This window comes from Scomber scombrus, chromosome 23 (assembly GCF_963691925.1).
Source record: "Scomber scombrus chromosome 23, fScoSco1.1, whole genome shotgun sequence".
Lineage (NCBI taxonomy): Eukaryota > Metazoa > Chordata > Actinopteri > Scombriformes > Scombridae > Scomber > Scomber scombrus.
The window spans coordinates 5,833,502-6,111,001 of NC_084992.1; the positions used below are offsets into that span (position 1 = coordinate 5,833,502).

The 277,500-nt window shown below is 37.9% G+C and overlaps 20 protein-coding genes, 2 long non-coding RNA genes and 1 other non-coding gene across 27 annotated transcripts in view; 14 read left to right on the top strand and 9 right to left on the bottom strand.

Annotated features, from left to right (window-relative positions):
* col4a6 (collagen, type IV, alpha 6) overlaps positions 1-53,954 on the top strand; it is a 112,700-nt gene extending 58,746 nt beyond the window's left edge. The window contains exons 3-46 of the mRNA XM_062445403.1: positions 20,838-20,972; positions 21,271-21,315; positions 21,807-21,926; positions 22,020-22,085; positions 23,261-23,296; positions 23,476-23,538; positions 24,108-24,143; positions 24,279-24,320; positions 29,960-30,052; positions 30,864-30,917; positions 31,099-31,161; positions 31,350-31,394; positions 31,711-31,764; positions 33,697-33,766; positions 33,882-33,989; positions 34,175-34,321; positions 36,316-36,432; positions 37,146-37,303; positions 37,416-37,598; positions 37,680-37,863; positions 39,585-39,629; positions 41,459-41,530; positions 41,857-41,964; positions 42,479-42,697; positions 43,127-43,285; positions 45,487-45,657; positions 45,761-45,904; positions 46,064-46,186; positions 46,961-47,142; positions 47,230-47,293; positions 47,389-47,463; positions 48,018-48,125; positions 48,258-48,365; positions 48,459-48,530; positions 48,755-48,874; positions 48,972-49,088; positions 49,176-49,337; positions 49,473-49,571; positions 49,719-49,871; positions 50,226-50,342; positions 51,083-51,274; positions 51,504-51,675; positions 51,968-52,082; positions 53,694-53,954. Of these exons, the coding sequence (XP_062301387.1) occupies positions 20,838-20,972; positions 21,271-21,315; positions 21,807-21,926; positions 22,020-22,085; positions 23,261-23,296; positions 23,476-23,538; positions 24,108-24,143; positions 24,279-24,320; positions 29,960-30,052; positions 30,864-30,917; positions 31,099-31,161; positions 31,350-31,394; positions 31,711-31,764; positions 33,697-33,766; positions 33,882-33,989; positions 34,175-34,321; positions 36,316-36,432; positions 37,146-37,303; positions 37,416-37,598; positions 37,680-37,863; positions 39,585-39,629; positions 41,459-41,530; positions 41,857-41,964; positions 42,479-42,697; positions 43,127-43,285; positions 45,487-45,657; positions 45,761-45,904; positions 46,064-46,186; positions 46,961-47,142; positions 47,230-47,293; positions 47,389-47,463; positions 48,018-48,125; positions 48,258-48,365; positions 48,459-48,530; positions 48,755-48,874; positions 48,972-49,088; positions 49,176-49,337; positions 49,473-49,571; positions 49,719-49,871; positions 50,226-50,342; positions 51,083-51,274; positions 51,504-51,675; positions 51,968-52,082; positions 53,694-53,954 (4,977 nt within the window). The remainder of the gene's footprint in view (positions 1-20,837; positions 20,973-21,270; positions 21,316-21,806; positions 21,927-22,019; positions 22,086-23,260; positions 23,297-23,475; positions 23,539-24,107; positions 24,144-24,278; positions 24,321-29,959; positions 30,053-30,863; positions 30,918-31,098; positions 31,162-31,349; positions 31,395-31,710; positions 31,765-33,696; positions 33,767-33,881; positions 33,990-34,174; positions 34,322-36,315; positions 36,433-37,145; positions 37,304-37,415; positions 37,599-37,679; positions 37,864-39,584; positions 39,630-41,458; positions 41,531-41,856; positions 41,965-42,478; positions 42,698-43,126; positions 43,286-45,486; positions 45,658-45,760; positions 45,905-46,063; positions 46,187-46,960; positions 47,143-47,229; positions 47,294-47,388; positions 47,464-48,017; positions 48,126-48,257; positions 48,366-48,458; positions 48,531-48,754; positions 48,875-48,971; positions 49,089-49,175; positions 49,338-49,472; positions 49,572-49,718; positions 49,872-50,225; positions 50,343-51,082; positions 51,275-51,503; positions 51,676-51,967; positions 52,083-53,693) is intronic.
* Positions 53,050-53,123, bottom strand: trnan-guu (transfer RNA asparagine (anticodon GUU)). Its single transcript has one exon. It is a non-coding gene; the product is annotated as a tRNA-Asn (tRNA).
* A 5,729-nt stretch (positions 53,955-59,683) lies between the features above and the next one.
* LOC134006318 (C3a anaphylatoxin chemotactic receptor-like) lies at positions 59,684-61,216 on the top strand. Its single transcript, XM_062445404.1, has 2 exons — positions 59,684-59,693; positions 60,147-61,216. Exons 1-2 carry the CDS (start codon positions 59,684-59,686, stop codon positions 61,214-61,216), a joined length of 1,080 nt encoding a protein of 359 aa, XP_062301388.1.
* Positions 61,217-70,240: 9,024 nt separating this feature from the next.
* On the top strand, positions 70,241-82,251 carry ankrd46b (ankyrin repeat domain 46b). The gene is made up of 4 exons (XM_062444975.1): positions 70,241-70,337; positions 73,643-73,985; positions 79,584-79,742; positions 81,012-82,251. The coding sequence occupies exons 2-4, from the start codon at positions 73,675-73,677 to the stop codon at positions 81,226-81,228; spliced, it is 687 nt and encodes a 228-aa protein (XP_062300959.1). The 5' UTR covers positions 70,241-70,337; positions 73,643-73,674; the 3' UTR covers positions 81,229-82,251.
* Positions 82,252-96,770: 14,519 nt separating this feature from the next.
* Positions 96,771-98,569, bottom strand: LOC134005944 (uncharacterized). Its single transcript, XR_009927898.1, has 3 exons — positions 98,451-98,569; positions 97,067-97,122; positions 96,771-96,826 (listed from the first exon to the last, which is right to left on the bottom strand). It is a non-coding gene; the product is annotated as an uncharacterized LOC134005944 (long non-coding RNA).
* Positions 98,570-106,343: 7,774 nt separating this feature from the next.
* Positions 106,344-113,741, top strand: LOC134006319 (butyrophilin subfamily 1 member A1-like). Its single transcript, XM_062445405.1, has 6 exons — positions 106,344-106,465; positions 109,625-109,960; positions 110,244-110,454; positions 111,538-111,602; positions 112,539-112,646; positions 113,239-113,741. Exons 1-6 carry the CDS (start codon positions 106,423-106,425, stop codon positions 113,739-113,741), a joined length of 1,266 nt encoding a protein of 421 aa, XP_062301389.1. The 5' UTR covers positions 106,344-106,422.
* Positions 113,742-122,585: 8,844 nt separating this feature from the next.
* LOC134005932 (junctional adhesion molecule A-like) lies at positions 122,586-127,250 on the top strand. Its single transcript, XM_062444972.1, has 5 exons — positions 122,586-122,616; positions 123,785-124,048; positions 124,743-125,003; positions 126,712-126,831; positions 127,101-127,250. The coding sequence occupies exons 1-5, from the start codon at positions 122,586-122,588 to the stop codon at positions 127,148-127,150; spliced, it is 726 nt and encodes a 241-aa protein (XP_062300956.1). The 3' UTR covers positions 127,151-127,250.
* A 4,237-nt stretch (positions 127,251-131,487) lies between these two features.
* LOC134005930 (low affinity immunoglobulin gamma Fc region receptor II-b-like) lies at positions 131,488-135,331 on the bottom strand. Its single transcript, XM_062444969.1, has 6 exons — positions 135,288-135,331; positions 134,313-134,567; positions 133,497-133,751; positions 133,274-133,393; positions 132,931-133,056; positions 131,488-131,645 (listed from the first exon to the last, which is right to left on the bottom strand). Exons 1-6 carry the CDS (start codon positions 135,316-135,318, stop codon positions 131,560-131,562), a joined length of 873 nt encoding a protein of 290 aa, XP_062300953.1. The 5' UTR covers positions 135,319-135,331; the 3' UTR covers positions 131,488-131,559.
* Positions 135,332-139,948: 4,617 nt separating this feature from the next.
* LOC134006321 (CD276 antigen-like) lies at positions 139,949-142,077 on the top strand. Its single transcript, XM_062445406.1, has 4 exons — positions 139,949-140,738; positions 141,218-141,310; positions 141,490-141,603; positions 142,025-142,077. Exons 1-4 carry the CDS (start codon positions 140,567-140,569, stop codon positions 142,075-142,077), a joined length of 432 nt encoding a protein of 143 aa, XP_062301390.1. The 5' UTR covers positions 139,949-140,566.
* A 1,952-nt stretch (positions 142,078-144,029) lies between these two features.
* tmem185 (transmembrane protein 185) lies at positions 144,030-151,804 on the top strand. The gene is made up of 7 exons (XM_062444967.1): positions 144,030-144,193; positions 144,988-145,164; positions 145,823-146,030; positions 146,212-146,295; positions 147,278-147,454; positions 148,453-148,576; positions 149,303-151,804. Exons 1-7 carry the CDS (start codon positions 144,156-144,158, stop codon positions 149,551-149,553), a joined length of 1,059 nt encoding a protein of 352 aa, XP_062300951.1. The 5' UTR covers positions 144,030-144,155; the 3' UTR covers positions 149,554-151,804.
* Positions 151,805-153,406: 1,602 nt separating this feature from the next.
* mus81 (MUS81 structure-specific endonuclease subunit) lies at positions 153,407-161,887 on the bottom strand. 2 transcript variants are annotated; one of them, XM_062444957.1, is made up of 17 exons: positions 161,852-161,887; positions 161,567-161,721; positions 160,514-160,643; positions 160,063-160,148; positions 159,632-159,766; positions 159,410-159,490; positions 159,208-159,296; positions 157,878-158,081; positions 157,626-157,796; positions 157,363-157,490; positions 156,325-156,437; positions 155,968-156,087; positions 155,716-155,811; positions 154,994-155,125; positions 154,735-154,838; positions 153,762-153,845; positions 153,407-153,646 (listed from the first exon to the last, which is right to left on the bottom strand). In XM_062444957.1, the coding sequence occupies exons 2-17, from the start codon at positions 161,705-161,707 to the stop codon at positions 153,580-153,582; spliced, it is 1,881 nt and encodes a 626-aa protein (XP_062300941.1). In that variant the 5' UTR covers positions 161,708-161,721; positions 161,852-161,887; the 3' UTR covers positions 153,407-153,579. The 2 variants fall into 2 exon arrangements, with proteins under 2 accessions (XP_062300941.1, XP_062300940.1); XM_062444956.1 differs by having other exon boundaries at positions 161,567-161,730.
* A 3,428-nt stretch (positions 161,888-165,315) lies between these two features.
* On the bottom strand, positions 165,316-173,778 carry ovol1a (ovo-like zinc finger 1a). Its single transcript, XM_062444968.1, has 5 exons — positions 173,679-173,778; positions 167,043-167,272; positions 166,511-166,720; positions 165,757-165,901; positions 165,316-165,647 (listed from the first exon to the last, which is right to left on the bottom strand). Exons 1-5 carry the CDS (start codon positions 173,776-173,778, stop codon positions 165,316-165,318), a joined length of 1,017 nt encoding a protein of 338 aa, XP_062300952.1.
* A 9,902-nt stretch (positions 173,779-183,680) lies between these two features.
* On the top strand, positions 183,681-189,568 carry cmasa (cytidine monophosphate N-acetylneuraminic acid synthetase a). The gene is made up of 8 exons (XM_062444965.1): positions 183,681-184,003; positions 185,300-185,442; positions 186,234-186,389; positions 187,291-187,427; positions 187,661-187,755; positions 188,177-188,348; positions 188,433-188,598; positions 189,185-189,568. The coding sequence occupies exons 1-8, from the start codon at positions 183,783-183,785 to the stop codon at positions 189,373-189,375; spliced, it is 1,281 nt and encodes a 426-aa protein (XP_062300949.1). The 5' UTR covers positions 183,681-183,782; the 3' UTR covers positions 189,376-189,568.
* A 3,091-nt stretch (positions 189,569-192,659) lies between these two features.
* LOC134006322 (E3 ubiquitin-protein ligase TRIM39) lies at positions 192,660-199,527 on the bottom strand. The gene is made up of 14 exons (XM_062445407.1): positions 199,387-199,527; positions 198,967-199,246; positions 198,492-198,709; positions 198,117-198,221; positions 197,324-197,419; positions 196,322-196,555; positions 196,042-196,189; positions 194,555-194,602; positions 194,321-194,347; positions 194,148-194,212; positions 193,676-193,786; positions 193,423-193,541; positions 192,897-192,993; positions 192,660-192,812 (listed from the first exon to the last, which is right to left on the bottom strand). The coding sequence occupies exons 1-14, from the start codon at positions 199,525-199,527 to the stop codon at positions 192,660-192,662; spliced, it is 1,842 nt and encodes a 613-aa protein (XP_062301391.1).
* A 13,041-nt stretch (positions 199,528-212,568) lies between these two features.
* On the top strand, positions 212,569-214,780 carry LOC134005938 (ladderlectin-like). 2 transcript variants are annotated; one of them, XM_062444982.1, is made up of 6 exons: positions 212,569-212,632; positions 212,727-212,817; positions 212,933-213,054; positions 213,546-213,683; positions 213,779-213,893; positions 214,040-214,780. In XM_062444982.1, the coding sequence occupies exons 2-6, from the start codon at positions 212,757-212,759 to the stop codon at positions 214,105-214,107; spliced, it is 504 nt and encodes a 167-aa protein (XP_062300966.1). In that variant the 5' UTR covers positions 212,569-212,632; positions 212,727-212,756; the 3' UTR covers positions 214,108-214,780. The 2 variants fall into 2 exon arrangements, with proteins under 2 accessions (XP_062300966.1, XP_062300967.1); XM_062444983.1 differs by having other exon boundaries at positions 212,600-212,615; positions 212,725-212,817.
* Positions 214,781-216,906: 2,126 nt separating this feature from the next.
* On the bottom strand, positions 216,907-219,105 carry LOC134005943 (uncharacterized). The gene is made up of 4 exons (XR_009927897.1): positions 219,035-219,105; positions 218,850-218,940; positions 218,613-218,734; positions 216,907-217,460 (listed from the first exon to the last, which is right to left on the bottom strand). It is a non-coding gene; the product is annotated as an uncharacterized LOC134005943 (long non-coding RNA).
* A 4,201-nt stretch (positions 219,106-223,306) lies between these two features.
* On the top strand, positions 223,307-226,193 carry LOC134005939 (ladderlectin-like). The gene is made up of 6 exons (XM_062444984.1): positions 223,307-223,362; positions 223,457-223,547; positions 223,663-223,784; positions 224,925-225,062; positions 225,183-225,297; positions 225,446-226,193. Exons 2-6 carry the CDS (start codon positions 223,487-223,489, stop codon positions 225,511-225,513), a joined length of 504 nt encoding a protein of 167 aa, XP_062300968.1. The 5' UTR covers positions 223,307-223,362; positions 223,457-223,486; the 3' UTR covers positions 225,514-226,193.
* A 1,669-nt stretch (positions 226,194-227,862) lies between these two features.
* LOC134005937 (galactose-specific lectin nattectin-like) lies at positions 227,863-230,785 on the top strand. The gene is made up of 7 exons (XM_062444981.1): positions 227,863-227,937; positions 228,028-228,118; positions 228,232-228,267; positions 228,537-228,646; positions 229,573-229,707; positions 229,795-229,906; positions 230,050-230,785. The coding sequence occupies exons 2-7, from the start codon at positions 228,058-228,060 to the stop codon at positions 230,115-230,117; spliced, it is 522 nt and encodes a 173-aa protein (XP_062300965.1). The 5' UTR covers positions 227,863-227,937; positions 228,028-228,057; the 3' UTR covers positions 230,118-230,785.
* Positions 230,786-235,576: 4,791 nt separating this feature from the next.
* LOC134005936 (ladderlectin-like) lies at positions 235,577-241,660 on the top strand. Of its 2 annotated transcripts, none has more exons than XM_062444980.1 (7): positions 235,577-235,598; positions 235,707-235,797; positions 235,911-235,946; positions 236,183-236,292; positions 240,429-240,563; positions 240,669-240,780; positions 240,894-241,660. In XM_062444980.1, exons 2-7 carry the CDS (start codon positions 235,737-235,739, stop codon positions 240,962-240,964), a joined length of 525 nt encoding a protein of 174 aa, XP_062300964.1. In that variant the 5' UTR covers positions 235,577-235,598; positions 235,707-235,736; the 3' UTR covers positions 240,965-241,660. The 2 variants fall into 2 exon arrangements, with proteins under 2 accessions (XP_062300964.1, XP_062300963.1); XM_062444979.1 differs by lacking the exons at positions 235,577-235,598; positions 235,707-235,797; positions 235,911-235,946; positions 236,183-236,292 and adding exons at positions 239,069-239,151; positions 239,249-239,339; positions 239,456-239,491; positions 239,760-239,869.
* Positions 241,661-245,880: 4,220 nt separating this feature from the next.
* On the top strand, positions 245,881-248,677 carry LOC134005940 (type-2 ice-structuring protein-like). The gene is made up of 5 exons (XM_062444985.1): positions 245,881-245,998; positions 246,910-247,007; positions 247,904-248,038; positions 248,127-248,235; positions 248,393-248,677. Exons 1-5 carry the CDS (start codon positions 245,938-245,940, stop codon positions 248,458-248,460), a joined length of 471 nt encoding a protein of 156 aa, XP_062300969.1. The 5' UTR covers positions 245,881-245,937; the 3' UTR covers positions 248,461-248,677.
* Positions 248,678-250,152: 1,475 nt separating this feature from the next.
* si:dkey-9k7.3 (circularly permutated Ras protein 1) lies at positions 250,153-263,774 on the bottom strand. Of its 2 annotated transcripts, XM_062444954.1 has the most exons (19): positions 263,672-263,774; positions 261,538-261,589; positions 259,667-259,732; positions 257,460-257,594; positions 256,079-256,165; positions 255,893-255,978; positions 255,356-255,553; positions 255,213-255,257; positions 255,009-255,098; positions 253,795-253,946; positions 253,595-253,676; positions 253,281-253,408; positions 252,953-253,037; positions 252,155-252,261; positions 251,790-251,902; positions 251,573-251,684; positions 251,332-251,472; positions 251,110-251,203; positions 250,153-250,526 (listed from the first exon to the last, which is right to left on the bottom strand). In XM_062444954.1, the coding sequence occupies exons 2-19, from the start codon at positions 261,587-261,589 to the stop codon at positions 250,389-250,391; spliced, it is 1,911 nt and encodes a 636-aa protein (XP_062300938.1). In that variant the 5' UTR covers positions 263,672-263,774; the 3' UTR covers positions 250,153-250,388. The 2 variants fall into 2 exon arrangements, with proteins under 2 accessions (XP_062300938.1, XP_062300939.1); XM_062444955.1 differs by lacking the exons at positions 259,667-259,732; positions 261,538-261,589; positions 263,672-263,774 and adding an exon at positions 259,180-259,403.
* A 247-nt stretch (positions 263,775-264,021) lies between these two features.
* tkfc (triokinase/FMN cyclase) lies at positions 264,022-274,115 on the bottom strand. The gene is made up of 17 exons (XM_062444959.1): positions 274,066-274,115; positions 271,903-272,092; positions 271,699-271,803; positions 271,401-271,588; positions 270,022-270,100; positions 269,838-269,927; positions 268,475-268,509; positions 268,268-268,352; positions 267,984-268,073; positions 267,745-267,861; positions 267,529-267,648; positions 267,041-267,178; positions 266,839-266,945; positions 266,648-266,754; positions 265,270-265,303; positions 265,044-265,136; positions 264,022-264,649 (listed from the first exon to the last, which is right to left on the bottom strand). Exons 1-17 carry the CDS (start codon positions 274,069-274,071, stop codon positions 264,491-264,493), a joined length of 1,743 nt encoding a protein of 580 aa, XP_062300943.1. The 5' UTR covers positions 274,072-274,115; the 3' UTR covers positions 264,022-264,490.
* Positions 274,116-275,364: 1,249 nt separating this feature from the next.
* exoc6b (exocyst complex component 6B) overlaps positions 275,365-277,500 on the top strand; it is a 128,528-nt gene continuing 126,392 nt past the window's right edge. Inside the window, 1 exon segment of the mRNA XM_062444951.1 lies at positions 275,365-275,632. Coding sequence (XP_062300935.1) covers positions 275,544-275,632 — 89 coding nt within the window. The 5' untranslated portion in view covers positions 275,365-275,543.

Genomic DNA, 277,500 nt, shown 5'->3' on the forward strand with positions numbered 1-277,500 from the left:
GTAATTCTGGCTCAAAATAACCATATTTTATTATATTGCATTATATTTCATTCTCTCTAACACTGGGTCAAAACAACAGATCAGTATTGGGTAAAGTTAACCCAATATTGGCGCTACATTGACTAAAAATGGGTAAAATTTCAACCCAGTGAGTTTTAGTATTTATCAGAGGTAACAAACATAGATATTTTCATATTTACTCTCCATTAGTTGCCATTAGTTTTGCTTTTTTGGCAATAATAACATTATTTTAGCTCTTTTTTTCTGCATAAACACAAAAAAAGTGCAGATGTGATATTTTCTGACACTTTAATTAGCAGATCTATTTCCTCTAATTTGGATTCAGCCTTTTTATTTTATAATTGAACACCTACTTGTTATGAGCTATTAAACAGGATGTTTTCATATCCACGTTAATTACCTCGTCACCTTTAAGAAATGATGACTTCAGCGTTCTTTCCATCGTGCAGCTTCCCACAGACATCACCGCTACTTCACATATATCAACTCTGTGTCAGTCTGCGATGCATGTTTCAACAGTCCTTACATATAGTCTGCAGTGCATTGTGATGTTTGATTCCTCCAGGCGACGAAACACACACACACACACACACACACACACACACACACACACTAAACACTGTCTCCAGGCGAGGAACTCATTTTCTTGTCATTGCCTCCATGAAATTAACGTCAAGTGCCATCTGTTAGCGGAACTTTCTCGGCGATGAATGACCGCGTTAAACTCTACATACGTACTTATTTCAGTATGTACAGAAACATTAACAAACACAGCTGTTCACACTTCAGTAGCCGTAAACAGAGCAGCTTAAGGGAAGAAGTTTTGACTCTATATAAACTTGCTGGATTGATACAAATTATTTTACATTGACTCGTGATGAAGGCTGCAAATGCATAAGTGGAAGGGTTAAGAAGCATCTGTGAATGTAGTGAACTCTCATGAGGGTTAAAGTGATATCTGAGTTTGCTGATGTTTAAAAAAATGAATCAAATAAGAGAAGAAAGGCGATATTATACAGCTACAGTAGTAAATCCTGTATTAGAATATACCATAAGCAGCTTTTAAGAGTCATTTTCACACTAAAGAATATTTTAGCTTCACATTTTTGAATGAAAACACTGAAATAATGTTAAATTCTTTATATAATTGAAGCTTAAACCTACTTAAATAGATTATTTGGTGACCTGAAACTTTCACTTGTTAGCAAACAGTCGCTAATTACCACATTCAGCAGTTATGGAGCAACATTATCATTCATTTGGAGTCGTGTTTCAGTCCACCTGCTGAATATAAGTCCAATATTCACTCTTTTTTTAACCCCTTTTTTGCTCTCCATCACCTCCTGAAGGGAATATCTGGAGCTCGTTAGCTGCTAAAGGCTCCACTATGTTCACCAGCTAGTCTACAGCTAACTGTATCTGTTTGGTGCTCATCAGATCAGTGTATTGTAGCTTTTTTAGAGCTTTTTATGTTAAAACTGCTGCCTGCTGTGGCTGAAAATGAACCAAAACGTTTAAGCTGCACCTAAAAAGAGCTAAAAACTCGATATAAAGTTGTGATATTATTTAATAAAATGACAAAAACCATTGTTAAACAAACCCCCAGCTGAGACTTCAGTGTGCGTGTGTGTTCACCTCTGAATAAACCAGACTAACTGTAAGCTCCACACTGTTTCTCGGTCTCTTTCAGCCTGTATCCAAACAACAATTACTGTCTGACACAGAAGCCTGCACTTACTACCTGCCTACTGTACGCCACTTTACGTAAATTACATGCCGACGACAGCCGCATTACACCCAGGTACCTGTAGGTAAATGATATAGCTCTGGTTAATAGCAGCTACTTCTGCACAGGCCTCACGCAGGGCCTAAATGACACAGCCGCAGATCTATTACCGTCTTTAACTGTTACTGTCGGGAGACGTTTAAGCAGGTAAGGTGCTTATTTGTCTCTTTTCAGTTTTACTTTTGTACTTACAGGTCGGCTCACTGAGGCGTTTTCTCGATCACGGCTATTAAGAGCCCCGAAGTTCAGAGGTGGAGAAGTAGTTTAAGTCGGTGTTTGTGCACGTCAGAGACTCCTGGGTAATTTCACTTCATGACTGCAGGTGAAAGATTGACTCTTGAAGAGCTTTTATGAAGATAAAACCTCACGTTAAAGAGAGGAAATTTGAGAGGGAAAAGTAGTTAAAACACAAAGAGTAACTATGATATTTAATTTAAGAGCATCATAAACATGAATTCAGTTATAAATTAGATCCTATATGCAGTTTATATATTAAAAATAGCTCATCCAGGGAAGATTTGTGGTCAAAAGAAGAATGCAAAGTCCCCTTACTGGTTGGGTTTGAGATCATTTTGCTACAAAGAACAATACCAATCAATAAATCAATCAAACTTTATTAATATAGCATCTTTCATACAAGGCAAAAGGCAATTAAAAAGTGCTTTGCAGGTGATTGACAGACGCACAAGTTAGTAAATATGGAGGAAAGTAAAACACATGATACAAATAAAATACCAAAAAATTAAAACAAGGTGACTTAAAGTGTACAAAATATAATAATTATAATAATTGATAATGATTAGATTTGAAATAAAGCATTTATTTAAAAGAATGAATGAAAAATATAGTGAGAAAAAATATAAGTAAATGGCAAGAGAACAGTTAAATTGAATAAAAAAGAATATCTTTCATGTAATAAAATAAATAAATAAATCAGAAAATTACAAGTCAGGTTATTAATCTATGTATAAAAATATCAATATTTTAATTTCCTTTCATAATCATCATTTTATTCGTAATTTAACATATTTATTCATCTGACAGTTATATCTGAAATAAAGATGAATTGATAAAGAGATGATATATAAAACAGCATATTAGAAAAGCTGGAACAAGTTAATGTCTTGACTTATAAATAATTGATCAATTATCACATTTTATTGGTCAATTTACTTTCTGCCAATTAAATCAGTGTTGAAGTTCAGCTCCAATTAAGCAAGTTTAAACATGCTTAATTGAGATATCGAGATTTAGGGTTAAAGTTTGCACAACAAACTTATAGACTATTAAAAAAAACACGTCCTATTTACTGTGTCGCTGCGAATCTTGATCACAGCTGGATATAAGGGAAAAAAAGCCAGATGTGGCATGCTCTAAATATTTCCCCTCCAATTATCTCTGTGTACGTTGAGTTTGCTTTGGCACAGAATCAATCATTGAGTCAGTTTCAGTGGAAGAGAGAGGAGGATGTTCACTGTTGTCTTCACTTCTTCATGCAAATTTTAAAAAAGGGTGATCATTACCGGAGCTGCGTCTGCATGAAACCTTGGCACCTTTTACAGGAAAAATAAAGTAATGACAAGAATGGAAGAGTTTAAATGTCATCATCTTGTGTCAGTCAGACGATGCTCTGTTGATCCCTGTGGGGTAAAACTTATGTCGTATTTGCCGCTGCCTGTCTGAGCTCGAGGTTTATCAAAAGTTCATCTCATGAAGAAATCAATCACGGGGATTGGATAGTCACAGAACTGCTCGTCTCTGTTGCAGATACTCAAAAATAAGTGAATGTAAAACAAATCTTATGAATCTAATGTAAGAAAGATTATAACTATCGACTGAGAAGAAAAGAAGAAAATTGCTGGATATAATATTTCTCATGCAAAGCGGACTAAAAGGAGCACAGAAATGTAAAACCTGAAGAGTACGATCTAGAACCTGCTCTATGTGTAAAGTGCCTTGAGATGACTTTGTTGTGATTTGGCGCTATACAAATAAAGATTGATTGATTTTTAAAGTGCTATATAAATAAAATAACCCTGAAACTTAAAGGTGCAACCAGCAGCTATTTAGCTTAGCTTTAATTTTCCAGTGTTTCCCCGAGGTTGACTGCTGTGGGAGTAGCAGGTGAACAAAATGAAACTTACTTATAATGTTGCTTACAGTCGATCCATATGTGCTGAATTAGTTTTTTGCAAAAACAAAAACAAGAACATTGCTGGATATATTTCCAATGTTTCCCTGAGGTTGACTGACAGCTGAGCAGAACTTCAGAAGAGACTCAGCGGACTGATATTTCTCAATTTTCTGTGTTTAGGAAAGGCTGAGATTGACACCAGAATGAGAATAGCTAGTCCACCTTTAATGTCAGTTAAATGTAAGTGACATTCGAGTCATTACAAACTGGAACATTGTGTTATTTATTGAGCCTTGGCATGCTAAGATCTACAATAAAAACAACACAACAACCTGCCAAGCCAATAAAATAAATGTGACACGAAAACAAGCGTGCATCATAATAATAGGAGTATCAAACACGCCTCCTGTCATGTTTCGTGTTGTTGAGAAAGATAAAGAGGCTTTTATTCACTAGATTGACAAGCCTTCACTCATCATCGTCTGCAGCTCTAAATCCATCGCTGATGCCGGAGGAAGACTCTTCTCCTCCTCCTCTCCCCCCCCCCAAACACAAACACACCAGAGACACAATCCAGACGGTGTGTGTTGGCTTTACTTGGTTTACAATACTAATAGCCGAAGGGTTTCAGTCGCTCTTAAAGTCCGTGTAAACTCTGTGTGTGTGTGTGTGTGTGTGTGTGTGTGTGTGTGTGTGTGTGTGTGTAAAGCTTTACTTAAGTCTTTCCTGGCTTTAATATTCGTGTCATATTGAATCCATTAGGTCCAATAACATCTGCTCCCACTGTGTGAACCTCGAGGGTCAAAGGGCAATGTTAGGGATGACAGGCAGGATAGGTTTGTGTGTTGTGTGCAGACGGGGGTCAGGAAGGAGGCGCTTCATTGAATTTAGTCGGACTCCCATCTGTGTCAATCAGAAACAGAGAGAGGACTTCCTAGTTTTGTCAAGTTGCCAGCGGGGTCAGCGCAACATTTTCTGCGTCATGCTGGACTAATCAAATTGTTTCTGCAGTGATTACATCTTCAGGCTGTGGGATTTAACGCTGTAAGTGAGAGACTTAGAGTCTTAGGAGAGAGATACACCATCACAGGTCTCCCTTTAATACCTTTGCTTATGTTAGACCTATTTTGGAGTTAAATTCACTCTAAGCTAAACTCAAAAGTAAAGATTTCCTGATGTTTGCTTCTTCTGTCCTGCTGTATTTCAGTATGTAATGGACATTTTGAAGGGTTAGTCATAGTGCACAACTTGGAAAATGATTAATCGTTATATCTAAAGAAATATCAGATGTTCACTATTACAATTTTGCAGAACTTAAACATCTTTAAATTCCTCATTTTGTCCGATCGACAGTCTAAGAACCTAAAATAGTATCTTTATAATACACAACAGTGCAAAGAAGATGCAAATATCTGCTGTTTTACTCGATGAAGGCCTTAAACAGGAAAGTAATTATCAACATTTTCTATTAATTCAATTGACGAAACATTTTGATTGGCTGAGAAAAGGTGCTGCTCCAGCAAATAGGGAAATGAGATGAAAGTGGTAGCAGAAAAATGAGGATGTGTACGTGTGAGAGAGATAGAGAGAGAGAGAGAGAGAGAGAGAGGGAGGGAGGGATAGAAAAGAAACAAGAAACACACACCCAGACAACAAAGGGGAAGCAGGAATAAAGGATGAAAAGAGAGAGTAGAGCGCCGCCCCCTTTTCAAAATGACATGAGGGTAAAGTGATAGTAGGATGTGTGTCTCGGTGGGATGGGAAGATAAGAAACGAGGGATGAAACCCCTCCGCGGGGCCTCTCGATGAAAGACTGTGTCTCTCCATCCCTGAATTCCTTTACTTTAATCCTGAAGCAGGTAGAGAAGAAGAAGAAGAATACGAAGGAAGAAACTGTCGCAAAGGTTGGAGAAAGGAAGAAAGGTTAACAAAATTCCTTTTATGTCAAACCAAGATGAAAAAAAGATAATGACGAATGGAGGACATTTTTTTCAGGTTAGAAACAGTAAAGAAAAAGGGAGGAAATGCTTGATTGCAGGTTGTTGTACATAAAGCAGAGGCAAAAAAAGAAGAAAGAGGTTGAGTCAGAGCGATGTCAAGATGATCGATGAAAAGAAAAAGTCAAGATAAAGAAGACAGAGTTAGACTTTGTAATGTTTTTCTGACTTGATTTTTCATTTTCATTCACTTCTCGGAGCATGTTAACCCCTTACATACTGTTCAGGATCAAATCTGACACATTTTTACATCAGAGAGCTTTAAAAATTATCTTTTCTTTTAGCCTGAAGTGTTATATCTTCCCTTAATGTGACCCAGAATATATAAAAAAAGATGTATATATGTTTTATATAAACATAAAAACTAAAGAATAAATGTTTATTAAGGATAAATCGTGTTCATCTGTGACTGATGAGGCCTTTATGAATGATTTGTGGTTCAGAAGTTTTGTATAGAGACTAATTATGTGATGAAATACTCAGAATATGAACAGTATGTGAGAGTTAAAGATCAAACATAGTAAGTGATTCATCAGATCCACCTGTAGAGTGTTTACAGCTGCACGACTTCAACGATAATTTCACTTTTATCCCTTTTACACCTTAGATTAAGATGCTTTTTTGGTGATCAGATAGCGCTTTACCAGAATCAATTGACCAAACCCCTCTAGAGGTGGTTAAATACACATTTTGACCACTTTGAACACAAGTATAAATGCAAATTGCGTCATTAAGCCACATGCAACAACTACCAAAAGTGACCAAAAGTGGCTTTCTGATAATCCGACGAAAGCATACAAGCGAAATGTCGTAATTCATATCGCAAGCGTTCCACTTATGAAGCAATGATTAAGAAAAATAGTGGAAATGAACCTGGTCTGGGCTGCAATGTCCACAAGAAAATAGATAATAAACTCATGAAACTAGCTCACGGGATGGTTGTTTTTAGCTGGACAGAGCATTCACATCTCAATGTGGACACTGGAGATACATTAACAGCAGATGTAGATGTAATCAGGTTAAATTATATCAACATACAATCTGGATACAAGATGCATTGAATGTAGCCAGTAAGTGGATAGAGTTGAGAAGAGACCCAAAGTGTCTGATTTCTGTTTGGTCTGATGAAAGTATACAAGCCAAATTTGGCAATTCATATCACAAATGAGTCATTTATGAAGTAATGACTAAGAAAATGGTAGAAAAGAATCAGTCCTGGCTTCAATGTCTCCAAAATAATAAATAATAAACACATGAAACTGGCACACAGAAAGCCTTAGGACAACAATAAGAAGAGTAAGTTGACCCTTGACCTAGTGAAGGAGAAGAGGATGTGACACTCGCTGGAGAGAGCAAGCAGATCTCAGCGTGGACACTGGAGACACATATTGATAACAGATGTAGATGTAATCAAGTTAAATCATACACAAGATGAATTTTACTGTCAGGTGGAAAAGAGACTCTGACAGCAGCTGAAGATGTGATGTTCACTGTGATTCGTTACTAAACTCAAAGACGTCTCTGCAGGTTTGTCACATTTCAATGAAGTGCAACTGCAATAAAAGACTGTAAAACAGGGAAATAAACAATATAGAAAACACATAGTTTCACCAGCAATTATGCATTTTTCTATTATTTGTTGATTCCTTTCATTTAAATTCTAAAGAAGGAAGAAAATCTAATTATTCAACCTAAAATGTGCCTTCAAACATGACCTGTATGCATGTTTTACCAATCAGGTGTCTCTATTATAGAAGGACAAAGATACACCAACAGGTTGTTTGTTTTTCAGGTTTATAAAAAACAGACTGAATACACTAAGGCTGCAACTACAATTATTTAATCTCCATTTATTGATTTCTCTATAAAATGTCAGTCACTTTTTCCCAAAACCCAAGATGAGATTACTGAATGTGGTCTAATGTCCACAACTAACATATATTCAGTTAAGTATCATTTAAGCTTTTAATAAGGGGCTACAATCAGATAATTTGGACGTTATTTCTTTAAAAAAAGACTCAAACACACTTCTCGTCTAGTGACTAATGAGTAGTGATGCACCAATCCGACTTTTTCAGTCCTGATACCGATAACTGGGCTCTTGGTATTAGCCTATAAAGAGTTTAATTGATAGGTTGTATGTCTCACTGTGTGGAAGAGACTCTTTTTATGTGTAAAGCAAAATCAGGCTTGACTAACAGTAAACGTTGCTTTTCTAACAAATGTAACAAATACATTTATAGATAAGCCCGATCCAGCTATTTGAGTCAGTATCGGACCGATATCCAATATCAGTACAACTTGTTTTAGTGTTTCTCAAGTTTAAACAGCTGTTTATAATTCATATTCTCTTCATTAAACGGCCGTTTTCAGTCCTTAAACCTTCACCAGAACCAAAAAGTGAGCAGCAGTGAACTCTACGCACCTGTGATTCAGAGTCTATGATGTGAAAGAGCTTCGCTGAGACTGTTTCTCACCCAGACAACTAAAAATGATTTTTGAGAAGACGGTGCTCATGCTTTGATGAAGAAGGGGGTACAGAAATGAGGCTTACAATCAGATTGGAAGACTATCTATATTTTTCTCAAACATACACACGCACACACAGAGATAGGCTCGGATTGCACACAGATAGTATGTGCTGGCTGTATCATGACCCTGTGGCAAGCATGAATGGCGACTTTGATCTTCCTTATCTTTCAATATATCTCCAGCCTCTCTCTCTCTCTCTCTCTCTCTCTCTGTCTTTCTCTGCATTCTCTAATGTGCTGTGTTTGTGATTATTAAGCTCGTCTGGGTTTTGCTGAGTGAGCGCTCGTATGTATATGTTTGTGTATATATAGAGATATATATGTGTATATGTGTATATGCATGGTTACTTTTATGTGTGGGTGTGTGTGTCATTTGATGGCGATGTATCTACAGACCAGAGCAGGCTGTATAGGGCTTTCTTATCAGGAGTGTCCTTACAGAGCTGGGCCCCTTTATGGCATTTTATCAGCCTCTTTCTCCTTTTGAGGCTGTCTAAAAATGGTGGTGGGCTTTGTTTAGACTTCGTTTGACACACACACACACACACACACACACACACACACACACACACACACACACACACACACACACACACACACACACACACACACACACACACACACACACTTGTAAAATGGGGGTAGACCAGCTATTTATCTCTTATTGTCAAACATGGCTCAACATACAAAAACACATCTTTCAGTCTGAGATGAAATGATGGAAGATAGTAAGTTTAAGATAGTAACTTCTCTCTCTCTTTCTTTTAAACACACACACACACACACACACACACACACACACACACACACACACACACACACACACACACACACACACACACACACACACACACACACACACACACACATACACCTGACACTCACTGTTGGCTCATCCTGTCACCAAACTTAGCGCTAAGTCTAGGAAATGTCAAAGGTCACGGTACAACACAAAGGCCAGAGTAGACAGGAAGGTCAGGGGCACCGGGATCACAGACACGCCAAGGTGTGTGTGTGTGTGTGTGTGTGTGTGTGTGTATTGTAGTCTTCAAGGTGCTTTCAGACACTCTATCAAGCTTCCTTCTATCTGTCCTTTCTCATTATACTCAGTGTCTCTTCCCCTATTTGAAGGCTTGGATCTTATTTTATTGTTAGTGTTTATACCATTTTCTCATCTAAAGGCGAAATAACAAAGACATAAATAGACAGAAGAGGATAAAGAAAAGCAAAGAAAGGGGAACCAAACAGCAAAAGGAGTTAATTTACTTCACACAATCACTGGTGATGTTTCCAGTTGAGTCTTTAAGTTTTACATTTTGCAGTTTCATGTAAAATTGGAGCAAAGCACAAGACAGGAGAAGACATTTATATTAAAGACCCACTCTCACCCACTGGGGGTGCATCATTTACTCTCAGAGTGTAATGCACTCTACTGCCCCCTAATGGCTCCTCCAGGAACTCCAATGAGCCTGAGTTAGAGTATGTGTTGAGAAAGTGAGTTTATAGGTCATGTGGTGCATGTGCCACTAAATGTAGTATCACATAATATATATAATGCTTTTTTTTAATGTTAAAAGCAAATATCTGCAGCTAACAATCATTGTGATGCAATTTATTTAGTGTTTGGTTAGTTTAGGTTGTTTAGTGCATTTTATCTTCAGTTGCAGTCCATAGTTTTGAGACTTGAAGCTGGACATTGACAAACCATTTTAGCTTCTATAACCCAAAACATGCTCCTTAAACCTCTAACATTATAGATTTAATTAGAGATGCTGCTTCTCTCATCAGAGTCTGCACAGATGGAAAGATTGAATCAGTAACACCTTACAGTGAACTCGTAATAACCCACATGCCAGAAGAACACCGCAAGTTGTTGCACACCTGGGGTTTAATTACAAGGTGCAATAAAAGACAAGTTGTTTCACCCTTTTGAATACTTAACTATTATTATATTGCTTGAAACATCATTCAAATGTTAAGACAGTTTATTTCAAAGTCAAGTGCTGCAGAAGCTTACAGAAATGCACCAAGATGTTACATTATACAAGATTTGGTGATATTCTTACTCATCTATTCCTAATTACAGCCTTAAAAGAATGAGAGTAAAGGATAAATGTAAATTAAATGGAGAAAAAAATGCCAGAGGGGAAGTTTCTCTGTTGTCGTTCCTGCACAGAGCAGGAATTAAATACCTACTAGGTGATCTAATGGGCAAACATGTGCAGGTATGCACAGAACTGGTTATTACTGATTTTTATAGGCGCTTGTGATTTGATGTGATGATGATGGCACACGTATTTATGACATTTCCATTCAAACACAGACACACGAACACACACACACACACACATTGTTAACACAAATCCAAACTATCATTTTTATGACATTTTCCTTTTAGCAGAGTTGCCCTGCCCTGCTCATTACTGTACTCAACAAAACTCAGTGAAGTGCTGTTAAACGTGTAGACGCTCATCACCTCACAAAAAGGACAAAAATACTTTGCTATAACAGTAAGTGTGTGTGTGTGTGTGTGTGTGTGTGTGTGTGTGTGTGTGTGTGTGTGTGTGTGTGTGTGTGTGTGTGTGTGTGTGTGTGTGTGTGTGTGTGTGTGTGTGTGTGTGGTATTTTTACATGTGTTTGCATTGGCAGCTGGTAAGATATGACAGTTATGTACCACAACTCATCACCTACACCCTAACCTACAAATATGGCCCTCTGTTTTAACACGTATCAACCATTAAACACTTCTGCTAACAACATTTTATATATCGTTAAATAATCAAAAGCATCAAACGGATCATATGAAAAAAAACTCCCTCTTCAGTTAAAGCTGAATTTAGGGGGGAAATTTGATAGAGGAAGAAGTTTCCATTCAGCTCTTTTCTTTTATCTCTGGTGATGAAGTTGTGAGGTAAAAAATAAAATACATGCAAATACTGTACATACAATAGCTGATTTTTTAAACATGTAAATGAGAGACCAGTTTTCCTTAAATGTAGTCGGGGATTACAGAAATATGGAATGCCTCAGCTTGATTTCTCTATGTGCCGTTTGAAGCAGACGTTACTCTTGAGAGTAATATATATTAAAACCTAAATTAAGCAGTAGTGGTTCCAATTAGCACTGTTAGAAAAAACAACTTGAATATATCCCATCATAATCGTGGCATTTCAGTCAGAAGAGAGGAAGACACAGATGCAGATCGATTGTAGGATTAATTTCTATGTGTGTGTGTTAGTTTAGATTTAAATGAAAAGTATTGCACACCACATATTTGTAGCTTTATCTTTCTGTTTTCTGGTTTGAACATTTTCAGTCATTTTACATCAAATGAGGCTCAAAGAATGCAAAAGTTGCTGTGCTTTTTAAGTTGTTCTCATCCTCCTACGGGTTTTTAGAAGTCACTTGTAAATCTACGATTATTTCTAAGAGCGTCTTTAGCTATGATACTTTTGGGAAACATCTCATGAGCTTTAAGAAGATTTGTAAGATTTAAGATTTTACAATTATCTTAGTCTTGAGATTTGTTTGGAAACGGAGCTCTGGTTTCTTTGAGTGCACACAAATGTACTCATTGACTGCCATCATACAGTCTATTATGTCTTTGTGCTCAAGAGAAAGTTGGTATTTAAATGACCAGTAAGTGGACCTGCTCCCTATGTAGGTATAAAGGTCTCATTCTAAGGTTAAAAAAAACACAAAAACTCTTATTTTCTTAGTATTATATACTAATTAATCATACTTATTAATATTATATTCAATGTTTTCCAGTTGATCTCCTTAAATCTTACACACTGGACCTTTAAAAGGACACAGGACAAAGGTTGAGTTTAGAATATGTTATCATGTTTATATCACCAGGTCAAAAAAATCACAAGAATTTAGGAGTTTGACTTGTTCCGTCTTTTGATCTCAACCCCTCAGCACATGACTATAGTCGGCGGGCCCTCACCGATTGTATCAGGAGGGGAATAAAAAGTGAGGTGGTTCAGCTGTGTCTGCTGTGTTTTCTAACTCTGGAGTCTGGTTATGAAGGAACAGAAAGAGGAGATAAGTGGAGGAGAAGAGTCCCACGCTTCTGATTCATACACACACACACACTGATACAGAAAATATGCACATTAGCAGAGTATTAACAAACTGCAGGAATCTCAATCCCTACCTAACTAAACACAGCTGCATCAACCTCGTCTACGCACTTTAGTTCCTTTGTCATGCAGACAGTGATCACAACTTCTTACGTCTGATAAACAAAGAGAGGTGAAGCTGAAGGAAAACCAGTAGGTTCACATTGATAACTTCCTGTCACGAACACATGCTTTTACACCCCTGATTCATCAAATGGAAACCATCTATTTATTTTCTCGGACTGGTGTCAGCTGTTACATCCTTGGCTGTCTGGGCTGTCGACGTTGTTTGTAAATGAAAGCTGGACTTATACAGGATATCCGACAGCCTACACAACATACTGATCTTTTTAGAGAGAGAGCGTGAGTGCATTCAAACTCTTTGTATGTCACAAAAGTTGTGTTTTAGTCAACGTAATCATCTGAAAAGCTTCTAAAACATATTTTAGGACATAATAGGACAATAAAACTGTTTAAAACTAGACTAAAGAAATACTTAAAGCTCATTTAAGTAGGATAATCTGCCACACAGGGCTGCGTCTAGGGCTGAAACTAAGGATTAGCGTTATTATTGATTAATCAATTAGTTATTTGGTGTATAGGCCCTGACCCATACATCAGACAGTAATAAAACCACTTCTACTGCTGCTGTTCAACAAAAAAAAACCCAATGAAAACAATCGAAGAAGTAAAACTTTCCAGGTTTTTGAAGATGCGGCTGCTTTTGAAGGGTAGACGACAGCTTCAGTTTTGAGATTATGTTATCTGAAAGTACACAGATGTTTCCATTATCTTGTCCTGCTGTCTCGACACAGTACACTCTTACTTTTCTTCATCAAATAAAGCAATTCATTCATTGCTTTTACGGTTTTCACCCCTATCCTCTCTTCCCTCCATGTGGGATGTATGTGTCACCACTCTCCACAGTATCTCCGAGCTCCTTTGCTGTCCTGATGCAATCGTTCCACCTCCATGGTTCCTCCCAAAAACCAACCGTAGCATCAGGAAAGTAAAAAATACTGTCTGAATCTCAAAATCAAGACAAAATCACAAGTGTCTAAATTTAAAGATTAACTGCAGCTTTTATTCACAGCATCAGTCTGGAGTCACTCAAAGATGCTTTTGAAACCTTTATCAAGCTTTGCAACATGGAATTTATCATCTCATGTCCATTTTATCTCAGCGTAACCCCCTGAGAGCCAAAATACTGCTAACTAAGCGTGGTAATTCATTTTTTAGCTGTTACCAAACGTCTGTATCTCCTCTACCTCAACAGACACATCTGTACGTTGCTTTTAAAAGGTCGTCAACGCTCTAGCCATACATGCTAATTACATCGGCTGTTTGCAATCTACGGTTGTCGTTACCTCAGGCACATTTTTATGGGACTGCAACCATGTTTTAGGCCAATTACTCCATTTAGCTAACGTTTCTAGGACTGGGCTTCCTCAACAACTCTAAACTATGGGTCTTAGTTGGAGAAAGAAGTCTGTTGAGGCTTGTAATGTCCTGCATTCAAATAACAAAAACACAAATTAAAGAACAACACAGTGGAAAGTATTTTATTTTTCTAGTTTCTTCCGCCTCCTGTCCGACAGCTGAGAAAACACCACAGCTTTATGACATCATCACCGTGGGACAGCGGGGCCACTGGCCGCTAATGGGGTTTTTATTGGAGGGGAAAGCACCTGGATGAAAAGAGAGAACAGGTTGTTTGTTTAACGGGGGTCATCATCACAAACAGATGAGTCAGAGGTAAGAGAGGAGGGCTGGGAATCCAGGCAGGAAAAACACAGCCTGTGGAAATAAACAAAAGAGGAGAAAGACAGTGTGCACGTGACTGTAATGATTGGATTTACTGTGTAACGATAACTATGATTGATCTGGATTTCAGTGGAATCTAAAAACCAATGAACCAAAGAGGAAAAAACACAAATTTGGCAATAAATGGTTTTATTAAAAGGTGGTTAATCAGGTTTTAGTTACTAGCATAGATGTCAAACATTTGTCTGGATGTCACAATAGATATTTAAGGACACACATCAAAACATTCGCCCTTTATGATGATTGATTGGGTGGCATTTTTACTTTATTGGACAGCTAACACTTCCTGAGATAAATTGGGATATTAGGCTTTATAAATAGAAGAAATACCCTATACATCTAGTGCTAAGTGTACTTGGGAACAGTTTTCAGTAGGTCTGCAGGTAATGATTATTTTCGTTATTGATCTCAAGATTACTTATTCACTTACTTAATCGTTTTGTGTATAAAATGCCACATCGACAGTTTAAAATTTTATTCACTCTCTTTTCCTATTGGTTTGCAGACATCAGGACTTATTGTGTCTTTATGTGTCAAGTGGTATGAAAACTGGACAGTTGAGGGCTTCATTTGTTAGCATCAGACTTGCCAAAAATTCAAAATCTCAATAAACAAGCTAGACAAAATGTAAAAAACGAAGTACAGATGCACGAGAGTATCTAAGAAAACACATATTCCATCTCAAAAGCCCGTATCTGGAGATGAAGAGGCCATCTCTCTCACTCTCTCTCTCTCAACATCACGTCTGTGGTTGCTGTGTTATCACTCATCGTGAGCAGCACAAACAAGTCTGAGATAAACAAAGACGTTTGGGTTTGTTGGTCTGATCGCCAGAGTGGATAGGAGGGAGGGGGGGAAAGGACGACACAACCTAAACATTCCCAGAGAGGATTCCCTTCTTTATCTTCTGCGTATGTGGGTGTGTAGATGGGTGTGGGAGCTGCTGAAGTTTTTCGTTAGTGTTTTCAGTTGTGTCATCTCGTGTTCAAGAGCATCAAAAGTCACGTTCTTTGGGCACATTTTGTAGCCATCGCTCTGCCTTTTTTTGACGAGGGCGTTTGAGGTTCTGCCGATTCATGCGTGTGTGTGTGCATGTGGCTCAAGCTGTAATTGGGTTATCAGACTGCCCCCGCTGATTAAACTTGCACCCAAAGACCCAACACACCCATTCGCCACCCGCCCCCCTGTAAACGTTGTTCCCATCACCATCCCACAGTGAGCATGCGGTGTGACAGTTGAAATCTTCTCCCTAGCACACCCGGCGCTCAGAACAATACATCCCGCTAAACCCTCCGAGGGCCTGAGGGTGTGTGCACGTCCGTGTTTGCATGCGCGTGCATTCGACGACAACACACACACACATGCTGGTTTTCACGCACACATGGCGGCGAGAATCTGTCTGTCCAAGCACTCTCCTCTATCAGGAAGTGAGGTAGGCCCGATGTGAGCAGTAAGTCCAGAGAGCTTAGTGGCCCAGAATAGGCTCCATTGTGCCCTTTGTGCTGAAGGGGATTTGGGCCTACAAACTGACCAGTCTGCTGGAAGGTGATGAGGGTGGAAGGTCTGGAAGAGCCGGGTGGAGATCCGACGGTCTGGCATGAAAACAGACAGAGATGCCAACTGGCAAGGGCATCTGTGGTGAGATGGTATTGGGACTCAGGGAGATGCTGGCAGGAAGAGACTGATCGCTGATAAAAAAATGTGTCCTGATGTGTATAAAAAGAAATACGCACTATTTTTATGATGTCTGCGAATTAGATCATGGTGTATAATACCAAAATCTAGCCTTAACCAAAACACTTGATACCAAGGCCTTCGTTAACTGATTTTATTGGCCACTTGGGGGCAGCAGACACAAATTATGACCACAGCACTGACATATCATCACCTTTCAAGTTGATATGTTGACCTTGTTTGCAAACAGTTGCTACTGTCCACATCCAGCAGTTACAGAACAACATCATCATTCATTAGGGGTTGTGTTTCTGTCCATCTGCTGAATGAAAGTCCAATATTCACTCTCTAGCAGCTCCTGAGGGAAATATCTGCTTGCATTTAGCTGCTAAATGCTCCACTTTGTTGACAAGCTAGTCTACAGTTAACTGTGTATAAGAGACTATGAGAGCGCTGAGAGTGAACCAAAACAGTCAAGTTGTAGCCGGACAGCTAAACAATGAGCTTAAACTCAGGCTTTGACTTGTAAATCCATTAAATCCATTATTATATGCAAGGCTTCATTTCGAAAACAGAAGCACGTTGACAACTTGGGGGGGAAGATTGCCACCTAGTGGAAACTTTCAGAGCTGCCTCATCATCCAGCCTAAATTTATTAGGTTTCTAAATTACAAATGTCATTCAAAAGAGCTGTCACTTGATCTTTATTGGTATTCTGTGTTTTTCCCCTTTTCTTTTGTTCCCTTTCATCCCTTCCCTTTTATCTCTACTCTCCACTCTTGCCTCCACGCTCTCTGTGATCTTCTTCTCCACTTCAGACTGCATTTTTTAATTCCATGCCATGTTTGGGAATAAACAGAAACCCTCGGAAACCGCCTCTCTCATTCACTTCCTCCTTCAGACACTCAAAAGACACTCACTTCCAGCTGACCTACAAAGAGAATCTTTAAAAGATTGGATTTGAGTAGTCATTTTCTAACATTTATTAGCTTTTTGCAAGTTGGAAATAGTCTACTTTTTGCATGCATGTTTTGTATTATTTTTAATTCCAGGTCATCATAATTTATACTCTAGTGATTATAAATATGACCATGATTTGCTATAAATATCAGATAAATGCAGGTTAACTATGATTAGAGCTTCATGAGAGATACCACATCTATAAATTAAGCTTTCAGAGCTCTCATACAACAGCAAAATGCACAGAGACTATCTTTTCACCTTATCTAACCCTTCAACTCTCACCTCCTACATAAAACAAAGCAGAGAAAACAACCAGCAGTCCCTGAAAGTGACCCATGTGAACTGAAAATTAGATACTAGGCAGACATTAGTGCCTTTTACTGAGATGACCCCACACATTTCTCCTTCTGGAGCTGTTACATAAACAAAAAAAATAGACTTCAGCATGTTGCAGACATTAATAAGCAGTTAATAAGTGGGTTGACAGTTTTACTGTGATTGCAGCTGGGGTCAAGACAGGTTAGAGGCAGACTTCAGGTAGTGGGAGGCGGAAAGGTGAAAAAGAAAGAAGACAGGAACAATGTAGGAGACAAAAGCGATGGGGACAAAGTTAGAAAAGAAAGAGTAATGGAGAAAATGAGACAGAGGGAAGGTGAGGCGTGAGAGAAAGTGGCCCTCTGTGGGACCTCTGCATATTTTCCCTGGGTGAAACCAGGTGTGAATGCGAGCTGTGAGCCAGACAGCTCCAGCAGGCCGCCTTCACCTGGCACAGCCCTGTCATTACACTGTGCTTGCCCCGAGGCCGCGGGCTCGAAGCAGAGCTGCAGCCTCGACCAGACACGGTGTGGTCAAGGCTAATCCAGGATCATTGTCACTCTAAGAGCCAAGTGCAGTAAACGAACAGGAATTTGGTCTCAATGACATCACTGCAGGCTGAGACTTTAAGTTAAAGGATATGACTGATGATGCAGAGTCAAACCAGCATTGTATGTGTATCTAAAGCCTGATATATCCTTTTCCTCTGTGCCATAGACCTCCATTGTTGCCTAGAAACGATTAAAAACATGTCAATGAGCCACATTCATTATGGAGATTACGATAATGGTTGTTTGCTCAGAAACGGCTCCAAAGACTAATAACAGCAATCACATTTTCAGTCTCTGGAGAGTAGTTCTGTGTAAAGCATAGCATCACAATGTCTTAACTTTGCACTGAAGTTCTTTGAAGAATTAGCAATGTAGTATCTTCTTCCATGCCTGGCTGATTGTGAACACAAAGGAGTAGCTCAACATTTTTTCATACCACTCTCATGTCTGCATGATAAATATGACGCAACAGCCAGGAAATGCTTAGCTGAGCATAAAGAGTGGAAAGAGGGGGAAACCGATAGCCTGGCTCTGTCTGAAGTTGACTAAATCCCTGTATGCCATCACCATTTAATAATTTTATTATGTCTTCTTCATCTGAATGTGGCTTATTAAACTTTCAGTCCTACTAATACTGCTTTTGATTGATAGCATTATCAGGGTAATTGAAAATATGATAGAATTGCCTCATAAATGTCCCATTCAGCCCTGTCTTTATTGACATTTTTCTCATGCGCTCGTGTCCCAGAGGACGGATGACATGTTCTTGTTTTAGAGAAATCACTAGACAATGTACATCAGATACAGAAACAGAAATGCCTCGTTTTACGATCCGTTTGGTGCCAAGCAGGTGTGCTTTATCGTACATGATAAAGAATAAAATTTGGGCAGTCACAAGAAGGCATTAAGCAGTCCATGTATACTGTTGTGTGTCGTCAGTTTTTGTATAAATGGTTCGGATTTCCCCAAGTGTGAGATTTAATATGTCAGAGTTAGCTCGGATATGGTTTAAATGGTTTTGTGTCTGCAGGCATAGCAGTTATATATGAATAGGACCAGGTGTGGATAGAAAATTACCTTCCTTTTTGTATTATGTACGTGTGTGTGTGTGTGTGTGCATTGAACTAATAGAGGGGTGTGTGAACCTTTGCCTTGTGTGTAATGAAGGGTGTGTAACCTCTGTGCATAGGCCTACATGCATGCAGCACACTCTATGGTTTTTCAGTGTAATACAGTATGTGCATACCTTTCTGTTAGGTATGCACATACTTTGACATTTCTCTTGTGGAGATCTTTAGGAAACAAGACATTTTAATGTCTGTTTGATAAGTTCTGATTTAACTAAATAATGTGAGGGTGAGTTAAGGGCAATGTTTAAGGGGTTTAAGACAATCATGTTGTAGTAAAAGTTCAGCACAGTCAATGAAACATCCTCACAAGCCTGCAGTCATATCCATATACATGCATGCAAGCATCCACATGCATCTCAGCTCTATAAATGTGTCTACAAATGTCTCATAAACTTTTTATGTGCATCTGCAGCACTGGTTTACATTCCCAGTTAACTTTATCCTGTGACATTTATGTAAATGAGTTTATGAGCACAATGCTTTATGGGCCGGTAATGAAAAGAATTGGCTCATATTCTAATGTTTTGGTATGATACACACTTTGGCAGACATTAAAAAACACTTGTAGTTTTAAGTTATGTTACATTAACACAATAATAAGCCAGATTTCATTGTGCAGCTCTGCAGCTCAAATCCTCTGACTTTCTTTTGACCTGAACGCAGACATCTGTCTCTCCACCCTTTCCTCCCTCCATCCGTCTCCTCTCTCTCCTCTACCCTGTTATACTGCCTAAAATATGAGCTAATGGCAGGTTGTCAGTGGCTGAAGTTGTGAGTGCGTGTTTGTCTTAATGGGCCCAGTCTCATAGGAGAGGGATTTCTTTGGCGTGTTCATTCATCCAGCTCTAAATCAGTGCAAACCCACCTGTTAATGTTGCTTCTCTGTTTTTTTACTGCCATCATGTGGATGAAAGTTGGTAGCACAGCCTGTCACCTGCAGCACAAGCACGTTCATGTAAGATTAAAGGCTTTACAATGAATTTTGGGCCGCTTAAAAACTATTTTTTACCCCTGAACCAGAAATGATTTTCTATAAACTTCATTTTCCCTGTGATTGTCAAACTTCTACAGTAGCAGCTTTTCTTTCAGACCACCATCTGAGACCACATGCCACTACATGCCCACATAAAGCACCTCAGCATCCAAGACATCTGATATGTGTGATTGTGAGGCACACTCAAAACTCTCAGCTGGGTTTTTCCGCCTCGACTTGTTCACGTCTCGTGTAAACACACCCTTCAAATCTGGTACACAAAGACAAAATGGCCTCCTCAGTAATTTGTTTGCAAGTGTGTCCACCTCCATCCTCCTCACCTAAAGTCTGGCTTCAGGTAGATGATGGTGTGTAATCAAGGATGTTGATGAAAGATGGGAAGAAATGGCAATGGTGGTTGATAATAGCACATACAAGAGGATTCTATGTGTCATACAGGTCATGTACTTTTGATGACCACATCTTCAACAATGAGAGACTTAAATTTGCAAGATGTTTGAGGCAAACAGTAGAAATCCACCTCGATAACGTGTTCTCATGCAAAACAGCGAGGTGCAGAAAGCGATGAGTCATTAGAAGCAAAAAATGAACACACAAATGTCTTTCTGTTGTGGTCATTTTGATCTTAAAGATATTGTCCAGAAAAGTCCATAAATACAACCTGATAATACTGATGTAAAACCTGCAGACTGAACAAATATGGAAACACATGATGCATTAGGAGCCTTGAACAGTGTCTGTTTCACCTCTCTCAGATTATAAAGTGACCGTTTCTCCTCTCTTCTCTCAGGGTCGTCCTGGGCCTCTCGGTGAAGTTGGTCAGAGCGGGCCAGAGGGGTCCCGCGGCCCTGTGGGGGCTTCAGGGCCCAAAGGAGAGAAGGGCCACCTTGGAATAAGAGGACCATCTGGGCCTAAAGGAGACAAAGTGGGTGCTGTAGATTAGAAAATAATTTAGAATTAGAAAAGAAATAACATGGTTGACATTTTTATTTTTACAGTGGAATAAAGGACAGAGAACTAGCTGTAATACTGCACTATATCCTTCTTACTATGTGCACCCTTACCAATAAACAATTATTACTTAATTTAGATTTTTAATGTATTTCATATTAAAAATCATCCACATAATATCCCATCATAACTGCAGTAACATGTTTTCACCACCAGGTGTTACTGTTTAATTTGATTGTAAATTAACACAATGTATTATTTTTTTTCTACAGGGACCTATGGGAGTGCCTGGGTTCCAAGGAGCTGATGGAGTACCTGTAAGTAAACCAGAAATATAAGGACACATTTACAGGAGATAGAAACAACCATATCAACATTAATGTCTCTCTTTTCTCTGATGATATATTTGCTGGTCACTGATTTTTCTTGCTGGTTTCTATCTATAAGTGTCCTCTTATTAGGTTAACCATTCAAGAAACTCTGTGATATTTGCTTTTAATAACATTTAGAAAGATTTTTTTGTCCGATTCTTTACATTTTCATTAAAAAAAAAAGGTTTTAAAGCTTATTAAACAGCTTATTATACTTAAGTCAGAGAGTAGTGGAGTTAAAAAACAACCAATGGTCATATATTATTCCTGGCTAGATAACATAAATTAAATGACATAATGAATTGATAATTATTGGACTGTTCTTTTTTTCTTTCCTTTTTTCATTGTAAATGTGTGGATTTGCAAGCATGGATTAATTATTAAGTTTTTAAAGCTGAATTTATTGTTTTAAATTTTTTTATTCTCCTCCTGCATAGGGTCACCCCGGTCAGGACGGTGGCAGAGGACCAACCGGACTGGACGGTTGTAACGGGACCAGAGGAGAACCGGGACTGCCTGGCTATGGGACAGGAGAACCTGGACCCAGTGGTTTCCCTGTGAGGATGGGCTTCAATTCTTCATTTTCCAGTCCATATATTTGAGGTCTTATAAATCCTGTGCCAATCATCCTATGATGTTTCCTCCAACAGGGGCCTTTTGGGCCAAAAGGTCAGAAAGGAGAGCCTCGATTCATCTCAACAGATAACGAGATCCGGGTAAGGTCTCACACATATATTTAAATTAATTCACACATACATGTATTATTTCTGTGTTATTACTGCTGCTTTGTGAATACTACTGCAGAAAATGATGTGTACCTTAAGTAATGAGTGTCAGTAAAACTTCTTCCTCTTTTCTTAAGAGGAAGGAAATTTGGTTTGACTCATTTCTTCTTTTCTTCTTTATTTATACCTTACTTCTTCCTTCTTTTTTTTTTACATCACTCCCATCTACTCTTTCTTCTACATTCCTCCATCAGAGATTGCTTTTAAATGAGTCTGCCCAATTTCAACAAAGCATATATCTTTTGTATAAACTATCTTATACATTGTAACTTATACTCACACAGTTATATACACACTTATACAACTGTGAGCATGCATGTGAGTCCCACTGTGTCCTCCATGTCCATTACCAACGTGGTGGCCCTGTCACAAATTTTCCTCAAATTGTAGCTGAACAGTACATATATATTTGATGCCTAGTTTGACAGTTTGATCGGAGTTTAGTGAGACGTCGGTTCAGGAGCCACTTTCTTTTCTCAGCTTTAATGAGTAAATAACATGCACATTTGTTTTGGTCTAAGATGCTGGTGCAACATTAAGTGGGGTTGAATGTCATTTATTCCACCTCAGGGGAAAGTAGCAGGAAGTAGCAGGATAACTAAAAGTCAACAGATTAAATTAAATTTAGTGTAAAGTTTAGTGTGAGATTTGGTGTGTATAGATACGTTATTTTGTTTCTAGATCCTTGTTTCAAAACATTCTTGAAAAAACTCTTTTTCACCCCCCCACTTCACACGATATCCAAACATATGAAGTGCAAGATTTAGTACAGAACACTTATAGATGAGCCTCAAAATATATTTTCCTTAAGATTTGTTACCAATTTCTAGTAGGTGTGATTGAGTAATAGACGATGACTGTACTCATATCAGCTCTGTTGTCAGCCTGCAAGCTTTGACATCGTTTGGCCACTAGATGGTGCTACTGTTACATGATTACATTGAATGGACATAACTCAGTGGTGATAAGTGGGACTCACATGAAACTATTCAAGTTTTCTTTTATTAAAAAAGAATTGTAGATAATTGTGAAACCTTGTTAGAGATATTTGTTTGAGTCCTTTGTAGTAAATCAGTTTTTTTCTTCTTCAAAATCTTCTCTTTCAGAGTTTACCGGGTCCTCGAGGACTGGACGGCGCACCTGTGAGAATTTTACTTTTTCTACTTACTGAGAAAAGCATTTTTATCATTCCACTTGACTGTTTGTTATATGTTACATACGCCAAATGTACTGAATTTGTCATTTCATTTAGTAATTAACCAATAAGCATTAGCAATATATATACTGTCTGTTCTGACCTGGTTTTGTTGTGTCCCTGCAGGGTATCAGAGGTCCTGATGGTCAAGGTGGTCTGAATGGTCCAAGAGGGCCTGAAGGATTTGCTGTATGTAAATGTTATATTTTTATGTTTTAATACATACAATTTTCTGCACTGTAGTTTGTTGCAACTGATCATATAATAACTGCAAGATTACTTCTTAACAAAGTTTTACAGTAAATGAGTTGAAAATGTACAACAAAAACTGTTATATGTGCCAAATCTTCTCTGATTGTATAAACTACTGTTAATTGATCCATGAAGGTTTTCTTAAGTTATAGCTATAGTATTTATGTTATGCCACATTGCATTATTAAAAACCTTATTCATATAAAAGCTCCAAACGTAAAGGATTAATGAAATGGAAATAAATCATCTCATTGTATATCATCTATTATTAATTTTTAGTTGTACATCTTTTGAAGTTTTAATGCAATTTAAAGGGTGCAGATGCAGATTTGTGTTTCATAGATGATTAGAAATTACTCTTTGACATTTACAACACGATACTAATCCGTCTATCCATATGTTCATTATTTATTTTTTTCCATTATATTATATTATTAAATATTGTATTTGATTTTCTTGCTGATTTTATACCTGAAACTGAGTCTTGGTCTGTTGTCTGGGTTTAGGGCCCACCCGGTCCTCCCGGTCCCCCAGGGCTGATGGTAAGTAAAATTATTTTCTATAATACTTTAATATATTAAGGCAATAAATGTAAAGTGTTGCCTCAGTTTTTTCATTTAGAGGCTTTTGTTCTTGTTCCTCCAAGTGCATTTTTTGTTAACCCTTGTTGTTTTTAGGGGAGCCGTAGTGACGGATATCAAGGAGAGAGAGGAGACAAGGTATGCATCTCTAACTGAAGAAGTCAGACTAATTTATGTGTCTGTAGAGATTAATATACACACACAAGCAGAATTATTGGAAATGACAAGAAACCTTCACATAGTCTGTATTTGGATCAAATCCACTGTGAGTGAGACTAAGGATACTTTATCTCCGTATCATTATTTTAGGAGCTAGTTTGAGGTGGATTCAAATACCAGAGCCAGCATAAAACCCACAATACTGTGCATAAATGAAAAGGTCAGACATTTTGGAGTGTAAACGTGTTTACCATCTTGGCCAAAGTCCAATAACCAATATCAATTTCATTTGTGTCTGTTGTGCATTCAGGACGTTACGGCAGCTTAGCACAAAGACAAGAAGCAGGATTGAGATAGTCTTGCTCCTTCATAGATAAATAATGAGAAAAACACCTTATTTTTACTATTTAAACACTCTTGTTGGAAGATGTTTTAGCTTGCTTTGAGCTAATTATCTAGCTAGAAACATTGGTATTCTTGCAGTTATTGTGTTAATCTACAGTACACTTAGCTAACAAGTTCCAGGCATAATGTAAACACAGGAAGGAGATAGTCTAGCTTCATTTTTACTTTAAAATCAAGCTTTTCAGACAGTTCTGGGCTTGTTAGAAGATGTTTTAACTTGCTATTTAGCTAGCTACTTTTGCTTCTTTCGGTCTTTGTGCTACGCTACATTTGGCTAACAAGCTAGACATATTGCTGCACTGAATGAACAAAACACAACGTTTTTGCCCCACTGACATTACGTAGAGACCAAATGCTCAACCAGATCGCTAATGAAGTTGAAAAAGTTGATCACAGACAATAAAACACTCTTCAGGCACTCTAATAGGCAGAGCAAAGAGAAAAGGTTTATTAAAAGCCTTAATTTAATTGGGTTTGAAACACTGACTTTTTTTTTTTTTTTTTTTACCTCACACAGTCATTATCAGGGCATACGTCATAAAATCAGAATACTTGCTACTCTATACATATTAAAACAAAAGTATTTTAGACAATGCAAGATGTTAATATACTGTGCATTTTCTTCTTGCTCTCCAAGAGTGTCCGACCATATTGTTTTCCTGTGACTCTTTACATAAAATTTACTGCACACTTTGAGTTAAAACATTGTGGATTTTACGCTTTTCTCTCATGTCACCTCTATAAACATCATCTACTGTATAGACCAGCCCATGAAAACAGCAGGCTTAGAGTGCTCTAGCTGGGTCCAGTGTGTGTGTGTGTGTGTGTGTGTGTGTGTGTGTGTGTGTGTGTGTGTGTGTGTGTGTGTGTGTGTGTGTGTGTGTGTGTGTGTGTGTGTGTGTGTGTATTTGCATGTGCGTCGTTATGTATGCATTAATGTGTGTGTGCATGCCTGCTTGAATGTGTTTGTTTGTAATAAATGGATTGGTTGGACGTAATGCTGTGCATGTTAAATTCTCGGTGGTGGTTTGACAACCCGCACTTCTTCCGTCCAACACATTAATTTACCCTTCCCTCCCTTCCCTCTTTAACCCCACCCATCCCTGCATCCTCCTCCTTTCTCCATCCCCCAGATTGACTCTTGAACTGTGTGTTGCATCCATTTCCTGTATGATAAAAAGATCACATGAACCTCTACTTGATTCAGTCTGGTTTGTTCTTTTCAAATGATCTGTGCTGCCACTGAGACAAGTCACAAACTCGCTGAAATGTGCCGACGCTTCACATCAGAGTCTGATTTGATGTGTCATATTTAAATCAAATTAAAATCCCAATCCAAATTTTTTCCATTTCTACCATTTCCCACACAGATTCAATTTATATAGTGGGCTTTAAATATGGTTTGTGAGTTGATCGGTGGCATCACATGCTTGTTTCCCTTACTGTTGAATGACAGTTCAGAGATTATACATGGTGAAGTTCCCTCTTTTCCTCAAATTGTCCCAATTTCCTCAATTTGTATAAATTTCGAAGTGAAACTCATCCGATCTTAGCTTAATTGTGCAGTATTTGACGTTATTAAATATGAAAACTACAAAATTAAACAAACAAAAAAAGTTAAAATAAGGAAAATATATTAAAACTTCAACCATGTTCAAATTTCTGAGCTGTTTTTTATGAAGGATAATCTGTGGACTGTGACTGGGTGCTGGAATCACTTGCTCCCCCCCCCTCCTTGAGCACATTTGGGCATCTGGTGGTGAACTCTGGGATTTGTAGTTCATTTAGCCTGCTCTTCGATTCCTCACCCCCTCCATCCATGCACGCATTTTAATTGAACAGTCACATGATGAGTACTAACAGTCATCTTCCTCACACACACTGCATGCATGTTATGCTCAACCAAACCCTCAAACACTGAACGTTTCGACAGATTCAGGGTTGCGTTGCATGTGGGAACAGCTGGATTTACTGTTTAGCCTGTTGAGATCCGTTGTTTTTTTAGATTAAATTAAAATAGTCCTTTAAGTACCCTTCTGTTTTTTTGCCCCGTGAAAAGAGGGGCTCTAAATTTCTTTATATTGATTAGGAACTTAAGATAAAGTATCCCTGCACTCTCTCTACTCTCTTTCTTTCCTTCTGTCTTTCATTCTCTCTCCCTCTCCTTCTCTCCTAATTTTTCCCCCCTACAACTGCGTTTACTGCTCTACCCTCCATTTTGGATTTTCTTTTGTGAATTTTGTTTTCTGGATCTGGATCTGGATCTGTTTCTACTTTGAAGCATGAACATTATGGTCTACTAATAAGACTTTTTTTCCTGGAGCTTTCAACAGCATCTCACATCTATCTATCCATATGGCCAAAAGTATGATGACACCCCTTTACCCTCTTGGTCTGGAGCTGTTGTACCATGCAAACCAACATTGTGTTCACTATTTATCACAACTTTTGTTGCTATTGTATTTGTTTTGATTCTTTTTTCAGTTATTATGTTTACACCTTTATAATTCTTTGACCTTATTTCTTGATAACATCGTAAGTATTTAGTTTTTGGGACAAATTATTTACCCAGTGTTGGTTTCCATGGTACGATATATATTTTATCGAGTCTGGCCTGGAGATGTCCACTGCTTCCGTGGTTGTAGACATACCCATTCAACCATCAAAACTTGGTAAAGAGGCAGTTAGGGCTCAGAAGTTGTGCTTTTTCTAAATGCAATACATGTATTGCAATGTTTTCATCAAGAAAACATGTCTTGTTGCTGTTTTTATCCTGCACATGTACCCAACTATGGTTCAATGTGACATTTTAAGCAGAAATAATCTAAATTTCTTCGGATTCAGCACCTGGACATTAAAGATATGTGTGTTCTGCACACTGATTGTGACTGTAGACCTATTGTGAATAAAGAGACATCTAGATCCTTGAATATATGTTGGTATTTTAGACAATGTTAGGCAGGTTTTTTATTTTATTTCATAACTCTCATGAGCTGATGTCTGAATTATTCAAAATAAAGCAACAGACATAAAATACAGGCATAGGGAGGAGTAAAAAGAAACTAAACAAGCGTTTTAGTTAAAGGTGCCCACTGGTCTTAAATCCAAAGTTTAGGGGCCACAGCCTCAAGAACACAGTCTACTTGTAGTTTGGAGCATGGAAGGAACAATCCCTGATCAGAAGGCCTCAAAGACTTGAACACAGAGGCAATGAATGCAAAGGTTTTGCAGCAGCATTTTTGGACCACTTGTCAGTGATCCAAGGATTATTTTCTGCAGTGAGGTGAAGAGGAAGTCCCAATAGTTCAGCCTGTACAAGATGTTATACAGGCAGATTAATACAGATGGTTTGGGAATCAGATGTGTAATGTGAAAGTGTCCCCATACCTTTGGCTACTTATCCATCTACTATTTCCCTTCACATTTTTCTACTTCTTTATTTTTCATCATTTGCTGCTCCCTTGTCATTTCTGCCCCTTCCTCCTCTTCTTTTCATCACTCATCTTTTCCTCCTCCATCACAACCTCATTCCTCTTCCCCCTCTCTCGTGATTGGCTAACGGTGTGTTGTGTGTATTTCGGACTCCAGGGCGACGTGGGTCTTCCAGGACCCAGTGGTACTCCCGGCGACGGGTCGCTAAGAAGCGAACAAACACTCACTATCTACAAAGGAGATAAGGTAACACAGCAAGTGAAGGGAAGGAGCTGAGGTTGTAGCGCTTCCACGACACACACACACACACACACACACACACACTCACATCCATATCACACATGGATGTGGTGGGGTTTGATCACAAAAATGACATCCCTAAATCCACACAGCAGGCAGTGCAATGTTAGAAACTAAAGATTAAAAGAGGAAGAGGAGCAGTGATTGCAGTAAGCTTTATGGCCATGGAGAGGAGGACGTGCTGTTGTAGAAAGGGAGGAGTCGAAGGAGCAGAGGTTGGTCCGGACTTTAAAAATCCACCAAAGGAGCATCAGTACATGTTTCTCCTGGCAGGTTGGAGTTCGTCCTAAAACAATCAGTAAAAACAGAGTTGTTCTGGAGGCAGAATTAATCTCTGTTGTTGTTTTTTACTCCGCTAAACTGCCAACAGAATCTTCTTATTGATGTAATGATGCAGTCCTGTTGTAGGAAATAGTAATTTACATTTAAGTATGATATATCTCAGCTTTATAAAAAACAGATTCACAATTTTTAAAGTCTGTCCTGAACAATAGTTAAGTGCCTAAATGGACATGAACACATGTTTTTCTTGCCGTAATCATTCCTTTCTATTCATACTGACCATTAGAAGATCCCCTCAGAATGCAATTGCAATGTAAATGATGGGGGGTGAAAACCACAGTCCTCCTTCTGTGAAAAAATGTATATGTTAAAGTTTATCTGAAGCTAATATGAAGCTTCAGATAAAATGAGTAAAATCAAGTAGATAGCTTTCAATGTGACAGTCTTTTTAGTGCCAAAGTCCCTCTTTTTGTTAATATACTTCCACCACAGCTCAACAGGGAAACACAGAACTTGTTTTTACTGAAAAGACAATGAATGTGGCAGATATCCACTTCATCTGACTAACTCAGACTGCTTTAGTCTTATATAAGCTTCTTCTTTAGACACATTGGATTTTAATAATGCAGATTTTGTCCCCCATCACTAACATTGGGAGAACTTTTGGAGGGGGATCTTCTAATGGTCAGTATGAACAGGTGGAATGACTACAGAGAGGAAATCCTTTTTCAGGAATACTAGGAACATCATGATTTAAAGTGGCTTAACCTTCCATTATATAACATTTTACTGAAGCTGTTCATATATCAGTTCTTACTCTGTTAAAACTTTACACCTTTGACTCAATCAATGACATATTTTCTGCCTCCAGAGACTATTGGTCTGTGAGGAATGTTTGGTAACTAAAACTCCAGGTTGCCACCTTTCACATCTAGCATTTTACTTTATATTGGTTTCAAGGACCAGCCTCTCGTTGTCACCCCAAAAGCTCCTCACTCCTCCCCTCAATCTGTGCACAACAACCTCTCCAGAGGCCTCATCCACTGTCACGCAGAGCCCATCCTTCAGTCAACAGTACCCGAATGCCCCCAAAGCTCTGCCGTTCTTTCCACTGCCTTTCCCCTTCTTCCTCGAAACCCCTCGCCCCCGTCGCCTCGGTGTAAAGCAACAGCTCTCTCTTCCTTGGTTACGGCATTCAGGGCGACGTGGGCTTGCCTGGTGACCCTGGCCAGCCAATGATCAATGGCGTTGTGGAGTTTGTGGGTTTTCCCAAAGGAGACAAAGGATTGCAGGTTTGTTGGAAAACCAAACTTCTCTCATAGTTTCTAAAGCCAGGCAGGATGACGTGTGGGTGACCTTTCGTTTAAAAAGGTATCTCAGTAATAATGTCAGAAAATGCTTAAAAAGTAATAGAGGCTTTAAGATATTGTGCAACAGTATGTTACAATATGCCAAATTAATTCACCATGTAAATGTGGTCGTGGACTCGACACAGATCCAAGTAACAATCAATTTATCATCTGTCTAATCCTTTAGTGCCATCTTTGATAATTGTTTTGTGGGAAGAACCTAAATGTGCCTATTTAACTTTGACAGAGACATAAACTAAAATCCAGTGGTTGTCAAGAATTTAGGAATTCAGTCTTAGAAACAAGATCAGGATCCATGGAAAGCTGAACATGAATGAACGTTAGACGCAGCACTCGATCCTCTTGTCGTTAAAACGAGAATAATCTGGATCGTCCAACCTGGATTCCTCAGCATTTTCAAGCCCAGCGCAGTGCATCATCTCGGGGGCTTGAGCAGCGTTGTGGCTGGACGGGGGACACAGCCTGTCCACTTATCTCAGAGTCCATTTCATCGTCGTCATGATCCACATTTTATTCCCCTCATCCTCTAAGCCAGTTTTAAAAGAATGAAGTCCTATATCAGCTGGGCATTTTTTTTGTTTGTTTTCCTTTTTCTTTTACTGTTTTGCATGGACTTACAAAGGTAAGTTCATATTTAAAGAGCATGGAAAATAATGTAAGAACGTTAATTGAGGCCTTCACAAGTTCACCATTGTTTTCTCTCTCCCGCTCTCTCTATCTCTGTCTCTCAAAGGGTGAACCTGGACGAAAGGGAGGCCGTGGCTACCCTGGCAACGCTGGCCGACCTGTATGTAGTTTAGTTTGTTTTCTAGAACCATTTTCATGACATTTTTATACAAGCAGCTTGAAATACTGATGATTTTTTTTTTTTAAAGTGAAAGCTCCATACCAAACGGAAACTTTGTAGAAACATAAAAAAGAGAAAATCTGGTTTAAGATCCTTTTTTTTCTCTTCTTCTTGATATCAGGGGCCTTTCGGCTACCGTGGTGAATATGGAGAGAAGGGCATTCCTGGATACCCTGGAGGAAGAGTAAGAGCTAACAGCTTTTTTTAAGTCATGAATGCAATTACATGTTGTATTGCCTTGTATTCAGAAGCTTCGTTTTTTGTCTTCTACTGTGGCGATACACAGTACACTGATAAGTACTGTTTCCCGTCCTCCTCTATGGTCATCTGTCATAAACCGTGGTGGATTTGTTCTCTAATTTCCCAAAACAGGGCGCTCCGGGTTTTAACGGACCTCCTGGTGCATCCGGACAACAGGTGAGCTTTGTAATACTTTCTCTAATGTTGAGAACACATCCACAGTGAGGTGCAGACCAGTTTTTTGACCTCTTGTAACTTTTCCATTTTAAGTGATTTTAAAAAGATGACATAATGTGGTTTTGTACACCTTTCATGTTTGGAGAATAAAATAATGGATGAGAAGGAAGGCCATGATGCAGAAGGTTATGGCTGTTTTCTCTGGCTTCACCTTTTCTATTATTTTCCTATGCTATCAGACTTGGTGGTGTGTTATCAACAGCTTCATCATTTATACAGTAAATCGAGATTAATTCAAACATTTATTCTGATACAGGGATATAGAGGTGATCCAGGTTACCCCGGGCAACAAGGATACAACGGACCCAAGGTAAAAGAAAAGTATTCCGTATGTGTTTGTGTAGGCGGCCTGCAGTACTTTACGGTATTGTTACACTATACTGTATAGTGCCAATCTAAACAGTATATAGTTTTTGTGGTTAGTATACAAGTATTCAACATACTTAACTGTTTAAGTCTGACACTTTTATAGTGATATAATATTTGCAGCATCAGACTTGACTTGACTGTCACAATTGTGTCAATCACTAGTAAACTTAATATTCATTGTTTTTTAGTCTACAAACTGACTAATACTTTAGTTAGCATACTTAGATCAGTCATTGTTTGAGCACAAATATATTTGATTCACATTAAGAAACCAGCTTATATGTAACCCAGTATGGTATAGTTTAAAGCATGGCCGTAGCTACCATTGAGGACACCGAGGTCATGTCCTCGCTATTTTTTTCTTGAAGTTTCGTTTTGTTGTGAAGTGAAAATAGCCAACGAGACAATTATCCTTGCATCAACGGACCGTCATGTGACACGTACTTGCAGATACCGCTGTCATGTCAAAACGAAAGTAGTCGGCTATAGCCAGCGGTGGAGTGAGGCCTTGAAATCCGGTAATTTTTTCACCGGCCCCGGTGTCCCAACTGGTGTCCAATTTAACTGGTTTCCTTACCGAACAGCTCCAGCTGTGTTGTGCTTCCGTCAGCAGATTCGTCACAAATTCACAAATATACACAACATATTACTGGAGATTTTTAAGTAGCAGTTATATAGTGCTCACTTCCAGAAAAAATATTCGCTGCAGTAGATGTTGAACTGCGACTTGAAAATCGCCAGAAATATGTTGTCTACATTTGTGAATTGGACATGACCCGATTTTGCAAACGGTTCATTCATTGGATGAGCCCTTTTCTCCCTTTCCCAGCAGGCCGTGCTCCATTTCACATTTTAAGAACAAACAAAGAAAATAATATACAATTTTTAAATATACAACCATGGAAGTTGTAGAATACTGAAATAGGAGTTGATTTAATTTGCAAAGTTGGAAGTAATAAGAAAGAACTGGAACACAAGAGTGACCATGACTGAGAAATGCACAGCAAAAAAGCGTTTTAAATACATCATGGATTATTTAAACCTTATGTATATTTTGTAGTTTTCTTTTTGACCTCGGTATTTGAAAAATCCTGGCTACGGCCTTGGTTTAGAGGCATACTGTAGTTTGTGTGTTTTCTTGCAATCCTCTTGTTCACCAGCAGATGGTGCCAGTGTTTCTTGAACACATTTTTACCAAAGTTGGTTTTACTTCAGGGTCGATAACCTAGAAAATCTAACTTTGCTGTTATACAAAATATTTGTGTTATGCAGAAGGATAATGTGAATGGGTAATTACTCATTTTCTTATTTCTGAGGCGCAAATAGGTTTTAAAGGAAACGTCTGACATTGTGAGAAATACATTTTCCTGTCTGGAAAGGAGATCAGTAGCAAAAAATGTTATCCAGTTCCTTAAAATTACATGTTTTTATTCTTCTACTTTTTTTCCTGATTAAGAAATTAATGATATAGTGTGCAGAGTAATTAGTGAACTTTAGAGGTGTAACCCTAACCCTGGAAAATGTTGTTACTTTGTTTTGACAGAGCCAGGCTAGCTCTTTCCCCCTGTTTCCAGTCTTAATGCTAAGCTAAGATAACTTTCTGTTGGGTTTAGTTTAATATTAACCATAAAATCATAATCCTTGGCAATCCTCTCATCTAATGCAAGGCAGGAGGGTTCTTTCCCTAAAAGTTGACGTTAACTTCTTTAAGGTTGATCACTATCCACATTAGCAAATAGTTAAAAACAACAAATAAGTCAAACTGGATTATTTTCAGTTGACTAAATTTTTGTCATGCAGGATGAAGTCAAATCTAAATAGACGGACATCTCTCTGCTGTGACATTTTGTCCTAAACTGTGTGTGTCTATTAGGGAGACCAGGGAGACACCGGACCACCAGGACCTCCTGCTTACATTAATAGTTTGGGTACATCTGTTCAAGGTAAGACAAACACACACAATCCAAACTATTCATTTAATTACTCAATTGCTAGTTGACTGTGAGTCATTGATCTATATGTTCCTGTGTTAAACACCTTTTCTCTGATTGGCTGCAGGTGAGCCCGGTAACCCGGGTCTAGGTGGACTGCCTGGTGCTCCCGGTGACCAAGGAGCTCCAGGGTTCCCAGGGCCACCAGGCCGACCAGGAGTTGGTTATGGCCCAGGTAATGCAACATCACAAATGTGTTGCAGCTGTTAATTTGTTCTATTAAGGATCCACAAATCATCAATAAACTGCACTAATCAAACTCCAAAGCAATGAAATCTGTTTATTTTTACATTAACATATCATTTTGATTAACATCTAAATTTACCAATCTTCTCCTCTCTCCTAATGCTACGTGTGCAGGTGGTGGCACCCCAGGTTTTCCAGGGACCCCAGGCCCAAAAGGAGAGAAAGGTAATTCAGGGCCACCTAGCTATGGCGTTGAAGGAATCCCAGGCTCCCCTGGACTTCCCGGATCCCCCGGCCCTCGTGGACCTGCAGGCCCAACAGGTTAGGATAACGATTGAGTTGCTTATTTGGGAGATGAAATGAGAAGTTATTATTCCATAAAACAAATGGATCATTATAATTACTATTTTAAACTTCTGTTCTTGTTTGTTTTTTGTTTTTTTAAATGTGTTTCATTTTAACTGTGATTTAAGTTATCAGGATTGTGAGCTGGAGTCTTTGTATGAAACAAGCTAAGAATGACAGAGTTTGTCCTTATTTTTATGAAAAAAATGATGCAAACATTAGGAACTTATAGATAAGTACACAGCATCTTTATCAGTCTGGCACAGAGCCATAAAAAATGATTTTTACTGTTCTCCAAGGCTTGTCCGTTCCCCCCTGCGTCATCTATCCTGATGGCAACGAAAAAGGCCAGTGAAAAGCAGGTATCCTAAAGCAGTGGTTCCCAACCTGGGGGTCGGGACCCCCACAAAGAATTGCTGGATTAATCAAAGGGGTCAGAAGACGATACAACAGGATAGGATACAGGGAGAAAAAAGCCTATTTTTGTTTTACTTCTTGTTAATTTCAGATAAAGTTATTCAGATAAACAAGTCATCTTTCTAATGCTTTAAGGTTAGTGTATTTGTCAATAAATTGAACATCAGAAGGTTGATCAGCTATTTTGATAATTAAATAATCGTTCTAGTAATTTTTCAAGCAAAAATGTAACAAAAAATATGATTTTTTCAGTTTCTCAGATATGATGATGTATTGCTTTTACTTTATCGAAGATGATGATAAACTGAATCTTTGGGTTTGAGCTGTTAGTAAGACATTACTAGACATTTGAAGATGTAACCTTGGTCTGTGGGGACCTTTAACAGGTTTTTAAAAAATAATAATTTTCTGACGTTTTATGGACAAAAATATTAACCAATGAATCAAGACATTAATCAGTAACTTAGCTAGTAGACAATGCAGCATGTGAGAAGGGGTCCCAGGTAGATGTTACTTTATTTTAAGGAGTCACAGGGTAAAAAGGTTGGGAACCACTGTCCTTAAGGCAGGCATATGCTATTGCTATGGTCACCATGGCAACATTCAGCTTGTCAAAGCGACAATCAAACCAACAAATTCAACTTTCAGCAAACAGCATCCTAACTGCCAAAACGCTCTTCTTTATGCTGTACTTTGTGCAGGGTGTGGTGGTAAGTATAGCTGAGAAGAGCGCAGCTGTAAGCTTTAGGCTTGGATGAGATGGCCTCTCTGCTCCAAGCTGCTTTCTCATCTTTGGCCACAAGGTGTCGCATAACAGCACAATTCACTGATTTTACATAGACATTGAGGCATGGCCGCAGCATTTTTATACAAACACATTAAGCAAAGGAACACTTTATGTTTGTGGTAACAATAAATAAATAAATAAAATGGAGATACAACTTGAAAGGAAGCCTAATAATAATGGTTATAGTTCCACAGAATAATTTTCTTTCAATTCATTGTGAAGATGTAAATATCTCATTTTCACTATTTCCTTTAATACATTTCTACCTACACCACATTAGATGAATGTGTGTCCTTTTCATATTGTTTACATTATGTTAGTGCCAAACTGACAAACACTACACATGTGTCGTATGCGGCCAATCTTAGCCATTACAATCAATGTAAAATCACTGAATTATTTCATGCTAAATAAAATGCTGTTTTATTTTTCAATAAGATATAAACAATTGAATGCTTTTTCAAAAAGATAAGCAACTGTCATCTTGCAGCAGCAGCAGCAGCAGCAGCAGCAGCACAAATCTTCTATCAAATCTGATGAACCAAACAGAGCAAACTAATTTCACACTGTGATACTGAGCTTTAAATATTTGGGTTCCTGTGAGTTAATTAAAAAAGCACATTGTAAGAAAATAAATTCCTCCAAAAGAGGGGCATTACAGGAATCAATTTTTTCCACAATCGGCTCAAGATTAAACGGTGTGAAATCAGTCTTTCTTACTTTGTGTATTAATCTATTTTAATTTTCTTTTATTTGAACTGTAATTGATTTCGTGTACTGTATGGTTTAGCAGGTTCCCAAGTTGGTACTAGTTACCCCGGACAGCCTGGGTCACCTGGTTCCAGAGGACCGCAGGGTAACTCAGGATTCAAAGGCTTCAGAGGTACACATAAATACTCATACCTGCATTCTTAATTATGATCAAATGAAAATAAAATCATCTTTCTTCAGAGTCCAAAATACAGTTCCAGATGTTTCAATTATGTTTTATTTTTCCAGGACAATCTTAAAAATGTTCTGTCATTTTCAAAATCACATCAATTTTCCTGCCAGGGGTTCATCCCAACATTTTGATATGCTGCAGTCCTCAATGTACCTCCAGATAATGCAATTTTTTTACGAACTTTCTGTTTTTTTAAATGTAAAAACAGTCTAAATTAATTTTTTTTCTCCACTTATATTTACAATCAGTCAATTATGTCATCGTAATTGCCCAAAAAAGTGTCAAAATTAAAGACTTTTGACAAGTTTTTGGTATTAAATCATAGTGTAAACTGCTTTTCAGGAAACTCAAGCCCCGACATTTTTAGCCGCAAATACTGAGGATATTATCTTGGTATCTTATCTGTAACTTTATTGCCTGCAATAAGTTTATTTGTGTCAGAAAATTACATTTTTTGCCAAATAAGAACAAAATAAATGTGATGTCTTGGTTCTATCTATAATGATAATAATGATATTTCCACTAATACTTTTATCCTTTTCTTCTTCCTCTTTCCTTTTCACCCTTTTACTCATATTCCCTCTATCTTCTTTCCCACTTCTTGTACCCTCATCCTTACTATCCCCGCATCCCTCCATCCATTTATCCTCCAGGGGATCCGGGCGACTGTGCTTGTCGTGGAGATAGCTTTTCAGGGGGACAAGGATCACCTGGTGCCCCAGGGGCGGACGGCACCCCTGGCTTCCCTGGACGAAAAGGTGAACTCGGTGACTCTGGTTCCCCTGGCTTTGGCGGTGTTCAGGGACCTCCTGTAAGTAAAGACTTCACGCACACACAGCTGTCATAGCTGAATCCAGTGAATATTTAACAATGAAGCATACACATCTTTTCTGTCACTTATACCACCTGTTGTCCTCCTTCAGGGTCGTCCTGGTCCTAGTGGCACCTTCGGTCGTAAAGGAGAAAAGGGAACGTCTTACTATCCTAACTATGGTGTGGGAGTGAAAGGAGAGCCTGGATCTACTGGACCCAGAGGACCTACAGGTGAAACTGGAAAATCTGGCAGAGATGGACTGCCTGGCTTCCCCGGAGCCCCTGGACCCCCAGTGAGTGCTTTAATAAGAGAATCAAAAGTAGGTTTCGATAAGAACTAAGAAACAAGAACCAATCAAACATCTCCTCTCCAGGGTGACGCTGGCTACGGTACAGTCGGGGAGAAAGGTTTCCCAGGGTTCCCCGGACAAAAAGGTCGTCCTGGTGGCCCTGGAGAACCTGGCCAAGGCTTCGTCGGAACGCCCGGCTTCCGCGGAGAGCCGGGAGAGTCTGGATTACCAGGGTTGCCAGGGCAACCAGGTTTACCTGGACCAAGAGGTAAGTGATGATGAGTGAAAGAGTGACGAAAGGAGGTGTGTGTGTGTGTGTGTGTGTGTGTGTGTGTGTGTGTGTGTGTGTGTGTGTGTGTGTGTGTGTGTGTGTGTGTGTGTGTGTGTGTGTGTGTGTGTGTCCATGAATGTGATAATAGAGAGAGAGAAGAAGTGAGAAAGGAAGTGTGTGTGTGTTATACCATATTCTCCCCACAGGTGACCCCCCCCCTTCCCCAACCATACATCCATCTCATCCCATTACTGTCCATCCACCATGTACTGTAGTTGCCATAGCAACCTCACCCTAACACCTTAAACCATTAGAAGCCATCTCTAGGGACAAAAAGCTCCTGGTTCACCAGCTCCTCATGGACCTGAAGGGACAACATGGCTCTAGTTAGATTTTCTCTACCAAAGCAGCTTCCTGCCCTTCATGCCTCGGCTGCAGCTGCATACTGTTAACTACATGATTAATGGTCTCCATTAATGTGCTTATAAACTTCTTCTATAATCTATAATCCATAAACTGCTTCATTAGTTGACTGATTGATGCACAATGATGAGATTTTATTTGCTGATTGCGCAACTACCACTGTGCTTCTTTAGTCTCAGAGGAGGTTTTTATTTGATTTACAACAACAGTAAATTATCCCTGAGTTTGGTTCAATCTTTTAAAGTGAAATGCTGGTGTTTTTTTAAAGTTTTTGAGCCTCACTTCTTCACATTTGTCCCGTGAGTATCTGTTGACAGTCAGCAGAGTTTACGATATCAGAAATCCCGTAGCTTTCACTACAAAAACTTGCAGCAAAGTGTTGTTTAAAAGTTTTTTTGGCTTGTAACATTTTAAAATGAAGCCGTATCTGCTCTGTCTATTGTGACCCCTGATTCAGGCTTAGATTTAGGCAATACAATAATATCTGTGCACATCTGGATTAATATGAAAAAAGTAGAGCTGCAACAATTCGGCAGAAAATTCATTGGCAACTATTTTGATAAAGAAATGAAAATAGTTTTAATAATTTCTTAAGCAATAATTTTATGGTTCCAGCTTTTAAAATATCCAAAGATTTGATGTGTCAGTCAGATAAAAGAATTTCATATTTCTAAATGAGTAAAAATGTAACCTACCAGCAGCCTTCATACAAAAATGATTCTGTTCTTCCTCTCTGAGACTAAATGACACAAAGTCCTCAGCAGCAGCTGGCCAAGTATGAGTGTGTGCTCTCATACCGTGATGCTAATGCTAAACAACTGATTCATTTTGCTCTTAATATGAAGGTTATTGTCACTCACAAGAGCTGAAAGAGAATGAGAAGAGTTTTTTTTTTTCCATTTCTGTCTCACTTTGATAATAAGTGTTTGTCAGTGTGTCTCTCTCTTCTCTTGTTGAGTGGAATAACCTGTTTTTAAGCACTTTTACATTGAAGCAAGCATTTTAATATGCTTTTGCCTTAACTGAATGAGCCTTGAAGTAATTGAATGATTGCTGATATTTGTTTGATGATAAAAAATATATATATTTAATTGCTTGATTGGCGCATGCAAATGACCCTGACTGGCTTTGTATGCTGCCATCTTTTACCTCTCTCTCTCTCTCTCTCTCTCTCTCTCTCTCTCTCTCTCTCTCTCTCTCTCTCTCTCTCTCTCTCTCTCTCTCTCTCTCTCTCTCTCTCCATCCATTCATCCCTCCATCTCTCTGACCTTCCTTGTGCATGTGTATCTGTCCAGGTGAAAACAGCTGTGGAGGGGTTAATGGCACCGGAGAGGGAACGGGTGGGTAACTAACTTTTTCATCCACCAGCAAGAGTAATGTGCCTGGGATCGAGTTTTGTAGCTTTTAGTTTCAAGCAGCCCAGCGACTGGTGGAAAAACTATCCCTCAAGTAATGATGTGGTAGAGCAGAAAACTGAGGGCAAAATTTACTCACTCTCGCTTATCCGCCTAACAGGAAATGTTCTCAGATACATCATTAGAGTAGAAATAAACAGTGCCACACAAGAGGTTTGGTTATTAGGTCACTGTGTTTTGGCTTTAAAAAAATATGCAGTCACAATGTGAAGATGTTCTTTTGACAAAATTACTAGCTGAAGAACAAAACACCCAAAAGCTTGGTTTCAAATGCCAAATGCCATCAAAAGTTTGTCTAAATAAGCAAGCACATGCACAAATCTACTAGAGTTTGTGCAATCCTTAGACAAATTATTGAATAAATAAATAGCATTAATAAAATGATTAACTATGGATATGAATAAAAGGCTCTGTAGATACAGCTATCACTGTCTACCCTGATCACACATCACTGTAAAAAAAAAAAAATAAAAAATAAAAAAATAAAAAATACAGTTACCAAATGATAAGATTAGAATTACATTAGAAAAACTGTATTAATCCCCTAAGGGCAAACTCATGCAATGCAATCAGATTGACCTTTTTTTAATGCACATTCAGTGACTGATTGATCTATTGTTTGCAGTCTGTACATGTGCTTAGTGTTATTCAGAGGATCAAGATTAATGTTCTGGTTTTGTAGCCAAGTATTTGAAGTGAAATCTATAATGTCTCAGCTAACCAGCAGCCCACAGTGCTAGTGTTAGATAGACTCCCTGAAAGCAAGTCATTCTGAGAAATGAAGTATTTTGTATTCTGAAAACAATTGGCTCGCTATCAATCATTTGTTCATGACGTAGCCGATGGAAGCCTCTCGCTCCCTGCGTCTCAGGGATTCCACTCTGGCCGGGTCAGTCGATGATTGACAGTTGAGTTTGAGGTTTTGTCAGAATTTGAGGTACTTCAGAGCGGCGTTACCTTTCTTGAAACATGGCAGGTGTGCCTTCCGATGATCACTGGACAGCCGCAGTTGTTTGTACCCTCCTCTTCCTCCAATCAAAGCTGCTGAAACCTGGCGCATGTTTTCAAGCCCTGCCTCTGCTAAGTGCTTTTAACCAGTGAGGGGTTTTTTATTTTTATTTTTTTTGTTTTTTGAGGGTGGGTGAGGGGCAGCGGAAATGGTAGAATTGATTTCCCAAAAACAATCTCAACAAAACATTGAATTTTTCTAATTATCAGTTTGTTCCTCATATCCTAGTTTTTTTTTTTTTTTTAACTCTGCCCATCATTGTGATGAATTTACTACTAACGACATTCGACCTATAACATAAAATAATTCTCATGATCAGCAAGTAATGGCATGAATGGAGGCGACAGACAATCAACGTTGCGAGCCATTCAAAAAATGGATTCAACCAAGAATTTAATGATGTTCATTACAGAATATTGTATATTTTATTATCATTACTGGTAAATTGTTCAAGGCATTTAGTGTTATATTAATTGCTCTCAAAACTTTTGTTTATATTTACTGTATGTGTTATTCAGACCTGGGCCAAATACTTTTTTTCAAACGCAAAGAAATTCGGTTTTTAATTCATGTTCCATGTTGCAAATCTAATGTGAGTACATTTTATTTGGACCAGGTCTGATGGCACTTAGTAAGAGCAGTGTGTAGTGATGTAGAACTAGTTAATGTTACAATTGTGAGTCCATGTGTTCACTGTATGCGTCTATTAAAGTGTATGTGCTAACCTGTATATGACTACTACCAGGCACAGTGTTACCTTGCACCATACCTGGTGAGGATGGAGCACCTGGTTACCCCGGTCGAGCTGGACCACCAGGTAAAAGTCAACAGATGTTTAATAGCTTTATGGTTTATTTTTGACATTTTGCACATATTATATATGATTCGCAGAGTACACAACTACACAGCAGCTTTACATGACAACTTTAAAGTTTGAGTTTATGATTATTGCTTGCCAAAGACAGAGTTGTGTCCTCTGTGGATATCACTGTTTCCTTTGTGTATTCAGGGTATCACTGTTTTTCTAACTACACAGGTCTTGATGATCTTATTTATTAAACTTTTTCAAAAAAACAACACCATTGCAAACTGTCAAACTGAATAATGAGCATAATTGGAGCTGTACCTGTGTGCAAATGTCAGGTCCTAAAGGTCAGTCAGGTTTCCCAGGAGGTTCTGGGCGTCCAGGGTTTGATGGTGCCAAAGGAGAAAGAGGAGACCCTGGCTTTGGAGGTCAGCCTGGACCACAAGGTAAACTTGCAGAGCATCTGTTTTTGCACAGGTATCTAGAGTAGAATCAGTGCCTATATTTACTGTGATGAACAGTGAATGGCTTCAGATGAAGCTGGTAAAACAATTGAGAAGCAAGTTTATATTTTGCTTCTCCAAAATACTACAAAGAAATATTTACCAGCAAAAGGAAATGCTTGAAAGTCAATAATTGAATTAATAAGACACAGAGGTTGTTTCAGTTATCTGAACTATTTATCTATTTATTTGCTGAAGATAATCCTTTAATCTAAAAGTGATTGAGTTACAATTTTAGGACCCTTTTTATAAAGATAATTGTTATAAATATATTAACAGCAGGTGTTAATCAAACTGGGATTAAAGTTTTAAAGACTTTGAGATTAGGCCTGGACCAATGCACATACTTCTTGCCTTTATTGTGGACCCATTCACAACATTAAGTGATTCAGACTTTGATCCACCCCAACCCTCTTCAATCACCTCTACTGTTTCCTCTACCCCTTTCTCCCTGCAGGTTTCCCTGGACCAAGAGGAGATGCTGGAGCTCCAGGTATTCCAGGACAGAGTTTTGATGGAGGCAGGGGAAAGGATGGTGCTCCGGGACGTCCCGGAGCCAAAGGCCTACCTGGAGACGTAATTGGAGCCACACCTGGAAGTCCAGGACGGGACGGTTTTCCGGGAACCCCCGGAGACAAGGGTCTGCCTGGGACACCAGGAGGCTCTGGATCACCTGGTGGGTCTGAACGATCGTCATTGTAAAATTGAAAACTGTAGCAGTATTATTGTACAATTACTTTTGTTAAGTAAGTGCAGTATCTAGTAATTGCACCAGATGTAGCATTCATAATACCAGCAGTAGTGGTAATAGTAGAAATAGCAGTATGGTGATAGCAATAATTGTGCAACAGTAGAAATAATAGTCACAGTGTCATAACATGGTAGTATTTGTTGTCGTGGTGTTAGTAGAAGTAATAGTATTAATCGTTATATCAACAGTAGCATTTAGCATCAGCAGTAGTAGTTATACAAGCAGCAGTAGTATTGGGAGTGTGATGGGAGTAGGTGTAGAAATACCTTGTAGTAACAGTGTTATTAGTGGTAGTACAAGTAATAAACCAGTTGTAGTAATATCTGTGGGAATGTTTCTTTCTTCCTCCATCAGGTTTTGACGGGCGTTCCGGTGTTCCTGGACTGAAAGGAGAACGTGGACTGGACGGTTATCCTGGTAGTCCCGGCCTTCCTGGACCTCCAGGTGAGCTCACCGGTGGATATCCCGGTCGACCCGGAGCTCCTGGCGCCAAGGGACTGAGCGGACCACCAGGTGAGGGAAAAGATTCAGCAACCATGTCTATGTTTCAACATGTGGCTAACCGGACTTCTGTTGGATTTTATTAGACATTTAGACATTTTAGGCTCCGTGTTCTGTATTTGAGAAATCTTAAATGGAGAGATTTGTAGCCTGATTTACAGTAAAATAAGAAAAAATATGATTCATTTGGTCTTGGCTGTTGTCTTTCACCACTCATCTGCTCCACATTTATCAGTGTTGGTTCATTCCTCCCTTTTTTTCACTGTGTTTCTTTCACAATTCTTCATTTACCAATCAGACACCACAGTTGCCTGTTTTGTTCTTGTTGTTTATTTAAACTCTGCATCACCCAAAAGAATCTCTTCTTCTTCTGTGTTGTATTTCTCCTTGTCCTGTGTTTCCTCCTCCTTTTTCTTTCCCTCTTTTTTCTACACACCACCATCAATCATCATCTCCATCCATCCTCTCATCCCTCCATCTTTTTCCTCTTGGGGTTGGGTCATTCGTTATAGGCTGCCAAGGTGAGAAACTCTCTCTCTCCCATCCATCCATCCATTCTCTCATCGGCTCTATCATTTGCTTCTATCCTTCCATCCTCCTGCTATACATTAGACCAAACCCTTTAACCACCATCTCCATCAAACTGTTTGCCTACTTTCTATCTCTCATCTGCTGCAAAAAATGTCCATGTCCATACCTAGATTAATATCGGAGTCAGGCTTCGGGTATGAAAATATTTATTTTCCAAAAAGTGTAGAATATTTACCAATTTGACCTTTACCAATGTACACAGTTTTAAAATAGTTTAAAATACAATTTTACTGAAGCAATTTTCTAGAATCAAGTGGAGGATCAATTATATTGAAATGCATGATGTTATTACCTTACAAATCATACATATGTTATTGAATTATTGTTAAATGCTTATATTAATTTCCCTAATTGCAAAAAAAAAGGAAAAATATGTTGCTTATTCATCTCCACTGAATAAATTGAATGAAAACAAGACAGAGGACATTAAGCCAACTCATGTTGTGGGTATAAGTACATATGAATCTCACAATTACAATGTCTGGTCAAAAACTGTAATTAACTGTAATGCAAAATGTAAAGCAGACTCTATGACACAGAAAAGAAATTAAGTCATCACACCCTGCTGGGCGACACAGTGGAATTTATAAAAAAAAAAAACTTTTTAAAAGTCAATTAGTGAGTCGAGATGGATATTTTAGTTGTGAGACATTCATAAACAGAGATTTCTCCCGAGAAATGTTACTGCTGATATTTGGTTTTTGCTTTTGCAGCCAGCACTAACCCCCGTAGTTCATTTACATGTTTAGTCAAATCTGTGCTACTATAGATTTGAACATTGTATTAATTGCAGTAGGCTTGTTTGACAAAAAGGCTCCTGGTGCAAACGCAATTTAACGATCTTGCCTCTGCTTTTATCAATTTAGAGGCTTTTTCTACACTCTTAAAAATGACTCATTTTCAACATCTGCTGTGCAGATTAGTAACAAATTGGTAACAGATATGTTAGGTTTCTAACGAAGGTGTGGAAAGTGGGTCATCTTTTTAAGAATGTAATAATAAACTTTAATACCAAACCTTAAGCAGTTTAACCATGTTCTTTCAGTCTGGAATTGCACTTGACTTTTCAATTTATTTAGCATTTATTCTGCATTAAAATAAAAGCCTTAGAGCAAGCAAATTAATTTTTGTATTTGGGAGTGCCAGATTTGTTCTTGCAAATATGTAAACATTTAAAATCCTTGCATATGTATCTGAAATCAGCCACATCATGCTTGTATCCATTCAATAATATTCCCAATCAAAGTGCAATTGCAGCCTAACAAAGGCAACGAAACAATGTGTGTTTACATTGTTGTCTGCTTTTTGCCAAATTGTGTTTGTTGTGTGTACTCAGAATAGAAAAAATCGATAACTTGTTTGTCTTTATTATTTATTTAAAAACTTAAAAACTATTGTATTGGAGGTAAGTTGAAATATAATTCAAAGAAAGGTAAGATTACATGTTTGTTACCCAGTATTTGTTGTTTTTAATACTCTTAAGGTATTGATATTATTTTCTATTAATTTATTTGTATAGCTATTTTTTCTCCACATTTCAGTTTGATTTATCTCTGACTGAATTTATCTCCTTTTGTGTCATCATCCATCATTTGTCCCATCATCCATCTGTTGATCATCAGGTTTTCCTGGTAGAAAGGGAGAAAGAGGAAACCCCGGTTTCCCAGCGCGTGGTGGTTTGAAGGGAGCCCAAGGACTGCCTGGCATCCCTGGGTCACCAGGGTCAATGGGACCAACTGGACCTCCAGGCCCACCAACCAGAGAAGGAATCCCAGGAAGCCCAGGAAGGAAGGGTAGGATAGAGCTACAGCTATGATAGTCATTAGTGTCAATATCTGTTGATAACATCTCCCTACAGTGACTAACACCCTTTATATTATCTGTTTATTTACACAGGTGAGAGAGGTTTCGCTGGACTGATGGGTTTCCCTGGACTACCGGGTCGTTCTGGTTCTCCAGGGTTTCCTGGAGGGAAGGGAGCTTCTGGAGGGCCCGGAAGAGATGGACTTCCTGGCAGTCCTGGATTCACTGGACTGAAAGGTAGTGTTTCCATAGTCATGCTTTTGGATGTCAAAAAGGATACACACAAGATAACCCAAAAAGGGGTCAGCTTTTTTTCCACTATGGTCCACCATAGACTTAGCAGTATGATGATGAAGTCTGTGAGTCACACCAACATACACATGTTTTCTTCTGTAGGTGACCGCGGATACCCTGGCCGCCCAGGCGTGGCCGCTCCAATTCTTCCTGTAGAGTATTTGGAGAAAGGAGACCTCGGCATCCCCGGAGGCAGCGGCCTTCCTGGTTTCCCTGGACCCAGAGGTAACACTACTTCTGTTATTTTTCTACTATTTTACTGTCATTTGACAGCACAGATTGAGATGGAGACCGTACATGTTAAACATTGTTTTGAGTTCAATGCACCTCAAAAAACAGCAGCAACTACTGCAGAAAGAGAGAAAGTCTATCTTAAAAGACAGCCACAAGATGATAGGCTTACAATGGAAGTGTGCTGCTGTGCCATTGGATAGATGTCATCATTTGATGTGAAAAACAGGTAGTTCAATTGATAATGAGAGCAAAGGAAATTATGAGTGAGCATGCGTGAGGGAGATGAAAGAATTCATATTATGAGAAATAAAACTATAGGTTTATGCAGGCAAAAAAGCCTCAGTGACTGAATTTTTGCTAAAGCTTCATAAAAATACTACATTTTCAATAAAAGTCTTACTTAAAGTAAAAGTACATAAGCATTAGTAGTAAAAGTACTCAATATGCAAAATCACACCATTTAGAGTGTTGTATTTATTACATTCATCATGGGATTATCATTGCTGATGCATGTTTGGGTAATCTTTAACAATGCATCATATTGTATAAACTGATCATATGTAAAATCTCTTCGGGAAAAGTAACTAGTAATTATTATAATAATGTATTGTAGGACAATTAGCGTCAAAATGGAAATTTTGAACTGGAGTAAAAGTACCTCAAAATTCTACTAAAGCAAAGTATATGAGTCATTATACTTTCCACCATTGCTATAAACTGTCATTTTCCAAAGAGTTAACCACCATTCCTTGTCGGCTTTCACAGGTGACAAAGGTCTGCCAGGCCTGCCTGGTCGTCAGGGTCTGCCTGGACTTCCTGGTTTCTCTGAGCAGAGTAGAGGACAGCCGGGAGTGCCTGGATACCCTGGACAACCAGGAGGCCCGGGCTTCCCCGGACCGAAGGGAGAACCTGGAATCATGGGATTCCCTGGCATGTCTGGACCGAGGGTAAGGAAACACACATAAGTGCATTTACAAAGACACTCATGCAGCAAGTTCAGACCCTAAGCTTCAAGTTCTGATGGTTTCTTTAAGGGTGATGATGGCTCACCTGGTTTCCCTGGCAACCCTGGAGAAGCTGGTCGTCCTGGTGGCAAAGGTGATTATAAATAACAGAAAACACACACACTAAAAAAATCTATGCATCCAATAATTTATAAAACCATCCATTGACTCACACATTTTGTTTCTCAGGTATTCCTGGAGACTCTTACTCATATCCTGGAGGTCCAGGAGCTAAAGGTCTGACAGGAGATCCAGGCTACTCAGGTAAGATATAATGACCCAATGTGTTTGGTCAGGATAAAAACCACACCCCCTAACGTAAATATAGTTCTGTTTCCTGTCTTCTCTAGACAAGAATTGATCTTTAAGTGATTCCTTATTTAAAAAGCAAGACATTATGAAAAAGTATTTATTAGTGTCAGTTGTGTATGTCTTTGTTTTTAACTTATTACATACAACTACATTTATATGGTTTATATTCCTCTTTTTTTCCATTTGGATTTCAGTGTCTGTTTTATCAATTTCCAACGAAATGTTGGAGCTGCCTCTTCAACACTTTAAACATACTGTATATGATATTGTATAAGGCCGTATCAGAGTGTGTCAGATTCTCAAAATCAAATTTTTTACACACAAAACATACTCTCTGTTTCTTCTGAACCAACTGGATCACTATCTCGTTACATTTTGCAAAGATTGTAACAAAGGGGAGCTTCCATTGATTTGTCTTTTAGTTTCAAAACCTCTGACACATGTTTTGAAACCAAAAGACTTTTAAAAAAGATGTCTTACCAATCAGATTGATTGTCTCTCTCCAGGTGGTCCTGGCAGAGATGGCGCCCCTGGCGACAACGGCTTTCCAGGAAGTCCAGGTTTCCCTGGATCAAAGGGAGGTCCTGGTGAAGCAGGACGGCCTGGAATAATGGGTGAGACAGGAAAAGCTCCAAAGACAAACATCTGAATTTCAAGAAAACCCTTACATTTCAATCAAGTCAGCAGAGAGAGTTACATTCTGAGGAAGTCAGGAGATTAACATGCTTACCTGCTCTTCTCTGCAGGCTCCCCTGGTTTCCCCGGGCCAAAGGGTCTGCCTGGCTATCCTGGAAGAAAAGGACAAGATGGGTCTCCTGGCCTTTCTGGAGGTAATGGTGGACCTGGATCCAAAGGTGAGGAAAAAAAACAATAATGCACGACCACATTTGTTTACAAATGACAACAAAGGCTGTAGACAGACGCTCACTCTGTTGCATTTTTTGCAGGTTTGTCGGGACCCCCTGGTTTGGACGGACTTAATGGCCTTGGTGGACCTAAAGGACTCCCTGGGACCCCAGGTAATGAATTGATACACCAGATTCTAATTTTCCAAAAGATGTTTTTATCCTTCCAACTGTGCCTCAAGCAAGACCCTTCAAATTTTAAATAACCTCAACTGTGTTTTAAAGTTGTATAAGAAAAGGATCCGTTTGAAGTTGAAGGAGAACTCTAGACCTGTTAGTGTTGTCCTCTATAAATAATTTCTCCATATGATGAAGGGTTTTGGTGTCTTTGGTTCCAGGTGGGAGTGGAGGAGGTCTCCCAGGTTCCAACGGTTTTCCAGGGGCGAAGGGAGAAAGAGGGGTTTCCTATGCTGGAGGTCCTGGATATCCTGGAGCGAAGGGAGAGAGAGGAAACCAAGGTGAGACATACTTCAAAGACAGGAAAGCGCTAATGGAATATACATGAAATAAAATCAAACTCATCACTGCCTGTGTATGTGTGTGTGTGTGTGTCAGGTGGTCCTGGACTCCCAGGGTTCCCTGGTCGGCCCGGACCTCCTGGTGAGACTGTGGGCTCAGACATTCCTGGACCTGTAGGAGACCCAGGCTACCCCGGACTGGATGGAGAAAATGGTAAATACATTTCCTCTAACCCACTTTCCTTTACTTTCCTCTCCTCAACTTTCTTCTTCTCTAACCCGTTTTTTCTCTCTTGTCCAGGTTTCCAGGGTCCTCCAGGTCCTCCAGGGCCACCTGGTCCAGGCACAGCCCAGGGAGACAGAGGTGACTCTGGGCTCCCGGGATTCCCCGGATCCCCCGGCAGGAAAGGAGAATCAGGAAACCCCGGAGGCTCCGGACTGCCTGGCAGCCCTGGTTTCAAAGGTGAAGTATATCCTCATTAAGGCTTTAAACAAAAACATAACATGAGCCCAGTTTTTTCCTCTTTTGCAGAAGAGGCCCTTAATCGCATCCTGATTAATGGTTAATGCTGACAGCTCTATTATTTTTGTTTTTCAGGAGAACAAGGTGATAGTGGTTTCAGCGGAGGCCCTGGTCTCAAAGGTTTCCCTGGTGAATCTGGCTACTATGGACTCAAAGGACCAAAGGGATCAAGAGGTAAGATGACCTACAGACTTTCCACAAGTGGATCGTGACAGTACAGGATATTAGTGCCATTTACTGCTACTTTATTTGATTTGATATTCAACTTGTCCCTCTCCCCCTTTCTTCAATCCTTCTCTTTCCCGATCTTTTTCTCTCCAGGTCGTCAAGGTGGTAAAGGTCCCCCCGGCGTCATACTGACCAGGCCAATTGCACCCTTTGAGCAAAAATACGGAGACATGGGAATTCCTGGTGATAGCGGAAACCCTGGTTTCCCCGGAGGGCCCGGCCAGTCTGGATTGCCCGGGCGTCCAGGTGAGTGTTTTGAATAATCATCACATGTCATGTGAAGGACACTTTTGCATACAAAATATTTCACCTGTTTTATGGACCTATTAAAGAATAATGCCAAAAATGTTTAGCACTATTAGCCTTCAAAAGGTATTAACGGAGCACCAATCGCCAAAAGGAACACCAGCACACTTATTAGAGTGTCCAAATTCAGCCATTGAGACCATAATGACTTATTGACAAAATATATTGACTTTGTATTTCTAATAGTTGATGCTTTTGGAATGTGAGTCAATTAGAGCTAGTCTCAAGGGCCTATTCATCTGTGATGGTAAATTAGCCTCCATTACATCTGTGTAAAATACTCTTCCGCTTCAGGTCCTAAGGGTCGTCCTGGCCCTGCGGGTAAGCTGGGCAGGACCGGCTCTGTTGGTCTGCCCGGACCACTCGGTGACGGCGGACCCCCTGGATTCCCTGGACCCAGCGGAGAACAAGGTCAGTAGTCCAACTATTTTGTCTCAGATCTTAACGCAGCTAATAAGAAATATTCACACACAAAAATTCTCCTCTAAAGTTAGTAGAAAACATTAGAAAACCTGTTTGTATATAATTATAGACTCACATTATTACATATACACCTGTCATTATCACTTTATGAAGTTTAATATTTTAATTTTATAATGTGACATTAAAAGAAAGTGATATTGAAGAAATCAAAAATATGTCTGACCGCATATGAATGTCCTGTTAATGTTCTGATGTTTTATCACAGCTACTATAAATCATTTAACCAATTATAATTACATTACATTACAGTTTGACAAATGTAAAATATTATTTAATAATAGAATTTGGTTAGTTACTTATCCAACAGTTACATTTAGAAGATGTGAACTTTTTTTAAAAAAGGAACGAAAAAGTATATCAATGATGCTTTAATTTTGGTTAATATGCTTTTTTAGCTTTAAAAAGAGATTCATTATTTATTTGATTTAGTTTGCTGTTTGTAACTACTGAAGTTGACACATTTACTATACAGTATATCGCCATTAACAACAACTAAAAAAGTACTTAAAAACAATCTTTTAACCCATTTATCTCCCCACGCCATTACCTGGACCATCGTTATATTAACATGAAAAAGAAAAACACTACTGGCCTCACTAACAGCTGTAACACAACTTTCTCTCGCTCCTAACATCTGTCCAAATTTCTTCTGGTCTCCTCCTCCTCAGGTCGCCCCGGTTCAATCGGTCGCCCCGGTCCTGCCGGCGGTGTCGGCCGCAGCTTCAGTATCGGCTACACTCTGGTGAAGCACAGCCAGAACGCGCAGGTTCCCATGTGTCCTCAGGGCATGGCTCAGCTGTGGGAGGGCTACAGCCTGCTGTACGTGGAGGGACAGGAGAAGGCACACAACCAGGACCTTGGTATGGAGGCATTTTTAATATTCATGTTAGTAGTGTGTCATTAAAGAGGTGTGAATTTGTCGTATTCCTTTGTCAACGCTGATCAGTGACCAGGAACAACTGTTAAAACTCAATCCTGTCCTTCCATCTCATTCAGCAATGCAAAGAAAAGCAAAAATTGATCTGATCAAAATCTGCTCTTTAAAGGTGTTTAATTTCTCTGTCTCTGTCTCTGTCGTTGTCTCTCCAGGTCAGCCCGGGTCCTGCCTCCCCAGATTCAGCACCATCCCCTTCCTCTACTGCTCCCCCAACGAGGTCTGCTACTACGCCAGCCGCAACGACAAATCCTATTGGCTTTCCACAACTGCTCCCATTCCCATGATGCCTGTGGCCGAGGAGCAGATACAGCCTTACATCAGCAGGTACAGTTTTGGCTCAGTGAACCCCCAATATCTGGGACTCCGAACACCAAAAGAGGGATTTAAATCACATGTTTTGCATTTGATTGGATTGCTTAAAAGTGGGCGGGTTTTAGAGTTTAGCATGATATGGAGCTGCAGAGAGAAACTGACCTTCAGAGGATTGTTGGCTCTACACAGTTAACAGGAACACAAGATTAAAACTGGCAGAATGAAAAGACAGATTTCTGTTTTTTCTCATTTGTTGTCAAATGTTGCAAATAGAATAAAAATGTGCGCGTCTTCTCCCATCCAGGTGTTCAGTGTGTGAGGCTCCATCTCAGGCTGTAGCAGTCCACAGTCAGGACATGACCATCCCCACCTGCCCGGCCGGCTGGAGAAGTCTCTGGATAGGATACTCCTTCCTCATGGTAAGTGATAAACTAAACACTCGGGATCTTTCCAGAAATAAAATAGGAATTTTCTCAGGAAGCAAATACCAGCATCTAGATTAGGGTTTAGTTTAGTTAAAGGTGCTATAAATGACATTGAGCCTCACCAGATGGATAGCTATTTGCTAAATAAAGGTATACTGAAGTAATTGTGACCGAAGCAGTGTTGAGTCCTTCCATGTCCTCCTCGTCCAGCTGCCATGTGACCTTTTCATTTTACAGCTAAACAGTAGTTTAAAATATGTTTCTGAGAACATTTACTCTAGTTGGACAGTTTTGTCTGAGGTTTGTGAGTTGTTTTCTTTTTTCCCCCCCAAAATTTATTCAGAAAATGACACATGTTTGTTTTGGTGCTACAATGCAATATTTGGTGCCTGCAAAATATTTTGAGGCAATTAAACAGGTCAAACTAAGATTAAAAAATTCATACTGGTGGTTTTATTTGTTTTAATAAACGTTGGAACAGCAGCTAAACAGATTAATTTCCAATAAAATAATGTATATATGCACTCTTGTAGCTGAATGGTTACACCAGACCTGCCATATACCGAGTCTGGCAAGGGACCTTTGTTGGATGTCATTCCCTTTGTTTCCTGTAGGCTTCTCTGGCACCAACTGTACAATAAAGGCAAAAAAAGCCCAAAAAATAATCAATAACTACATCCATGGGTGGACTTGAACTATCAATCTTTTGATTAACAACCCAACACCCTAACCGAATACATCCCAGAGAGAGATTTGCCCACCTAATGAGTATATATAGAAAAAAGCATTAGCTTTAAGGACACACAATGTGTTTTAACCATATTCAGTTAACAATGGAATGAACTGATTTTGGGATACAAGAAGTAGCGCTACGGATGAATTTACTCTCCCATTTATCCCAGATTCTCTCACACTTAACATCGAAGATAATGTTTTTGGTTGTTTATGCAAAAAATATTTTCGTCCCTGGGTGGGCTTGAACCACCAACCTTTCGGTTAACAGCCGAACGCGCTAACCAATTGCGCCACAGAGACTGTTCTGGGATCCGGCTGAGTGGTGTATAGTCTATTTTCAATGCCAACCCATTTTATATTGCTGTTTAGATCTAAAAGGGAAATAGGGAAGGGTTAGGGTACAAGAAGTACAACAACAGTCGATCTCACTCACTCCACCATACTGTAGCTACAGCTTTCTTTAGTCTTACTACCAGTCAAGGCACCCACTTAGAGTCCGGTTCTGCCTGAGATTTCTTCCCGTTAAAAGGGAGTTTTTTCTTGCCACGGTCGCCAAATGCTTGCTCATGTGGGAATGTTGTATGTCTTTAAATTGAATTGAAGAGTACAGTCTAGACCTGCTCTATGTGTAAAGTGCCTTGAGATGACTTTTGCTGTGATTTGGCACTATATAAATAAAGATTGACGTATTGATTGATTAATACTACGAAGCATTACGGTATTAATAAAAGTATATTTGACAAACCATCCTTATAAAGTAGGCAATAAATAAATAAATAGAGTTTTAAAGGGGCTTTTACTTTTGCTTTCCTGGGTGAAATGTAATAATTATTAACTTTCTTCTATATTTTTTCCCCCTTCCCAATGCAGCACACAGCGGCTGGCGCTGAAGGTGGCGGCCAGTCCCTGGTGTCTCCTGGCTCCTGCCTGGAAGATTTCCGCGCGACACCGTTCATCGAGTGCAACGGCGCCAAAGGAACCTGCCACTACTTTGCCAATAAGTTCAGCTTCTGGCTAACCACCGTGGAGCCCGACCAGGAGTTCCGCTATTCTCCGGGGCAGGAGACCCTGAAGGAAGGCCAGGAGCGCTTCAGAGTCAGCCGCTGCCAAGTCTGCAGCAAGTTCTTGTAGTAATAGGAGGAGGACGAGGAGGTGGTGAAGGATGGATGGAGGGAAACATCGGGAGGTGATATAGTAACATCTCAAAGAAAGATGAGATGATTTAAAAAGAAAACAAGAACAAAAAACAAAAAAAGAGAACATGTGACTGACTGAAAATCAGACCCTCTCCTGCTTCACTGGTGGTTTCAGTATTGAGTTGAGCAAGGTTGGCCAAATCTTTTTTGTTTTAAACCCTTTAGGAATGAATGGCTTAATTAATAAAGATTTTTAAAAAGACGCAAAAAGAGAAAATAGTAGGAGGGAGGAAATGGAAAGAGAAGGGCCCGAGTGTGATCGCTCTTCTCTAGATTATCACTGACAATGGTGCTATATTGTGTATGTTCTTTTGTGTTTATTTTATGTCTCTTCTCATTACGGTTTTTGGCGCGAGTCATTCTCGGCTACCTCGGAGAGTGCCAACCACCCAAACCCTGTTCCCCCCTTTTTGGATAGCACTGCACCACTTTCACATCAGCAGAGCCAGATGTCTGCATCCAATGAATCAGTTCAGAGAATAATATCAAATAGTAACAGCGGTAAAAGCTTGTTTTCTGTTACAGGTGAATACAATCTGAAAGTAGTTATATTATTTTTATGAACTGATTTTACTTGAGTAGACATAAAGTTCACCTCATAATGATTCATACAGATATTTTTAGTGAAACGACCTCCATAAAACGTCGCTTCTGCTTCATTTACGTCGCAAGTTTGTTTTCTTTAAAGCTGACCGGCTACACCCTCAGCAGTTACTGCATTGGTGAATTTGCATGTTTAGTTTTTTTAGATTGTAACAGCCCAGCAATAATATAATACATGCATGATTTAATTATTGTGCCAAAACATGCAACATTACCAGTGCAGTCTCTTAACTTTACAATGCATTTTACATGTTTTTTATGCCTGTGATTCCTGTACATTTATTTCACAATGTGACTTTTTGGTGCTACGAAAAACCCTGACAGTCGACTTGAAAGGCAACACATAACATTAAGCTTTTGTAGAAAAGCTTGCGATGAAATGAACAAAAAAAAGGCAAAGCAGCACTTTTTCCCCCTTAAAATTGCTGAAAGAAAATCCCATTCATATATATATATATTGCACTGATGTGAACTCCTGCAATGGGTTAAAACAATAAACGAGTCAACTCAAAGGGGGGCATATTTCTCCATATTCGCTTTCACAGGCTTTCATTGTTATATTATGACCAAACTGCTTCTTTTTTTTTTTTAATCCAAGTAAAGCCTTAATTTTCACTATATTATCAACAGGAAGTAACCAAACACAACAAACGCTGCCTGATAGAATGTTAATTGTTGCTGTATATAGTGCTTACTGTATTTCCCAGCAAGTATATTAGAGCAAAAGTCTAAAAATGATGTTAGCTCTTTGTATTATTTTGATTTATTTTTTTTCAGTCTCTGTGTCATTTCACTGTCCTCGGATGAAATACAAGAAAGAAGTCACTTATTTTCTGCCTATAAATGGAAATTTTGCAGCCTTTACACATGACATCTGAATACTGAGCTGCAGAGATATGCAAGTATATGGTGTGATTGATCAGAATGTATCTGTTTTTTACATTCAAACATTTAAAAAAAAAAAAAAAAAAAGAAGAAGAGTGAACCTGATCAATATGATCCTTGTCTCATTATCCCTGGACAGTGAACGCTACTGGGTGACCATTGTGTAACCACTATGACCACTGTGTCTAGCACATAGATCTATCTCTCTGGTGTTAGCCCTGATTTTATTACTATGTCACATTTTACTTTTCTATTTTCTTTTCTTTTCTTTTCTTTTTTTTTTCATCTGCATATGTGGTATTGTGATTTAGTTTGTAATTATTTGACCCAAGTCATAATACTATCCCCTGGTTTTATTTACTGAGGTGGGAGGGAATGGGAAGAAAATTATCTGTACATTAAATATTATGACAAAAAAAATGCCTTTTTAGCATTATGTTTTATATGGAAAATATATTCAATCTGATGATTTAGCAGACATTACAACTGGTTTTATCATCTGTTTGGTTTTTACCCCATGTTTCAAAGCCAAGAATCTATTAGGCAGCAGCAACAAACTGTATAAGTGCCTGGAGTGACAGAAAAAAAATGCAGTTTTTCCTCAAAGAGGAAAAAAGGACCGATAACAAAAAATGGTGATTATATGTCTGTTAATGTAAAATGTATTTCTGTGGTCACACACTTTGAAATAAAGTTTCAAAACGAACTGGAGGATTCCTAATGCAGAATTATTAAAAAGACCATGAGAAACATTTCATGCATGACTGAAATGGACTCAAAGAGGAAATCAGCATTTTAAGTGTGGTTTTGTGTGTTTTGTTGTGATCGAGTTAGTGTAAAGATAATGTTTGAGATCTGTTAACTTGGCTTAACCAAATTAAAAATCATTAACACCTTGTACTGTAGCTTCATACTGATTTCAAATATCAGATTTTTTTTTACACTTTAATACCAAGTACACAAACAACATTACCAGGCATCATGAAATGCCTCTTTGATTTTTTGATTTTTTGATATAGTTCCTACACTGAATTTAACTGACTGAGAAAAACAAAAAAAAAGCAGAAGTGGTTCCTTTTAATGCTGATGTGAGAACATGGTTCTTTCCACTTTGACTGTCTCCTCAGATTAGAAATAAAATGTATTGACATTGCACAAAGTACTGAGACAACAAGATGCAGTCAGACCTTTAAGCAGAAGTGTGATTACAAACAGCAAAATATGTAAAAGAAAGTGAATCAAACCAAATGTACAGTTGTGACCAAAATTATTAGCCCCCCTTGTGAAAATAGTCAAAATTCTTGATTTCTCCATGGAAATGTCCATTAACAACACGTGTTTGTTATTGTGGAAACAAAGACACTACAAAGACAAAAGTTGACAAGTTTGATTAGGATATGTTATTGATACAATGAGTTGAAACAAAAAAGGGCAAAAATGAGAAATCCAAAATTATTAGCCCCCTGGCCATTAATAGTCAATAGTGTACCCTTTCTGAGCCACAACTGACAACAACCTCTTAGAGTAGTTCTTTACTAGGTTGGCACAGGTCTCCTGAGGGATTTTGGCCCATTCTTCCATTGCAAATTGTTCCAACTGGTCCAAATTGCGTGGTTTCCGAGCATGGACATTCACTTTGAGCACCCGTCACAGATTGTCAATAGGATTGAGGTCTGGGCTCTGTGCGGGCCACTCCAGGACCTTGGTTTTGGTATCCTTCAGGAACTGTTGGACCAATTCCGATGTGTGCTTTCGGTCATTGTCTTGTTGGAAGACCCAGCGACGACCTAAGGATAGACTACGAGCAGATTTCTGCATATTATCCCTCAAAATGTCAACATAATTTTCTTTTTTCATGATGCCATGCACCCGAACAAGGCTCCCTGTGCCTGAGGCTGCAAAACAGCCCCACAGCATGATGCTCCCACCGCCATGTTTAACTGTGGGAACTGTGTTCTTAGGGTTCAAGGCCTCTCCCTTTCTTCGCCAAACATAAACAAGATCCATGTGCCCAAACAATTCCAGTTTAGTCTTATCAGGCTAAAGCACAGACTTCCAAAACTCATCTTTACCTTTCAAATGTTCACGGGCAAACCTCAGTCTGGCTTTGATGTGCCGCTCTTTGAGTAAAGGGGTTCTTCTTGGACAATGGCCCTGAAGCCCACCACGATGGAGAGCCCTCACAACTGTGCTCCTTGAAACATCAACTCCAGAAGAGGCCAGGTCAGCAACAATCATCTTGGCAGATGTCTGGAGATTCTTGCTGACATCTCTGACAATTTTCCTCTCTAAAGTTCTTGAAATCTTGAGCTTACGACCACGCCCAGGTTTGTTTCTTATAGAATTTGTCTCCTTGTACTTGGCAATGATGCAACGTATAGTGGTTCTAGACACTGTGAAACGCTTGGAAATGGCAGTATAGCCTTCCCCCTTATCATGAGCCTCCACTATCTTCTTTCTGAGCTCAAGACTGATTTCCTTTGTCTTTGGCATGGTGAGTAAAAGTAGTCCCTCTCAATAATGTGTTCAAGTGCCCTGTTCCTTGGAGTCCTTTTATGCTGATTTAATGTTCAGGTGTTGTTAGGAAGCCAATTGACTGCACAGGTGTGGTTTGAAAGCTGATTGGTTAATTAGGTGTGTTTTTGAAGGCAATAATTCACATAGGGGGAAATATTATTGACCACCCCATCATGGGGGCTAATATTTTTGACATCCCCATTTTTCTCTATATTTGATATAAATCTAGCCTAAAATGTTATTTTATATTCGAAAATGTACCAAAAGCTACTAAAAAGCACTGGTGAATGTTTGATTATATCGAATTTCATCAATGCTGCAAACATTGGGAAGAATTTTAGGAAAATGTTCCATAATTCCTGGGGGGCTAATAATTTTGGTCACAACTGTATATGAATTGTTGTATATTTACACAAGAACATAACAAATTATAGATATTATAGGTTATGATGGATATATACAACATAATATATATAGTGGATGATAAATACAGATTAGTGATGGTGCAGTTGATCTTCACTCTGGTTGGAGTTCAGCAGGATAACAGCTGTTCTTCAGCCTGATGCTGCAGTTGTTTAGTTTCCTGCAGTACCTGTGGTTGGAGTGAGAGGTGTCTTTGATTACAATCTATTTATCTGGAAACAAATCAACAATTACTTAGTTACTTCATATTGGTTGTAATCTGCAGTAGAGATTTGTTAGTTTTACTTTAATGTGTAGCTGCTGTGACCATGGCCGTAGCTACCATTGAGGACACCGAGGTCATGTCCTCGCTATTTTTTTCTTGACGTTTTGTTTAATTGTGAAGTGAAAATAGCCGACGAGACAATTATCCTTGCATCAACGGACCGTCGTGTGACACGTACTTGAAGATTCCGCTGCCATGTCAAAACTAAAGTATCCGGCTATAGCCAGCGGTGGAGTGAGTCCTTGAAATCGCCAGAAATATGTTGTCTACATTTGTGAATTGGACTTGACCCGATTTTGAAAACTGTTCATTCATTGGATGAGCCCTTTTCTCCCTTTCCCAGCAGGCCGTGCTCCATTCCACATTTTAAGAACAAATAAAGAAAAGAATATATTGCAGTTATAATTGTTAAATATACAACCATGGAAGTTGTAGAATACTGAAATAGGGATTGATTTAAGTTGCAAAATTGGAAGTGATAAGAAAGAACTGGACCACAAGAGTGACCATGACTGAGAAATGTACAGCAAGAAAGCGTTATATATACATCATGGATTACATCAAACAGTCATATAAATTGTGGTTTTATTTTTGTCCTCGGTATTTGAAAAATCCTGGCTACGGCCTTGCAAGAATGTCTACTTTGTTGAATTGCAAAAATAGAGAGTGAATACAATTTGGTAGAATAGAAGACAAATTAACCAGAACAGCTTTTACAGACTCTATAAGAGTGCAGTTCATTCAACTTTATTAATTAAGTCAAAGTTTGCAGTCTTGTTGGAATCCATTACTGAGGTTATCCTGTTATATTTTTCACTCCCTATGCAGTACTTCAACATCTTGCAACAGCAGTGCTGTTTCATTGGTAGTTGCATGCACTGAGAAGGAGGAGTAATCAGTGATAGAGACTGAGTAAAGGCAGATATAGATCAGTTCAGTACGGACAGACACACTCTTGCTGCAACAGAAAAATGGGGACTGGTAAGATATTTAACTGATATTTGAACTGATTTTAAAAGGTATGCATAAACCGTATTTTCAGTTAGGCATTTTCATACATAGTATTTTCTGATTATTGAAATTGAGTGAAATGAGTGAGAAAGTCAACTTGCAATTGAATATTAAGTATTGTGTGACTTCCAGTCTAATCTAGTACTGTACAGTGGAGGACAGTGTTAAATAGAGCAGGTGTTTTTATGAGGGAAAACAGTATTAAACTTAAGTTTAATTGATTTGCAGGGCATATAACTTAAATTACACAAAATTGCACATTTTGCATTTGAAATATAGTATTAAAAACTACAAAATGGATACATTTAATTAAAATCTCAATAATCTGGTTTAAAAAGTGATTAAATTCTCTTGTTTTCTCACTACATGTTGCAGAATTGGTCGAGGTTGACATTAATAAGGCATTTCTTCTTTATTCATTAGATAACAAAACTGTATCTAAACCATCTGAGACTTTAAGAGGAGTGCAACTAGCCTGCCTGGTCATCTACTGTGTGATCATGATGGTTGGGACAGTGGGCAATGGTCTGGTCATCTACGTGACAGGCTTCAGGATGAAGAGAACAGTCAACTCAGTTTGGTTTCTCAACTTGGCCCTGGCTGACTTCCTTTTTACGGCCTTCCTGATTTTTTCAACCATTGCTCTGTCTCAAGGTCACCGCTGGCAATTTGGACTTCTCATGTGCAAGCTCAACACCTTCGTGAGTGCAGTCAATATGTTTGCCAGTGTCTTTCTTCTGATGGCCATAAGTCTGGATCGTTGCCTGTCCACCTGTGTAGTGGTATGGGCACAAAACAAGCGCACTGTTTGCAAAGCTCAGCTCATAACTGTTGCTATCTGGTTGACGGCTATGGTCTGCAGCACCCCTTATGCCACTTTTCGCAAACTTTTAGAACATAACAACAATACTTACTGTGTTTATTTTGGGGACAATACACAGAAGTGGATTCTTGTTACTTTTCGTTTTGTTATGGCCTTCCTCATCCCATTCCTGGTAATAATGGCCTCTTATGTGGCCATAGGTGTTCGGGCAAAGCGCCTGCAAAGTACAAGGAAACGGAGATCTCGCCGAATCATAATCACTGTCATTCTGGCATTCTTCTTGTGCTGGTTGCCCTTTCATGTTTTTCAATTTTTAGAATTAAAATTTTATGGAAACCGAAAACTCCAATCCATTATCAAGACTGGAGGTCCTCTGGCTGTGAGTCTGGCTTTTCTGAACAGCTGCCTGAACCCCATTCTCTATGTTTTCATATGTGATGAATTCCAAAAGAGGCTTAAACAGTCTATATGCCATGTCTTTGAGAGCGCCCTGGCAGAGGACCACTTGTCATTTATGTCATCTCGCTCCTTGTCATCAAAGTTATCACGGATTTCCCGGAAGTCTGACTCTGCTGTACCTATGGAGAGGAAGGGCAAAGTCACTTCCTTAACCTTCAAAGAATGCAGAGTCGACGCCACTGATGAGAGAGACACACTGAGCACTGAATAAGAAAAGTAGAGCACAAGTGGAAACTTGTACCTGAAACTGATTCAGATGGTACTCACAGTTGTTTAAGTGGATACTCATGACTAATAAGATGTCACTCTCACTATCCTGTTACTTTTGTTTAACCTTCCACCTTCATAAAGCATTTAATTTGATTACATCACAGCCTGAAAACACCTCTGCAGGTATACTGTGACTTTAGCATGTAAATATTAAGCTTTGCGTGACTCTGAATATAAAACATTTAAAGCTTTCTTTGTATCATCATAATGTAACTCTCAAGACTCTCAAGAAGATTCTCCTATAATTCAGTTGATCAAAAAAGTATCAGTTGTTTGTTTTATGTTTGTAAGATTTTGCTGCACCAGCTTATTTAACCATGTTTACTGAATTTCTGTCACAAAACATTGACCTTCATTAACTGAGCTTTACATATTTCAATACAATAAATAAAAACATTGATAAGCTGTCGATGAGCTGTTCTCTTCCTTAAACACGACAAACATGAGTACACACTACTCACACTATAGGATATCACATGTGCTGAATAAGCTTGACTGCTTATTTGCAAAATAGAAAAATCAGATCACTATCAGATCATATGAAAGTCCACATAAAAACCACCCCACAATTCTTTGAGGCATGAGTTTCATATTAGTCCTTATCTACTATGCAAATCACACTATCTTGCACACGAGTACTCTGCTTTCTTCAGTTCACAACTTGCAAAGTTATCACAGAAGTACTGACTTCCTTTGTGTGCATTCTGAACTAAACAGTATTAAGCATTAGAAGACAACATACAGTTGAATTCATCAACATTTTGTTCAGGAAACATACTTCCAATGAGGCTATTCACGTGAAATATGCACTACATTTGAAAATAGCCGACGAGACAATTATCCTTGCATCAACGGTCCGTCATGAGACGGACGAAGATTCCGCTGCCATGTCAAAAAAAAAAGTATCCGGCTATAGCCAGCGGTGGAGTGAAGCCTTGAAATCGCCAGAAATATGTTGTCTACATTTGTGAATTGGACTTGACCCGATTTTGAAAACTGTTAATTCATTGGATGAGCCCTTTTCTCCCTTTCCCAGCAGGCCGTGCTCCATTCCACATTTTAAGAACAAAGAAAGAAAATAATATATTGCAGTTATATTTTTTAAATATACAACCATGGAAGTTGTAGAATACTGAAATAGGGATTGATTTAAGTTGCAAAATTGGAAATGATAAAAAAGAACTGGACCACAAGAAGGACCATGACTGAGAAATGCACAACAAAAAAGCAGTATAAATACATCATGGATTACATCAAGCAGTCATATAAATTGTGGTTTTATTTTTGTCCTCTGTATTTGAAAAATCCTGGCTACGGCCTTGATTACCACTAGCACCTTACATAGGATCCCACGCCAGGAATCTGCAGCTGAGGCTTCTATAGCCAAAGTTAAATCCATATCTAAACCAGAAAGATCTTGAAAAAAAGTTATCCATGCTTTTATTACATCTCGCTTAGATTATTGCAACTCCCTGTATGTCGGCATTGACCAGTCAGAGCTTAACCGCAACAGCTTGTCTCCTAACTGGGACAAAGAAACGCAAGCACATAACTCCGGTGCTCTCTTCGCTTCACTGGCTTCCGGTTAGGTACAGGATTGATTTTAAGATTATTTTTGTTTTTAAGTCTCTGAATGGGCTGGCCCCGGAATACCTGTCTGACCTTATTAAACTGCATCAGCCCTCCAGAGCCCTTGGGTCAGCTAATCAGGTGGTCTTGGACGTTCCTCGATCCCTCTTAAAAACTAGAGGAGATTGAGCCTTTGCAGTTGCGGCTCCCACTCTGTGGAACGCATTACCTTTCACAGTGCGGACTGCAAACAGCCTCTCCACTTTTAAAACACTGCTTAAAACGCACTTGTTCACCTTGGCCTTTGGCGGAGTATAGCCGCTTTATTCGGTCTATCATCTGTTATATTTAGGGCCCGAGTGGTGACTGCAAGTCGCCTGGCGAAAGCCCTATTGAAATTGTAATGTTTATTATTTATATTACTTATTTCGCCCCTTTCCCAAATGCGAAAATGCTTATACTTTTGCACGGACGTCCGGCCTCATCCGAAATTCGATATTTTTGGGTGGTCGCACATGGTCGACGCAGAATGGCGGAATAGCGCCCCCTACAAAGTCCAAAAATGCCCATAGGGAATTTTGCTAACTTTGTCCTATGCTCACAAAATTCGGTACACATATGTATTATACCCACATATGCAAAAAAGCCCCTTGACCTCATGACCTCAACCCAACAGGAAGTCGGCCATTTTGGTTTTGATTTTTCCTGCCTAAAATTAACTCCTCCCACAGTGTTCGCCCGATCAAGTTCAAATTAGGTACGCAACATCTCCAGACCTAGCTGAGCTTAAGTTGTGCTCTGCGCATCCGTAGGTCAAAGGGCGTGTCTGCCAGGGCTCAACTAACTTTGGCGTGCTCGCCATGTACATATGAGTGGCTCTCACGCCCACATACTTCATCCAATCAGCTTCAAACTTGCTGGACATGATGATGGCTCCGCCCTGAACGTCCCGATATATTAACTTCCCACATAACTCATAGCGCCCCCCGGTGGTAACAGGAAGTTAACTAAGATTCATTAAAATTACATACTTTGCCCCATCAAATTCATTCAGAACCAGTTGGTGAAGCTACATTATGAAGACTGTGAAGCTACGAGTAATGGGGTCCATGTGGCGACGCGGCGACCATCAATTCCTCGCCATGAAAATACGTTTGGCTTTTTGATGGCTTTATTGAACTCGTATCATCATGAAAATTGGTACACAGGTCCAGGGTGCCGACCTCAACGTCTCCATTCGCTCATAGGCGATCTCACTCGTGTCGCCCCCTAGTGGAAACAGGAAGTGCCATATTTTACATCATCATTGTGCGATTTCCACAAAACTTCACATGTGTAATCACTGTCCCACCCTGAACGCAACCGCTTGTGTTTTGTTACACTTTACTGCCCCCTGGTGGATGAACCATCAACCTCTCATAACTCCTTCATGCTTTGTCCAATTCACTCCAAACTTCACATGACTGATGAGTGGCCGCCCTGAACACACCAGACCACACCAGACCACACCAGACCATATGTGTAACTACCTGTGACTGCCCCCTACTGGATGAACGAAACATTGCATTTTTGGCCTCCTTCCAGGTTTTTTCTCACTTTCTGCTTCGCGCCACAGCCCCGCCATGCCTCAGGCCCCACGGTGGCATGGGTGAGCGAGGGCCCGCCATCGCCGCTTGCGGCTTTAATTCTTTATATTATTTTGTTTTTATTGCTTTTATTGTTTGTTTATTTGTTTTATTGTTTCTGCTTATTTTACTGTTAAGCATTTTGGTAGGCCATTGGCTGTTTTAAATGTACTATATAAATAAAGATGAAATTGACATTGACATTGACACATCATCCCCATCCTCGCATCCTTACACTGGCTCCCGGTTCATTACAGGAGGACATTCAAAATTCTACTAGCTACAAATTCCTCCATGATCTCATCCCTACATATAATTCAGAACTTCTCCCCCTTTACGACACCAACAGACTCCTCAGATCCTCCCACCTCAGAATGATGGCAGTGCCCTGTTCATGGAGAAAAAATACTACTTTTCTGTAGCGGCCCCTCATCTCTGGAACAGCCTGTCAGAGGCCTTTAGACAGTCTGAGTCTGTTCTAATACATTTAAAAAGCATCTAGACTCACTTTTACTTTATGGCTTTTAATTGTGTTTAATCTGTTTTATTTGTTATCTGATTTCTTTGGGTTTAACATTTCTGCATACATTTTGTTTTATTTAAATTTTGCTTATTTTGTGCTCGTATTCATGCTTGCTATATAAGTGTCACTGACAAGAAAGGGTTGGCAAGATTCAAAAATATCTTAATTTAAGTGTACTTATACAAAAAAATAACATCAAATGAAAAGAAAGATTTTTGAAATATTTCTACATTTAAATTTTAAAGCATTTTGTAAATATTGAGCAGGACATATCCTAAATCAACCATTTGTTCTAAATACGTTTTGACAAATCATGTACAATTTGTTAAAAACCATAATGTTGCATTGCTAAAAGTCGATTATATTCATTCCACATTTTACTTCACATTCATTTTCCTGTATATGATCACCTGTATATAATTTGTATTTGTTGGTGAGTAAACGACTAGCTATTAATTTCCTGTGGGATAATAACTGATTATCAAATATTCATTAATGTGTATTGTTAAGACCCAGCTGATGTTTCACTGACACCAGATTTCCTTGCTGTAATGATTCCTCCTGTTCATACGATATCTGATTGAACTAGTCGATTTATATTTAAGCATTATTCATTTGTGTTCAGTTTGATATTGTTGATAAAATCAAAAGAAACAGACATGGTTCACACATTAAACACCAACTATCAATTTCCTGCCTCCCTGCCCCACCTGTGCACAGTGCGCTCTGCACACCTGGCAGAGGGCTCCCTGAGCTGCAGGTGTTAATTTGATAACCGACTTTGTAGAATACGCAACCACCTCAGAGACAAACAAACACTCATGTTGCACAGTGACTGCACTCACTGTGCAACAGTGTTTTTAAAGTCGTATTTAAAGAAGTGGTGCCCTTAATTTTAAGATTTTTTTGAGATGTTTCAGGTTATAAATATTTAAAAGAAACCTTTCAATTGTAATAAAAATGTTCCATTAAATATGTGTGAAATCAGCTTTGATATTTTAGGTTTTATTCAATATTTTCTTAAAGCTGAAGCTGTTTTCAGTTTCAGTTTTTAATCAGTTTAGTCTAATCCAATTTATATTTCAAATTCAATTGTTAATTTAATTTACATGAATGAGTTGCAGAAATAAAAGTCGTGTTTTAATAGGCTACATTTTATTTTAAGAACATTTAAAAAACAAACATGAAAAACAAACTCAATCATTTAAAAAAAAAAAAGGAGCCCCGTTAACTTGAGATTTAGAACTATTGTCCATCTCCACATCTTGCGAAGGTTTTTTTCGGGATTTCAGCCACCAAGCAAACCCAGCGGCAAGTGCAACAAGCAGAAGCGTCACAGCGACTGTAATGCAGACGGTGCCCGATGTTCCCATTGCTTTATTTCCAGTGGCGCTCTGTGGGGGCTGGCAGACGGAGAAAATACAAAAAAAGAAACGGAAGAATTCATCAAAATTTGGATAATATTGCGTCAAAGGTTTACGTGAAAAATTAATGTTGATTTGAGATTATGTAGGACTATTTGTTTTCTAATGTTAAACTCTGGTCAAGGTGGAGCTTTTTTAACTGCTCTACATAGCTTACTGCTGCCAAGGCCGTAGCCAGGATTTTTCAAATACCGAGGTCAAAAAGAAAACCACAACTTAAATACTAGTGCGGTGTAATCCATGATGTATTTATACCGCTTTCTTGCTGTACATTTCTCAGTCATGGTCACTTTTGTGGTCCAGTTCTTTCTTATCACTTCCAATTTTGCAACTTAAATCAACTCCTATTTCAGTATTCTACAACTTCCATGGTTGTATATTTAACAATTATAACTGCAATATATTATTTTCTTTGTTTGTTCTTAAAATGTGGAATGGAGCACGGCCTGCTGGGAAAGGGAGAAAAGGTCTCATCCAATGAATGAACAGTTTTCAAAATCGGGTCAAGTCCAATTCACAAATGTAGACAACATATTTCTGGCGATTTCAAGGCTTCACTCCACCGCTGGCTATCGCCGGATACTTTCGTTTTGACATGGCAGCGGAATCTTCAAGTACGTGTCACACGACGGTCCGTTGATGCAAGGATAATTGTCTCGTCGGCTATTTTCACTTCACAATGAAACGAAACTTCAAGAAAAAAATAGCGAGGACATGACCTCGGTGTCCTCAATGGTAGCTACGGCCATGGCGGCGATTTTCATTCCTCTTCCTCGTTTCTGATGACATCTGTGAGTATGGCCAATCAGGTTTCTATAGAAGCTTCGGGTGTGTCGCGTCCCCTCGAAACAATTGTCATTTGTGTGAATTGAAGCACAGGTGAATTGAAGCGACGTTTTCAGCTTTATAACTGAAATACTTTCGAAAAAAATAGTAATAATCGGGTTGATTTGTAAATATATTGATTTCCTTATTTGCAAAAGAGCTGCTGAGACGCATTAAACCGTTCAAATGAAGGGTCTGATTGCATACACCTTTCATTTAAATTGAGTTTAAATTCATTGCTAATATTAATCTAATATTGAGCTTTTTGTTTATTTTGATATCATTTGTATATTCAACTGAACTATTCAGACATTTCCAGGATCACTATGATAATGCTGTGGCTTGTTGATTGTGAACTGCTGCTCAATAAAACAAAGTAGAGAAATTGTAGTGTAAGTGTAAGTACAATTTTCTCTTAAAAAGTAGCTCCAAATAATTAATTGATCATCAAAATTGTGGCTGATTGGTTGTCTATTCAACTAACTACTATAACTGCTCAAATTAATCAATTAAATGGATAGCTGTGGCAGCTCTATTATCAAGCTATATTTTTAATACATGTTTTTCTATAATGCAAGTTTTAATTGTTTCCTGCAGGCGTCCAAACAGCAGCTAAGCTGAGCAGCAGGAGTGGAGCTCCAGTCTGGACCAAGATCCAGACCCCCCTTTAACGAAGGAACAGGTGGATCACTATTGAGCGAGGTCATATGTTTTCTTCATTCTAAAAAGAGATTTGAAACTAAAAGTCCAAGTTTTTGATGTTGAAATTTGAAAAATAAAACAATGTATTAAAAACTTTTTCTGTTTCAAATCTTTTTTTGAGTTTCAAGTCAGTTTTTTTCAGTTTCAGACTTTTGACCCTGATATTGCTTTGGGTGTGTGGTATGAAGGGAGAGGGACATGAAATAATGATAGACAGCATAACAATAAAGGAGGGTGTCTCCTCTGGCACCTTAAACTTGGTTGGTAATGGCTCCTGCTCCATCAGGAGATGCTGCTCGCGTGTCCTGAGGGAGCAGGTAAGAAACACTGTCGGTATCAGAGATAATCCTTGTGCTGGACTATATTAATGGCTGATGTTTGTAACATAGGCACATACATCAAGGTAAAATATGTGTTTAGGTGGAGGATTTGCTGAAGTCAAGTTTGGAGCATATGGCTAGCATTCAGCTGTTTTTATATAGTCTATGTTGCAGCCAAGGACTAAGTTACAAGCAGGACTGTAACAGTGTATTAATTTCTTGACAACAACATAAAGCAGAAAATCTTCACCTTCACAGTCCACCAGTATTTTCCCCAGCTGCTAAATAAACTAGTTGCTGCTGTCATGCTGTAGACTCACTGAACAGTTTTCTTCTCTCGAGGCTTTCACAGCTCGTTTCTTACTGACTCGACAGCATCGCCTGGTGGTGGAATTTATGCAACGCTTCACTCATGAATGAACCAATTGCAATGCTAATTATCCATTAAATGAACTAAATTACTCACACAAAAAATACAAATTTACATGATGGTTCTGTGACATTTAAAAAGCAAAGATCTTAATATACTATATTTCTAAAAAATACAAGTAACATTTTTATTATTATTATTGATATCAAACATAACTATCACAGCCAAATCACCTATCTTTGTCACAACTCTTCGTGTCCCTTCCTCTTCTGTCTTCTCTCGTTGCTTTACCTGTTTTTCCCCACTGTGAATCTAGCCAGGGAATTGTTGGACCTGCTTGTTTTTGTGCAAATAAATATTTATTAAATTGTGGTCTGATTGCCTATGATTTACTGTAACACCACACACTATTAGATTAAAAAGCAGTATATGTGAAATAATTCCAGTGTGAAGTTCTTTGCTTAACATACAAGTAACGTTAGGTTTTATCTAACCCTGTCAAAGAAAACATACATTACATAACAAAAAAAAATGTTTCATATACTCCTGGGAAAGCTGACAAACAGTTAATGTTAAACACAGAAGCTGTGCTTCTCTAAAATAAACTTTTTTTGAAACTGAGTGGTGGTGAATTACTCTAACCCCCCAAGAGAATGGAATTGAACAAGCTTGAAGAAATAGAGGGGAAAAATAGAGCAAGCATTGTGTGGTGTGGGGACTTCAAGTGAGAAAACTGATAGTAATGGCCAGGTAATAGAAAAATTGTTGGATTAGAAGAGCTTAGTCTGCTTAAATGATGGGAGTAAACAAGGATAGATGTTAAGGAATCCACATTGAATCTTACATTGGTTTCAAATAATATTGCTCTTATGTGACTGGAGTGTGTACCAACATGGAACAAATGTTTTGGGTTGTGAAGGAATTTCTGAACAGAAGAACAATTCAAGTAAAGGTAGGATCTGAAATGTCTGATAAGTATGAAGTTGAGATCGGCACGCTGCAGGTGATTGGTCCCATCCTATTCTCTATTATGATAAATGACATCTTTGGAAATCTTTTAGATTCCTTGGAATTAATTTGGACTCCAGATTAACATGGAGGGGTCACATTGAGAGTATTGTGGACAAGTGTAAAACAGTCATAAATGTAATGAGGTGTCTGGCAGGGTTGGACTAGGGAACAGATGTAGCAGCATTGAAATAAAAAAAATTAAAAAAGACAAAATACGTCTGTACCTGATGATGTACATCTGAACAATACGTTGTACGTGAACATTTTAAATAAAAAAGGAGAAACAAAAATATTTCACTCTAATTATACCAACACTGAAGTCTCTGAAGGGATTATTGTCATTGCAAAACGTGCCATTATCAGCCAATAGGGGGCCCCCTTTCCCAAGTTTTCTATTGGGGACCTAAACATTTGTTTAAATAACATGATGAAGGGGATGGAAAGAACAGGGCTAAGAGGGGGCATGTTTAAAAGATATATCAGAGTATGGAAGAATTGATTCGGGCAGGAAATGCTTGAAGAAGCCGGGTGGTGGTAGGAGTAATTTAAATCCACTAGATGGCGGTAGTGAGACACATATTAGATGCAAGCAGCAACAACAACAACGAAGAAGAAGAAGAAGAAGCAGCTGCAGCTTTAGCTCGAAGGGAGCGAAATACACATTTTTTCGGCTGAATTTGACCAAAATAACAGGTCAGTAATACACTTGACAACCATTAGATCGTCTATAAGCACAAGTTACCTATAGGTGTGTGTGTTTCTACAGTCGATACATCGTGTCAGCTTTGAAGCTAAAGTTAGCTCTCCTTAGCTCCTGAGCCATCGTAAACATTAGCAGCTGTTTAAATGCGTCATTTTGGGAGCAATTTGAGGAGTTGCTCGTGTAAATATATGAAGTGTAAAGATGAATTTCCTTTTCATTATTATTCGCTGCTGCAGCTACACTTCCACGGTCATGACATTCCTGGGAAAGTTGTGCATTTAGAAAAAAACTGTTTTTCCAGGCCTGGAAATGGTTTGGAATAAGTTTTGAATTAGGGATGTGCCCTCATTCATTAGCAGCAGCTCAATAAAAATAAAAATATAATTAATAAATTAATAACTTAAAATGCAGTGCCAAGTAAATCAATAAAATCATAGTCAATCAATAGGTATGTAGGTATGTACAATAATAAATAATAAGATCTTGGACCAAACACTTGCTCTGGGATGTAATTATAAAATGCACCCATCATTTAATGAGATCAAAGTGTCAAAACACCTTTTAAAAGGCTCCAAAATACAGGAAATGACATCTACTCTGTTAAAAATGTTCCTAGGGGAGGACCACCAGACCTCCCTCTTATTTGACTGTCCCACCCACATTTCCTTAAAGTAGAAAATGAATAAAAATGTCTTTGACGTCGGGGTTGTGACCATGAAAGCCCGACTTTCTTGAAAAAGCCCCCCTAAAATCTCGCTCCAAGGTTTTCTGAAAAGTTGACAGCTCTGGTTATGATGTTCAACAAAAAGCCTCAACTAAGCTCTCCAACTGAAACAGATTTGGGATGGGGGGGGGGGGGGGGGTAATAACCAGATACTGTTCCCTACAGTCGCTATGTGGCCTACCTTTGTAAAACTACTTAAATTAAGTCATGGAAATGGGGTAAAATATTATGGAATAGTTATGGAAAAGTTTTGAAAATGTAATGATGAAAATGTGTGGGAACCCTGTTCACTATCAGACACCAACATTTTAAGGCTTTTTCTCAACCCTAATCTGAAGCTAAATGTTTACTAAAAATGATATTTTCTTAACTTTGTCTTTAAAAAGAAGTGTTGTTTGCAGGATTCACACTGCTATAGATCATGGATGTTGTTAATTTAATGTCATACAAGTCCAAGTGAAAGGAAATAATGTAAAAATAGTTTATTTGATAGTTTAAAAAAGGTGTCACTGCGCTGTTTTAGTCAGTTTACAGGGTCAGTTACCCACAAAGTAAAGCTATCAGACTATACAGAAGGAGATAAATGATAATATATAAATATAATGTTACACAGGCCAGAGTCTCAACTAGTTTTTAAAGTATTTTCACCACTTTATCACGACTATGGCTGCAACTATTAACACTTTTCCTGATCCATTAGTGGTTTAATCTATAACATCGTCAAAAATGTCTATCACAATTTCCCCAAAAGCACAAGATGACATCCTCAAATGTCCTCAAAAACAACCCACAACCCCAAAATATCCAGGTATTCAATTTAGTGTCAAAGAAGACAAAAATAAATCAGAAAAATATTCACATTTAAGAAGATGGACTCATATTAATATTTAATTTATTGCTTTCCAAGACAAAATATTCAAAAGTATCTAACAACTTGAAGTAGAAAAAGGTCAATCCTCACATGAGCTGGATCACAGTAATGTTTGGTATTTCTGCTTCATGACATTAAGCAGCTTTTTGCTTTAGCTGTATCCTGAAGGTAATTACAATGGTAAAAATAGTGTTATTATCGCCTCCGATATCATCAGTTGAAGCATTTGGCTCATTTATCACAAGCTGAACACTGTTTAAACTTCACTTTGGCACTCTTTAACGTGTTGATATTATCTTTTTGGTTATCTTGAGTCACTGCAACTTTCTCTGTCACACACTTCCTCCCTACCACCAATATCATGTGTCATCAAGTGCTTTTATTAGTTGCTATCCACTTCTGCGGTTTTCCAGCAACACAAGAAGAAAAATCAGTAATGGTAAAAGTAGAAGTACTGATTCAACTCCTTTACTCAAGTAAAAGTACAGGCTCTAAAATGTAACTTAAGTAAAACAAAAATGAATGTTTACCACTTTTGATAAATGGTAAATGGACTGTGCTTTTCTAGTAGTTATGACCACTGAAAGCGCTTTTACACTACATCTCATTCACCCATTCACACACATTCATACACTGATGGGCTACCAAATAGGACAGTTTTCCTTAACAACCTGCTCAGAAAAAAAATCAATGGACACAGTCTAGACAGAAGTGAGTGGGATGAGGGGATCAAATGACAATTGAGTCATTTTGTGACTCAATTGTCCTGTATCGCCTGCCAGAAAGGGGTCTTGATCAGACTTTGCGGCGCACTCTGGTCCGTCTTTGGAATTTCTGTCCAAGGCAAAGAAAATATTTGGTTTCCTAGTAACGAGCCTGTTTTGACAATGTAAGGAGGAGAAAGTACAGATGTTTGTGTTCAAATGTAGGGAGTAAAAGTCAAAAGTCGTCAGAAAAAGAAAAGTAAAGTACAGATACCTGGAAAATCTACTTAAGTACACACTGTAAACAATAAATAAATTGTTGACTCAACTTAACTTAGTCAAATCAAATAAATGTGTCAACATAAGGTGTCAAATTTATTACACTCGAAGAAATTTGTTGACACAACATATGTTTTGTTGATTCAACTTAGTGTGTCAAATAATTTAAACTTGAGAAGATTAATTAGGAGAATAAAAAATGATGTTTGTTGAACTTATATTGTCAAGTTCTTACAAATTTAAATAAAGTTGACTCAACATGAGTCTCTATAATAGCACTAAAAATACATAATGCGTTGTGGGAAAGTTAGTTGAATGGATTATCACAAGTTTTCAAGTCTTATTTTAAATAGAAGTTGTTGTAACTCGTTTTACTTTGTTGTAGGAGCCAATGAGTTCACTGAGCATGATAGAATTTGTCCATCTGACTTTAACCCCAAATCCTTTTTTACAGTGACGAAGTACAAATACATCTCTCCTTGGTGTATGTAATTTCTTTTGTTGTAAAGCACTTTGAGATTCATTTATTGTATGAAAGGTGCTATACAAATAAATAAGTTATCATTATTATTAAAGTTTTCAGTATTTAACCTTACTCTAATTCACCCAGTTATGTTTGCACACGTTATGTAGGATCTTCTTGTGAGCTGGTCTATCATTTAGATTTATTATTCTTTAAACATGATCTCTTGTCTTCCTACTCGATCTGAAATGCAGGTACGCTGGAATTTTCTGATACCCACTCGGACATGTCCTATGTCTTCATCAACGACTCGTCGCAGACCAACGTGCCTCTGCTGCAGGCCTGCATCGATGGAGACCTGCCGTTCGCCAAGAGGCTCCTCGAGACCGGATGCGACCCCAACATCCGCGACAACCGGGGTCGCACCGGCCTGCACTTAGCCGCCGCCCGGGGCAACGTGGACATATGTCGCCTCCTGCACAAGTTCGGGGCCGACCTGCTGGCGACGGATTATCAAGGGAACACGGCGCTTCACCTGTGCGGGCATGTGGATACCATACAGTTCCTGGTGTCCAACGGGCTGAAGATTGATATCTGGTAAGAGATTTAAAGCTCTTGTGTGATGTACTGTTCCTGTCCCTGATGCTGTATTCCCTTTATTATCAATTAATCTACAGAATCTACAGTGAAAAATGTATGTTTAAGGTGACGTCCTCAGATCAGTTTGTTTGACCAACAGTCCAAAATCCATAAATATTCAATTTACTGTCACATAAGATGAAGAAAACAGCACATCTTCACAAATAACTGGCTGAAACTGGGCACACTTTTGACTTTTTTTGGCTTTAAGAATAACTAAAAACCGACCTAATAGATAAACTATTGATGACTCATTAATGCTGTATGTTGTACAGGGAAAAGACAGACAGGTTCACTGGTGGGTGGTAATTTAGTGTGCTGCTCAGAAATATTTAAGACATTAGTTGGTGTTATGTTTCAGTGTTTAGAGACCAAACTTTAGGAACCCACAGCAGCAATACGTGCAAAAGCGCACAGATGACTTGAGCCTTGGCAGCAACACAAAGTATGAGCACAGATCTGAAGAATAAGAATGAAGAATGTGGTTTTTCCACTGGATGGAACAGAGCATTATGCTTTGTTTGACTATGGGACTGACACAGAGTCCGGGCACAGTGAGCTTGGTAAGCCTTACAGCACACAGTGACAGCTCTGATGAAGAGTTTTTTGGACTCGGTAAGCGCACAACTACACACTGTACCAAATATGTAAAGTTATTGTGTTCTTTTAAAAGGTTTAATTGAAACTCATAGCCTAAGCCTAACCCGGTCTGGTTAATATACCGGTCCAGTTCAGTTAAGCAAATCATTACTGGACCATTAACCATCAACCTGACACACAGTTTCAGATGTAATATGTCTGTTTTGATTGTGTTTCAAATAAAAGTAAATTGAAAAAGTTTTGGAGTATAAACATATGTGTTTATAAATGAATAACTACTGGTGCATTTATATAAACTAGTCTTTAATAGAAAAGTGTTTTTCCTTGCATGATACCCCCCAAAATGCGACTTATACACTGGTGTTTCTTATAGTCTGAGGTGACGTCTTCAGATAACTGTTCAACCAACAGTCCAAAATCCAGAAATATTACATTTACTGTCACATAGGACGAAGAAAACCAGCAAATCATAACAAGTGACTGGCTGACACTGAGGAACGTTTTTACTTTTTTGGCTTTAGGAATGTCTAAAAATACCTTTTCTTGTTGGTTAACTAATCTGAGTCATGCAGCTCTCCCACAAAGTACTATTGCCAAAAAAAAAATAAAAGTTTATAAATGTTTACCTCAACAGCAGCTGCAGTCATGTCATGCACTGAAACACCCACAGATTATTTGAGGTTGTTCCCGATTCATGATAACACATGGGAGCATTGGGAGCTGCACTGTGTGGACTTTTTTTGGTCCAGCATCTGCTTTTTTACTCGGATGAGCATGTCTGCTACACAACTTTTAATCTATTAACCATTTATCTTACCTGAAGAAACATTGTGTGGTGTGTCACTTCAGAATAGACGTCGGCTTTGTGAATATAGTGCAGTTCTCCACCCATAAGTTTTCTCCATGTGTAAACAAGCGCTTAATCATATTACTAGTATTCCTGTTTTTTTCCATATATGTTTTTATCCGGTGTAACAGGCGTGTAGTGTAGCCACACTTTAGAGCGTTTAGGTGGCTGCTGAATTGCTAAGCACGCTAATATACCACGACTTCACCACCACAGACGTCATATTTTATTGCAGGTATTGTTTGATGGGAGACGTTTCCATACTACTTGGTATCGATTGATTTTGGTCGATACCTTAAAGATATTGAGACCGATGGCCAGTCACACAAAGCTAATGCATGATTGTGACTTTAACTGCACTAGAAAGAGAGGACAGGTTCCCCCTGAATTATAGGATGTATAATAATTGATACACACTGAAAGAAAAAGCTCAGAATTGGAAAAAATATGAAACTATAGGTTTTAGAGGGGTTAATCAGCAGCTTATTATCCAGATTTGTGCTGACACATTTGGAGACTTATGAGCCATGTTCTTAATTGTCTAGAAAAAGATCTCCAGCTCATTTACTTCCAGCTGTTGAAGTTTGCTGCCACGTCATTGTCATGAAGGAAGTGGATGCACTTGAGGGGTGTTAATGAGCAGATTATTACATCCTCTTTCATTTCCTCAACACCAAAATGCAAATACATGCTGAACAATACACCCAAAAGATTACCATAAATAGCTTACTAATCATAGTGTCTGGTAAACTGTCGGCAGCTATATATTATCAAGTTAAAAGTGAAAGAGTTTATGCATGGGGGAAAAAAACAGAAGATAACAGAAAACCCTAAGAAATGTGTGTGTGTTAGCTACGTGCTACGTCACTTCCACATGTGGTTAGACTTGTATCATAAACCCTGTGAGATTAGGTTTGACCTCAGGACTCGTTGGTGTTTCATCTGCCTCTCTGGCAGGAGCGTGTCCAGACATTTTTGTTGGGTGTGGCACACACACATTATGCACTCATGTATGCACGTGCACACACAAACACACACAGGTTTTGGCCATTACCAATTTTGTCTGCAAAACCCATATCTACTTCAATTACTAACAGTGTAAAATAAACTAGACCTACTACTCACAAAATACAGGAGTGGCAATTTGTCATCACCACATATTGTTTTGATAAATACTATTTCCATCCAGTACTATGTAACTTTTTGTCTTGATAAGATCTTCCTTATCACACCAATATATTTCACCCAAGCCAAACACCTGGTCATCTTGAAGGAATGAACTGCTTTTAGGGTTTAAGGCCTGTATACCTCTCATTACTGAACAGTTCGTTTTTGAGAACCTTCTTTCCATTTCAGGAACTATGGTGGGAAACTCCAGAGCGGAGAGTCTGTCACACATCACTATTAAGAAGTGTGCCTGAGGTTTACAAAGAGAGGGGCTAAAATAATGAGGACACTAGAGTCTTATCTAGATAACTGAATAGGAAGTATGCTTTACACAAATTAAACACAGTTTATCAACACTCAGTAGTTTACACAGTGTGTCATTTAGTTTTTTATGAGCATGACTCAGTGTTTCCCCACAGAAATCTTTAGAGACTATATAGGTTCACCTCAGTCTGACTTTTGAGGAGGGTGAGGCTCTCCCTAGAACCACTACACCCTATAAAACTATTGAGAAATGGTGTAAAAACAAAACTGGGCTCATCACACAGCCACGGCTACTGAAACACATTACACGAAATGTGTTTGTGTTTGTGTTTTGGGGTTGTTAGGGTTTTTTCTCCAGCTCCAGTCATCCCGGAAACAAACAGAGGGTTTGTTTGTTTTAACACCCATGTTTTTCCTCACCAGCAAGAGTTTTAAATCAGCTGAAGTCTTTTGATTAAATATGATTACTGATAGATTTGAATGCATATTTGTTGTTTTTTGCTCTACACAACACAAGTAACAAAGAACAAGAAGCAAGTCCTTTTCCCAAAACCTTAAAACTTTATTAATTGCACTATTTTTTTTTAGTATGTCTGGTTTATTAAGACATTTACAGTACAGTAATGTGACCACAGACCTAAAAAGACAAATATGACAATTTCAGTAAAAGATTAATCATATAAAAGATATTTTCTAACACTATAACTACATGTAAGACTTGTAAAGTGTAATCAGGAGATGATGAATATCTTTCTCTTCCTAGTTCAAACTGTCTCCATGGTGATGGAGGTCGCTGGGTTCAGGTTCTCTATCTGTTTTGGCAGTACATGGAAGTCCTCCCGATCACTTTCTTCATATATGTTATCAGTCCTACCAACATTTTGTCATCCATGCTTTATAGAGCTAGAGCTGGAGCTGCAACGATTAATCGACAGAAAATTGACCGCCGACTATTTTGATTCCAGCTTCTCGGTTGTGAGTGTTTTCTGGTTTATTTTGAGCTCCATGACAATAAAGTAAATATCTTTAGGTTGTGGACTGTTGGTCGGGTCAAAACAAGACATTTAAGGACGTCATCTTGGGCTTTGGGAAACACCTGTTGACATTTTTCACCATTTTATGGACTAAACAAATAATCGATTAATCAAGAAAGAAATAGTCAACAGATAATCATTATTTGCAGCTGTGTCTGTCCGTCTTTCATTATGACTAATACTTTCACTTACTTGGCAGTATCACTACTCTGAGGACCATCCTGTGTTTGCTTATGGGAAACAAGAAAGAATGATTTCATTTGGAAAATCTGCAGTTCCCCATTGTCTTTGCTTGTTTATCTGGTCTAAGATCATAATTTCCACTGTTGGGTGGGATTTATCTGTTATAACGCATTTCCTGTTGTTGCGGCACACAAACACCCCTGGAAATCAATCTTGTTACTCATCAATGACATATCCAAGACTGTCATAATCCCATTCAAAATTCAATTTGCATTCAGTATATTGGAAATAACCACCTTTTCATGTGCTTTTTTCACCATTTTTTTTTTTACCAGGGAATCTATTTTCTGGCATTGAAGGGGTTAAAAGTCTGAAATTAATTAAATCAATGGTGTGGATCAATAGAGGAGAAGTGGATTAGAAGATGCATGCAAAACAAACTGAAAAAAAAAATCTCAAATATGTGCCAGAAAGTTGATTTTCTCAGAGTTGGAAGGTGTCATATAGGAATTATATATATATAGAATTCAGAAACGTGAACAATTATTAACCTTTACCAGTTCTCAAGGCTCTTGCTAAAACCACTATGAAATAGTCACAAAATGAAAATCGGAATTGGACAAAAGTGTCCATATCAGACACAAAGGTTAAAGGGGGCTCTGGATCCTCCTGGTCCAGACTGGAGGTCCTCTCTTGCTGCTCAGGGGGAACCACGTCTTTACTCTTCAACCGCTGTTTGGACGTGTATTAAAAGTAGCTCGATAGTAGAGTTGCAACAATCAGTCATTTAACTGATAAGTTGTGAACTATTAAAATTAATCAGCAACTATTTTGATGATCAATTAATCATTTGGAGCTACTTTTTAAGAAAAAAAATTCTCTGATTCCAGCCTCTAAAATGTGAATGTTTTCTGATTTCTTTAGTCTTCTATGGTCGCAAACTGAATATCTTTTAGGTTGTGGACGAAACAAGACATTTAAATGCGTCATCTTGAGCCCACATTATGTACTTCACAATTGAGCACACACTGCTTAACCTTATTGAGTCGAGTTAGAGGTAGGCAGTGTGTCCCAGGCGTTGCATTAATGTCCCTTTGTGTCCTGTTGCCCATTGAATCTGTTCTGGCATCATACCAAAAAGAAGAAACAATACAAAGTCACAATCCAGCCACCCATCTCATCTCCACTTGATAAATAAAGGACAGGAACAGTCCCTTTCCCAAACACAATAAAATATGTACTCATTTACAGGAAATGAAAGTCAGAGCTCGCTCAAAGAAACCACAAAACATAAGCTCAGTATCTTGAAGCCTGGTTTCATGCATGATTTCATTTGATTTGACTGTGAATTGTCTGAATCTCCAAGGATTTGATTTGTCTCTGTGGCGGCTGAAGTTCAGATTTTAAAACATGATCATTTCTTCTTAATTTTGAAATCTGTTGATTGTCCTTCATTAACAGTAACCACAATGGGTCGACCCCTCTGGTGCTGGCCAAGAGACGCGGCGTCAACAAGGACGCCATTCGTCTGCTGGAGGGACTGGAGGAGCAGGAAGTGAAAGGCTTCAACAGAGGGCCTCACTCCAAACTGGAAACTATGCAGATGGCCGATAGTGAGAGGTAAGCAGTCATAAAAGGACTTAAAAATGATGCACTGTGTTAGCCGGGTGAGGTAATCAGTGAGAACAATAGAAAGAGTGCATGAAAGGTTAGATAGAGGTAGGAAACATGCTGAAACTGGCCTAAGTACTTGCATAAAACCCTATATAAAGGGAAAGTGAGAGCAGTGTTAATTGCACACGTATATTGTACAGGTATATTGCACAGGCCCAGGAGACAATATGATATGATATGACGGAGGTCAGGACATTAGTTTATTTTGTTTTGGCCAAGAGTCTCACTGTGGCAGGGAAGAAGCTCTTAAAAAGGCGTGTTCTGTTTGTGGTGATGCTGTCCGCTCGTCTGTGCCTGAGGTTGTATGTGCAGTGTTTGTGTTTGAGCAGGGAGTGAGCTAGATGTAGTGTGTCTCTGATGATTCTCTCTGCTCTTTTTTGACAGCACTGTGTGTAGATTGTGTTCACGGAGGGGAGTTCAGTTCCGTTAATTTTTTCTGCAGTCTTTATGACTCTTTGCAGAGCCTTCCTCTCTGTCTGTGTGGTGTTTCCGTACCAGACAGTGATGCCTGTGGTGAGGATGTAGACCTGGGTGAGAGGGAGACCAGCTTTTCTGAGCAGCCTGATGAAGTACAGTCTCTGCTGGGCTTTTTTCACTGTGGCAGCAGTGTTCAAAGTCCAGCTCAGATCTGATGTTACTTGTAGTCCCAGGAATCTGTAACTGTCAGCCCTTTCCACCTCAGTTTCCTTGATGATGAGGGGCTGCAGAGGGGGTGGATTTTTTCTGAAGTCCATTATTATTTCTTTTGTCTTGTCTGTGTTGAGGCTTAGGTCGTTCACCTCACCATAAGCAAGAATGTCATTCACAAGACTACCGTCACCTGAAAGACAGTGTCCGTGGGTTGCAGGGAGCTTTTGAGAGTCTGTGTTCAGTCTGTCACACTTGGTGTAGAATGCAGGGATTAAAGTTCTCAGGCACCATGCCTGATTTCAGGCAATTCTTAATTCAATTCATTTTACAAATTTCCTCATGGACAACTTTTCAGTTTGCTTTAATCCTTGAGAATGTGTTAAGGCTGTCTGGGAGGGTGACATCCTGGAGGTCTTTGGTTGGTGCTGTTTTCTTGTAGTTTGTTATTAATGACCTGTCTGGCTTTCTGGACAACACGTTTTTTTCCAGATTGAACCCATTTTCATACGTCAGACTGTGTGGGAGTTAAATTAACTTTATTTTTTCTGTCCACCCCTTTTTAACTGTTATTCCTCTGTCTGTCAGTGCGATGGAGAGCCACTCCTTACTCAATCCCAACCTGCAGAGCAGCGAGGGCGTCCTGTCCAGCTTCAGGACCACTTGGCAGGAGTTTGTGGAGGACCTGGGCTTCTGGAGGGTCTTGCTGCTGCTGGTGGTCATCGCCCTCCTCTCTCTGGGCATCGCCTACTACGTCAGTGGGGTCCTGCCTTTCTCCACCAGCCAGCTGGAGCTTGTGCACTGAGGAAAGGATGGAGAGGATGAGAGAGAGAGAGGGGGGGGGAGAAATTCAACGATTTGTGTTTTTCTTGGTTGCCTAAACAGGGAAACCGATTGTATTGTTAGCAAAAATGTATTTCTTATGAGCAGCGATCCAAAAGAACAAAACACTCTTCCTCAATTACAGAAAGTTACTTTTAAAAAAAAATGTTTAAAAAAAAGCAAGTTTGAAAGGTTGTGAAGTGATTAACAAGATGTCACCCAGACAGTGTCCTCTTCTAATACAATGACTCAAAAATGATGGTCTTGTTTCCATATTGTGTAACATACCCCCCCCCCCCCCCCCCCCCTTTAAAATGAGACCACAGCTCAAGATGCTTTTGAAAAATGTAACGACTCAAAAGTGTGAAAATGATGCACTTGTTTTGTTTATAAAGACATTTCATCTTCTTCTTTTCATTCATACTGTACGATCTGTTACAAGCTGTATATTGCCAACGTTTTTTTTTTATCTTTTTGTTTTCTCATTTGATCTCTCGATTGTGTTATTTATCAAACATCCTCTGCATTAATTTCCGTCGCATATTGTATGTTTTATTGAAATCCTGCACCTTTTGCTGTCTTTATCCCTTCATCCTTTCTTATTCTGACTGGAAACTGTTTTATTTTGAAGGCTTACAGAGGCAGGAGTGTTGTATCTTCTGCAGGTTGGAGAAGCACTAGACTGTGTGCCTTTTGGGAGGAAGCTTCATGTTTCACTAAAGTTTATTAAGACATTCCCACCTGAAGCAGCTTTGTTGCATTCAAATCTACTGTGTTATTGTCAAGCTTCATATTAAGGCACAACTATTACAAACTGTATGATTATGACAGCAGATTCATGGTTATTTCTTGTTTTGTTGTATTTTCATTTTTATCTTGATGTCCTTGTAAACCATGTATATTTTATTTCTTGTAGCTTTTCCATTATTGATTTTCCGTGTACAATAACAAGTAAACACTAATTTAATGTGGAAAATGAATAAAATCGTGTATGTATGGTTCTAATCAACAAGAGTTCTGTTGATGGTGTTAAAACAGAGCGTCATTTATTCACTTGAAACAAATTATAATTGCTGACGGCTTGGGGCGTAAAACTACATGAAGCAACATTACATAATTAGGATAGGCTACTTGTAAAATATTGGACTAGTGAGGATGGAGTGTTGGTTTTAAGGATAGTAGATCAACGAAATGGGTTGTTTGTTAGAACAACAATCACACAACAAGGAGGATCCAGTTCCAGTCCATTTTATTACTTAAGCTGGTTTGTATCTGGCAATAAGAATAAGGCAGGAAATCATAGGTCAGATGTATGCATAATAATAACTAACAATCAACCAAAGATATCTAAGAGAAAAGAACCATTACTCACACTAAAGAGGTAGAAATAATCTGCCATTACATTTATCATAATTACTAAACAGATGAATCATATGGAAACAAAGGGACTTACATCAAATACACAGCTTAAACTAATGTGTAGGTAGGGAAGTAAGTCAGCCAGGCTGACACAGGTGAGCTGGCTGCCTAAATAGTCTATGGGGGCGGAGCTGGAGTGAGATGTGGCGGAAGGAGGTGGACTCTGGGGGCGGGGCTAGAGTGATGTGGTGGAAGGAGGTGGACTCTGGGGGCGGGGCTAGAGTGATGTGGTGGAAGGAGGTGGACTAGGGGGGCGGCGTCTATCGTTTTTCCAACCCAGTTCAGCTGAAACCACGCCCACTTTTGCCCACTTCCATAGTACGGAAGCCTCGTCGGCTGCTCTCCGCTGGAAACCGCGCTCATCTTGTCATGCGAAATATGACAGCCACAGTAGCATGGAAAATAGTGATATGAGGAATTCAGTTTGATCGGTTTACGGTATATCTGACCACAAATGAGAAAAGAAGTAGCTAGCCTATGTGCTATATCTTTACTGTGGAAAGCAGTCTGTGGAAAGATTAATGTTAATTTATTGTCATGACAGCAACTGCATGGATGTTATTACCTACAATACCTACATTGGTCCTCTAATGCTGTCAATCCATTATGTTGCTTGGTGTACTTGACTGGTCACTCTCTGTTAAAGATTCTAGGTTATCTACCTGAATTGCAAATACTGCTTTAGCCTCTTTTTAAAATTTACTTTACTTTATACCTTGGTGACAACATAATTGTTAAATATCCTTGAATTAGTTTTGGGAGGCAATTAAAAGATATTAAAGGCAAGCATTAAAGCAATTAAAAGAAATGTACAAAATATGTATGTAAGTATATAAATTTCACTTTGAGGAAATGTGGGGAAATGATGATGGTCAAGACATCCAGAACATTTGACTTTTATGGAATTACAATAACATCATATAGCTGCAATTAAAGAGACAAAACAAGCTACAGTATGATATTGCTGTCACATGAAACTCACTGTAATCAAAAACAGAACTTTTCTTTCTTTTGTCTAATAAAATAGAAACAATTTATTTTCAATCACACTGAAAAACAATGAGTTGTGATTCACTTGCAATATAAAGATATACATTTTGCTACAATTAATTTCACTTAACATGCATCAATCAATCAATCTTTATTTATATGTCAATGTCAATGTCAATGTCAACTTTATTTGTATAGCACATTTAAAACAGCCAATGGCCTACCAAAGTGCTTTACAGTAAAATAAGCAGAAACAATAAAAACAAACAATAAAAGCAATAAAAACAAAAAAAAACAAAATAATATAGAGAAATAAAACAGATAAAAGACCCAATAAAAGCGGCTATACTCCGCCAAAGGCCAAAGTGAAAAAGTGGGTTTTAAGTAGTGTTTTAAAAGTGGAGAGGCTGTTTGCAGTCCGCACAGTAAGCGGTAATGTGTTCCACAGAGTGGGAGCCGCAACTGCAAAGGCTCGATGTCCTCTAGTTTTTTTGAAGGATCGAGGAACGTCCAGTACCACCTGGTTAGCTGACCTAAGGGCTCTGGAGGGCTGATGCAGTTTAATAAGGTCAGACAGGTATTCTGGGGCCAGCCCATTCAGAGACTTAAAAACAAATAAAATAATCTTATATAGCTCCAAATATCTCAAAGCACTTACATAGAGAAGGTCTAGACCATACTCATTAATTAAATTTAAAGAGACCCAACATTCCCCCATGAACAGCATTGTTACAATTACAATTGACATTGTGTTTATCTTTTTTATCCTCAATTGACCATGTCTGTGGTCAAACAGAAAAAGGACAAGAGGGGTGTGGAAGTCCAACGTCCAGCCTCTGAGGAGAGGGTTGATGGGTGTAGAGGGGCGTCAAAACCAACGTCCAGCCTCTGAGGAGAGGGTTGAGTGGGTGTAGAGGGGCGTCAAAACCAACGTCCAGCCTCCGAGGAGAGGGTTGAGTGGGCGAAGAGTTCTTCAATGTTTTTTGGCAAGGTGTTCAAAGTCACTGAAGAACTCAAGCTGTGACGTTTCACAGGACGCCCAGCTGAAAGACATATCTTTGAGCCACTGCCTGACTTCCTGCGTCATCCAGAGCAGATGTGGGGGTGTGACCGATCTCAAACAGACCCATGAGAGCCTCTTTGGCCTTTTCCCCAACATCCCGGTAGCGGATAGCATCAGCAACAAATAGGTGGTGATTATGCCTGTTTGCTATCCGTACCTCGAATGGGAACATATGTGGGTCCTTGGTCCTATAACATATATCAATATCTCAATATCAATATTATGTCTAAAACAATGAGAGTGGATCAATAAACTCACTTGCTCTTTTCAATCAATAAACTCACTTGCTCGTTTCACCACCAGGGCTCTTCAAAGTTACAAGCATTTTTGCTTGACAGCAGGTGTTCTTCGAATCCCTGCTGCTGCTTGCAGCCTTGACATGCACCTTATGCTGGCATTTGTAACTTGCCTGACCAAAATATAGTAAATTTACAGCAGTAAGGAAAAAGAAACACTGATAAATTGCTTTAAAATGTTTTGACAGCACAACTCTTACCTTGAATAGCACACGGTGCCCCAATCTCGGTCGGGTGACATCCACCCTCCATGTCACCCCCGATGACCCCTTCAATAATTGGATCCACTGCTTCGCTTGATCCACAGTGCGGACATCCACACGCACTGTGGCATCAAAGCTGGTGTAGTCTCCAGCTGATGGCACCTCATCATACTGGCAGACATGACACCGAAATTGATTCGGTAGCCAGTCCTAGAAGTAGGAAACAAACTAGTAATAATTTAAATCCACACACATAGGTAATACTTTTGCTGGCCTTCACAGATATCTAATACCCATATCTTAGATATCTGATATTCAAGACAGTGATACTGTAACGCTACTCAAATACTATACAGTGTTCCTTCAAAATTATATAAATACTGTAAGTTAATACAACTATGCTGTAATATTCCTCATAGTAACAGTTACTGAGTGACAGATACTGTCAGACACCTTCAGCTGTGGATACTCCTCTATGTTTTCGCCAGGTCCCGAGCACACACAAACACTAAGTCTGAAAAAGCAAAAGACATTTACAAAAACATCACAATACAGCATACCTAACTTAGCTACATAATTAAAATAACATTATCTATGAACAATACATGTTAGCTCACTTACTTGGTAGTACCGAGGACTTCAGGCAAGCTTTAAAAAAATGTGTATGAGGTGAATGAGATAACATTAGATTCATGTATCAGATATGGTTTGCAAGTATATTCAATCAACTTAAAACTATGGTTAATCCACATAAAATGATAACTTACCAAAGATCTGCGTACGTATGATCTGTCATCTTGAAAGAGTGGAATTTTATTTCGCGGTTGTTCTACAAGGTTGTTCGCGGGGACGCGTGATCGCGGTTTCTATGGGAACGCAGCCACCGAGGCTTCCGTACTACGGAAGTGGGCGTGGTTTCAGCTGAACTGTTGGAAAAACGATAGACGCGGGCGGGGCTAGAGTGACGTAGTGGAAGGAGGTGGACTCTGGGGGCGGAGCTAGAGTAAAATGTGGAAGGAGATAGGGATTTTCTACACAACTACAAAAAGGTAACGTTATTTCGTTACAGAAAAAAGACACTCAGATTACTGGTAGCTACAGTTAGTAAAAAATGTTGACAATTTAGCAGGATTACTATTTGAAAACACATTTTACAATGTGGGCTTGTTTGTTATAAAGCAGCTCTTATGGATTAACCCAATTCTGGGCAGAATATATGAATACCAACTAATTTACACATGCAAATGGAACAGGCACCATGACGCAGGGATGCAAAAAACTCACTGAATGGAGGACAGAGTTGCTCCGTCAGTAAGCGGCTACAGGACGCTGTGGTCGAGCGAGTTAGAGAGTGAATGAAGAGAGGGAGCGCTGACAGTAAGAAAGCCGGTAAATCAGATCAATAAAACGTTATTCTCTGCATGTTTCACAGCGGTTTCATTCAACAGCACTAATAAACTTCCCCACACACCTCCACTCAACCCAGCAGCTCAGCCTCAATCCTCTGAATCTGAAACACCAGCGTGCTGTTTAAAACACAGCAGCAGCAGCAGCATTATACTGGTTTGATTGGTTCAGTTTTTTAAAAAAAAGCAGACTTAATGACTTATTGACTTAATGAGAGATGTTCTTTATTTCCATTTGTACAATAAATCAACTCTGATCCTGATCCACTTCTAAGTCATATGGAAGTCTTTTATTGATAAGCAGACAGTTCGTTTAGTTATTAGAAGAAACACAATGCAAACTTGAAGCAATGTAGAAAAAGATATTTACTGAAAAATGTGAAAATCTAACAGTATGTTATATGTTCCTCAGTAATTAACTAGTTGAACGTGGATAGTCACTTCTGCTTTCTTTGTTTCAGAGCTAAACTATGGACATAATTTTTTTTTAATAGTTTGTTTGGAAATTTTATTAACTGGTAAAATGTATGTCTTGTGCTTTGTGGATGTGTCATCATCATTCATACCTACACAACCAGCTGTTAAATTACTAAAGCACAAATGTTGCTCTCAGAGTGCACCAGAATGATGCATTTGACTTCAAAATGTACAAAATCTTCTTGCTTGTAGCGAAAATAATGACTCTCCACTGATATACCTTTACTGAATGAGTCACTTCATATAATCAGCGGGCTACGCGGTGATTCAGAGGCGGTAGATAAACCTTACTGCGCTGCCTCACACAAACCCACACAACATCCATCATCCCGCTGCCAATCCAGCCTTCCTTATCGGAGAACCAGCATAATCACTTTTCAATAAAACACATAATGTATTCAGATACATACAGACAAGGCCGTAGCCAGGATTTGTCAAATACCGAGGTCAAAAATAAGACCAAGAAATGTATTTTAATTGGCTTTAATCCATGATGTATTTATACCACTTTCTTGCTGTGTATTTCTCAGTCATGGTCACTCTTGTGGTCCGGTTCTTTCTTATCATTTCCAATTTTGCAACTTAAATCAACTCCTATTTCAGTATTCTACAACTTCCATGGTTGTATATTTAAAAATTATAACTGTAATATATTATTTTCTTTGTTTGTTCTTAAAATGTGGAATGGAGCACGGCCTGCTGGGAAAGGGAGAAAAGGGCTCATCCAATGAATGAACCGTTTGCAAAATCGGGTCATGTCCAATTCACAAATGTAGACAACATATTTCTGGCGATTTCAAGGCTTCACTCCACCGCTGGCTATAGCCGGATACTTTAGTTTTGACATGGCAGCGGAATCTTCAAGTACGTGTCACATGACGGTCCGTTGATGCAAGGATAATTGTCTCGTCGGCTATTTTCACTTCACAATTAAACAAAACTTCAAGAAAAAAATACCGAGGACATGACCTCGGTGTCCTCAATGGTAGCTACGGCCATGCTGCCAAACCTTCCGGAACAACACGACCTATCACTCGCCAGACAGCAACAGAGAGTAACGGCGGGAACACAGCGAAGAGCGGCGGCGAAGTGGTTTTGCCTCTTACAAATCTATACAAAGTCCACAAGGGCATTTATTGTACATATTTACAAATCTATACAACACCTGCAGCATATATTGTTCTTTTTTTTTTTCTTCCTTATTTTTAACCAATCTAAACAAAGCCCACAAGGGCATTTATTGTTAATATTTACAAATCTAGGTAAAGTCTGCATTGTGCAGTGTTGCCCCCTCAACTTGAGCACTTGACTTACAATGATGTAGTTTAAGTGAAGTGTTTTATCTTCAGTTAAGGCTGGCATTCATGTGTGTTTAGTATTTTTGAGTCACCTTGGTTGATTCTGAAATAGGCCTGTTTGTTTCCTCAAAGATGTGGAGGGAAAATGGTTTAAATTTTCAAAGTTATGACTGACTCTATTGACATTCATTTTTTACATTTATGATACTTTGCACACATTCAACAAATTGCAGTTAAAACTTCAAAAAAAAAAAGCACTCTGACCAACCTAGTGTTACACATCCATTCATGTTATTTTAATATTTCTGAGTCACTTTGGCTGAATGCTGATTTCTGAAATAGGCCTGTGGTTTTTTTTCTATATCAGTTTTGCACTTATATTAATTGATCATATGCACATCATACAAATATGCATTGTGCAGGTGTTGTATTGTAGTCATTATTTGCAAATTAATAATTATTTGATATATATTTCAATTACATTTCTCATATTTCAACAAATGCCAATGTGTTGTTCATTTTCTACCTTCTAATTACACCAATATTTTATGGTATTATAATTGTATTTTCAGCTTTTGTGACTTTCACAGTGGTATAAACTTTCATAATAGCTAAACCAGACAACCAGGCTCTTACATGTGTAATTTACGCCAGCATGGCCCTGTATTTCAGATATTTAAAGCAGCTGATTGAGTTTACTGACCCGATATTGGGTATAACATTTTCTGTTTATATTATTGTGGGGTTTAGATTTTTTGAATGCCCACTGCATACCCAGCCACTGACCTCACCATGGTACGTCACCGATTCTCAGTATGACCAATTTTTCATTATTAAACACAGACATCCTTCTACATGGCAACGCTCGTCAACTCCTCCTGGTCCTAGGCCCGGAGAGTAATAATCCACAAGAAAGGAATTCCATTTCACATGTGTCCAGCAGCCCTATCAGCAGACTCTCATGACTGAAATTATATGCTATCCATTATCTCTGTTGATTACTGACTGAAAGGTTGGGATGTTTATTTTCTCTCATGGTTTGAAGAACCACAAACAGAGAGCACAGAAGAAGGAAAAACTGGGCCCACATTAAATTATGGAATCATTTTTCAAGTTCAAGTGTGTTTTAATGTATTTTGTTTATTAATTCACACAAAAAAACAACAACAAACAAAACAAAACAATGTTTTGGCACTGATTCTCAGTATGACTCTTTTTTCATTATTAAACAGCTTGAAACCAGGACTATGGCAGACAAGCAGGCACCACACATACAGGCCCGCAATTGCTGTAACACCCTGTTACAGCAATGTTACAGCAACTCTATGCTAGTCCAATACTGCTACTACTACTACTACTACTGCATTTACTGACATTGAGCTGTGAAAATATAACAATGTGCAGACATACATGCATCATTCTGCAATCAGAGAAATTCACTACTTGATCAAAGACTGTAATGTGCTGAAGCCAGCTTCTCCAGTCTCGATGTAATGTTATTATTAAATGGGAAATTCTATCTATTAACCCCTAACATAATGAGTCTCTGCACCCATTCACATTCATAAATTCATTGTTATTAATGAATGTTTGATTAATGCTCTAAGACATTCACAATCACTGTGTATGGTCCAGGATTACGTTTTATAGAATATGATGAATGGTGATTTTTGGCGTTTTTAATAGGGGCAGTTCACATTTGGACATTTGCATCAACAAAAATGTGTATTAGTTACACAAAAACTATGTATTGTATTTCCTTTTTTTTTTCCTATATTCAGGGTCACCTAAAGTTCACCTAAAAGAAATGTTCATAGTGTGTTTTTCACAGTATATGATATAACAGCATTATAGTAATACTATCAGCAGTAAATGTAAAATAAACCTGTTTCACAATGGTAAGCTAACTAACAGGTTTGGCAATACTAGTATTTTTGACAGAAACGAGGAAAAAAATAAAGCTTAATGGGTACATTGTAAAACCAAAAAAAAAAAAAAGAATACATAATAATAATAATAATAATAATAAATTTTATTTGTAAAGCACTTTTCATAAAGTAATCTCAAAGTGCTACAGAAACCAAAAAACAAAATAAACAACATGTCTAATAATGTCAAGTTAATTAAAAAAAATTAAGTCAGTCACGGGCCCTTGGATTCGTCCTAACTTTTCACCCTCTTAGTCCCACAAGTCCCAACTCCACATCTCACTATTATCCAGATGTGTAACGTAGTGTTTCCAAATTTTTATTTAAAGCATTAGCTGTTTTCAGTTTCAGTTTTTAATCGGTTTAATCTAATCCAATTCAAATTGCAAATGCAATAATTAATATACATGAATGAGACAGAAATAAAAGTCGTGTTTTAATAGGCTACATTTAAAAAAAGAAACATGATAAACATACTCAATCATTTAAGTTCACCCTGAAAAAGAGCCCCGTCCATTTTTCGGTATTTCAGCCAACAATCAAACACAGCAAGCCCAGCGGCAAGTGCAACAAGTGCAACAAGCAGAAGCGTCACAGCGACTGTAATGCAGACGGTGCCCGATTTTCCCATTGCTTTCTCTCCTCTCTGTGGGGTTTGTCAGCAGGCGAAAAGACAAACAAGAAATGATAGAATTTAATCAAATTAAGACAATATTACGTTAGAAGTTTATGTATAAATGTTAGTTTGAGATATGTAGGCCTAGGGTCTATTTGTTTTCTATTGTTTGACTCAGATCATTTGAAAAACCTAGAAACGCCTCCGCACACACGCGGCTCTCTAATTTAGAATAATGGTAAGTATTAATATCACATTAACAAAACTTACATGAGATAAAGGTGCAGAAGTAGCCTGTTATTAGCACCATTGACTGACATTTACTTAGAGTCTGGTCAGAGTGGAGCTCATTTGAACTATTATTTACTGCTGGATGGTTTAGTCAACCATATTTTCTCTGTTGATCATTTTGTGCATATAATATTTCATTAACATAATATTAAGGTAAACTTGCCTCATAACTTCACATTTGAGGAGCTTAGTTCGTGTGGGCCTAATTTAGACTTCTTTAATATTACACTCTTTTTACACATTTATTTATTTACTTACTTTATATTTCTACCGGGCTACATTTACAGATTAAGATTTATGCCACAAAACATACTTTTTTTTTTTTTTTTTTTTTAAATGTGACGGATCACTATAAATTCAACCAAGCAGTAGCTACATACATTAAAATTATGTTAAAATTCAAATGCTTATAGGTCAATATGTCAGTAATAATAATGCAAAACATTTTAAATGCAGAACTTGTACTGGAGTGTAAAGTTATTAAAAGTTATATGTTGAGTTTTTCTTTAAATATACATATACTCACAGATTCATGTGGTGTGACAAGATCAGACCTCTTTTGGACCCTCAGCGTCACACCAGCGTCCGTTCTTATCTCCTCTCCGTCTTTGTCTAGCAGGTTGATGAAGAAAACACCTTGGTCCTGCAGCTCAGCTCGCTTCAGATTCAGGGACAGGTCTCCTTGTTCGAACCAGTCAGGTGACACAGACACCTTCCCATTAAATTCTTTCCCATATGTGACATTAGGGTAGGAGAGATTCAGCTGACAGACAAGCTCATTGTTTTTCACCCATCTTATAAACCTCACCTTAACTTCGCCTACAGTGGTGAAATAGTAAGGTAGTTTGCCTTCTCCCCCCTCAATCACCAGAACTTCAGAAGGAACAACGACATCCAGCTTGATGATATCGTCGGGGACGGGGTCACCACAAGTGATTTCATACAGTCCGGCATCGTTGTAGTTGACGTTGTTTAAGACGACAGATGTGTTTGAAATTGGTGTCACTCTGTCTTTGTAGTCTTGATCTGGCTCCCACACCCCCTCCTTCAACCTCACTACAGACTTAAGGGTGGCATTTTTCAGCACGTGAGTGACGCTGAATTCCTTGCGAACCTTGCATTGCTGAACCGCTGTCAAATTGACGGAGTCTCCCAAAATTGCAGGGACGCAGGAAACCTCTCTCCAAAAACACGCGACTTTAACGAGGAAGATGAGAGCAGAGATGGTCCGGAGCTGCGACATGGTCACCGGTTCACTTGTGTTAATGTGTTTGTAGGGGGCACAGCTCGGGCTTTTCTGGTAACTCCGATATATCCGACAATAGTATTTATAGTAGTCTTTTTTTTTTTTTTTTTTTTTTTTAAATCTCTCCCACACTTACCCTGAACGTCGCACCAATCAATTTATCTGATTAAACTGCATCATCTGTCTCTCTGCTCCAATTGGCTGTGCTAAATCTTCCAAAGCCTATAGTCGTGCTGAAACTGTGTAGTGGAAAAGCTGTGAAACCATTACATAGCGAATCTACATCGATGCAGGCTTATAGAGATTAATACAAAATGAAGAGTCGAGGAGAAGTTAGGGTTAAGGTTATCATTATTATAAAAGACCTGTGAAATTTCTTGGAGGCAAAAGTTGTTTGAAGCCAAGTTCATGATGTTACATCAAAACTACCAAGAGGATGTTGAACAATGGAGCAAAAAAAGAAGCTGCTTTTGGCCACATCTTCCCTTGTGTGCGCAGTGGTTTGTTCTAAAAGAAACAGCCAAAGAAAATATTAATTAAGTTAAAAGACTATGACATTCTTAAAGGTGTTGTTGTATACTTGTATTAATAGAACTTTAAAACAGATACACAGTTTATACATCGGCCCTTCAACCTTTATCAGGAAATAGCATTCTGCTGCTGGATGTTGGAGGATTTCTGTTTTTAAACACTGCAAACTGCCTGAAATACAGTAGAAACAGCAGCAGCTTGGATACTTATTCAAAGACAGAAAATTAATTCATTAATTTCAAGAGCCAAGACTACACACCAGCTTGCTTGTTCATAGCTCTGCATGAAAACGAACTAATAGTTGTATAATGATTCATTCATCCTGTTGGACTCTGGAGAGAGAGAGAGAGAGAGAGAGAGAGAGAGAGAGAGAGAGAGAAAGAGAGAGAGAGAGAGAGAGAGAGAGAGAGAGAGAGAGAGAGAGAGAGAGAGAGAGAGAGAGAGCTTGGTATTTTAGTCACAAGAAAACCCAAAGTATTTCAGTCTAGTTTTACTCCATTGTTCAGGGAATGAAAACAAGTTTCTTCCCGCTGATATTAAAACATATCTTACTGTTTTTGTTAACTACGACTTACAAATAGTGACGTGTGATTTTATATTATAATAATAATAGGTGTGATTTATATAGTGCCTTTCGCTTTACAATGGATAAAACAAACAAACAAATGAACAAAGCAAACAATTAAAAAAGACAACCCCCCCCCCCCCCAAAAAAAAAAAAAAAAACAACAAAAAAAACATATATGTCGTGTAGATGTCCAGTGTGGCCGGCAACTTACAAAACAGTTACATTTGATTGGGTGAACTTTTATAAATGCCTATGAGCACATTATGAGGCAAACATTTGAGACTATTTTGCACAAAAAAGGTAATGATGTTTTTAAAAAAAAAAACTGATTTGATGACATATGATAAGAGATAAATAAGCAGTTAACACGGACACGGGAATACAAGTGGGAAAAGGTCATGTTCATTCCACCGGTTCTTAACATTTTGAGTTTCACAAGTAGCATCTCTACTCTATCTCTAATCTATGGGTGCAGATTCCATGTGGGACTGCTCATGACCAAGTGGATGTGTCATGTAGCAATGGAAATTCCCTCTGTTTTGCCAATTGTTTTTGACCAGGATGACTAATATGACCAGCTCCAAGTTCCTGTTACAAAATGTCTCATCTATTTAGTTTGGAAGGTGTTGGTGCCATATGCTGAGATAGTCGGGTTTGTGTTTGTGTTTGGCCTCAGCTGTCAGTTTTGCACCTTTCATGCACGTCACGGGGGGGTGTGGTCATGGAGCAGTGATTGAGTGATTGAATGAATGGGCATATATTCACCTGTTTACCGCGGCGGCTGCATGGAGAGGGGGTGAGTAGGGAGAGCGTATTTTTTGTTGACCGCTTAATCTAACTACAAACTGAGTACCTGAACATCTTGCCGTGCCTTGCCTTGTTTGTCTGTTTGTTTGACGTTGGAAATAAATACACACTCAGTCGGAAAACACGGAAATGGCTCTGTTGTTTATGTAGCGAGTCAGCAGTGCAATGCTCCCTCACTTAGCCTCTCAGTGACTCCGTTTTCTGTTTTGAGTCACTATAGAAGGTTTTCAAAATCTGATTTATACAGTGAATTGTCTTTCCTCATGTACAGTTTATAATGTATACAAATTGTAAATAAATCTATATGAGAGAAGTTATGACTCTTGTGTCCTTTAATCCTGTGATGACAGCACAATTGTCCACCCTGATCAATGACTGTAATCAATGATCCTGATTGGTAATCCAACAAAGTGAAACATGAGTTGTGAAGCTGTGAAGTTGTTTATCATTTTGCTCTGAAATCAACCAAACTCAACAAACTTGTTTTCATATAGCAACTCTGGGTGTTTTAGTCAAGTTACTACTAATCATTTTACTGCTTGTTATTACTGCAAGTATGTTTTACTGTTACATATTTGTAATGTTCTTCACTTACCCAAGGATTACATTGAAACTATGTCCTTCACCCTTAGCCACAGACTTGTAAAAAAGAAAACTTTCATTGAAGCCACACCACAATATATATTCTACTGTACATATCCATCAAAACCCATAATATTTATTATTTATGTATGTCCCGGTGAAAATATACATCTATTTACATACACTGTGTTTGAGTAAGTGATGTTGCAGTGTTCTTGCAACAAGTGCTCACAGCGGTAGATTTATTTGCGTCTACTCTGCCCCCACTCCCTTGTTAGCCAATTTGAAATGCATCACAGAACTAAATTAAACCAGGTAAAATCCTGCTACTTTGTGCACTTGCTACAGTAAGGCTGAAGTTGTTTGTCTTGTTATGATCGAGTTTAACAGATCCGTCAACACAGATTTTATCCGAATATTAATGAGAGCCCTTCAGGATTTAAACTGGACAAGAGATCTTTGAGTTCTGGACTTTTTTCACCTTCATTAGGAAATTAATTAAATAGCAACAATACCACTTCATATAGATAGTTTATATAACCCGTCATCAGTGGTGGAAGAAGTGTTCACATCCATACATTTACTTAAGTAAAAGTACATCAATGTAAAAATACTCAGTTACAAGTCAAAGTCTTGCATGAAATATCACATTTTATTGTACTTCATTAACTTTCCAATTAATGAACAAAATCATTGATATAACCTTGTGTATGACACTATGTGCACTCAGCTGGAGTTTCATACAGAGTGTGAACTACAGGGGAGCTTAGCTCTCCTTAATGAGACATGAGACTTACAACAGATTCCTCAATTCTTCGATTCTTAATTTCTTACTGTAATATGATGTAATATATATTCACACAGAAGTAACATTTCAATTGAAAAAACAAAAAATAAAAAGAATGAGTCAGATCACACTGAAGCTTAAATTATGAGAACAGTAGCAGATCTCTGTGATACATCTGTTAGATGTAAAGGAGTCTAATAAGTGAGCACTATAGTTGTAACCTGCAGCCTGGTGAGGATCTCTCAACAAGATGACCTGACTTCCAGTGAAGAGCTCCCTCTGCTGGTCTTTATCCTTAATACCAGTGTTAATAACCGTAATAAGATTTTCTCTCAATACAAAACAAGACTCCCCAAGCGATGAGTCCAGCTGCTGTAAATACCAGTCCAACATAGAGGCCACCGCTTCCCTGCTGATGATCAACAGTTGCTGTAAAGAACAGAAAAATAATAATAATTGTACTTGTAATCTACAAATTCTGTTATCTCGACATTCAACTCTCCTACTTGTGACACTTTGCACTGTTCATGTCCAAAGTTCAAATCTGGACTGTTTGGGTTTGAACTTGGTGATGTTTGTGTTCACATACAGCATATTTTAACAACACAGTGGCTGCTGAGTGCAACCACACTCATAAAGTTTAGCAGTCCAGTCTGTACATCAATGATAACATGCATTAAAAAGACTTTCAGAGTTTTACTGAATCATCTTACCAGTGACATTGAGGTGGCATCTATTGGCGCCAAGATCATCATCTATTTTAACTTCACACCAGTACAGACCCGAGTCATCAGTCCTGAGTCTGGACACATGAAGTCTGATTTGTCCTTTTCTGAGAGCGGCTTTTTCACTCTGAACTCGTCCTGCAAACTGTTCATCCTGAGACTCTGGGACCTCAACACCCTTTTGTAGATAATACAGGACTGAGGGCTTACGATCAGTCACCATGTAACAGATGATGCTCAGTGAGGTGGAGGAACCGTCAAGTTTGGTTGTAAACAGCCATTCCAGTGTGATGTTGTGGTTCTCCTCTGCCTGATAGGAGGTCTGAGTCACTGCCACCACTAATCTTCCTGCTGAGGAGACAGAGAGGGAAAGTGTTTAAAATACACCAGTAAAAAGGTCATGCTTGATACCAATAATAAATACAATCTAAGCAATAATTGAATATATATCATCTTCCCAACTGTGATGAAGAGTTTCTACTGGCTTTAATAGTTCTGTTGATGTTTTCACTGATATATTTTACAACTAAAGTCATCAAATCTTTTGACTTTTCTCTTTTGGATGATGAAGTGAGGATGTAAACTAACCAGAGACACAGGAGGTCAGGCTGATGAGCAGAAGGATCCTGCAGATCATCTTCTCCCTGTGAGAGGAGACAGAGAAGAGGAGTCATGAACACATGAGGTCAAAGTTCAGTCATCACAGGTGTGAGAAGGAAAATCTACAGTTTCAAACCTCGATTCTCATGTCAGAAACAATGTGGACTACAACCACAGAAACATTAGTCATTTCTATTGTTAATTTAGTTATAATTGAATACATTTAAAAAAAAGCTTCAGTTTCTGTACTGCAGTTAAGTATTTTGTCACAAGATGGCGCCAAATAACTTTTCGACAGTAAAACAGTTTGTCCCAGCAGCTGCACATAAAAGTGAAACTAACAAATCTGTACAAACCTGTCAAACCTCCTGCACAAGGAATGTAAAAGGTTTGCTTCAAATGTTTGATACAGTAAAATGTAACTTTTATCTTTTCAACAATGCTAAAATAACCTTTAAGTGGGTCAACAGAGTAAGTTATCGTCAAGTTTGCGTGAGAAAATAATACACAAGTCACAAGATCAACTTCTGAATGGAGAACTAAAATCAGATGAGACTTCTGTTCTGAGATCATTTCTGAGTGTGGTTCATATTATCAAATAAAGTCTGTTGTAAATGCGTTCACTAAACAGTTGTGCCTTCTGCATGTAAACATCCACTTTGCTTATTAAAACATGCATAACTGAAGTGTAACAGGTGTGTCATGGTGTGATTAAAAAAAAACCTTTTATTACATTGAAAATATGAACTGCATGTTTGAGCATAATGCAAAACATAACATACTATTACATAACACTGCACAGTAAATGTATATCAAATAAAATAAACATAGAAAAAAAAATGTTTTCATCAAGTTAAAATAAATATGTAAATCACCACATATCTTATCTGATACACCGTGATTAGCACTACTGTTCCTCACTAACTCTATAATGTTTCTAGTAGTTAACAGTTTGTTATTATAAAATAAGGCATGTTGCACTGTGACTGAAATTGTGTGCACAGGTATTTAAATAGTTCCCATGCCTTTTTCTGTTATGGAATGAGATCTGCATAAAACTTTAAAGATAGGAGGCAAAGCTAATCTTGGAAATCTTAAGTCACAAGATCAGTGGTGGTTAAACTGGTTTTGTTAACGCTGTATTACAGTGACAATGACAAACATTTAACATCTAACCTCATATTGTACTGCAACAATGAGCAGTGATGGAAAATAAAGCAGGGTATTAAAATAGGAGTTTTTGTTTATGAGTCTTGCTTGTAACTAAGTATTTTTACATTGGCAGGTACTTTTACTTAAGTAAATGTAAATATGTGAATAGTTCTTCCACCTCTGATGATGGGTTATATAAATTGTCCATATGAAGTCTTACCGTTGCTGTTTGTTTAATTCCCTGATGAGAGTGAAAAAAGTCCAGAACTCAAAGTTTTCTTGTCCAGCATTAAACCCTGAAGAACTTTTATTAATATGCTGCTAAAATCTATTTAGACAGATCTATTAAACTCATTGACAACAAGAGCAAAAACCTCAGCATTAATGCAGTTACCCAGTCCTGGTCCTGACTCCTCTGCCTGTTCATATAGTGCTTTCCTGTTTTAAAACAGAGATAGTTTCTTACAAGTGCCAACCACACAACCGATGACAAGGTGGGGGCGTGTTGTAAGTAGAGGTGATATGACACAGTGCAGTTTAAAGCTGTTTACTTCCTCATCTAAAACATTTACTGTTTAGTACTGAAGCAGTTCGTCCTTCCAGGTAATAATTCAGGTGACACAAACTGAGTCGTTGCTCGTTCAATATAAACAAGTAACTGAAACATCTGATTCACTGTTAGCAGTCTTGTGGTAATTGTGCAGATTTAAATGTTTAAAGCATATCAGAAAATGACACTTAATCTGAGTTTAAGATGAATCAACTGGAATTTCCCTGAATGTATAATGAACTGAAGGTGGAAACTAATTATAAAAACACAATGGTATGAACAAAATGTTAATGTAAAAAAACCCAACACAAAATAAAAACAAAAAACTGATTTAAATATCACTAAATAGTCTGAATACATATTGTAGCGTGTTTGGGATAGTTGGGCTGAGCGTGTCTCGAGACAATGTGTTTACAGACATAAGTTAAATTAAAAAAAAAAAATGTTGTAAAACACCACAGACGTAATTTACTGAGCGGCAACAAAAGTCACTAAGTCTCCCCCACTTCCGGTTTTTCGCCAAAGCCAATAACGGCTCGAATCATCAAGCATGACGTCACAGAGCACCATAGCCTCAATGGCCACAGAAAAAAAGATTTAGTCGCTTCTGTAACGTCCTTTCTGACGTGCAAGTTACTAGTTAGCTAACCTAATGTCACTTCAATTTTGTCTGCGATTAAAATCATTCTAAGAACGGGAACCTGGCATTGGGATGCCAGCGCCCCCTGCTGTTTCCCTGCTCCAATCTCAGCAGTTGGCTTCGGCTGGAACATTTGAAACTGGGATGGCAGCGACCCCTGACCTCTGTCCAACCGCAGCATTTCACTTTGACTGGGGCATCCAGTAAAGGGATGCCAGCACCCCTTGCTGTTTCCTCACTCCAATCTCAGCACTTCACTTAGGCCGAGACATCTTGCAACTGGATGCCAACACCCCTGCTGTTTCCTCAATCCAACCCCACTTCGCTACGGTTGACAGCAGACAGCTTCATTCGGGACATCAGGCTCCAACCACCACTGCAGCCTGCTCTACTGATCCCTGCAGCTCATTTCTCCCGAGCATTGGCATCAAGATGTCAGTGCCCCCAAGCGCCACTCCTGCAACTTCAGCAGACTGAACCATGCAAGCCAGTTTTGGGGGTTTCCATGGTGGATGATCATTCTCCGCCAAATGGCCAGCTGAGATCAGGCAGTTCTTGCCTGCAACATTCTCAAAACATCTCCACCTTCATGAGATCAACCAGCCAATGCTTTCACACCAACTTCAACGTAACCTACTTGTCGTTCTATTTCATCACTAGCACCATTTCATTATTGATGCCCGCTTCCCAACTAACACATATCACACACTTATCCTATTGTCATCTGCTTCTTCCCTAAACTCTTAAACAACAACAGAGTCTGGTATCCATCCACTCTGTTAAATTCACTGCTACAAGCCAACTGAAAATCCTCACCAGCTTCCTCTTACTGCCGACGCATTGTCAGTCCTTATCCACACAATCAGCTATGGACATTCCTTACGCTGCTTGGAATTCTACGTCACATTCTCAGCTTTCGGTTTGCTCATTCCCCAGATTTAAAGTCGTAACCCTCCAATCTGATCCATGCAACCATTCCTCCTTTCAGATTTATGTTATTGTCAGACGACTCAACCGGTCAAAGCAGATGGTTGTCCGCCAGAGCCAGGTTCTGCTCAAGGTTTCTTCCTAATAAAAGGGGAGTTTTTCCTTTCGGCCGTCGTTTTCGCTTTCTTATGGAGGAATGTTGGGTTTCCGCAAATTGAAAGTATAATTTTAATATGCTCTGTATCAAATTGTAACAAGCCATACCCATTTACTTCAAAGTTCCACTGAATTCTTCGGAGACCATTACGTCTCAGAGCACAAGAGGACAGAAATATACTGTCAGAAAAGGTGTTAGAGCTGCCACAGTGGAAATGTTGAGATGTGACGAAAAATAAGTTGGTGAACACAACAGTGTAGAAAGGGTGCTAACATTGTGGTTTTGTGCAAAGAACACAGTAGATCAGTTTCGTTCTGTTGCAGCAGACCACAGGAAGACACAGGAAGAGAAGCAGCTCGTGTGGCAAGTGTGGCAAAACGTGTGAATAGGTTTTCATTATATGAATATATATATACTTAAATGATGATAAACTGGCGGACTCTGACTGTACATATATATAAGCTACAATATATTTTAAATATATATTTATTCAGCTTTAATTTGATAGAGACAAAATACAGAACTGAAGATGAAATAGAGAAATGAAAAGTAATTGATATTGTAAATTTAATATACAATTTTCTCTTTATACATTTAACAGTCAAAAATCTTGTATATTGTATTTATAACGTATATCAAATAATATCAACATACAAAGCAGTTTTCTTCTATTGCTAATGACAGATTTGCAGGTGAAGCTGATAGAAACACACATGAAAAGGGAGTCCTACAAGGAGAAAATAACAAAAACACAATGGTAAGAAAGGAATGATAATGTAAAACCGAAACAAACTGTTTTAATTATCACAAAACTTTCTGAATACATATTGTAGCATGTTGAGGATAGTTGGGGTGAGTTCCCAGCATGCCTTGAGACAATGCATTTATAGACATAGGTTAGAATAAATATGTTCTAAATCATCACAGATGTTATCTGATACACAGTGATAAGTGCTACTGTTCTTCACTAACTCTACAATGTTCATAGTAGTTTACAGTTTGCTATATAAAGAAGAAGGCATGTTGTACCATATGAGTGACATTATGTGCAGTTACAAGAAATCACATGTGGTAATGCAAGGAACCCATTGCGTGTACAACTCACCACAGAGACTGAGAGGGGGATACACAGGAAATTCTTTGAAGATAAAGCAGGTAAAATAGGTCAGATCTGTTAAACTTCAGCCTTAATGCAGCAACCCGGTCTTGGTCCTGACTCCTCTGCTTGCAGGTACTTCAAGTAGCACTCTCACTGCATTAAACCAGAGGTAGTTTCTTACAAGGAAGCACTGTGAACCAGTAACTGGACTTAACTTGTTAAGTGGTGACTTTGATTGAACAGAAACTATTCAAAACCCCTGCATGTGTTGATCAGGCTGGTTAGTTCATTAAGAGTCATTGGGAGTCAAACATGAACTCTTAGATATTTAGAAGTGAGCTTATAGCACCACCTTCTGGAAAGACAGTCTAATTTCTGTTGCGTGACTGATGCTGCTGACAATAGTCCTATGTGAAGAGATTGACTTGTTTTTTTATTCTCTTGCAAATAAATTGACATTTTTGTCCCATTTTCCTTTGTTGTTTTAATGTTTGATGTTTGCATGATGATGATGTTCCTGGGGTTATGGTGATACCTACAGTTAGCATGGAGAAAGGAGTTTGTCCACAGAGCGTTTTAAGTAGCTCCAAAAGAAGCATACAGTGTCTGTTTGTGCATGTGTTTTTAGCTGGCAGTATATTTATGTTTGTATATTCATATTGTATTTATAAAGTCTTTATGTCTGCAATATGTATTTAATATTAGTTCACAGTGTTTGATGATCAATCGAAGATGTTGCTGGTTAAAGGAAGAAAATAAATACAGGTCAAACATCAGTTGGAGCGTGGCTGATCTGTGCCAGAGAAAATCTTTGAGAGGAGTTATAGTCCTCCTCCTGATATCAGATATAAAACACAGGCGTTGTGTCTTCATATTATTGTAATCGATGCAGCGTGTAAAGCACTCTGTAATTGTTTTGGGTATCAATAAAGTTTATTATCACTAATTTGTTGTTTCTGAACGTTGTACTTGAGAACTTCTGATACGCACAGAAGAGTCACAACAACTTCTCCTTATTTAATAGACTTATTTACAATATGTACACATAATAATAATAATGATACAGTTTTCTTTTAATTCTGATGGATTCTCTGTCAGACTGATGATTGATAACAGTTGAACCAACTCAGCAAAGTCTTCATGTTTCCAGTGATGGTGCTTGATACAGTAATAACTGAAACAACTATGACAGTCTACAGATCTTACAGAATGAAGAGGTGATCAATATTATTTCTGACAGATCGGATCAGACCTGTGAGGACCTCATTAGCACCACATGATGAAGTGAGGACAGGTGTGTCTGTAGACTCTGTGATCTTTGGCCTTCAGGCAGGTGAGGTCCTCAGTCAGACAGTTGGTGGATGTAGGTTTAAATGGACAGAATGAGACACATCACACATATATGAAGTAGACTAAACCTGTTAGATCGAGACTGTTTAGACATTTTGACACAGAATTTAAGATGATTATAAACTACAATGACTTAAATAGACTTCAACTTATATAGATTTCTTGTGAGATTGATCCAGGAGATAACAAATCCTGTACGTCAGTCCAGGAGAGTCCATATCAGATCTGAGGCACTCCAATATTTCAAAAGGGCCTCTCCAGTGAAAATTGAGTTTTTGTTTTGATGTAGGGTGTTTATTTAACTGCATTTGGGTTCTCTTTGACTGCGCTGGAAAATTACAGGAGCATAAGTTCTACTTCTGGGAAAATATCGCCATTCTGCTGGTTCACCTTAATGAGGAGTAGGAGGAGGGGGAGGGGTGTTGTGTGTGTGTGTGTGTGTGTGTTTGTGTGTGTGTTGTGACTCATTTAGTCACATGGTGTCTTTGAGCAAACCAGCATATGACGAGCCAAGAGATAAAAATGAATGAGGGGGCCAAGAGGGAAGGGCAGGGGAAATTCTGTGTAGGAGTAGAGGAAGCAGGACAAGTGAGAGAAGTGAAAATGAGAGAAGTGACACTGCAAAAGTAAAGAAAAAGCAGAAGAAGAGAGAAGAGAAGGGAAAATTGTGTGGTGAGGAGCCAGGACAATAAATGAGTGCCATTGATATAGTGAAAGAAGTTAATAAGAAAAGAGGAAGAGAAAAGTGACCAAGAATAGATCAAATAAAGTACCATAAAATCAGGCTCTCAGCATTTCACCTTCATTTGAATTATTATTATCACTACTTTTTAAAAATAACTTTTTGTTTCTGTTTTATATAGACTACCGGTCAAAAGTTTTAGAACACCCCAATTCTTCCAGTTTTTTATTGAAATTTCTTTTCAAGCTTACCATCTTTGTCTTTTTTCCTAAGGTAGTTCTGTCATAGCTTGGACTTATGTTTTGGGTCATTATCTTGCTGTAGGATGAACCCCTGACCAACTACGTGCATACCAGAGGGTGCTTCATGGCGCTGCAGAACGCTGTGGTAGCCGACCCTGGATCCAGAAAAACAGCCCAGACCATCATGCTTCCTCCTCCATATTTGACAGTTAATGTCACACACTGAGGAACCATTCTTTCGCCTACTCGACGGCGTACAAAACTCCTGCGTGATGAACAGAATATTTAAAATTTTGATTCATCAGTCCATAACACCTTCTTCCAGTCTTCAGTAGTCCATTGGCGGTGTTTCATGGCCCAGGCAAGCCTCTTATTCTTATTCTGACGTCTTAGCAATGGCTTTCTATCTGCAACTCGACCTGTCAAACCTGCAACTGGAAGTCTTCTCTTCACAGTTGAAACTGAGACTTGCTTACTACGACCACTTTGAAGCTGTGCTTGAAGTTGTTGTCCTATGAGCCGCCTATCACGCAAGCTGTTGACTCGCAGAAACTTGTCTTCTGACTCTGTTGTGGCTTTGGGTGTGCCAGACCTCTTCCTTTCAGAGTTTCCCCCAGTTTCTGAGTGAAACTGTACTCACTGACACCTTTTTTCACAATTTCTCTCTAGGAAAGACCTACATTTTTAAGTGTTTTTGTATAATTTTCAGTTTTTGGGTAACCTTACCTTTTTTTTAACCTCTAGCAGCTCACCACTTACCTTTGTACCATTTCAAGCTATTCATTGGACTTGAACTATATGAATGTGTCTATCTATGTATACAGTATCATTGTGTGTGTCTGTTTTGTGTGGACTGCTGTAATACCTTTTTACATGCTCTCTTGTAAAGCACTTACAAATATTATTATTATCCTGCAATGCTCTGAAGAAATCTAAAGTAATTTGAGGAAATGTTCTTCTGTTGGCCTAATAATCAATTCTGAAGATTGACGATATGAGATGATTAGTAATGCAGTTCATGCCAAATGTGCACAATACTTAGATCATGTAGGTTAAAAGACTATTTTCTTGCCTCTTTTTAGGTGGCAGGAATGAAAATGAGTCATCCTCACGATTGGTTAGTTGGTTTCAGAATGATGAAGACAGTTGGAGAACAATTAGATGCAAACATACATCCGGAGTAAAAAAAAAAGGTGTTGGACCAAATAACTAAATCTATAACAGCAGAGAAAAAGTCTGCACACTGTAGCTCCCAATGCAGGTATAATTTAATAGGATATCACAAGTGACCTTCTGAGCCTTCTCCTCTTCTTCAGACTGTCCCAAAAATGTACAATTGAATCATAAAACATACTTTAACACATTTTACACATGTACTTTCTTCAAAAGGCATTTAAAATAGCATTGCAAACTGAACAACACAAAGACACCCTTCCCACTCTGCCTTCCCCCCCCTACTATAAGCCTCATGTATGGTTAAAAACAACAAACAATTAGTTTTGCTCATTAAACACTTTTATATATAAACATAGATATTTTAGAACAGAAACGTTGTTCATTAACCACATAAGTAATGATGAAGATGTAAGATTATGCTACACTACACTACTTGGTCTAATTATTAATGGAAGTGGCTATGCAGTGTGTATGTGCATGTGTGCATCTTACTTTATAAGATATAGGCTAACTCAGTGAAAATGATGTCCAGATTTTGTATTGTATTTGTATTATTTAAGATGGCTTATTTAAAACGACGTGCATATAACATGGTCTGGAGCAGATGGATTTCATCCATCGTTATGTAACAGCATTTTGGCTGACATCCTGGCCTCATGACTGTGCATGAGGGAGAATGCTGTGAAAGCTGTTGAAGAGTGAAGGCTGCTGGTGTTGTGAGCCAAACCAAATTTGGGTCAGGCCGTCATCCCGTTCACCAGACTGCTATCATACTGTCACACTGGGGATGATGAGGGCTAATTTGTGTTTTGTGCAGCATTTCCGTGATGCCATGTTCACAGATGAAGTTTTCAAACAAACATTTTTGCAGCTGTTGTGAAGCGTTGGTCTGGAATGGCGTAGGGGTTGGCATACTTGGATAAATGATGATGAAGAACATACCTGTTGTCACAAGTTGTGATCGGATTAGTAGCTACAGTTGTTTTAATTCGGGCCCTCTGGTGAAGATACAGGAATTTGTCTTGCATCACACAGTGTACATTGCCTGCAGCACATCTTGATGTCACCTGACCTGAATGGAGTGGGGATGAAGTTGGTTATTCTTGGCCCACGCACTTTAGATTTTTCCTTCCGTTCAATTTACCTCGACTGCCCACAGGAAAAACCATTTTGGTAAAGTTAGATTGATTGAACCGACATCCAGCCAATCACATGCATTTGACCAGCCCACCCGGAAGAAGAGCAGAGCAGAGCAGAGCAATAAGGGGGCGGGGTGGAATGCGACAACTTTTTGAATGAACTGCAAGTCCGACCGATTTTAATTTTACTTTTTTCCAAGCAGGGAACACCTCAACACTTGTGTTTTGCAATGTCTGCTCATCTTCTCCTGGCTGTTTTGCTGTGTTGTGCAGGTAATGTGTGATATATGTGTGACATGTGACAGATATCTTGCTTTTGTTTCCCTCGCGGCGCGTTATTGGCGTGTTTGTTAAAAAATGGTTGAAAAGGCTTTATTGTAGCGTTTAATTGCGTGGTCGTCAGCGGCGAAGTAAAGCATCATTTTAAGGACTGTGTTGGGCTGATCGGGACCAAAAACCACTTTAAAAAATAGACTTCTGTCATCCGCTTTATGTTTACTTTTGGTTCAAAGTGTTTTGAAATCACAGATGATTGAAGCTCACTCACCTGATCCAAGAAGTTTTGGTTCAATACAAACACTGTCGTCTCGTGTTAACAGCCCAGCACCAACATTACAAGTGCGGCCTACTAATATTACAAGCAGGTTGTAAAAAAAGAAAAAGCATTTTTTCATCTTTCACTCTAAATAATCTCATCTGCAGTTATTGCCTAAATATGTATTAAATCACGTACCAGCACCATGATAAGGATGAATGGAGAGGCCTTAACAAAACCATAAGTTCTGCACTGGAATGAAAATGTCAAATGAGAACATAGTTGGCTTTAGTTTTATAGTTGGAGAAGCCAGATTTCAATTTAGCGTGTTTCCTTAATCTCTGATAATATCTCGGTAATTTTATGTATTCCTAATACAGTAAATATGTTTCAAATAGCCTATGGACTATAATGAGTACTTAGATTAAAGTCTATACTGTGATAATATGATCTGAAATTCAAGAAATGTTTGGACGTGTTATCAGGAAAATGAATAATGAGTATTATTACTGACATATTAATGTGTGAGCAACTTTTTGATGCTGTGGCTGGGCCAGGTGGAGTTAATTTGGACAACTTAATATGCTCTGTGGTTGTTTAGATATAAAACCTGACTGTGTAATTAGCTGTCAGATACTGTGAATATGAATGGCCGGCTTCAGAGTATTGCATTACATTGTTGACATTTTATTACTGAAACAAGCAGTACTTGAACACCCATGCTGTAAGGATTGTGTATGTACTTTAAACAATGAGGAACGCTGCCCGTCACCTGATACTTGTTTCACATTGCTTTATTCAGACTGTCTTCCAGTAAGTTGAGATATCCTTCTCATGTTTCACATAAACTGTCATGTGTTAAGGCCTGTCTCTGAAAGGAGCTGACAATAGCATTTTCACACAGTATTACTACCATTATTTAGGGTCATGACCGTTATGACTGTGTTGTTGATCTCAGAGAAGTCAAGTGTCTACGGTTTAGTCACACACATGTTGAGCAAGCATGTACAGTAACTTGGTGCGAGGGTAGTTGTCGTAAGAATTTCATTGTCACAAGGGCGACTGCTATAACGTGTAGCACAACCACATCCTGTCTTGCACTATATCTTGGTACAACTTTTGCCATGAGAACTCATAAAATAGTGTTTTGAGTCTAGTATTTAGTGGTGGGCTGGTGTGTGTGGGGGGGTGTGTATACTTATATGAGTGAATTTGTTAATTTTTTTGTTCATTATTTGAATGTTGACCTCCTCAGACCTCGCTTTGCTATGACTATCATGTAGATTACATTGCAAAATTCTTTAAACTGTTTCTTCTCTACAAAATTCCTGTTGTTTATAACACACTGAACACACAACACTTAACTTATAGACACATTAGCATGCTGTGTTGATACATATTTGGTGATGTAGTGAGTATTTTTTGCAGCAGGACGGGGTGTGTGGCATTCAGTGAAAATAAACTGCAGTGATGTTCATGATAATGAATGAACGTGTCATCCAGTGGTTTGGCTCATTGATGTGTTTTTAATAGTTTTAACAATGGAGCTCTATGGCAGAGAGGAATACAAACATCAGCATGCTAATATTTGCTAGTTAGCGCTAAACAACATTTGTTTTGCAGTTATTTGGTTTTAAACACTTTGATGATGGAGATGAAAAGTTAATGCATCTGTCTGACCAGATTTAATGGTTATCCATACAAATATCATGAGACATTTCCCTATAAACAACAAATGTCAACCTGCTGGTGGCGCTAGAGGAAGAGTTAGAGGATCACCAAAGTCATCTGGCTTTATCCTCTTGGGACCATTAATGTCTTAACAAAATTTCATAGCAATATTGACCATTGGCCAGTGTTGACATCCTAGAATAGCATGACTAAAAATAAAAGGAACACTTCTACACAGATTGCATAACCTTTGTTGTGACCAGTTCGACCAACAGCCATTTGAATAATTTTCAGAGACCAAAAAGGGAACTGAAATTCTGCTTTTTTATGATGTGACGTCTCCCAACATCACACTATTACAACAGCCAGACAGTCTTCAGCCACAGACTGTTCTTTGGCCACACATTGTTACCACGTTTACTGACAAGTAAATTGTTTGGGGATGGTCCAGTACTGTGTTTCCAGTAACTTTTTAGAGCTTCATTACTGACAACAGCTGCAGATTGCACCTTGAAGTGAAACTGATGAGAGATTAAACTAACACAGGTAAAGTTAAGGGCCATAAAAACTAAACAGTGAGTTGAAAGATGCTGTAAAACATGATGACTCATGACTTATTAGACACATAGATGTATACAGTCTGCCATCTTTAAATAGTTTTGTTAATATCATCAAACCCCATGAAAACACCAAAACCACCAATGTGTTTTATTTGTGTTAACCTCTGACTTCCTTGTCTGTGACTCTCAACCTAAAGCCAATTTGGTTACTACTGAAGAAAACGCCAGATTATGTTTTAAAATGGCTCATTAAGTTCCAAAAAACAGCTTCGCACTGTAGTTTTTAGAAACATTATTTGAAAAGGAGCTAATAGTGTATCTGTTGGGGACTATTTTCAGCTGTGGATTAATACATATTTGGTGCTCTAGTAAATATTTACAGTAACAGGAAGGTGTATGTTGGTTGGTTTGTATAAAATAAACTACAGTAATGAAGGAACATGTCATTCAGTGGCTCTCTGGTGTTTTTTTAATAGTTTTTGGACAACGACAGAGCTCTACAGCACAGTGGAATAAGATAATATCAGGCTTTGGATATACAGATAATACATAGGATCAATACATTGTTAATTTTTGACTTTTTGTGGGATTTGACATTAATAAAATAGAAAATATTGCTAACACCTCCAATGTTTTGTGTGTTTTGTTTTTTTTTTCTATGTGCAGCTTTGGCAAATAGCAAGAAGATCCCGGCCTTCGCTGGCCAAACAGTTCTACTACCATGCCACATCACCGTCAGCGATGACCTCCCGACAGTCGAGTGGTCTAAGGAAGGTCTGGCCCAACCCAACATCGCCTTCTTGTACCGCGATGGCTGTGAGACCCACGCAATGAAGAACCCAGTCTTCCAGTATAGGACGCACCTCATCATGAACGAACTGAAAAATGGAGACGTCTCGCTGATGATTTCCATTGTGCAGTTGTCTGATGCAGGAAAATACATATGTAAGACACTCCAGGGGAGCAGCCAACAGGTTGTAGCAACTCTGGAGCTCGTTGTCCGTAAGTCAAGTCAAGGTTATTTATCATGTTGATTTTATCGGCTTTGCATCATAGTTTCATAAAAAACACCTGTTTTAGTTATGGGACAGGGTTCGCTGCTTTACTGGTGAGGGACATTCAGTGGTTTATCATTAAGGAAAGTATTCCTTTAACTTTTCCTGAAGCCTGTTTAACCTTCATAATATGTATGAGCTTATCTTTTGACTAAGGATTGAATAAAAATGTTGGTTGGGAAATTCAATGGTTATATAATATAACAATTGCATAATTCTTGTCTTTGTAGGTGCAGTTCCTGAGCCAAAACTCTCAATCATTTCAGTTAAGGGTGGTGAAGTGACTCTACAGTGTGGAGTGGACTGCTGTCAGCCAGAGCCTGAGATAATGTTTGTGGATGATAATGGTCACACCATCAGTGCAGAAAACCCACGGAGAAACCCGTCAGGGAGATGTTTCAACATCACAAGGAGAGTGACTGTGCCAACTACAACCAACAGGTTTAATTTCAGTTTTATCTTCTACAAGAGATGTTCATAGCTATCTTTCATTATAAGTAGTCATTAACTTTAGTTACCTGGCTATATCAATATAAATGTAATCAGTCTATCAGTTCTAAGCAATAATCTATTTCCAGGTTTAAAGTCTCTTGCACATTAAACAGTGGAGTGAATCATATTTATGTACAGATACCGATGTGACAGTAAAAATCTCCACCTAAAATGCTAAAGATGTTCAGGATGTCCGCTTGTGGAGAAATACCTTGTGAAGTGATTCACTCGTGTCCCATAGGAAATTAATGGGGCAGAAGGATCGTTTTACAGCCAAGTAAAACATAGAACCAACACATCCTTATAATTAAATGACTGCATATAATTCCTGCACACCAGAACGACCCATTGTAGTTTATCATGCTGCTTAACAAGGTTTTATGTCGGGACGCTGTGGTTAAGGTCTGGTTAGGATTATACACAAAAAACACTTCAGTTTGCATCGGGGAAAGATCATGGCTTGGGTTAAAATGACCACTTGTAATGTGGTTCCTGCTTCCTTTAAAATTGTGAGGCTTTCATTGTGAACAGCATGAAGCGATTAAAAAGAAAAACTCACAGTTGGAAACATGATACTCAAAGTTGGGAAGGGTAGCACTTTTTGCTATCTAAGTAGCCATCCAGCATGCCTTCTCCTAATGTGGCAGATTGTCATTTCATATTGATGGCTGAACTGTTTCACTTCCCCCGAGTCATATTTACTACGGCCACTAGATGGCGTAAACGTAGCTCTATAGGTCCTTTTTACTGGCTGAATTTTAGACCTGTCTTTTTTTCTTGTGAGGACGCTGCATAGAACACATGGGGATTTTGGCACACAGACTTTAGTCCGATAAAATACATAAAACTTAAAATATTAAGGTGGTTTATGGTACCATGAATGTTGGTTTAATTGTGTTTATATTGTTGTTTTTTTTAAGTTTCTAAAGAATCTTTTCACGATATTAAAATGGTATAAAATAATATTTCCCTGCTGAGAAGGTGATTTATCAACAGTAATCTAAAACTTATCAATCTATCTTTTCATCGCAGCGTCACCTGCAGAGTTCACCATCCGGAGATAAACCAGACCAGGGTCAAAGGAATCAACATACCAGGTATGCGGGTGTAGCAATCTATCCTGTATCATCTAGATTAACTAAAACCTAAATTGACTTATTTCTTAAACCCTTTCTGCCATACAGTTTATTTTATTTATACTACTACTATTACTGGATGGTTGTTTTATTCATGATAATCATATGACAATAATTTTTGTCCAGTTTGGCCATAAATGTAGCATTTAGCAAAAGTGATTTGTTAGACAAGACAGAAAAATAGAAAATAGGCAAAGATCCACAGTCATTGTTTTGTATATCTTTAACCTTATGTGTTTTAAATATGTTTAAAATGTGGGAAAAAATAGATTTGGTGATGTATTTTGGTCATTAGTGTCTGTTCTAACACTGCTCAAAGGTGATGGTCATTTTAGACAAAAGCATCTGCCAAATGAATAAATGTGACTGTATAACATAAAATGTCTGTATTTGACTGATTCTCTACATGTGTGATCCATTTCTTCACATTTTATCACATTTCATTCATGGCACTGACTTTCTTTCTAATTCAGAAGCAGAGTAAACGTTTCTGGCACAACTTCATCTGCTTCTAATGTGCATGGCGAAGGGAAAACATCTAAATAGGCCAAAACTCCCGCGACATTTGTAGTATATAGAGAAACTTTGTTTTTAGATCAACTTTTTTTGGCTTCTAGCCTTCATCAGGTTAACTTCCTAATTCATAAACGTAAGGAGGAGAGTCCACCGACTTAAAAGTGTAAATGTCAGATGTAAATTCTTAGTTTGGTAAAAGTGCACGGACTGAAAAACCTGCAGTGTTTGACAGAAAGCAGCTCAAAATAATCTGACAACAAATGATTTGGGTGAAAATATTTATGACAGATCATACGATGTACTTCTTTATGTGATATTAGATAATGTACGTATGTCAGTGTGATCTCATATCATCATCTCATCATCATATAATTATTTCAGCTGTCTTCACGGAGTCCTGCGCTCTATCCATCGGCATCACTGTTCTACTGACCATATGGTTTTTTGTCTGTGGATTAGGCTTTGTTGCCTTTTTACGGAAGAAATTCGGTAAGTCTGTCAACATTTTTCTTATTAAGAGGAGATGGAAACTTGTTTAATGTCTAACCTCATTGTGTCCGGGTTTATTTTGGCATGTAGAAGAGGTTGTGTTTATTGTCTGCCACAGTGTCTTTTTAGACGTTTGCACTGTGTGGCGCCAAACTTGAAAACTCAGATCAGGTCCCATCTCAGTTAGGAAAAATGAAAGTACAAAATTGTTGTCTTTCTGGTTGTACACTGACCTTTTGGAGAACCTAACATTTTTTAGAAACTTAGCTTAGAAAAGCTCAGACAAAACACCCTTGTTGTTAGTGAGTAGTTCTTAGGAAGCTTCACATCACATTGGGAAAGGAAAACCACCAAATCCTCAGAGTTAGTACTGGAGAACATTTGAATTGACTGTAATAATCCAAAATCAAAGTAGTTCAAGTTGTTGTAACTTTCCAGCAAAGAAAAGTGATGCTCTCTAAACCGTTTGTAGAGCTATTAATGGTGTAGGAAATATTAGGTACAAACTGCAAGAAGGGTAAAATAACACTTTCATAAATGTCAGATACGAGGCAAATCCTAACAGAAGATCCTTTTTTTTGTATTCACACAGTGGAGAAACAAAAAGACACAGCTGATGACTTCCGATCTGGATGCGGTGATGTTGTTGGTCAGCAGAACCAGCCTACGATTGACGATAGTGTTCCCAGAATGTCACCGGACACTCCAAAACCTGATAACCTTCCCCCTGACTACAGCCCTAAGGCAAAAAGGTTTTCTGATGTCAAGAATCCAAAACCAGCGGCCACGACCAAAAGCAACCCTCCAAGATCTCGTGATTTACCCCTGAACCATGATTCAAAACCTGGCCCATTAAGTCAAACTGGTAGTTCAGCACTCGCCCCTTTGATCCAAAGATGCAGTCCAAATATTTTGACAGATGATGCTGCTGTGTCGCCCGTTTCTTCTTCAGCCAGCACTTCAGGGGAAGGACATTTGGTTCGTTCGAAGAGCGTTTCTGAGTCTCGGTCTGGTCAAAACATCTACCGGTTCCAACGTAGAAATACATTCTCAGTTAACCGATACGCTCCACTGGAAAATTTACCTGAAGAGTAAGAGCTGTTGCACTAATGTGAATAGAGATCATGGCGATATGATTGGGTATATTTCTATTTGGAAAAATTGAGGAAAAAATTACAGTTTGAGGGGAATGAGGTGAGGTATAATGCCCAGGTGAGTGGGGAACCATTTCACAATGCTGTACTGTACCAAACCAAGTTGCTGCCAGTAATTATCTGCTTTGGCTTCTATTGGCGCTTTTCCACTACACAGTTCCAGCACGACTCGCCTTGACTCGCCTCGAATAGCCTCGGTTCTTTTTGCGTTTCCACTAGGGAAAGTACCTGGTACCTGGTACTTTTTTAGTACGTGCTCTGGTGAGGTTCCAAGCGAGCCAAGCCACGCCACTAAAATGTGACGTCGTCACACTGCTGGCCGCTGATTGGTCAGAAGAGTTGTCGCTGGAAAAGTCATGAGCCGTCCGGCATTTTTAAATACCAGCAGCAGCGTTACAACCATAGTTACAGCTATACGGCTCAATTTTCTTGCTTTGTGTGAGACAGAAAGCCACATACAGCAGCAAGTACACCACTGCCTCAATGTCCTTCATTGTTTATGTGTTTTGTGTCGTGTATAAAAAAAGTCACAGCAGTTTCGCGGAGCCATGCTATGACGACCCCGCCCACGTTGAGTAGGTACTTTTTTGTAATGGAAAAGGTCTGTCCTGGAACCGTACCGAGGCGAGGCGAGCCGAATCGAGGCGAGTCGTGCTGGAACTGTCTAGTGGAAAAGCGCCATATGTTAATGATCAAACTGCTCCCCTATCACTATGTATCTAGAACCAGGCTACAACAAGAACATGGTAGTGAATAGGCTTTAAAATCAAGGCTAACGATAGCTGGTTAGCTAGCCAGCACCATTGATTATTTAAACTAAAAACAAGAAATGTAACAAACACCTAGACACTGTTTTTATGGACATCTGGGAGTCTGAGTGGTTGTCCTACAAAGACAGTTTGAATTACAGACGTTTACAAACACCCATGAACTACCCATGAAGATAATGAAACCAAGTGAACAATCAGGTGTTTGTATTGAAGGTTTTAGTAGCAGATATTTCAAAACTTAGGCAAATAAAAATAAAAAAGTCAGTCAAGGAGATAATGGGAATCCTTTTAGACTGTTTTATTTGCAATTAATCATGCTTGTCTACATGAAAATCAACCTTTTTTTTCTTTATTGCTTTTAAAACAACAAAAATGAGGCAAAAGCAGTGACCTTAACAAGCATCTCATTGTCTTAGTACCGCCCAGATATCACCGGTGTGTTAAACTGTTGGGATGGACTATGCTGCTCATGCTAACAATTCGGTGCTTGTGTAGAAGTGAAAAACACAACACATCCTTTTGCACTAAAGAACTTTCCCTGAGAAAGACCTAACTAAGAGTATAGAAGTGTGTAGACATTTTAAATTGTTTCTATACACTTAAATGGACTCAGGTTAGATTGATTTACATGAAAAAGTCAAAGCACTTTATTCGTGTAATATAAGCTCCTGTTATTGCACATTTTTTAAAATATATTTTTTAATTGTTACATGCAAAACCTTTATTTCAAAAAATGTGTGCACCTTTTACATGTAAATTACGGTATTTACAATTATGCCAATGAAATGTTTGTATGTTTTTAAAGCTTTCCTTTTGTATACTCTGCACTACTTCACACATTTCATTTCATTTTTTTAAGAACTTTTTTATTTTTTATTTTGTTGCTTTCAAACTTTGTACATTGTATATCTAACGGGGTAAAGGGATTTAGTCACAAACTTTTTTAAAAACACTTTTCATTGGTTAGATTTGTGATTTGGTTGAGTTTTTAGATTTATCAGCATTAACTGCATTAGCTATGAGTTCATGCAAGAGCTGATTTTAAGCCCCCCTTCTTCATTGTAAGGTTTTAAATGGGTTGGCTTCTTCATATATCTCCAGCCTTAATTTTCCACATACTACATGATTTTTTTCACATTTTGGTAACTTAATTGTTCCTTTATTTAATAAAAAACACTTTTGGTGGTTGAGCTTCTGCCCACTTGGAATAGTTTACCACTTCAGTTTACTGACCTTTTTTTTTATTTTTATTTATTTAAGTTTCACTAGCTGGGAACCCAAATCACTAACTGTTTGCTTATGGCTTCAAAGACCGAGGTTATTCCTATCGATGCGTTTTGTGTTCCATCTCATGTTACATTAATGTTTTTTTAATGCTGTATGTCTGTTTCATGAGAAGCACTTGTTGTATGTAATGTTCTTTGTTGTAAAGCAGTTTCAGCTGCCATTCTTCCATGAAAGGTGCTATACAAATAAAGACTTTACTAACTTAAACCTTGTTGTAAATTACGTGTGTGTATTATGAATAATAGGCTACTGTGTGCTTTTTTTCCTATTGTCGTTTCTATTGACTTTTAATACTAAAAAGCATCTGATTACCATTTAATTATTTCCTATGACGCGACATTGTATTCTCAACTTTTCATTGGTTATTGTGTCGTGTATTCTAGTCAGCATCTTTTATACTCATTTAATGAAATATGTTATACCAATAAAATAGCCTTGCCTTAAAAAAAAATTAATTAAACATTTTTTATAAAATAAATGTATGCATTCAAGCATTCACATGCTCTCACATAATTTTTTTGGCAACCCAATGGATAAAACCATTATCATAGAATCCATATAAAAAAATCAGTTACACAATATCACAGTTATCACAGTACTGCTCTTCTTCTCATCTTAATCCTTCCTAAATAAGGCAGTCCAATTATTGTCTAAACGTATTTAACAGATTTTTTTATATAATATATATATAATATAATGTCATTTTATACAATCCCATGTCAATATAATTGCATGCTGGCATGCAGAGGCTTGAGATTAATAAATATAAAATGACATTAATAATCCTCCAATTAGACAGATGTATAATGCAAGGACAGGATGTTCATTAAACCCATAGTGTCTTCTCTTGTGCAGTGTAACATTTTGAGAAATGTTAATGTTTAAAAGCTCAACTTTCTAGTAAATTGACTGTGAAGGTAGAGTATATTATTATTATAAGGTAGAGGAGGTAAAGTGGTAGGTCAAGTATACATTTTTTTTTTTTTACAAAAATGTGAATTTATAATACTCTTCAATATGAAGTAACTTAATGTAAAAACAAACAAAACAAATCTCAACATGTACAAAATACACTAAATGAAATAAGAATGGTTAACATTGCTTAGTTACAATACTGATAATCTGCAAAGTCTATTAACTGCATGTATAGGTAGAGCAAAAAACAACCAATCATCTGTATTGATTGAAACTGGACTACCAGTGATCTCCATCCCAACCCAAACTAACCCCAGCACTGAAAAACATGCTGGGAAACATGTCCTCCTTGTAGATGTGAGCTGGGCAGTAGCTCAAGATCGAGTGATGATTGTCAGTGTTTCGATTTAATGGGCTTCTTGTCATCCCACTTCCCTGTGTTACTTCCGACCGTGCTACCTAAACAACAAAAATAGATTTGTCAGTGCCTGCCAAAACAATCATTAAAACTAATTGGTTAAAAGCCCTTTAGCGTAGAAGTTATAAAGTGGCAGGTTTTAAAGAAGACACAGCTTCTTTTGTGCACGTAATGTACTACCATAATCAAAATTTATGGCGTTACTAAAACTTAAAATGTATTTATAATAAGGAAAAGGATGAGACTTACCAGTAGTATGCATGGTTATATGACCATGATGATGAGGATGCTGACAACAGCAATACTGGCGCCCATGTTAGAACCTGAAGGAGTGTAAAAAAGATTAAGATCGAGACTACTGCTTTATGGCATGCTTGCAAAATAACATCCAACATCCATTATCCCACTTTTTTCCCTTTCATCTGTAGCTTTCATTTGTAATATTAAGCCCAGTTAGTTTTCCCAGAGAAGAAGCAAACATATTTACATACTGGAAATATCCTGGTTTACTGGTTTTTATTGTAATAATCTCCCGAGATCTCAAGATATTAACTCACATGAATCAGTTGGTGACCTATGCTTCTCTTTGTCTTCTGTGGATTAAAAATGAAGAGAAATGTCAAATTCCTCCATTTGGACTCAAAACAAATAAAGTAAATAAAAATGTGTGTTGGTGTTAGACATTTAGTGTTAACCCTTTATAGGGCACTCATTGAAATACTTGTAAATTAAAACTTTCAACCCAAGGGAGTGATTGGGGGGTATAACATGACTTTTTGGCTTTTGCGACTTTTTGCAACAAAATGTTTCATCTTTATGTTGCAAATCAAGGTCAATGAAGTTACCTTAAATGGTTTCTTCGTCAGTGTAGAGTAACACATTTTCCAAATAGTGTATATATAAAATATCCACATGGTTCTACAACCTCACAGAGAGGCATGGGGAGTTATTCGCCCGATAAAGGGTAAAGATATCCAAAAATGTGACACAAACTAAACATTTTTGATCAAGTATTATCAACTGACTCACCAACAACGAGGGTAATATATCCTCTCTTGAGGTCACTATGCAGTTTGGGAAGGAAGCACGAATAATTCCCTGCATCAGTCTTTTTTACGGCCGAGATTTTTAATGAAATGTTTCCACTTTCCATCCTCTCGTGGAAGAGCGACGTCCTGCCTCTGAATTCTTCGTCTTGTAGAGAGATATCGTCATTTCTATTTCGGTAGACATGTACCAAGGTGGCGTTCAGGCTCCATTCAGTAGTCAGGGTGATCACATTGATTGGAGGCTCCACGTAGCAAGGCAGGATGACATCCTGGCCATCGACGGCTATAAGGGGTTGATGGGGACACTGTACCCTGGTATCCTTCTCGTATCCTCCTGGGAAAACATAAAGAACAGTATATATCTACTAGAATATATTTTCATGGTTTACGGTTTTAAAAATGTGTTACTATTTTATCTTAGATAGCATTTTTTGTTAGAACTACCTGGACATGGTTCAGTGACATGAAATGATAACCTGCCTCCGAGTTTCTGCTCAATTTTCAATCCTGCCTCTTAAAAGGAAACATAGTGATTCTCCGTCATTTATTTACAGTTATAATGATGGATATCTATTTTAAACAAGGTCAAAGTTGCAGAACCTGAGGTGAACATATGTAGAAATGCTTCCTGCAAGTTAAAAGCTCTGAATGCTTTGCTTGGGGCATTTTCTGCCAATGAGCTGATGTTAGCCCACAGTGACTTTTGATTTGAAACATTTTGATCTTATCCTTTAATCAATGAGTATTTCACTCTATGGTAAAACCTCATAGTTGTTGTTCATTTTATTTGCTTATTGGTTACAAGTTTCAGTCCCTGGCTCAGCTTGAAACTCACTGAACAATGCCCTCTACAGGCGTTATGACCCTTTTAATCAGAAATGGGAAATCCCAATAAGAAATTGCTGAATAAGCCTGAGAATAGGAGGGTTTTTTTTTTCTCAAAAGCCCCAAATCCATTTTTTATTATCATATTTATTATCTGGTTAATTATTTTTTTCTGAATAGTGACTTCAACCAGCTGCTGACTGAGTTTATAACATTGTTATTGAGAGTGAAACTTATGAAGACATTTCAGTTGAGGCAGAGTTACAGCGTGATAAGCAATTAAAAATGTACTAATTAATATCAAATATAATATATGGGATTTTTTTTTTGTTTTTCCTTTTGATCTAACTCCTTATTGTCATCTATTTATTTATTTCTATGTGAATTGTTTTGGGGAAATTGTTGATAAGGACCAAAATAAAACACTACGACTATAGCTACTAATAATAATGCAGTAAAATGTACCTGTCAATATTAGGGCTTGGGAGCATTAACGAGTTAATTCTGATGCGATTCATTGCAGAGTATATGCCGCTTTAATTATAACTATTTAATCACGTTTCATATGCGTGCTGTTTTGTCCCTGATATGAAGATGTTTGTAGTTTATCCGTCACAGTTATGGATATCATATCAGATAAACACCACTTGGATTTTGAAATGGCTCGTTTCACTTTAAAAAATAAAACACCCACACGGCTCAGTGTTGACAAGTCACCAATAATATGTAGTTTGTGTCAACCGGATTAAATCCTTCCGGTACCACCTGCAAGCCAAACACACAAATGGGACTAACCCAAAACAGACCAGCTGACCAAAACCTCGCCAAAGCCCTATTTGAGTATAGCTCGCTGCTATTGATGCTGCTCCCACTACGTCTGTTGCCAAATGACGGCAATTGATTGAAAACCAGTGAACATCGTGGAGGACTGTGGTTTAATTATTATTCTGCTGGGATGTTCAGCTCCATGGAACAGTTGTGACTTGCATATAAAGGACAAGTTTGGAGAAATGAATGTGGCATTAACCGGGGATCATTGGACGTCCAAATACTTACTTTTTTAAATTGAATTTGATTGGACTTAAAACATGTCTTGTGTGCAGGATAATACAATTAGCTATTGAAATCAAGAGATTAATCGAGATCATGAAAATTGACAGGCCTAGTAAACAACGTTACCACGCCCCTCCTCACCACCTTTTATATTTGGTATTCCCAATTATTGCAATCTAAAGTGTACAAATAAGACAGAAAAAAAGCGAAGTTATAGCCTATTTCTGGAAAGGGATCCTTGGTGACTTACAGACCCATTACTGCACTTTAAAGCAGGAAATACTTAAAAATGGTTAAAAAAACAACAACAAAAACAACGAGTAATGACACATTTCTGTTAATGGTAAAACGACTGTAGGCTTACCTGTGCAATTCACCACGCAGACGATGCTGAAGACCATTATTGGAGCCAACATCATGGTGAGATTAAAGGATTGAATCTGCGTAAACAGGAGACAGCTACACAACTGTCCAGCTCCTCACGGGCAAAATGAAAGTAATAAGTGTCATCTGTGCTCATTGGAAGAAAAGGAACAGGGAGGGCACAGTGGAAATACCCTGCAATTTATCCTGATGTCACTTTAGCTTTACTGGTTGGATTAAAATAAAACACTACTACAAGTTAAAGTCCTGATTCTAAAATGTTTCCTCCACAAGTCCACAAGTGCAATCAGCAATTTGTAGTTAAAGTATAAAAACAACTATAATTATCCACACTGGCTTATTTTAGAGTGTTATGTTATTATGGCATATTATTATATTGTCTACTTTTCATAATTAAAAATACATTAACAGTATTTTAAAGCTGTAGTTCATCAGTGTGGAGCCAATTTGAGATACTTGAGTAGTTGAATAGTAATCGTACTGCATTATATTATGTGCTTATCAATTTTTTACATAAATAAATGAGACTATTTAAACAGTTAGAATATTAAAATATATAATTTTATGTCAAATAATAATCTAAGGCAACCCGGTGGACTGATGGTTAAAGTGTATCTCAAATGACTGCAACATTTATGGTTGAATGTTGTGTTACATGATGAAATGACCCATTGATTTTCTTGTTTTGTGTCTCAGTTAATTTGATGGTTGTTTTGATTTTTTTTTTTAAATCACTTTACACCACCAGAGGTCAGTAGAGCACTTTTATGTCCAGAAGCTGAGATTTCCCAGAGTTGGTATCAAATCAAATCAACCATATTTAATCAAGTGATACAGCTGTTATTCAGCACATGATGTCATCTCAGTTTATATAATGATGTCATCTAAGTTCATTACAGACCTAATGGGGGCCTTCATATTCACATAAAACCGAAACTGAAAATGTGAAGCACTTTTTTCACACTTTCCTCTCTCTCTTTAGAAGCAAGTTATCATCACAGTTGAAAATGTTTGATTTTATATTTATTTTTCTGTTGTAATATAGTTTTTCTGTGTTTAGTGTTCAACGGGTAAAGATGTCATTACAGTTTCTGGACAGAACACCAAGTAGAGCACATCCCCATTTGTGTCCAGTTCTCATATTTCACTTTCACATGCTCTGATGTCTGGGACTAAAAATAATGTTCTTACAGAAGCATTCACTAATAAATGTAGTTTAAAGGGCTTCTGAATCTGAACTGACTGAACAATATGAATTAGAAGCTTTTCTGGTCAAAGTCTGCAAACCATCTGGGGTTAATTTCGGTTGCAGTGAGGAGGCTATGATGTGTTAAACTGAGATATTGTTTTTAATTGATGTGCTTCTTGCAAATAGAGCACAAACTCCCACATACAATACAGGACTGGATACTTTTACAACCTGGTGATACGTGTTTCAGTCAGCTGATATCAGCTACAATAGATGTTGAGCAGCTCAACCTAAGAACAATATAACTACTATATATATATATTTAATTGTATGATAAAGTCTGTATTATATTGTTAAATGATTCTTGCAATGCTTTAAAGTTTCTGTTTGCAGTGGCTATTGCAACTGTCTGTAATATGATGGTCAGCAAATCAGATTTATATTGCTTAAAATAAACTTATTAGATTAATTTGAGTATGGAAAGGGTTGTTTTTTACATTATTGTCACAAAAGAAGCATTAATATTAGACTGGAGCCCTGGCCTTTGGCTTGCAGAGATCTTTTTTTACATAAGTTACTCAATTTTTGGAACTTTGACGATGTTTAGCATAAATATCTTACATCATAACAGTGTATAGATGATAGAAAAACACAAATCAATCATATGTTCCCTCATAGAGCTTTTAAGTTGATCTCCAAACATATTAGAAGTTATAAAAAACAATGTTGACCTCTTCAATGGAATTTAAACCACACTATAGCTCTCACTCTTCTTTGTAGGGTTTGGTTTCGTGTTGCTGATTTCCTGTAAGAGCAGAGGATGTGGGCAGGTGGAAACTGTATGACTATGCTTAAGAAAAAGAAGACGACGACAACATACAGGAATCAAGACGAGATGGAGATCGCCTTACTCTACCTAATGCTCTGTGAGAAGTTTTACTTTATTACAAAATATTGCTTTTCTTCCTCTATTTTTCCAGCTTGAAACCTCTTTTTTTATTTATAAAAACATCTTTGAAATATACTTTTAATGCAGTTGAACAGGCAGAAACCAATTCAGTCCACTAATCCATTTAAATGTGAAGCATTTAAATAATATGAATATTTCTTTATCTGATTATCTTCTTTTATTCCCCTTATGTCTTCAATTTTTCTTTTGTAATATGATTTGAATGTGTTTGTTTACCTCTGTGTATGGTTACGACATCGTTACAGCTTCAGAAGACAGGTAGTGCACATCCTGATTTCTGAAAACACTTGTCTCGCTTTACATTGACACTTTACTTTGACACTTTACTTTGACACTTTACTTTGACACTTTACTTTCACTCTCTGTTGGCTTAAAGAAAGAATTATAATGTTCTTCAGAAGGATTCACTAATACATTTAGTTTAAAAGGCTTTGACCGGCTGATAGCAGCTGTTTTTAACAATTACATATGACAAATACATTTAACCTTAAAAGGCCAGCTTTTTATAACTGTTAACTATACCTTACCTGTTATCACATGACCAAAGTACCACATTGAGGCCATTGAATAAGACCTGAAGAAGCTCAATTTATTGATAAAAACAGTGAAAGTTCAGAAAAGCAAGTAATTGTCATCACACATAAGAAAGTGGCAAAGGAGCGTTGGTTAGACTTCCTCAAAAATTAACTGAATTACTCAATATATTAACTCAATTAACTAAAATAATGGTATTTCTGGATTCCTAGAAATAAGGGCATCAGTAGAGGTAACGATAAGAATTGCTGGCAGAAAGATTTGAAAAGAAACTTATGCAACTTTTTTTTCTGCAATGAATTCAACATCAAAACCTATATGAGTGTTGCCACGCTTAGTTATGTTTATACTCTGCAAAATCAGGGGTGGTTCAATCCTTGGCTCGTCCTGTCAGCATGTTGAAGTGTTCATGAGAATAACACTGAAATTGAAACTGTTCTCTGCCAATTATTCAAGCTGATAAAAAGCATCTGAATGCTCATGAAAGGGATTTACAATCTCTACACAGCATGCAGCACCCTCATCTCAATCTGATGGTTTTATATTGTTTCTTATAATCCTTATTTTCTTGTTTGAAGCCACAGCCACAGCCGCCACAGTGAACATTCTTCCCAATAGATCTCAGTTCTTTGGGTACGAATCCATCTCTCTGAGCTGTGGAACTCCGGCAAACTCCAGCAGCTGGAAACTGAAGAGAAACACCACCTCTCAGACTTCAGTTTCATGCAACTCCGGCTGGGGAATGTCAAAACAGTCCTCCTGCTTCATTGAAGACGCCTACCCATCAGACAGCGGAGTTTATTGGTGTGAGTCTGAGCGTGGGTGCAGCGATTCCATCAACATCACTGTGACAGGTAATAGCAAATGTGCATGGAGCTTTTATGTATTTATTAGGATATTGTAGCAAATGCAGTGAAAACAACTCAAGCAGAAATAGACTCTAAAAGTTTCGAGGCAGGCCCTGTGCCCCATATACTACAACCACACAGGAAAAGGCTATTTTTAATAACAGACCACACCATCAACTTTGCACGTGCTTGCTTATAATCATACTGGAGTGAAAATAAGTAACTGTGCAAATAGCTTCACTCACGGCTTCTTGCACAACAGCAAACTGTCAACTATTAGAGACGTCGTAGGGTTAGTATGAAGAACAGTAGCACTAATCACTTTGTACAATATTAAAATCTATAAACAACTTGTCTAAGAGCATGCTGGGAACTCTGCCCACCTTCCCCCAACAATGTACTGACTTTATGTTCTGCTGGTTTGACAGAGATGTGATGCTTGTGCATTAGTGCATAAAGAACAGAAGAGCAAATCAGTTTTTCAATCAGTTCTGTCTATAGTTGCATAAAGAGGGATATAATAGGGTTGAAGTGCTTAGGCCACAAGCACTGGTCTACAGAGATGTTGAAAAATGTGATATGATCAGATAAGATGTGTGGCGTACACCAAGGGAACGGTACAGGCCTGACACTGTATGCCTACCACATGCTTGAGATGGTCCAGGAATATATAATGGTCGACCATATTATATATTTTCAGTTGGCATGGTGATCCTGGAGAGCCCTACACTTCCTGTGACTGAAGGAGACAAGGTGGAACTTCTCTGTTCCTATAAAGATGAAAAGACCAAAAAACCTGTGTCTAATGTTACTGCAACGTTCTACAAAGATGGTGCTTTCATCGGGTCTCAGCCTACGGGAAAGATGCTTTTTCCAGCGGTATCCAGTTCAGACAGCGGCTTATATGGGTGTGCAATACCCTCAAAAGGAAGGTCACCACAGAGCTGGATGGATGTTACAGGTAACTGAAGTTTTGCTCTCTCATCATAGGTATGTACAGTATGTAATATGTGTGTTCAGTACAATAAAGTTGAGGCCCCCAACTGAATAATAATGTGTGCACGAATGTGTTATTCATACCCCTGTATTTCTTAACTAATCCTACACAATATGTAGATTATTAATTGCTGTGGACACATTAACAGAACAAAGGCATAAATACACCTTTACCTGTTGGGCGTGTTGCACAACAATGGTGCCCAGTCTCAGCATTGCTATTCGCTTTATCCCTTGAACCATTAGTCAAAAAAATGAAAAATTCACATGAATTTAAGCCAATAGCAGTGAACAAGATATATCATAAGATTTCTTTTGGCACTTTTCCACTACACAGTTCCAACACGACTCGCCTCGACTCGGCTCGGTACAGTTCCAGGATCGAACTTTTCCATTACTATAGTACCTCCTCAACGTGGGCGGGGTCGTCATAGCACGGCCCCGCGAAACTGCCGTGTCTTTGTCTTATACACAAAACACATAAACAATGGAGGACATTGAGGAAGTGGTGTACTTGCTGCTGTTTGTGGCTTTCTGTCACACACAAAGCAAGAAAATTGAGCCGTATGGCTGTAACGCTGTTGCCGGTATTTAAAAATGCCAGGTTTGATTCTTATGTGGGACGGCTCATGACTCTTCCAGCGACAACTCTTCTGACCAATCAGTGGCCGGCAGTATGTTGACGTCACATTTAGTATCGGCTTGGCTCGCTTGGAACCTCGGCAGAGCAGGTACCAAAAAAGTACCAGGTACCAGGTACTTTCCCTAGTGGAAACACAAAAAAAACCGAGGCGAGTTGAGCCGAGTTGAGTCGAGTCGTGCTGGAACTGTGTAGTTGAAAAGCGCCCTTTGTATGCAGATGATGTATTATTGTTTCTTGATGATGTACTACATTCTCTACCAGCAGCACTGAACATCTGAATTTCAGGCTATAGGCTATTTCTCCCACTCTGTTAATATTCTTATTCAGTAGCACTAAATTTAGTATAACATACTGTATGTTTGAAAAGTATTTATTTATTCTTTGCACTTCTGTTCAAATCAACTTAAAGCTGCATTAATTTTTCAGGTGTTGGTTCTGGGCTTCCTCCCTCCTTCTCTCTTTCCTCCCTTCCTTCTTTCCTTCCTCCATCCCATTTTTTTCCTTCCTTCTGTCCTTCTTTCCTTCCCTCCTTCCTTCCCTTCCCCCTTCCTTCCTTCTTTCCTCTCTCCTTCTCTCTTTCTTTCCTCCCCCCTACCTTCCTCCCTTCCTCTTTCCTCTGTCCTTCTTTCCTTCCTTCGTCTTTCCCTTTCTCCCTCTTTCCCTTTCTCCTTCCTTCTTTCCTCCCTCCCTCTTACCTTCCTTCTTTCTTTCATTCTTTCCTCCCTCCCTCCTTTCCTCCCTTCCTTCCTTCTTTCCTTTCCTCCCTTTATTCCTTCTTCCCTCCTTTCCTTCCGTCTTCCTTCCTCCATTCCTCTTTCCTTCCTTCTTCCTCCCTTCCTTCCTTCCTCCCTCCTTTCCTTCTTTCCTCCTTCCCTTCCCTCTTCCTCCCTTCCTTCCTTGACTCGAGGACAACAGGGGGGTTAATATTAAATATTGATTAGTGCAGCTTTAAAGTTTGTGTAATATTGAGATAAAACAGACACTGATGAGTTGACAAGTTTGAGACTCTGTTGTTGTTTCTTCCTTACAGCCCATGCTGCGTCTCCTCCACTTTTGCCGACACCCAGGATAGTGACTATCACCCTGCTTGCCATTGTGTACATTGTGCTGATCATAGTGTGCGTAAAGGTACACCGACGCTGGGCTCAAGGTGGGAACATCTGGGAAAAATCATAGTCTAATCAAAAGTTGCCCTGACATTAACAACAAAAAACTGAGCAATAACTAAGATTTGTGTGGCTGCTTATGATACACAAAATTATGGTTAAAATGTCATATTACAGAAGACTTGACCTGGATGTCCTCAGTGGTAGCTAAGGCGCTGACTGCTTGTCTAGACTTAAATGCTTGTTGAAATTTTGATTATAAACTTTAACAATGTTTCCTCTAAAAGACTCTTTTGCTCTTTTATTTCTGCAGCTAGAGCTGAAGCAAAGAAAATAACTTTTGATGACCCTTCAAGGAAGTGACGAGTTCTGTTTCCTGTTTGGACGAAGAAGAAAAAAGGGCAGCTATGTTGTAACATTGAAGATATTTATATGCTGACTAACCTAACATTTCTGGAAGCAAAATTTCAAGCAATAATTCACTAACAACAATACTGTACATGTATTTATCTATTTTTAAATTTTGTATTATCTTTTCTGTTATATTGTGTTAGCTAGTGCTATTGAAAATACAAGACTGAGCAAAAATCAACAACTTCCTGTATTTGTTTTAATGAGAAGCTGAACATTTTGGAGCTGACATACTGTCAATCAAATGTCAGTGACCATAAATTACTGTCTCACGCCACCTAGTGGACATTTTCATATCACATGGACACAAAACAAGATATCCAACTTTGAACCACAAATCCTTTCTCTCTAATCTATAAATTAGTATTTAACATGTATGTTGAATTAAAGGTCCAGTGTGTAGAAGTTTCTGCAGTAGCCCAGAACAGACAAACCAAACAGTGGCTCTATCAAGGGCCTTTTGTGGTCTCCTACACACTTAAAAGGTGGAAAGGGAGGGCCATTCAGTTGGTTTCAATTTGCAACCTCACCACTGGATGCCACTAAAATCTACACAACTTTAAGAAAGAATTTAGTCAAACAAACACACAAAAAACTGCTGCATCCACATAAAGATATTCATTTAAAATTGCAAGAAATCAAGAAATGTGCCGAGTGTAAATCATCAGAGCTGCATTTACATTATCTACAACATTTCTACCAACTCCAGATAGGCAAATACCCAAAAGAAGGAATTGAGGTGTTTATATAGTCAAATGACCCATGACATCACCATCATCTACTCTCATTCACATGTGACCTCATCATCATAAGTGCAATAAAAACATGAATATGACAAGGCATATACACATGATAGAAGATATTGTGCAAATTTTCAATTGATAAGTCTCAAGAAATTGAAATATCAACCATTCATTTCTTTTAATAGTAATAATCGGGTGGGTGCCATGCCTTAATTAGACACTAGGGGGCAACAGTGATCATTTAAAAAAACTGAGTGTGTCCAATATGAAATTAATATAAGTAGATTAAAAGGAATATCACATGCCATGTATACATATAGATCTTACAAGAAAATAAACTTGTTATACACTTAGACTACAACTTCAATATTATTAATGTTGGCTATCCAATTATTGAATTAAACTTTATTTATGGACACATCTGCAGGTCCACATCAACCAAAACAAAATAAAATAAAACACAATACAATACAAGGACAGGACAGTATAAATGCGTTCCACTGCTTCCAAAAACAAGAGGAGTATTATGTGTCACTTTGTGTAGGCTGGGTTAATGCCATCATGACTTCATTTTTTGATGAAGTAATGATGGCATTAGCCATTTGAACCGAATCATGAATCTGTACATTAACGTCCTCAACACAGCATTAAAGGTAGGAGACATCTTGGAAGCTTAAGCAGAACTCTAAAGGCATCGCTGTATGCAACCTGAAGCTTTTTCATTTTTGCTTTGATGTTACTGCACCAATGATGGGCTTGTATGTACAGAGTGGAGTACAATATGCTCTAGAAAGAGGTGTCATCGTCCATACACATGTGAAACTTGCCTGCCTGCATATTTGCTTGTGCATACATCTTGCAACACTGACGCTGCACATCAGTATTATCACTTAGATCATCCCTGATTATGTGACCCAAATATTTAGCTGTACTCACCACATTTAACACTTGATCTAACAGAAGAAAAAAAGGAAAGTTTTGCTTTTGATCCTCTATGGTTTTAACAATCATGACAACACTCTTTTTAGGATTGAATTTGATGTCACACTGCATACCATAATTTGAGCAGATTATTATGATCTACGTATACTGTACATTTGTTTCTAGTGCCTCTAACATATATAGTCCTAGTCTATAATTGTATATTCATATTCTTCTGTCTTATTGTTTTCTATATGCATTCCTCCTAGTCTATTTATATTTATATTAATTATAAAATGGACAAAGTATGTATGTTTTAATGATTCTTGAGAGATTGATATTTCTATTTTTTTAATATATTTTTTTCTGACTTACTGATTGAAAATGTGACTTTTGACCTTAAAACAATAGTCAGGTTTCCATATGAACACTGAAAGATGTTTTCCCCGCTGTAATCATTCGTCCTGTTCATACTAGGTATTAAAAGACCCACTTAAAATATGCTTTTAATGCAAGTGATGAAGGAGTTAAGTGGATATCTGACACATTTACAGTCTTTTTAGCATCAAATTCCCTCTTTGTGTTTCCCTCTCGAGCTGCAGTGGAAATATAGTAATTAATGGGACTTTGGCACTAAAACAACCTGTAAAGTTGAAAGATATCTACTTGATTTAACCCCTGTTCATGTTTTTGTTACTCAGCCAATGTTTGCGGGTCAGGTGTTCCCACCGCATGATTGGGTTTTTAAATCAATACGGTCATAACAATTCAAGTCACAAGAATGAAATCAACAACATCAGGAGTGACAGACAGCTGACCCACATCAGCTGACAACCCCCTCCCCTGCCAGCCAGTCATCTCCTGAGATTTACAAAGAAATTAAGTAAAAATTAAATAAAGAGAAGTTGTGTCCCTGCTGTCTTTGTCTTTCAAACATTTGAATTTCCGCGTACAGTAAGAACATCCCACTAAATCAGACATTTCACCAAAGAGTGCTCAGGAAACTATTTTAATTGTTATACTATTTATTGTCTTTTTGACCTTTCTCAATACAGTAGGTCTCACTTACTGCTGCAAAAAGTCACACCACCTACAAGTTCTTGCTGCCCTCTGACGCATCTTTCACACGTTCAGATGGTGCCAAAATTTCAGTGGTTTGAGAACACACTGTTTTTCTGTTTGGTTGTCCTCCACTGTCACTCATTACTGTCTGTCTTCCATTTTGCTTTGAACACACGATACACCTTTTAAAATACAAGAATGTTTTGACACTGCATGCATTGCTCATTGTATTATCCTAACTGCTCATCTTGTTGAGTCTCATGGGCGCTTTGAAACCAATACCAGCATGTAATAGACTCACATGTTTGGACTGCAGGAGGAAACATGAGCATCTTGAGGCAATTAATGTGCAATGTAAGTTCCCCTTTTATTTCCAAGACTAAAAAGATGGTGATCTAATGGGGGTAATTCCTGGTAATATAAGATCCCTATTGAACAAAGCAACCGGCTGGAAAATCATGCCATGCCGTGCCAAGATTGTCACAAGACAGATGAGCAAACAGCTTGTGTATAGTTATCCCCTACATTTCGAAGTAGAATGCAAGAAAACCACTAAACTAAGCAGCTGATTGGCAAAAAAAAAAGAAGTTTAAACAGGCTACATTTTGTTATTATTTAGACATGTAGGGTATAGAAACAGTATAAGTGAAGGAAGTGCTATGTATTAAAAGCTCCTTAGACAAGCAGACACTGGCTTTATGATCTATGATTGTTGCCATAGAGAACGAGATAAACTAAACTATCTTTAATGTTATGACTAGAGACAACATCATCTGAGCACTGTCTGAATAACTAAGACGGGTTCTTTTCCTCCAGATGTGCAGTGGCTTTTCACTGCGTCTACATCTGCACTTGAATCGTAATACCTATCTCCTTGGTCAATTAAGTATTTGTTTTTAGCATAAGACGTCCACATCTCCTCAGGTTCCTGAATTAATGAGCTCAAGATTTCTATAAGACTGTTGTGTTGTTCAGGAAGGTGTCAGTACCAGTGAAGTGTATAAGATCACAATGGAAACATAACTAAAGGCTGACGTCAAACAGGAAATAGAGTAAATCCTTTACAAAATGAGATTAAAAGAATCTCCCATTCACAGGCTATAAATAGTCAACATCATATAAATAGATGTTTCCAAAAACAAGGTTCAAAGGTGAAACTGAAAGAAAAGAATTAGAAACTACACCCTGCTTCATGCTTTTAGACTAGCTCTTGATTATTCAAATCACCTCGAGGTAAAATTGATCACATGTGAGTTTTAACCTTTTGAACCATTTCCGCTGCAAGGAAACAAAAAAAAAAAAAACTCCCTGTCATGTTTCAGATTCAAAATGTGTGGTTTTGAATGAAAGAAAGAGAGAGGTTTCATCGTCTACTCTCAGGTTTAAAACATTTCTGCATTTCTATTTATGTAAATCTTCGGCGTTTTCCCCCAGTGTGCATGTTTGTGCAACTAGAAGACTTTCCCCACCTGTTGTTGAGGTGAATGATGCTCAGTTTATTTCTGCAAATGTTAAAAAAATTGAGAATACAAAAATAAAAATGTGCAGGTGAGACATAAAGCACGCAACAAGTATTAACAAAGTATTAAACACAAAATAATATAATAATATATAATATAATACATACAAATAATCCTAATTAATAGACTTCAACGGTGGTTCTGCTGTTTCCTGTGAGGTGGCTCCTAGTTGGAGTGTAGAGTATATAGTTGAATCTGTTTCTGGGGAGGACACACACACATAAGCAAACTATTAACAAACAATATATAATACTATTAGAGTGTTAAGATGGACAAAATAACTGAAAAAAGTGGTATGAAGGGAGATTTTAGGGAATCTTTCAGGTAATAGACACTTTTTTTCACAGTGAACATTTTAACCTGTCATGTTACAAAAACCACAGGTATTATTAATAATATTAACAATGACTCTGAGTAAGATTAAACCATGACAGTGTGCAGTGATGCCATGTTCATGTAATATCAAAGTTACCGTAAACAGTTGTAAAAACTTGTAATTCTGACTGGGAAACTGGGATTTCTCTTAAATCTCCAGTACATTTAGCTTTACATCCAACTAGGCACTTAAAGGGGACATATCATACACATTTGTATATTTTAATCTGAGGCTGTATTTGAATATCTTAACATGGTTTACTCAAAGTGGCTCTTTATATAGCCCCTCAGTTCAGCCTCTGCCTGAAACAGAGCATTTTAGCTCCTGTCTCCTCCTTTTTCTGATCTTAAATTCATTACATAAACCTTGAAAAATGTAATAATTTAAAAAAATATATCAGATTCAATTATATTTGTTTTACTTTCCATATATATGCCTGTATAATATATCAATATTCTCTTCTATGTATGTTTGCGTGTTTTTTTATGTTCTACATACATGTATATGTGTATGCATAGATACACTGTAGGTTAATAAAATATGTAATATTTATCATTCTTTTGTGGTTACACCATTTAACATTTTAGGAGCATTCAGTCTTACTTTTGGTAAAAGATGTTGCAGAAGTCATTTCAAATGAAAACCAACAAAAATACAAAATGTACATTTAAACAAATCTGATGCTGCTTTTAAAACTATTTTTAAAGATATTTCTGAACTACTCATCCTGCCAACCCTTATTTGTCACTGACCCCTATTCATGTTGTCATTCCAAATAACCTCCATATCTTTAAAAAAAAAAAAAGAGGAACAAACAATAGAAGTCAGTCATGCAGAGACTAGTAGTCATCTGACTCAGAGTTTATGGAGTGCTGGAAGTCTGAGCTGGGAATAAGGGGAGTGTTGGGCAACAGATTTATTAGGTAGAGGAAAATTGTTCCTGATGACCAAGTAACATGTCATACAGTAAAAAGGTGAGGTTAAGGTTTTTTTAAGTTAAAGGGGAGCTGATGTTGTTACGTCCTGTTATGCCACAACCCATACCACCCGTAACAGATGTAATTATTTGAGGCAAGAGGTTGAAAACAATGTCTATGCATGTGTGTTTACCTTTGTCCCTCTTTGGCTGCACGTCCTGTGTGATGGTGACATCAATGTACGACACTTCACAGTCAGTTTTAGCTGCAGCACAACAACACGTCACACTGCTACACCCCGGGTGGATTTTGCACATTTCTAGGTGAATTATGAAGAATCAGAAAAAGTGAGTGAAAGAAAGGGAAAGATGCTGACCTTTTTTTGTATTTCAAAATGTATAATTCCTGTTGTCATGTTGTGTGATAGCATTTACAAAAAACCATAGTTGACTAAAATTAGCTGGTAACATTTAGCTGACCAAAGTACCAGTGATTCAACCCTATATAAAGTGTCATTAACATCAAAACTGTCTGACCTGGGTGGTTCCTCCATTGGCAGAACAGCATCACGGATGCCAGCAAGAGGCAGATGCCAACCACAGGAACCAGAATGTGTGCAAAAGGGGGGCGCAAATATTCAGGATGTTCAGCTTCATCTACACAGCACATAAGATAAACCACAGTTTGACCTTATTGCAAATACGACAACAGCCTTTGTCATGCAAATAATATAAAAAACATGTCTGAGGCTCATCTCACCTCTGACAGCCAGCCAGCTGTCTGGTGATTGTCCAGCTCCGGAGATGTTACACTTGTAGAGCCCTTCATCAGATTTAGAAACATTGTGGATGGTCATGTTTCCTGTAGAGCTGCTCCCGATGAAGAGACCATCTCTATAAAATTCAGCGGTTAGGTTGGACGAAGATGTTGTCTTTTCGTCATTAGTACAACGCAGAGTCACAGCTTCTCCTTTCTGCACAGGGAAGACTGGACTCTCCAGGATCACAGATCCACCTGAATAACAAACAGGCAGAGCGAGGAGAAGACAGTTTAGAGCTCAGGTAGCATTTAGGTTTTTGCTATTAGGAGATATTGTACTGCAAGATCGGATACAACTACATTGTCACTGAACATTTTACTCGTATGTTCAGTATGAAGCATTTTTAACAGCTTGTCAAATACATTAATTAACACCATTTTCTCACTGAGAGAAAATTCTAGTTGTATATGAACAGAATTTCTAGGAGCAAATTACAGTGAAGTATCTTGTGCCTATGGAGTACCGATTAAATACGTCCTAGGTACAAGGGAAGAGGTACAAGGAATAAGGTGGTTTCAAATTAGCATTTGGGAGGGCCCTTTGAGTAGATATAGTTATAGGAACCTTTTAATACACCTTAAGATAAAGACAGATTGGTCTTTTCAAATGTTTGAACAAATGATCAAAGCAGTTTTTTGTACTGAGAAAAGTCTTGCTCAAATCTTTTGTATGTCCAGCCCCTCAAAGAAGGAAGTTCTTGACTGAGGAGACCTTGAGAACCAATTGGCCCCAGTTGATATTTAGTGTAAACCCACCAGTCACAGTGATGTTGACAGCATCGCGGCACTCTCCTGCTCCAGACTCACACCAGTAAACTCCACTGTCCATGGGGTAAAGGACGTCAAAGAAGCAGTGGGATTCATTTGGTTTTCTTGCACACTGTTCATTTAAGTTACGGGATGTGTTTCTCTTAACTATCCATTCGGAGGAGTTTTCGTGCTCCCCACAGCTCAGAGAGACAGACTCATACTGAAAGAACTGAGTTCGGTCAGGAACGATTCTCAGAGCAGCTGCAACGAAATATAAAGAAGAGAAAACAAAATGGTGTGAACGGTTCATTAAGGTTGACGGGAAGGCTGTAGGCAGTTTTGTCGAGTGTTTTTCCATCAGTAATGCTGAATGAGAGCCTGTAATACACAATATACTGTAAATACAGACGAAAAGACCTGAATGTGACACCTGCCTCTTCATAACTAAAAGGCTGCAGGATACGATGTAATGAAAACCTAATTTACCACCCACAATCAGTGAGAGAAGAATGACTTGTCAAACTAGCTGCTGTAAGTGTGACCACGTTTTAAAAAAGAAAAAGAAAAAGTCTACTATATGTCTTGTATCTCTCTTCAGAGACAAACAGTTTATATTTTTAAAGTCACACTATTGTACCCTTTTGAACATTCTAGCTTGAGAAGTGATAAGGATCAACTGGTTGTGAAGCAAAGCCATCAGACGTCTTCTTCCTGTCTCTTAACTAGCAATTACTTTGTAGTAATAGGATTAATTATCTGGTTAAAATTAGGTTAAAGTTAAATTAGATTATTGGCTGTTATGTCATTTATGAAGTATATAGACGAAATACCAGAGTTACAAATAAAGGCGCAATCTTAAATTCTAAAATTACACCATAACATTACAGACAGGCTCCATTTTTTTCCTAGTTTGATCAAATGCTAACAGCTAAACATTCAAGATAATTATCAGGGATGTCCACCTGAACATTTGCTACTCACCAACAATGGTGCACAGTGTTGTTATCTCCATGCTGCTTGGTTGTTGACGGACCCACAGACTGAACAAGATGAGGGGGCTGCATCACACCTCCTTGTTGACTTCTGCATAACAAGTCCACTTCCTGCAGACTAGATGAAGTCAGGGTCCAAAAGTTTCACAGCTGCTGTGCAGGATGTGGGTCGGCATTCTTTTTGCAAAACCTCAACAGAGGCCTATTTTTGGTTTCTGTCAAGCAACAAAGTAGAATTTACTTACTTTGCTTTCATTTACTTAAAAGTTAAAGCTAAAGGGTTTGTTTTCATGCTTTGGATTTTTTTAGTGTGTATTGACTTTACAATATTTAACCCCCCCCCCCCCCCCCCCCCCCCCCCCCCAGACTGCAAATTTCCTTATCTTGATTTGCTGCTCACTATTGATTGAACTATTTAGTGTTTTTATTCACAAGCAAAAACCAAGATTGCTGCCAGGATAATTGGTCTCTCCACACTAAGGCTGGGTATCGGTACTCAATACCTTCAAGGTATCAACTAAAAATAAATCGATACAAAGAGGTATCGAAATGTCTCAAACAATACCTGCAATCGATCCTTTTTGCCCCCAGAGCTAGAAAATATGACTATTGGTATGAACTCGCCAATTAACCCAAGCGTTCTTTGATTTAATGTGACCTGTGATTGTAAGTAAGAGAGAGTCTTTCAAAATGCACCTCTGTAAAAAAAAAAGGCATGGTGGCATTTTATGCCATTTCTATTCACATGATGGGCATCAAGTGAAGTACTCAATTTTTAAAACGATACCCAACCCTACTCCACAGTCAACCTTGCAGAACTAAACAATAAAGCCATTGTACACATTGTGATCAACCACTCAATCACCACCTTTGTCTAATGATGGGTGCTGGTACAGAGCATTGAGGTGCAGAAGGGCTTGCTTTGGGAAAAGCTGGATTCCCACAGTCATAGTTGCCATAGAGCATGTACTGTTGTCTGTCATCTTATGCTATTATCACTGTTGTAGTACTATTGTTGTGTGCTGTCTGAACTGTTATCTGATATTTACAGTGCTGTGGAGAGGAATTTCCCCTTGGGGACAATAAAGTCAAAGTCAAGAGATAAAGATTTAAGATTAAGAAAGAGGATTAGACTGTGTCTCTGCAGATAGATACAAGACATATAGTAGATCAAGACTGGGCACTGAAGCTTGTGCTAGTTGATCATTTTTCCCACACACTCATCGATACAAACTAACCACAGTGCATTGTGGCTGCTAACCAATAATCTCTTGCCTAGCTATCATATTGACAAATAAAACAAGACTGGCTCATGGAATGCTGTTGTGCTTGATTATTGATGTTCAGGGATTCCCCTCGCTAAAGGCTGACTTTATAGTAAGACCTGTTTACAGTTTCTGGCGGCACATGAAACTGTGACACATGGAAAGGAGGTGTTTTAAGAGATAATGAGAGCAAACATTACACGGCGGATGGAGAGGAAAAAGATGAAGATATGCACATGAATGCAAGTGAGACAGAAACCAAACACTATGGTTATATTTATAGCTATAGAGACAGTTTCTCTCTCTTTCTAGACTGGGTGCTTTCCAAATATCAAAAAGCTTATTGACAAAAATGTAAGATAGCAGTCTTGAAACCACCACTAACACATTTGTCCTGTAAGGACACATATATTTTTTCTTTGAAGATTTACTTTCACTAAAGGTGCAGTCACAAAACAGATAATGAACACAAGTTACAGAACAGTAGCCAATAATATTTCCAGTTTAAACGCCAATTAAGCAAAAACATTTTCTGCAGTAACAGCCTATGCATTTAAACTGCATTTCCTTAAATACAGCCTTCTAAATATGGTTAGAATCAACGACAGACCCCATGTTTAACACAAAAACTGCAATAATCTGCGACATAAAGAAAACATCTGTAAAGTAGAAGTTGATGCGAGGCAGAGAAATATTTCAAAGGTTTTTGGTTTCATTATAGACAGGCTTGGCTCCAGGGTTATTATAGTTAACTAAAACTAAAACTAGAAGTAAAACAAATAATTCAGTTAACCGTAATAAAGATGAAAATGATAGTTAAAAAAACAAACAAACGAAAACTAAATAAAAACTAAAATGACTTGCAGATAAAATCTGCTTAGTTTTCGTTTTACTGTGTAGCTACTGTTCAGATTGACATCTTGAGATAACGGGCGAGTGCCAGTAGGTGGCAGCAGAGCGCATCTCTGCTTGACTTGCACTGTACGGTTTTCTAAGTAATACATGGAACTGCTTTAAGTAAATATATAAATTGGTCACTAAAGTTACAGAAAACACAACCAGATCACCGATACAATTAGTAAAAATCTGGATAATTAGAATGATTGATATTTTAAAATACATATAAAAATAGAGAGCAGTAACAAGAGGGCAGAATAACTCACTGATCCACGATGGTGAGAGACGAAATACCACATGATGTGCACAGGTAGGCACACACAGTGAATGTAATGTATACGCTGGCAGGATCAGACAGGGACGGTCGTCAGGCACTGTGTGAGTCCCAAAGACTCGTACCGATGAGTTTAAAGACATCTTGCAGCGCACACAACGGTTTTCCACCGTGGGACGAGCGTGTGCGTAAAAAGCTGAGGCGTCTACATAAAAGGACACGGTGAAGCGGGCTGAGACGAGCTGTGGAGGAGCTGAAAGTCGTCTACAGTGAGCAGGAATACTTGGCCACGACTTGTATACGGTTTCTAAATAGATGTAGTTTAATATGCATTTCCCACACATGTGTTCTCGGCCCAGCACTGCAAGGATTTACATCGGTGGGTAGTAATATACAGTATAACAGGATGTAAACAATCTCTGGCAAAGTGACAGAAGAGTCACGTCGGGTCACGTCGATGTACTGTAGTGGGTGTGTGTTAGAATAACTACACTATCTCTGTTGTTCACTGTCATTCTGCACTGTGGTTACTTTGCTGTGATTTTCCTGTCTGCCCTTTAATCTTTTTATACATATTTAAATGGACTTGGATGAGTTCATATGCAGTTTTTCACTGTCTCCTCTCACTATACGCTTGACTGCTATTGTCTTTTTGCTGCTATTCGTCTACACGCCTGTTGAAGGTAAGTCTCTACAGTATTTGTTCATTTAATGTCTTTGTGTCTGTGCTACTATGAGATATATTGTAGAGTGAGTTCAGGTAGTGTGACAGTTTTTGGCAAATAACTCTTTAGACTTTATAAATGTGTTCAAATCTTATTAAAACATTGACATAAATGCAAATGATTTGGTCACAGGCAAAGATCTGGAAAACTGTTTAAGCAGCAAAGCCTATTACCATATGGCGTTACTATAGTTACACTTACAAACAATGCAGATTAACTGGTAATCAATAAAATAGTATCTTCAGTTTACAAGCCACTAATAATCCTGATAAATACATGCTCACTAATGGAAGAAGTACTCAGTTAAGTAAGTAATCTTACATCAACATGTATTTCTTCATTATAGCCTGTGCTGTATTATTAATATGAAGTTATCACATGAATGTACTGAAGTAGAAAGTACAATATTTGCTTTTGAAATGCAGTGTAGAAGTAGAAACTAGTATAAAATGAGAATACTCAAGTAAAGTACAAGTTACTCTAAATTGTACTTTAACACATACAGTACAGTATTTAATACATATTTAATCAAATTTGATTTTGCTTTTGTTATAGCTTGCTATTATCAGAGATGTGCATGTTTTTTTATTTTTCCAGAAATTTCAGACAATCATGTTTTTCCAGCCCGAATAAACAACACGTCAATACTCTGAAGTAAAAGTTAAATGCTGATGGTTTGAAAACAGCTTTATCGTGACAACACTGTCAGTGAATAAGACATATGGTGCAGAGTAAAAGAGGTAGATAAACATAAGAAAATGATTTAAACTGTAAACACAAATATACTACAAGGCAGCATCAGAAGATTATTTTCATTATGAATTCATATGATTGGTTTATTTCTCGAATAATTCGTTTAATTTTTTGGTCTTCAACGCCCATCACTGTTTTCCAGTGCCAAAGTTGGCATTTGTAATTGCTTTTTTTGCCCAACCAAGACTTCAAACCTCCTGCTTGGGCTTTGAGATCACAGTAAAGGCAGCACTATCATGTTGGCAGATTGACATACTGCCTCTCTCCTTGAGACAGTAACGGTGGCGCAGCATTGCTGTGCCAATCAAGGTCAGAGGATGTGACTATATGACTCTCAAAACCCACTGATGGGTATCTGTGTTTCCTTGTTTGTAGAATAATAAACCAATAGGCAAATCCTGTGCTGTAGATGCATTGAGTTTGACCATTTATAGTCATAAAGTATTCATGGTACTATCTGTCCTATCTGACTTTCAACGGAAAACAGTTTGTACAGAATCGTGGTGGCATCAAAGGGGTGTATTGACGATTCTCACTGGCCGAGTTTCAATAAGCATTTTCAGCATAAGACATCCTAGACTCCTGTGCACTTTCTTCACTGATGAGTTAACCATTGACAAACAAATTCTCTATAACACCTCCAAATATTCACTGTGCAACGATATGAGCGAAAAGGAGGTGACATACATGTGACATACCAGGTGCAACATACAGCATGACCTTGTTCTCTTTTTAACATCTGTTTTGTCCTTTTTTGGTAATACATTTTACAGTTAGCTGTGTTGAAGTTTATAGTTAGAGCTGTTTGAAGCGTCAGTGAGGGACATTAAACTGGGCTTGTGGGTTTCTGTAGAAAGGCAGCAGGGTTACTGAGATTTTAAATTTGCAACCACACCTGCACAGGATGTCACACTCAAATTGAAAGGGGTCAACACCACTCTTCCTAGTTTGACAGATGTTTGTGGCCAGATTTGTACTGTTAAGAAGATTTTTTGTGCATTTCTAATCGCTCATATCAAGCATTCGGGACAGTGCAACAAAAAAGAGGTTAAGAACGAAAGGTGCTTCCAAAACATATTGTGCATCACAAATTGAGTAACATGGAGATGATACCGTTGAAAATGGTCAATATTCCCTCCATTCCTCAGGTGAGTCTCAGGTAATTGGTTCACTCCAGCCAATCACGGCCACCCTGGGCGATAGCGCCATCCTGCCGTGTCATGTGACACCCGAAATTAATGTTGCGGAACTGACAGTGGAGTGGTCGAGGCCCGACCGTCAGCCGGACCCAAGTGATCGGCTGAGCAGGGTCGACTACGTCCACCTTTACCGAGGCAACCGTGAGGTCCCTGACATGAAGATCTCATCTTACATCAGAAGGACGGAGCTGTTCACAGAGGGACTGAGACGAGGCAACATATCGCTCAAGATCATTAACGTGACGCTCACAGACGAAGGAATATACAGGTGTTTCATCCCGAAGTTAAGGAGCAGGAGTCGGGCTTCAACTGTTGAACTTGTTATCAGTGAGTTAATCTCTTAAAATATTGTGTATGGTCCAGATTAAAGTTGCAACAAAAGATTATTTTCATAATTTAAAGGTGCAATGTGTAGAATTTAGTGGAATCCAGTGGAAATAAGAAACAGTGTGTTTTCGTTACCTTAGAATGGGCTCTTTATATTTACATATCCACATAGGCAGCAGGTCCACTTCCTCAGAGCCCGCCATGTTGCACTGCTGTGTTTGTATGGTAGCCCAGAGTGGACAAACCAAGAACTGGCTCTTTTTTCACAAGTTTAGTGGCCACCGTAGGTTCTTGTAAGCCAGAGGTGTCCAAACCTTTTCATAAAGGGCCATGTGGCTGCAGGTTTTCGATCCAACCAAGCAGGAGCACACCAGGCTTGACTCATTTAATCAACTGAAATCAGTCTTCAGACAGCTAATCATGACATTGGTCTAATCTTATGTTGGTTTTTACCTGTAAATTATAATTGTGTTTTGCAGAACCAAACTCTGATCAAACCTGGACAACAGAGATGCCACTGCATCCCAGAAATCTACAAACCCAAGATCCGACAGAAGATACTTTCATTAGAGGTACGAAAATGTCAAATGCTTAAAATTTATTATAGGTTTTTAATAAAATCCCTGAATAGCAGTGATGTTGCATGTTCATATCAGTCAAGTGCAGACTGAATTATATTCTGATTTGGTGTATTCCAGTTAGTGTCGTCTTTGTTCAGATATAAAAATGAAAAAAATGTATTTCCCATCAGGTGGTCAGGCCAGTCGGAGCAGACTGAGCCTGGTTTGGGTCTTGTGCGTCTTGCTGATCTTGAGTTTTGGAATCAGAGGATACACACTTCTAGAGGAGCGTCTAAAACAAAAAAGTAAGTCAGAGTCTTTAAGTTGGTTTTGATCTATCTACAGTGTTAAGATTGAGTATTGGGAAAATCTTTTTACATGAATAATGTCAGGCTCTTTTGGGAGTCTGCGTCTACTAATTGTTTCTTTCTTTTAATTTCATGTCGTTCCAGCAACAGAAGTGTAACATGGCCGTACTTTGATGACAGGTACCTTGGTCAAAAGCTGAGATAGGATCATTATACACCGACTGTACCCGAACTGGATCATTATGGTTCTGAAGATTAAATCCAGCAACCTCTGCAGCCACAGATTGTCCCCAATATGTGAATGTTTTTAACAACACAACTTTCTAGGTAAAATGAGGTTGAATAGCATGTCCACACTGACGATGAAAACTAGCATGAACTTTTTTTCATGATCAGTTGCATTGTATGTGATTTTTAGGTGAACGTAAAGACAAAGAGTCTTTTCTAAACTGGGAATTAAACCTCAATTGATCCAGAATAACGGTTATTTCCTCTTTTCTCTTTCAAAATGATTTGCACTTGAGCCTACATCCCAAAACTGCTGCTGATATGACACAAAGTGCATTTGTTTTCAGTTTTGAATTTACATTTTGGTTTTGTAGAAATGTTCCAACTTTTTGCTTTGTTTCTTTTATAAGGAAGAAATAGATCTTAAAGAAAGGTTTAAGCCTGTACATCACTCTGTTTTTAGATTTTCAGCCTCACACTTGTTGCTTAAAAAAAGATTTATTTAATGTATTGTTTTTAAATGTTCAACTAAAAGCTGGTCTTTTATTGTCTTTAGTATAGTTTTGTTATTAACGTGACTGTGAATAAACAAGTTGTATATTGTATGTATATTGTTAGAAGCACAAAACGTTTTAACACAAAATCAGGTATTAGTGATATTAAAAACATATTAAAACATAAATTGTCTTTCTGTTGTTAAACTCTTAGTAGTTGTATGTCTCTTCCTGTGTGCACAATTCAATGCATTCTCAGCTCAGATTTTGTCTTGAATCAGAAATCAATTTGTGGAGTAAAGTTCTCATGAAATTCCACACTATGAATAAATGCAATGAATAAAAGTACTGAACATTTGCAAATCATAACAGAGTGATTACTTAATTTGTGCATGTGCTGAAGCATGTATCTAGTTCAGCTGCGTGAATCAACAATTTAAGTTCAATTTAGAGATCAGATTGTCAATTCAACTTTTTCAGCAGTCTTTCTTTTTCATCATAGACTGATGTGTTTAAGCCGTCACGTCACTAAGCAAGGTTTAGCTAACATAACCGGTTAATATCCTTTCACCAAAGCATTATAAATCTGTTAAAAGTCTTCTTCATATTCTCAGTTTATATGAATCAATACAAAACCTTGATATATCTAGTTTTTGGTGAGTGGAATCTACCTTTTTGAGGTGCTGGCAGATGATCTGTACATACATAACAGTTGTATGGTTGGATTCTGATGCAAAAAATTATATTTACATGTGACAAATTATGAAGTTGGATCAAGTGCCAACACTGATATCAGTTTCCTACTTGGAAGATATTACAGTAAAATACCATCTTTTTGTTATGAAATCTACTTCTTACCCAGCTGAGTAATCAGTTCTCACATGGAGATAAAGATTATATATAGAATTCAGATGAGAACATCAGCTGGATCACAATGTTCTTCAGAGTAACAATAATAGTCTCATTCTACATTAACTACAGTTTTTTAGTCTGTATGTTGCCATTTTAACTTGACTTCATTGTATAATCTTTCAAGTGACACAACATGTTTATGGCAAAGAGAAAACAAAGTTACTGAAAGTAAAAGTTGAGACTATGTGGAAAGTGTTTTTTCACTCCGTATTAATAACGTTTCATTTATGTAGATTCCTTCAGTCAGTGCTGAAAACATCCATTGGGGAAGCACCTTGTGGGACAACTTACAACAAAGATATATGGACTTTCATAAAAAACAACAGTATGTAAACTACAAGCTTAATGTAACATGTGGAAAAATTCAGCTCTGTGGAAAAACGGGTAGGTGAGATGGCGTTTCATAAAAACGAATTAATCATATCCTGTGTGTGTGTCCACACACATAATAAAACGGGAAATTTAAAAAATAAAACAAAACAAAAAATAACAAACACTATGTATATGTATAATATATATATATAAATAAATATATAGCTAGTATAACATATATAAAATATTATATACATTAATGCATTGAACTTTAAAATATATACAAACATAGCCCCCTTATTATTCATATTTTGCCTCAATGGCCTCTGAAGGTTCGGAAGGGGAAGGGAGTGTTCGGCCATTTCCGTCGAATCACGTGACTTCGAAGCGTTCGGCTATTTCCGTCGAATCACGTTCGGCTATTTCCGTTGAATCACGTGACTTCCGATTGTAACTTCGTCGAGAGAGGAGAAAAAAACCAAAACACGGGGCTAGCATGAAACCTCACATCACTTCAACACCACCAACATTATCATTACGTGTAGCATGTTAACTAGCAAGTGAATAACCGGGACACTAATGTTAGCTATCTAACACAACACCATGAATTTAAGGGGACTCTTTCAGGACTTCAATCCCAGGTAACGTTGGCAACCATTTACTACTTTAGCATTAGCATAGGTTAGCATGGTTAGACTTTTTTTTAACGACAAACGCCATTAAAATTGTGTCATTTAAGTGTGGATATATATACTGTATTTACTTGTTATTTGGCAGACAGTGTAAGCTTGTTAATAACTCTTAAATAAGGCATTCACGTGGACAGTAGGTAACTCATGGCTCTGCAAGGCCTGGCTAACATGCCAGCTAAACTGTCGCTTTACGGCATTTCTGCTATATTTACCAATTTATCACATGTTTTCTGTTACTATACTTCACACGAGGTGGCGAGACAACTTTTCATTTCGTTTATATTTTAAATTGCCATATAAAAGTGTAGTTACTAGCTTTATATCCTCTTTATACTCCCTTTTAAAAGACATAAAGGACAAATTCGCAGTTTTTTTTAGTGGCTAAATCTCGGTTTTTGTTATTGTACTTCCATATCAGCTCATCAGGGAAACAAAAAGGGAGTTTGATGATATAGTAGCTTAGTATAGTATAGTAGTTTTGTGTCTCTTTGTTGTAGATTTGTGTCTCTTTACAGTAGTTTTTTGTCTCTTTGTAGTAGATTTGTGTCTTTCTGTAGTATTTTGTGTCTCTGTAGTAGTTTTGTGTTGTTCTGCAGTAGATTTGTGTCTCTTTGTAGTAGTTTTGTGTTTCTTTTCAGTAGTTTCTTGTCTCTTTGTATTAATTTTGTGTTTTTCTTTAGTAGTTTTGTGTCCCTGTTTGTGTTAATCTTCTCTGTCTCTGTCTCTCTCCTCTCCTGTTGCAGTAAGTTCCTGATCTACTCGTGCCTGCTGCTGTTCTCCGTGTTGCTGTCACTGAGGCTGGATGGAGTCATCCAGTGGAGCTACTGGGCCGTGTTCACCCCAATATGGCTGTGGAAACTATTGGTCATCATCGGGGCCTCTGTGGGAACTGGAGTCTGGGCACACAACCCCCAGTACAGGTAGACGTACACAGTGTTAACAGAGCGACACCAGACCAAACCCACATTTATGTTACTTTATTTTAGTTTATTCATTTAAAAACAATTAAATAAGACACACCTTTAATATATTTTTTGGTCTTATACACCAATAAAATGCAGACAGAGGTTGGATCTCTATTAGGTTATATGTCTGTTACTACGACTACTGGTGCATTCAAATAAATCACTCTTTAATAAAAGAGGTTTTCCCTGCATGACACCGCCCAAAATAAACAGTTTTATACACTGGTGTAACTTATTAACCAGTTTTTAAAAGTATTTATTTGTTTAATACTTTATTTATTCATTTAATACTTTATTTCAAAAAATACTGTTATCATAATTTATATCATAACTAACCTCCCACTTTTAAGTCTCATACTATGATATTGAAAACTGTACTGAATACTTTTCACAGAAATATGTAATTATGATTATTTTGACTGATATTACAATTTTAGAGGGAATGATAGTATTCTCATTGAAAAACACACTAAAATGATAATGGTGTAATTTTTTTTCTGTGGAGATGTTTTCTTAAATCTGTAGAATATGACAAAAAAAGCTAGCACCACAACATTTTAATTTAAAGTTAATCACATTTTTTTTAATTTTGCTTTCCGTGTCCTCCTTTTAGAGCTGAAGGGGAGACGTGTGTGGAGTTTAAGGCCATGCTGATCGCGGTTGGGCTCCACGTTCTGCTGCTGATGTTCGAGGTGTTGGTGTGTGACCGCGTGGCGAGAGGAAACTACTTCTGGCTCCTCGTCTTCATGCCTCTCTTCTTCGTGTCGCCCGTCTCTGTAGCAGCCTGCGTCTGGGGCTTCAGACACGACCGCTCCCTCGAGGTTAGTTTGAAATAGTTCAGGTTTGTTAGTTTGTGACACAGAAAGCAGCAACATAAATACAGAAAGGTTACATATGTTTTATTTCTTTAGGTCTAAATCGAATTATCTCGCATTTTCTAGAAGAAAAAAAGATAATAATTGATATGATTGTCTTGTATTCTCTTCCTCTCTTCCTCCTCAGCTGGAGGTGTTGTGTTCAGTAAACATCCTCCAGTTCATCTTCATCGCTCTGAGGCTCGACAGGATCATCAACTGGCCCTGGCTGGTGAGATATACAAAACACACAAATCCACATCATATCATAGATCTGGATCAGAGACATTAAACGCCACCACATTTTCTTTTTTTCCACCTCTCTTCTTTTTATTGAGTTTTTAGTATAATATAATGTGTATTACAAAATAACTGCACTTGTAAAGTTGTACATGAGGTTTATAAAGTAACATAAATGAACAACAATACAACAGAATAGAAGGGAGACAAAGAAAACTAATGGAAATACGGCAACTACGAAAACAACAAAAAGGAAAGGGGGAAAATAAATAAAATTAAGTAAATAGAAATATATACATCATATTATTATTATTAGTATATAGTTATTCACAGGTCAACCAGATCAAATTAACAGTGTTTTTACGCCACCACATTTCCAAAACTTTAATTTAATTGCAAAAGTGGGCTGGTTATAAATTTAAAAAAAGAAAAATAATATCTTTTTTTATTCAACAAAAGCAGTGATTTTTAGCCCCAAAAGTAAGCACCTCATATCAGCTGTTTGGTAGATAACTCCGTTTCTTATCAAGATACATCAAAGCATTTTCTATTAAATTTATAACCACCTTTCTTTCCTGGATGGACGATATTTCACCGTACAAGTCGCTGCTGAATTGACAATTTTTGGCATCAGCGTTTTTTTTTTTTTACAGCATTGATTGTGACATCTATTGTCATCCTATACCTGGAGCACTTCTTCCTTTTACTTTGAGTTAACACAGCGCCACCTGCTGTACAGGAGTATCTAGTTTACATCACACAAAAACAAAAACGAGCATTATTAGCTTCAATTTTTAAATGTATGCATTTGTAAAGAGAATTGATCGGTGGGTTTTTGGGATTTGATTCGCTGAAACTAAACTGTGTATTAAAATTAAATCTACTAGTGCTAATAATATTGTGTGTGTGTGTGTGTGTGTGTGTGTGTGTGTGTGTGTGTGTGTGTGTGTGTGTGTGTGTGTGTGTGTGTGTAGGTGGTGTGTGTCCCACTCTGGATCCTGATGTCCTTCCTGTGCCTTGTCGTCCTGTACTACATCATCTGGTCGGTCCTCTTCCTCCGCTCCATCGACATCATTGCCGAGCAACGGCGGACTCACATCACCATGGCAATCAGCTGGATGACCATCGTGGTGCCCCTCCTCACCTTCGAGGTAAGTTGTCATTATTAAGACTTTGTTATTGTTGTGTGTTCAGAGTTCAAGCTTTGACACACAATCTTATGAGTCCTCCTTATCCAATTAGAGACGCTCGTTAACCAATTAGAGAGGAGAAAAGTTAATTACATGGTGCGTTATTATATTTCCTGTCTTTAAGCCTGAGTAACACTTTTTATTCTTATTCTATTTTAGCTTCATTTTATTTCCATTTTTAACCCTTTTAATCTTGTTTAAATTTGATTTCGCCACTTGTTGCTTGTATATCCTGTCTTGAGGCATTTTATGTTTTATTTAAACCACTTTGAATTGCCTTATTGTTGAAATATGCTATATAAATAAATTAGCCTTTGCCTTATACAGATTATAATTGCAATTACTTTAATATTAAACATTTATCCTCAAACCTGCATTTCCTCTAAATTAAATAAGGAAAGTTGGCTATAAAGCAGGTCTGCCCTCTACTGGTAGAAAACATGTACAGTCCATTTTATACACCAATTTAAACTGCATACAGGATGATCTGGTAACTATTTAAGATTCAAATGGCTTCATCATCTAAGATAAAATGAAGGGGAAAAAAATGCAAGAGTATAAACTTAAACTAGTCCCACGATGGGGAAATTTACAGTGTTACAGAAGAAATGTGGGTGGCAAAAAATAGGAAAAAGCATCAATAAAATGAACTAATAAAGAAAAATAATAGTAAAAAATATAGTTAATAAAACATTATGTACAAGAGTCTGATATTGATTGCAACTTGTAAATCTAACAATGTTTATTGGCATCATTAAAAAGGTTTTTATCCTGATTTTTAACCATTTTGTGTTTACTTGTTTAATTTTGAAGGAAGCTTCGTTTTTTGCAGCCGACATTATCCAGTAATATTTTTGTGATTTATTAAAACTCTGTCCTCTTTAATCACTTAAATCTGTATGCATTGATATAGATCACACTGTATAACACAACATGACCTCCTGTCTTCTTCTCTTCAGATCCTTCTGGTGCACAAACTAGACGGCCACAACAGTCTGAGCTACGTGTGTGTGTTCGTGCCTCTGTGGCTCTCGCTGCTGACGCTCATGGCTACAACATTTGGTCAGAAAGGAGGAAACCACTGTAAGTATTTAACGTCGGTAATGTGCTGCTGAATATTATCTCCACTGCTGGGATTTTATATTAAATATATCACAATGCTCCTTTTAATAGTATTCCTTTAATATACCCTTTGTAAAACATTTTAATTTACAGTATTTATCAACACATTTTGTATATGTTGCATTGATTCTTTGGCTCAAAATGTACTTTTTTACTCATTCTTCTATCATATAGAAAGATTTATTTGCATCATCTCTCAATTGTAGTGCAGCAACATAACTTCATTTGTTTATTGTAGATTAATCATCTGATTATCTTCTTAATAAATCAACAATTTGGGCCGATAAAATATAGAAAAGATGTGATTATCCAATATACTATTCTAGAGAAGAGCGAAAACGAGAATTAATCATTTTTGCTATTAACTAATTTATTAATTTAGAGCTGCAACGATAAGTGGATTACTATAAAATTAATTGCCAACTATTTTGACCATTTTTTTTTTGTGTGTGTATTTTTTAGTTTTTTTAAGCTTTTTTTCTGGTTTATTTAGTTTAGTTTATTTAGGTTTTGGCAATATGAAAGCTAAATTTAAACTCTGAATCAATAATAATAGAAAGACATGCTACCTCTGTTTTATCTGAGCAGCAAAGGCCCCAAATGTGTGTGTGAGGACATTTCTTTTAGCTCGGAGACCAACCAAAAATTAGCTGAAAATTTAACAATAACCTTTCGATCTCTCCTCAGGGTGGTTTGGCATCCGTAAGGACTTCTGCCACTTCCTTTTGGAGCTCCTCCCCTTCCTGCGCGAGTACGGCAACGTCTCCTACGACCTCCAACGCAGCGACGACCCCGAGGCGGCCGAAGATCTGCCCGTCCCCGAGCCGCCCCCGAAGATCGCCCCCATGTTCCACAAGAAGACGGGCGTGGTGATCACGCAGAGCCCCGGGAAATACTTCGTCCCGCCGCCTAAACTCTGCATCGACATGCCCGACTAACCAACCGCCGCAGACACACGCGTGCTGCTGTTCCTGAGTCAGGAAGCCAAACAAAAACAGCAGAGGACGTTTTGAGGGTTTTATTGTTTTTAAAACCTGCTGTCCTGTGAAGGATTTTGGGGGTCGCCTCACGTGGACTCTGCATCAGCCAGAGGTGTCAAATTAGAGCCAATGCGGTGACAGATGACCCCCCTCTCCTCCTCCTCCTCCTCCTCCTCCTCCTCCTTCCCTAAATCTATCAAACTTAGCAGACTTTGTTTTCTCACCTGCTTGGTGAAGCGTCACTGTTGCTTACTCCAAATGTTATCCTTTTTTTGGGGGGAGGAGGGTAAAAAGAAACTGAACTGACCACATCGTCTCATGATAAACATTTGAGTCGACACAACTGACAAGAGCTGGATTTTGCTCTGGACTTTTAAAATATGTTGACTCTGTAAAACAGCAGGTAGATCTCTGCTTTAGGTTCAAACGAGCGTCCATCAGAAAAAAAGAGTGACGCCCGTCCTTTTCTTCGTGTTGGGGGACCATCGGAGAAACCTCTCTAGCTTGAATTCGGGATCGGTGTAACCCTGTTGCTCCTGTTCCCATTCTGGACCATGCAGTTGGAGAAAGACGAGTGTGTGTGTGTGTGTGTGTGTACGCGCGGTTTAAAGGAAAAGTTCGGATTTTTCCTCGTCTTTGTACAACACTCATTTAAGCCTATGTGTACTTTAAATTAAGCTGCTGGTCTCTGTTTTCCTTCCTCTTCTATATCGGCCGTGAAGCGATAACACTCCCAGTGTTTCCAGATGAATTAAAGACACTGGTCCCCCCCCCCCCCCCCCGGAGCTGGTTTAAGGAGGAATCTCTTTAAACAGGGCCTTGAGGAACAATTACAGCCACGAGTAACAGCTGTAAATGTACAATCGGCACCGGAGTATTGTTTTAAAAACACTTGGAAAAAATCTTCTCCTGTCCTTTAAAAGAAAGAAGAAGAAAAAAACAGAATAATGGAAATGGCACTTTGTTAACTTCTTCCAAGAGTAGTCCTGTCTTTTTTTTTTCTTTTTGTATTCCTGATTATCATTATTATTATTATTATTATTATTTTGTAAATAACAGAAGTTGTCAAGTTAGGGACCAGAGTGGAGATGGCAGGATTTTAAAAAAAAGAGGTAAAAGGCAGACCTGGGAAAAAACAGTTTAAACAAAAACAAAAAAGGAGTCATTGTAATCATTCTCTCCCGTTTTAAGGGTTAGGATTAGTGCAAGTGATCAAGAATCATTACATAACATCAATACTTCATTAAACAAAGTTTGTAAAACACAATAGAGTCCTGTAATTGGCTTTTTTTTTTTTTCCTTTCCTCCTTTTTTTTATTATCCGAACTTCCTTCCAAACATAATCTCACAGTATGCAGCCGATACTGTACCGACTCTCTGTAGCTCCCAGTGTGGGACTCAAAGCTCATGTGTAGAATGTTGATGTGATTAAGCAGCTTTCACGTTATTCTGGTTGTTGAGAAGAAGAAAAAAAAGAAGACGATTCCTGTTTTTTGAGGAGGAAGAGGAGGGTTGGACGTGTTTTACCATCTGTGCTGCGTCTTATTTTCCAGCTACGAGACATCAAATCGTACACATATCAGCTTTGACTTGATGAAACAGCAATGAAAAAAAAAAAAGAAAGTTGAAGGTACATTTTTATTTAGATCTGATGAGTAGAGAGAGTATAACTCCTGATACCCCCCCCCCCCCATGTGTGTGTGTGTGTGTGTGTGTATGTGCACATTGCCAGATTTCCTCAAATGTATCGACGTACTCAGAAAAAAGCAAAAACATTCATCCCCATCTTCTTTTTTTTGTCTGTTTTTTTTTTTGACAGCCTGATCGCTGGATTGTCCGGCTTCCTGTGTGTAACTTTGTTTTCTACATATTGTCTTTTTTTTCTCCCCATTAAATCGGTCTGATTTACTCATTACTCTCCATTTATGCTGAAAGTTGAGCAACTCTGTTTTTCTTCTTCAGACGTCGCTTTTTCTTAAAAAAAAAAGAGTATATTTATTTTAGAAGTATATTAAGAAGAGAAAAAGATCCATTCTCAAATTGTTCTGCTTGATTTTTCAAATTTCTTCTTGTATGACCATTGATCATTGTTATTTGTGATGATGATGATGATGATGATGATGATGATGTGCATTGTACGGGACTGACACTTAAAATCTGACAAGCGTTTGCTGGATTCTCTCCGATTAAAACTCAAGAAATGCTGAAATGATCGTTTATGTTTCAAGAAGAAAACTCACAGCGACTGGTGGCCGTTATTCATCTCATTTAGGCGTCTGAAAAGTGAGCATTGGTAAAGAAATGTATCAAGATAATTTTATGTGTAGAGCATCTTTCATTCAAGAAATGCAGCTCAAAGTACTTTACAACAAAAATTACAAGTGCTTTACATTAAAGGTGGGACATAAAAGTAGCATACAACTTAAAAAAGGAACAGTAATATAAGATGGGAAATAAAAGTAGTAATAATTAAAAACAGTAAAACAATAAAGCACATAGTAAAAGTAGCTAAGAGTGTGTATATATCACTACAACTACACTGTTTTAGGTAAAGACTTTAGGCTTCTTATCAAAAGTGTTTCGTCTATCAACTAGTGATGAACATATTTCTTTTTAAAATTGAAGTTTCGGGGTATTAAACTCAGCAAACACAGTAACAGCTGGTAGTTTGCAGCTTGGAGCCAAAGCATTACAACACTTTGCTTATTTATTATAAACAGTGAAATGAAAGATTTATCTCTTTAAGTCATCTCCAATCAGGGAAGAATTTTGGTAGTCTTTGGTGTTGACTCGGTGGATTAAATGGATATATATTAATGGAGCCTCTCCCGTTTGAGATCGCCCATAAGAGAGGCGTAGACGGGCTTTGACACGGGTGTTGGTGGGGTTTGTTGAGGGGTGAAGCTGCAATGAGAGCAGAGACAGGTGAGCCGGTTTAACACACGAGTGCTGGAGGCTTATTAAACATTGAGAGTCAGAAGGTGGTTGGTCTAAAAGACATTTGTTGGTTTATCAATCACTTAATCATCAATCTTACACCTTTTTTTCAATGATGGTGGAAGTTCTTTATACACTTCTTGGAGAGGCATTTAGAGGCGGTCAAGAAGGTAACATTAAAGTCTTTTGGAAGCTTTACAATAAAATTTATATTAGGAATCTTCCACATCCTGGCCCTTTCATTATTGTTCTTACATAGATTATCTCTTGCTTGAGCTTGTATCTCTTTAAGGCCAGGAGATTTCCTTTCAGGCTGTTTACCACTTGATGCTATATTTTCATTGCTGAGTGGCCAGACATAAATCTCTTAACCAAGGAGATAAGAAAGCACAAACACTCTGAGCTAATGGACAAAGAGGTCAGTTTAATTTCCTGCACAAGCTTCCTTTGAACATCAGACAGTTCTTAGGTAATCAATTGTCTCAGGTTACATCTTGAGGGGCAAACACTGATTCACAATCTGCCGTGCGACATCTTTGTTAGGTGTTCATCAAAATTGAGCTACTTATGTTCGATGCCAAGTTGAATTATTTGTCTGAAAACTGATGCTGATATAATGAGTTACTGCAGAACGGAGTATTTGTCGAATAAAGAATCATTTCTGACCATTTCTGATAGTCTCAAATACTTGGTCACTAGGTCTAAAACAACCCCAAGAAATCCTATAAGTGATATACAATCTAACATTTACATTAAGACAATCAAATACAATTAAAAATAATAAACTTTATTGATGCATTAGTGACAATTACACACGTCTTCATGTTTTTTCTTCTTAGTACATCCATGGTTTTCAGTAGAAATAATAATACAGTAAACAAAATATAACAGCATCTTTATATTTACATTAACGTGTAAAGAACCATTCTTTAAAGCTTATTCAAGTAAAGGAGGAACTGGAAATTAATGGCGTTCACATTATGAGGTTAAATCCATCTGTGAGATAGAGAAATATAAATATTACATTAGCATGATGACTGTTTCCGCCTATGACAGCGCTCCCTGAGTACAGTACAGCTGATAAACTGTTCTGCTCAGAGCTGGACCCACATTTCTGAAAAACAAAGACAGAAAAATTAAACACAACTAACTAAAGTAATTCCTAATACTGTCATTGAGTAGCTAATACTATGAGTAAGATACACCTGCAAACAAAAAATGCTTTTTACCTCTTGAGCTTCCCATATCGGATGGACGAGAGAAGTTTCTCTTTCTCGGCTTCACTTGCACATCGTTCGTAGGCCGTCAGAAGGCTGAGATTAAAGGAGAAAGATTTAAAATATGTATATTCTGTCTCTTACAGTAGCTTGGGGTCATATTTATATTGGTATAAACACACACATTTGTTTTGGTCTGAGATGTGAGATGTGAGATTTGGTGCTATAGTGTGACATCTAGTGGTTGAATGTGTGTACTGCAACTCTAATATCGTCCTTTTCTTACTTTAGTCGTATTTATTGGTCAGGCATTAAACTTTGTGTCTTAAAGTTTTAATTTGACATTTATACTATAGTCAGCCATAATCTTTGTAAACAAGGAACGCCTTAAATCAGTAACATTTTACTTTAAATCCCCCTTATTTAGCATTTTTAAGCAGTATATAAACATTTAAGATGTTATTGGCATACTATAATATTCTTAAAAGCAGGTATAAGGACATTTTTAAGGGTTTATAAATGAGCAGTATTTGTCTATGATTATTACTTCTTCTCTTCTTCTACTACTCCTATGAAGACATATTTTAAATTATTACAACTGTATTTTTCCTACATGGTCATTATGTTTACTCACCAGCCTCCGTGTATGAGGAGGTATAGTTGCTGACAAATTCATTTATAAAAACATTTGTTACAGTGTGTTATGAGCCATTTATTAAATGTTTGTATACTGCTTATAAATGCTTATATTAGGGGATTTAAAGTGAAGCGCTACTCTTTCTTTCTTGGTGAAATGTTGACAGTTGTAGTCAGTTTTTTCTTTTTCTATTTAATTTATATAAAAATCTTTGCTGTGTCGGCAAGAAATCACTTCCTGTTGCACCAGAGTGAAGACGTACAAGACCTACCAGAGTAAAAGACAAACAGGAAATTATAAAAAGAAAGAGGTATTGGGTAAGAAAACATGCTGTAATGTGTCTGTCACCTGTGTGGCGTGCTGTACTGCTCCAGTATAGCAGCGGCCTTGTCTCCAGACAAACCGCTAACCTGCATCAACTGTCTGGCGAACACTTCTCTGACAGTTTGACACTAAAAAAACACAGGAAACAGAGGTTAACACCTTCACACACACACACAAAATAAACAGATCAAGGTTTCTTTTTTAACATTTCTGATCCTTGCATTCAGTTTTTAATGTTTGAATTCAAAATGCTGATTATAAAATACATGCATGATGCACACACCTTGTTTTTGATTGCACCGTGGTTGAACTCTGCAAAAGAAATGAGAGAGCAAGAAGCGAGTCCTTTCTCCTCCTCCTCATCACTCCCTCCATCACCATCCAGCTCTCTGGAGCGACAGATCAGCGTCCGGTTCTGAAATAAAGTTGTTGTTTTTTAAAAAGGGATAAAAACAAAGTGTAAAGCACAGGCAGATAGATTAATATATATTTAAATAGATGAAGAAGAAGTGATAATGCTGCTTTCTTTATTTCTAGAGGTAAAGACTTATCAGAAAAAGGAGAAAAACAAGTAAACCAAGAAGGAAAGAAAAGGATAAAGCAACATGGTGTCATTTTATCAAGGTGGGTCATCACAAGAGTCCTTTCAACTGTAGCATTTTTTACACAAAGCTTTCATAATCTTAAATTTAAATTAAGTACAAAGCTGATTTTTGGGTCAGTGGTTTAGGTTAGTGTTAGGTAAAGTCTCCAGTAAATTAATGCAAGTCTATTGTAATGTCCCCAAAAGTGACCAAGGACACTGTGTGGATCAGGTATTCCTCATGTTGTGGGGACTCGCCTTCTTTATGGGTATAAAAATAAAAAAGTCCCATTAATGTGAAAAATCAACTTCAGGGTGAAGAATTGGTTTAAAGTTAATGTTAATTTAGGGATATATTAAGTTTAGGCATGTAGTGGTTATAGTTAGAGTTAAGATAAGTCACAATTGTGTGTGTGTTTCACCTGGTACAGCTTAGTGAGGTATCGTGTCATGATGGTGAGGTAGGCCGCCGACTCCCGCACATCCTGGACTCTCTTTACAAAGAAGCCATCGACCACCTAACACACAAACAGACATTAATGATGCACACACACACACGAGCTGATTGGTTGATTCCAGTATACCTGTGTTAAATCAGTACTGTCCAATAATAATCACCTATATAGATCGATCAGGCTCTTGTGTTGTCCAAAGTTCAATGTGTGTACTCGTACCTGTGTGTTGACGATGGCCTGCTGTAGTGTAGTTTCAGGTAAACTCAGGTGGGAAGCAGCCGTCCCACACTCCTCTACCAGATAGACTGGCTTACGCAGTCCGCACCTCTTCAGCCGAAACTGATGGAAAGAAAATAGGACGAGAAAAACATCAGATTATTGTTGATTCCCTGAACATTTAACAGTTTAGTTTAGTTATTAATTATTCAAGTTGTTCAAGAACAAATATCAAATAATCGCTAGTACTGTTTCTTGCATTTATTAATATCATATCGTTATAAACTTAACACATTTTTGGGGTAACTGGCGGCTTCACATCGGGCATATTTTAAGATTTATAGAGTAAAGTTGATCAACCTTCTGTTCCCTGAAGCGTCCGTCAATGATGCTCCCACACAAGTCGTCCATCCTCTTCCTCTCGATGATGTAATCGAGGACGAGCTCCCGGCCTTCTGGCGCTCGCAGCTGACCTGAGAAGAGATAGTAACAAGAGAAGGAGAGAGATTATAAATTATACTCACTTAACGTGGATAGTTGGTCAGCATCCAGAGGTGAGAAGATCCCAAACACATATTGATTTAGTTTGAGGGTGAAATTTTATATTAACCCTCCTGTTGCCCTCGTGTCAAGGAAGGAAGGGAGGATGAAGGGAGGAAAGGAGGGAGGGAGGAAGGAAGAAGGAAGGAAAGGAGGGAAGGAAGGAAGGAAGGAAGGGAGGAAGGAAGGAAGGAGGGAGGAAGGAAGGAAGGAGAGAGGAAAGAAGGAAGGGAGGAAGGTAGGGGGAGGAAAGAAAGAGAGAAGGAGGGAGGGAGGAAAGAAGGAAGGGAGGAAGGAAAGGAAAGAAGGAAGGAGGGAAGGAAAGAAGGAGGGAGGGAGGAAGGAAGGACAGAAGGAAGGAAGAAAGGGGGATGGAGGATTGAAAGAAGGAAGGGAGGAAAGAGAGAGGAAGGAAAGAAAGAAGGAACAGTCAAAACAGGTCAATTCGACCCGCGAGGACGACACGAAGGTTAAATCTCACATAAACTAAAATCAAGCTGGAATTAAAAGATGAAAGCGAGACTTGACTTAAATAAGTGAGGAAAATATGCTGATAGAAAGCAACAATGAGTATAAGTCACAGAGATTGTATTTAATTATATTCAATAACTTTATTTATGTCATGTCTTCTTTTGGAAGCTGAAAAAAAAAGGTCGAACATATTGAAACTTGAAGGCAAAATGTGTAGAGTCATGCTTTAAAGTGTTTGTTTTATATAAATGTCAGTACAAGTCTCCTCATCCTCCGCCAATAAATCAACCAATCACAACAAAAGTTATCTCAAAGCACTTTTCACATAGATCTAGATCATACTCTGGGTCTGTTCATTTACTTTCTTTGGGTTTTGACTCTCATTACCTGGAACAGGCGTGACCTTTTCCCGAGCCACCCACAGGAAGTCTCCGACGTTCAGCTTCCTGACATCGAAGTTCACTCCGTTTCTCTGCAGCTCTTTGACGAGCTCCTGCTTCCGATGGCTGCTGCCGCTGCACGAACCAATCAACATGTCATGAAACTTACACATATACACATGAATAAGAGACAGAGACAGATACAGCTACAACGACATCTTAATATTAAGTTATTTAATTCACACAAACGTCCAGGCTGTGTCATCTCACCCAGTCGTCTCAATGAAGTCAACACAGAGTAAGATCTCGTAGGTTCCAGGTAGGAGACGAGCTCCATCCGGCTTCCTACTCGTCGCCTGTGAATCCTTGTGCTTCCCTGATGAAACCACCTGATCTTCGCTCCTCGGCTGGGCGACACAGACCGGCCTCTCCTCTGCAGGACTGTGAGGAGGAGATGATTTGTTTTGGTCCAAGAAGAGGAGGAAGAGCATGAAATACTTCTCTCATTTAGTGTGAACTCACTGTATTCTGTCCTGCTCTTCATTGTCGTCACTATCGCTAGCGGTAAGGTCCACAACTCCGGGGCCGCCTTCCTCTTCCTTATCGTCCTCTTCCTCGCCTTCACTCCTGCCCTCCTCCCTGTCCCCATCTGGACCTTCTTTTGTCCCTTCTTCTGCTGACTCGAGTCGTTCAGCCAAAGCCGAACCTTCGTCTGTCAGAGAATATCTGAGAGACAGAAAACAGATAATTACCTATCTGTCTGATTGTTGTGGATGTATGCAAACCAGAGTTCAATTCTTATATATAAGAAGTTAAAGTTATAATCCTTTTAATATTTCAAGTGACAGCCTTGGTTCCTGCTGTTTCATCAGTTTTTAATGTGCAACTGTAGGAAATGTTTGCATTAGCGGAAACTTGATACAGCTCTGACAGACCATTAGCAGAGTGGATGCTGATATCACTGAGATAAAATTACAGAAACATGAAACTGGACTCCACAAAAGAGTGAAAACTACTGTATAGAGAGGTAACTGATGAGCAATAGTGTCAAAGTTGGGTTTGATATAGTGAAAATATTCAGGATTACAACTTTAATTACATAACTGTGTTAAGTTTGTCTTGTTTTCGTCAAAGCAGTTAGCTAAGTTTAGGAACCTTGATTACAACAACAGGCTTTGCTTTATGATGTCGGCCTCTTAATAATATTATTACATTTATTTATGCTGCTTTCTTTTCCAGCTCAGTAATATAAAGTATTTGAAATAGTGGCTGCAACTTCTTGTTTGCTGAGTCACATTTAAACTAAAATTCAACAGTTATACCTCTGCGTACATATAGTATAGTTTTAACCCATGAGACTGCTTGTTAACTAACGAGCTAATTTAGCAAAATAATGATGTTAACGTTAACTTCCAACTACAAATACATGATATAGAGTATGTTTTTCCTCCTGATATTAAGACAACTCGACTCATTATCGGGTATAGGCCTCATTTAAATTAAACTATACCTCATTTTTGAGTTAACACCTGTTGTCCTCCTGGGTCAAAATTGACTAGAGGACAACAGGACAGCTAAAAATGATTTGTTTTAATAATATAGATTTTATTGAACAATATTATAATTAAGAAAGCAGTGAGACTTTTATTCTGACTGTTTCATCACAGTCTCTAATTAAGCTGTACAATAGTTGTCCAGCAGGTGTCGCCATTTTAACTGCATCAAATGCTTCAAAACAGTGAAACATTGCCTTCATATCGATTCAGAAAGCTATTATTTCTAGTTCTTCCATCCCAATCAGATGAAAAACTACATAAAAGTAATAAAAAATGAAAGAGTGTCTTCTTCATACCTTGCAGGATTGTGGGTCTTTATCACCAGGTTCTTCTGGATCAGAGTGCTGACTGAAGACCAGGCGGTGTACTTACTGCCGAGATCTGGCTACAAGCAGAGAAAAAAAAAATCAAACAAACGATAAAAACAGCGTACGTTAATAACCCTAACCCTGCTTTATAAGAAGACACAGACTGAGCAGCTGATGATACTTCACGTACCACACTGAAGGATTTATCACAGAGACGCTGGGCTTCAGTTTGTAGCTCCATCTTAAACATATAACCTTTACTGCCTGGGATCTGGAGAGAGAGAGAGAGAGAGAGAGAGAGAGAGAGAGAGAGAGAGAGAGAGAGAGAGAGAGAGAGAGAGAGAGATGAATATAATACAGTTTTAATTGAATTGTAAACTATATTGACAGCCTGTGATGGAGGAAGACGCACCTGTGATTGTCTGTAAAGACTGAGGAGGACAGCATAACCTCCAGACCTCTTCTGGGGGACGTACTCCCTCTTCTTCTTCCTCCCTCCTCCTCCTCCTCCTCCTTTCTCCTTCACTTGATCCCCTGCAGCATTTTTCTACAAGGAATGACAGATTAAATGTTCACGATCACACGATGTAATCCACAAAATCTGTTTCACTTTCCTCTTATCGTTGAATGAAATCGCTCCTCTAGGCTTTAATATTTAGCACATTTACCTTCATGGAGGGAAAATACTGATTCTTTTACCATTAACATCAACCATAAGAGTTAATAATGATAATAAAAAACAATATATGTATCTAGTGTTGCTTTCAATAGGGGAAAACTGAGGCTTAACTATTAAATTGACTGTGGGACTGCCTTTAAAAGCAGCTTTAACCTCATATTTACCTTCCTGGAGGGAGCCAGGTTGTTGTTGTCTAGTCTGCCAGGAGGGGGCGCTCCTTCAGGGAGAGAGTGGATAGGAGCGTTTGAACCTGGAGGAGAAATAATGAGGGGGAAAAAAGACAAATGAGCTGTTGTAATTGCTCATGTAATGTGATTATCTATGCTATCTATGCGTGAAAAATTAATATTAATCTTGCTTTCGAATTCTAACCATATAATCTGTACTTCATATGTATTGTACAGAATCATTTTACATTTCATCATCTCTTAATCCATTAACTTTTTATTATTTCTCTTCAGGCTCACTGCAACATTGAGTGTTTTGCATAATAAGTACTGCAAGCTCAACCTCTATGAGACAAACACAACAATAATGCTTAAATCTATCAACCCAGACATGCCTTCATCCATCCATCCATCCATCCATCCATCCATCCATCCGTCTGTTTCTCACCTTTCTCTCTGTAGTATCGTTGCAGTTTCTCATCCAGTATTTTACAGATCCCGTCTCCAAAGTTCTGGAGGATCTTTGCCTCTTTGGCGTTTTGGAGCGGCAGTGGATACTTATTCAAAGAGCTGATCGCCTGAGAAAAAAAGATAAAAACACAAACTAATTATTTAGGTTTTATGATCTTCCTGTGGTCATTCAACTTAAACATAACTGACTTATTGACGTTTTGACAGTATCTCTCCGAATCCGAATGGACAAACCTAGCTGCAAAAATGCCTTCTTTATTATTATGACATCTCAGGCTGTTATTTTATATTAATGGTTTAGTAAAGCAATGGTTTTACTGGACTGGCCCACTTGAGATCTAATTGGGTTGTATGTGACCCATAAACTAAAATTAGTTTTTCACCCCTGATCTATCTATCTATCTATCTATCTATCTATCTATCTATCTATCTATCTATCTATCTATCTATCTATCTATCTATCTATCTCTACCATCTATTTATCTATCTTTTTGCCAGTGGATCCCGCCAAATCGTACATCCTTTTCCTTTAAGTAGCTTTTGAAAACTCACTTTTATCATGAGGCTTTTTTTTAAATAATCGTTATTCATTGGTATATTTTATTATACGATCATTGATTTTAATCATATTAGAGCCTGGCCGATATTGACCTATAACAGATGTATCGGTGTATATCTTTTTAAAGTTATATAGGGAGGATTTAATGCATATTTGATCCTTTTGCATGTTTTTTTTGTTTGTTATGAAGTTAGTTGTAGATATTTATAATGATTAAATTCCTTTGCTGCTTCAGTGTACTTTTATACAATAAGGTTTACTGTCAACTTGTGAAATATCATGGCCCTCATTACATATCTTTGTCACAAGTGGTTTTAAGGGATCATAGCAAAAAAAATGTTATTTATATATATATAACATTATGGGGTGACATTTCTTTTAATCCTTAATATCGTTCAGGCCCCAATATATGTATGTGGGAATGTGTATCTGTCCAAATAAACATTAACATTAACATTAACATAACATAACCTTCTGGTAGGTGTACTGGATCTTCAGTCCTTTCTCTTTGGCCTGGTCCCGGAGCTCAGTGAGCCACTGGAGGAACAGCGGGTTTGGGGAGGAAGGCAAAGCGCGTTTCCGACCCAGCCGGACCGACTCTGGAGCGGGCATCCCTTTATATCTGTCTGCAGAGACTTGATTTAACATGTAGCTTGTATTAAAGCGTGCACCGACAAGTTATACAGTTAATGCATGAGTGTAAAGGTTGTAAAGTGTTGTTAGAGGAAACAGGGATGCATGTATGGGTTTGTTTACCTGAGGATCTTCTGCAGGAGAGACACTGCCGCCTTGTTTTTAAAGACTTCCTGGCTTCTTCTTTCTTCTTTGGTTTTACAGGCGGGTCTGAAAACCAACTTTAAAGCTACATACCGCCACCTGCTGTCCAAATTTGCGCCATTACAGCATCTGGATACTGATGAGCAGGGTTGGGAAGGTTAGTTTGGAAATGAAGTAGGTTATAGGTTACTAGTTACCTTATTTAAAATGTAATATGTAATGTAACTATTTAAATTGCTTAATCAAAGTAATGTAACTTACAATCATTCCCCAGAGACTGTTAAACTCTCAATAAAAGGAACTGTAACACCCACATATACATTGAAATGCTCTGTGAAAACTGCTGCTAGAACTACTTTACTTACTTTACAATATAATTGTAATTTTTAATTTAAATTTTATATATATTTATTGCAGATGTTTTAACTCTATCTATCTATCTATCTATCTATCTATCTATCTATCTATCTATCTATCTATCTATCTATCTATCTATCTATCTATCTATCTATCTATCTGTATATCTATCTATCTATCTATCTATCTATCTATCTATCTATCTATCTATCTATCTATCTATCTATCTATCTATCTATCTATCTATCTATCTATCTATCTATCTATCTATCTATCTATCTATCTATCTATCTTATTATATTTGATTACTTTTTGATAACTTTTCTAATTGTCTAACCAATGTTTTCAGCTGTTAGGGTAAATGTTCCCATTAAGCACCAACATCTAAGTCCAGGTGTTTTTCATGGATACTGACATGATTTATAAGGGAGATCATTTCTTATAAAGCAACATTTATCTCTCATTTGAAAATGTATTCATTAGTTCATGTAGATTTTGGAATATAAAATGAAGATATTCATTGAAGCCCACGTAATGATTTATTTACAAAATATAAAAAGTTATATGGATTTCAAAGAATTACAAACAGCAATATATGTATTCAGTAACATGTTAAATATTTAAAAACCCTCCTAAGCAAAATCTTAAAGATCTGACTTCAGATGTAACCTCCTGACTACTCAGCTTTAGTTCAGCTCTGGTAGAGACCTGCAGCTATTTAAACATCCATAACACAGAGACAGCACAGCGGAGCAGAGCAGCGAGACAATACTATATTTCACTGGTAGCCAGCGGTGGGAGACCAGTTGAGGGGGGATGCAGTCTCCTTTCCTTGTGCCAGTGAGGAGTCAGGCTGCTACACTATCAGTTTAGACAGGGAGGACTGACGGACTCCCACATACAGGGAGTTGCAGTAGTTGAGTTGTGATCTGATAAAAGTGTGTTAAACAGATCTCCAGACTGCCAAAAGAAGGAAAAGGTTTTATTTTTGCCATCAAGATGAAGAAAAATCTACTGCTGATGACAAGATTGATTTGTTACTCAAATATGAATACAGGCTCAAAGATGACATTTTTTTGCACATGTGCCAAAATTTGAGGACAGAGAACCAAGAGAATCAGATATATTAGATGGAACATTTTCAGGACTGATGGTATGTGTTGTAAAGCGATTTGAGTGGTCGATAAGACTGGTAAGCTGCTTTATAAATACAGTCCATTTACCATTGAATGAATGTAAATTAATAAGTATATCAGAAAACAGACAAACACAAGGATACATTTAATGAATGGGCAAAATAACACAGTTCCTAAATAGTAGGAAGACATGTCTCTACAGTAATGTGCATTTTCAACTACATTCCTTTGCGATGTGTAAGTGTTGAAATATGGCTCCAAAAATATTCTGCTACTTTACATGTGTTTTATTTATTATTAGATAGTGTGAATGACTGAATGACTTCCAGGCCTCGGTGTCAGTTAAGTTGCAAGACCGTTATCTGGTTGTCACCTGAATCCGCCTCCTCATATCCCCAGGCTGAAGAGAGTTTGTAGGAATCCTCCAACAAGACCCAACAGAGACCAGGAATCCAACCAACCTCACCCTCCCAACCACAACCTCCCACTTCTCTCAAACACACACACAGTCAAAACGTGGAAGAAGGGGGGAAAACAGCATAATTAGAGCATCATCATAGCCGTCTTTCATGCAATCATACACACAAAGATTGGGAGATACATGTTGTGAAATGAAGCTGGTTTGTTGGACTGAAAGGCGAATAGAGACAAAGTTAACCCTCCTTTATTTACAAGAAAAACCCTCCAGATATGAGGTTTTGCAGGAGTTTAAGAGCAAAATGCAGTAAAGTAAAGATTAGTGACCCCCATGATTTTCAGAGCGTCAACAGTATGTAACAATTTAAATACTTTGGTGGTTGCTCACTCCGGGTGTGGGATCAATTATCCTCTGAATCACTAAGGAAAAAAGTGTCAACTGAGTGTCAGTTTTAAGATTTGTTTAAAATCTGCCCTCAAATTTGATAAACTTGGAAGTTAAATGAACTTAAAATTGGTGTATTGCGGAATCTCTACAGGCTCAGTGCCAACGTAAGCTCTCATGTCTGTAACTGTCACCATTATAGAATTAAACTGTGTTTAAAGGTACCTCATATATGCAGTATAACCAATATAACAAGTCTATTCTTGGTGATCTTTGCACATGCATGCATTAAAATGGATTTACTGTTGCATTCACCTGGTTGTTTAGATGGTTAGTGTAGACCCTAAATAAACAATTATATCAAGGCATTTTACAAAAGATTGATCTATGTTGTAAAAGAGACTAATTGTTAACACCACACAGGTTATTACTGGTCTAATGGTACCCAACGAGGCGTAGAACATATTAGTCTTCAGATGCATTTGGAAAATATTGGTCGAGGACAGATTTAAGAACAGAAGTTGCTTTGTGTTGCGTGACTGACAATAGAGTTTCAATAAATGCTTTTCTTTATATTCAAGTTTGCAGTCCATAAAAAAGCTTCTTTAGCGTATCAAAAGTTTCATTATAAAACAGCTATATTTATGAGTTCACTTCATTGGGCTGGAACCACCACCATCCACTAGCTTCAGGCTGCTCATAATGTAGGTTACATAATAATGACGATTTATACGTTTTTAAAAAAAAGGCAAGAAAATTCATTATAATGATATATATTACTCCCTTTAATGTTATTTTTTTCATAGAAAATTCATCTTTTTTCTGTACAGGAAAAGCCCACAAGTAATATTCACACGCATCTATACAAAAGAAGGATATGTTGGTATTGTCAGATATCTTAATAATCTCATCCACATCACGATATCTCATATATTAGTCAAAGACAGACATGTCATTTAGCCTTGTTATAAACAACAGATGCCTAAATCCACAAACACATACATTTACTTTCACCATGGTTATGTAATCTGGTTTAATGTTTTGTCCACCTGTCGCTCTATCGTGTCACCTAATCGTCCATGAATGAATGCCTTCATCCTTCATCTATCCACCCTGAGTTTTGATGATCTTTCAGGCTTCCTTCCCCTCTACTGCCCTGCTGATCCAGTGGTATCATCGCTATCAGGTCCTTGGGGAGAACCTGGGCTTGATCCTCCCTCTCTTCCTCCCCCTCCTGATGATCTCTTTACAATCTTCCCCTTCAGCAGGGCGCTGTCGGGGTGAAGCGCCTGGAGGTGGAGCATCAGCTCGTCCTGTGTTCCCATCGTGTGGCCGCACTCCTCGCAGACATACAGCTTGTTGCGTCGCTCTTTGTAGGCGTACTTCAGGGTGACACTGTGGATCTTCTTCATGTGGGACTCCAGGGAGCAGCGCTGGGTGAAGGCCTTATCACAAAGGCTGCACTTGTAAGGGCGGACACCTGTATAGAAATGTTAAAAGGTCATAATCTTGCTTTCATCTGTGATCTCTTTGTGTGTGTGTGTGTGTGTGTGTGTGTGTTTTGTGTGAACATCAGAGTGTGTATCTACCTGTATGTGTGCGTACGTGTCTCTTGAGGTCAAAAGTATCGTTGAAGCCTTTGCCGCAGAAGCTGCAGAGGTGTCTCTTGGTCTCATTGTGACACTTGATATGTCTGTTTAACATTCGCTGGTACTGGAACGTCTTCTGGCAAATCTAAATGCAACAACAATACAATTAGGGCCATTTCAACATTAAAAAATACTTTATTTAAGTTTTCCTGTAAACACACAATGTTTAAATTCAGTTTTTAATACCAAAAATGTTGTGTATATCCCTTAAGCCTTAAAAACAGAAATTCTAATGCATTTTCTCCTTTTTAAAACATTTTAGATACTGTTTTACTGCCTGCTACTTCCAATTGATTGGATGAATAGTGTGAACAAACCACCTACTCATGAAAACATTGCTACATAGACAACTATTGTAATAATCAAGGAATCTTTTTATGCATTTTTAAGGAAAATGCCAAACATTAGCTATGTTTATCTTCTTAAATGTGCTGATTTAATGACTTTCTTTGTCATACAACTGATTATCTTTATCTTATCTTTGGTTTTGGACTCTGGGAAGATACAACAGACATTGTAAATTATTTTTGGATACTGTATAGAAAAAATGATAAACTGATTAATCAAGAAAATTACTGTTAGGTTAACTGATAATAAGAATCATCTTAAATTTCAACCCTAAATATAAGAATAACAAATTAGTTTCTGGATTTTATTCTCATAGCTTCAGCATAAACTCATCTTGTCTGCATACCTGACACACAAACGCCGCCGTCACCCCTGTTGATGAACTCTGACTTTGACTTGCTGATCTGGTGACAGCGGAGACCGTCTCCTTAGGGGCAGGGGTTGTCGTCAAAGCAAGTGGCATCATATCGGTGAGTGGGGTTAAGGAAGGCGGGGTAGGAATAGTAAGGAGAGGGAGAGGAAGAGAAGGATCAGGGGGTAACTCGCCTGTAGTTACCTGTGGTAGAAAGACAGGAAGAGAAAAATAGGAACAGAAATTAATTGTTGATATTGATATAACATTTTGACTTTAATATATCTGTAATTAAAAAGCTAATATTTAATTTTATTTTATTACTTAAGGTGCAAAAAGGGTGCAATGAAAAATTATTTCATTCCAAAATTAAATGCCTTTTTGAAATGGTAACGCTCAACATTTAGAAGATGAAACATACAACACTGTCATTTTAAATTATAAAATGTAAAAATTACAAAAAGTATACAAAAATGTTCTTTGTAACTATCGGCAGTAGTATCTCACTCCCTGCTCATTCCCTCACCTTCATTTTGGATCGGATGTATGTGGAGGCACCCAGTGACCTCCTCTTGATCCCTATCCTCTCCTCAGGTTGAGCAGCGGGGCTCTGGGGTCGACCCAGAACCGTGCTGGATGGCAGCTCGGCGTGCGTTCGCGTGTCGGAGAGTGAGTGCTTGGTGAGGCAGAGCGGCGGCGTCTCGGCGGGGCTGGCTTCAGAATCCATCACGAAGACAGACGGAGGGCAGATGGAGACTGGAAGGAGAGAGAGGAAGAGTCAGAGTCATCTTTGAAGATTGGTCTTTAAACCAGAACTGAAACAAGTACTCGATTGATTGATTACTCAGTCAAAAGATCTGCAACAATACTTTAATAAGCAATTAATCATGTCAGTGATTTTTTTAAGCAAAAAAACCCCCAAAAATCCTTTTTAATGTTTGATACTTCCATACTTTCATTTTTACCATACTTTCATCTACTCTACTCCACAACATTTGATCTATAAATGTAACTAAAGGTTAGAAAAGATAAGAAATGTCTTTAAAAAATAAACAAAAAGGATGAGAGACATATAAGAGAACCAGAACAGGGAGGGTACACAAGGACACCGAGGTTGAGCTTTCTTGTATTATAGACTTTCACAATAGTCAGACAGCTTGCACTGCTTCATATTTGCACAATCTCTTAATTAGCAAACATACAGAGCTAAATATGTGTACAGTATGAATTCATGTTTGGGAGTGGGTGTGCACACTTTTGGCCTATTGTTTTGTGCAACTTATTTTGCACGCACACACATGCCCGCACACATACGCACACACATTCGCACTCCTAACCACTACAGTTAGACTTGTCTGACCAGACGGTCTTGCAGCACCAGCTCTGTGTACCTTCCTCAAACAATCCACCTCCGCAAGTATGAATGCTTGACTCTGTGTGTGTGTGTATGTGGAGGGAAGTGTGTATGTGCGTGTTGTGTGTATAAGCACACTATAACAAAACACCACTGAAAGAGGGAGACAGAGAGAGATGTAGGGTCTATAGAAACCATTGAGCATGCAACATAAAAGTTTGTGTGTGCATCTCTTTGTGTGCATGTTCAGGCGGCCCAAAGGCAGGTGTGGTGCACCTCATTGAAGACAACGAATCAGTTGAGTCTGTGGGGCCTAAATCAGATAAAACCCAAATGTAAATGCAAATGAGGCTCTACTGTGAGCAGGCCTGACCTGGGTGCTGTTTACTAACTCAGTGCTGAGAAAGGCAAGGCAGAGACTGCTTCACCTCAGACGCCTGAGGAAACGCTGGGTATCCCCTCAAATACTGAGGAATTTCTAATACTACACAATCACGAATGTCCTGACGGGGAACATTACTGCCTGGTATGGAAACAGCACCGAACAGGACCGTGAGAGTGGTTCGTTCAGTACAATAGGTGGTGCTCTACCCCGCCTGAAGGATATTTACACCAGGTGCTGCAAGAAAAAGGCTAGGAGAATAATTAAGGATCCCAACCTCTCGCATAACGGCCTTTGCTCCCTGCTGTGGTTGGTAAGAAGGTAGCGTAAACACTGAGAGACTCAGGAAGCGCTTCTATCCTCAGGCCACTAGGATCCTAAATGATGTCACTGCCTAAGGTATATTCAGACCAAATCAGGCGGTGTGGCGAAAGCGCCAGCCCTCCCATTCATTTGAATAGGGGTAATGCATTTAGGCTGCTGGGGTTTTGGCCGCAGTAGCGCTGTACTAGGCTGCGTTGAGAAAGTGGATCAACTTTTGGAGAAATGCAATACTTGAAAGACTAAAGAATACATCATTAACTACCTACATTTGTTTGTAAGATTAAAGTTTGAAAACCCGCCATATGGAAACCAGTCCTGGACGATATATAACAGTTTAGGCTAACATTTGTCCTGTTTCTAATTGGATTTGGGGAAATTAGCACTCAAGCAACTACAGCCACATTAACCGAGACAGCGTTATGCTGGCCAAGCACATTGGCCTTTTCTGTAGTAATGTAAAAAGTAAAAAACATACTGCGAGAAACACACAACATCTTTAATGTAGAGACATGGGAACTGGCAAGGATTCTAACTTTTGGCATTGGGCATGGAGCTTTAGCTTGAGCCTCAGTCTAGAAAGATATCATTCATGAATCTGCAGGAAAAGTCTACTAGAGACTGTGTTTTCACAACTACTTCATAAGCCAACATTTGCTTACTTAGCTAGCTAGCTACAGCTGATATTCATGACTCCAGACAGCTAACGAACGATAGAAATGAGAGGCCGTGTTTGTCACATTTGTCTGGATTCAAAAGTTACTCAAATGTAAGATTTAAGTAATTACCACTACCGCAAATTAAAGTTATTATTTTTTCAAGGTAAATAAAGTTAAAAACATTTTTTTTAGTCAGTGCTCCATTACCAGACTTACAGTTTTTACATTTACATCACATTAATTTGCCTGATACTTTTGTACAAAGCAACATTTTCCCCATGTGCACAATACACAGTCCATATCTTGCTCAAACACAAAGACACTTTAAGATATGGACCACCAAAAGGTCAAGCAGTTCTGATCTCAGCTGCGGAAGGAATTTACAATGCCTTAAAAATTCAACTGCATGTTTTAGAGTTTGTAAAAAACAGCTTACAGGTATGCATCTTGTGCCCTTTCATTATAATTCCTAAAATATCCACCAGCACAGGCTTACATTTACACTGAACCAGTCTATGTAGCCTTGTTTTCCTACAACTATATAGTATATTAAATAAAGGATGTTCTTTTGGGGAAAAAGAGCTGTGGAAATCTGATCTTATTTGGTGGTTTACTTTAAAGTATTAATTGTAAAAGTGAGCAGATCATTTCAGCTCAATGAACAGCAGACTGTATTCGTAATACGTTTCTTAATTGTTCTTCTATGGTGATCGTTTCTGTGGTGACTGCAGCTGGCTGGACATTTAATCTCATCTTGTATTGTTTGTTCACCCCTCCTTCCCCCGTCACTAATGAATGCGGTGTGTGTGTGTGTGTGTGTTCATTCTTAGGTGCGTGTGTGTGTGTGTTTGAGAATACTCCACAGGTTTCTACAACATGAGAGAAAGGGAGAGTAAGTAGGTAAATTGTGTTTTGTTGAATGGTGTTTAATATTTTCCTCCTATCCATGCAACATCGCTCGGCTATGAGAGAGAGAGTCAACAGTTCGTAGATAACTTTATCAAACACAGGGTGTGTGTGTGTGTGTGTGTGTGTGTGTGTGTGCGCGCGTGTGTGCGTGCGTGTGTTTGCCAAAGGTGTATTGTCTGCAGCAGTTGGCGGTCTGTAGGGTCCGTTACATTGACTCCCATCAAATAAACATTAACCTTAGGACAAACAATGAAAAACCTTTATGTAGAACAACAAATCCAAAAACCAATAAATAACCCACCAAAAAACTTTCTATCAAACTATCAAACTATTTGCTTAAATTACACTCACTTCATGGTGACAGTTAGATGGAAAGACGTTACCACTCTCATGTCCATACAACAAATATGAAGCGAGAGCCAGAAGACAACTATCTCAGCTTAGCATAAACACTCTAAATGGGGGGAAACAGCTAACCTGACTATGTCCAAAGGTTAATATAATTGCCTACTAACACCCTAAAATTAAACAAATTACCATGTTATATGTCTTTCTTTTTAATCGGTACAAAAACCACAGTGTAAAAATGACTGTGATGACAAGTCAATGACTGTGACTGTGTCAATAAATAGTCCTACACATGACACTTCATTAAAATAACGTATTGATTTTACACATTGATTTTTGAATGGACTGAACAACGAGATATAACAAGTTGGTTGGAGACCTTTTTTAAATTTTGGACAGAGTTTCCATTGTTTGTGCTGAGCTAAGCTAACCAGCAGCTGGCTTTATGTTCATATGCCACGCAGACAAGAGAGTGGTATCAATATGGAATTATGTTTTACTCTTCGTTGTTTTTACATAAACATAAATTACATTACATTGTTTTTTATTCTTACAACAACAACTTGTGCAACTATTTCTGTTTGACTTTTTATGTGTGTATTATAAAAGCACAACTCCATTTTCTAAAGTGTTTTATTCATATTCTGTTTATTTTATAATACAATGTCTTTCTTTCTTTCATTTATCCTGCACTATATTGTCCTGGTTGTCCCATACATTTCAATAAGATTGTAATATTATCTTAAAAACCTGTAATAAAAGCTAAAATATCATTCAGTTTTAGCTCCACTCAGTTTATATCTCAAATTTATATCAAAGATCAAAATGAAAACATTGAATACGATTGATACACATTAATTATTAACACAGTTCTACATGCATCAATAAGGAGAGACTTAACATGTGTTTCCTTTTTCTCCTTTTTCAAACTTTGAACATTTTTAAATCAAGTTCTTCTTTTTGTGCATCAACTGTTTGTTCCTTTTTTCCTTAAGTTCTATATTAAACCCAATTTATTGTATTTATAGGTACTTTTATGCCTTACTGTAGATAAACTCTTTGGTGGGGATGCTGTTAATATAACATGCACTTTAGTAATATATGGAAATAAGAGGCTTGACAGACCACAAACTAACAAAAGGCTGGCACAACAGGCCCTGGCACATGTTTCTGTATTAAGAGATAAAAATAAACACCTTCAAACACACACATAGCTATCCAAACTGATGGCATCTGGCGCCTCATAGAAGTATTCAACACGCCTGTTTTTGTGGGTAATTATCATACCTCTCTGTCTCTCTCTCTCTCTCTTTCTCTCTCGCTCATTGACACACACACACACACACACACACACACACACACACACACACACACACACACACACACACACACACACACACACACACACACACACACACACACACACACACACACACACACACACACACACACGTTAGGCAGGTACATCAAGTAACGGCATACAGAAACTTAAACCGAGACCGTTGTTGGGTTTGGTGAGGAGTGTTCCATTTGCGTAATTACGCACTTACGCTCTGCTGTTTATTATAGGGAAATGTTCTAATAGCACATCTGATCTTTTGATGAAAAAGTGTGACTTTTCGATAAGTGGTTCTTGTTTAGGCTGTGTGAAACCAACCAAAAGTCTGAGTTAATTGAGATTACATACATTTCGCTGTTTATTTGTGTGCGTAAAATGAGTATCCAAGGTTTGAAATTCACTGTGGATCAAGCCTGAAATATAAATATTATTAAACTTTATTTGGTAATCTATTAATTATTTTTTTCTTTTCTTTTCTTCCTTAACATGTGTTTAAAACCACCCGGAAATTGGTGTCGGTTCCGCTAGTCAAATATTCCGGTTTCAGACACCACAAAGGATGTAAAAGTCAATGATTAAAAGTTAACGGTGACGGGATGAGGAGAGGGAAAAGAGGCACACAGACAAGAGAGGGCGAGAGGGGGAGGGTGAGAGCGAGAGAGAGAGAGGGAGAGAGAGGTTTTGGGTGTAGTCCGTTATTTGTTATCTGATACCGACCTGGTCTTACAATTAAAAAAAAAAAACTCTGCCGATGGCAACAATGGGGATTGTTTTCGAAAAGAGAGAGAGAGAGAGAGATGGGGGAGTTATTGGGGGAAGAGGTGGACTCCCTCAAATAGTCATTTAAATGCAAAGTCGGTGTCAAACACACTGAAGCTGAAGAAAAAGACGTCAAGCTCAGATTTGACAGTTATAGGCTACATGTCAGCTCTTGCACCTTTTTCCACTTGGGGCAACCAAATGAGATATTTTATGTGGCAATAACAATAATAATTCTGTCATCACAAAAGAGGGCGGTTAATCCACTTAATGTTGTGTCTCGTGTCTCAAGATGGTAGATTGTTTTTTTATTTTTTATTTCTAAGGATGTGAAGACAAGTTTGTTCTTTTTTTTTTTTTAAACAGCACAAATGTTAAGATACTTCTTTATTAATCATTTCCAACCAATGATTCAAAAACTTGATAGGGGAGATTTAAATGTAACACTTTACCAATAGCCCAGAGCTGAATGAGTAGGCTATATTATAGGCCTATATTTAGACTGCGTGGTGTACAAGGAAGAACGCTGCAATCAGGGGTTGAAGGTCGATATGAGAAAAGCAACGGGCCCTTAAGATAGCTGGTTAGGCCGCGACACACACAGCGTTGGAGAATGACAAGGAGGAAATATAAAAGTGCAAATAAAGCGACTTTTGCTGTGATATAATATATTTAATGGGAGATTTTAATTGGATTTAGGTGATATATTAAACATTGAATCCCACTAGATTTAAAATAGGTTTGTGGGGGACAAAAATATGAAAATGGGGTTTAAAGAGGTAAAAAATAAATACAATACGCAGCTTCATTAAGTGTACCCTTGCATGCAGGATCTCTAGTCACTTGTCACGGCCCGCTGTGTTTCCCGTTATTCAGTGGCCCCGTACTGCAGCGGCCCCGTTACAATCACCACCCGACCTCCTTCTCAACTGGCACACTGACATTCCTGATGGACTCCAAACCTAATCAAATCCACCAATCCGTGCGTAAAAGCACCCCAAAAAACGCGTCAGAACCCGCCACCACCTACGTTTTTTGGCTACTTTTTTTTTTAACGACAACTATGGCTCATAACAGCAGCGTGGACTCACCTGGGATATAAATGTCTCCTCGTTCATGATCAGGGAGTTCACTCCAGTTCCGCTTTCCCGGCGAAACATTCGACTTTTTTACCAAGAAAGCCCTCGGCATGCTCAATTAGGCCAATACCCTTATAGGCTATCCTTTAAGAGCTCGTTTGTTTTTGGAGAAGCCGCTTTCTTCGCGACGTAAAAGTCAATCAAAAGTTACAAAAGCAGGAAACTCAAAAGTTGCGAGGGGGTAAAAAAAAATGGAAGGTGTCGATCCCCTTTTCTCCTTCCTCCTTGCGTCTTTCTTGTCGTTTCGTAAGTTTTAATCTCTTTCTTTTCCTTCACACACACGCATACACCTTGCTCTCAATTTTCCTGTCCAGCTCTGAAGCAAAAAGGAAACAAAAAGTCTTATGGCGTCGGGACAGGTGAGTCCGCTCAGGTGAGCAACCCGGACAGGTAAACAGTGGATATCTGCCACAGCGCCCTGGAATAACGGGAGTGTGTGTGTGTGGGTGAGAGAGCGGGCTATGAGGGGAAAAAACGGCAGATATGGTATCCTGATCACACTCACACACACACACACAGTCGGCAGAGGTGGGTCAACAGCAGCACAGGTACTCATTTAAAAGCAGGAAACAAGCGCCAGCACGCATGCGCCGCAGAAATAACGGTGACAAGCTGCAGAGAGCCTGGGTTAGGCCTCTGTATACCTGCTGAACCGGTTTCCCCCTCCTTTCTCTCTGTCTCTCTGTCTCAGTTTTTCCCCTCTCTATCTCCACCTCTTCTCCATTCCGCTTAAAGGCGTGGGGAACGGTGGAAAGGATGAAAAGAAAAAATATGGGGAACAGGGAGTGTGTGAGGTGGGGGGGTGAAAGGGAGTTATACAATATAGACACACATATACACACACACACACACACAGGCCATGCACACACTTTCCCCCTAAAGCTGTATGAACAGCAGACAAAAGGCGAGCATTATTTGACCCCATCTAGCAAATAAACACCTCCATAAAAGAGCATGATTAGACTAACTCAGGTAGCAGGTGGCCAAAGTGACTAATCTTTTGTATATGTGATGCTTTTTGTTAGACCATTTTTATACTAAATAGGTTAAAATGTCAGTGTTTTCAATAGAAATGTGCTATTTTCAGGGTTAGAAAGTTTTATTTCTGAAGATGAATGACTGAAAGTTTAACTCAGGACGAAACAAATGACATAATTGGTGATGGTGTAACATCGTGTATATCAGGTCTCTCTGGATTACTGCAAATGAAACTAAACAGTTCAATGATTAAAAATGTGACTGAAATCAAGTTTCACTATGGGTTTTGTAGACTGTTCAGGGAGGAAGCTTCATCATATCTGCTTATCTTATATATTGTATATTTAAAGGCCAATTTTGGCAGTGATGTGGTTTTCTTCCCTTTTTTTTCTCTGTAAACAATCACTCACTGGAATGTTTTTCCACTTAGCCTTCTGTATATTATTAGAGAAGTCTCTTTCTTTACAATTTTTTAGTAAAATTTTAGTGAGTGAATGAGCTACAGTACATATTAAATATGTAAATATCATCACAAAAGGGTCTCTGTGCAGGTCATTCACATAATGTTGTGTTTGAATAATATTGTAGGCCAGTAGCTTCTGTAATTATGGCGAGTACACATACACCTTTAGGAGAAATTCACTGGCAAACATAATAAATTAAAGCCATGCAGTCAATCATGGAGTAAAATAAAGCATGCATTTTTTTTGAGGGGGGGGGGGGGGGGTTACATCTTTTTCAGTTTTGGATGGATTCCTCTTGCGTCAGTGCAGCCTTTTAATCATGTAAAAAATGCCAGAATCAGGAGTAAAGCATGTGTAAATTCTGAAACACATTTAAGTCTTTGCTTTTCTCATGGGTAATAATTGAGGACTTTGTTTTAGAAGTTATTACTTATTTTCCAGCATTGACACGAACAATGATTATTTGTCACTTTACTGGAAACACACTGGATCCCACCAATCAGCTTAAACACATGTTAAATACCATACTACACTGCTTATATCAGCTCTAGTTTATCTGATGACTACCATGGTAGTAGTGTATACTTAACATCTAAGCAACAGAAGCATCACAGTGGTTAATTTAGCACAATATCACAACTGAAAAGACAAATATTAGCCCGTAGGTATGCAAATGGCTCATTGAGAGACAACAGTTTGCCCCACCTTTCCCTCCCTGCTGTGTGTTTACAACCCCCTGCTGCCGCTACACTGTTCTCTTGTCTTTGTAATTACCCCGACACACACTCACACATACACACCATCCACTAAATGGTCTCTGGAAACACCTGAAACCTGAACATAATAACACCCACAAGGAGAGAGAAGTAAGAGATAGAAGATTAATTCACTGAACCTCCCTCGCCCATCACTCAACAGACGCCTACATGCATTTTAATGTGGTTCACCTAAAATGTTTTCCACCTTAAATAAGGGTAGCAATGCTTTTACCCGCTACTGTTCTGTTTCACATTTAACCACAAATGTTCACAATGAAACACTATATCATCTTTTCAGTTTTCAGTTTCACAGCTGAGGGGGAGCTATTTTCTCACAATGGTGGGTGGACACACATCTCGTTATAGAAAGTACAAAATGCATAATTTTCTGGACATTGGGTATCTCTTAAGGTGCCTTTAGACTGTGACAACAACGATCACATAGGTGTATTGCATGTCAAATTGTACAAAACACTTAAAATAAAACCTTAGTCTCAATCTGTATCAGACTGTATTATATCAACAGAAGGCTGTCATATTGTACACTGAATGTGTTGCGAATCGTAGTGCTGATAGTAGAGCAGATCACATCATCCCTCTGCATCACTCAAGTGTGTTTTCCCCCTAAATTTTATTCACCAAACTGTGCTTACAAAATGTTCTACCAGCTGTTGTATTTGGTGTTATACATACTGCTTTCTGATTGAGTTGTTGATCATCTTTAGTTGTAGCTGCTGTCATTTTGTGAGAATTTGGTGCTAAATTTCTGACAGAGACCGAATTCTGCCCAGGGTTGTCTTTGGTCATCAAAGCTCCACATAAGTGGTCGGTGGACGAGTCTCCCAGCATCATTTAGGACCACCGTTTTCATCCGAGACAGCCCAAATTCACACAGTGAAAAGAGGCCTTTACTGGGTGGAGCAGTCCCTATGATTTGTTAACCTGTTTAAACTAACCACTGAATTTTATGTTCAGATATGGTGGAGTTGACATAACCATGCTGTGGCTGCTTAGTTTGCCTTTCATATAGGGAAGCATGACTACACCCATGCCAGCAGCTCTGTTACACTGTACTTTGGCACAGTGGTGTTTTGAAACAAGTGTTAATATCAGCAGGCTAGCAGGTGTAATGTTTACCTTATTCCTAATTGAGTTCTTGATAAGTTCATGAACAGAAATGTTGACCTTGGCACTAGATGAAAAGTTACAAGATCCCCAAAGTTCAACAATTCAATCTGAGATGAAAATGAATGTCTGAATCAAATGTCAAGACAATCTGCACAATATTTGTTGAGACATTTCACTCAAAACCATAAATGTTCCTCAAGGACATAAGTTGGTCTGTGCTCGATCATAAATAGTTCGTACAACATGGTATCTGACCATGAAGTGGGTTCATAGTTGTTATAAATGGACCATGTAAATAGAGAGGGGGGAAAGACCAGTCCTCTGAAAACCTTGAGATCCCTTAGGAGAGTTAGAAGGTGCGACCAAGCCGTGGATAAGTAGCAGAAAATAGATGGAATGGATGGAAATACCTGGAAGACAGTCGTAGTGTTACACTCAGTTGTTCACAGAAAAAAGACAGAAGTAGTTGTGTCAAGAAAAGAAAAAAGACTTTGAGAGTGAAATTCAAACCCTAGTGTCATTCTCAACTTGGCAGAGCTGGCCAGTCATTGTGTGAAGTGATGGTTCTCCACAGCAAGCTTTTAATCCGACAATGGAAAGGTGTTGGGGAAGGGGGGGTTTCCGAACAAGCAGTCTGACAAGCAGTTCTTAGGGATCATCCTCTGGGGACCATGAATGTTTGTGCCAAATGTCATGGTAATCCTCCCCATAGTTGTTGCGATATGTCAATTTGGACCATGACACTAGTGCAGCAAAATGTGCAGCATCATAGAAATCATAAAGTCATGAGTCCAAGTGTCGCTCCAGGAACAACACACAGCATAAGCACATAGTCAGTTACAGTATGTAAACTGCACTTCTTTCACCCAACATCCACATTTTGAGCCGAAAATACGGAGCTTATGACCGTGAAATCTTTAGTGTGCAGTTATGGCCTTGCATGGTATACAGTATATGCGCCTGATTGCTGCTTGGGATCGCTCTCATTTGAAGGGGCCTTTAACGGTCCCTAAATGTCGCCTTGTCAATAAGACTGATAAGGTATATGTTGTCGGGGCCTTGGGACTCTTGAGACCTTTTTCTGTTCTTAAATCTCATTCTTACCTTATTCCTTTTTCTTTAATGATGGTATTTTATCTTGATTTTTGTGTTTTGTATTCTATTAACTCTTAACTTCTTTGCTTCTTCCAATACCTATTATGTATCATTGGCATTTCCTGTGATAATTCTATTGTCCTTAGCATTAGTAATATGTTACAATTTTATTTCCCCTTACTAGTTGCACATGCTTACTCTAACATACACTCAGATGTAAGCTTTTATTCCGTGAGCCTTAAACAAATTGTTGTTTTTGTCAAGTTTAGTTTTTATTTAGTATTCAGTGTCATTTAGTTTCTGTTTACTTGACTTACTTGCAAAGTTTCTTTAAGCCTTCTGCAAGGTTTAAAATTTGCATGTGCAGATAAAAACAACAAAATCTAGTGTCTAAAATAGAAACACTCAAAATATGAAACTTACACAGCCTTCGTCAGCCGTTAAGTCCTCTAAATAGAGACAACAAGAATTTAGAGCCAGTTGTGAAGGTTAGTTGTCTGATCAGAGGAGTGGTGCAGGAGGAATGAATGAATGGTATGTCGCCTGGGCTGTTGGAGTAGTTGGGGCAGTTGATCAACTCTCCTCTTTACTCTTTTGTCTTCACTTTAAATCCTCTTTCTAACTGTCACTGACACTTTTTTCCTCACAGCACCTTTAACATTCTTTGTGTCTTTCTTGAATGTTTGTTTTGCTTAAAAAGATTTTTAAGTGAGAAGAAAGCCTCAAATGTTTATGTGCTGTGTGGTAATATCTACCCTGGAGTTTGTCCACATATCATATTTTTCAATTACTTTTCAACTGTTTGACACTGTTCCTCTATTTCATTCGCTCTCTATATGATTCAAAGTGGTAGAAAGTACTTAAGTACAATTTTAGGTACTTCTACTGGGGTATATCTATTTGATGCTACTTTATACTTTCACTTCACTACATTTATTTAACAGCTGCAGTACTTTTACTGTAATACTTTAACTACATCACTCATAATATTTATGTACTTTTATTTAAGTAGACTTTTCATGCATGACTTTTACTTGTTTAGGAGTATTTTTACATTGCTGTATTGGTACATTTTCTTAAGTAAATGATCTGAACACTTCTTCCACCATTGCTGATTCATCATTCCAAAATATTACAGCTGAACGATCATTTTCAGTGTAACATGAGCTTCTTTTCTGAATGCCTCTGAGCCCACAGACAGATTTAAAACAGCAGAAAAGAGACAAAGATGAGGTGAGAGAGACGAGAACAGGATCAGGGGGAGCAGAGTGTATTTTACACCAGTTCAACCTGATCGACAACCTTTCTTCTCCTTTACGGTCTCTTCCAAACTACTGTTATTCCTTTGTCTTTCGCCTTTCTGTCAATGTGCTACAAGCAAACCTACACAAAGATTTTTTTGGGGAAGATCGTCCTGTTGGCCATTTTCTTTCTGTTACGTATAAGCAGTAACACACAGTGAGGTGCTTTGATACCTGATACACCTGTCGGAGGAGGTGGAAGCCACAATGTAAAGCAGGCTTGTGGTCAGAGAATATTATCATTCTGAAACCATGGCCACTCAGTGAGAAAAAGCTTGTTTGTTACTATCAGTGTATCCCCGTGTAAGGCCAGTTTCACCAGTTATAGGTAACTGGTATTATAGCCCAAAGCAAAAAGGCTGTTGCCATGGTTACCTGAAGTTAATTACATCTTGCGCAGTGATTTAGAACAGATAAACTCTCTGTAATGAGTAACAGCAATTGTATGACAATAAATCAATAAATAAATAATAGAACTAACAAAAGCTAACAAAGTCTCTCTATTATTAATGCTCTTATCTCTAATTATATCAGTTTTCGATTTTTTATACTCCTCTCAGGTAATGTTCAGCCCCAAACAACCTTCATAAATAAGTTAACTTGAGAGGTGAGACTCAGGGAGGAAAAGGTCTGCAAATCACTCACTGCTGCTCGTTGTTGTGAGCATTGCTGAAGACAACTCGGATGAGCGTATGATCATTTTGACACTTTTTCAACAATTCCTCTCTTCTCTTGTTTGGATTTTGGTGGCTGGGCAGTCAGATGATACAGTTTGGAGAAATTTCAGTGATAAAATCAAACTGAGACTGTGAAAGTTGACATTTTGAACTTGTATGTTCAAAGATTTTTGACCTCCCTCTGTCATCATGTTATTAGGTTAGCCTGCCAACTTGATTTTTTATAGGTTTTGTTTCCTCTGTAATTGGGTGGGAGAGCTGGTCAGGTAGCATACCTTGTTTGTGAATGTGTGTGCGTATGTGAAAATGTGTGTCTATATTTAGAAGCTGTCAGATGTTGTTATACTTTCAGGTGTGATTCACAAATAAAGGCTGAATCATATCAGTTAAGAAATGAAAACACTTTTGTTTACAATGTTGTAAAGTGTTTAATAGTGAGAAGAAAAAGGAAATAAAAAACAGCATTTAAAAACAAAAGAAAAACAAACAGCGATCACAAAAGGGGTATAAATAAAGAATAATCCTTCGGAAGTGTGATAATAAAACAGCAACATATCAAACATTTATACAAACTTTCCAATTAAATAATTTTTTAAGAAGTCATTTGAAAGACACTGAAGACGTTGCCTGTCTGATCCTGATAGGCAGACTGCTCCACAGTTTTGGGGCTTTAACAGCAAAGGCCCAGTCGCTTTTGGTCACAAGTTGAAATTTAGGAAAAACCAGCAGAGCCCCATTCACCAATCAAAGTGAACGCCCAGGCACATGAGAGGTCAATGAGTCCTGAGAGCTCCAGGAGGGGAGATCAACAGCTGCAAGGGCCCGAACAGCAGTCAACATCTCTGAAGCCTTGACACAATTAACAAAAGGGTCCTTCTGATTTTGGCCACTTGGGGGCAGCAGAAATAAGTATTAAAATGAACACACACATATTATCTTCTCTGAAGTTGATAAGGTGCACTTGTTAGCAAACAGTTTCCTATTTATTCATCCAGTAGCAGTCGGAAGGTAGTAGCATTTATTTGGTATCAAGTTTCTAGCAACCTAAAGAATTGAAGTTCAACATTCACTCCTCTTTTAGCTTAGTTTCAAATATCTGGCTTTAACACTATGAGTGACCCCTTTCACTTCATTAATGTAAAAACCTTTTCTAAATATTAAATCAACAACATAACGTATCAACCAGCAGATCTTATCTTACTCAAATACCTCAAACATGACTTATTTTAATGTAATACATCAAACAAAAGCACAATAAACTTACAGTCAATTCAAATCTTGATGATTAGATTTTGCAGTCTGTATTGATATATTGACCCAAATATTATGGCTTGCACACTTTACACTCTGTTTAAGAGCATATCTTCCGTTAAATGTGAATTTATTTGAATTTAATTGTGAATATGTGCATGTCAACACAGGCATTAAGCCTGCATGTAGCCTGGGAGTTAAAACCCAGGGCAAAATTAATCCATGATACACTTCCTGCACCTTTTGGCCTGTGGCAATAACTGAACGATATCCAATGAGCATCAGTCCTTGCAGCTCAGTAGTAAACACAATTACTTTTAATTGGGTAATTGGTAATAATATTAGAATTACCCTATTTATGCGGCAATTATTTAGAAGTGTGTCATACTGTGTTTTACGTGCACAGGTATTTCTTATGCAAAACTCCAGGTGTAGAAAAGGGAACAAAAGATGAATGTCCTTTGTTACACCCACGGATTAACGTATGATGGAAGCTAATGACTGTCTCCATCCTCCCAGCCAACATACAAAACAGCCCAGGTGGCACTGTTGGAGGTGCAGTTAAAGATAAGAAGAGCAAATCAAAGCCGACTTGCTCCTCCAGTTATTAGTCATCATCACCATTCGTCGCACACAAGTTTCGATCTGTTTATGGGCACATTCATCAAGTTTAAATTTGGGAACTTTCATTTTTTGCATGTACTTGTACAGTATAAGGACTCAAGGCTTCTTATGTATTCCCTGGGCCTGTGAGGTGTATGCTTGGATCACTTAGATGTCTATATTTGTACTATTGCTCTCATCTCTTATCTATATGTACTCATGAAATCTAATATTTTTACTCTACTGTACCATTTATTTCTTTATTCTATTACAGTATAGTATAGACCATAACATGTAACTAAAACACACACACACACACACACACACACACACACACACACACACACACACACACACACACACACACACACACACAAAACACACACACACACACACACACAAAACATCGAGCCCTGGCACACTGTAAGTATGTAAGCACATTGCATTCACCAGAGAAAACAAATGGTGGCCTTATCTCGTAATTATTATTTAATTAACTCATTATACAAGAACAGATTTCATAATTCTGGGATCTCATAATTAAGGGAAAAAATATCATAATTATGACTTGGTATCTGATCATTACAAGAAAACTATCTCATAATTATGACTTTCTATCTTAAAACTAAGAGTAAATATCTCATTATTATGACTTAGTATCTAATAATTACCAGAAAATATCATAATTATGACTTAGTGCTATCATAAATATCAGAAAACTGTCATAATTATGACTTAGTATCTCACAATTACAAGAAAACAATCTAATATTTGACTAATAAGGACTTTTTTATGTATTCATATAATTATGAATTAGCATCTCATAATTTGGAGAAAATATGTCATAATTTTGACTTTCTATCTAATATACTCTGAGATCTCTTCTTGTAATTATAAGCTAGTAAGTCATAGTCTTATTATGAGATAAGCCAGTGAGTCATAGTCTTATTATGAGATAAGACAGTGGGCTTAAGTTAAATTATGACATACTTAAGTCATAATTATGACATACATAAGTCATAATTATGAGTTGACGCTTACATTTTTTTCCTTGGAGAAAGCAGTACGTCTCCATAGTGAAGTACAACAAGCAGCTTTATCGACATGCAAATTATTTTATTCCTTCGGCCATAAATGCATAACAAGCAAAACCCACTGATCTTTAGTTCATTATGTTCTTTAGTTCTTTACTTTTGCACAAAAATTACACCAAAAAAGACAGATAAAGACAGATAATATACAGTGCGGGGAGAGGCAGAAAACCCAAAATGGGCTTATTTAAAGCCTCCACCTAAAAATATTAAAAATTATACAATATTACAGAAGATATCTTGGTTCTTTGCATCTCGCTTTTCACTGTGTGTCACTGGTTGGTTGCTGTTAAGATGCTTGACGGTGGATGACAGCTGCTGTATTGTTGTCGTCTTTTTATAACTTATTCTATTTATTATGAATGAGCTAACTGGAGAAATGAATTGCCCTTTTGGGACTAATAAAGTATTCTGATTCTGATTATTTATCTATTTCAATGAAGCACTGGACCAAATCATAACACCAGTAGTAAGGTAGTCTCGATTTTTAAAAAGAAAAAATCACCTCTGGGGGAAATTGTGGCAGTATTGAGCTCCTTCTGGCAAATTAGAAACCACAAATCAAACACTAGAAGAAGTAGATCCGGAATTCATTCATAGGAGTAAAACCTTGCTTAATAGTGTCAGAGTTACTGTCATTTTAGGGGCGATTTTTTTTTTGGTGATTCCTGCCTTTATTAAGCGATTGATTGAACCTAAATCCAGTCGGGATGGCTTCACGGAAGAGAGTCCACGGAGACACCGACACGCAGGACGGAGTGAAAGCCGCTCACAAGCAGCCAAAGGCGGGTGGCAATGAACACGTAGCCGCTGTGATCCTGGCGAGAGGAGGAAGCAAAGGGATCCCCCTAAAAAACATTAAAATGTTAGCAGGTGTCCCTCTCATTGGATGGGTGCTGAGGGCTGCTGTGGACTCCGGCAGGTTTAACAGGTAGATGATAAAAAAAAATATTAAAGATACTACTGAATGAAACTGGCTCCAAATTCATTTAAACACAGTATGTAGCTTATTTATATATGTGCAGCTGTAATTATAATATTTACCTTTATGTGTGTGGACCTGCTTGCTTTTCTTTTACCCCTAATTAAAGGATAAGTTCACAGTTTTTACAAGATTGTCTTAAAACAACAGTAAGGTGCTGAAATGAACATTGAAACAGGTTTTTCTTGCTTTAATCTTTCATCCTGTTCTTACTGATCATAAGAAGATCCCTTCATAATGTGCTGTCAATGTAAAGTGGTGGGGACAAAATCCATATACCCATAGTTTTTAGGTTAAAAAACTAGCAGCCAGTATGTTCATATGCTAGTTAGCTTTAAACTAATTTAAAAGAAAAAGTGATGCACTGGAGCTTAGATGTCCCACATAAGTCAATGTCTTGCTAACCATTAGAAGATCCCTTCATAATGTGCTTTCAATGTAAAGTGGTGGGGACAAAATCCACAGTGTGTCCACACAGTCATTCATTGCACAAATCAATTTAAAAGTTTATCTTAAGCTTTTATGAGGCCTGTCATATACAGGGTTGGGAAGGTTACTTTGGAAATGTAATAGGTTACATATTACTAACCATATTTAAAATGTTATTAGTAGTAATAGTAATGTAAGTATTTCAATTACTTAATCAAAGTAATGTTACTGATTATATTTGATTACTTTTTGATTACTTTTCTCGCTTTCTAACAAATGTTTTCAACTGTTAGGGTAAGTAATGTATTTGATGTTATGTTCCATCCCATGTTGTGTTCACACTCAAAAGCCTGTTTTAATCCATTAGTTGTTGAACTGAAACAGTATGGCACTTTAATTGAACATGTAAAAAACAACAACAACAAAAAAGCTATGAAGATCAGATATTTTAAGTACATTTTATTTAAAATTAAAATTAATGGACTTTGGACTCCTATGGTTGGTGCAAAGTCTTTTTAATTATTTGCATGACTATTGTATAACTGGTTGCATCTTAAATGATGAACTACTGAACAAGGTAGTAGTAGAATCTTGCTGTAGTCTCATTTTTCTTTTCCCTTGAAGGTTTCATAGTTTAAATCAATACATTTTTCTTGCCAGCAATAGCACACTAGTAACAGATCATGCATTGCAAGAAGGATAAGATTAAAAAATGTAGAGCATAAAATTAAGATAAGGGAATATGTATGAAAAGAGGTAATTTCAAATACAATATAACTATAATTATAATAATAATAAAACCTGTATTTTCCTTAGTGTGTGGGTATCGACAGACCATGATGAGATCGAGAAGGTGGCAAAATCGTGGGGTGCAAAGGTGCACCGCAGGAGCCCTGAAGTATCCAAAGATTCTTCTACGTCACTGGACACCCTCCGAGAGTTTGCCATGCTCAACCCAGGTAAGTTGTGTTATGTTATAGGGAAAACTCACCCAGAGACCACATGACTCCAGGTCTGTCTTCCCCCACAAATAAAACAAATAAACGAGGGTGAAGGAAACTGAGAGACACCAATCTCTGATTTCAGACATTACTTATTAAATGTCTTACCCTATTCATAGTTGAGAAGTCAAGAGAAAGGAATGGCTGCCAGCTGGCTCAGGCAAAGGTCAAACTGTCCCCATTCATCAATTGGGATGCCAGTTTCCCCATTATGGTGAGCTGGTTCATCGTCTTTCCGCAGAACCCCCCTATCAATCATGACTCTCACATTTTACCTGGGATGCTCCAGTAGGCCGTCATTCTTGCAGTTCATGACTTTCAAGCTGCTACAGTAATTTTGTGGACAGAGTCTTTCCTTTTCCTTTATTGATGACACTATCCTCCTGGGCTGCTTGGGGTCCCAGCATGTAAAAGGTCCAATGATGTCAAGGTTCTGGGAAGATCCAGAGAATGCCCCAGTGGCTAAAGATGGCACAAAAAAGAAAAAGAGTGACTAGTTTGATTGGTTGATTGAAACCTTTTATTTCCACAGGGAGACAAACCAAGACCTGGGTCTCTTCAGAAGTCCCCTGTATACAAAATGATCTACTTATACATTATATATATAATGAAAACACTTACAGTGTGGTCTCTCTCTCTGTGATGATTATTTATGATCTAAACTTTACTATATGTTCTGTTGAATCAGTGACAAATCAACATCCTGCTTCCTGTTTCACTTTGCCCCTTTGTTGACTCTTTCTTCACAGAGGTGGATGTGATCTGTAACATCCAGGCTACAGCCCCGTGTCTCCAGCCGAAACACGTGGAGGAGGCGTTGGACATGATCACAAAGCAGGGCTTCGACTCGGTCTTCTCGGTGGTCCGGAGGCATCAATTCCGCTGGCAGGAGGTCAAGAAAGGATGTAAGTCAACAGATGTGGGACAGTTGTTATTCAAATAGTCCCATCACCCCTGTTGACATCACATATGGATTATTTTGTTTTACAGCAGTAAATGCAATTTCATTTGGGTTCATTTTGGCTCCAGGGTCAAAAATGCTGAAAAATATGTTCTGAATTATGATTTTTCAAAAGACAGCATTTTGATCTTCTCTATTTAAAAGTTCTTCCTCTTTATACTCCTCTGTATCTGACAAAACGTTATGTTATATTCATATTTTCATATTTATGTAATGAAGAATATATTTTAACTTGAGCTGATTCTTTGAAAGATATAATTTAGGACTAGTATTTATAGTTTTTTGGACTAAGCATCTCAACAAAATAGATGGACGTGTTTTCATTCTGGTTCTTTGTCTGAAACCTTTAGTCATGAAGTAACCTGTTGCACCACATTCTGATGTTCATGTTATGCGGCATGACAGACGTCAATCAACGCCCACAAGGCAAACATCAAAGACATGTGGCTATTGAGGGCGTAATGAGTTGTTAAAGTGAATAACTGACTCATTACTTATAGAGAGAAGTTAAAGCTTTGAAGGACCAATGTAGGGATTCAGTGACATCTAGTGGTGAAGTTGCAGATTGCAGCTAACTGAATACCCTTTAGAAAACCTACTGTGGCTGCAAAAGTTGTGAAAAATGCACAAGGCCCTCTCTAGAGTCAGTATAATATTATATTCAATTTCTACCAATGAATCCCCCTGAATCTTAATCACTGGTCCTTTTAAACTACTCCCACTTTGGCTTCAGCCTCAAGCCATAACTGGCAGCAGTTTTTGTCAAATCGACCTCTTGATGTAAATAAATTGTAGATGCAGTATAACATTTGTCCTTTAATCCATACCCTGGTTCCTCCTTCTAGCTAATGACCTTACCAAATCACTTAATCTGGACCCAGCCAACCGGCCTCGGCGTCAGGACTGGGATGGAGAACTGTGTGAGAACGGTTCCTTTTACTTCACCAGGAAAGAACTCTTATTGAAAAAGGGACTTTTGCAGGTAATTTGACAGCATGATTACTTGTAGTATCTCTTAAGCGTGTCGGTACGGTTTATCACAGGTCTCCTTTAGTAACATGTTGAATGTAGATTTGAAAGGCTGTAACTCACTATTTTTATTTATATCAGTCAGTTTAGTTGATGTTTTTGTTCATTCACATTTTAAATGAGCTCATATTTTTTATACCTCATGCTACCTCTGTTTTCTCTGTTGCTTTGTTTCTCTCTCTTCAGGGTGGTAAGGTAGCCTACTATGAGATGCTGCCTGAGTACAGCGTGGACATAGACGTGGACATCGACTGGCCTGTGGCAGAGCAGAGGGTTCTCAGGTAGGGTCCAAACGATACTGGATTTTAGGGGCCGATGCCAATACAGATATTAGGGAGCAAAAAAATTCCGATATTAATATACTGGCCGATAATGTTATATGCACATAATATATACATAAATATAAAATATACATGTGGTTATCACACATTTGATATTTTACAGTTTAACAACAATCTTTATTGTGTAAAATGACATCAATGCACTGATACAGTAAACTTCACTGGGAATTTAATAATTATAATTACCTATGAATAAAAGGCTCTGACTTTTATACTGCTCCATTAGACTTCTTTCTCCATACATTTCTCTACACATGTTTACTTGTTTATATATTTGTCTGTTTATTCTCAATTTTCACTTCTTCAGTATACACCGGTAGTTGAGAACATACTCTCATCCAGTCTCTGCTTCTTCCCACAGGTATGGTTACTTTGGTCCCTCCAAGCCTGAAGTGGTTCAGCTGATGTTCTGTAATGTATCTGGATGTTTAACAGATGGAAGGATGTTTTTGTCTGCATCCGGAGAGGAGATGGTGTCTATTAATACCAAAGACACTGTGGGCATCCGCATGCTGCAGAAAGAAGGAATGAAGGTTTGATTTGTCACTCTAAGAACTTGTTGAATTGGCTCGTGTCATCCCTTATTGCAAACACTGTCCTCTTCCTTACACCAACAGGTTATACTGTTGACCTCCAGCAAAGACCCAGTGGTCCAGTCATTGGCTGACAAAGTGGCCGAGAGGACGGGTTGCCATGTCGTTAAGGTGGGCGAGGAGCCTCAGAAGGATTTGGAGAAGACTCTGAAGGAAGAGAAATTGGATTGGAAGGACGTGGCGTACATGGGTAAAGCGGCTTTTCCTTTACAGTAATATAGTGTTGGTCCGTTAATAAGTCTACTGTCTAGATACTCTAGATATATGTAGGTTGCAGGTAAGTTTAATTCAGAAAGATTAAACCAAAGAGTAAAAAGAATTTCAACATCGCAACTGTCAAAATGAACACACAAATTTATAATTGTCATATTAAAGGCCCTGAAACAACATGAATACAGCTGCTGACAATGTGTCATCAGAGCATCGCTGTACTAAGACAGAAATCAAGAAGTTAGATGCTAAAAAAAGTCTGTCTAAAACAAAGCTTTCCATGACTAATATGAGAGTCGGATGCAACAGTCAGTTGACAGAGACCTGCCATAACGACGATGATATAGGCAACAGAACATACATTTTGCACATAGTTTAATCCAGTTATATATATATTTTTTTTTAAATTCGTTGTCTTATTTAAAATCCAAATTCATTCAGATTAAAACATGATGATTCGCATTGTATAGAAAGGCGTCTGTTCTTGACTTGTACACTTGTACACTCTGTTTGTATGAGTGCTTCTTCATATTTATGTAAATGATGTGTATCTGTTCTCCTCTCAGGTACTGATGAGCCAGATGTGCACTGTCTGAACCTGGCAGGATTGAGCGCAGTACCTGCAGATGCCCCAATGGTAGCCGTTCAAGCTTCAAAGTACACCTGCCACACGGCCGGGGGACTTGGAGCCGTCAGGGAGTTTGCAGAGCACATTCTCCTTCAGAAAAAAAAAGCAAAGTCTCAGATGACAGATTAGAGTAACACCTCGACCGCAGAAGCTTCTGATTTCAAAGAAGAATTTAAAATGAAATCTACTTTGGAAGGGTTTTAGAGGTCTGGTAATGGTATCTGAGATGCATATCTAGTTTTAGGGTTGATTTCAATAATTCACTTTGTTTACAATCACGTTTTTTGGGGATTACTATGCATGTTCTTGAGTAGTTTTAGTTTTATAATGCTGTGAATATTCATAATCAGAAGTTATTGAATATTTGACAAAAACCAACCTTGGTTTGTCACAAGATATTGATTCAGTACTGATAGACAAAACCCCCTGCCACCAAAACCCAAAATACGAGACTACAAACTGCAGTTGCTCATGAAATAATACTAGATTATACTAAAAGATCTGCTATTTGTAAAGCAGGAAACTTATGTTCTTTTTATTTTTTTATTTAACAAAGCCAAATAGTGTCCCCAAATCCTAAATGTCCACACAGGTCCTCATTGATGTTATGAAGCAGAAAACATGTTATTGTTTGGCGTTATTCGAGAACTTTTTAATATTTAAGAGCAACTTGGTATTTTTTACTGTATGTATATGAAGTAGGATTTTAAACCAAAATATTAAATGTATCACTTTTTGATAAATCTTATGTTCTGTCCGAAGCCTTACATGTCACATCTTTGCAAAACTGAGTGTACATGTCATACTGTACGTACTCCATCGTTTATGGTGCTCATGTGACCTTCAAGTGGCAGTTTGGCAGGCGGCGTGCTTGCTTTCTTGTTGCGAGTTAACAAAATCTGCCTACCAGCACTTCTTAGTTATATCTCACTTATTTAATTTGCATAGAAACTGGATTACAAATAGGACACGTTTTGTTCCAATCAAACAAACAAGATATAATATGGGTATAATATATGTAGGTGGATTTTATTACCTTTGGACAGAACCAGGCTAGATGTTTCCTCTTGTTTGCAGTCTTTACGTTAAACTAAGCTTTACCTAGGGCTTCAACTTCTCAGGCACCATAGAACAGTTTCATTCAGTACATTGTACACTTTTCCTCCTGGTAACCTTTTTTTTTAGGCTCACAAATCCAACAAACATAGGAGTGGCATCCATTTTTTTCCATCTCACTCTCGGGAAAATATCAAACTGCTTCTTTAACTTGCAATTATATTTGCACACATGAGGGCAGCATAAAGCTAGCTGTGTTTGAGTGCCTGTTGCAGTGTAGCTACTTCCTGGTTAGCAGGATTCGTGAGGATTTACTTTTATAACTGCTGATTGAGATATCTGAAAGTGGCCTGACAGACCGGTTTATTGTAAGCCGGTTTGCTCTATTGTGTGTTCAGGTGAACATGGAGTCTTTTGCAGTGTCATCCAGACAGTGAAATAATAACCTGTGTGTGTTCTCTATTTATTGAAGTATGGGGTATGGCAATAATGTAATTGTTTGCTGTTATTTCTACAGTCCTCCTCAGAGGTGTTTGGTTGATTGTTGTTTTTGTTTTTAATTATTATTATATGGTGTTTTTGTCATTTGACTCATTCATGTAATTTTATTTCATTCATTTTATTTGATAATTGTGTACAATTGATTTTGTTTGAATCATTATCAATGAAGTTGTCCATTGAAGACGAGTGAGAGTCTTGGTCTTGTGTTTTTAAAATGCAGCAGCTGGCTCACCAGAACTTGAACAAAACAGCAAAAACACCCAACAGCAATTTTTCAATCTCTTTAAGTAGTAGTTTGGCATTCTTGGAAATATAAAGCTACAGTCAAGAGATGGTTTCATCTTTACACAATCGGAGGTGTAAAAACGTTTTGGTTTTATTGGCTTTTAGGACTCTGGGGATTCACCGGTCTAATTAAGAAACAGTCCCAGTATGTCATTTATTGTTATATTAATAAACTCCAACATTTAAAGTTGAAATGTGTAGGATTTAGTGGAATCCAAAGATAACCCATGTATGTTTACACAGAATAAAGTAAGCTCTCAGTTAAAAAAGAATGGCCAACAACAACAACAACAATAATAATAAGAAGAAACAAATAAAAGTAAAAAGCCCTGTACATTGAAAACATCATTTCTATGTGGTCGGATCGGTTATTCTGATCAAGAACAAACCTATTCCACAAAGATCCTTAATATTATACTGAAGTGGACGAAACCACACAGGTGTCAACTTTACTAACCATTACACCATCGAGTTAAAACAGTGATGGGCCAAAAGTAATCAATGCAGCTTACTGCTGGAGCTCTACTTGATGGGGTTGAATGAAGTACAATCCGATCCGATGCGTTGATCAATAAAGGATACTTCTTGAGCTGACAATTTCAGCTTGAATCAGTTGCGGCAGTGTCAAGAGACGCCATCTATAGGCTACATGCTGGCATTGCACCCCTGATTTTGGATAAACATAATAAGAAGAAGCAACATGTTTTCTTGTGGTAAAGGGTTGATTATATTAAAATAACACAGTTCGTTTTCTTACGATAACGAAATAATGAACTCGCATTTAGCAAAACATTAAAAATAACTGTATGCATGACCGTTTTGAGCTTCTAACTTCCCTCCTTTTTAGATTTATTTAAAAGTTTGTTACTTGCTGTTCATGCAAAACACATGCAATTGTGTTTTAGTTGGTGTGTGTTTAGGACAGAGGGTCAATTGTCTACAGGAAGAGCGAAGACATGAAGAAACTTGTCTTTCCATGTAACAAAGCTGCCCCCTGCTGTTCAAACTATTAAACTACAGCAGGAGAACAGTTTTTAAACACTAGAAAAGAAACCCTCTTTTCCATAAAAACTTAACTAAAACTAAAAAATATATGTAACTCAAAAACAGAATTTTCTTTTTTAATTAAGTCTAAAAATATATTTTATTTGTAATAAATCATAATTTATAATTTCATTTCACATAAATTATAAAATTACTAAAATAACAAAAGTAGTAACAATGAGAATCATTTTGTAAAATTATACCACAATATTTTTTTTTCTAGTAGTTTGGTATCTTTTTCTAAAATGTACATGTAATGAACGAAAGAAAGATAATACAAATAATAATAATAATTATCATTACATGAATAATATTCAAATACAAATGTCTTATCATAAAATGTTATTGTTTTAATAAAAGTAGTCATCTGTAATAATAAACGGTTCACAGTAAGACACCAACATCTGCCAAATGAATACATATTTACTTTTTTTTTAAATGACCAGGAACTTTTATACAGAGAATCTATCAAGAGAAGAAAAGGAAAGACATCATAAAAACTATATAAATAACTTTCAGGTGTCTGATCACGCTGTCATGTTTACTGGTGTGATAATCAGCGGTCCATCGTTCTTTCCAGATTTATTCGTACAGGGGCTGAAGAACGGGTAGATGCATTCATTGAACGTGTCATTGAAGGTGTAGATGTGCACTTTAACATCAACGTTGTAGAAAGACACCTGAGAAAAAGAGAGAGGAAAATATAGCATGCAATGCTACTGCGATGAGCTGCCATATTTGAACTGTATTTTTTCATACTGCACCTGTCCTTTCTCAAAGTCAACAAATATCCCAATCTTATTGGGTCGGAGGTTCAGATGGACGTCTGTGGAGGGTTCAGTTCGGAAGGCGTACTTGTTCCTGAGGAGGAAAAGATAGAAAATAATTGTCACCAGGTGGCTTTTTAACAGTATGTGTGTTTAACAGTATCTCTTTTTTTGGTATTTCATTATTATATTATGCACTATACACCCTACTTAACTCCAGAATTGAAGAAAAAGCAACATATTTTAAAGGATTTTAAAAGGACAACTGCAAAAGAAATATTAATAAGGATAATAATAATAATCCATTATTATTTATACCTGTGAATTACAAATAAATTCACAGGTTAAGCATTTGGGAATAAAATCATGATCTTCCAACTTTTCCCACTGATTTTATTACAATACATGATGATCAATATGTGTAGATGAATGTAGGTAAAAATCACATTTGGTGTCAGAAGCACTTTAATCAATTAATCATGTCACATTTTGGGTTTGACTGATAACGGATGGCAAAACTCACTTGTCTCTCAGGCTGAGGAACCAGTATCCGTTGCTTGGGGTAATTTCAAACTTCCCCTTCCTGTTGATTGATTGCTTGGCTACCCCCAGATCCCAGTCTGTTTTCCCACCCACCTGCACCTGATCACAGGTATTACAAAACATTTTAGGAGATCAAACGCAATAACATTTGAAAGGCAGTATTTTATATATTATTCGGTCATGCTTTGTCAGCTCGTGATCATTGTCTTGTACAAAATGGGGAGGCCTTGTACCTCCCAGTAGTGTCTCCCAGAGGAAATTGCCTCCCTCCCCAGGACACAGACAACTCTGTCAAACCTCTCTGCGTTGTCTGGAAGCAGCTGGTGTCGATCTGCACACCTCACCTGTAGAAAGACAGTTTGTCAGTGCCAAACCTAATATGGACATGACACAATTAGTGACTAAAAAGGCAAGTCAGAGAAATAATGGATACTTCAGAAGGACAAGACAACTCTGTCACATAATCCACCTATGTGATTTATGCACACATGAAAAAAGGCAGTAATATGGATAAATTTGCCTTTGAAAAAAACAAAAACAGACCAAGAATTTGATCAGGATTTCCAGACACACTTTAAAGATTTTAAAGAAATATCATGTTGAATTCCTCAACTGCTTGGACCCTGAATGATTAACACTCTTTTTTCTAAAAGAACTCTCAATGATCATTTACTACATGCTGTAATAATTTGTGATGTGTCTCACACTCTTCATGTCCTCTGACAGAATCAGTCTGGGATGGGCAGTATTGGAGTCCAGAGTTACATCCACTGTGTTAAAGGAAGATAAAAAAGGAAAAACGTTCAATTATTTGATATTTAATAATCTCTGCAATCTGACTTTGTGTCCATAATATTATAATTGGAGTCAAAACACACCTGCATACTCTTGTATCCTCTTTATCCCTGAAGAAAAACAGGAACGTTTCACGAAAATAGGACAATGTTAAAAGTCATTAATGCAATGTATACATTTATGTTATTAACCAGTCATTTAACTGTTAAATGTGGGGTGGTTAGTGTCACTGGTTTGTGTCTGCATCTCAATTCACTGGTTTATGTATAGACTTTTATAATTAGCCTATTTAAGGTGGATTGTGAGTTGACACTCACTGGGCTGTGTTCGGACCGGAATGGGTTCCACTGAGACAGCAGGAAAACCTAGAGGAACAAGAAGTCATGCATCAGGAACTAAACACATATTCATATTGAAGTTTAATACACAAACTATTTAACTGTTTTGGAGAAAAGTGATGAATTGTAAAAAATGTCAAAATGTTGTTCCATGTGATTGGTGCCTTTTTGTGTGTGCTTTGAAGAAGTCAGGGGTAATATAAATTAATTGCAGTTTGTAATTCAATGTATCAATATAGGCAGCTCGTTCTTAGCTCTACCACCAGAGGGCAGTCATGCTTTCTGACAGATTGGTTGTGTTGTTTTGCTCAAGGACACCTCAGAAGAATCTAATGGGTGTGCTAGAACTGTATAATGGAAAAGTGCCATAAACTGTGTTTTTTTGTCTTGAAGAAGGGTGGGTTTTTCATAAAGCAAGCTGTGGAGGAAGACTCATAATCATTTAAAAAATAAGGCTTGCGATTTTTTAATAGTTTTTTCTTATTGTCAACAAATCTCATGTGCAGAACCAAACCAAAATTGAATGAATCTATTTACAAGTATTGTGTATGCATCCAAAACCCAATAAACCTCATACCTCTGTGCCGTAGACACCGGTTGTTGTCCAAAAACATGTCAAAAACCCATCAGTGAGCCACACTGTTGCATTGTGTCACATTTTCCTTCAACACAAATAGTTTGGTCACATTGGTTTGTAAAGAAATGGCTCCAAAAATAATAACAGGGATTATGTTTTCAGTTTCTGGAGAGTTGTTGTGGGTGAGGTAGATGTTATTTGAAAATTGCACAATGTAGTACAAAGCCAAACAGGTTGTGAAATATAGCACAACAAGGTAGTGAAGGTCTGTAAACATAAACTGCCAGTACATGAACAGTGGCACTCGACTCTCCAGAAACTGAAAATGTGATTGCTGTTATTAGTCTTTGGAGTAATTTCTAAACAAACTAATACAGAGGTGTCCAAACTATGTGGCTGCAGGTTTTCAATCCAACCAAGCAGGAGCACACCAGGCTTGAGTCATTTACACACGCCCCTTTATGGAATAGTTTGGATATGCCTTAACTAATGCAACATTTTGTGGTGAAGAAACATGTCACCCAGTGCAATGGTGTGACATGTTGTTTAATAGTTTTTGGACAACAGAGGTGTACAGCACAGAAGAATACGATACATCAGTTTTTGAACATACACACAATATTTGTAAGTAGGATCATTCATTCTCCACATTTGTTGACAATAAGAAAAATATCGTAAATCACTAGCCATAAAATTGGGGAAAATATTCATTTGGGATATGAAACTGTTCTTTTGACAAGAGATGTTGGCTATTAATCAACAGTGACCACCTGTTACTAATGTTTCTACAGACTCAGTGTTTTAGGGTAAAAACAGAGTGAGCTAATGATCTTTCCAGTCAAATGTCTTCATTGTCATTAATTTATGTGTGTGTTTGGCATTGAATTACCTGTTTCTATGACACTCTTCAGATCTTGTTGGAACCTTTCCACCAGAGCTGCCAGTGACCTGTAGATGGTCCCTGTTCCCAGGTCAGAGTTCACTGACACTGCAGACCAGTCTTTGGCAGGCGGAGGACTGGAAAGGATGGGGAAGGTCTAGAAAGTAGATAAAATAGATAAAAAACATGTAAAATAAGCCAGTAGAACCTACAATGTTTGCTGTATGTAAGTATATTAACACCTTGTGTCATGTATCATCAAATTTAACCTCATTAGATCCTCACCAACCTTAACACAATGTATGAGATCCTCTGATTTGGCAAGCTGTGCAAGGGCACTTTCTCTCCTCCGCAGTTCTTCGACCTCCAGCTCCAGCTGCCGTATCATGACGTCAGCCTGGTGCTCGGCTGACCTTCGACTCATCTCCAACACCTCCATCTGCTCAGCCTGGGAGCGCTCGATGGCAGACACCAGAGCCGAGAACATACACACACTGCCCGCTGTCTCCCGCTCTACCGCCAACTAGGAATAGATGTGCATGTATTGTTCATGACTCTTATGATTTGGATGGAAGACAGTCTACACTTTTAACTTGAAGATGGTGTTACCCCTAAAAACAGATGAAAATATGCAGTACAAATTGTCAAATTTTAAAGAAAATTGCAATGCAATGAGAAATGTGGGTGTAGCCTCATAAATTTGGTCCCGAAAAGATTTGGGCGAAACTCCCAGGATTTTGTTAAACCCCAAGAATGATATAATCAGTACTGCAAATAAGGGAATTAAAACCTTGAATTAAAAAAAAAAATGTTTTATTAGAGACAAGATCAAGAATTTGAGTTAAACTCAAAAAGTTGGATATAACCTTTTCAGATAAAACCCTAAAAAGTTGTGAATGAAATTAGAAATTGATAATAGGATTTGGGTACAATCTCACATGATGAACCCTGGCTATTTGGTCCAATATTTGGTCTCTGAACATCAGGGGGGGAAAAACAGAACAGAAAATTCAAGAAAAACTGTTAAACGTAGCAAAATAACAAACATTTGGATTGGGCTTACACACCCTTAAAGTAAAGGCTTTGGTATTTACCCAGTAAAACCTGGGTAAATACTTCAAAAACTGGATAAAACCCTGAAACATGGAGATAATTTAAAAATAAATAAATAAAGAAAACATGAAAAAAAGAGTCACAGAGAGTGTCTGTTTCTCATGAGTTGATAAATGGATGGCAGGAGGATTTACAGGTTTGTTTTTCACTGTGGTATGTATGTATGTGTTTGACTTACTTCCAGTTCATTCACTGACATTCTGATCTCTTCGATCTTTCTGATTCTTTGTCTGATCATCTCCTGGATCTCCTGCTCCGATGTACTAAGCTGGACCTATACAAATACACAAAGCATTTCTGTAGCTTTCCATCCAATGCAACGTTAATTCTTGTTTGAGTGAAAGCAGGGGCGATTCTAGGATCAGACCTTTAGAGGGGCTCAGCTCCTACTGAGAATTTGACATACAATGACCTGCAAGTGTTCAAACCCCTTGCTAAATAATTCATTTCACTGGATAACGTAAATTACATCAATACATAGTAGAGTTGTTTACTATAATGTATAATAATAATGGTTCAGAAAAAAATCTGATTTCTACAGAGAGGACTCATAGTTAATGAACCCTGAGGGAAACACAATATTAATGACAGAACTATCCAAAGCACATTAGACCTGTTAAAATAAAACCATTTGAACCGGTATCATAAGTGTTTGTCCCATCTCTAACAGACAGGCTCAAAAAATAATTGAAGTTGTATAAAATAATTTACTTATTTTTAGGGGTAATTAAATCAAATTTAGGGGTGCTTGAGCACACCTTAAAAAAGATCTAAAATCGCCACTGAGTGAAAGTAACTTACTGTGTTGTGACCTTCTTAAATTAAGTTTGTTTGGCTAACGTTTACAAAAATGAGGAACTTGCTATGAAATGTCAACAATAACCTGCTGACTCATTGTTTTTCCTCTTAAAAGCCATTGTCTGAATGATTCACTCTGAACATCATTCTGTTCCTCTGTTTTATTCCCCTACCTTGGTTTGCAACCATTCGTCTTCAATAGTCACTGTGTCATGATCGGGGTGGTCCTCAGTCTCACATTCAGGACAGATACACACTCTGTCTGTCCTACAGTAAATCTGAAAACAATGAGGGAGTAAATATAAAAAATATAAACAAATAAACCTCAATTCAACAGCAACACAAAATCACACATAATTGTCACTTATTCCTCAATGAGTTGTAATAATAATTCAAAAGATCTACGGTTTATTCATGGTCGTCATTTCTTGCGATGACCACTATTTTAATTTACCATTATGTCACAGGTTATGTTCCTCCTAACATACTGAACTCTGAAAGGCTAAAAATCAATGACAGATATTAGTTTATGATATGGGTAAAATTACCATTATTCCCCTGTGGTGGATGTCACAGACGGGGAGGTCGTTGCTGCTCGCAGCCCCACTCACAGTAAATCTTCTCCGGCTGCTGGATCGGGAGTAAGGTGGAGGAGGTGGAAGAGGTCTGCAGGTGTGGTTCAAGGCAGAGATTGGACTATGATCTGGTAACGAAGAACCCAGTAAGGTGTTGCTGGGAGGTGACAACAATGCCGGGGTAGGTTCACCTTCAAGGGGGAGAAAACAGAAAAATCAAAACACTGAATTGTGCTCTTCATCCCTCAAAAACCTTCCAAACAGCTGCAGAACTAAAAACAACCTAAACCCATTAGCATGTAGCTCAAAGCCAAAGTACAGCCTCATAGACCATCAGTGTCTTTCTAAAAGTCTTAATTGTAATGATATATTTGGTAAACCATTAATAACTAACCATCTAAAATTCAGAAAAGGCAGATACTGACCCCATACATAAATGTTGGTCTACCCTGAAACCATAATTCATATCTCTTGCCTTTGGTTTGAGCCTCATAAGTCAGCGCCATGGATGTCTTTGGTAAAGGTTGTGGCAGCTTCTTCCGCAATTCATAAAATAAATCCTCTCGTATGCCTTCGTCTCTTCCTCCTCCTTTCCCTCCTCTCTTCTCCCTCCCTCCTCCTCCTCCTGTCATCGATCTGAACTGCTCAGTGATCTCACGCAGCGTCCTGTTGATCTGGAGGTCTGGCCGCTTTTGGAAGGTCTTCTTACACAGAGGACACTGGCAAACCTGTGAGAGGAAGGATGGGTGAAGGTGGGGAGAAATTAAATAGATAAGAGAAAAGAAATAAGTTGTGTTACTGTAGAAGAAACAAAGACACCAATGTGTGTAGGAGCAAAGAAAGAATCAACAAAGATAGACGCACACACCTTAGATCCATCCCAGTATCTGCAGATGCAGGCCATGCAAAAGCTGTGACCACATGGGGTGGATGAAGGATTATTGAATACATCCAGGCAGATCGAGCACTGGAACTGCTCGTCAGACAGAAAACTACCATGTAAGGACATACTGTGGAAAGAAAAGAGGGTGAGAGTGACCGAAATCTCTTTCAAACAACAATCTGTACACACGATTCTAAAAGTATAATGTTAACCAGCTCAGGTTAGGTTGTTGGCAAGCTATCATAGTGGAGAAATTAAGACCTGATGATGGTACTACATGGTAATTAAATGAAAGTTATTCATCAACCATTTTACCTTGACCTAAAAACAAGTTACCACAAAACATAGTCCAGGCCGCAATTCCATTTCCCTTCAATGGTAATTAAATGGTGAAAACAAATTAGTATCTTAGTTTTTAGGAGGCTTGATTGAGTTATTAAATTCTAGTGGCAGCTGTGGTTACTTCTCTGCCAGGAAAAATGTTTTATCATAGTTCTGCTAGACTCTCCATTCATCCAACACCTTGGTCAAAAGAACAAGATCTTAACAACTGCAGGTCAAATTGCTATGAAATCTTGTTTGCATGGCCTCCTAAAGTTATTCCTAATGTTTTAAATGATTGCTGACATGTTAAATTGTGTCTTTGAACAATACTGTCAACCATGACTTTATATCTTGAAATCAATCATGATCATTATTCCCAAATGAATGCATCCCAGTTACTTTGGTGAGCCCCCCTGACCTTTATTATAGCAACACATTTGGGCAAAAATATCAACATAACAAAATCTGATGGATAGATTGCCAATAAACTTGGTCAACAGACACGTGCTCTTGAGAGGATAAACACTTTTTTATTTTAATAATCCCATCACATTTGCTAAATATAGAGGAACATTGTAATGTGTTTACTTGTTCGGTCAAACATTTTTTGGAACATGGCAATGCAAACAAAGTAGTAATGTTAAAACTTTTTCTTTTTGTTTGTTTGTTTTGGTGGCTGTTTGGTGGAACGTAAAAAGTATTGGAAAAATGTGAGCGAAGGCGGTGTAAAAGAGCTCTGTGCAGGGAAAGCCGGGGTTACATGAGATAAATTGACATATTATATAACCCACATAGCTCTCCTGACACCACAAATCAGATTAGGATGGTCAGAACACTTAAGGAATGAAGCAGGACAAGATTCTGTCCTGCATTATCATGTACTGCACATACAAAAACACAGCAGACCTTTTATGCTCTAGACACAAATTGTATTAGTCTTGGTTGTATATGCAGGTAACTTTTGATTTTTAATTGACTAGATTGGAGCAATATGTAGTCAATTAAAAATCACAGTGCACATATGATGCCAGCTAGTCACAGAGCTTACAAACACAAACATGTAGAAACATTCACGCTCTAGAAAGAAAGCAACATAGATTTTCTTGATGTGGGAGGAAACAAAATGAATCTCAAACAAACAAAATTCCACATGGTAAAGGCCAAGTTGAAAATAATCATTGATAAGATACAGTGAACTTCAAGAGTAAGCCCGATATCTGAATGACAATACCTATCTAACATAGAAATTACTCTATAATCAACCTACTTTTATATGCTATGTTTTTTATTGGGGACATAATAGTTGTCTGGATTTTCACAGCTTTGTTTTTTGTTTTTTCCAGGGAAGGAGGTGCTATCTTTTGGTTTTCATGTTTTTTCGTGATAAGGGAAGTGGTCAAGTTGGATGGTTTGGTGTTTAAAGCACAGTTTCGGGCTACAAAAACACTTTGGGTAAGGTTGGGGAAAGATCGTGATAAAGAGACTTTTTCCAGGATTAAACCAAGACCGTAAAGATAACCATACTTTTTTCTTTTTCTTTTTGTGAAGATCGGATATTGTGTAACAGGAGTGGTCATTGTTGCAAAATAAATAAATACATACTTTTGGTATCAACATTTTGCAACATGCCAGATACGTTAATTAAAATGAAGCTGAGAATATGTAATTGGGGCCACATTATTCATATTTATTTGCTGTTGTAAGAAGTATTTGTGAAGCATAAACTATTCATTTCTTGTAACATTTGGTTTATAATGTCCTTTAAATGTCAGAAATTGCAATATTTATAAAAATGTAATAGATTAAATAGTATTACAACTACATCTTAATATTGATGGAATACAACAAAGTCCTCTGACATGTGTACACATCACACATATGTCAGATAATTTGATATCCTTCCTTCATTGACTCTAATGATCCTGCAACATGCAGCTTTGGGCTTCATCAAACTGAAGGAAATTGGTTTGCAGTCAGGCATTGAATGACAGCAACAAAAATAAGCAAGCGTCCAGAATCATAACGTAACAATATTAGTATAAACATATTAATAGTTTTACTGCAGAAAAGCTTCAGTAGGTGAAACATTTCTGCAAACTTGCTAAAAAATACTGCTAGGAACAAGGCATGACGTCGAGTTAAGAGTACACTAAAGAGCCTTAACATTTAAGAAAATGTTTTACCATTTCAGTACTCATTAAGTGACATGCACATGCTGTTGCAACTTTAAATGGTTTCTGCAGTTGTAAATGCATGATTTCCTGTTGAAATAAGCATTAAACATGAAATAAGAAAGTAAAAGCTGGTACCTTGGTGCAGGTGTTCAGTTGTTTCAGGGTCTGGTTTTAATCCAGAGATGTTTCTTTTCTTTGTCTGTGTTGTTTCTTGATGTTGTATCTTGATCCCTCTCAATTATAAAGTGCGTCTGCTTCTCATGCTGTGAAATATAAGGGTGTGTTTGTATGCGTGTATGTGTGCGTGTGCATGGGCACGTGTGTGTGTAAGTGTGTGCGATTCCAGTTGAAAACCAGCTTTGTGAGGACATTTCTGCATTGTGAGGACATTTTGGCTGGTCTTCACAACTCCAGAGGGCAATTTGAGGATTAAGACTTGACTATAATGTTATGGTTAGAATTGAGTATAGGTTCAGGTTAGGGTAAAGGTTGGGTTTAGGCATTTAGTTATGATAGTTAAGGTTAGGGTAAGGGGCTAGGGGATGCATTATGTCAACGAGTGTTCTCACAAAGATATAAAAACAAGTGTGTGTGGGTGTGAGAGAGAGGGAGGGCTGTGATTTTCCTTTCCCTTGGAGAGGGACACCACGCCCACTCACCTGTCAGCCTGACAGGTAAATGTGACAGGACTGGTTAAGGAATGATACACAGAGTAGGTCAAACAGTTGCTGTTTTACCCTTTGACCCAATTTTCCAAAAAAAAACAATGCCAACAGCATTTTTCCCTTATTTGTATGTCTTTTTTTAAATATATATTTCCATTCACTGTCAGTTTGTTGGACGAATGGGAACAGACATACTTAATCTTCAACATATAAAAGAATTACACCAGGACAGTTAGAAAATTAGTCTTGGGGCTTGATTATATTAGGAATAAAATATACTATATATCAGTGTATTCAATATTTTTAACTTCAGCAAAATGCAGGTGGAGAAAGCTCCAATATTTTGTGTTAAATTGGTATGGGACTCATGGTAGAGATGGGAAAGATTATAATGTTCAACTTGCAAGCATTTACATCACTGAACAACTCAAGAGGATAGCTGTATGATTGCAGAGTTGGTTGTGTGATGGTTAAAATATTTCTCATGTACAATATCACACTATATCCATTATATTTTGTTTCAGATATCTTGTATGATGAACTTATGGTGACTTTGGGATCCATGTTCGTTTGCTTTTTCATGCACTTCTGTATTACGTAGCACCAAGTTAGATATATCCAACACTACAGAAAGATCTGTTCCCTGTTATGCCTTGGATGTTGACGTAAATGTTATTTACAACTCTGAAAGTGGTTACAGCAACTCCCATTTGACATGAGTGCTGCATAAGGTGCAAAAAGCAAGTCTTCCCTGTATTTTCAGCACAGATAGATCCAGGACATGTTTAGCTTAGTCTTAGCACAAAGACTAAAGTGGAGGGAACAGATATTTGAGCCCCATCAAAACTGTCTTCTAACAACTAACAACTCCAAAGCAGCTTTATATACATTTTCAAATCAATGCAGTCTCTTTATGAAGTTCTAACAATGAGCGACAATGGTTTGTAAATGACACAAATCATTTTCACAGAAGAAATTTTCACAAAAGCAACCTATGAGCAGCCTTGCTAATTACTATCAAAACAAAGTTATTGAGCCAAAAGTTGGGTGAGCTTTCCCTATGGAGACTTAGTACAGATATTATATGATGTTTTGACCTCATTTCAGATCTGCTGAACCCTCAGACAATGGACTCTATTCTCTAACCTTGACGTAAGTGTCTTTAAGCTGCCTTTAGATCACTACATTCACTCAAGCAAAGACCAGCAGCCATATTGAATATCTACACTGCACCCGCTTAAACTATAAACCACCACATAAATCCAATGAAGATGCAGCATACCATCAAGCCACTTGGTTTTTTTTATTTTATTTTGTTTTGACCCTCAAAAATCATAATTTATGTCTTTATAATTATTATCATACCACATCTGGCAATATGATTAACTTTAATAACAACAACTGTACCACAGTCTGGAGGCGTGCGCTACATGCTAGAAACGGAATAAAAGATCAAACTAATTTCTCTAATCGTGTCTTCCATCTGTGCTAGGAAAATTACGATCAAAAAAATTGTTTGAAATGTGCTTTCTGCCGCCTGCATGTGCCTTCAGCTGACACATCTCTGCTGATTGCCTGTGTATGTTTTTGTGTGCTTGTTTATAGTGTGTGTGTTGGTTTTCCCTGTTTGTGCACATTTGGACCCGTCTCGTCACACATTTGTCATGTTTGCCATTCCTTTGAGCTTATGATGTGCTACCTCAAGAGCAAGATAAGAGCACTCTTAGACACCATGTACCCAAACAGGATGCATGGCTTTGTTGCAAAACATCTTCTTTAATCATGCTGGTGATTCAACCTCTTATTAACTACAATCTGTTGGTCATTTAAATTAATAGACCCTGCAATAAAAGTAGCTATAGTGTAGTGGATGTCCATTCCCATGTCCATTTGGTATATTTGGCCTGCTGGTGTGTGACATATAACAACGTGTATAACATTCATATCATCAACATTCACTTGTTGTCGAATAGTTTTTCCATCCTTGTTGAGGCTGGTCGCACCAAGCCATGCCATGAACGGTCACGACCAGTCAAGCCGCACCGGCAAGGTACCAGTGTGTGCACAGACACACAAAGAGAGGATTAAGTGTTGTCATTACAATCAGCAACAATTATACAGTGTTTTCATGAGAGAGACATTGCTCAAGCCAAGGTGATTTCTCTAAGCATTGAGAGATGAAAGCAAAAATAATCAGATGATCAGATTTACATTGTAAGAACTGTAATCAGAATATATTGTATTGTAATGGTAAAGAAGACTTGTTCCACGGGGGCTGTCGCCCAGCTCTCTGCACAGTTGGGACACAACTAAACCTTTTTATCTTTACAGAAGAAACGTTTAAAAGAGTTGGGTCCCGAAAAGGAGATTACACAAACAACATTATCTCCTTACAAACACGTATGATCATAGATGATCTCCTAGTTCAAGAGTTTAGCTCAGTCTAGATAGAGTCTCTGTTATCAAACTCAGAACAATCCCTGAAATATGTGAGATTAACACAGTGAGAGAGACGTAGAAATACAAATATCATAATCTGTGACTGTAAACTATTAGACAATATCTGAGATTTGTCAGACTTGACCCCAAAGGTCAAAATCAAAATCACTTTTACAAACTACAATTAGAAATGGCACAGCTATCCCCTGCTGTGAGGCTGTAGTGGAAACACAGTGCGGATAAAGCAGACCAACCCGGGCCAAACCAAGTCAGAGTCAGAACATCCACGTTTCCCCCCCAAAATGTCACATATCTTAAACTTGTATATCATAGTAATTCAGCTCTTTTTATTCTTGATTTATTTACAGAGCGAATGATCAACCTGTAACTATGATATTTAAGACAACAGAATATCATATTATATAAGCATACAGCAGTTTATTATAGAAGTACACAACTGGATTGTTATTAGTGATGCATTAACGAGTACACATATAATTTTAATTACTTAACCTAACCCTAAACCAAGCCTAACCCTAACCCTAACCATAACCCTACATACTGTGGGATAGGTTAATTTATACTCATAAAACAAACGTTTATGTAAAATCTTAACGATCCTGTGGCTGCCAAATAAATCTATTGAAGTAAATTGTATAATATTCCCCTTTTAAATGTAGTGGAGTAGAAGAAGAAAGTAGCATAAAAAGAAAATACTCAAACACAAGTACCTCAAAACTGTACTTCCATACAGTACCTGAGTATATGTGCTTATTGACTCTCTACCACTGGTGTTTTTATCTGCTTGTTTGCATTGATTCCCACAGAAGATGTTACTTCAGGTGAATGGCCTTCATTGTAGGCTTATTTTCAACCAGTATCCATTGATCAGTAGTACAAGCAGCACCTTTCTTCCAGTACATTCCACACTGTCACTTCTATTGTTTCCCGGTAAACACTCTTGCACCACCGCAGCTGAACGATGACAATATGGACATTTACATTTCAAACACAGGGGCTGCTGCCAAGACTGAACCTGTTCCTTCCCGTCTCTGTTTTGTTTGTCACATTCTTTTTTTTTTCTCTTTTTTTTTTGGGAGGTAGGTAAAGTACATTAAGTTCTACACTGAAGGTTTTTACATCAATTAAACTTCAATTAAGCTTATTTATTTGTATTGCAGCTTCCATATGGGTGCAATTCCAAATCATTTACAGATTGACAAGATAAGGTGGTAAAAATACATACAGTGAAATTATTTGAGACTAACACACGTAAAGTGGAATGAAATTGTAATAATAAAACCAATGACACATTTGAATAAAAACTGGATAAAAGAGACAATGACTACAGAAGCCAACATGCTCCCTTAATCTATCTAAAGTCATATGGAGGTCCACAGTTCAAAAGGCAGCACTCGTGTCAAGTAGCACCAGAAATTTGGATTTGCTGTCAAGTCGAGTTTGTTCAGTACTTTTAGCAGAGCTGCGTTTGTTCTGTGATGTTCAAAATCTGACTGGAACATTCCTAATTTAGTATTTGAGTTTAAAAAGTAGTTTCTCTTAAAACTTTTCTCTTAAAATCGTTCTTTAATTACTTGGGTGTTGAAATATCCAGATTCCCCTTCTTTAAAAGAGATTTGACAATAGCAGTTTTAAAATCAATAGGAAAGACATTAAGCTGTAGGGAGTGATTTACTATGGCAAGGAAGTTGTCAGATACAGATTTAAAAATAGTTTTTAAAAAAATGAGGTCAGATTTGCCTCAAGGGAACACGTGCAGGACTTCATACCTATTAGTATTTTCTTGAGAATTTCAGTATTAATCAGGTCAGAACGTTCCAACTTGACATGCTGTACAGATTATATAGGTAAAATGTATTGTGCTTGTTCTGCTTGTTCTGTTGTCCATGATTAATGTTATAAAATACACCTGTGCTTTTCCAGCTGCCACAAGTCAAATGTCCATTGCGGGACAGATCTGTTGTTTCTGCTGTTTCTCATCTGGCCTGAATTCCTTCTGCTGGCTGATTTCCTCATTATTGCTGTTTAATAGATTCTTTTGGCTCTGCGCTATCTTCCTGAAAAGGGTTCTTATCCATGAGTAGGGTGTAGCATAAAAATAAAAATCTATCAAATTCTATCAAAAGGCCACCAGGGGGCGACCGTTTTGGTGTCAAAAGGACTCCCATCTCTATACAAGTCAATGGAGAATTCACCAACTTCTCACTTGATTTCTAACCTCAGTAAACGTTTTCAAAATGTGTTTATGGTCTCAATCGCTAGTTTAAAGCCTTCTTCAATGCAGTATGATGTTCATTTGTGAAATTTTGGCCTCCCTGATTTTATATTTGATGATAAAGCAGGGTATGCATTAGGGCGTGGCTACGTCGTGATTGACAGGTTGATTGGTTCACAGGTTCAGGAGGGCGCCTCTTGCTCCTCCTGATGCCCATATAAGTAGAATCCGTGTTTTTATTTTTCCCGGCATGCACCTGAAATTTTCAAGATGGCGCTGCTCAGATCCGATACTATTGGCTTCCGAGCAGCAGTCCACAAACCAATGGGTGACGTCACGGATGTTACGTCCATTTCTTATATACAGTCTATGGTATTTGTGTGAGTTACTTTGTTGAAACTTTTTGAAGGATATGTAGTTTTATTAAAGTAAAGTAAATATATATATATATATATATATATATATATATATATATATATATATATATATATACACAATACTGTTGTTAATTTGGTTACAGTGTGAGACAATTTTCAAGTAAATTGGTCCTTCACCAACTTAAGATGATCACCCAAACTTCTCTTAGATTGTCCTCCTTCATGGCTCCAGAAGTGTTTGGTTTGGTTCAATATTACCACCAAATGAACAAAGTGGAGATGTTTAAAGCACTGACTCACCTGTAGTTGAATTTTGTCTTATTTTTCACACATGTGCATGTCTTTGTTTATTTAAAATGTGTAACACTGAAAATGCCACAGCCTGGTTGTATTACAGCCACATTACCAAATGAAAGATCTATGTTTTGATACAGTTTTAAATATGTTACTGTAAGTAATTACAGTGATTTGTCCACCAGGTGGTGCTGTAGTTAACTACATCAGATCAACCCCTGCAGGAGACAAAACATCCAAATAACAGGAAACAGAGAGAGAGACATGTATTCTACAGCAATACAACACAGAAATGAAAAGTAAAAAATGTACAGTAGCAAAAGAGTATCTTGAACCTTACTGTCATTAATGTTAAGTCCTTATATGACTACAGATGTTTTGTACTTCATCAAAGTATTGGACCCAATCTATAAGATCTGTAATAGACGCACTTTTCTTAAAATAATTTCCTCCGAAGTCCTAAATTGGGATGAACCTGCCCTACTGTCATAAAAGTATCCCAATTTTTGAATTTCTATTTAGGAGAGGGTTTTTAGTCACTGACTCTAGAGATGGCAATGATGGCGTTCCACGAATTCAGGACACAAATACTATAATAATGGTTTAATGTTTTCATGTTTTTACTATTATTGGGTTTTATTTTTACTCTCAAATTGCATGTTTTATGTTTCCAATTCTTACTGTGAAATGTTTGTTTTGTGTAAAGCACATTGAGTTGCCATTGTGTATGAAATGCGCTATATAAATAAAGCTACCTTGCCTTGCCTAGGTGGTCCATTGACTTTTCCTGTATTGCCAACAATGAGGTTGATATTTTCGGTTTTCACTGAAATGTTGCTTCTACCATTGGATAGATTGCCATTAAATATGGTATAGATACTCATAGTGCCCAGTGGATCAATCCTAGCAGCTTTGGTGATCCCCTGACCTGCAGGTCTGAGCGTTCATGTATCTCAACAGCTATTAAATGGATTGTTGCTTTTTTTTTTTTAACAGACATTCAAAGATACATCCTAATGACTTTGGATATTCTCTCTTTTTACCCCAATAACAATTCACCATGGTCATTATGGTTCATTTTCTGGGGACCATTAATCCATCTAACAGTTATTGAGATATTTTGATATTGCACTGCTATACAGGAGCCAAACTGGGTAGTAAATCTGGGTAGCCAATCAAACAACATTGAACAGGTATTAGTGTTTGTAAGAAGACCCCTAAAAAGACCCACAAGGACTTTATTCCTCACATATACTGTAACTAAACTTTAGGCCTCAATTGAAGGGCTCAAGGGCTTGTTGGATATTACCCAATTTTTAAGGTTGCATAAAAAAAGTTACTGTGCCAGACTTATCATTTAATCTTTGCTGATTAATTTCCCCTGTGCCAGATGCTAGGAAGTAGGTTTTACTTAATGCTAAATCATCATGAATGTTTTTTTCCCCTGAGGAAGACAAAAAAACACCAAAAACGTTTAGTGTAGTAAAAACAATCAATTATTGTATTTTATAATACTGTAGCATGTAGATTTATGTACATTTGTGTACATGTAAATGTACTCAACACATTAAAACTGAGAAAAAGAAGGAAAAAAAATTGGTAGCCCTTTAGATTACAACCTGCAACGTAAAGTTAAATTACTCCATAGTTAGATCGCATCTTTTGTATTAATGGTGTATCAGTGCAGTTTGTACTAATACATATATGTTGGTACAGGGGAACAAGATATTAAGTAATGGATCAAGGGGGTAAAAATGAACACTTAACAAATCTGACATGATTTTATTTCAAAATGACCTTATTACCGACAAAGAGGCCAACTACCTTGTTACTTTTCATTATTTGGAGTAAATAACCACGGGGAACATCTGCGCTTTCACTTTGGTACAAAGGCCCAGGGGTCAGCGTTTTGTTATGGATACTGTTGGCCTTTAAAGACTGTTTCAGCTGTCATTCACCTCACCAGCAAACGTCATTACTGGATGCTTGTGTATGGCCTCGTGGCTCATCCTGTCATCAGCAGACAGAATTCATCCACCCTAGATGTCAATCACTTTTTGTTTTTGTAAACACATGTAGACATGTCTACATGACTTTGAAATCGTTAATACATTGAAAGTCTTCTCCCTGGCATATATTATCTTCAACTGGCATTAAGGCTGCTCAAGGTGCAACCTTGACTTTTTAAGCTCTGTGCAAAGCCTCCCATCATCCCAGGAAATAAAAACAAATATAGCAAGATAAAACACAATGTATGAATCACAACATATGGTTAACAGCTCTTCTGACCACAAACTGTGGAGTTAATTCACGTAATTTCTTGTTCTCAAATTGTTCTCTGTAGTTACAGAGCAAGTTGCAGTGGTAACTCCCCCCTCGCTAGTTACAGGTAAGAACGGGGTATGTGAACTGAAATCTAAAAATAAGAACAAATTATTATGTGCTTAATGTAAAACCTTTATTGAACATGCTGCTTATTTCAAACATTTGAGGAACAAATGGCATTTATTTCTTTGTTTTTCTTGCTTCCTCATTTTGTTCTTCTTTTTCATCCTCCTTCTCATTTCTAAAGAAGACAGGGTTCAGGTTGAGACCAGGGGAAATAAGTAGGTGCATATTGGCCACGTGTTGACCCTAAAGAGAACAACTGTCAGTGTCAGTCTCTTGACTGTAAAGTTTGAGTTATCTGGATTTCTGAGTGCTATGATGTTGGTGAGAAGCGTTAAGAATCATACTGTTTACCACACAGCCAAAAAGCCATCATCACTGGCATTCTAGATTTGAATAAATACAATATTAACGGACTACATAATGCTATACAGGAAATATAGAGAACTAAGATCAGGGTCCTATTTCTACTTTGTCAACAAACAAATATTTGAACCAATAATAATCGAAATGTTTCAGCTAATTTCCAATTATCTGTTGGAACAAGCTTGCAGCAAGAGTAGTCATCTAGCAATAAGGCTTTATGTCAGAAGCATGGGTGATTTTCCTTTTTATTTAATTTTAAAGACAAAGCCTAAATGCAGCAAAGGACATGCTTGATATGTTGCTAATCACCAGCAAAGTTATCACACGTTAATAAAAGTTGCAATGAGGATGTGTTTCATTTGAATAAAATCACCTGAATGTCCGGTAGCTAACAAATGATTATCAAGCTAACTCTCCAACAGCACCCTTCATTTGTTTATCTAATGCTACTTTTGACATTTGCCACAAACCAGACAGTTCTCTGCTGATAAATTATGAGTCACCTTATGTGTGCTGTAAGGTAGGTTAGCAGCAAAAAGATTGGGTGTGTTCCTTCATCCCATCAGGGTACACCTAAAGGTTGGTTAATATGCTAAAATGATCAAATCAGATTTCTTAAGTGCTGCAGAAGTCATCACTCCATCTTCCCTGAAACATCCAGATTTTTGCTCAGTTTCAGGGTCATAATGTTCCCTGTAATAATAGAATAAGTATCCAGTAGTTAAATAATAACAACAATATAAAGTCTCTCTAAATTTCTCCCAAACTTCCAGACTATTGTTCACTAGGCCGTCCATACTCTGTAATAACAGAATAGGTACCTGGTACCTAAAAAAAAAAAAGTATAAGTTATTTGTAATTAAATACAAATACAGACCTGTGGATAAGTTCATGACTTTTAATTAAATAGTAACTTTGATGTGTCATTGCTCCAGTACATCTGCAAATAACACTTTCTCATCTGAAGTTGCTAAATTATTGCACCATATCTGTGTGGCACAATTCTTAATGTGTAATTTTCACTGTCATTGTCTGAGGAAGAATAGCTTCAAAATATGTATTAGAATTTAATTTGAGTCACAGTGATGACCTACCGAAAGCAGTTCAAGGAAGGACAACCAATGAACCTGTAATAGGGTCATGGGCACCCAAGGCTCATTAATGCACCTGGGAAGTGAAGGCTAGCCCATCTGGTCCAAGCCGACAATGGGCATGTGAGCATCACAGTGGACCATCGAGAGATGGAAGAAGGTGGCCTGGTCGGATATATCTTGTTTTCTTTTAGAACAGGTGGAGGGCGTAAGGGCACCATGATGCATTATAGGAAGCAGTGTGATGCTCTGAGCAATATTCTGCTGGGAAACCTGGTTATTTCAGATCCTGTCACCCCCCATCTTGCCTTCGGTAAGCTCAGTGTTCCTACCATTCCCATTACCTGACAGTCCCCACCCTTCACACCTCACCCAAGTAGTATACACTGATCAGCCAAAACAATATAACCACTGACAGGTGAAGTGAATAACGTTGATTATCTCATCAAAATTGCATCTGTTAAAGGGTGTGATGTATTAGGGGGCATGTGAGCAATCAGTTTCTTGAAGTTCATGTGTTGGAAACAGGTAAAAATGGACAAGCATTAGGATCTAAATGACTTTGACTAGAGCCAAGTTGTGACGGCTAGATGTCTGGGAGAGAGCAAAATTGCAGAGTTGGAATAGATGACTCATGCAAGAAACCCCTTCCCTTGCTTTTGCCACATAAGCTTAACTGACTGTATCTTCAAGTTTTTGCAGCACATTATATTATAATGATATTTCAGATTTTTTTTTGTTCCCTTTTTGTGAGAGATGTCAAGATATGCACTTATATATAAGAGCTGGTCTTGGTCTAGTGCAACACCTTCACACGAGTAGACTGAAGCTACAGGCTGAAGCTACTGGCTGAGAAGAGCAGATAATTCGGCAGCAGGTGTGCTATGAACTCTTACTTTTTCAACTGGCAGTCACTACCAGTCATCTGCTCCGTACAATATTAATAACATGTTTGTTTCTTGTTACTGAAGGTTATCATCATCGTCAACATCATCGTCACCATGAAGATGCTGACTGTGTGCGTACTTCTTTGTGCCATGATGGCTCTGGCTACAGCTCAATGTGAGTGTTCTTTAGAGAAAATGTTACATACAATGAAAGAAAGAGAAAAATAATTGTATTTATTGTCTATCAACAGCAACAATCCAGTCAATAACTATTATGTCAAACTTTCTAGCGGGTCCAGAAGAACAGACAGACCTGGTTAAGAGGACTTGTCGTTGTCCCTGTGGTTGGACAAGGATCCGTGGCCGCTGTTTCCGCTACGTTCCATACTGTAGGCGTTGGGCTGATGCTGAGGTAATAACTTTTATTCCATATGCTTACTATTGTACATGATGCTTTTAAGACATAACACACTAACCATAAGAATCTCAAGCTGTTGATGGCCAGTAAACAGCTTCAAACACAATAGCTGGGCTGCTGTTTAAAATGTAATGCCTTATTTTTATTTTCACACTTGAAATATAATGTATGTTAAGAGTAGGTGTGGAGTCTTTGCTCAAAGGTACCTTTGACTGTGCTAACGGCCGAGTGATGAAAGAAAAGCAACAAGTAATGTAGAAATGTTAGTTGCTATCAATAAACAAAGTCACATTATAATTATTTCAATTTGTGAGAAATTAAAGTGAACTTACCGAGGGGATTCCAGTGAATTGAAGGTTGCTATGGCTAATGGGGTTGCTATTCAACTAGAACATTTTGTCAAATATCTGTCAATATTGTGTTCCTGTATTTGTTTAACAGAAAGTCCTTTCTCAGTCTCTCATCCTTTTTTATCTGCACTGTAGAAATACTGCCACTATCTGGGTGGAAATCTTGCATCGATACATAACTATTGTGAGTACCGTGCAATTCAGAGGTTGATCGCGTGCACCAGTCGCAGCTGGTATACAGTGGCATGGATCGGAGGCCATGATGCAGCCCAGGTATTTTATTTGTCATTGCAAAAGGGCCAGCAGTTATTTAATTAAAAGTTCTTCCTTTTTAAAAAATTAACTTAATGTTAAATTGTGTCCTCTAGGAGGGAACTTGGCTGTGGACTGATGGTACCACATTCAGGTATCGGTACTGGTGTCGTGGAGAGCCCAACAATGGCGCGTGTCGTGGTCAGCACTGCATACAAATGAATTATTCAGGTAAATGAACACAGTGTATGAGTGATATTAATGATAAGATTAAATGAAAAATCTCAATTTTGCTCCAAGATCAATGAATATTCAGTTTTTTAAGATTTGGTTTCTATAGCGTTTACTGACACATTTTTCTTTTTGGGTATTTACAGGTAACAGGTGCTGGGATGACGACAACTGCCAGAAGAAAAAGCCATTCGTCTGTGTCAGGAGACGCTGATGATTCCTGACATAACGCTGCACAACAGCACAAACACTGGCAAAAGCAACTATCTTTGTGCTGATCAGTCTAATATGACGTAGAGGCTCTATATCTCATATCATTTCATAAAATTATTTTATTTCTATCGCTGTAACGCTACTGAAGGAACGAAGTGACAAGTGATGTAAACAGCAGTTGGATTTTCTCTCAGGCCTTGTGCCTTTAATAAGAGCAGATTGAATGTGTTTTGTAAAGAATGCTTTTAGCACCTTTTTCTTTCAATTGAACAAGAGCTGCAACTAATGTTTATTTTCATTATCCATTGATCTGTCAATTGTTTTATAAATTAATCAATTAGTCATTTGCTCGATTGAATGCCAGAAAATGGTGGAAAATGTTTCTAGCGGGCAAAGATACATCCTCAAATGATTTGTTTGGTCCTGACTAACAATAAACAACCCAAAGATACCTAACCTTTGTTTTTTACTATCATAGAGGACAAAAAAAACAAAATATTCACATTTAAGAAGCTGGAACCAAAGAAATTGAGCATTTTTCTTTAAAAAAAAAAAAAAATCAGCATTATTGAAATTGTTGGCTTGACTGATTAATGGACTAAATGTTGCAGCTCTAGATTGAACTGTTTTTTCTTGTCTCATGCAAAAATAAAAAGCTCAAGCATTGAAACAAACTGGTCTGTGACATTATTAATTCTGAATACAGCCCAACCGATTCAGGATTTTGTAACCGATACAGATTTTAGAGTGGAAAAATACACCAATATGGAATAAAAATAGACATTTTCTACATGGATTGTTGACCATATTTACATTGATATGACCAGTGTTGGATGTAACACGTTACATTGTAATGAGTTACTGTAATCACATTACATTCATCTGTAAAGCAGTAATGTAACGCTTTACAGTGTCTACATTTAGTAATCACATTACAATAACTAAACAAACAAATGTGTTGTTACTTGTGTTACCTAAATTCTTCAATTATTATGTATAAAGTGGGCAGATAAGAGAATAATCAGATGTTTCATGCACATTTTCACAACAACTGCCTGACCTTTGACCTCTCATGCTAACACAAAACTAGTAGCAAAACATTTATGGACCCACAGTGATGCTCAAGCTGAGTGAATGTCGACCCCAAACAAGCAGCCAAAGCTTGAGCGTTGCTACGTTGTGACCATAGTTTATGAGACACAATGCTGGAAAATAAACATCCTCATCTTTTACTCTCTGTGATAAGAGCTAATCATACTCGTTACACACATTAGCTAACTAGCTAACCACGTAGCTACTTGAATACTTTGCCAGCTAAGTGGAAGCTAATGTGTGTAGCAGAAAACTGTGTAATACAGCACCGCTCTTCATCTCTTTACTCAGAAGCAGCGTACCAGGACGTACTGTTTGTGACCACTAGTTATACATGAACTGTGAAATATTGATAAAGATGATATTTCGTGATAAACAAAAACAAAAGGGTTTCTGGTTGGATTTCAATCAATTGAAATAATGTCTGATACTGCTCAGCACTGATGTTTATTTTAATGTTTTATTTTTATTTATTCTTTATTTTGTTAGTGTTATTTATAGAAACACTTAACAATGTTAAATATACTTCATTAGTTAATTGTTTAATAAAGCAGCCTTCTGAGTACCTTTGCATAATCATATCCAGTGTTGGGGTCGTTACTCAAAAAATGTAATGTATTACACATTACTCATTACTTTTTAGAAAAGTAATGCGTTAAGTTACTTAATTACTCCCTATGAAAAGTGATTACACTATTAGTTATATTACTTTTGCGTTACTTCTTACCAACGCCAGTGATGTCATGTAATAACAACAAATAAAATAATATGAGTCTTGACCATCATAACACCATGTTGTACAAATAACTGCCTCAAAATAATATATAGACAACCTGTTTCTCCTCAGAGTCAGCACAAGACTGGCCAGGTTAAAGAGCCTCTACACGGGTGCACTAGATGGTTTCCATCCTGGCATAACACCGGTCCGGATAGCTCACCAAAGTTTCCCTGTTTGATGACAGCTGTCCGTTCACCATTATCAGTACTTTTGCTGTGTTTGTTTCTGAGATCAACGAGCAACACACAAGCTTTGGCTGCTTGTTTGGGGTCGACATTCACTCAGCTTGAGCATCACTGTGAGTCCATAAATGTTTTGCTACTAGTTTTGTGTTAGCATGAGAGGTCAAAGGTCAGGCAGTTGTTGTGAAAGTGTGCATGAAACATCTGATTATTCTCTTATCTGCCCACTTTATACATAATAATTGAAGAATTTAGGTAACACAAGTAACAACACATTTGTTTGTTTAGTTATTGTAATGTGATTACTAAATGTAGACACTGTAAAGCGTTATATTACTGCTTTACAGATGAATGTAATGTGATTACAGTAACTCATTACAATGTAACGTGTTACATCCAACACTAGTCATATCAATGTAAATATGGTCAACAATCCATGTAGAAAATGTCTATTTTTATTCCATATTGATGAATTTTTCCACTCTAAAATCTGTATCGGTTACAAAATCCTGAATCGGTTGGGCTGTATTCAGAATTAATAATGTCACAGACCAGTTTGTTTCAATGCTTGAGCTTTTTATTTTTGCATGAGACAAGAAAAAACAGTTCAATCTAGAGCTGCAACGTTTAGCCCATTAATCAGTCAAGCCAACAATTTCATTAATTCTGATTTTTTTTTTTTTTAAAGAAAAATGCTCAATTTCTTTGGTTCCAGCTTCTTAAATGTGAATATTTTGGTTTTTTTGTCCTCTATGATAGTAAAAAACAAAGGTTAGGTATCTTTGGGTTGTTTATTGTTAGTCAGGACCAAACAAGTCATTTGAAGATGTATCTTTGCCCGCTAGAAACATTTTCCACCATTTTCTGGCATTCAATCGAGCAAATGACTTATTGATTAATTTATAAAACAATTGACAGATCAATGGATAATGAAAATAAACATTAGTTGCAGCTCTTGTTCAATTGAAAGAAAAAGGTGCTAAAAGCATTCTTTACAAAACACATTCAATCCGCTCTCATTAAAGGCACAAGGCCTGAGAGACAATCCAGCTGCTGTTCACATCACTTGTCTCTTCGTTCCTTCAGTAGCGTTACAGCGATAGAAATAAAATAATTTTATGAAATGATATGAGATATAGAGCCTCTACGTCATATTAGACTGATCAGCACAAAGATAGTTGCTTTTGCCAGTGTTTGTGCTGTTGTGCGGTGGTATGTCAGGAATCATCAGCGTCTCCTGACACAGACGAACGGGTTTTTTTTCTGGCAGTAGTCGTCATCCCAGCACCTGCAACCCTATTTCTACAGTGCAGATAAAAAGGATGAGAGACTGAGAAAGGACTTTCTGTTAAACAAATACAGGAACACAATATTGACAGATATTTGACAAAATATTATCATTCGTCTGCTGTTTGTCCCATTTTCTAGTTGAATAGCAACCCCAATAGCCATAGCAACCTTCAGTTCACTGGAATCCCCTGGGTAAATTCACTTTAATCTCACTAATTGAAACAATTATAATGTTACTTTGTTTATTGATAGCAACTAAAATTTCTACATTACTTGTTTCTTTTTTTCATCACTCGGCCGTTAGCACAGTCAAAGGTACCTTTGGGCAAAGACTCCACACCTACTCTTAACATACATTGTATTTCAAGTGTGAAAATAAAAAATAAGGCATTACATTTTAAACAGCAGCCCAGCTATTGTGTTTGAAGCTGTTTACTGGCCATCAACAGCTAGAGTAGTTTAATTTAAGACAGTTGCTCCACACTCGATCTCCAAGCAAAACCAAGGTCATTCATGAATGTAGGCTTTGTTGACGTTAGCAAGCTAGCTAAAAGAAAATACACAACATGTAAGACAACTTTGAAGTTGTCGCATTTCACTTGTTTTGGTAAAGGCTTATCACTTGCTCCAATCTTCTGCCCCTGTGACATGGTAATGTACCCTGGACCAATCTCTCCACTGAATGGATAGAAAACCAAACGAACATAAGTTCTCCATCAATCTCCCAGTGAACAATATGATCCCACACATCCTACTTCAGTAACTTGCTTAAGTGAAGTGGAATTTGGTTTGTTTTGGTATGCTAGCTGTGTAATGAAAAGACATTTCAGTATCAAGCAATTGCATCAAGAAGAACCAGAAACTTGTGAAAATAGCAGAGAGGGACATTTTATAGTTGCTTCCTGTGGTTCCTTTTTGTGTTTGATAGGCGGGATGTTAGTTGTGTAGTTTTTGTCAATTTTCTGGAGTTCAAACAATTAACGGTCTATTTCTGCATCGACCTGTGTTCTGTCTGTACTAGAGTTCAATCTCTTAGTCCTATCAGAGTGCTGAATACTTTTTAAGCATCTTAAAACTTGCTTGAGATTCTTATGGTTAGTGTGTTGTGTCTTAGAAGCATCATGTACAATAGTAAGCATATGGAATCAAAGTTAACCTTATTACCTCAACAAAACCCCAACGGATACAGTATGCAGTGTTGCGGACACAGCGGCCACCGATCCGAGTCCAACCACAGGGACAACGACAAGTCCTCTTAACCAGGTCTGTCTGTTCTTCTGGACCCGCTAGAAAGTTTGACATAATAGTTATTGACTGGATTGTTGCTGTTGATAGACAATAAATACAATTATTTTTCTCTTTCTTTCATTGTATGTAACATTTTCTCTAAAGAACACTCACATTGAGCTGTAACCAGAGCCATCATGGCACAAAGAAGTACGCACACAGTCAGCATCTTCATGGTGACGATGATGTTGACGATGATGATAACCTTCAGTAACAAGAAACAAACATGTTATTAATATTGTACGGAGCAGATGACTGGTAGTGACTGTCAGTTGATAAGGTAAGAGTTCATAGCACACCTGCTGCCGAATTACCTGCTCTTCTCAGCCTGTAGCTTCAGAATGTAGCTTCAGTCTACCTGTGAGAAAGTGTTGCACTAGCCCAAGACTAGCTCTTATATATAAGTGCATATGTTGACATCTCTCACAAAAAGGGAACAAAAACATATTGAAATATCATTATCATATAAAGTGCTGCAAGAAAGTTGAAGATACAGTCTGTTAAGCTTATGTGGCAAAAGCAAGGGAAGGGGTTTCTTGCATGAGTCATCTATTCCAACTCTGCAATTTTGCTCTCTCCCAGACATCTAGCCGTCACAACTTGGCTCTAGTCAAAGTCACTTAGATCCTAATACTTGTCCATCTTTACCTGTTTCCAACACATGAACTTCAAGAAACTGATTGCTCACATGCCCCCTAATACATCACACCCTTTAACAGATGCAATTTTGATGAGATAAGAAAGTTATTTACTTCACCTGTTAGTGGTTATATTGTTTTGGCTGATCAGTGTATACTACTTGGGTGAGGTGTGAAGGGTGGGGACTGTCAGGTAATGGGAATGGTAGGAACACTGAGCTTACCGAAGGCAAGATGGGGGGTGGCAGGATCTGAAATAACCAGGTTTCCCAGCAGAATATTGCTCAGAGCATCACACTGCTTCCTATAATGCATCCTGGTGTCCTTACGCCCTCCACCTGTTCTAAAAGAAAACAAGATATATCCGACCAGGCCACCTTCTTCCATCTCTCGATGGTCCACTGTGATGCTCACATGCCCATTGTCGGCATTTTTGCCAGAGGACAGTGGTCAGCATGGGATCATTCACTGGTCTGTGGCTATGCAGCCCTGTACACAGCAAGCTGCAACACACTGTGTGTTCTGACACCTGTCTATCATAGTCAACATTAACTTTTTCATCAATTCATGCTATAATAGCTCCTCTGTGGGCTTGGACCAGATGGGCTAGTCTTCACTTCCCAGGTGCATCAATGAGCCTTGGGTGCCCATGACCCTATTACAGGTTCATTGGTTGTCCTTCCTTGAACTGCTTTCGGTAGGTCACCACTGTGACACAAATTAAATCCTAATACATATTTTGAAGCTATTGTTCCTCAGACAATGACAGTGAAAATTACACATTAAGAATTGTGCCACACAGGTTTGGTGCAATAATTTAGCAACTCCAGATGAGAAAGTGTTATTTGCAGATGTACTGGAGCAATGACACATCAAAGTTACTATTTAATTAAAAGTCATGAATTTATCCACCGGTCATTAAAAATGTCTTTTAAGTAAAAATGTTCTGTACTGCTTTAGATTGTAACTTTCAATGTACAGTGTAATTACTCCGTACAGTGTAATCTTTTGTATTTAATTACAAATAACTTATACTGTATTTATTTTTATATTTTATTTATTTTAGCTGACAAAGTATTCAAGTAGCTACGTGGTTAGCTAGTTAGCTAATGTGTGTAACAAGTAGATTAGCTCTTATCACAGAGAGTAAAAGATGAGGATGTTTATTTTCCAGCATTGTGTCTCATAAACTAGGGAGGACCAAAAAGAAAATTGAATTATTGTTTTTACGGTATAGAATAGGTACCTGGTACCTAAAAATAAATACAGTATAAGTTATTTGTAATTAAATACAAAAAATTACACTGTACGGAGTAATTACACTGTACATTGACGGTTAATAAACATCCTCATCTTTTACTCTCTGTGATAAGAACTAATCATACTTGTTACACACATTAGCTAACTAGCTAACCACGTAGCTACTTGAATACTTTGTCAGCTAAAATAAATAAAATATAAAAATAAATACAGTATAAGTTATTTGTAATTAAATACAAAAAATTACACTGTACGGAGTAATTACACTGTACATTGACAGTTACAATCTAAAGCAGTACAGAACATTTTTACTTAAAAGACATTTTTAATGACCGGTGGATAAATTCATGACTTTTAATTAAATATTAACTTTGATGTGTCATTGCTCCAGTACATCTGCAAATAACACTTTCTCATCTGGAGTTGCTAAATTATTGCACCATACCTGTGTGGCACAATTCTTAATGTGTAATTTTCACTGTCATTGTCTGAGGAAGAATAGCTTCAACATATGTATACGAATTTAATTTGAGTCACAGTGGTGACCTACCCAAAGCAGGCCAAGGAAGGACAACCAATGAACCTCATTGATTAATCTGTCAATTGTTTTTTCAATTACTCATTTGTTGGATTGAATGCCATAAGATGTTGAAGAATGTTTCTAACAGCAAAGACACATCCTAAAATCCTCTTGTTTTGTCCTGACCAACAATAAACAACCCAAAAGCACCTCACTACTTTTTAAACGATCATAAAGAACTAAAAAAAAGAAAATATTTACATTTAACAAGCTGGAACCAGAGAAATTGAGTATTTTTTCAAAAAAAAACAAAAAAAAACGAGGCTTGTAACGATTAATCGATCATCATCATGAAAATAGTTGGTGATTATTTGTCCTATCGATCGACTGATTAATCGACTAATCGTTGCAGCTCTAGACTGAACTGTTCTTACTTGTCTTGTGCAAAAATAAAAGGCTCAAGCATTGAAACAAGCTGGTCTGTGACATTATTAATACTGAACACAATAATTATTTGGAGTTCCAATTTCTATGAGTAGTAATAAGTAATGACAGTTTTGATAGACACATTTCAGTTCAAAATGCATGTCACTATCACAAAACATACATACAATTTATGCAACACAATCCTAACCAAATACAAACCCTTTTGTTTACAAGAGCTTGAAACTATAGACATAATTTCTACTGTTCAAATAAAAAACAAATCATTTTTAAGAAAGTTTCTTTTTGTTTTGTTGTTGTTGATGTGGACCTGTGGAGGCATCCATAAATAAAGTATTGTTATTATTATTATTATTATTAATTTGCAGATATGAAAGTGCAGTGATCTTCTTATGTTTCTGCTGTTCAATCAAAAATGACTAAATTTGAGTGATCATAATTACTAAACTAATAAGATTTGATTTAAACAGGGTTTTTATGATGGCTGTGATGCAGTTCCCTTGATCAAGTTTTTTTTTGTGTGGCACTTTTTCTATGAGGAAAGTAGCAATTTTTTTTTACTGGTATGTTGATGACTAGCAGGTATAACATTAACCATGTTCACCATCTTAGTTTAGTGTGTGAGCATACAAACATTTACTTTACTAATAAGCACTGATGGCAATGTCACTGATTTGCAGGTATGGTCATAAACAATGTATTGGACAACTTGAAATAATGACCTAATCCTGAGGGGGACATGACTATGTGCTCAAAAGTGTATGGCAGTCTCTTCAATACTTGTTGACAGATTTCAGTCTTGTGGTGTCTTCCCAGTATACAGTGGTCGGTACCTACCAAAAGTGGTCCTTAAGACCAGTCAGAGTGCCCATGCTGACCACTGCCCACCGTCCGAAAGCACTTACAATATGTGAGTTTAACAACTGGACTTGGAGGGATGGAAGACGGTGGCCTTGTGTCACATATCACATTTTCCTTTAGAACATGTGGACAGCCAGGTGTGTGTGTGTGTGTTGTTTACCTAATGAAGAGATGGCACCAGGATTCACTATGGGAAGAGGCTATGAGCAACCTTTGGTCCTGGCATTCATGTGGATGCTACTTTGACATGTACCATCTACTTAAATATTGTTGCAGAATGAGTACACCCATTCATGGCAATGCTATTCCCTGATGGCAGTGGCCTCTTTCAGCAGGATAACGCACCCTGCTACACAGCAAAAATTGTTCAGGAATGGTTTAAGGAACATGATAAAGAGCTCGTGGTGTTGCCTGAGACTCCAAATTTCCAAGATCTCAGTCTGATTGAGCATCTATGCCATAGATGCTCAATCATAGATTCTATGGAGACCTCAACTTGCAACTTACAGACTTAAAAGATGCTAATGTATTAGTGACAGATACTAGAGTACACCTTGGAGTCCATGTGTCAAAGGGTCCGACCTGTTTCGGTGGCAACAAGAGGACCTACACAATATTAGGTTTGGTGGATTCAATGCTACAGCTGAACGGCGTATCCCATTTTTGTACATCCTGTGTTTCACAGATACATCCTGTGAAATTACAGATTGTATCTGCAACTTCTTGGGTGTTGTTTATCTGATGATGATGTCTCAATATATTTGTGTTCCCTTTTTGTAAGAGATGCCAAGATAAGTAATTGTATATAAGAGCTGATCTTTGTCTAGTGCAACACCTTCACACGGGTAGGTTGAAGGTACAGGCCGAAGCTACTGGTTGAGAAGAGCAGATCATTTCGCAGCAGGTGTGCTATAAACTCTTATTTTTTGAGCTTACAGTCACTACCAGTCATCTGCTCCGTACAATATTAATAACATGTTTGTTTCTTGTTACTGAAGGTTATCATCATCGTCAACATCATCGTCACCATGAAGATGCTGACTGTGTGCGTACTTCTTTGTGCCATGATGGCTCTGGCTACAGCTCAATGTGAGTGTTCTTTAGAGAAAATGTTACATACAATGAAAGAAAGAGAAAAATAATTGTATTTATTGTCTATCAACAGCAACAATCCAGTCAATAACTATTATGTCAAACTTTCTAGCGGGTCCAGAAGAACAGACAGACCTGGTTAAGAGGACTTGTCGTTGTCCCTGTGGTTGGACTCGGATCCGTGGCCGCTGTTTCCGCTACATTCCATACTGTAAGCGTTGGGCTGATGCTGAGGTAATAAGGTTAACTTTAATTCCATATTCTTACTATTGTAAATGATGCTTCTAAGACATAACACACTAACCATAAGAATCTCAAGCAAGTTTTAAGATGCTTAAAAAGTATTCAGCACTCTGATAGGACTAAGAGATTGAACTCTAGTACAGACACAACACAGGCGGATGCAGAAATAGACTGTTAATTGTTTGAACTCCAGAAAATTGACAAAAACTACACAACTAACATCCCGCCTATCAAACACAAAAAGGAACCACAGGAAGCAACTATAAAATGTCCCTCTCTGCTATTTTCACAAGTTTCTGGTTTTCTTCTTGATGCAATTGCTTGATACTGAAATGTCTTTTCATTACACAGCTAGCATACCAAAACAAACCAAATTCCACTTCACTTAAGCAAGTTACTGAAGTAGGATTTGTGGGATCATATTGTTCACTGGGAGATTGATGGAGAACTTATGTTCGTTTGGTTTTCTATCCATTCAGTGGAGAGATTGGTCCAGGGTACATTACCATGGCACAGGGGCAGAAGATTGGAGCAAGTGATAAGCCTTTACCAAAACAAGAGCAATGCGACAACTTCAAAGTTATCTTACATGTTGTGTATTTTCTTTTAGCTAGCTTGCTAACGTCAACAAAGCCTACATTCATGAATGACCTTGGTTTTGTGTGGAGCAACTGTCTTAAATTAAGCTACACTAGCTGTTGATGGCCAGTAAACAGCTTCAAACTCAATAGCTGGGCTGCTGTTTAAAATGTAATGCCTTATTTTTATTTACACACTTGAAATACAATGTATGTTAAGAGTAAGTGTGGAATCTTTGCTCAAAGGTACCTTTGACTGTGCTAATGGCCGAGTGATGAAAGAAAAGCAACAAGTAATGTAGAAATTTAAGTTGCTATCAATAAATAATTAACATTATAATTTTTTCAATTAGTGCGATTATAGTGAGGTTACCCAGGGGATTCCAGTGAATTGAAGATTTCTATGGCTATTGGGGTTGCTATTCAACTAGAAAATGGGACAAACAGCGGATGAATAATAATACTTTGTCAAATATCTGTCAATATTGTGTTCCTGTATTTGTTTAACAGAAAGTCCTTTCTCAGTCTCTCATCCTTTTTATCTGCACTGTAGAAATACTGCCGCTGTCTGGGTGGAAATCTTGCATCGATACATAACCGTTGTGAGTACCGTGCAATTCAGAGGTTGATCCGGTGCACCACTCACAGCTGGCATACAGTGGCATGGATCGGAGGCCATGATGCAGTTCAGGTATTTTATTTTTCATTGCAAAAGGGCCAGCAGTTATTTAAATAAAACTTCTTTTTTTAAAATGTATTTTTGTATGTAAAAAATATAAATATATGTAATTAATAAAATGATGTCCTCTAGGCGAGAACTTGGCGGTGGAGTGATGGCACCAGATTCAGTTATCGGCACTGGTGTCGTGGAGAGCCCAACAATGGCGCGTGTCGTGGTCAGCACTGCCTACAAATTAATTATTCAGGTAAATGAACACAGTGTATGAGTGATATTAATGATAAGATTAATGAAAAATCTCAATTTTGCTCCAAGATCAATGAATATCTACCGTTCTTTTAAGATTTCGTTTCTACTGTTTTTACTGACACATTTTTCTTTTTGGGTATTTATAGGTTGCAGGTGCTGGGATGACGACAACTGCATGAAAAAAAAGCCATTCGTCTGTGTCAGGAGACGCTGATGATTCCTGACATACCGCCGCACAACAGCACAAACACTGGCAAAAGCAACTATATTTGTGCTGATCAGTCTAATATGACGTAAAGGCTCTATATCTCATATCATTTCATATAATTATTTCATTTCTATCGCTGTAACGCTACTGAAGGAACGAAGCGACAAGTGATGTAAACAGCAGTTGGATTTTCTCTCAGGCCTTGTGCCTTTAATGAGAGCAGATTGAATGTGTTTTGTAAAGAATGCTTTTAGCACCTTTTTCTTTCGAGTGAACAAGAGCTGCAACTAATAATTATTTTCATTATTCATTGATATGTCAATAGTAAATTAATCAATAAGTCATTTGCTCAATTGAATGCCAGAAAATGGTGGAAAATCTTTCCAGCAGGCAAAGATACATCCTCAAATGTCTTGTTTTGTCCTGACTAACAATAAACAACCCAAAGGTACTTAACTGGGTTTTTTTTTTTTACTATCACAGAGGGTGAAAAACAGAAAATATTGACATTTAAGAAGCTGGAACCAAAGAAATTGAGCATTTTTCATTAAAAAAAATTACTTGAAATGATTAATCGATCATCATTATTGAAATTGTTGGCTTGACTGATTAATGGACTAAATGTTGCAGCTCTAGAGTGAACTGGTCTTTCTTGTCTCATGCAAAAATAAAAGGCTCAAGCATTGAAACAAGTTGGTCTGTGACATTATTAATTCACCAACAGTAACTCCTGGTTAGATGCTGCTGAGTAAAGAGATGAAGAGTGGCGCTGTATTACACTGTATTCTGTTACACACATTCAGAGGAAACTTTCAACAATGCAAACCAAGACATTGAAATATTAACTTATGTAAACCACCACAGACGTGCTAGTGGTGGTCGGGTGGGGGATGGTTGGGTACCCCAGACTTGCCTATCCACAATCCTCCCTGCCAACAACTGCATATTTTAAATGACCTTTAGATATACTCATGACTTTCAATCAAACAATAACTTGAACAGTCATTTCTGTGGTACATCTGCAAGAAGCACTTTCTCAATAGAAGTTGGGAAATTATTGCAATATATCTGTGTTGCGCAGTTCTTACTGTCGTTTTCACTGTGTCATATTCTGAAGAAGAATAGCCTCAATATACGTATTAGAATTTAATTTGAGTCACAGTGGTGAGCATCTGTTTTTCTGAACATAAAACACTGCATTCGTTAAAAAACACAAATTTAACTATTATTCTTTAGTTAATTCCGCAAACAACTGATGTGAAGTGAATAACAATGATTATCTTGTTAAAATGGCACTTGTTAAGGGGTGAGATACATTAGGCAGCAATTGAACAGTCAGTTCTTGATGTTGATGTGTTGGAAGCAGGAAAAATAGGCAAGCGTAAGGATCTGAGTGACTTCAACAAGGGTCTAATTGTAATGGACCAGACGACAAGGTTAGAGCAAATCAAAAATGGCAGGTCTTGTGGGGTTTTCCCAGTATGTAGTGGTCAATACCTAATAGAAGTGGTCCAAGGAAGGACATTCGATGAACCTGCAACAGGGTCTTGGGTGCCCAAGGCTTATTGATAAACCTGGACCAATTCTACAGAACAGCTACTGTAGCAAATTGCTGAAAAAGTTAATGCTGGTTATGATACACAGGTGTCAGAAAAAATGGTGCATTCTGCGTACGAGTCTACATAACTGCGGACCAGTCCCATGTCCATGCTGACTACTGTCCACTGCCGAAAGCACTTACAATAGGCACGTGAGTTTAAGAACTGGACCACGTAGGCATGGAAGAAGGTGGCTGTGTGTTTTGTTTACCTAGGTAAGAGATGGCACCAGGATTCACTATGGGAAGTGAAACACCTTCAGAGGTCTTTTGGAGTCCACACATTGATAGGTCAGACCTGTTTTGGTGATGAAGATTGAACCTACACAATATGTTGGTTTTAACGCTGTGGCTGATCAGTGTATTTAATTTTTGTACATCCTGCGTTTTGCTGTTCTGTGTAATTAGTTTTATTATTAGTAGTAGTAGTTTTTTCTCTTTGTTTTTTGTGTCTCCTCTTTGCTAAGCTGGGTATGCGTGTGTTGTTTTTACTTAGTTTTTTTAGACTGTCATTTTACATCTACATACCAGTAAATAAAATTACTGCTTATTTATCAAGTCTCAGTCAAGTGTGTTTGACACTGTCATCTGTTGTTTTCTTTTGCCTCCTTACTTCTCCCTTTTACTTTTGCAACATAAACTAAACAGATTGTATCTGCAACTTTCTGGATACAGTTTATCTGATAATGATGTCTCAATATGTTTGTGTTTCCTTTTTCTGAGAGATGCCAAGATATGTAATTGTATATAAGAGCTGGTCTTGGTCTAGTGCAACACCTTCACACAGGTAGGCTGAAGGTACTGGCTGAGAAGAGCAGATCATTCGGCAGCAGGTGTGCTATAAACTCTTATTTCTTTATGAATTGACAATCACTACAGATATTCTGCTCTTTACAATACATGTTTGTTTCTCATTACTGAAGGTTATCATCATCTTCCACATCATTGTCACCATGAAGATGCTGACTGTGTGTGCGCTTATTTGTGCCATGATGGCTCTGGCTACAGCTCAATGTGAGTGTTCTTTAGGAAAATTGTTACATACATTTAAAAGACAGAGAAACATTTTATGTATTGTTTATAAACTGCAACAAACCAGTTAATATCTATTATGTCAAACTTTCTAGCACCTCCAATAGTAAAGTCCCAAAATGACCAATCACGTAAGTAGCCTTCAGATTTTTATTTAAATATATTGCACTTTGTTACAATGTTACTTTTTACCTGTCATATTTTCTTAAATGTATTAAATTACCAGTTTGTTTGATGAAGGTCACTATGTAATGTTTCTCATGTAATGTTATGTTACAGTATAATGTGTTATTTTAAGTTCTAGCATTTTATGCCATCAAAGTTGATATCATATCACAATATGCAAAAAAAACTAAACAAAATTCAACACATAGACACTTTTCTCTCTAATAATCCTCAGAAAAGACAGACCTGGTCAAGAAGACTTGTGGTTGTCCCTGTGGTTGGACTCGGATCTATGGCCGCTGTTTCCGCTACATTTCAAGACCATTGCGTTGGGCTCAAGCTGAGGTAATAAGGTTAACGTTGATTCTGTATGCCTACTACTGTACATGACACTTCAAAGATACAACATGCTAAACATAAAAATCTCAAAAAACATTAAAAATGTTTAAAAATTGTTCAGCACTCTGATAGGAGTGGTAAATCGAAGTACAGACGCAGTACAGTCTACTTCTGCAGAAGTAGACATGTGAAATACAACATATGTTAAGAGTAGGCTAGGTATGGAGGCTTTGTTTTGTTTAAAGGTACCTTTGACTGTGTTAACAGCCAAGTGTTGAAAGAAAAGCAACAAGTAATGTAGAAATTTAAGTTGCTATCAATAAACAAAGTAACATTATAATTTTTTCAATTAGTGAGAGATAAAGTTGGAATAATTTTGTATTATTATTTATTATTATTATTATTTATTTTCTATTTATACACATCAGTAATCATCTTTGACCAGGTGCAATGAGATTGATCAATACAATTTTGAGAATATATACACTTTATCTATCAAGAATAAATCATAATTTCATGGAGAGGGGTAAAAAATATTTTATTCCAACTTTATGGCCGACCGTGTATCAATAACAATGATTGTCATGAGAAATTAAGTGAACTTATCCAGGGGAGTCCAGTGCATTTAAGGTTTCTATGGCTATTGAGGTTGCTATTCAAAATGGGACAAACAGCGGCTGAATAAATAAAATCAGACAGGATTTTTTTACTCAAACATTTGTCAATGTTGTATTTGTCTATTTGTTTCATAGGCAAGGCAAGGCAGCTTTATTTATATAGCGCATTTTTTACCCAGGGGCAACTCAATGTGCTTTACATAAAAACAAACATTTAACAGTAAGAATTGGAAACAAAAAACATGAAAACATACAATTTGAAAAATTTTAATAAAACCCAATAGCAACTCCTTTTTCTCATCCTCTCCACTGTAGAAATACTGTCAGCGTCTGGGTGGAAACCTTGCGTCCATACACAGCTATTGGCAGTATCGTAATATTCAGAGGATGATCAAGCGAGCCTGTCATGTGTTAAGAGAGACATGGATTGGAGGCTCTGATGCACAAGAGGTATTATTATTCAAAATTGCCCAAGGTCTGACCGCTACTTCATTATAACTTTTTTAAATGAATGGTATCTTTAATTGTGTCTTCTAGGAGAAAACTTGGCTGTGGAGTGATGGTACCCGATTCAGGTTTCAGAAATGGTGTCGTGGAGAGCCCAATAACCACTTGCGCTCACAACACTGCTTAACCATGAATCATTCAGGTAAATGAACACAGTGTATGAATGATGTTAATGATGAGGGTAAACATTAATTTATATTTTGCTCAAGATTAATTAGTATCCACAATTTCAGTTCTTGATTTCTGAAGCATTTACTGACACTTTTTTCTTTTTGGGTACTTAAGCTTGCAAGTGCTGGGATGACAATCACTGCTGGAGACGAAAACCATTCGTCTGTGTCAGGAGACGCTGATGAACGCGTGGAGCAGCACAAACACTAGTGGAGTGTATGTGCATATTTTCAAAAGCATTTGTCTTTGTGTTGATCAGTCTAATATGACGTAAAGGCTCTATATCTCATATCATTTCATATAATTATTTCATTTCTATCGCTGTAATGCTACTTAAGGAACGAAGCGACAAGTGACGTAAACAGCAGCTGGATTGTCTCTCAGGCCTTGTGCCTTTAATGAGAGCAGATTGAATGTGTTTTGAAAAGAATGCTTTTAGCACCTTATTCTTGATTCCATTGATCATTTTGATTATCGATTAATCTATTGTTTTTTCAATTAATCAGTCATTTGGTTGATTAAATGCCAGAAAATAGTGAAAAATGTTTCCAGCTGCCAAAGATCCATCTCAAATGTCTTGTTTCGTCCTGACCAACAATAAACAACCCAAAGATATTTCACTGTTTATTACTATCAAAGATGACCTAAAGAAAAAACAAAACAGAAAATATTGACAGATAAGAAGCTAGAAAAAAAAGATTCAAAATGATTAATCGATCATCATCATGAAAATAGTTAGCGATTAATTTACCTAATCGACTAATTCAACTCATAAAATTGACTTGCAGCTTTAGAGTGAACTGTTCTTTCTTGTCTCGTGCAAAAATAAAAGCTTCAAGCATTGAAACAAGCTGGTCTGTGGCATTATTAATACTGAACAATAATTATTTGTATTATTAGTGCCAGTTTCTATGAGTATGAATAAGTAATGACAGTATTGATAGACATTTTTGAGTTCAAAATGCATGTCACTATCACAAAACAGATATATGCTATGTCTCAAATCGCATACTTGTGTTAGTACGCTTCTTTGTAGTGGACTTTGAACCCTATGCACTTACTTGTGTAGTGCACAGATATAGACAAGTTAATGTTGTCTTACATGGCCATTGTGCACTTAACAAAAATGGCGATTAGCTAGTTGGCAAGATAGCGTTAGCATTTGCATTATCGTTCACAGTACCAAATCATTACAGACTGATAAATTAACCCAATAAAATTACTGATGGCTTATATGCGACAACGGTATAGTGGTGTTTAGTGCAAAAAATAACATGTAAAATTTAGATTTGTATAATGTGGTGATGTTCACCCAGTGTTGCCAACTTGGCGACTTTCTCGCTAAATCTGGCGACTTTCCAAACCCTCTTAGCGACTTTTTTCCTCAAAAGCGACGAGCAACAAATCTAGCGACTTTTTCTGGCGTTATTGGAGACTTTTCTGGTGTTTTTGAGACTGAAGTGAAAGGACGTATAGCTTTGCAGTTACTGTCCTCAATGAGCTGCGGGTGCTGCCGTGAGCCCCTCCCCCGTCCCAAAGCACTCACAGGCAGTCAGGTTCACAGTAGCCTCGCGCAGCAGACCCAGCTGCAGTCATAGCAGAGAGGAGACCCACACCACTCCGCGACAGACTGCAAATAAATTGCGCAATTCCACCCCGCATAACAGTCTTTTGATTAAATGTAATATTCTAACATTTAACAATACAGAACAAAATGTATTAAAATTTTAAAAAACAAACCAATAATCAACATAAGAAAGTTAATTTGTAGTTCTAAACATATTTACTCTGTCCTACAGCATCCATTACAATTACACGCAAATCGAAAATTATGCAAATTAGGTGATGACGTCATATAGCGACTTCTAGCGACTTTTAGGACAGCCAATAGCTACTTTCCTTACTGAGGAGTTGGCAACACTGTGTTCACCGTAGTTACAACAACATCCTCAGCCTTTGAAAAGTGGTCCCTCCCCTTCCACGTAGCCAAGAGGGTGAGAAAGGTCCATAGTCCCACACTCAACCTTTTGACCGTTTTGAGTGCATCATCTGGTTACCCACAGTGCACTGCATTTTTCCATAGTTGTCAGTGTGAATGTACTTATGCACTCAAAATATTAAGTGTAAGTACAGACATACGAGATTTAAAACAAAGTAAAGCAACGTAATGCTTACCTTTTGCATACCTTGGTGTTTGCAAGAGTTGGAAACAGTTTGACATTATTTGTAGCATTACCTCTGAAAGTTGGTAAGAGACTCAACTGATGATTTTAACATTTATTGCTGTTCCACAAAACCAGCTCCATAAACCAACGTGAGAACTGACAAAACATAGAAAACAAAGCAATCACATTTCTGTTTCCACTTCTGTCCATATCAAATGGTAAATGATCACAGTACTTTCTCAGACAACTCAACATTATACCAAGCAATACACCGCCAAAACACCAAACGGGCGGGAAAAAGAGTTGGCATATTTTTCGACACAAATCATCAAATAATCAAATCACCATAAGCACAACACACACACTAACCTTGTGCCTCCTCGGGGGGTTGCCAAAATACACTCAGCCGTCGACGTTTTTATCATTAAGTTGCCGTTTCTGCTTTGTTGCCTTATTTTCCTTTGTTTACCCTAAACTTTTACTGTTTTACTCAGGCGGAGAGTTCTGGTCCTCTGATATGATGCCAACGCGGAAGTAACTTAAAACTGCATTCTATCAAAAGGCCACCAGGGGGCGACCGTTTTGGTGTCAAAAGGACTTCCGTCTCTATACAAGTCAATGGAGAATTCACCAACTTCTCACTTGATTTCTAACCTCAGTAAATGTTTTCAAAATGTGTTTATGGTATCAATCGCTAGTTTAAAGCCTTCTTCAATGCAGTATGATGTTCATTTGTGAAATGTTGGCCTCCCTGATTTTATATTTGACGATACAACACAGGAAGGAAGTAGGAAGTAGTGGTCTTCAAAATAAAATCTCACTATTTAAAAACGGAACCATTATCTCCAAAACGGGCAAAAATATATATATAAAAGCAGATGAAATTAATTTTTCTTAGAAGCAACCCAAATCATGACATTTATGTATAGGGAAATCATTTCAAAAATACATCTAAAGCAAATATTTGTTTTTCAATATTAACCTGCAAACCATGCGTGCTGCCCTCTGGTGGCCAAAACAAGAAACAGCAAGCCCAAAAAACCAAATGGGTTTGCTACATAATTTCTGGGTTTCAAATGAAAAACAAATCATCTATAAGAAATTGAAGAAAAGCAAGTGCAGTGATCATATTTTGTCTCTGTTCATTCAAGTTTCTGTGAGTATCAATAAGATGAAATATGAATGAATAATGAAAAATGTTGGAGAGGAGAGGGGCGTAGTGACGACTATGAGGCAGTGCTCTTGATCAAATATACATTTCTGACACTTTTCCATGTGAAAGTGGTGTTAGCATCGTGACCTTTAGCAGGTATAGTGTTTACCATGTTCATCATCTTAGTTCAGTGTGTCAGCATGTAAGCAGCACTAGACAAAGTACACCTCAGACTGATGGGAATGTCATTGGTTTGCAGGCATTTGGTCACAAACAAAGTGTTGGACAACTTGAAATAATGACCTGACAAAGGTGCTAGATGAAAAGTTAAAGGATCACCAAAGTGATTACAATTAATCCTGAGGGGGACATGAATGTGTGCTCCAAATGTGATGGACATCTTTCTAATAGTTATTGAGAAATTTCAGCCAAAGCAAATATGAATTATTTATTTTATTTGAGTGAAATTATTTATGTAACATGTTAGGATCTTTTAGTTCTTCAAAGCTGACTTAAAGTTTACATGGAGCTTCATGTCAGCACAAGTCCTTATTTTGGGTGAAAATAACCAAATCTTTACAATAGGAAGTACAATATGTATACATGGCAAAATAGGTCATGCATTCAAATTATATTAGTACAGAGGAAAAATAAGAGTTATTATTATTAGAACTCTATATGAAAACACATTTTTAAAATGCTCTAATATGCTAATAGTGAACAAAAAAGCCCCATTGTGAAAAAAGTCAGCTTTTCTCACACTAGAGGTTAACAGGGATCAGACTGGGTGTGTTACTTCATCTCACCAGTATATGCCTGAAAGGTGAAGTGTGGGCGAGTGAAGAGCCTTTTCCATTTCTTTAAATAACACTGCTCCCTGCTGTGGTCTGATATGAATTACACATACCCATTCAAAATGTGATGATCTTGGCCCTGAAGTTTACAAGTCACAACTTTAATAATAAAACAACAGTATTCTTGCAGTATTATTGTCTTTATGACATTGTTTGTTTTAAAAAAAATATTTTTCTATACTTTGTCACTTATTTGATTTATACTTTGTAGTTTGCCTGTGTGCTTGTAATATGATGATAATACTCACATCAGATTTATTTAATGCTGCAGAATTCACAACTCCATCTTTCCTGAAATGTGCAGTTTTTTCTTAGTTTTATTGTCATACTGTACCCTGTAATAGAATACGTACTATATAGTTAAAAAAAAGTCTCAATTCCTCCCAAACTTCCAGATTATTGCTCTTACACTCTGTCATTTCAGATCTTGCCACGTTCTGTTCTCCTCATTCCCCTTAATCTGACAGTCCCCACCCTCTACACCTGTCCCCAATTTCCCCACTGTAGTATACACCGATCAGCCGAAACTGAGTGCCTTTGACAAGTGCCAAATTATGATGCTAGACGACTGAGTCAGAGCATCTCCAAAATGGCAGGTCTTGGGAAGTCTTGCTGGTATTTAGTGGTCAGTACATACCAAAAATGGTCCAAGGAAAGACAACTGATGAACCTGTGGCAGGGTCATGGGTGGTCAAGGCTAGTCCTCCTGGTCTGATCCCACAGAAGAGCTATTGTAGCTCAACTTGCAGAAAAGTGAATGCTTACTATGATAGATGGATGCTCTGAGTAATGTTCTGCTGGGAAACCTTTGGTCCTGGCATTCATGTGGGTGTTACTTTGTCATAGTACCACGTACTGAAACATTTTTGCAGACAAAGTACACCCCTTCATGACGATGGAATTTCCTGATGGCAGTGGCCTCTTTCAGCAGGATAACGCACCCTTCTACAAATGCATCAAATCGGATCCATGGAAACCCAAACTTGCAATTTGCAGGACGTAAAGAATCTTCTGCTAACATGTTTGTGCCAGATACCAGAGGACATCTTAAGAGGTCTTTTGGAGTCCATGCATCGATTGGTCAAAGCTGGCAAGAAGGGGACCTACACAATATTAGGCAGGTGGATTTAATGTTATGGTTTATTGGTGGATTTTGTACATCTTGTGTTTCCTTGTTATGCATAATTTAATTGGTAAACCTTTTTATTATTATTATTATTATTATTATTATTATTATTATTATTATTATTCGTCAGTCGTGTGTTTTTAATATTTGGCACTATTAGAAGAAAAAATGAGACCTCCTCTGTTCTCACCACATAATCTACATAGTATCTTCAACTTTCTGGGTGCACTTCATCTGATAGTTCCCTTTTTTGTGAGAGGTGTGAAGACAAGTAATTATATATAAGAGCTGGTCTTTGTCTAGTGCAACAGCTTCACACGGGTAGACTGGAGCTACAGATCAAAGCAACTGGCTGAGAAGAGCAGGTAATTCCGCAGCAGCTGTACTTTGAACTTTTATTTTTTGAACTAACAGTCGCTACCAGTAATCTGCTCCATATAGTATTAAAAACTTTTTTTTTCTCATTACTGAAGGTTATCAGCATCTTCAACATCATCGTCACCATGAACATGCTGACTGTGTGTGCACTTCTTTGTGCCATGTTGGCCCTGGCTACAGCTCAATGTAAGCGTTCTTTAGAGAAAATGTTACTTACAATGAAGGGGGAAAAAATAATTGTCTATATAGTCTATGATCAGCACCAATCCAGTCAATAACTATTATGTCAAACTTTCTAGCTCCTCCAGGCGCAAAGTCCCAAATTGACAAATCATGTAAGTAGCCTTCAGATTTACATTAAAATATATTGTACTATGTTACAATGCTACACCTATGTTTTACCTGTCATATTTTCTTAAATGTGGTGTAAAATGACCAGTTTGACTCTAATAAAGGGCACATTATGTTATGTTATTTTAAGTTCTAGCATTTGATTTTATGCCATCTAATTTGATTTTATATCATGATATGAAAATTTAACACATAGCTCCTTGTCTCTACTTGTCCTCAGTAAAGACCGACCTGGTCAAGAGGGTATCTGCATGTCCCTATGGTTGGTCTCGGATCTATCGCCGCTGTTTCCGCTTCATTTCAACACCAAAGCGTTGGACTCGAGCTGAGGTAATAATGTTAACTTTGATTTCATATGCCTCTTTCTGTACATGATGCTTCAAAGATACAACTGACTAAACATAACAATTTCAAAATAAGTTTTAAAAAGAGTTTTATAAGTATCCAGCACTCTGATAAGACTAATAGATCGAACCCAAGTACAGACAGGACACAGGAAAATGCAGAAATAGACTGTTTATTATCTGAACCTCAGGAAAGTCACTGAAAAATTGACAAAAACTACACAGCTAACATCCCGCCTACCAAACACAGAAATTAACTACAATAAGCAACTATAAAATGTTCAATTAGGGTTAGGGTTATTTTTAGTTAAACATTTGTCAATGTTGTAGTCCTCTATTTCTTTCATAGCAACTCCTTTCTCTCATCTTTTTTATCGCCACTGTAGAAATACTGTCAGCATCTGGGTGGAAACCTTGCATCGGTGCGTAGCATTTGGGAATACCGTGGTGTTCAGAGGATGATCTGGTTAACCATTCATCGGTATGTAGGGATATGGATCGGAGGCTCTGATGCACAAGAGGTATTATATTCTTAATTTCCAAAGCCATTACTTCATTCAGTTTTTTTTAAAATTAAGTAATCCTAAATTATGTCTTCTAGGAGAAAACTTGGCTGTGGAGTGATGGTAAACAATTCGTGTATCAGAACTGGTGCCTTGGACAGCCCAATAATGAAAGGGGCAAGCAGCAATGTTTGGCAATGAATTATTCAGGTAAATGAACACATTGTGTGAATTATGTTAATAATGAGGATAAATGGTAAAAAATATCAATTTTGCTCCAAGATTAACTGGTATTCCTCAGTTTCAGTTTTTGTGTGTTCAGTGTTTCTATAGCGTTTACTGACACTTTTTTTCTTTTCGGGTACTCGCAGTTTCCAGGTGCTGGAATGACAATTACTGCTGGAAACGAAAACCATTCGTCTGTGTCAGGATACGCTTATGATTCCTGATGTGAAGGCGTCGAGCAGCACAAACACTGGTGGAGAAGATTTTTTGCGCATATTTTCAAAAGCTTCTGTCTTTGTGCTGATAAGTTCAATATGAACTAGAGGCTCTATATCTCATATTATTTCATATAATTATCTCATTTCTATCGCTTTAATGCTACTGAAGGAACAAAGTGACAAGTGACATGAACAGCAGCTGGATTGTCTCTCAGGTCTTTAATGAGAGCAGATTGAATGTGTTTTGAAAAGATTGCTTTTAGCACCTTTTTCTTTCGAATGAACAAGAGCTGCAACTGATTATTTTTTTATCATCAATTAATCTGTCAATTGTTTTTATCAATTAATCAATTAGTCATTTGTTTGATTAAATGCCAGAAAATAGTGAAAAATGTTTCCAGCAGGCAAAGACACATCCTCAAATGTCTTGTTTTGTCCTGACCAACAATAAACAACCCAAAGATATGTCACTATTTTTACTACTGTCATAGAAAACTTTAATAAAACAGAGAATTTGAGCATTTTTCTTAAAAAAGAGATTCAACCGATTAATCGATCATCATTATGAAAACAGTTGGCAATCAATTTTCCTGTCAATCAACTGATTAATGGACTAATGTGACTAATAAAATCAACTTGCAGCTCTAGTGTGAACTGTACTTTCTTGTGTCGTGCAACAATAAAAGGCTCAAGAATTGAAACAAACTGGTCTGTGACATTATTAACACTGAGCAACTGAACTTTGAGGAGCATTTGTATTTTAAATGTTTTTTGGTTTTTTTTTTAAGTTTTGAGACTGCCAGTCATTTTAAATACACATATTACAACATATTGATGGGTCAAGTCTCAGCTAAGTGTTCTTTTAACCAAGGCAACCTTTTTTCTTTTGCCTTTGGTGTCAAAGTGGTTAGACTATAAAAAATGTCCTCGGGGGAGATTCCACAAATTAGTGTTTAATAGTTTCCACTATTAGAAAAAAAACCAAAGCAACTTCCCCTGCTTTCACTACATAATCTATTGTATCTTCAACTTTCTGGGTGCACTTTATCTGATAATGATGTCTTGTTATGCTTGCGTGTGCCCTAAGTTCCCTTTTTTTGTGAGAGGTGTGAAGATAAGTAATTATATATAAGAGCTGGTGTTGGTCTAGTGCAACACCTTCACATGGGTAGACTGAAGCTGTGCCATGATGGCTCAAATAAAAAAGAGAATCAGACTGATTGATTGATCATCACCATGAAAATAGTTGTCAATCTATTTTCCTGTCAATTAAATGATTAATTGACTAATTCGACTCATAAAATCAACTTGCAGCTCGAGAGTGAACTGTACTTTCTTGTCTTGTGCAAAAATAAAAGGCTCAAGCATTGAAACAAGCTGGTCTGTGATATTATTAATACTGAGCAACTGAACTTTTGGGAGCATTTGTATTTTAAAGATGTTTTTTTATTGTCGTTTTCAGTTTTGAGACTTAAATACACATTAATACATATTGATAAATAAAAATATTACTTTTGGAATCAAGTCTCAGCTAAGGGCTTCGGAGCCTGGGTGACCTGGGTGACCTTTTGCTTTTGCTTTTGGTCTCAAAGTGATTAGACAAAAAAATGTCTTTGGGGGAAATTCCACAAATTAGTTTTTAATTGTTGTCACTATTAGAAGAACAAAGAACAACCTTCCTCTGCTCTCACTACATAATCTACATATTGTGTACACTTCATATGATAACGATATCTTGTTATATTTGCATGTGCCTGAAGTTCCCTTTTTTGTGAGAGGTGTGAAGACAAGTAATTATATATAAGAGTTGGTCTTTGTCTAGTGCAACACCTTCACACGGGTAGACTGAAGCTACAGACCAAAGCAACTGGCTGAGAAGAGCAGATAATTCGGCAGCAGGTGTGCTATGAATTATTATTATTTGAACTGACAATGAATTCCGATCTTCTGTTCCGCACAGAGCTATTAATAACATATTTGTTTCTAGTTACTGAAGGTTATCATCACCGTCAACATCATCGTCACCATGAAGATGCTGACTGTGTGTGCACTTCTTTGTGCCATGATGGCTCTGGCTGCAGCTCAATGTGAGTGTTCTTTAGAGAACATGTTGCATACAATGAACGAAAAGAGAAAAATAATTGTATTTATAGTCTATGAACAGCACCAATCCAGTCAATAACTATTATGTCAAACTTTCTAGCTCCTCCAGACGCAAAGTCCCAAATTGACCAATCAGGTAAGTAGCCTTCATATTTACATTAAAATATGTTGTACTATGTTACAATGCTATACCTACTTCATATTTCTTAAATGTTGTGTAAAATGACCAGTTTGTCTCTAATAAAGGGCACTATGTCTCTTTTCTTATATAATGTTATGTTACAGTATAATATGTTGTGTTATGTTATTTTAAGTTCTAGCATTTTATTCTATGCCATCTAATTTGATTTTATATCACTATATGAAAGTTCAACACATAGACACTGTTCTCTAAATGTCCGCAGCAAAGGCCGACCTGGTCAAGAGGGTAATTACATGTCCCTATGGTTGGACTCGGATCTACCGCAGCTGTTTCCGTTTCATTTCAACACCAAAGCGTTGGACTCGAGCTGAGGTAATAAGGTTAACTTTGATTCTATATGCCTACTGCTGTACATGATGATTCAAAGATACAACATGCTAACAATATCAAACAAGTGTTAAAAGTAGCTTTTTAAAGTATCCAGCACTCTGATAGGACTAGTAGATCGAACCCAAGTACAGGTAGATCAAGAAATAGACGATCAATTATCTGAACGTCAGAAAACTGAGGCCTAGACCAAAAACGGGGCAATCCGACAAGTAATTTCAAAGTTTTCTTACATGTTGTTTGTTTTTTTGTTTTTTTGTTTATCTGGCTTGTTAACGCCAACAGTCATGAATGAACTCAGTTTTGTTCAGCGTTTTTGTCAAGTGTGTAGCAATCATCCTAAGTCACCAGCGCTAATGTCACACATATGCATTTAAGGTTTCTATGGTTATTGAGGTTGCTATTCAACTTGAAAATGGGACAAACAGCAGCTGAATAGGTAAAATCAGACAGGATTAATTTTAGTTAAACATTTGTCAATGTTGTACTCTTCTATTTCTTTCATAGCAACTCCTTTCTCTCATCCTCCTTATCTCCACTGTAGAATTACTGTCAGCGTCTGGGTGGAAACCTTGCATCGGTGCGTAGCATTTGGCAGTATCGTAGGATTCAGAGGATGATCTGGTTGGCCATTCACCGTTATGTAGGGATATGGATCGGAGGCTCTGATGCACAAGAGGTATTTTATTTTTAATTTCCCAAGGTCTGACCATTACTTCATTAAAACTGTTTTTTTTTTAGTTTTTTTTTTTAAATGAATGTAATCTTAAATTGTGTCTTCTAGGAGGGAACTTGGCTGTGGAGTGATGGTAAACAATTCGTGTATCGGTACTGGTGCTCTGGACAGCCCAATAACGCCGGAGGCAAGCAGCACTGCTTAGCAATGAACTACTCAGGTAAATGAAATGTTTTGCTCTAATATAAATTGCGATCCCTCTGTTTCAGTTTCAGTGTGTTCAGTGTTTCTATAGCGTTTACTGACACTTTTTTTCTTTTCGGGTACTTCCAGGTTCCAGGTGCTGGAATGACGATTTCTGCTGGAATCGAAAACCATTCGTCTGTGTCAGGAGACGCTTATGATTCCTGATGTGAAGGCGTCGAGCAGCACAAGCACTGGTGGTGATGTGTGTTTGTCCATATTTTCGAAAGCGTCTGTCTTTGTGCTTATTAGTTTAATATGAACTACATGCTCTATATCTCATATCATTTCATATAATTATCTCATTTCTATCGCTGTAACGCTACTGAAGGAACAAAGCGACAAGTGACATGAACAGCAGCTGGATTGTCTCTCAGGCCTTTAATGAGAGCAGATTGAATGTGTTTTGAAAAGATTGCTTTTAGCACCTTATTCTTTTGAGTGAACAAGAGCTGCAACTGATTTTCTTTTATCATCGATTAATCTGTCAATTGTTTTCTCAATTAATCAATTAGTCATTTGGTTGATTAAATGCCAGAAAATGGTGGAAAATGTTTTCCAGCAGGCAAAGACACATTCTCAAATGTCTTGTTTTGTTCTGACCAACCAAAAGATATGAAACCTTTTTTTTTTTACTATCATAGAGGCCAAAAAAAACTATGAAAATATTCATATTTAAGAAGCTGGAACCAGAGATATTTTTTTTAGATAACAGGACTCAAAGTGATTAATCATCATTGAAATAGTTGGTGTGAATTTTCCTGTCTACTGACAAATTAATTAATCGACTAATCTTTGCAGCTCTCAAGTTAACTGCTCTTTCTTGTCTTATGCAACAATAAAAGGCTCAAGCATCAAAACAAGCTGGTCTGTGACATTATTGATACTGAACATAACATTTATTTGGAGTGCCAATTTCTATCTTACAATAAAGATTTTCACAGATTTCCAAGTGGAAAATGGAAATTTTGTTATCAATTTTATGCTGATGTCTAGCAGATATAGTGATTACCATGTTTACCAACCTAGTTTAGTGTGTGAGCAAGCATGCACATATTTAAACAAAAAGTACAGCTGAGACTTATGGCAATGTCAATGATTTGCAGGTATTTGGTAATAAACAAAGTATAACTTGAAATAATCACCTAATCCTGAGCGACTATGTGCTCCAGATGTAATGACAATCCATCAAATAGTTTTTGAGATATTTCAGTCAAAGCAAATATGAATTATCAATCCTATTTGGGTGAAATATTTCTCATAACATGTCAGTATTCTTTAGTCCTTTAAAGCTGACTGAAAGTTTATCTGGAGCTGCTAGCACGCCTGATTTTGGGTGAGAATACAATAGTCTTTATCCATATAGGAGGTCAAATATATAAACATGACAAAATAGGCAATGCATTAAATGATATAGGGGGAAAATGAGAAAAGTAACATTTGAACTGAGCACATTTTGAGATGTTTTAATACACTTTTTGTGCTAATTGTGTTTTTTTTAAAGTGTTGTGGGACAATCTGATGTCTAACCAGATATCCAAGTATATATAATGCTGTGAGCTTGGAACAAGGCCTGAATATCATTAAAAGCACACTGTAACCTGAAGCTGGAAACATTTTCATCAATATTTTGGGGGCTGTAAAGAGAGTATTTTAATGTAAAAACCATGATTTGATGTCCAATTCTTGTAGACAACATATCAACATATCTAGTAGATGTTGTTCTCATTAACAATAACCCTTATGTAACCTTTCCCCTTTACATTTCTTAGAAGTAGAACTGTGTTTATTCAAGAAAGGAGAAGTTAATCATTATATCATATTATCTTTGCAAGACATTTCACAGTGACGAGGAGGGTTTTAGTTATTGCGAAATCTTCCTTAAAGGCTCTTTATACTGATCAACAATGTATGGAGTTTGTGTGTAAAATACTCCATCATGTACAAGTAAAGCATCAAAGTCCAGATGAAATTAAAATGCCTGCATTTTTCTTCTGCTACAGCATATAGACAGTATCTGCTCTGTAAACTGCATGTCCTGTGTTCACCTTTGAGAAAAAAAACTTGCTTGATTTTAATAATAAAAGCCACTGACAATACATTAAAGAAAAAACTAAAACGGTTAGAAGCATTACCAGTTATAATATCAAACAACAGTGCAATTCCTATTTAATAATGACTCTCTACCATGGGAATACTATCTCTGAAAAACTATGTTACTGATTTCTCAAATTATGTCGCAACGATATTGACAGACAGCGTATTTTTTTGTTCAGTTTCATTGTAACAGAAAGTGACTTGGACACTAAAAACGATGGCTCATTTTTGAATGGTTGACGCCTAACATTAGCTTCAAATAAACTTTTAAATATCTTTTTGCATGACATTTTAAAGAAGTTTCACTACACTTACTTGTAGCCTTTTTTAAAGTGGATTATAAGAAAACACACATCAGAGTTGGTCTTTCTCTAGTGAATCCTCTACTCAAAGGACGGCCAAAGCCACACACTAATACTGAGGAAAGAGAAGACAGTTTCTCAGTAGATTTGGTTGTTGTCTTTCCACTTCTGCTTTTCTTCTACCATATCATTTCTTTGCAAGCTGTAGGCAATTTGAGGAGGGATGAGGGGGAATGCCATCCCCCTTGTTGGCAATATTACCAAAATGCATCCCCCCTTTGTAAACCTGCCATCGCCCGTCTCCATCTCCATAGGAGCAGAGAGTGCATGGGCAGAAAGCTTCTCTGTTGTGTTAGTCTGTTCCGCCTAACTCATTGATCCTTTATCCGACTGAGGTTTATGCAAGTTAGAATCTATGGCTCTGAGATATATCAGTAGCCTAACTGTGCTGTGTATTGATGAATCCATGTTGCAGCCCATGGTAGCAGATGGATTTGTAATTGCACCTTCATCATTCATTCATGATTCTTGATTAATAATAATATCTTTATTTATACAGAGCTTTTCAACACAGCGTTACAGAGAGTTTCACACGGTTGCTTCTGTTGTTTACTTAGAAATTCATGAGAACCAGTTTATCATTTCACAACTGCTGCATTATTTTTTGCCTTTGTCATCTTTACTGTTGAAAAGTTAATGCTTAATCATCCTCAAAGCCAAAGTGTTCCCTTTTTTTTAACTGTAAACCGGCAGTGTCAGCTGAAATTGTGACCATCTTTTCACAGAAAGACTTAATTTGAGGAAGAGAAAAGATCAGACTTATTAAAAAAACGGTGACCACTTCAATTTTTTAGCATCTCTGCATCAGACACCTCCATGGTGGTGTTGCATAATGGAGAACAATCTAAACCAGCACATCTTGTGTCAATGTTGAACAGCTGATCATTTAACTATAGTATCTCATTTTAGACAATAGTTTCTGTTGTAGCTCAATAATAGGTAATGTATTGATATTCCTCATTTTTTTCCAGTTTTTTATTGAAATTCAAGAAGTTCAAGTCCAATGAATAGCTTGAAATGGTACAAAGGTACTGTAAGTGGTGAACTGCCAGAGGTTTAACAAAAAAGGTAAGGTTACCCAAAACTGAAAATGATACAAAAACACTTCAAAATGTAGGTCTTTCCTACAGAGAAATTTCGAAGAAAGTCAAGGTGTCAGTGAGTACTGTTTCCTTCAAAAAGCTCTCAGAAACTGGGGGAAACTCTGAAAGGAAGAGGTCTGGCAGACCCAAAGCCACAACAGAGTCAGAAGACAAGTTTCTGCGAGTCAACAGCTTGCGTGATAGGCGGCTCATAGGACAACAACTTCAAGCACAGCTTCATAGTGGTCGTAGTAAGCAAGTCTCAGTTTCAACTGTGAAGAGAAGACTTCCAGTTGCAGGTTTGACAGGTCGAGTTGCAGATAGAAAGCCATTGCTAAGACGTCAGAATAAGAAGGAAGAGGCTTGCCTGGGCCATGAAACACCACCAATGGACAGCTGAAGACTGGAAGAAGGTGTTATGGATGAATCTGATGAATCAAAATGTAAAATATTCTGTTCATCACGCAGGAGTTTTGTACACCGTCAAGTAGAAAGGATGGTTCCTCAGTGTGTGACATTACCTGTCAAATATGGAGGAGGAAGCATGATGGTCTGGGGCTGTTTTTCTGGATCCAGGGTCGGCTAGTCAGGTGCACAGATTAACAATTAAATATGATTAGTTTCCATCTTTTTTATCCATCCTGGTTTCACCCTGGTGCCTCTTCATAACTGGGACGCAACCAGCGATGCTTCCTAATATTTTACCCTGCTCATGTATGTTATTGGAGTGGACAAAATATTAGGAACACCATTCAATATAATGCACCTTAGTAAATCACCATCACCCACTATGACCTCAATAATAAACATAAAGTAGAATTATCACCTTGTTGACAAAGTTAACAAAAACTGAAGATACGTATAAACGTCATAAATGTAGAATTTATAGCAGAGCTGTTGTATTGGATTGGATTAGATTGCACAGGTGTACCTAAGAAAAAGGCCAGTGAGTGTATAGATATCTATATTGGATTATTTTGTTCATGTTTTATTGTACTGTCTTGTGTCATATGTGTATGTATGTTAATCACGTATCTTAAAACAACATCTTGCCATCATCCATCTCACTCACTCTTCCTACTGACCATTAGACGATCCCTTCGTAATACTCTTACAATGTAAGTCATGGGGGACAAAATCCACAGTCCTCCTTCTGTGTAATAATGTGTTTAAAAGTTTAAAGCTACAATGAAGCTTCAGCCGTCCAAATGAGTCAAATCAAGTAGATATCTTTTAACATTACAGTCTTTTTTAGTGTCAAAGTCTCTCTTTTTGTTACTATACTTCCACCACAGCTCAACGGGGAAACACAGAGAGGGAATTTGATGCTAAAAAGACTGTAAATGTGGCAGATATCCACTTGATATGACTAACACAGACTGCTGAAGCCTCATACACGTACCGGTTGCACAATTGACAGGTGGCCGTTGTGTGGTTATTGTTTTTTTTAGTTCCTAATTTGTTGTAGATGTCAAGATAAGTAGCAGTATATGACTTCACACAGGAAGAAGGTTCACTACAATCCCTCCATCATCATCTGCTCTATTAAGTGTCTCTACAATATCTGTCTCTATCTTTATCATCATCTTTACCATGAAGATGCTGACTGTGTCTCTACTCGTTTGTGCCATGATGGCTTCGATCAGAGATGCTGGTGAGTTTATTATTTATTGATTGTTTATTATAAAGAGTAAACTAACCTTGTGAGACATAATAGTACAGGTGATTTTTTTCAGTGTTTTAATATTCATCCATTTATTGAAAATCTATGCTTTTGTCAGAAAGCCAGAAATGAGTGCTTAACAACTGTTGCTAATAATGAAGTCATAAAATTAAAGTCCCCCTTCACCCTAACCCTAACCCTAACCCTAACTCTAACCCTAACCCTAACCCTAACCCTCTCACTTTAGACACTGAAGTGATCGAGCAGGATTTATGACATCACATCTAGCTTGGAGGCTGATTGCTGTCTAGTGTTCAACGTACAGAAACCTAAAACCTCCAGCTCACATGAAATGCAGAACGAAATTACGACTTCTTAGATTCTGGATTTTTCAAGGAATGGGGAGATGGGGAGTTTACAATGTTTCACTCTGAAGCGCCCATACTGTGTGTGTCAATGTAGGACTGGATGATTAATCAGACAATGAATCAAATCTGAATTATGACTGGTTAGTTGGTTTATTGACTTAAATATCATAATACAAAGTACCATCATATGTTCAGATAAGTGGAAACAAAATACAAGTCTATCAATTCAAAATGGCTAAACAACATAATCATGTTTGCACATTTTTAGGATTTAACATGACTAAGGCTTTCTTGTCTGTGTCTATAAATAGTAAACTAAAATCGTTTAAGTTACACTTTAACTTTACTCACATCTCATGAACATAATACATCAACCTAAGCTGTTCTATCTCATCAACATCCACCACTTTATTAAAATAAAAACCCTCCTTTTTTGGCTTCTTTTTCCACATATCTGACATGTTTGTTGTTTCTTTTTTGTGTGTTTTATTTTTTGACTATATTGAAAGTTTTTTTCTCTTCTTTTTTTTCCAGAAGCAACAACTGGAAAGGCATCTTGTGGTACTTGGACTGAGATCAAGGGTCGCTGTTTCCAATATGTTCCAACAATCATGAAATGGGCTCAAGCTGAGGTAATAAGGATAATTAAAGTTAGTAAAGATTATAGTGCAGAACGCCGCGACAGTAATGTTATTACCCTCTAAAACAGCGAAAGAAGGCCCAACATACTTAAAGTGTCAGCAAAATCAAACCAATTTAATAACAAAAAAACCCCAACATCAACACTAACTAACAAAAGCTGATGGGACGGCCATAATTAACCGTAAGAGGGGAAGACACTCTAATTCAGGTGAAAACTAAAGGGCTACCGGACATACTATACAAACAAAAGACTAAAAACGACAACAACAAAAAACTACAGCATAGCAAAAGCACACAAATCAAGCAGCTGCTGCCAATGCCAGGAAATAGGGAAGAAAGAGTTAGCCATATTTCTCCCTCTTATTGGTCCTCCATAAATGAATGCAGCTCAAGGCCACCTTGTAATGCACATCATATCCAGCAGGGGGTGGTATTTAATAAGTACAATTCAATTTATTCATTAACAACACAGCACATGGGGGGTCCATATCATAATAAAATGGAAAAGAATGCAAAGAGACATCATCTGCATCATCTGAATTAAATCTACATATAAGATTTTGTATTACAACAGAGCTTTAAGCAGCAGCCTCATTCTGTCTTTATAAGCCACTGTGAATCTCTGCATGCTGCCTTTTCTGTAGCGACGCCACAAATGGGCAATATATATAAGGTACCAAAAGCTTTAAAAAAGAGAAGTCTTCACAGTCACTGAAAAAACATTCAATTTATGAACCAATTTGTTTGCAGGTACAATTTTCAACAGTGTCTGTAAATGTTCTGATCATCTGATAGATCATCGGTGTTGTACTCTTTGTATTGAGTTGCATACTTCATCGGTTAATTGGCAGAAAGTCTTCTCTCACACTGTTTGTCTCCCCTGCAGAAAAACTGCCAGGCCATGGGTGCAAACCTTGCATCCATACGTAGCATTGAGGAGTACCATGAGATTCAGATGCTGATGAAGAGAAAGACTTATGACCAAAAAACAACATGGGTTGGAGGCTTCGACGCACCACAGGTATACAATCTGCAGCTACACAAGAAATCATAGTGATTGAATTTTAAAAACACACATATATCATAAAATATTGTGTTCTGTCTTTTAGAGGGGGGTCTGGTTCTGGTCTGATGGTTCAACTTTCCAGTTTACGCACTGGTGTCCCGGACAGCCTTCTGCTTGGTGGAGCCAGCACTGTTTACAGATTAATTATGGAGGTAAATTGCAACAAAGTGTCTTGACACATTGATTTTGAGAGTCTAAAGTTAGAGTTGGAGCAATCGTAAATAGTTAAAATAAAGCTTTATGTGACATTGAGTTGAAATGTTGTTATGATAATGCCAATAAGAGTGAATATTGTTGTGTTATTTACAGTTGCAAAGTGCTGGGACAATGCAAAGTGTAAAAGTACACTTCCATCTGTCTGCGCCAAAAAACCATAAAGTCTCCTTGGATGAAAGAGGCTGAAGAAGTACCTTTGCATAGGTGCTGGTTCATATATATCATAAAGGCTCTGGAGCTAATTTTCTCATCTTTATTTCTTTGCTGTAACGCGGCTTAAGGATCAATACGACAAGTGATATAAACAGTAGCTGCAGGCCTTGTGCCTTTGATCAGAGTACATTGAATGTCATTAGAAAGTAATGCTTTTAGCAAAACCTTATTGTGGACAGTATACTGGAACTTTTTTCTTCTTCTGCAAAATTAAAAAGCATTGAAACAAGTTGCTCTGTGAGTCTGTATTTATTATTAAATAAAGTGAATGTTAGAATATTTTGTGAAATGTATTTCCTGTGAAATATAATGATGAATTCATTAGTGTTATGTGTTTTGCACGTGAATATGTAAGGCACTGACTGAAAAACAACATAGAACTTGCTGTTTGCACCAGTGTGTCAAACTTCATTCGTTTTGCTTAATAGTGCCACCATCTGGACAAACGTCTTATTAATACAGTTGAATATGTAAGGTTTCATTTCATTTTTAATGGTGAAAGGGTCGGTCATTAGGATAGTGAATGACCCATCATACAGTATATCCTCCACACAGAATATGAACTCTTGCCCCACTGTCCCCCACTGTAAACTCAACCATTTTTAAAACTCATTTGAGGCTGTAGGGATTGTGCAATGGTCTCATGGTGTTTTATCATGAGGTTTGTGCAATATGTGTTATGTGCAATGTGCAATGTGTTTTTACCCTGCGGTGAGTGCAATAATACTGTAACTGTGGAGGCATTACAGTACATGTGCAGTATTTGAGCCTAAGACAAATTTCCCTACAAAGGCAATAAAGTATGTCGTATCGTATCATAAAGGACAGGTTCACGATGGTTCAATGCTGTCTTAACACAACAGTCAAGTGGCCATATGAACAGTAAAAGAGGTTTTCTACACTGTAATCATTGTTCCTGTTCATACTGATTGTTAAAATCCTTCAAATCTGTCTGTGCCAGATTTCTTTGATGATTGCTGGTCTGACACAGATGAACCTTAAGGAACAGAGCGACAAGTGACATAAACCGGAGATGGGCCTTTTGTCTCTAATAAGAGGAGAATTAATATCATAAAAAGGTATTCTTTAAGCTTCTGAAAATGATGAAAATAATTTGTTAGCAAAAACAAAATAATGAAGCCACTTTTTTCAATTGCTAGTTGTCTTTAATACTGTCTAAATGTGTTTTATTTCATACACATTACAGTAAAAACATTCATACAGTAGGCCTATGTACTATACTGTATATACACTGTATAATCTGTGGGCAGCTTTACAATAAAAGCATTGTGCTGAATTAATGACAAAGTATTCAGTCCCTTGAAGAAACTGTATCACAATAATTAACACAAATTCTTGCAATTTTGCAGATTTACCGCAACTTCTCTACATGACATAGTATCTTATGTCACTGTAGCACATTCAGTGGGGACATTGGAGCTCAAGTACAGTATTTACTTTTTTACATAACATAGTTCTCATGTTCAGAAAACTCATCTAAAAATGTGCACTGAAATATACTGTAGTTCTTTCTTACATGTGACTTTTCATTGGCAGCAGTATTTACAAAATGACATAATTTCCCCTTTGCTTACATTTTTTCCCAATTCCCACAGTTTTACCACACTAAGAGCTTTGAGAGAAGCTGCTGCAAAATCAAGCATTCTTTGTACTGCATGCAATAATTACAAGAAAATAAACTGCAAAATCCTGGAGGGACTGAGTATTGAAGTGAAATCATCACTTTTTGTAGTCATGACTCTAACATTTAAGTCATAATTATACAACTGATCTTCTAGTTACACTGCTGATAAAAAAAAAGTAAGCCAACATGGCCAAATACAATCTGATCCATATTTGTGGATGACACTTCCTTTTACATTCCTTCCACAAGTGCCTTTTTCTTCCTAGTTTTCTTCTTCTGTCTCTCAGCTGTGTTGCTGTCGATGATGCTGCTCACACTGCTTGCTCTCTTCATCTGATACACCACCTTAGCTGCTTCATCAGATAAACCCTGCAGAGAGTGAGAGATGTTTTATGAAGCATGCGTCCCATCTGTGAGCCTTGATTAAAGGTTTTCAGGTCAGAGACAGAAAGACTAATATTTACAGTATATTATACACATATGAAATATATTTTAAAAATTGTGTAAATGACATGACATATTTAATCTCTGTATCTGAGAATATCCACATCCATGGCAAATTTATACCCAATGATTGTGCCACATGTATATCTTAAAGCCGATACATGCATATGTCATTTAGCTTTTTGTGCAGTGTTGTTTAAAAAATGCCCACAAGGTGGCGATATTGTTTTCAGAACTGCACCAAAAATGGATCACTTGTTTTTTGGCTTGTGGCCTAAATGTTCTCTAAATTATAAAATATGTTTTTAAACATATATTTAGTAACATCTTTTTAAATCTACATATGTATGTATTCGTACGTATTTTTTGAATATTTGCTAAGATGGCAAACATAATTAATCCTTAAGTCCTGTTATTGATTCAACTGTTTTCCTGGAGGTCTACAGAGTGATCCTTAAAATATTGTAAATAAAAATTGTCTTTATTAATGAATTAGCTGTATAATTACCGAGGACTCTGTGGTGATGTCATCGCAGATTGATGATATGGTCTCCATCCAATTGCCATAGACACTCTCTTCCTTTTGGATTGGCCGCTGCTTGCTATAGTTGAGGAAACACACACACACACACACACAGAGTCTTTATAATGTGGGTGGGCTGGCAGGTCTGGGACCCCACAATGTGATATATTGAAATCTATTTTGATCAAAGTGCTCCGAGGGTCTTACCTGATCTGTTTGAGCAGGTCTTGCTGTACTTTCAGTTGCCTCTGTGCTTCCCCCACCCGGCCCTCCATGGTTAAACTGGCGCAGAGCTGAGCACAGTGAACACCAAGTACCGCCATGTTTAGGCTACCGGCCCAAATCCGACTTCACAAACACAGACATGGAGATGAGGAAATAAAACTGTGAGTATTTGAGACACCACAATGGTAGTTGATGGAGTTAAATGATCTCTACAGTGTTTTACCTGCAGATAGTAACTGGTCTTTGTACAGTGATGATACGTGTGACCCTTTGCTGGTCTCTGGTCTTAAAGATCAGCTGGACTTGGAAAGGAAGTGCTTTCCTCTGGAGAAAAACTGACAAACACACACACATTTAATACAGTATATTTGGATAACCTATGCTATTAATGTGACAGGACTCGTCAAATTTGATTTTATTTGTATCCAAATGGGTCTTACTTGTGTTAAACTCTTTCTTGACAGCAAACTGGAAGGTGATCTCCAGCCCCTCTGTCACATTTCCAATTTCTGTCACCAGTTTGTGATTACTTTCATCCATATAGGGAAAATACCTGTAGAGAAACATAGGAAAGAAAATTGAAAATCACAATAAAAGAGCTTTTTTTAATCGGGGGTAAGATCTGAGGATAAAGAGAGGAAAGGAGTTTGGCTTATTTAAACTGAACAAAGCCTACATTAGTCTTCTGATAGTGAAGGCTAAAGTGCTAAAGTGTAGATTTTAGTGTCTATATCCTTATAGTCGGGAAGTTTACATACAAAATAACCTGAAAACTTCTTCTACTGTATTTTCGGTCACCACTCACACTCCATCTGAAGCAAGCAGCGTTAGTGTGGCTCCTGTTGCTAGGACGTTGTCCATGGAGGCTGACTGGATCTCTGTTGCCACAGTGCCGATGCTGACGATGTTCACCTGCGCGGGAGAGAGACAAAGATTTCTATAATGAAATTAAGTTTTGTAAATCAAGGTTTTTTAGACCACCTTATAACACAAGTCTCACACCATTTATATTCACTTACATCTGTTTATATAATGAACAATATACTTTCTATGTCAGCGCAAAAGTCTTTTTTCAACAGGAAAATTAGTTAAATCCTAAAAAATACCTTTTGATCCTGTTCAAAGATGCACTGTTTGTGAAAGATTGTGAAACACTGGAACTAAATACAGGTGAAATTGTTCGCTATGATACTGTATGATACTGTAGATTACCCATTTCAATCTCAAGTAAGTTGAAATTCATAACTTACTGAACTAAAACCAGCAGTTTCCTGGAGCAAAATCAATCTATGAAACTAGCTACCATGTTAAAAAAAGTTATGGTTTGTTGAAAAATGTCAACAGTAATTGAAAAGTGTCTGTTCTTTGTTCTTAAAATGTGCAAAACCACCAATATGTTTCTTTTTGGAGGCAAAATAAGTGGATCTTCTGGGGGACCACTTAAAATAAGGTAAGTCTACCTGAGACCCCTCATCATTTGTTGTATTGTCTACCAGTGAAAAGGGTAAAATAACTTATTTTTTTTTATTTGAGTAACTTTGAGAGGCTTGAGGAGATCGAATACAGTTTGAATTTAAAGTTGGGAACCACTGGTGTATCTCACCCGTCCTCCAGTAGTGTCTGCCATTCTCCCAACTTCAGCCAGGCGACAGTCTGTCCCTTCAAACGTCATTACTGATACTATGACCCTGACGGAGGAAAACATGGAGATTTATTTTATTATTATGTTAACTTTTTTATTTAATGGAACTTAATTTGCAATCATACAATGCTACAATACAATACATACTGTTCATTGCACAATTATACTATAGTGCATTATTATAACGATATATCATCAAGGTAAGATGTGTGTGTGTGTGTGTGTGTGTGTGTGTGTGTGTGTGTGTGTGTGTGTGTGTGTGTGTGTGTGTGTGTGTGTGTGTCCTCACCCACTCTCCACAGCCTGTAGAGCCAGCTGTTTGTAGAAATATGAAGTAAGATGAGGGGAGGATAGAGACGAGGTTTGCTCCATCTCGCCAAGTCCGATGTTGGCTCTGCCGTCAGTACACAAAACCACCTGCACAACACAGATGGTCAGAAACTCCATTACATTATCCAGGCCTTTTATTCAGCCTCAGTTCAGCCTTTGTCTAAAACAGTCAATTTTAGTTCCTGGTGACTTGACAAACGAAGCATTTAGGCTGCAGTGTGTTTTTACATGTTCCCTTTAAAAATAAAACAATAGCTTTCCATTTACTCTCACCTTTGAACCGGGGTACCTTGATGCCAAGGCAACCGACGCTAACGCTGCAGGACCAAGACACGTAGCCCCATGTTCCATGAGCCTGGATATGCAGAAACATTAAAAAAGTAAAGGTTCCAGTTACATATAAGGAGTCATCTGCCATTTTTGTGCATAGACACACTCTAAAAAGAGCAAAAACACACTCCATTGTCACTTACTCTTTTACTCTCTTTATTAGTTGGTGGTAGGTCTCAGCTATACAGTGTGGGATAGGGTAATTTACCCCCTGTTGCCATATATGATCATAATCAACCAACGCCCAATCTCTGAGAGTGAGAGGAGTACCAGTACCATCGCCATATATCACCACCTGGGGAAGAAAAGAAAAAAGATGATTTATGCCAAGCATTTAAAACTACGTGTGCACCTTCCCCTAAAATAACCTAAAATATTTGATTTATATTTTCACAAAAACTAGGATCAAAAACATATCATTGCACACGTCGAAGACCTCTTAGATATTGTTGTGCTTTCCTTCCTTCAGAGGAAACCATTTGCTATCATACACGGTGCAAAAAAAAGAAGTGAAAGTGATTCATTACTACAAACAGGAAGTCATCTTTTATTTTTGTAGAGTCGATTGTTTTCATGTCAGTACTGCATGACGATATCTACTGCTGCCTGTCAGTCTTGAAAGTCTTGAGGTTTTTTGTAGGCTCTGATCTCATCTTTTAAAAAGGTCTTTCTTGGTATCTGTTCTTGGATTGAGGTCATACTCGGATTTTAGCAGGTGCAATTTATACCACGGTACTCATCTTAACCTGAGGTGACATTATTATGGTTAAAACACCAAGACATACCTCTGCGTTTCCCCCTCAGTTCAATCTTTTATAAGTGCGCACTTATAAAAGTTGTTAAAGTTGTTCTCAAAGCCTCACCTCATAGACAATACATGCGTTTATCATCTGTCATTTATTTCCTGTTTCATCTGCTCACCCACCTAGCAGTGGTTTCTATTTTTGGCTTGTGACTAAAACTGCAAACTTGCTACACCTCATCACAGGTAATTATTTACTGTGCACACACGTACTGAGAAGGTCAAGCAAAGAGCAATTCATTTAAATGAATACAGAGGCCCAATAAGGCAAAAAAATAAAAAATAAAAGGCATTCTCATACTTTGACCTCTTAAACCATTTGGGAACCACTTCTCTATGAGGTCTGGATTAATTACAAGCCTTTTCAGCATTAAATTGAATTAAATAAAAAGCAATTATGTGAAATTATATGTTAAAAAAGCAATAGAGTTAAATGCATCACAACAAAAAAACAATAGCTTCCAAGGGATCGGTACAATGTTTTTTCTTTATTCTGTGTTTAAATGATGAATGAATAACTTCATTTTAAAACGGAGCAAATGACTTCTCCTATACCTCATCGTTGAAAGTCACCAGCGCCACTCTCCTGTGAGGGGAGTGCTGCAGCAGGGACGACAGCGCCATCTGGAGGGCATCCTGGATACCCTGTTAAAAACATGCAGTCTTATAGCAAAATATATAGCAAAATAGACAGTGTGTACAGCTCCTTATAGATGTTAATTAATGTATTCACCATGCTAAACCAAACAAACATCTCACCTGTAGTCTGGATATATATGCTGGAGATCCGCTGCTTGATGTAACCTAAAGTGAAGCAAATATGTTGGGACTGACATCTCTCTTCATATATATATAAATGCTGTTATATATAATTGATGCAGTATATATATTAGTAATAAAACCTCTGTAGTGACACTCATGCTGCCAGAAATGTCCACACAGAACACGACGAGGGTGTTCTCCAGGTTTTGGTAGTCGTCGTCGCTCTGGTTCGGCAGGTAAAGGTCATCACTGCGCTCACCTGCACGCTGACCCACAAACACTCTCTTCCCACTGTCGTCTACGCTGTTTTCACGCCCACAAAACTCACACACCCACACCTGAGCGAGAGGGGGAAGAGGGGAGAGAGAGATGTTTGACTTTTAGGGTGAATTTCAGGTAATCTGGGACTTTTTGTTTGTGTGCAGTTTTGACTGCAACTTATTCCGATGTCTACCACATCAGAGCAGCACATTATAAGATGTTTTCTAACCACACCAGAAGAAGAATGTAGATATGCCACACCTAGTAGTCTACCCGAGTTTGATAATCAATTTAAACTAATTCATTTACACAAATGGTAGGAAAAGTCTTAATAGTGTAGAGAAAAATGCAAGAAATAAAAGAGTAAATGAGTTGTTTGATGAAGAAATAAATGCATTGAATAGACTAACACTCACATTCTTCTTCATAGAACTCAGACATGACAAGGCAGCACCACATTTCCCACATTTCACCGGGCTCTGAAAAATCGGCATGTTTGATGCTGATTAGGGAAGGAGAGAAAAGGAAAATAGGTTTACAAAAAAAGAAAAGAAAAGATTTGTAAAAAGGCATTTGTGAATGTGTGTGTTTGTCCATCTGACCTTGGCTGATGTTGACCAGATTTCCGATACTGAGCGAGACAACGTTGACGTTGGCTTTTAGTCTGCTTTCTCCCTCCAGCTTGTCAACTGTAGAAACACAATAAAGGAATTAAAGGGGTAAACCATAAAGAGACAGTCCTGGCACACTGCATCACAACATGGTATGCAAACTGTTCGGCAGCAGACAGGAAAGCTCTCCAGATGGTCATCAACACATTGCAGCAAATAATCGGACTCCTTCGAGCCTGTTCAGATCATGATGCCTCTGCAGAGCCAACAGCGTCTTAAAGGATGTTACACACCTGTCTCCCCAGGCAGCATGTCCATGTGGGCCCCACATGGGTTATATGTTGGCTACGTGGGTACTGAGTGTGCATGGGCTTGAATTGGGCAAATTTTGTAGGTCCAAGATGGTTTCAGTAACGTGGCCCCCACATGTGAACCCCATGTGGGCTGCCTGTATGAGCCCCATGAGGGATGTAAGTGGGCTAAGCGGGGATGGGCATAAACAGGGTAAATTGTGAGCCCCATATTGTCTCACAAACATAGGCCCCACATGTGTAACTCACCCAGTTGGGCCCCACCTGAAACCCAGTCAGAATCACTTGAAGCCAATAGGGGCAAACACAGGTGGGGCCATCATAGAAACTGCGGCAAACCAACGTGGGAGCCATATTGCAGCCCAAATTTATTTCCCTTATGGGACCCACATGGACATGCTGGCTGGAGGTGCTACAGGGCCTTAACCATAAAAACTTACCAAATAATTGAACTTGCTTAAAAACAGTAAATTCTCAATAAAACACCATATCAACTAGTTTGGCATGATCTTACCTTATAACTTTTTATATTAAATAAAGGTAATGGAATACAATTGTGTATTAAATATTACATTAAATCTGGGGAATCATGTCAATAAGTCCACTTAAATACACTGTAGGTGATAATATTTATCATTCTTTTGTGGTTTCACCATTTGACATTTTCAGGAATATTCAGTCTTACTTTTGGTTAAAGAAATGTTGCAAATGTCATTTCAAATGATATAAAACCAACAAATATAAAAAATATACATTTTAACGAACCTGATGTTCCTTTTAAAACTATTTTTAAAGATATTTTTGAATTGCTCATTTAGCCAACTCTTATTTGTCAATGACCCACAAATATCATAGGTGCAATAGCAGTTAATATAAAGTACTTCATTGTTATTTTTAATTACTTTTAGTCTGCTTGTTGTCTCTTGCCTGCATGAATAGATGTGATGTATGGATTCATTGTACGACAATAAAAGCTTTCCATTCTATTATAAATATCACATTGAAAAGTTAATGATTCACTTAGAAACAACAGAAAGAGAGAGAAGACAAACAAAACTCACGTCTGGGTGGGACAGGTGGAGGGAGGGAGAGCTTTGTAGGTGGACACTGGAAAGTGGGGAGAGGCGGGAGAGGCGGGAGAGGCAGAGAAGTAGGCCGAGGTTTTCTCAAACGTCGAGGAGGCAGCGGTGGAGGAACTGGACGTTAAGAGAGAAAGATCATGCTGTGTTGTAACATCAAAAACAACAGTAAGGTGCCCATATGTACTGTAATCATTCCTCCTGTTCATCAATATAATTTGGGGCCAAAATCTACTTCTGAATAGAGCAGACGATGAAGAAGAGATTTGGAGTCATATACTATTATTCATCTTGACATCTACCATAAATCATTTGACCACGGGGGCCAAAATCCACAGTGTGTCCACACAGTCATTTAAAAGTAGATGCGAAGCTTATATGAGGCTTCAGCCATCTGTGTTAGTCATATCAAGTGGATATCTGACACATTTACAGCTTTATAGCATCAAATTCCCTCTTAGCGTATCCCTGTTGAGCTGTGGTGGAAGTATAATAACAAAAAGAGGAACTTCGGCACTAAAAATGACTGTAAGATTGAACGATATCTACTTGATTTGACTCATTTGGACAGCTGAACCCCAATCCAAGAAAAGTTTGCCACATATTCTCTTCTTTAAAGTATTTCTCTTGTAATGTTTAAAGTGAAACAGTTTTAAAATATGAACAATAAAGCATAAATCTTGCTAATCCAATAACAGCCTGTACTATAACTAACTAGCTCAACAGTGCAATGCAAGAGCATGTCAGGTAGGTTATCATCAATATCTAATATAACTTGTTGTCTCCAACATGTATCTTCAGCTGTGGTGAAGAATTATATCATGTGCGTGGCATCTGAGTGAATATTTAGGTTGCAGGGTTTCAATATCTGTCAACTGGAAACATTAAAAAGAGATTTACTGTGGAGATTAAGTTTTCAACTAACTCATGGAGTCAATGCTTGATTAGCAAAGTGCAGCTGGCACAAGCTTCCGATGAGTCATTTCAGACGCTGAAACTGAATTTTTCTACGTCTGTATTAAGTCAACGACGCATTGCACCAAGATTTACGAAAATGTCGAGTGGTAAATCAGCTCTTCTTACTGTAAAACTGAATATGTGCTACGAGATGATAGAAAGCTAAGGTGAAGCACCTGTCGCTAAAAGGGGAAAAGCCCTCAAATGCAAACTTCAACCGAATTTTTAAGTAAACTCTTGTTTAATTGTACGTTTTCGTGACATGCAATGCACAAAGGAAATGTAAGCTGTTCAAAGCTTGAGTTGTGAAAACTGCAGAAACAAACAAATGTGATTCAATCTTTGAGAAAATATTTTGGTTTGACTTTGTGGCATCTTATCATCAACCGCCTTTTAAAAGTTAAACAGCGCATGTAACAGGCCTACACCATTTCCTGCCAGTGTTAAATGGAGAAGTAGGCTACATTCACGTATTGTAGAGGCCACTAACTGTAAAAACAACACGCTATGAGAATTAATACGATATATTTAATGTGTATTAGTGCATAGAATAACATTTTGACACAATTTATCCTCCATAAGGGCAACTTTTACAGTGTAATGAAACAGATCTATGTTTGGTTGTTGTGGAAACAGGATGACAGCTGTCTTTTATCCGCTTGGACTGTTTTTCAAGGGTGAGAAACACTGGCTCATTGTAGATAGTGGTACAAATTAAACAAAAACTGAAGGATTTTTTAATTACTGTAACAATTTTTCAAAGGTCAAAGACAGCTTTTCTATTATTAAGTTTGTTCTCAGAGCCTCCACTGTGGGTGGACTTTCCCTTCTTGATTTGCTATCTTTCCATCTGTACATCTTCTTCACAGTGGTGCTTCTCTGTGCCTCTGTCTTTGTTTGTTGCATTTGCAAGCATGCCCACACATACACACACACACACACACACACACACACACACATACACACACGCGTGCACACACATATTACTCCTTGATATGCTTTCCTGTTATTTCACTGCAATACTCTTGAGAATGTGATTAAGACTTTAGACAGAAAAACAACCTTGATAAAGGCAGTGTGTTTGTGTGCATGTGTGTGTGTGTGTGTGTGTGTTAGAGAGAGAGAGAGAGAGAGAGCGAGAGAGAGAGAGAGAGAGAGAGAGAGAGAGAGAGAGAGAGAGAGAGAGAGAGAGAGAGAGAGAGAGAGAGAGAGAGAGAGAGAGAGAGAATTACCTTCTTGCTCTTTAGCAGCCACTATGTTGTCATAATTTTGCTCGATTAGAGAAACACCTGTGGATGCTGTGAAAATCAGCTAATTAACACACATTCATGGTTACAGTATATTAAATGGTACAAATAATCAAATGGTGAATGCTCTTTGTATGTCAACTCAGGATAAAGAGATTTTAGTTGAATTTATAACGTTATCCATCTCATTGTCAACACATCTCATAAAAAGACTAAAAACCAACAATACAATGATCCTGTGTCTCTAAAGATATTCAATAGTGCTTGAAAGTTTATAGTTTGTAATATACTGTATTTCTGCATAAATACGACATTAAACATGTTCAGATTGTGTCCTGAAGTCCTAAAACTAGATAAAGGGAACCCAATTAAACAAATGAAAATTAAACTTATTTATTCATCGAGGAAAATGATCAAATCTTACATATTTATGTGAGGCAAAAGCATGTGAATCCTTGCTTGCAATAACTGGTGTGACCCCCTTTTGCAGCAATAACTAATAGATAGATAAATAGATTTCCAGTCCAGATTCTTTGCGTGAACTTACAGCTTCAGGTTCCTTAAAAAACCTTAACTTTCTTCTGCTCCAACCATTCTTTGGTATAGAACGACTTGTGCGTTTAGGGTCGATGTTTTGCTGCATGATTCACTTTCTGTTTCAGCTTCAGGTTACAAACGGATACCTTTGATATTTTCCTGTAGAATTTGCAGGTACAACTCAGAGTTCATAGCTCCATCACTGATTTCAAGCCATCCTGGTCAAGAGGCAGCAAAGCAGGCCCGAACCATGATACTGTCACCACCATGTTTCGTAGATGGGAAGAGGATCTGAAGTTTGAATGCAGCGTTTGATTGTCGCCAAACAAAACGCACCTTCTGGCACATGGTCCACGTGGTCTTGAGCAAACTGTAGACGAGCAGCAATGTTCTTATTGGAGATTCATTGCTTTCTAATTGCAGCTGCACACCATTGATTCTCAATATTCTCCTGATGGTTGAGTCATTTGAGTCAGGCCTTTAGATTCCTTGATGTTACCCTGGAAACCTTTGTGACCTCCCAGACTGTTACACGCCTTGTTTTTGGTGTAATCTCTGTTGGTCGACTACTGCTGGGGTTGGGGAGGGTAACAATAGTGTTTGATGTCTTCCATTTGTACACACAATCTGCCTGAGAGATGACTGGTGGAGTTCAAAGGCTGCTGAGTATCACCTGCTCTTCTTCTGAAGTCTTCAAAAATCTCTTTTGTTCAAGCCATGACACATTTCCACAAAACTGTACTGTGAAACTCAGACTTTGATGGCGAAGACACAGATTTCTCTTCTTTAAATAAATCAGGGCCTCCCAGAGTCACACTTGATTGTCATACTGTACCAATGATTGAGAGACATCAATTCTAATTTCCCCTTCAAATAAAAGAAACTTCAAAGTCTCATTTGTTTTAATGGACGTCTCTTTATCTAGTTTTAGCACATTTTAGGTCATATTTATACAGAAATAGAACATTTTCTGAAGGGGCCAGAAACCTTCAAGCACCACTGTATTTCATCACGTTTGAGTTCATGAAAATAGTCCCCAACAAATGCACGTACTCTTGTTTAAAAGGGCATTGGATTAAAAACTACAGAGTCTAGCTGTGTAAGGAAATAACTTCGACTTCGGTGACTGACAAACACATTACTGGTTTTGGTCTTAATAAGAAAAATATCAGAAAACACCAACCCTATCTTTTAAAACAGTGACTGTAATTTATATTAAAACATACTAAAATCGATGACGACATAACAGCATATGAATACACAGGATTGGACATTATTTAGTTGTGGTTATAAAAACAGATGGAAATCAAAGCACTCACCTGCTTCATCGGATCTCAAATTACAAACAACATGACTGCAGGCAAACTCCATCTGAGACACATAAAGACACGATATCTTAGCTATTTTGTGCATTAAGATAAAATGATCAATATAAAGTGAACATTTTCAAATATAATGTATCCCCTAAATAGTGACTTAGTATGAAAAAAGGGACAGATCGATATGAGTGTAGGATGCAGAAATCAGACAGATCAGCAAAAGATAAACAGCTTCCTGGCAACAGTATAATATCGCTATTGATTTTTTTTTTTTTAAGTTAACAGGTGGCTGAGTAAAACCATGAGAACAGACGTTTCCTGTTTAAACAACTGTGAAGAAAAACAAAATAATATGATGATGGCCTAGGTCTATGTACATTGTTTATAACAGTATGTTTTTCAACACGTGCAATCGTGCATATTTTTTTATGAAGCTAAGTTATGTTAAATCTTTTTTTCAATTTTTCACATGTGCATTAATACTCCTTAAGACCTGGAAACAGATCGTTGTCGATGTGGGAAATCTGTGGAGTTCCCCTTTAAAGTAAATATATCACCGAACAGGATGTGGAGAAAAACTGACAATCAGCTGCTTTTATGGATCAAACCACCAACTACGACACGTTTCTCTAACCACAAGGCCAACACGTCAGCCCACAGATAAAACCAACAGGCATCGTGCTCTTGGAAAACCGATATCTTGTGACCCAAAAGACATTAGACTAACAAAAAAAAAAAAAAAAAATCCATCCTTTTCCTCTTTCTACCCTGGTGTTGATTAACTCATCCGTTCTTCTTCTGTGTCTTTGCTCTTTTAGGAGGGGGATTTTTTTGGAGATGCAGCTTTTTATCACAGTTTACTGCACTGGACCAAACAAGAGCTTAAAGGATTATTAACAATTATGAACAATTATTAACATTCACTTGTTCCAAACTGCTCAAAAGTCACAATGTACTCATTGTCCCATTTGAGAGGGACTTTTTCTTTTGTAGTTGGCTTGAACAAACAAGCAATTTGAAGATGTCATAGCAGGCTTTGAGAGATTGTGATGAGAATTTCATGATGTTTTTCATATTAGATAAATAAAAATGCAAATCCTGCAACATCTTGGCGCCAATGCATGAAAATCCATAGTAGCTACCGGTTCGAGCCTGTTTCTGCATTCATTGTGCCATTAATCTGTAATGGTGCTCTTATTAAGTATAAAACATTTTCATAAATCTCTGTATTCAGCAGCTTTATCGCACACACAAGGAAATAATCGTTTGTTGGAGTAAGATCGCACCTGTTGCACTGTTGATGGATGCGTCTAAAATAGTGTCTTGATCCTTTAACATGGAGGAATCAGGAAATTGGCCTACAGAAATGAGGAATTGTATCCTACAGTAAAAAAAAAAAATTGGTATGGAGGCTCAAGCATGCCAATTGCTCCTATTCTTTGTTTTCTTTCCTTAATTTAATTTGGAAATATATACCAACAAAACACTCACAAACTCCATATGTGTTTGAATGAATGTTTAAAGATGCTTTAAAGAGACATCATCTTACACACATCACACATCTTCGGTACTCATCTACTCAATTTTACTGTAAAGTCTGGCCTTCTCCTCACACTAGAAACAACACACAATCATAACGCATCCTCCTCCTTACTGATATATAAAGATTTTATTAACTAATTATGAGGTCTGTGAGTTTGTGGTGGTCAAAGCTTGCAATATTTTCAACAATATTGTATCAAATTGGGTTATTTTGATCTCTTTTCACAGATATTTCCTTTCCAAAAAAAGTTTTTGTTTTGGTTTTATAATGACTCAAGTTGGAGTTTTAACACCTTTTTGAAAGTCAGGTAGTAGAAATCGGTCAATACAGAGGGGAACTTGAGTGATTTTATAACGTTACTGAGATTAAATAAAAACATGCTGCCCATTAAAACACAACAAGAAAGTTGATCAGCATGTTTGGAAACTGGTTAGGGTTTGGTCAGGTGTTTCTGCCTTCATGATAAACTGTGGCTACAATCCAAAAATCTTTCAAATGTGAAAGCACAAAATATGTTTATGATTCATAACTGAGAACACACAAATAAACATAAACACACAAATATAAACATTACAACAAGAAGATAATTACCTTCGCTGCAGTCAGTCTACAGTGTCGTCGCTAAAACTGAAAGCAACCACTTCTAATGTGGCAGGTTACTAGTATATGTCCGTGTGTGTGTGTGTGTGTCCGTGTGTGTGTGTGTGTGTGTGTGTGTGTAGGCGTGTTCAAAGTCTGAAGAGCAGAAACTTGCATGTGAGTCACTTGTGTGTCAGGAAGTTGGCGCAGGGTTGGTAGTTGATAAAAAAGAGAGAGAAAAGAAACTTAAAAGGAAGCAAGGAAGAGCTGAAAGAAAGTCAACAAGATTTTTATCTTAAGACACTTTCTGCACAACCAAAGAGAAAAGCGACCGCAACAAAATACTTTTAACACTAACCACACACACACATAAACACATACACTTTGTGAAAATTGTGCTTTATTTGTTAAAATTAACACTGTTTCATCTTTAAAGTGCTTTTAACTCATGTACAATTATTCTACATTGTAAGAAATGTTTATTTTTGTGTAAAACACTGTCTTCTTTGATTAGGAATGTCTAAAAAAAACACTCAAAACTGTGTTTGAAGTCTAGTTGTCTTATGCAGAAGATTATTAACTATGAAAATCATCTATACAAACAACAAATATAACATAACGGTATTGTATTTCATTATTAGTAACCAGGAATGTTCAATTCATGATTCAAGTGCCAGTATTTAAGCAACAACTAAAATATATTTGAACATTTTTTGAGGTTGTAGTTCAATTTAAAAGTACCTGGACATTAAATCACATGAGGTTATGTTATTTCTTGATGCTGTTAGTGTGGTGGTGGAGACAATCTGCTTGGATTCTAGTTGCTGAGAATTACTTCTTCCCCTCCAGCACCTCGAGCACGGCTCTCAAGATGGCGGCGACAGCCACGGCGCCTGGGTCGGGCTGGGTGAGCCGCTCTGCTGCGATGTAGCTGGCTCGTCCCGCCCTCGCTGTGAGGTTACGGGTCGACTCTGCCCCCACAGTAGCTTTCTGAGAGGGGGAAGGGAGAGAAAAAGAAGAGAAATAGGAAAAAGAAGACAATTCTGGGGTAAAGAATAGCAGAATTTGATCATAAATATGAACAAATAAGGGTACAAATTCCCAGTGGAAATAAAAAAAGTGAAAAATGATGAAATTTTAGATAAAATGTATGCAGAATCCATGCCAAGTGGGTATCAGATAGTGTTTGAGGCTTACACTATAAAGCATGACAGTGTTAAAAGGCATCCTGCCAGTGTACAAACACACTGCATAAAGTTTAATCAGCTGTTATCTGGAGCAAACCTGAGTTATTAATTCAAAAGTCTGCAGTAATGGATGCCGCTGCCAGCATCTTTACAGCTTTAATAAAAGTTGTAGCGCTTGTTGAATATTATATCTGTACCTGCACGGCCGCCTGCAGTACCGCCATCTGTCCACTGAGTGGTGCTGTGGTCAGTTTCATCAGCTCATCCACTGCAGGACACAAAGCGTCCAACTGGAGAACAGACAGACACAGAGATGTGAAAAAGCAAATAAATAAACATACAAAGCAGGATAAACTTTTTTATGATAGGTAACATTTGTGGAGAAAGTAAAACATTATATTAATAGAGACAATTTTTTCTCACCATTGTTCTGTCTCCAGGGTCGGCACCACCGTATCTAAAAAGACAGTCAACATTACAGATGATTTAGATTCATATCAACTGTTTTTTTTAACCTTTTTTTACCCCTGACACATTTTAACCCTTATATACTGTTCATATTTAGCCAATTTCACAAATATCTCCTCATAATTAGTGTCTATACATAATTTCAGAACCACATATCATGCATGAATACCTCTTCGGTCATTGATAAATTAATCTTTCAGAGTGCAGAGAGAGTGTATTCTTCAGTTTTTATGCTTTTTGTTGATAGAGAAAATAATAAATGATGGTACAACACGAGAGAACATAACCCTTTCAATGAATTACATTAAAGGTGAATAAACGGGTTAAACACTCAACAAAAAATGTGTATCAGCTGCACAAAAAACATTGTTAGAAAGCTGAAATACTTCCATCTTTTATATAATCTGGATCACATTAAGATGAGTCATCACATTTTATGGCTAAAAGAAACGTTTTTAAGGGTCTTTTTCTTCTCTCAAATGTAAAAATGGGTCAAACTAGGCCCTGAGCAGTATGTAACTTCTCAATTTGATTCTGTCCACTGATGATTTATTGCTGTATTCCTTAGAAAATTAGAATGATTAATGATAAAACTACGCGCTAGAGCCCAAAAGGAGTCTTTTCATCTTCAAATAATCTATAATTTACAATCATAAGAAACAGAGAAAAGCATCGAATTTCACATTTGAGAAAGTTTCATAAGTTTATATTCTGCAAAATCAACATATCAATGAATCAGTGGATTGTTTCAGCACTAAATTTGACTGGCATACTTTCCACATTATATTCAGCAGGAAAACAATGTAACATACTGTATAATGAAATGATGTTGAATTCAAATTTTAACCTGTAATCAACAAATACAGCCTCAGGTTTGATGTGTGATGTTGTATTTATGCTTCTATTATATTCATATAGTCTTGGAAATCTTCTCCACACACTATATATTTCAGTTCAGCTTTTAACATATTTCTTTGACTGATTTTTTTCTTGGGATATGATTGAAAGCTCTGGTACAGTTACTAAATGGCCCTTTTGGTGAGACTGTCTTGCAAGCTGCTGTTTCCAAGGATCAAAGAATGAACTTTAAACTTCAGCTTTTAAGCCTTCAATACAGTTAAAAAGTCCTTGAAGTGCTCAGAAAAGCGGGAATTTAAACATCTCAACTCTACAATAACTGGGCAATCTCCACCTGCTGATGAAGATCATGTGACATGGTTGAAAGGCCCAGAAAGGGAACACAAAAAGACGCACTTCTGCTCTCTCTCACAAAACGAAACACTCAAATGACTCAAACTGAAGACAGACATTACAGTACAGTCCAGTCTCACACCTTCTCACGGCTTGTGTCCCAGCATGCATTGCACTTGCCCAGGCTGCTGCGTTGCTTTGCCCCTCGGTCACATGACCAGCCGCCGCAGTCAGGAACAGACTGTACATCTGAGAGAGAGAGACACATGAAGGTAAGTGTGTCTGAGCTGTCAATCAGTATACAAAGAAGAGGAGAGTAAGAGGAAAACTTACTGCTCCTGAAGACCCGCCCATCTTCTCCTGCACCAATCCAGCGAGGACTGAGAACAGTTGCCCGGGGCAACCAGGGACCACATGATGCTGGAGCCACTCCTGAATGGCTGAATGATTATTTTAGTAGACTTTTTTTTAATCATACCTGTTCATTGTTTTTTGCATGTTGTCTTATTCATTTTAAGTGTCTGTAAGTTCTTACCTCGAGCAGCTTGTGCATGAGTGTTCCCACAGTCTCCGTCACCGGCAGCACGATCCAAGGAGTTGAGTTCCTCCTGCTTTTCCAATAGTGTTGAACAAACCCTCTCTAATGCTTTATGCATCACAGGACTCAGTGGCCCTGGCAGAAAAATAAATAAATATATATGATAGGTTGTTTTATGAGACATAACGTATGAAGAGGCGTCCCAGTGGACAAGATCGAGGAGGTTGTGAGGTCGTATTTTCAACCAGGGTAGTGAAGTACATGATGTGCCATTACAACAAGGAAGCGCTTAAGGAAAAAGAGGCAATAACAAGGGGCAACGAGCATCAGACAGTGATGTTTTAAATTACACTTCCTCTATTGGCCAGAAGATGGCAGTGTTTTAATTAAATACAGGGTTTCTGCAGGACTCACCAAGTCAAATTACCACTTAAAACACAGTAATACACCACTAATATACTCAGTATGTAACCTAGAAAACTGACCTTCAGGGTGTGTGTTATCCTGAGGTCGAGTGCTCATGACTGGAGCATCTGTGATGTAGCTGCGTCCGCTCACACTCACACTGCTGAGGTTTGGCCAGGCGGGGGCGCTGGTCTTAGCATCTGGATGAGATACAAGAGGCTAAGTATGTGATGTGGGTAAGTGTGTGTGTGTGTGTGTGTGTGTGTGTGTGTGTGTGTGTATGTGTGTAGTCTCACCAAAGAGTTTCAGTATTTCCTGATTGGCCTTCATCATGGTCAGCGACACTCCCGCCATCTCCAGTGACGTCATAAATGAGCCGGACATCACCCTAGCAACCACCACCCCACGACTTTCTGTAACCATAGATATCCTCAAAGATGAGGAGGTCAAAGTTTTTCATGGGCGCCAACACATCAGTACAGATAATCAAATTTATGCATTAACACACACACACACACACACAGTAATTAATTACCTAGGCAGATGATGGCAGCTCTCGTAACCACCGCCATCTCCAGACAGGACAGAGCTCCCAGGTTGTTCACACACAAGACCACACTGTCTCCTGCATCAAGGAAGAAACACACACACACACACACACACACACACACACACACACACACACACACACACACACACACACACACACACACACACACACACACACACACACACACACACACACACACACAGTTAAAATGAATAACGGCTACACACACTCAAAGTCAACATGATTTAAGATGTAATAGATTATACTACCAGGCTTCAGGGACAGATGCGATTGGCTGTCAGGGTTGGTCATGTGATCTATCATGGTCTTCACCACCTCATCTGCAGACGCCACCTGATTGATAAGATAAATGAATAAAACTAAGAGTACAAAGAAGTGAAAAACTAGACATAGATCAGGTAAATGGAGTCATATAGAAAGCAGATTTGTTCTGGTTGAATCTGAATTTGACTCACCTTTGACCTTTTGATTCCAGGTTCACCGTGGATTCCTGCAGAAGATGGAAAACACCAATAAACATACAGCAGCTCTCTACTTTAACCTTGCAGTCATTTGTAGATGTGGCTTTATAAAAAACATTTTTGCATAAATTTGGGTTCTCTCTACACCTTTTCTTACTAGTTTGGTCTGACTAGAGTCACCAAATCAAGCAAACATGGAGGAAAAGTTTGTTACTTGCTATACTCAGTTTGTAAAATCAGTTTCAAGGTATTATTGCCTTCAAAGAAAGTGTAAAACACCCCTTGTACTATATGTGGAAAATACCTTTTTTTATTACAAATGGTGTCACTGCTAATACGTCCTCATGAAAACTCAATCATTTGGTTTAATATATTAAAGTAGCAGTCACTGTCGATAGTTCCTCAAAAGCATAATAGGGACAATGATATCTTCACTCACCTGTTGGTATTTCTAAAGAGAAAGGTGGTATTGACTTTATAAATGTCAAATTCCATTCACCTCCATTGTATTGAGTTGGAGACAAATACAATAAATCTCCATGGATAGATACCATATGGGAAAAGTCCAACATATATTTTAAATATGAGTGAATTGACTCTTTAAAAAGGTACTTTTAGGTCAGTATCTTTGCCATGTCAATACTCCATTACCAACATAGTCCCAAAAACTTAAATAAATAGATGTAGGTCACATTTTGCTGCCGGTAAGTAAACCTACAGTTGAACAACAACAAAGCCTGTGGTACATAAATAGGTGTAAATGTCTATATTTCAGCCTAATTATATGTATATTAATAATAAAACATTTAAAAAAGCTTATTCTTTATAATTCTTGTATAGGTTACATACCGTGTTGCTTTGTGATAGACAACATCGAGCAGATTAAAAGAGTCCTGCTGTGTTTTTATTGTATTAGGATTTCTCCCACGGGGGCTCAATAAAGATACATTTCAATATCTTTACTTCTTTTACATCTAAAGGGATAGTTTGACATTTTTTAGAGGGTAAATATTCACTCTTTCCTTCTGAGAGTTAGATGAGAAGATGCTGTCCAAAAGTTAAAAAAAAATGCTTTTAACCTTTAATGCTGACTCATTTACACATTTTATCTAGTTTTATTTAATCTGAACGCATTGATAAAAGGTTATTAATGCGGGGTTGAAAAGAAAGACGTTCATCAATGATGTGATGCCGAGGTAGAAAAGACAAATCTCTCTTGAAAATAAGATAACCTGTATTAATAATTAATAAATAAAAAATCTGTACAGGAATTTAGATTTGCCTCAGAATCTGTAGACCTTATTGTCCCTCCTCCTTCCTCCCCCTTTCTCCTCCTCCCTCTCATTGTCTCTCTCACCCAGTCCCAGCTCCATGTCTCCTGGCGGCAGATCAAAAGACGGCAGACATCCAGGAACGCTGCACGGAGACAGACTCACTCCCAGTGTACCTTTAATACAGAAACCAACAACATCTATGATTATTAAAAGCATCCCAGTAACCACGGAGCAGCGCGTGTGGACGAACAGGTGAAGGAGACTCACCAATCCCCTTCAAAGCCTCTGTCACCGTGGAAACAATCTTGTCCAATGAGCAGCCTTCTTCTGCTAAGGCACCTGCCAGCTGAGAGGAAGTGTGACCAGACAGTTATTATAAGCTGCGAAAATGCTAAATTTACTAAAAAATACAATATGATGATGATAATTTATAAAAGATCAACAGATTAGGAAGAATCCCATCTTCTTCTCCCATTGCAGTAGTTACAATAAAAATAGTTCATACAGGCATACTGGACTTCTTTAAAAAGGAACATTTCACCTATTTTCAATCTCATCTCTAGTTATCTGAATTAGGGACAGAGTGTGAAAGTCGACTGCAGTTGTTGCTGATGTGTCTCTTTGTGGTGCAGCTGCTAAATTTGTTGCTCTTCAGGCACCAAAACCATCATTTAATGTGTACCGTTGTGTAATTGGAGGTATGTTTCCAACAGTGAAAATGGCATCCTAAAATATGAGTGCAGAGGATGTTATAGACGAGGATACATTTAACTGTATGTTGGTTGACTCGGATATTCAGCTGTATTGATTTGAGCCAGAGTGAGTTTTTTTTTTTTGGGGGGGGGGGGTTGGGCGTCAGAAGATCATGAGCCGTGCATCTTGGTACTGTAAATCCCGGCACGGCTCCATGAGCTGGAAACCTCAGGTCAATATAGCGCTGAGCACTCTGAGGAATTTATTGCTTCAAATCAATTTGACTCCATTTACCATCAACACTGATTCGACTTCCACATAAAACATGGCAACATTTCCCTGTAACGCTCAATTATTGTCCTGGACTTGAACCAAAGACAAGACACTTATCCACTGAAAAACATCCAATTAAATGCTCTTTATCACATATATTATAATGAGATTTCCCTACTAATGCATATTTACATCCTTAATCTTGGCTTTAAATTGTCCCTATAAGTTAATTAAACTGCAAAAAGGAAGAAAGAAGAAGCAGAAACCTCAAGGATTTTTGTTAAATTTAGAGCATTATACATTTTTGGCTGGTTATAGAACTTAAAATATGAATTTCCCCTTTATTGGAGCAGGTGCAACTTTATCTGCTAGACATAATGGAGTTTATAGCATGTAAAACATAGTGCTTGGAATATTTTGTCTAATAAAATAATCATAACTCAAGATGCACTTCAGATTTCAACCACGTGTTATGGTCTTCCTCAGTGCATGGAGCTTCCTCAACTATCATGGAGATCGCTCTGCAAACTGAGCAATCTCCATTTTTTGAGAGACACAGTGAGATGTGATTGAAACCTTTGGAAAAACCAAGTAAGTTGACCTTTAGTTAAGATTTAATTGTTGTGAACCTACTATTACCGAGATCAAGAACTTTCACACCCAACATCACTGTTGTCTACCTTGTGTATGAAGACGGTGCCACACAAGCCTCTCCTCCCGGCCTTACTGGGGCGGTCAAAGGCGCAGTCCTCGGCAACTATCACCATGTCAACGACGACGCCGTGGTTACGGGCCTGCTCTGCAGCCAGTCCAAAGTTGAGACGGTCACCAGTGTAGTTCTTCACAATGAGAAGAACCCCAGAGGCTCCTGGGAAGTGATGAGGATGTTCTTTTTTCAGAATTTTTCATGTATCATAATGGTGCATTTAATATGCTTAATTATAGTCAAAAATGTGAGAAGACAAGACTCCAACATACCTGCATTGTGCAAGCAGAGAATGGCAGCCAGGATGCTGGCAGGAGGTGGAGATGCAAATACTCCACCTGCTACTGCTGCTGACAACATACCTGCACCAATATAACCTGGAGACAAAGAAGAAGAGGAAAGAAATAACCTGACGATACATTAAATCTCTCTGTATGTGCCATTTGTTTGGCCTATATCCATGAACTGAATCATACCCCCATGTGCAGGCTCGTGTCCCGACCCCCCTCCAGAGAGCAGGGCCACTTTGCCCCTCAGGTTGTCCAAGTCGGACCGGAGCACAACTCTGTGGCCCTTCAGCAGAGACAGACTCCCGCTGGCCCTGACGAGTCCGCAGAGTGCCTCGTCCACACAGCTGTCCGCTGAGTTTATCAACTTCTTTTGGGGCTGAGAGAGAAAAATAAGAGAATGACACAGGAAGAAAGGATTGAACACACTATGTAAGAACAGCACACCACGGTAAGGAACCAGCTGAAATCCATAAGTAGTTAGAAAGTAGTTCTACCTCCAATCTGGGCAAGTTAATATCAGCTGGGTTAGTACATATTGATTTGCTATAAAAAGGTTTTTTGTTACCAAGAGACATCTCATGATGGGTTAAAGCAAAGAGCTCTCCCTTTGCAACCTGATTGTTGCAAAACATATCAGGAGACTGGTTAAAGACGTATTACAAAACTTCTGAATCTTCCAGTAAGCACTATTGGGGCAATAGTTGTGGAAGGAAGTAGAGATTAGAGTTAAGAACGGGGCCCCTCGCAATCTTCTAGATTCAAAGACAATCTGTTTAAAAGAATGAGCCAAAAATCACACCTTGAGTCTTGAAGCTGTCATTACAAACAAAAGGCTTCTCCACTATTATTAAATAAATTCAGTTAGTGTGTTCAATACTTTTTTCCTGTGTCATTCCACTTTATTACAAATAACTTTATTTATGGACTTAAATGTTTTGATTTCTTTATATGTGTAGATTTCATGTGAATATCCTCATTTGAAATATATTTACTGAAAAAAAAAGTTGATGCATTCAATACTTTTTCCAAACCACTACTTTTACTGTAATACTGCATACTACATCACTATAATACTGCAGTACTTTTACTGTAATACTGCATACTACATCACTATAATACTGCAGTACTTTTACTGTAATACTGCATACTACATCACTCATAATACTGCAGTACTTTTACTGTAATACTGCATACTACATCGCTCATAATACTGCAGTACTTTTACTGTAATACTGCATACTACATCACTCATAATACTGCAGTACTTTTACTGTCATACTGCATACTACATCGCTCATAATACTGCAGTACTTTTACTGTGATACTGCATACTACATCGCTCATAATACTGCAGTACTTTTACTGTAATACTGCATACTACATCGCTCATAATACTGCAGTACTATTACTGTGATACTGCATACTACATCGCTCATAATACTGCAGTACTTTTACTGTAATGCTGCATACTACATCACTCATAATACTGCAGTACTTTTACTGTAATACTGCATACTACATCACCCATAATACTGCAGTACTTTTACTGTAATACTGCATACTACATCGCTCATAATACTGCAGTACTTTTACTGTAATACTGCATACTACATCGCTCATAATACTGCAGTACTTTTACTGTAATACTGCATACTACATCACTCATAATACTGCAGTACTTTTACTGTCATACTGCATACTACATCGCTCATAATACTGCAGTACTTTTACTGTGATACTGCATACTACATCGCTCATAATACTGCAGTACTTTTACTGTAATACTGCATACTACATCGCTCATAATACTGCAGTACTTTTACTGTAATGCTGCATACTACATCGCTCATAATACTGCAGTACTTTTACTTTAATACTTCATACTACATCACTCATAATACTGCAGTACTTTTACTGTAATACTGCATACTACATCACTCATAATACTGCAGTACTTTTACTTAAGTAGGATTTTTCTTGCAGGACTTTTACTTTTAATGGAGTATTTTTTACATTGCTGTATTGATAGGCTACTTTTGAATACTACACTCCACACACACATAAACACACACACAGTTAAATCAAAGTTTACAGAAGCTGCACTATAAAATCTTTTCATCTGCAGCAACAAAACGGTATAAAAGTTGGATTTTACAGCTTTCACTGCAGTTCCGTTATCACAGCACGGACTCTGATCTCTTTTGAGTGACAGGTGTGCAACACAAAGCTAAAACTGAGCCAGGCTGAAAGTCCTCCTGTCATCATGATTCACAGTGAGACACACTCTCTGCACACTGCATGTCTGCACTCATGCTCCATTACAATATCACTGTTTCTATTATTCTTTACCTCCATTTGGACTTCAGTTGCTTCTTTTCTCTTCTGACAGCAGGACGAACCAGCAGTCAAGTCAGCCACATTTAATGAGAATGACACCGGATGTAATACCATGCTATTCCCTACAAAATAAAGCACATGAGTCACCTCCTTTACAATTTAGTTGCACAACTGCAGTGACTGTTGTAAAATATACTTAATATAGTTGTATTGTGTTATATTTGCTGCAAAATAAGACCTGACATTTTTTATAATCTACTGAAAGCAACATCCATTATTATAGTGTTGTTTTATTTTGAAACTATGAGAGGAAGTAGATTTATTTCGCAAAAGGTGAAGGTGGAGTGAGATTTCAGTCACACCTACTTTTTGTTTCCGGTAAAAAATTATTGAATGGGCTGGATTTAAAGGACAGTTGGAGTGAAATCCCATTCACACACACACACACACACACACACACACACACACACACACACACACACACACACACACACACACACACACACACACACACACACACACACACACCCTCCTCTCTCTTTTTAGGAAGCATATTAATTATGAGGTATTATGGAAATTTAAAGCCAATTTGAGGAAATAACTTGCTGAACCCAATAATCCCCATGAATAGTCTTTTTCTACAAGTGTCTAGACATGAAAGAATTAAATAAATCAAAAATAATAATGAGCATTTAACTTTGCTGAACCCAGTTTTTCTCCATGGAGGTCCCTGAAAATCAGTTTCAGTGGTATTATGGCGAATAATAAGCAAAAAGCATTACAAATGAAGTTTACAAATCCAAGTTGTTTTGTGTTATTTTACATGAGATCTAATGGGATGAGTTTGCAGAATTATGCAGAACACACTCAGACTTGCTGTAATTTGAGTGGGTGAGGAAATATTTATTGGCATATATATATTTATATTGGCACTTTTCCATTATATTCTTTCCAAATAAAAAAAAAATGATTTACAGTATTTGAGGTAATTGAGTAATTGAAATAGTTTCATTATTACATTTTAAATAGAGTAACTAGTAATGTGTAATCTATTACATCTCCAAAGTAACCTTCCAAACTCTGTTTAAGTTAAGATAGATTAAAAAAAAAAGATAAAATAAAAGTAAAATAAAACAAAAGAGAAAAAAAATACTTGGAAACTGTCCTTTAACCCTTAAACAGGCAACATGCACCAGAAAGTACATACATATATACATTTTTTAAAAACCTTAATAGGGGGAAACGTATCCTGGAGGAGATACAACTCATAAAACCCCAAAATATACAAAATAGTTTTAAGGGGTTAAATGTCCATCTTTTAGCTCCGCTCCTTCGGGCTGCACCAAAACAACATCAAACCAACCCTCTGGTTCCTCCTGCATGACGCACGGAGCTCCAGTTCAGAGCCAGACACCCAGCTCCTGCTCCTCCTGCTTCACCTCCTGCTCCTGTTCCTGCTCCTCCTGACTCAAACCAGAGCAACATGCAGGATGGCGAGTGTGGAGACAGCCGCGGAACACGAGCGAATCCTGCGGGAGATCGAGAGCACAGACACGAACTGTATCGGCCCGACCCTCCGGTGAGTACCTCCAAGGGGGGAGGTCCCTTTTTTTTACCCGGGTGAAAGAGCTCTCTGGGCGGCGTCAGCAACATTCGAATCCCCGGTGCTCTTGGAATCTCTGGAGCTAGCCGCGACTAGCTCCAAAACTTTAACGACGACTGCTTCCATTATCGGACAGCAGCAATCCTTTGCTACATTTGAGCAAAACATAAACGAGCGAGTATATTAAAACTTGACACAGTGTATCTCTTAGTGTGTGTGTGCAGGTTTCTAACTTTGACATTATTCTCCTCCATTGCTTTTGTGGCCAAAAAAGTTGGACAACTTGTCCACAGGGGGCAACTCAGCAACTTGGGCTACCATTAGCATTCTGCTCACTGGTTGCAGAGCTCAGGTTGTGTTTTTTGGCCTTTTCTTTATTTGACAGGTGGTTGTTTTTAGGGTCACTTTGTATTTAAGTTGGTTAACGTGTGTGGAGGAATTTTTTTAGTAGCTGTGATTTAGAGTTAGCCTGCTAGGTGGCTAACAACACCCAATATATGTATGAAGGAGTGTGTGTGTGTGTGTGTGTGTGTGTGTGTGGAGCCCTGCCTCTTTCTCTCTCTTTTTCTCTCTTTCTCTCTCTCTCTCTCTCTCTCTTTCTCTTTGTTGGTAATGAATGAGTTGCTTTAGTGATGATGACACTGGTTGGTGTTTGTCATGCTTTTATTTTTTTAAATGACTTCTTATGGAGAGTGTTTGCTCAATAATAATAATAATAATGGAGTGGAAACTGCTCTCTCTCTCTCTCTCTACATCTCTTTCTCTCCTTTTCTGTCTCTCTCCCCCTCTCTCCTTTCTCTCTCTCTCTCTCTCTCTCTCCTTCTTTCTCTCCTCTCTGTCTCTCTCTTTCTCTCTCTCTCCTTCTCCCTCTCCCTCTCCCCCTCCCTCTCTTTCTCTCCCTCTTTCTGTCTCTCTCTCTCTCTCTCCTTCTCTCTCCTTCTCTCCTTCTCTCTCTCTCTCTCTCTCTCTCTCTCTCTCTTTCTCCCTCTCTCTTTCTCTCTCTCTCTCTCCCTCTCTCTCCCTCTCTCTCTCTCTGAATGGGTTTTTCTGTTCATGTTGGTGTGTGTGCCAGCTACATGGTTTCACATCCCATTAAAGAGTGGGAGGATGGGAGGATGGGAGGATGATGGAGGATGCAGCACTTCATCAGCTGTATTTGGACCTGAAATGGGTCACAGCCTTGTTCCTGTTCAGCCTTTTACATAAAGAGTGATGTTGTTTATGTGTACAGCGTTGGGAAGGTTACAGATTACTAGTTACCCTATTTACAATCAATTAACCAATGTTTCCAGCTGTTAGGGTAAATGTTCCCATTAAGCACCAACATCTAAGTCCAGCTGTTTTTCATGGATACTGACATGATTTATAAGGGAGATCATTTCTTATAAAGCAACATTTATCTCTCATTTGAAAATGTATTCATTAGTTCATGTAGATGTTGGAATATAAAATAAAGATATTTGATGAATAAAGTGGGTTTAATTGGTACAGTGACTCCATTTAAGCCCATGTGTGCTCCAGATAAGCCCACATCATGATTTATTTACTAAATATAAGAACAAATATTGATTTTAAAGAATTAAAAACAGCAATATATGTATTCAGTAACATGTTAAATATTATAAAATGAGGAAAAAACCCTCCTGAGCAAAATCTTAAAGGTCTGACTTCAGATGTAACCTTATTGTTTTTAAATAAAGTAACTAGTTACTCCTCAACACTGTATATATATATGTAAGCTAGACTCACCAAAATACAGAAAATGTCAAAGTCCATTTAAAAAAATAACCCTGATTGATTTTCCTTTTATCTTAGTTAAAGGATAAGTTTCACAATTTCTCAAG

Excerpts from the sequence above, each read along its gene's own strand:
- ankrd46b (XM_062444975.1), top strand. The coding sequence starts at position 73,675 with ATGTCCTATGTCTTCATCAACGACTCGTCGCAGACCAACGTGCCTCTG. Across the intron at positions 73,986-79,583 it reads GGGCTGAAGATTGATATCTG|TAACCACAATGGGTCGACCC; the intron begins GTAAGAGATTTA and ends CTTCATTAACAG. Across the intron at positions 79,743-81,011 it reads CAGATGGCCGATAGTGAGAG|TGCGATGGAGAGCCACTCCT; the intron begins GTAAGCAGTCAT and ends TCTGTCTGTCAG.
- LOC134006319 (XM_062445405.1), top strand. The coding sequence starts at position 106,423 with ATGTCTGCTCATCTTCTCCTGGCTGTTTTGCTGTGTTGTGCAG. Across the intron at positions 109,961-110,243 it reads AACTCTGGAGCTCGTTGTCC|GTGCAGTTCCTGAGCCAAAA; the intron begins GTAAGTCAAGTC and ends TTGTCTTTGTAG. Across the intron at positions 112,647-113,238 it reads CTTTTTACGGAAGAAATTCG|TGGAGAAACAAAAAGACACA; the intron begins GTAAGTCTGTCA and ends GTATTCACACAG.
- LOC134005932 (XM_062444972.1), top strand. The coding sequence starts at position 122,586 with ATGGAGATCGCCTTACTCTACCTAATGCTCT. Across the intron at positions 122,617-123,784 it reads CTTACTCTACCTAATGCTCT|CCGCCACAGTGAACATTCTT; the intron begins GTGAGAAGTTTT and ends CCACAGCCACAG. Across the intron at positions 124,049-124,742 it reads CATCAACATCACTGTGACAG|TTGGCATGGTGATCCTGGAG; the intron begins GTAATAGCAAAT and ends ATATATTTTCAG.
- LOC134005930 (XM_062444969.1), bottom strand. The coding sequence starts at position 135,318 with ATGGAGATAACAACACTGTGCACCATTGTTG. Across the intron at positions 134,568-135,287 it reads AACACTGTGCACCATTGTTG|CTGCTCTGAGAATCGTTCCT; the intron begins GTGAGTAGCAAA and ends ATTTCGTTGCAG. Across the intron at positions 131,646-132,930 it reads GCAGCCAAAGAGGGACAAAG|AAACAGATTCAACTATATAC; the intron begins GTAAACACACAT and ends TGTCCTCCCCAG.
- LOC134006321 (XM_062445406.1), top strand. The coding sequence starts at position 140,567 with ATGAAGATCTCATCTTACATCAGAAGGACGGAGCTGTTCACAGAGGGA. Across the intron at positions 140,739-141,217 it reads AACTGTTGAACTTGTTATCA|AACCAAACTCTGATCAAACC; the intron begins GTGAGTTAATCT and ends TGTGTTTTGCAG. Across the intron at positions 141,311-141,489 it reads AGAAGATACTTTCATTAGAG|GTGGTCAGGCCAGTCGGAGC; the intron begins GTACGAAAATGT and ends ATTTCCCATCAG.
- tmem185 (XM_062444967.1), top strand. The coding sequence starts at position 144,156 with ATGAATTTAAGGGGACTCTTTCAGGACTTCAATCCCAG. Across the intron at positions 146,031-146,211 it reads GACACGACCGCTCCCTCGAG|CTGGAGGTGTTGTGTTCAGT; the intron begins GTTAGTTTGAAA and ends CTTCCTCCTCAG. Across the intron at positions 146,296-147,277 it reads TCATCAACTGGCCCTGGCTG|GTGGTGTGTGTCCCACTCTG; the intron begins GTGAGATATACA and ends GTGTGTGTGTAG.
- mus81 (XM_062444957.1), bottom strand. The coding sequence starts at position 161,707 with ATGCCCGCTCCAGAGTCGGTCCGGCTGGGTCGGAAACGCGCTTTGCCT. Across the intron at positions 160,644-161,566 it reads TCCAGTACACCTACCAGAAG|GCGATCAGCTCTTTGAATAA; the intron begins GTTATGTTATGT and ends TTTTTTTCTCAG. Across the intron at positions 157,491-157,625 it reads GACTTCATTGAGACGACTGG|CGGCAGCAGCCATCGGAAGC; the intron begins GTGAGATGACAC and ends TGGTTCGTGCAG.
- ovol1a (XM_062444968.1), bottom strand. The coding sequence starts at position 173,778 with ATGCCGAGGGCTTTCTTGGTAAAAAAGTCGAATGTTTCGCCGGGAAAG. Across the intron at positions 165,902-166,510 it reads CGGCGGCGTTTGTGTGTCAG|ATTTGCCAGAAGACGTTCCA; the intron begins GTATGCAGACAA and ends TGTTGCATTTAG. Across the intron at positions 165,648-165,756 it reads ACACGTACGCACACATACAG|GTGTCCGCCCTTACAAGTGC; the intron begins GTAGATACACAC and ends ATTTCTATACAG.
- cmasa (XM_062444965.1), top strand. The coding sequence starts at position 183,783 with ATGGCTTCACGGAAGAGAGTCCACGGAGACACCGACACGCAGGACGGA. Across the intron at positions 187,756-188,176 it reads GCAGAGCAGAGGGTTCTCAG|GTATGGTTACTTTGGTCCCT; the intron begins GTAGGGTCCAAA and ends TTCTTCCCACAG. Across the intron at positions 188,599-189,184 it reads GAAGGACGTGGCGTACATGG|GTACTGATGAGCCAGATGTG; the intron begins GTAAAGCGGCTT and ends TTCTCCTCTCAG.
- LOC134006322 (XM_062445407.1), bottom strand. The coding sequence starts at position 199,527 with ATGTCCTTACATGGTAGTTTTCTGTCTGACGAGCAGTTCCAGTGCTCG. Across the intron at positions 199,247-199,386 it reads GATACTGGGATGGATCTAAG|GTTTGCCAGTGTCCTCTGTG; the intron begins GTGTGTGCGTCT and ends TTCCTCTCACAG. Across the intron at positions 192,994-193,422 it reads TTCCTCAGCCTGAGAGACAA|GAACAAGTACGCCTTCCGAA; the intron begins GTGAGTTTTGCC and ends TTTCCTCCTCAG.
- LOC134005938 (XM_062444982.1), top strand. The coding sequence starts at position 212,757 with ATGAAGATGCTGACTGTGTGCGTACTTCTTTGTGCCATGATGGCTCTG. Across the intron at positions 213,055-213,545 it reads GGCGTTGGGCTGATGCTGAG|AAATACTGCCACTATCTGGG; the intron begins GTAATAACTTTT and ends TCTGCACTGTAG. Across the intron at positions 213,894-214,039 it reads CATACAAATGAATTATTCAG|GTAACAGGTGCTGGGATGAC; the intron begins GTAAATGAACAC and ends GGGTATTTACAG.
- LOC134005939 (XM_062444984.1), top strand. The coding sequence starts at position 223,487 with ATGAAGATGCTGACTGTGTGCGTACTTCTTTGTGCCATGATGGCTCTG. Across the intron at positions 223,785-224,924 it reads AGCGTTGGGCTGATGCTGAG|AAATACTGCCGCTGTCTGGG; the intron begins GTAATAAGGTTA and ends TCTGCACTGTAG. Across the intron at positions 225,298-225,445 it reads CCTACAAATTAATTATTCAG|GTTGCAGGTGCTGGGATGAC; the intron begins GTAAATGAACAC and ends GGGTATTTATAG.
- LOC134005937 (XM_062444981.1), top strand. The coding sequence starts at position 228,058 with ATGAAGATGCTGACTGTGTGTGCGCTTATTTGTGCCATGATGGCTCTG. Across the intron at positions 228,268-228,536 it reads GTCCCAAAATGACCAATCAC|AAAAGACAGACCTGGTCAAG; the intron begins GTAAGTAGCCTT and ends AATAATCCTCAG. Across the intron at positions 229,708-229,794 it reads GAGGCTCTGATGCACAAGAG|GAGAAAACTTGGCTGTGGAG; the intron begins GTATTATTATTC and ends TGTGTCTTCTAG.
- LOC134005936 (XM_062444980.1), top strand. The coding sequence starts at position 235,737 with ATGAACATGCTGACTGTGTGTGCACTTCTTTGTGCCATGTTGGCCCTG. Across the intron at positions 235,947-236,182 it reads GTCCCAAATTGACAAATCAT|TAAAGACCGACCTGGTCAAG; the intron begins GTAAGTAGCCTT and ends ACTTGTCCTCAG. Across the intron at positions 240,564-240,668 it reads GAGGCTCTGATGCACAAGAG|GAGGGAACTTGGCTGTGGAG; the intron begins GTATTTTATTTT and ends TGTGTCTTCTAG.
- LOC134005940 (XM_062444985.1), top strand. The coding sequence starts at position 245,938 with ATGAAGATGCTGACTGTGTCTCTACTCGTTTGTGCCATGATGGCTTCG. Across the intron at positions 245,999-246,909 it reads GGCTTCGATCAGAGATGCTG|AAGCAACAACTGGAAAGGCA; the intron begins GTGAGTTTATTA and ends TTTTTTTTCCAG. Across the intron at positions 248,039-248,126 it reads GAGGCTTCGACGCACCACAG|AGGGGGGTCTGGTTCTGGTC; the intron begins GTATACAATCTG and ends TCTGTCTTTTAG.
- si:dkey-9k7.3 (XM_062444954.1), bottom strand. The coding sequence starts at position 261,589 with ATGGAGTTTGCCTGCAGTCATGTTGTTTGTAATTTGAGATCCGATGAA. Across the intron at positions 255,258-255,355 it reads GCATGAGTGTCACTACAGAG|GTTACATCAAGCAGCGGATC; the intron begins GTTTTATTACTA and ends GCTTCACTTTAG. Across the intron at positions 251,903-252,154 it reads CTGCTTGCTTCAGATGGAGT|GTATTTTCCCTATATGGATG; the intron begins GTGAGTGGTGAC and ends GTTTCTCTACAG.
- tkfc (XM_062444959.1), bottom strand. Across the intron at positions 271,804-271,902 it reads ACACGAGCCTGCACATGGGG|GTTATATTGGTGCAGGTATG; the intron begins GTATGATTCAGT and ends CTTTGTCTCCAG. Across the intron at positions 267,649-267,744 it reads GGAAATACTGAAACTCTTTG|ATGCTAAGACCAGCGCCCCC; the intron begins GTGAGACTACAC and ends TATCTCATCCAG.